Source organism: Chionomys nivalis, chromosome 14 (genome assembly GCF_950005125.1).
Source record: "Chionomys nivalis chromosome 14, mChiNiv1.1, whole genome shotgun sequence".
Classification (NCBI taxonomy): Eukaryota; Metazoa; Chordata; class Mammalia; order Rodentia; family Cricetidae; genus Chionomys; species Chionomys nivalis.
The window spans coordinates 39,069,650-39,337,238 of NC_080099.1; the positions used below are offsets into that span (position 1 = coordinate 39,069,650).

Consider the following 267,589-nt stretch of genomic DNA (forward strand, 5'->3'; position numbering starts at 1 on the left):
CAACTCCAAATGTGTGACATACCTTCAGACAAACATACACATAAATAAAATAAATCTAACAAGTTCTTAATTAAACAATAGAAAGCTTGGACATGTCCAAGTTGTAATGGATTCGTTCCAGAACAATCTATCATGCTAGGGACTGACTTACAAAAGCACCTCCCAAGTAGTTGTGATAGACTTAAAGGAGGTTTCAAGAGATAAAAATGCTTTTTTATAAATGGTGTGGTGGTGGCAGATGCCTTTAACCCCAGCACTCGGAAAACAGAGGCAGAGGCAGGGAGATCTCTGTGAGTTTGAGCCCAGCCTGGTCTACAAGATCTAGTTCCAGGAGAGCTAGGGGCTGTTACACAGAGAAACCCTGTCCAAAAAAAAAAAAAAAACTAATTTTTTTTCTTATTTCTTATATTCTACATCCCACGATCATTAAACCTGAGTGCTGAGTGCACAGAGATGGCAAGAAATACGGGCATTATCTGAAGCAAATGATTCTGTCTTTTCTAGGAATCCAAACAGGTAAGACCTTGGGAAAATTGTGGTAAAATAAAGAGACACATTTGAGGTTACAATGTGCAGTTGTAGGTTTCCTAAATCTGCTCCTCCGAACTGTGCTTGTTAAAGTTTTCCTCTGATTCCACAAGGTAAACAAAGAGCATGCCGTGCAGCTCTCATTTTCAAGGTGATGATGTTCTTCCAGAAGACTGATTATACAAAAAGTAAAGCTTTTTCCTTAAGGTCGGTGTCTGAGAGATCTGGCTATGCTCTTAGGAAGGGGTGGCATTCCTGTAACAGAAGCATCTCGTATTTAATAAAGTCTGTAGGTAATAATTAAATAGTATCTAATATCCTTTCTTAGAGAAGCTCATGTTTGTTTACGTATAGTAGATTCCACAACTATTGAATTGAAAAAAAAAAGCTTCCTGAGAATTGTATAGGAACTTTTAACTGTAAGAATAAAACATAGTGTATTTCCTATGGGATAGAATGGGATCCTAGAAATTTTGGGCACACAGAGGTCGGAGTCTTACTTACCTTTAAAACAATGTGAAGCTTGTTCTGCAAGGTTGAGTTGTTATGCTGGAATAGACACCAGGAAGGTTTCTGTAAAGCTGAGAGAGAGAGAGAGAGAGAGAGAGAGAGAGAGAGAGAGAGAGAGAGAGAGGTATCAAGGCAGCATTTCTCGACTCCAATTTCATTATTACTCTGACTTGTAACACTAGGCTAGAGACAATATGATCCCCGCTGCTGCTTTGCAGACAGCCTACCCTACTGATAAAGAAAGTGCACTGATAAAGAGTGACTTGTTCCTTGTCATTTGCTTTTGTCCAAAGGTTCTCACAAGCATCTCTCAGCATCTTATTCACCTAGTCATAGCAGTTTCTTCCACAGTAGGTAGTAGATGGTTCACACCACAGGATGCAGGATCAGACTCATCCTTACCCGACAATCACACCGACTATCCAGAGTTCTCATCATGAGCTCAAGCCAATGGCACCATGGACAGGTAAAAAGCTCACCTACCTAAGCGGCTTAAGTTTAATTCCAAGCCATACCAACCATTACAAGTATCCAATGGGAGAATATGTGAGGGCCAAAGACAAAGAAAGAAGCTTAAGAAATAGGAGAATACAAAGACCTGTATGGCCAGCTATGTAGCAACCTGAGGTAAGAGAATCACAAGTTGACTAGACTGGAAAACTTAGCAAAAATATCAAAAAGTAAGCAGAGGACTGGCGATTCAGTATGAGAGGCCCTAAGTTCACTCTCCAGTGTGAGAGAAGAAAAAGAAAGAAGAGGTGGGGAGAGGAGGAGGAGATGGAGTCACAGAAGGTATTAGTCTCCTAAGCATGAAGTTCATTTTTTTCCTTCATCTCAAACTATTTGCTCCTACAATCCTTTATATAGGATCTTACTTATATTGATTTGAGGGACAGAAATTCAACATAAAGACTATTGCCATATAACTTATTTAAAGGGTCAGGCTTTTGACATAATATAATTTAGGCTAAAGAGGTCACAATTAGAGATAAAATATTCATTCTAAATCTGGTTGGTGTCCTAGGTGCACAGTTCTGGAACATGAAAATGTTCATTCAGAGAAGAATCATAAAACAAATCTCTCATCTCTTGCATATCACTCACTATATGTAGTGGCTTGAAAGAAAATAGCTCCCAAAGGGAGTGGCACTATGAGGAAGTATAGTCTTGTTGGAGAAAATGTATCACTGTGGGAGTGGGCTTTGAGGTCTCTTCTATGCTCAAGCCACGTCCAGTGAGACAGACTACTTTCTTTGAGTCAATATGTAGTACTGCCAGCTACTTCTCCAGCACCATGTCTGCCTCTACACCACCAGATTCCACCATAATAATAATGGACTAAACCTCCGAAAATACAAGCCACCCCAGTAAATGCTTTTATTTGTAAGAGGTGTGTCGTGGTCATGGTATCTCTTCATAGCAAAATAACTAAGACACTATATAGACAGATACAGACCATTTTCAGAAAATTCCATGAAACTGGTACATTGTATGGTGAAAAGCATCTTTATCCTGTGACATCATCATGATATAATGTCTTTGGGGAAAAATGATTAGTATAATGGAAAATCCCAGACATGGCAATTTATATCTCTGATCCCAGTTCTAGGAAGATATAGAAAGGAATATGGTAGATGGGCTCAAGGCCAGATTTGGCTACATAGAAAGTCCCAGGGCAGCATTAACTAGATAGTGAGACCCTGTCTTAAGCAATAGAACAGAGAGTATCCAGGCAGATCAAATGCCACAATATATTGGAGATGTTACAAACTAAAAAAGGAGACAGACTTGACTGAGAGTAAGCAGTGCACAGGTGGGTAGAGTCCCCCAAATGTGTGGTGAATGTTGTAGAAGCAGGGAGGAGGCCAGAGCTGAGCCTGGGTGCTTAGGCACAGACAGTCACATCAGACAGCAGCAGATGCTAACACCAGCCAGAGTTATGGTAACCTTTGATAAGGGACCATTATTGCAGACAGTAGTTGACTCTCAAAAAAGATTAGAGATAGAGCCAGCAGTCCTGTCTACCAATCCTCAGGGAGGGAAATGCCAACTCACCCCTAATAATATTCAGCCCTCTCCTTAATACTGTAAAAACTTCTGCTGAAGAAGAAAGCTATTCTGAACTGAACAGGGCAACCACAATGGCCATGCTAAAGTTGATGAGGAAAAGCCTATAAGGCCTCAACTTTATTCAAAGCACTATAGGCAACCAAGGAATGTTGAGGGTGGGAGAAATAGTCTTCCTCAGGGAGGAGCGCACCAACTGGGTGTTAAATACCAGAAAAAGAAGAGGAGGAGGAATCTGTCACCGGTAGAAAAAAGTTTGCAATAAAAGCCTAGAAGAAAATAAGTATTTGTGTTGAAATTACAATATGCCAAACCCTGATTTAACATTGAATAATCTCTGATCCACTCATATGGATTGGCCTCAATCTATTTCACAACTTCCAAGACTTCTACATCTTCACATCCAGTGTTTCCTTAAAAGTCCCCAAGAATCAGTACAGCAGCTGCTGCCCTCCTCACAAGACATTACTGCCTCTGTCGTGCAGACCCAGCTGTTTCTAGATGTACCTCATAAAGGTCTGTGTCTTCTGTTTCCCTGCAAGAAGCATAATCTCCTTGGCATACCAGGTGACCAGTTGACCTCAGCTACCAAATATTCTTGACATGGGCAGAAACGCTTAGCCATCTCTCTCAAGGTAGAAGTAACCCAGTTAGGCCTCTTTCTTGTGCTCTTTTGGGATATATAAAAAAACTTTGCCTTCTATGTCTGTCAAACCTTTTTAGAGAAGAGAAGCAATTCTTTGGGGGCAGGATTTCTTGGGCTCCAGTGTATTGAGTATCACTAACTTTCCAGTTTTCTCACAGACCACTGTGTCTTAGTTAGGGTTTCTATTGCTGCAAAGAGAAACCATGAACATGACAACCCTTATAAAGAAAAACAGTTAATTGGGACAAGGTTACAGCTTAGAGGTCTTATCTATTGTCATCATAATGGGAAGCAAGGCAGCATGCAGGCAGACATGGTGCTAGAAAAGGAGGCGAGGTTTCTTACATCCTCACTCCCTAGCAACAGGACGTGGTCTGTCTTACTGGGTGTGGCATGAACATATATGAGACCTCAAAGCCTGCCTCCACAGTGACATCCTTCCTTCAACAGGACCACACCTACTCCAACAAGGCCACGACTCCTAATAGTGCCACTCCCTTTGGGGACCATTTTCTTTCAAACCATCACACACAGCATGCTTGACACTAACTACCATTATGACCAGGTTAAAACTGGCTCAGGTTTCAGCATCCTAGTCAGTTTAGAGGGGGATGTATTTATCTATTCTTTTATTCTCCTCAATTTTTAGTTATTTGTCTCTCTAATATACATATATCATTAAAGCCGGAAGACACTAAGAAATAAGGTAAAGCACTCATCCCAATATTTGTCTTTGGGCATAATGTGATCCACAAGATGATGGGAAGACAGAACCCTGATTGAGGAAATGCCCTCACTAGCTGGCTTGTGGCTAGCTTATGGAACTTTCTTGATTAATGATTGATGTAGGTAGAACCAACTCATTAGGGGTTACGCCATCATTGGGGCCATGGTCTTGGATAGTATAAGAAGACTGACCAAGCCATGAGTAACAGATCAGTAAGCATGCATTCCTTCATGGTCTCTGCACCAGTTTCTGCCTTGAATTCCTATATTGACTTCTCTAGATTATGGACTGCAAGGTATAATAAGAAATAAGGCCTCTCCTCTTCAAGTTGCCATGGTCATGGACTTTTATCACAGCAATAAAAACCCCAATGAAGACAGAGTTCCTGGTTTGCTGGTGTTCTAAACCCAAGTGTTCTAATCTACCACTGACTCCTCTGCAATGGTCCAGAACCTGAAAGGAAATCCTGTTTCTTATTCTCACATCAGAGCAAAGGTTTTTATTGTTAAATGCACTTTAAATCTATCATGGGACAGCTGTCATTGTCCCCGGCCTTGTGTCTCTTTTTGTACTGTAAAAAACTAATCCTTTGATTGCTTTTCTTCCATTTTATCTTGACATATTCACAGATCCTTCGATACTGATAATTCTTTATCCTCCAAACAAATTGACAGAAGGAATGTTATGTGTGTGTTGAGAGTTGCAGGAGATGATACCTTTCAACACAATGTAATTGGTGCACAAATGTGTTGGGAACCAGGATGATTAAAGATTAAATGAAGATTGACTAGCAAGGGATGTTTTATCTTGCAGGGTCTGTGTATGTGTGTGCGCGCACACACACACACACACACACACTTTCCTGTCTCTGAAACAGCCTGCTCCCATCCCACCCCACAATTTTCTCCAATAATACATCCTCTACCCTCTCAAAGGAAATTATATCTTTTCTTTATCCATTTGTGGGGTTCCCTGCTCTGAGCATCGTTTTTAACTTGCTCACATAATTATCTTTAGATGTTAAGCTTCATGGAGTGTTCTTGCTATGATTTGTGGGTAGATTCCTGGGACTTAGTGTCAATACTCAGCAGCAGCTAGCAGTAACGCTTGCTAAATCAATACATCAGTAAAGAAGTGAGCATTTTCCTGATCTTGGTCTAATAGTAAAATGGGAGGGAACTTGAAGAAATAAAATAAAATGAAACCCACCATTCACTATCATGAATACATTTCTTAAGATGTCACAGATGATGACTTAAGTTGATGTCAGAGTTTGTGTGTATGTGTGTCCCCCTCTGTGAAGGTGGGGATAGAACCTGTCCTTTTGACCACCTGTAGAGCAATCAAAACTTGCCCTCACCATGTCTTTCCTTGATTGTTTCTATGTCTTATTTTTTGATGATATGACTTTTACTGACCCCAGAACCAACTGTTAAAGCTAGGTTGGTTGGTAAACAAGGTCTTGGAATCTGACCATCTCTGTACCCACAACTCTTGCTCTTGGGTTACAGACACACACACCTTTTCCAGCTTTTGTATGGTTGCTGAGGATAAAATGGGGGACCTCTCACATACACGACAAGGACTTCATCCAGTGAGCCACCTCCTATCTCCTTCTGTTAAAGATTTTGCTGCCATTATCTTCTTGTTGTCTCTTTAAGATGTATTTGTGTTTGGATTGTATTATTCTGGCTCCGGATGATTTGTGTGTGACTGTGTGTGTGCACGCATTCTTTGTGTGTAGTATATGTTGGTGTGCACATGGATATGAGGGTTTGCATGTGTGAAGGTCGGAGGCTGATATTGAAGGATCCTCTTCTGCTCACCATTTTATTTTTTCAGATAGGATCTCTTGTTGGACCTGGAGGTTGCCATTTCAGCTAGGCTGGCAGCCAGCAAATTCCCATGCTCTGGCTATCTCTGCCCCCCTGATGCTGATGCTGGGGTTATAGTTGAGTTCTGTCACATCCAGCTTTTATATAGGTGCTGGAATCTGAATTCAGTCCTTATGCTTGTTCAGCAAGTCTGTTACCCACCGAGCCAGTCTCTAGTTACATTGCTGCTTATACAGTTGTCTGTTTATTTTGTGTAATGTGAATTGTGGTTGTGTGTCTGTGTTTTCCTTGCTATGCCAATGTTATGATGCACATGAGGAAACCAGAAGACAACTTGCAGTTATAGGAGTTTGTTCTTTCCTTTGACCATGTAGTCCTAGAGATCACACTCACTTCATCGGGCTTGGTGGTTTGAATGAAAATGTCCTCCCCCCACAGACTTATAGGGAGTGGCAATATTAGGAGGTGTGGCCCTGGTGGAGTAGGTGTGGCCTTGCTGGAAGAAGTGTGTGTCACTCAGGGTGAGCTTTGAGGTTTCAGATGTTCAACCAGGCCCCCTCAGTTTCAGTCTCTCTTCTTAAACTGTAAGCTCGCCCAATTAGATGTTTTCATTTCTAAGAGTTGCCGTGGTCATAGTGTCTCTTCACAGTAATAGAAACCCTAACTAAGACAAAAGTGCATTATTAAAATTATATGGTACCTTAAATGTGTTATTATGGAATATACTGTAGTAACTATATTAAACCATATCATATTTTGCAATTTATTATAGCATGCTATGCTATAATTATAACACATTGATATATGTTATAATATATTGAATTAAAGCAATAACAGGGAGGAGTGAAACTTTAATTTTTCTTTTCTTAATTAAAATCATGATTATACATTTAGTTGTGGTATTTTGTGAACAATTGGCCTTTGGGTTCGTTCTAAGGAGTCATTACTTTCTCTGCTTTGTTGTTATTGTTGTTGTTTGGTTCTTACAGTTAGTCGGAACTAATAATCCTCCAGTCTGAGTATCTTTTGATAAGTTTGTTGGCTCCGGGGCCAACCTCTTTAGTTTTTTAAGATTTTCCCATGTTCTGTTGAAGTCAGAAACACATTTCATTAAAAAGAAAAACTAGTAGACATAGATGAAGCTAATCAGAAGGAATTTTAAAATGTTTAAAGTAAACTACTAACAAACAATGAGTGTGCTGTGTGGACATACCAAGAAGGATGGTAGGGCAGAGGAGAAGACATGGGTGTTTTAAAGTGGTTACGTCGGAAAGTTGTTCAAACACCAAACATTTCCCAAGGATGTCAGAGTCCCCCAGGCCTTCCTTCCTTGGCAGGATCAGGTCGTGGTACATACAGTGAAATGCTCTGGAAATGGTCTGGCTCTGCCATTCCTATAGTCTTGGCTTTATAGCCAACAGCTTCTTCCTCTCTTTTCTCTTGAGACCACCTCTGAGGGGACAGAAGGAAATGAAATACAAAGAAGACAAAAAGAAGTGAAGTGTGGAAAACCATTCCCTCCTGTGGTACAGCACTCATATGTGGGGGTTTGGAAATGTCAGCAGGCTGTGTGTGACTGCTGAGGCTCACACAGGAGCTCAGGGCTGCTATCTGCCTGAGTCGGGAGACAGGCTCTCCTCAGAGGGGACTCAGATATCAAATGCTAACAATGAGCTGTGCCCTTCTCTTGAACACTTGGTCACTTCTAAGTCAGCATTATCAGAACATGCTTGTGGCAAGAAGACCTTTCCAGGAAAATAAAATCCTCTTCTGTGTTCAAATTTATTGCCTATGAATAAGTAGCAATAATTATAAACAATATTTAACACAGAGATACTGTGCATTGGATATCACACCAATGCTTTACATACATCAACTTAGTTCTTACAATGACTCATGATGGTTTGTAAGTATATCCAATATATAAATGAAAAACTGAACATAGGTTCAGGAAAGTTAAACTTGCCTTAAAACATAGTTTTAGTAAATAGTAGAAACGGAGCCTGGACTACTAGTATCTCTGCGGTCTGTGTCAATTCACTTGAACTTGCATGAATTAGCATAAAGATTAGTTGTTCTGTGCAGGAATGGCAGAAAGATGGATAGTAGAACAAACTCAAATGTTAGACGACTCTAGTTTAGTTACAGTGTTGTCATTTATTTTATTTGTACGCCAGTCTGAAAAATTTGGCTTCATTCTCCAAGATTTACAGTGTTTTAATTTGTCAGATTTAAAAGGACATGGAACCTCTTAGGACAGTCATCCTTGGCCACCACCGCCACCACCATCATCAGCCACCACAGCTATCATACACCTAGTATCTTCTTCCTTACCTGGAACTGTTAAAACCTTCCCTGAAAGCTTTTAGATTAAGTGCTGTCTGCGGCATACCTCTCTACAACTCTCCCTAATAATAGTAAATATTTACTGTATGCTTACTACACGCCAAGGGCTTTTAGTGCATTATCTCAATCAATCTTTAACAACTGCTGCCTGAGACAAATTCTAGTGTCATCTATAATTTATGGTTAGAAACAGAACACAGCACTGCAAATTCCCTTGCTTTTCTTCTACCTACCACCCAGACTACCATCTGGCTTTGGAATTCCTAAAGGGCATCCATGAAAATAGCAGGGAATTGCTTGCTGATTATGTTTGCTCCTGGAGTCTGAAACCAGATAGGTTTGGAACTGTCCACTGTCTAGTGCTGCTGAGAACCTGGGTTGTCCAAAGGTATTTCCTGTTTGTTTTGCTCTAACTTCCTTTTCCTGGACGGCGCGAGGGGGGGGGGGGATAATAACGCCAGGTCCTTTTCAGACGACAAGTTGGAAAAATGGTGAAATCAAATGACCTGAGAACAAACTGGACCACACGTAAAGTCACGCAGCAGTTACCTGGTTTATTGCAAAGCTCAGCAGTTTAATTTTGTTTTAGCAACCTTGAGTGGCATTGAGCAAAAGATGCTACCAAGGACGCAGAACTTTGAAGTGATAACAGTCTCCCCTCACCCCATATAATCTTCTCATTTATTTTTTCCAATAGAAATGTAATATGCTTTATCTAAAATTTATAAACAATACAAACAAATGTGAAACCGTTTGGTATATTTCCACTTAGATTCAACTTGAGGTCTTCTTTCCCAGTGCCTTTTCACCCTTGGCGCCTCTCAAACTACCTGAAGCTTACCTTAGGCGAGACCAAGAGCATCTCAGAGGCAGAGACTGAGTTTTACTCCAGCCCCAGCAGCTTGATTCGCTCCCCTCCCCTCCCCCTTAGCTTGCCACTTGCAATTGGTCATTGCCATGGCAACCAGCAGCTGCCAGGCCGGCTGCCTCTACCGCAGCAGGGGTGGGGCTGTGGGGGTGGGGGAGGAAAGGAGGAGCCTGAGGAGGTGTCTGCTGCAAGTTCCTGGCTGATTCTGAGCTCACACCATCCTCCAAGAGGGAGGAGGCTCAAGTGATGGTGCTGCTGCCGCTGTTGCCGCCTCTACTGCTGGTACTCTAGTGAAGCTGGAAAGGGTGGTTCCTGTCGCACCATTGCTAACCAGAGAGGGAGGGGAAAAAAATCCCAGCAGCCGCTGCTGATGTTGGCTTCAGAGGCTGCATCCGACTCGGTCACAAGGAAAATGGATTCAGTTTGCAGCTCTCCCTCCTTCCAGCATCTTCTCCTGGTCTCAGCATGGTGAGTAGGAGGCAATGGGGCTACCTTCTTCATCTAGCTGGTTTTTAAATGACTTGTGTAGGTATCTGTGGCCTAGACTTAAACAATGACTCGCGTCTCAGACTAGGAGGGGGGTTGGGGGTGTGGAAACAGAGATGAGGATGGAGAGAGAGCAAGGTTGCTGGGGAGAGAAGTGAGCGGCATCCTCTTGTGTTTTGGGGGAAAAATGATGTTTTGATTTTTTATCACAAACTGGCTCCGAATACCAACCGAAGCACGAGATTCCTTTCCTCTCAAGCTTAGCAACAAATTCAGGGGGTGGAAAGGCGCTAGCAAGAAGAGGATGTAGCTGAAAGCTACCGTTTCGTTTGCAGGTCTCACAAACAGGGTTGGGCCTTCCCTCAAAAACACATTTGGTGTCTCAACCTTATTGGCCTAATTATAAGGTGATTTTGCTTTTGCTAAGGCAGTCCCAGAATTAGGCATTCTGATGCACACTTTAACACATTCTTGTTGAAAAACCGTTTCTGGAATCCAGAGTTCCTTTTTCAGGATGTATATTTATGTATAGGTGAACATACATATCTACATACATAGACATCCTATGTGCACATGTTACTTTGCAGGTGTGTTGCATTTATGGAGTGTATTTATATGCATAGCATGCTTGATTTATGATCATTTTATGGTTTATTTATGCCTTTGCATTCTTGGAAGTAATTGCATGTTTTAGGATCTGTGCTTCTGGTTTGTATTATTATTCATAGACTTCATTTGGATTAATTTGGCATTTGTTCTTGTTATTGGCCCTTAGGTTCACCGTGGCCAATTAGGACAGATGCCTGCCGTTTGCTCTGTATTAGAGAACTAGATGCCAATTCACAGTCTGGCTATTTTTAATTGGGTTTGTGGGCCTATGTTGAGGGCCCCGAATTTACAATGATGGGAAAGGGAGGTGGCTTGGAGTGTTATTTAGCATATTGCATCTTCTCGAATAAATGTTGAAACAGACTGGTTTTCTTGGAATTCTGACCGACCCTTTTCAAATCTGTGTGGCGAGCCTCAAGCAGCACAGTTGGGCTGGCAGGTGAGCAGTATTTGCTTTATTTAATTGTGTTGATATTTGTTGCCCATTCCTTCAGTGCCCACCACCATTTTCTAGCTCTCTCTAACGTTCCGTCCTTGTATGGCTCCTGTAAGTGATTAAGTAGGGAAGCAGGATGGCTTTAAAATCCTAAGTGTCCTCAAGGACCCCAGGCTAGCCATTTCTGAATTAGCCTGCTCATACAATGAAGTGAACGACGGCGAGCAAAGCTTGGCAGGAGGCTGTGGCTCGTAGCTGGAATGGGGGCAATTGTAGCTTATAAATGCTTGCCGGTATCTGCTTGACCTTTCACTGTGCTAAGGCTTGAAGGCAGCTCAGGAGACATCGATGCCTGAGACTGGAACATACCAGGCTCCATTACCACCTAGGATAATGGATTTCATTGAACTAAAGCCAGAAAAATCCTTTCAGGTAAAAGTGTATTAGTAATATTACATGCATCAAATGTATCCTCCAACTGCCATTTAGACTGTATCTTATAATGCAAAATGATAGATTCTTTTCACTTTAATCTTTCATTTTGTTTGGCACACTTACCTCTAATTTATAATTTTATGTCATGGGGATTTTAGTTTTATTTTCTTGAGAATTATTTTACTTGGTTTATAGATAAGAATGACATTTAGTGATTCAATTTAATATGCTCATGTATCATGTGTATTTGTAAACTCTTGCTACCATGTGCCTAATTATAGGAACTATATAAAGTAGGTCAAGAAAGGAGGTACTGGGCTTGTATGTTATTGTGAAAAAAGCATAGCCCATTTTATACTGTATTATTAAAGATAAATTTTGACTTCCTAAAATAAAATTCCAAATGTCGACAGTAAACTATTAAAAGGTAAAACATGTTTCATAAATGAGAAGCAGGCATCCTGGCACTTTGGTTTATTTCTTTTCTACTGAATTTGAATGTGGTTTTATGGACCAAGTTGATACAGTTTGAAGAGACTCATATCATCGTAGGTCATGGCTTAGAAAACTCACTGTTGGTGGATTCAATAATAGAGCCAGAATCTGTCTCTGAAGAAGGACAAATAACTGGAACTATTTAATCCAGAAGAGGGGAAATTGAGACACGGCTATCAGTGGTTTCATATAAGCTTCTGCTTTTGTGAAGGACATTGACAATTGTTACATTTTGGAGTCTGGAATATGATCAGTGGGCTTCAGCTTCACAGAAAGAATTAAGATTAGATACACACAGCATAGTTCTTCACAGTCTGTGTGGATAGCCATGTGTGCCCTTCTGTCCTTAAGGATCCTAGTTTATGATCTAGATAAGCACTTCTCTGGGATGGACCATACATATGTATTCCTGAAAGCATGCCGAACTTACTCGAGTAAACCTAAACTGTACTTTGAAGAGTTTAGATTAGCTGTTTGGCATTGGATACTTGGACATTTGTGGTTGTAGACTCCATTTTGTAATAAGTTTCTAATAGTCAAATCTGGATATTTTAAAAGAAAGTGATTGATCATCTATCTGGAAACAGGGTGTAGGAATTCGCCTGTGTCTTTGCTTACCAGCAACTTCATAGAGAGTAATAATTGTGTTAAATTGACTCTCCATTGTATGGCTGATTTTGAAAGCTGTAGTATATCTCACTGGGGTTTAGATACAATAATTCAAGATTATCAAGTTGTTGTTAGAAAAAAATTATATGATCACTATGTATAATTTATTGTTTTAAGGTGTGTTTAAAGGGATGATGGAAAAGTTAACTACCTTTTGTTCAAACAATGTCTTGAAAAAATCACTCTTGATGAAATATTAGGTTAAATATTTTTATTTGTATGTAAGCCTTTATTAAAACTTGTTATAATTGAAACTCATATTTAATTTCCTGCTTTATGATGTGATGTTTCCAGTGTCTTCCAATGACCTCAGAACATTCTGTAATTTTGATTCCACAATGTGAATCTCCTTCTAGGAGGCTGAAAGCTTATATTTGGATAGTTAACTACTTTCTGTTTTCTTTAATTCATAAAAAGTTTAATGCTCTTTATTTTCTCACAATAAGAGCTAAAAGAAAATCAAATTTATCTTGGAAGTTTCAGTGTTAGCGTAGAAATAAACTAGATAATACTTGGTTTTCACTCAGAGAGATCAGTTACTCCTCCATTTACATATGCCTCTATGTTTCCATTAATTAAAATGTTTTTTTCAAACAGAGTGAAGTAATCAATTTGCTCACAACTATTTGTAGAGGTCTTATCTGATTAGGAGAGTTTGCATACACTAGCTACATAAAATTTCCTTGGAGGATATGCGATACACAAAAGCGAGGCAGTTAATGATGAAACAGTATAGTTACTATTCAAATTACCAATACACCTTATGTGAATATAATCTTTTGTCCTTCTCAAAGTCACTTTAATTTTAAATTCGAGCAGTTTATTGCATCAGGAAAAGTTCTGTTTGCTGTTTCTTTGATTGTTTTTAATAAGTGAAAATTGATTCAGAGAAGCTAAACTTGTCCAAGTTTGTGTTTAGAAAACAATCGAACAGGGGATACATCGCAAGTCTTATGAACCAGAATCTTTCATGTCAGAAAACTTAATAAATTAACATCAAGATTTGACTTCTAACATAGAACACACTAAGTCTGCACTGTGTGTTCCTTTATATTTGGATTTAGGTTTGAATATTACAGACACTCTCATTTGCTTTTGGACACTGATTTTTACAAATTGAATGCATATAAGAAATTTTCTAAAAAAACAAAAGATGTCACTAGTATATTTTGGAGAAAAATCTGAGATTCTTAATAATTCACAGAAGCACAGAGGCATTGACCAAGAAGAAGTCAGACTAGTAGGCGTTTATTTTATAACCAAGTGTTGTTTGGTTTCTAAAGACATAGAGATCGGGAAGTAACATTGTTTTCCTTGCACTTGGGACCAAATTAAGATTCTCATGGGTCCTGGATCTTAAGAAGAGTTGTGCCGTTTCTACCTACTTATTCTGAAGATTACAAAGTGATAATCTATAACAAAAATAAGTGATTCTAAGTTTGATAACTCTGACATTTCTTTAGACAACCACTTTTATACATTTAAAATATCAAATGTCAAAAATTTGCCTTAAAATATTCATATATATATGTATATATATATATTTTTGCATGAGATGGAGCCTTGCTACACAGTCAGTCAGTATTAACCTAGAACTTGCTATACAACCCAGGCTAGCTTTGAAATTGCTATCCTGAATGCAGGGGCGAATTCAGATAATGGGGAAGAGCAATGAAAAGAGGAGGCAAAGCTGGTTGCTTCCCAATTCTGCCATGAATATTTTGTTTCTGATGGTGGGTGAGTGCACAGGATACATTTGATACCGAAAGTGTAAAATTTAATGTAAATTTCCACAGCCTGTGCTCCAAAGACCTAATTTAATGGTGCAGCTGTTTATTGAGTTATATAGAGTTCAGGTCTCGTTAATTGTGGCATGTGGTATTTTTGTTTGCAAGATTTTTTTTTTTTAACAATAAAGTTTATATTTTTTTTAAAGTAAGAAATTGCTTTCATCCTGGTTCAGTAATCTGGGTTTTAGGATAATAGAAATCTGCCACGTGGCTGACTTTTCTGTTGTTACTATTGTTGTTGTTATTACTACTAATAACATGGCATGCATTTTATGTGACTGTTGGTAATTCAACTGTAGCCAAGCAGCAAATGGTGCTTCTTAAACTACCATTCCTCTCTGGGAAAAGTACTCTTCGGAATGAATTAGCTGTAATAAAGCTGAGACCATTGCAATGAAGATAATCTACTTAAGGCACGTTTTACTCATACAATTAATTGTGTCTTTTGGTGATGTTCACTTTAAAATTATATATTTTTATTGTGCAGGGCAAAAATACAGGAACTTATAAAAGGAAAATGAAAAAAAGCATCTGTAACCTTACTATTAAGAAATAATTGCTTTTAATATAGGTGAATATTCACTTTCCATTTTTTCCCTATTTACACATAGGCACACACTCAGACACACAATTTCACAAGTGACCCATTTTCTATACATTGATTATATTTCTTTTACTTTATATGTGGTGGTCATCTTTTCATGTCATTAAGTCTCTGTTAAATTTTTACTCTCTGTGCATTTTTTGATGCCCTGCCCCCCACTACTTAGGAGTCCTTATACTTTGCTTTTAAATACTTATTATGTAGTAGGTCCTGCTTGATTTACAGCAGCTGTGAGGCAAGCATTATTCTTGGAAATTCTAGTTCTATATCCTACCTGCCACTGGATCTTACAGTGGTGTTAAATTAACATTGGTCATCTGTTGTCTGCTGTTAATGAATGAATGCTAAGCCAAAGCCAGTGAAATAAATCCCTGCCAGAATCACTAGGAGATTCATGAAGTACAGGCATCAGCAACAATTAAAGAACAAAACGTAGAAGTCTCCTTCAGCACCACATCAATTTCTTCAGTGTGATAGTGCTATGTACTGTAGCTTTAGCTTCTGTGGCAGGTCCAATGTTTTATGGAAATAGGTTCAAATATATCAGTTGTCTTGGAGTTTCCAAAATAAACCAAGTTGCATATCCATCATTTGGTTTTCATTGTGTTAATTAAACATATATAAGCTTTTCAATAAGAGCTTGGTCATTTGACTCCCACTCTTAGCAAAAACTGAGTGGTTGCATCTCCCTACATTCAGAGTCTAGATGTCAATGGGCCTTTTACCTCCTACACTTCAAGTCCAAACTGTATGTAGAACTGTTTAGACTTTTCCTGGGTATACCCTGGGTTGGTCCCTGCATGCTGCTTCCTTTATAGTATAGAGAAATCGCTATGATGTTAGAAAAAGTTACTTTCCATCCATGAGAGTATAAGCTTTCTGAGAGCAAAGGATTAAAATATCGTATTCACTGATTAATAATGTAAATATCACTTATGTACTCCATAATGACTGGCTGATTGGCAGGCTAAGAAGCTGAGGGATCGGTGGGCTGACAGACTGGAGAGTGTCCTGAAAAGGCTTTGGCCTCTTATTTCAGAAGAAATTTCCACTGTGAAACCTTCAGAATCTCATCTTGTTAATGTGACCTGTAGTGCTTGGGACGTTGCCCAGTGGAAAGCATTTGTTTAGCATGTGACAGACCCAGTATTTAGTCTCCAGTATTCCAAATAAATAATCTGTAAAAACAGAATAGATTGTATTCACAGGAGTAATAGTTTATAGTAATAGTAATAGGTTGTTGTTATGATTTTTGAAGGAGAAAATCAAACTGTTAAATCTACAAATCAAATCATTTAGAAATCCACCATGAAAGATTATTCATTGTGTTCTGTGATGTAACAAGCACTGTGGACACTTCTGTGGTTCCTTTTATTTCTCTTTGAAACTGAATTTTAAGTTGAAGATGACAATATTCAGGCTATGCCTTTAAATTTGCTATAATTGATTAAAATGAGCCTGTAATTTGATTATTATTAGCATCTACTGGCGTGCTACACAGCCACATCTCTACTATTCTAGAAAGTCACTCAACTAAATTTAACAATTATAAACTATTCTTTCATATCTATATTCAAGGCAAGTCAAAATAGAAATGTATGTTGCAACATATATATATATATATATATATATATATATATATATATATATATATATATATATATAAAGGATTCTGCTTTCATGAAGATATTAAAGTGAAATATAATGAGGGTGACCTTGTGGAAGAGATGGCTGTAGTTGGTAGACATTGAAACAGACAATCCAGCTATTGGGACCACCAATCTATATTGATGGAAACTTGTCAGTACAGCAAAACTTAAGGAAAAAGAAAGGGCCTTTATTGCTTTTCAACATTTAAGGGTCATGGTGTTTCCTGTCATCTTTGTAATTCTGAATTGAATTATAGCTAAAATATAAACAAAAAAATCTAACGAAGCTTAGCTGACACTATCTGGTCAGAAAACAACTCATTGCTATTATTTTCAATAACAAAACTTTGCTGAGAGTATTATGTCTAAAAAAGTCTGTGAGCATGTGCTTACGGAAAAGAAGGTGATATTTTCATCCTGCCTTCTGCTTCAAACTGGAAATATTCCCCCTGGAAACTACTTCTCAGCATAACCGCATTATAAATGTAAACCCAACAAATGTTTCTAACCCACGATTCTTTTCTAGCCTTCCTGTGCAGAGTTTCATAGAGAGAAACACCTTTAAAAAAAAAAAATCTTATCCTGTCGTCATCACTGTTCCACTCTTGGCCATAAATTGTGTGCTAAGGTTAAAGGTAACTGATTTGAACATACTATTCAAGACAATAGAGTGTTTAGATTTTAATGATAGACCACTGATGGGAACATTTAAACTTTAAAAATGAGTGCAATTCTGTAAAATCTAGGCTATGAAAACATTCTACCAGTGAGTCCTTTCAAAACCAACAAATCAACAATTTTGTGAGTGACTGTGTGTGTGTGTGTGTGAGGGGGGGGTATTTGGGTCTTATATACATGAGACCAATGCCTACCCACTGAGCTGCATCCATTCTTGGCCTTTGACAATTGTGTTTTATAGAATGATAACAAGCAGGGAATTTATTAAAAGTCTGTGCAGGGAGCTCCCATGAGAAAGAACAACTTTTGGGTTTAGCTAGCCAGCACTGACAAGAAAGAGAGAGGATTTGGATATTTTAAAAATGCGTATGATAGACTCCAAACTACACTACTCATGGAGCTTCTAGATAATTCTACTTATGAAAAACATACACTCTGAAATTCTCAGTACTTTCCCATCATGTAGTGACTCACAAATCAAAAGCCAAAATAACACCCAACTCCACTGATTTCTGTGGAGTTCTGATATAAACTACTTAGCATAGTTTAAATGATAATTAATAGACCACTAACTGGATTTTGTATGTTCGAGGATACTTGGGTGTCTGCTCTATTCAAGAAGACTTTTAAATTTGACTTTCATTTGTTTGTTTGTTTGTTTTTCTTTTTTGCAGTGCTTGGTGTCAGGCAGAGGCTCTTTCATGTGTTAACTGATTTCCTACAACTGAACACTATCTTAAGCCCCAGTCTCCTCTTACTTTGAGAGAACTTCATTTAAGAAGATCACCCATAGCATTTAGAATTTACAGCTTTTTGACTCAGAGGATGAAACAATTAAAAAATAGAACCTAGATTTTAAACATGGAGTGGGCAAAGAAGTGCCCTCCCGGTTAATTTTCCATGGAGGAAATGGTTTGCTTCTTGCTGTCTTGTTACCTAGACTGTCTGCATTTTACATCTGTGGGTTGCAATGCTGCACTCAGAAATGAGGGAAAGGAGAGCATCAGCATGCAGCATAGGGTGTAGATCCTCTGTGACCTTCACGTTTTCATCCCGTTTAGCTTTGAAAGAGCTCATTGTCAAAGTCAGGTTAGGACCACACTTGCCTACATCACTGAGGACACATACATGGCTTCCTTTCTCTGGATGGTGGTGGATGCTTTTCTGCTTTTCTACTTATAGAGTAGGGAACCAAGCTTAGGTGATTTAGTCAAACACCCTAAAAGGTAGTAAGGAGGGAAGGTGTGTGTCTCCAATCAGTCACCAGTCTCCTGCCTCTTGCACCTTCCCTCCCATCTGGACATTTTGAAATGTTAGCTATCTTTTGTATAATCGTCTTGCTTCGGAACATCAATCTTGGACTATATAGCCAGTGGTAATCTAAGCGGAATTGATCCATCCTTGGTTCACCTGATGCCATTGCAAACCACATCCTTAATGTGCTTAGACATCATGTGACTATAGAAAGGACATTTTGATGTCAATGGTGAGAGCAGAGTGTGCATTGTTGAGGAGATGGGCTTCTCCCAAGATGACCCCTCCCCAGCTCTCTCTGAAACTTGTTTCAGACTCAGTATTGACTCAACTTCTCTTTCTGGAAGAAGAAGGAGATCCACAGTTTGGAAAACTCTGGATAATTCAAGTAAATGAATTCACTCCAATAACAAGTGAGAGTAGCTAAGGCCCTCTTACTAACAAATATAGCTGGCATGTTCTAAATATAATAAATACTAACAGGAAAATTACTTCTTTCCCATAAGTTATTTAAATTGGGAGGAAAGAAGTTAAATTTGTTGAGCACTTGCTTCATTTTGATTCTGTGTAGAATGTTTTCATTTCTTGTTTTTTGTTTTTTGTTTTTTTTTTACTTGCTTGTCAGTGTATACTAATCAGATTAATGGGTCTACAGGGCAAATTAATTTTGACCTACAACAATAAAAATTCAGGTAACTTATCTAGATACTATGCTGTAAAAAATGAAAATGCTTAGTGATATTTAGGAAAAATTGTAAAATGTAACTTTTAATCTTAAAATCCAATTTAAAAAATCAAAACATAGAATTTAATCCCAATTTTGTAAAGAAGAAATCTCATACACACACACACAGACAAACACACACATACACAGAGACACACAGACATATATACACAGACACACACACACATTAAAAGCAAAATAATTTAAATAAAAATGTTAACAGAAATTAATTGATGGGGTTAAGGTAATAATTTTTTTCATGTGTGTTTTCTGTGATTTTTAAATATTATGAAGGAAAAATTTTATCACTTAAGTGAATAAAGTTTATAAAAACACTTGACTGTATAGAGCAACTTTGCAGGAATTATGGAAGATGGAAGTTTTATTCCTAGATAACAGGTTTTTAATCTGGTCCCCAGAGAAAGCCACAATGTTTCTGGCAAGCAACAGAAAGCAGAGGGCAAGTTCCAGACTCTCCATGGTGTTACTTACTCATAGGATATCATCCTATAGTTTTGAGGAAAATGATCCTGTCTCCAACATAGTTTTAATCTCAGTGATATAATTTATTTGATAGTCTGTGTGGCAAAACATTTAACTTCTTGAAAATTGAAGTTCTTACTTTTGTTTGGCTTTCAATCTACTTTTTATTAGTATCAGTGTCATGATTTTTGTTGATAGCAGTTAGGAGAACTGCTGGATATAAAATTCCATTGCAGCCAGGTGGTGGAGGCGCACGCCTTTAATCCCAGTACTCAGTAGGCAGAGGCAGGCGGAGCTCTGTGAGCCTGATCTACAAAGCAAGTTGCAGGACAGTCAGAGCTAAACAGTAAAACCCTGTCTTGATAAACAAAAGCAAACAAACAAAAATCCCAGTGTAATCCAGTAAGACTCAGTTAAAATCCAATTTTATGTTTTTTATGTGTTTAGTCATTATGTGCTGTGCTCCACTGTGTGTGTGTGTGTGTGTGTGTCTGTGTCTGTGTGTGTGTGTGTGTGCATTTAAATCCTTTGGCCATTTAACATGTTTTTAAACTGGGGAAACTAGAAGTGGACTGCTGGCACAGAGTGGGGAAACATTTTGGAAGTAGAGTACAGATGAAATGGAAATAAGAGATGGGTACATTGGGGGGCAGAAGACTCAGACACAGTAGAATGATAAAGACTAGGAAACAAAGAGTCAAGGAAAGGGTCAGCCAAAATGAAGTGTGCATGAAGAGGTTACTTGGAAGCCTGCAATCTTGCAATCTGAAAAAAATATATAAGAGAATTTGGTAGGGCAGAAAGTGACCTGAAAGAACAGGGAGAAAATACTGGTTGAGTGGGTATGGAAAGAGAGGGAGGAGTGAAGGAAGGGGTAAGGGATGGGTAATCAAAACTAAGAATGTAGGAAGAAGCCGTTTAAGGCTCTACTGGTTTGTAAGCTAATTGCAAAAGTATATATGTGTTTGAACAGAAGTATCCCACATTAGTGAACCATGCTGCTCTCAGAAGACACAAGTAATGAAATCTTATGTAACATGAAAATCTCAGTAACAGTCATGGGTTACCTCCTTATGAGTCATTGGTCAGGGAGGCCCTAGTGGCATCCAAGAGAATTTAGGTCATTGTCATTGCTCTAGGTTGTGCCCCACATTTAGATGGTAAGACCATGTAGCCAAAGAGACCATATGTTTTATTTGCAAGATACAGAGAAATCAACATTTAACTGACCAGGAAATCATTCTTTTTGTTTAGAATTTATAGTGCTGGATGGTACTATGCAGGTTGAAGGAAGCAAAAAGACAACAGTGATCTTATCCAGAGCTGGATCCCACATGCTATAATAACCACCTGCCTGGCAAGATGTACCCACTGCTACAATTGTGGCAAGACTATATGGGGTTAACCCACCACTTTTTAATTGGATTTAAGGTTTCTTCCATAGGAGGGAGTTCATGCCTGTTATTGTAAGTATTGTCAAAAACCATGGGTAGGTAAGCCATATGCCCCAAGAGAGAGCCTATTGATATTGTTTTTCTAGATGATCATGTTTTCAAGCTGCCTTCTCAATATTTGTGTTTATATGCTAGGATTTGTGCTGTTCCCAATTTTGGTAAGAGAAGCTTGCAGATAGATAGTTAATGCTGAGATACACTACTGTTTAAATCACTATGAAGAAGTGATTATGAGTTCTCAGCCCTAGATGGGGCATCTGTACCAACCCATCACCACACAGCTCAGGAAACACGCATAAGTCAGGGCAGAAAGACGCAGGAGTACTGTGACATCATCAGCATATTTTACTCTACAATCGTCTAGTAAACCTGCTCAGTTATGAACAAGAGACATGTTTGAACATTTTCAACTAACAGCATTTTAAAATATTCTTTCAACTGAGTTCAAATGGGTCTTCTCTAGATCTCTGTTCCTGATTTATAACACATACAGAAATTGAATCTAAAAATGATCCTAGCACCCAGCACTGTGTTCTAAGTTAGGTGTACTTGTGGAGGAGTAAGAAGTGAATGGGATGATTCAGATTCCAGCATCAAAGTACAACAAGCAGAAAGCACTTAGGGACCAAAATTAAGAGGCCTGACTGCCTGGCACATCAGCAAATCGGTGAGGGAGAATGAAAACATGCACAAGGTCACGTGATGAGGAGCAACCATCAAGGCCTGTTAGTAAAGGCAAGATGAATTTGTGAAGATTCTGTTTACTGTACTAAATGGAGAGAGGGGTTGTAAACTCTCCTGCCTCCACATTAAAACAGGATGGTACAGCTACCCAGAATCAAGTCACAAACGTCCGTTACTCAGGAAACAATGCAGAACGTAGCATTTAAAATAAAGCAGACAGAAGGACAGCACACAGACAGAGCTCTTGGCAGCATCGTAACTTGCCATGTTCTGAATCTCAGCATATGTGAATCCCCATCATACGCTGTGTTGGGAAACAGGCTGCAGGATGAAGATGTGAGAGCTTGACCGTCACACCCTACAGGGAAAACTATGACTGACTCTCTAAAGCTATCTCCCCCTTTGAACCCTGACTTGCATATAAATCTGGTGCGAACACTTGAACAGTAAATATCAGAAAGCACATTAAATACATCGATTCCGGTCACAGTCAAGGGACTCTTTCATCATTATTCGTTTTCTTCATTGAACACAGAAGGCGTAACCCAGAAAGTGAGGGAAAATGGAAACCCAGAGGGAGAAAGGTCACTGAGTATTTAATAAGAGTATTGATCCTGACTATTGCTCTATCTTACTGTTTTTTCTTCTTTGGGTTGTGATTGTCAGCTCCCCAATCTCAGTTTTACATACCATGTACCTCTCGTTCTGTCTGCCTCCAAATATCCAAGAAGTGGAAGCCTGTAAAACCGATTTAAATTTCTTAATCTCCTTACTTCTGCTTAAACTACAAAGAAAATGTAGGGTTAGCGTATCTACATGAATCTTCTAACTGTTGAAGGCTATATTTATAACTTTGTAACTGTCCAGCACAATTTCTGGCTGTCCTTTGTCTTAAATGGATTATTCTCATGATAATCAAGTAGTACTAGATTTTTATCTTTGTGTGTGTGCACATGTGTGCATGTGTGATAGAGGGAGGAGGGAAATGAGGGAGAAAGAGAGAAAGAGTAGGGAAGAGGGACAAATGGAGCAACTGGAGAGAGAGAAGAGAGAGAAGGAAGCAGAAACAGACAAAGAAACAGAAGGGGCAGAAAGAGCGGATACTGTCATTCAGTTGAGCAAACAAGATGTTATACACTCAAAAATGCAGATTCTGGGCCAATTAGGCAATGCAATGCTGTAAAGGAACCAAACTCATTTCTCTCCTTTAATACAGATACCACATCCTCACACAAGGTAAATGACATGTTGTCAGGAACATAGAGGTTTTACCAAGCTTACTTAAGAGACCACGTTTTAGGGATTCTTTCCACTCAACCTTGTGTGCCTGTCATAAGTGCAGCCCCAAAGAAAAGTGCATGCCCTGCCCTGCAGAATATCTGTGCTTGCATGTTCAAAGAGTCACTGCTTAGCTTTCCCTTTTTAGAGGCCAGGTGGGAAGCCAGCTTAGCCATATGTGTGATATTTTAATCAAAGTATGAGCATCGCTCTGCCTGCCTGCATGAAAACATTAAAGGATATATTTATCCCTTCCTTCTCTCACTTCTCTGGACATGCATTAAGGTCATATTCAGAAATAGAGTGACTCTTAGAATCAGAGCCCCTTGACATGACAGGGATGCTGTCCCTGTGGCTGTGGCTGAGGTACCCAGTTCTGTTTAACTGACATTTTCTAGCTGGTGCAATATGACAGAGCAAGGACACCACGGGGATTCCTTGGTCCTGGGACAGTAGCAGGGCGACATGAACGGGCAGTCTATCCAGTCTGGTCTTTGTTTTGCTTTGTTAATTGTGGAAAGACAGAAATAAAAGATACTACTTCCTTTTTCTTTTTCTTTTTTAAACATTTCATTCTGAAAGCAAAGAAAAGATTTTCAAATGTGCATGAAGGATCTCCTAATTTGTTGCTTTCAAACATATAGGCAGATTGGCTAGGGGCCTGAAAACAAATCTCTGAGTCTTCTATAATAATTTGCCCTATTATTTTCCCATTTTTTCCTCCAGTGACTGTGATTATTTGTGGGGCCAACTCACTCCCCCATTAGCCTACAGTCTCCTTGAAGGAACTGAGATGGGAGGGTGCAAAAGAAAAGGAGGGGAAACTGAGGTTCAGAGGAACTGATGAGAGGCTCAAAATGGTTCAAAAGACACATCCATTTACCCCCCCCCCCCATTTTTAATATGCAGCTGGACACCCTGTGGTGCTTGTGCCAGCATCCCCGAGAGGTGTGAGCTGTGAGTGTCCTAAAGACATCACAATGGCAGTGTTGATGACTGGTAGAAGTGCTCAGAATGCCTCGAGTACAAACGTAGATTGGAAAACACTTAAAATGCACTTGTCTGTGCAAGGAGAAGAAATACTCTCAGAAAAGAAAAGAAAAAGAAATTCAGGTGGCAGAGATATAGTTGAATTTCATTTTTTGAGGTTATTTTTCCTTTTGATCTGTACTTCTTAAATTGTTCCTAGTATACATATATTACACAGTTAGTAAAGAAAGGAACAGGGCAGAAGGGATCTTTGAAGATGGCTTTAACCAAGCATTCTAGAAAGGACTGCGTGGATCCTGAGAGTGGGTGATAAATGTCATGTTTTTACCACCAACATTAAGTTGAATGGTATTTTGTTATTTCTGTTTTTTCAGCCTTTTAAAATTAGGTGTGAATTAAAATGATGATCATTCATAAATATACTAGCCACATGAGGCCCAGCAGCAGCGCTGCCCTCTCAGAATTAAAGGTGTGAAAATTCTGAAAGAAAAGCCACAGAGTGAGACCAAGGGGACCACAGAGATTATGTCATCGAAATCAGTAGAAAAGAGCAAACTTTCTTGATGCTGTCCCTATGAATCATCATTCAGATTAATGTTGGGGTCATTTTTTTATTAGAAGGTGACTAATTCATTTATGTTCATATCTGTTCTTAATTTTTAAAATGAATTCTGATAAACCCTTATTGTCATCTCTTAGCTCTTATTCACATTGCAGTCCTTAGTCACGCAAGTTATTTTCTGATGCTTCTATTGTGGGCATAAATTGCTTTTCCAACAAAGGCCTATTTGAAACGCTACTTAAAATGTGTCTGCATATGCAGAGAGAAGAGGAGGTGAATAATTTCACTTCTTTTGTATCATTCACTATCAGGACCATTTTTGTAAATTAGCTCCGTCGTCCTGCCCTCACCCTGCCCATTTTTAACTTCTCACCTCCACCACCTTCTTCTGAGTCACTTGTCCCAGATGCCTGGTATCTGTGACCACACAATTAGATGCGTGTCTCCCTGGCAGAGCAGGCCAGCCTGCTCAGATTCCTGTGATCTTTGTCTCATGCCCTGATGTCCAGCACACCATTGCTCTTTTCATCTGTACTGAAAGGCCATTGAAGAATTGACATTTCTCTTCCTGTTTCCCAAAGTGGATGGAAACCCATCCGAGGCATGGACCCTGTGTTCCACATATCCTGTTATGTGTTTTCTGTTTCTCATTCAAGGTGACTGAAGCTCAGAGGGGCTTGATACATGCCTTATACCACAGAACTGGTTATAACCAGACATTTATGTCTCATTTTCATCCTCCTGTGATATCTGGTGGCTCAGAAACAATTTTTATCTAATTTTCTTCACTTCTGTGCTCTTGTGTTGTTGCATATAACTGTGGTGACAGCTCAATGGTATTAAATATTAAGTCCAAGCACTTCTTGCTCTTGAATATCCTTCATTGTTTAGACTAAGTGTTCCTCCTTCTCTTGATACCTTTCCTGTGAAATTTTCCCACTCATCTAACAGTCCAATGCACTAGTCTTGCTCTGCTAAGTTCTCTCCATTTTTTAAGAAAGGACTTACTTTTTCTATATTTCAATTGGAGACTCCCATCTAATTTGAAATTAAAATATTCACCCAGTTTTGGAAACAAAGCACAAAGGTAGTGGTGGAACAAGCAACTATGCTGTATTTAATTCCCTACAGTGTCTATCTCTAGAATACAAAGTAACCTAATGTTAGCAGGAGACATCACAAGGGACTGGTTTGGGGAGGAGATGCTGAGTAAGAAAGAGACCTCACTCACCGGTGTTAGCTTAGAAGAAAAAACCCTACTAGCCTCCCCAGATTAACCTTCATGTCCCTTCCAATCTGTGGTGCTGCCTTATTTCTGCTTGTCAGTAGAATGAACTGGATTTTTGTTGTGGGATTTCCCTCTGTATGTTATAAATATGTTTTATTACCATTAATAAAGAAGCTGTTTTGGTCAATGGTTTAGTAGGATAAAAACAGGTGGGAAATTTGAACAGAGCAAGAGAGAGAGAGAGAGAGAGAGAGAGAGAGAGAGAGAGAGAGAGAGAGAAGGCAGAGTCAAAGAGACACCATGTAACTGCCAAAGAAAACAGACCAGGATCCTTTTCAGTAAGCCACAGCCTTGTGGCAATACACAAATTAATAGAAATGAGTTAATTTAAGGATGTAAGAGCTAGCTAAAAATATGACTGAGTCATTGGCTGAATAATGTAATTAATGTAGATTTTGTGTGATTATTTGGGTCTGGGTGGCTGGGAAATGAATGAGCAGTCTCCATCTACAAAATGGCACCCACATGGGGCTAACCCACATGGCCATTCACACACTTTGAGTCCAGGTGCTTATTGCCAGCTCAGGGTTAGGAAAAAGGTAGCTGAGAGCATTCATGCTGCTCAACACCTCTGCTGGGGCAAGCAGTTGGATCAGTTCTGCTAGGTGTGCACAGGCAGGAATGTATGGCATATTCCTGCTGACATACATGGAGACATTTCCAGGTTGTACAGCATGCCGCATGACAGATTTAGCTTTTACTCAGACAAAAAGGGTTTATGTGCTGCACGGTGCTGCCCAGAATTGAGGTATGAGTACTGATCCCACCCAACAGTCCCAGAGCTGGCAATAAATTTACCTCCATCATATTGAAAGGTCAAGAGAGATGGAGCCAGCATCCAGGGCTGCTGAAACCATACTGCTTACCATTTTAAAATTCTGCTTGTCAAAAAAGTATTTCAGATACACAATAGGACAGCTTTATACATAAAAATCTCTGAATGAGACATAGTGTGTTTACAAAATGTACAGAAAAGGATTTCAGATACACTGTAGGACAGATTCAAACATAAAAGACCTCTAAATGAGACACAGCGTGTTTTAAAAATGTACATAGGCTTTGGAGAGAGAAGAAAAATAGTATAAATAAAATAGTATTTAAAGAGACAATAAAAGTAATATAAAAATACAGTCATAGATTAAATAAGTAAAAAAAAATAAGCCAAGCAAAGATAAAAAATACACAAAGTCAAAATTATGTGACTTATTGTGTTTTCTTTCAATTTTTGACTGCAGAGAGACTATTTGTTTCTGGGGGCTGCTAAGCTAAATCAACACATTTTAAAAAAAAGGTATCTTGACTTCAAAATTTAAATGTAAGGATATGTTACTTTGGAAAAGAGGTTCTGCTTTTTTTTCAACAGAAGATGAGAACCTGTGGATTCCTTCCAGGCTAATGTGGTTTGATGGAACAAATCCCCCAAAAGTCCTAAAAATACTTTACCCAACAAGCAATAGGAAGCAGTTTTTAAAAAGCTACACCCAATTTCCCAAAAAATGATTGTTTATAAATGTTTATTTTCATGTAAAGGGGGATATGATATACAGAGATGAATACTTTACATTGGTACGGACTTTGGAATATTGATACAAATTTAAGGTCGATTTATTACACTGTTTGTATGTATATTTCTACTCTTGTTTAAGGTATTATGTTTGTGCAACTCATTTAAAAATATAATGTATAGTTAAAATACAGATTAATAGTCTTCTATAATAATCAAACCTTTAATTATGTTAGGTTTTCTAGATACATAGAGATATATTTCAGTTAAATAATCTTCAGTACTTCAAAGACCTACAGAAATGGCATTTAAAATGTTTTCAAAACTTAGACTTTTCTCAACAGTAAGGCATTCTGCTTCTGGCAGCACCAGTTACCTCAGAAAGGTTGATGGATATTGAAGAAACTCGTTATAAGATTTGCCTTCAATGTGACAAGGCTGGTCATTTGGGCAAGAAACTGAGCTTGCTTGGACTTCTTGATGGTATGCTACATAAATTGGACATTCAGGAACCACAAAAAAGTGACTGCTAAACATTCCAAAAGACAGGATTGTCCTTCAGGGTTCCTGCTTCACAGAAGAAACTGCCAGACATTTTACAAGGTACAAAGGAAAGTGACTGACAAACTGCCAAGATAGGTACAACAGGCTTTCAAATTTCCTGCTACATTAAAAAGTCTGCCAGATACTATGGGCCTGTAGGCTAAGGATATATACTCCAACGTTACTAAAAAACTTTGGGTAACTGTTCAAGAAGCAAGATGTTTCTCTCAATTCCGAAGTTTTGAAAGTTGCTTACAATGTATTTCTGTTTACTTAGGTAACAATTATATCCTTGTGAGGTCTTTAAAGAATTAAAGACAGATAGTTATAGGTTTCCTTAGTTATGATAAAAGATAAATTAGATGTAAAACTTTAGACACAAAGGTAAAATAAATGCTAATATATTTTCTTTAACTGTGTCAGACACAAATAGACTAAATATTGTAACTGTAATTCTTGCTTAAACCTGTTTTGTTATATGTAATAACTATGTTTTACTATGTTAAAGTTAAAACCTTTTTATTTAGACAGAAAATGGGAGATGACATAGGATTTGTTTGTAATAAATATGTTTTATTGCCATTGGTTAATAAAAACATCGTTTTGGCCAATGACTTTGCAGAATAGAATCAGGCAGGTAATCTGAATAGAGAGAGAGAGTAGGTGGAATCAAAGAGATACCATGTAGTTGTTGAAGGAGAAGGACAAGGAACCTTTCCAATAAGCCACAGCTTCATGGCAATACACAGATTAATAGAAATGGATTAATTCAAGATGTAAGAGCTAGCTAAAATTATGCCCGAGTCATTGGTTGAACAGTGTTGTAATTGATATAGTTTCTGTGCAATTATTTGGGTCCAGGCAGCTAGGAAATGAATTAGCAGTCTCTGTCTGCAGATTTTATTTTCAGATGGCGCTGACTGAATTTCAGATCATGCAGTGATAGAATGTGATCAAATTATAGAGAATAACTCAGAGTGCAGATAGTGAAGATGTGCAGGAAGGAGAGCATTACCTAAGCTATTCACCCCATGCCTTCTTCTCAGAACTCCTGTTTGCTGTGTGGATTCACATGGAACTCAGGAGCAAACAAACCAGCTGCTATAGCCAGAGGCCAGAAATACCCTCTTGACATGGGCAGCTAAAAAGTAATGGTCACATTACTGAGAAGGAATTTCAGCTTAGAGAGTTTCTCTTTGTCTCTCTGTCTCAGTCTCTTTCTGTGTCTGTCTGTCTGTCTGTCTGTCTCTCTACACACACACACACACACACCATTCCTTGAAAAATGTCTGTGTCTCCATTCTCACATGCTATATATGTATATTGGGACTAGTTGTGGACATGAACTTCGTTGTTTTCAGAAGGCTTACAGTGACATATTTCTTTGGCCTAGGAATTACCCTGTTATGACTGCACTCCAAGAAAATAATTGAGTGAAAATCATTTTATGATTATCATCTGTATGATCTATATGATCAGAAGACTGGAAAGATATGGAAGCTCTCATGCCCAGTGTGACTCTGTTAGGAGACGGAGTCCTACGAGAAATAATTTAGCCTAACTGGGGGCATAAAATACTCATCTAATACGACAGGTGTCATTTCAAGAAGGGGCCCCAGGGATGAGCACACATGTAGAAAGGCCCCCATGGGAACTCAGTAAGAAGGATGACATCTGAAAGTCAAGGTGAAGATCACAGGAGAAACCTGCAGCCATATTCATCTTACATTAGATTTGTTATATTAGTGTCTGTATATGAACACACAATCCAATCATAGGAAGAAATAGCAAAGATTACAATGCAATCCCATGATGGAATTATGGGATGCAAGGATATATATTAGTCAAAGTTTGCTACATTACAAAAGGAGATGTGTAATGTACATCTTACATGATAGAGGCACTGTAGTCAGACAGTGGCACCAGCACACTGGAGAGACAGAACTGGTTCAAAATGCAGATAGTGAAATGTCTTTGCCATCCAAGTCCAGTGCCCAAAGTGTAGAGGTGTCTTGCTTTTGACTCCCCATGGAAGAGTTGAGGGAAAAGCCAGAAGGAGCAGCAATAGAACAGCTAGTGTTTCTGAACAGAGACTGCCGCCTGTCCCCATGCTGTGGTCACTCCACTCCTCATCCTGGCACTCTGCCCGTGTGAGAGCCCCGCACTCCCTCTAGCCCCACATGTCAGTCCTCTCTGGAAACACCTCCAAATACAGAGTGGTATGATACCTGTCCCAGGTATTCTTAATGAAATCAACTTATACCTGAGTCCAGCTCTCACAGGCTCTGTCCTGTGCTTATTGAAATGAAAAGCGCTCCCAACAGACTTCAGATGCAAAATGAGAAAACGCCAAAGCGCTGTTTATATTGAGCTCTGTGGGCCTGTGTGTACAGTGCCAAGTATTCTATTTCCGACCTTTCTTGATCTGATTTGGTTGTTGCTGCCTTGTGTGTGTGCGTGCGCACGCACGTGTGTGTACGTCTGCCTGTCTGTCTCTGTCTGTCTGTCTCTGTCTCTCTCTCTCTGTGTAGTATGCACTGTGTGCAAGTGTTTGTGGGATGGTAGTGTCCTTGCTTATGTGAGCCTACATGGAATCCAGAAATTGGTGTTTTGACATCCTTCGTCAGAGTAAGTCTGACCTCTCTGCCTCTGTGTGTTTTTGGTTCTGAGGCAGGGTTTCTCACTGAACTTGGAAAGCTGCATATCAGCTAAACTTCCTGGCTAGCAACAGCCACATTCAACTCCCAGGAGAGGTTGCAGGCAGGCACTACAATGTTGACAACTGGCATTTATGTGGGTGCTGGAATCCAGACTCAGGTTCTCGTGCTTGCCCAGAAAATTCAGATCTTCCTTTCTTTGTAAGTGTGTCTTTAAAGGTTTTTCTTTTTTTTTTTTTCATGAGTTATTTTGGGAAATATCCATATGATGTGTGTATTTTAATCTCATGCTTTAAGATGCATTTGAGATAGAATAACACTTATCCAGATTATGACCTTTTAAAAGTCTGTAGCTACTAACATCTTAAAAACTCGTCTATAATGTCAGTAAATAAAGCATCTTCATTATTCATGTAGCTTAATCTATTTTCATTTTCACAGTGAAAAAGTTCCCTTTTGACACCACTTGGCACATAGAACATGTAACCTTTTTACTGTTTCTAAAACTTTTCTTCTTAACAGGAAAGGATTTAATTTTTATTGTTTTTAATCATGTGCATGTATGCGTCTAGGACAGTGGTTCTCAGCCTGTGGGTTGCGACCCCTCTGCCAAACCCCTGTCTCCACAAATATTGGCATTATGATTCATAACAGTAGCAAAATTACAGTTATAAAGTAGCGAAAAAAATAGTTTTACCATTGGGTTCACTACAACGTGAAGAATTGTATCGAAGGGTCACAGCTACAGGAAGTTGTAAGCCTCTTGTCAGGGGTACTAGGAAGCGACCTAGGGATCCCTGGAAGAATTGCAGATACTGTATCATCTCTCCAGTGTTGAGAATGTACACTCGCAGATGAGAAATTCCAGATTTCAGTGCTTCAGAGTCCCTGAAACACTGTGACCCGAGAGAAAGATACTCAGATTCCCTGAGTGTCACTGTCCTTAGCCTAAGTACAGAAACATCATACTTTTCCTGGAAGGTTGTAGCTAAGATGGCACTAACAGTAGAGACAGCCAAGGCAAAGATACTGGGACCAGAGTATCCACTTTCCACTTCAGCTTCCAGAACCTTTGTCTGTGTGACCAGACATGGCCTAACCTCTGCATCTCAGATTCCTTGGGAATTAGATGGGAATAGTGATAATATCTATACAAAGTAATCTTGTGTAATCTTAAATATGTTAATATTTATAACAGTATTGACACATAGTAAATCTGAGTGTTTAAATATATCAGGAGTTAATACAGTAAATATATAGCATTTACCCTCAGGAGTACCACATGGTCATAACTATTTGCTTAGAATTTTTGTATGCAAGTAACTAGTTATTTGTCAGCTCTTCTCTTGCTGTCTTGATGGGAAAGCCCTGATTTCGGAGTTTCTCTGAAAATAGATTACTTAAAAAATATATTATAAAATCAGGCAATAATTGATCTTAAATGAGGGAATATTCACCTATGTTCTCATGTAAGTTTTTAGCAATTTCATATTTCCTTACAGCTTGCCTATGGCACACATGCTGTGATAGCTAAAATATGTACAGCTTTGTAGATTTGCCTCATATCTACACCATGGACACGTCCCAGGCCAGTGAGGAGGCTGGCGGTTCTGCCCCTTCACTCTCACCTCAAGTGCTTCTCCACTGAAACTGCATTCCCATTTCCCGGAATCACTTTCTCTTTGCATCTGGATTTTTCACATCATCTAATAGCATGTACTTGTACCTTATGTCTTTGTTAATACTCCCAATGTGGACAAGAACCTGGGTTCAGTCTTTGGTACTGAAAAAAAAAAAACCACAAAAACAAACAGCACAATCCAAACCTACACACACTCATGAAGAGAGAGAGAGGAGGATACTTTAGATCAGGTCCAAATTTTTTTTTTCCCAATCATCTACTAAATAAAAAATTCTTGTCAAAATTTATGAGACCTTAGTAACTTGCCTCATACATCTCTCCATTGCTACCCATATTTTGTCTTCAGGTTTTTTCTTCTCAAATGAAAGAATTTAGTTAAGAGTTTAAGCAAAGTGAATTGATGAGAAAGAGGAAAAGAGAGAGAGAAAGGTGTTGATTTTTGAGTGGACACACCTGACAAGGAAGAAGTAGTAGCCCATCCTGTGCTCTAGATTTTAAAGAAGCATTTGTAAATATTTATGAGTTGTATAGCATAACCATAAGAGGAAAGTTATCAAATGCTATCAAATTGTGAACTGGACCTCCCTTCTAGGGTATATTTCCCATGATCCTCTTGAAAAGGAGAGGGGTAGAAACCATGATACAAATGATAATGTAAAGAATCTGGGGACTTCTGAGGACACAGGGCATCATTAGTTCTTCTGAGGACACAGGGTAACCAGTAAGGTCCTTGGCATCTTCAGTTTCTGTTATGGTGGAGCATAAAGCTTCAAGGTGATTTAACCATGAAACTACAGTCTGACCATTAGGAGATCCAGTGGCAGAGTCCTTGTTCCCTTACACCTGACCCCTCCTGTCCTCCTGTGTCCTCTCCTCTCTCACCTTGCATGGCTGCCTTCTTCTGTCCTTCACATCACAGCATATATAACTTTTTTCTAGAAGTCCCCTCAGCACATCCAGTCTAGAGAAGCCATTGCCACCTTTTCCCATGTAACGCCATCTGATGCTTCTCAAACTCCGGCCGCCAGTGCCCTAGTCTCCCTAAATCTGAGAGCCATGTCCTAGAAGTAGATGTGGAGCAAGCCACTTTAAGTTACTTTTTATGTGACTGCCTACTCCACAAAACTCACTTCAAACATGCTGTAATTGGTGGACATTGATTCTGTTAGTCATTCTGGAAATTTCCTTCTTTCTCTCTTCATTTTCTATCTCTATTCCACACTCCCCATCCTGATAGTATTTTCCTTCCTTCAACTTTTATCATTGTTAAAGAACATTGAAAAGAACATCATTATCTATGCATTCAAAAGATAACCTTGCTGCTAGTTGTCTTCCTGGTGTAATGGATTAAGTAATGGAAGTCTAATCAAACGGGGTTATATGACCCCCTGTAAGCCTTAAAATGTGTTGATTCTCTCTACGTCTTTAGAAACCTTTATCACTGAAAATGCAAGGAAAAGGTGTAAAGACAGCTTTCCAAGAGCAATAAAGCAGAGTGTACAATTTCCAGTAAGTCAGAAGGGATAACTGACTGTTACCATGTGGGCCAGAGGTAGAGTGGTTACCATGGCAAATTAAACAGTGTATCAGGGCTGGAGCTATAGCTCAGTGATACAGGACTTGCCAAGCTTTTACAGAGTCAGAAGTTTGACTTTCATTCAGCACCACCAAAAAGAACACAAAAAATATATATGAAATACACATTACATAGATTACACTCTTGGGACCTTTTTACAGAAGGAGGGGGCCCCTTGTTTGTCCCAGCCTCCTGGCTAGCTAACACCCAAAATAACCACACAGAAACTGTATTAATTAAAACATTGCTTGGCCATTAGCTCTAACTTCTTATTGGCTAACTCTTACATATTAGTCAGGCCTATCTCCATTAATTTGTGTATCGCCACAAGGCTGTGGCTTACCGGCAAGATTCTAACCAGTATCCGTCTGAGGCAGCGGATCCATGGCTTCTCTGACTCTGCCCTTCTTTCTCCCAGCATCCACTTCTGTTTTCTCTGCCTACCTAAGTTCTGCTTTATCAACTAGGCCAAGGCAGTTTCTTTATTCATTAACCAATAAAAGCAACACACAAACAAAAGGAACTCCTACATCAGGACCTTTGTTTTCAATGAGTTTAATTTTGGCATGTATGGATTCTTGCTATCTTCTAGTTAGGTAGTTAATACACAAAATTCTAATATTTTTAGATTCTATTATATTGAAATTTTCTTTGTGTTCTACTTTGTTGTGATTAAACACTGACCAAAACCAAGTTGGGGAGGAAAGGTTTTATCTGGTGTTTATTTCCTCATCACAATCCATCTTTTTTTATTTTTTATTTTATTTTTATTTATTTATTTTTTATTTTTTTATTAAAATTTTTTAATTAAAAATTTCCGCCTCCTCCCTGCCTCCCTTTTCCCTCCCCCTCCCCCCTTCCCACACCCCCCTCCCTCTCCAGTCCAAAGAGCAGTCACGGTTCCCTGCCCTGTGGAAAGTCAAAGGTCCTCCCCTTTCTATCCAGGTCTAGGAAGGTGAGCATCCAAACTGGCTAGGCTCCCACAAAGCCAGTACGTGCAGTAGGTTCAAAAGTCAGTGCCATTGTCCTTGGCTTCACAATCCATCTTTAAGGGAATCCAGGGCAGGAATTCAAGGCAGGAACATAAAGGCAGGAATTGAAACAGAGATCATGGAGGAATGCTACTTTCTGCCTTGCTTCCCATGCTTCTTCAGCCCGCCTTCTTAAACAATTCGAGACCACCTGCCCAGGAGTGGCACTACCCACAGCGAGCTCTTGTCCTACATCATCATGAATCAAGAAAATGTTCCACAGACATGCAAGTCTGATGGGGGCAATTTCTCCATTGAGATTCCCTCTTCCCAGATAACTCTAGCTTCCGTTAAGGCGACAAAACAAGAAAGCTAACCAGCCATTATTTATTGTTTCTATAATTTCAGTGTTTAAAAGTTATTGTCCGTTCAAAGACCTGGTAGTACATGGCAACCTGGAGCCTATTTTCACATAGGGCATATACTAAATGTTATTTCAGTTTTTCAGAATATTTTTCTTTGCTCCATCTCATATTAAATTTGCACCTTCAAAGAAGTTATTTTTACCTCTCCTTAAATTAGATTTCATTTACATCTTTGCAATTACTCATTGAGCCTTCCATTACAGACAGAAATTATAGAAATTATTTAATTGCCACACTGCCATGAACTTTTCTATAACAGTTTAGAGAGAGTTGTAAAGCTGGAAACTAGTGACTGACGTCCTGATTATCCCAACACTTTGATCCTCTCATTATTGACTGAGTAGCATTGTAGTTGGAGGGAGTATATTTCAGGACCTTTATTCTTTTCTGAAACTGTTTGCTCCTATACCTATTTTACCTAAATTCTATAACAAACAATTTTAATGGATAAATTTGCTTTTTTTTAAGTTAAAAAACATATGGTTTAGTTTATCGTTGAGTTTTAAAAGTCCTGGGTAATATTTCCTACTTGAAAACAAATTAATATTTGTATTTGATAGATTTGCAGAAACAAACACACAAAAACAGTTTGAATTGAAGCAAATCCTAAATTTTCCAAAATTTCCAATGTATCTTTTAAAGAATAATTAAAATACATTAGTGCAGTTGTGTGATACAAGTCTGTTACCATCACAGGATTCTAAAAATTGCTCCCAACAAAAATTAATTTGTTGAATTCTTACTGTAGGCCTAGCACATTACAAAATGTCCCTAATTTTTTTCTCTCTTGATTGAAGTTTCTCTGACAGGCAGGTATCCTAGATAATATTCCAAACAGTCACATCCTTGTAGGTAGAATTTTTCTGTCCCATAAGTCAGAAACTCTTTTAGTTCCATAAGTCAGTTTCCAAATAATCACATAGAGATTTATTATTAATCATAAATTCTTGGCTGATAGCTCAGTTTGTCGTTAACCAGCTCTTATAACTAGCTCTTATAAATTAATCCATGTTTCTTATCTACACTCTACTGCATGACTTGGTATCTTTTCTCAGTAGGGCAAGTTCATCTCCTGTTTCCTCTCCATCTCCTTTCCACTTCCAAAATTCCTCCTCGCCTTTTTCGTGCTCTTTTTGTCTGCCAGTATAAAAGAATATCCCACACTTTCCAGATGAGTGAGCAGTCAGGGACCGGGGACCACACAGCTAGGTTCAGTTTAAGGCCAAAGTCAAGATTCACACCAGGTTCGTTTAATTGAAACTGGATATTACCCCTAACTGAGAAGATTTGAACAGGTCTCTTGATTTGTAACAAAGCTAGAGTTTCTCAAGGGTTTCCTCTAGATTTATGTGCAAACATGAGGACTAACTTCAATCCTTTGGATGGAGGGGTGGTCTCCTGATACCACACAGATATTCCACTCCTCCCACGGTGTTGGAATGATAATCATTTGTGAAAATTCCCTCCCTCTTCTCAATAGTACATCTCACCAGGGAAAAGGTTCATGGAGAGTCATCACCGTTTGTCACAGGTGCACCTCTGGCCTCTGGGTTCCACATTTGTGGTAGAATAGTTTCTTTCATGGTCAGAAAGCATCCATTCACAGGAACTCTCAGTCCAGAATACCCAGACTCCTTTAAGCAACCAATGTAAATTATGTGAAAGGAAGAAAACACAAACAGAAACACAAAACTTCAATGCGTTGATCGAGCGCCTAATGAAAGATGCGATGGTATCTAGCAGCTTCTGGGGGAGGGATACAGGAAGTGAGTGCTCTGTACCCGTCTGTCTCCTTGCCTGTCTTGTCTCACCTCTTCTCTGCATGTCCTCTGTTTCGTTCACTGTTGCTCACCTGTGTTAACAGATGGTCAATCCAGAGACAACGGCTGCACTCTGGGAGGACAGCACCCGGGCTATTTATATGCAGTCATATCTGCAGACAAGTGTGGTCAGTCCTGGCGGCCCCTGTTTGGACAGCAGACAATAGGTGTTTGTTCTTCTTTACACCTTTCAGTCTATTTACCTGTCTCCTTCCCCCTTCCGTTGACATGAGTTCCCAGGGCTACCTGTCTTAAGGGAGATTTTTCTACACCTTGTTCACAAAGCTATCTCAAATCCTAAAACAAACAATAAATGCAATGCGTCGTGCTGAGCAGGATATGTTCTGCCAGATGTTTATGGACATGACAACTTTTTATGAGCAAAGTCGTCCTTTTTTTTTTTTTGGTTTTTCGAGCCAGGGTTTCTCTGTGGCTTTGGAGCCTGTCCTGGAACTAGCTCTGTAGACCAGGCTGGTCTCGAACTCACAGAGATCCGCCTGCCTCTGCCTCCCGAGTGCTGGGATTAAAGGCGTGCGCCACCCCGCCCGGCTTTTTTTTTTTTTTTTTTTTTAAATAGCTCAATAGCTCAGAAGATCGATATGCAGAGAACCTAGGCTATTTGGTCAGGAGGCCCTGATCTATGTGTGCACAAAGGTGGAGTCAGGGTGGCCACTTCCCTGCTGGTTGTCATTGACTTTTTACTGACTGGAATAGGTTTTCCTCGAACATGAATGAGATGTGTCTTTGATATAACTTTTTCTCCCTGATACTTCAGTCATGGTGAAATAGAAAAGTAATTTTTCAAAGGAGTATATTCTGAAAAGTAGTCATTTCTCACTAGTATGGTTTAATCTAATTCTCAGCAGTCAAGTGGTAATTACAGTAAATATTTTTGATGTTAAAAACTCATTGAAGTAGGCATATTGGTCTTTTCATACTGGTAAACTCACTGTTTATCAGACTGCCATGTAGATATCTGTATATCACTGATATCAGCCGGTGAAAAGCACCCCATGTTCCTTTTGTTAGCACCCAGAATACACACACACTCAGATTAAGTTAAATGATCTCAGTTTTCGTTGTGAGTCCTCAATGTTAAATAAGTTCAGTTTCCTTGTGCTTTCCTAGCCGTCAGTACATTAACTCCTGTAGATGCACTAGTTATGAACACAACTATTGTCTAGATTCAACCAAAGAACAAAAATACTGCAGAGCATTGGGGAGAATACCCAACACCAGGTACTCATGACTGTCAGCATTCATGCCCAGGTGTAACTCTTACAGCTAGCTGTTGCGTTGCAGCTTAGGTTTCCATCTCCACACTTTACCTGTGTAGACAATTCCTGTTTATTGTGTTCTACGAATCTCCATTTTCAAGCCACGGCTCCATATCTCCAACATTTGTGGTCCTTTCACTTACATTGCACGTTTGCAGCGCTCAACCCGTCGCTCAAGCTATAATCTCCAGTGTCACTGAGATACCTACCCCACCTGCCTTATGCATTCTTATGGTTTGGTTAGGCTTTTAAGATGATGTCTTATTGTGTAAGCATAGCTGGCCTGAAACTTGTTATGCAGACCCTGCTGGCCTTGAACTTAAAGTGAGGGAGGATCATCATACCTCCCAAGTATGGGAATCACAGGCATGCTTAACTTATTGGATCAGTGTGAGAATGTGTTATATGTGCGTATTTAATCATTTCACATGATAAACTTTGGAACTACGCGCATCTGTCAGCTAGAATGCACTTTTCCACGCACCTAGAGTCTCCTGCAACTCCAGTCAGCCTTAAAGCAAGAGCAGTCCTCTCAGCGTCTCTACTTTAGACTAGACTTCTTCCTGCTCTGTGTCCACAAACTCATTGATCATCCTTTTTTTCAGCACATCCTGTAGTGTTTCCTTGACAGCATGTCTCCATATATTTATTTATGAGATCTCTCTCTCTCTCAATGGACAGCTAGTGCTGAAGGGTGGGACAATGGCTCATTCCCTTTATTGGCTGGAACACGGCATGGAACAGGCGCATGATTGGCATTGAGTAATCATTCACCTAACTGGTTGCTTGCAATTTTTAGAGCTCAATTTCTCCCTTCATTCCACGATTTAGAGGTTGTTGTGTTAAAAATCGAATCAATAAACCAGTGATAGTGTTTTCTAATCTTCAATTTTTATGAAAATAATTTAAATTGAAGTCATCCATCTGATCTCCAGTCTCCAAAAGGCAAACGTGGTGCCAAGAATTGAACTGTTAAGGCAAAAATGGGCCAGCCAGAGGGCAGAAGAGATGTGACCCAAGCCTGCAGACCTGAGTTCAATCCCCAGAGCCCACATAAAGGAGAGAAAAACCTCCACAAAAATGTCTTCTGAACACTATACACATGCTATGGCGAGTGTGCTCACATACCCCCTATTCACAGGCACGCCTGCACACACATGTGCACACAATTTAAATGTCTTTAAAACACACACACACACACAAAAGAAAAAAAAACGAGAGAGAAAGGAACAAAAAGAAAACATGGGAGGAACGAACAGTCAGTGTTCTTAGCTCCCAACTGTTTGGCAACATAGTGGCATCAGTGTGGCCAGTGTAGTGGCATCTTTAGGCCTGCAGGCTTCCATGAATCACTTAGACAATATGATTTGATGCCTCGCTGCAGCCATTAGGCAGATCTTCTGCCTCAGAGAATGGCTACAGTGTTCTGAACACAAAAGGCAAGTGCTTGCCACTCTTGGCTGTTATGAGAAACAGTCTCCGCAAAAGACACATTTGGCAGAGCATACAGGACAGGGACTTAGACCAGATGCACTAGCTTTTTACCACGGTTGATTCAGTTCTCTCCCACCAGAAAGGCAGTCAGCACACACACACACACACACACACACACACACACACACAGAGGTACACATGCACAGTGTGAGAAAAGAATGCTGGGATCAGATCTTTCAATCTTTAAATCTTGCCCTAGAATGCCTTTTTATTTGTTTTACTTGAGAAACTTCATAGTTAGCAAACGAGAAATCTTCTCTTGGAAAATCAAAGCTGGCAATTCTGCATGACATCGCATTTACAAAGAGCAATGTGCGGTGACTGCACAGGGGAGGCTACACCACTTCCCTTAGTCAGTAACCGGTCTCCTTCACTATTTATACCTCCTGATCTGACCTTGGAGAGTAAGCATTTGATTCCTTCCTCTAAGCCCAGTTTTCTAAATCTGTCAATTGTAGTACAGTGACTGCAGCTAGCACGGGGGCGGGGGCTTTTGCAAGAATGAAGTCATGTAATTTAAGTGCCTCACCTAACGTCTGATGCTGTAAGTTTTCTGTAAGTGTTTGTGATTTCTTTGGGTCAAACCCAACATTTATTAGGCATCTTCTGTACGCCAGGTGCTGGAACAGGCATAAAGAGACACTGTTGAGAACAAGTATGATTCCCAAGTTTAGAGAGGTTGTGAATTATCATCTAGAAAAATGCCATGCATATTGCTCACGTGGCCTTTGTGTTGTGAGGTAAGAAGGTTAATGACACCATTGGATTGCTTTGGGGATTGCTGTGCTGGAGTGTAAGGACAGAAACAGAGAGGCCCTACTTTGGAAAGGGGACCTAAGCTGAAAATTCTCCCAGAGTTCCTTGGGCCCATCCTTCCCACAGCACTGCCCCTCCCCCAGAGCTCCCCATCTCAGCTCTCAGCAGATGGCTTTGCTATCTGCTCACTTGTTCTAGCCCAAAATACTTTGATTCATTTCTCTCTACCCTTCTATCCCCCACCACATTTAATTCATTAGCAGGTTCCATCATGCCTTCATGCAAAGCCTGTGCTAGATCTGACCTCCCCATGTGTTGCCACCAGTCACAGTGGTACAAGTCACCACCACCGTTCTATTGGACACCCAACTACAGGGCCTTCTGATGGCTACACTCAGCAAGCTTGCTCTGTGAAGAACCAGACTGTGAGTGTTTTAGATTAGTGAGCCTCCGCGTCACACCACTGAAATATCTCCTTATGGTCCCAAAACAGCTAGAGGCAGTTCTTAAAGGGTCAGCCATGGCTATGTCCCAGTGTTTATGAGAACAGACTGTAGGCTGGGCTCACGACGGTAATCTTTGAGAACATAGAATTCACACACACATCCCAGGAGTGGTTTCTCCAGTACTGAGGATGCACCCCAACCCTCCTGACCTTCCAGTCTGGGGCCCCTTTCAGCCCCAACCATTTTATCCTTTATCTTGAGGTTTGGACCAAACACTCCAATTCCCCACTCACGGCCTCTATACTAATCACTCTGAGTTCTCCTTCCCATGTTAGCATGGCCAATTGCTTCCCTGACATGCCTGAGAGAAATTTCCCTCCACAACCTGGTCTCCCTCCAAGTCAAAATTCAAGGGCACACATCTCTCCGTTGTCTGCTCTTTTCTGTGCCTACCTTCGTCAGCAATGTCCTTGTTGTTAATGGTTTGTTTTGTGCTGTGGTCTGTGTGTGAATTAGTTTGTGAGCTGAGGGCAAAGCTGCTGTCATGACTCACCTGCCAGGGCCTCTCCCAGCACGACACACAGGACAGATCTCCCGAAGCACTTTTGGAAAGGAGAAAATTTCAGCACGGTCAGCTGAACCAGAGCACCACCTCAAGCTCACCGTCTTCAAAGGGTCCTAGAAACTCAACTGCCACACCAGACCACCTTTTACTCTGTTCTCTTTAACCACAAGTTGCCAGATGTGAGTTACCTAAGAACAGCCAATGGCAGACACCACCGAGCCAGAAATAATTTGAATTTCAGAAAGAAAGGGGGGTATTGTCTATCTAACAAAGAGCCTGTGTCGCTGCTAAGTACATTGCAGGCTATGTGGCTTTTCTGCTGTTCTGTCACTGTGGCTCTTATCCAAGCATGATGCCTAGAGGCAGGTACTTAAGGAAGACACTGCTAAGAAGGAGAAGCTCTAAAAGGCAGGCTACATTCAGGTGTGTTAACTGGCTTTTCTTTTTATCTACAGTATTAAATCACCAATGGCATATTCCGTGCAGGCTCCTGACCTTTAAAAGGGGTGGAAGGTCTTTCTCTTAAGAGCTAACTTGGTCCTTTACTGGAAAATATAGCTGTTAATTTTAGGACGGGGAGTCGTTCACTCAGCTGCAGTGTGCTGGTCTGCTCGGGCTGCTGTGATGCAATTGCGTAATGAGCGCCTGCAGCAGCAGAGAGGTGTTTTCTCTCCGTCGGGAAGGCTGCAAGTGTCCCAGCAGTGTGATAGCAGGGCTGGATCTTGGAGAGAGCTGGCTGGCTACAGACAGCAGCCTTCTTGTTTGGTCTTTGTGGGTCCTCTTCTCTGTGGAGGAGAGGATGGATCTCTGATGTGGCTTCTTCTCCTCCTAAGAGCATCATCTTAACAGATGTCAGCACCAAGCACCATTCTCACTTCCAAAGTAACCATGGCTAGTTATTGGGAAGCCGAATATGAGTGGCCATGGCCAAAGAACACTGATCCAAGTTATTTCAAATATTTCATTCCAGCTCAGTAAGACTTTCATGAAGCTTTATCATGAATCAGAATACTTTGGGATCACATCAGGCAGGTTGCAGCAAAAACAGGGAAATCTCTGCCATAGGCCTCAGGTATTCTCTGATGACACTCTTAGCCTTGGCTTGGGGGAAACTAGTTGTCCATTAGTACATTTAAAAACAATTTGCTTAATAGTTACAAGGAGGGATGTCAGGTTAAGCCCAGGGCTAGACGGTGGAGGTGAGGCTATAGATAACTCAAGATAACTTGCCTCTGGAACAGCAGCATTTCAGCTCTCTACGATAATCGAAGTCACGATTAGTCAATTGGTCTTTTAGAACCCTTAACATAGCTGAAGAGGTGTTCTTCAGGGAATCCCAGTTCACAAGATTGGGTCTCATGGTTGTGACCTCTATGCAATCTTAAATTATTTCTCTTTTAAAATGGATTCTTTTAAGTTCATGTACAAAACAATGGGTTTTGTTGTAGCCTTGGTTACATTCTTGAAGGGCTTGTCTCCAAACGCAGTTACACTGGGGATTAGGGCTTCACATACGAGTTTGGTGGGAGCAAAGTCCAGTCTATCTAGGGCAACTTTCAAACGCTGTAACTTAATGCATTACAGGTTTTTTTTTTTTTTTTTTAACTGATGGAGGGGTGGGAGAGAGAAAGAGAGACAGACAGACAGATAGAAAGACAGACTTGACAATATGAGTAGCATAATAGTGTCTTTCGTGGGAACATCTTTGCTTTTTTAATTTTTCTTATTGGCTCTCCTTTTTCTCAGGTTGTAAACTTGTAGCTTTTTCCAAACTAGAGATGAAAGTTTCTTCAGAGATGATTGCCACATCTGAAATCCACTCTCTCAGTGAGGTGAGAGAGGATAGTCCTCACCTTGAGACCTCTACCTTTCTCACACTTCTTAACAACACAAAGGTATCCACTGAGGATTGAGTCCCTTGGGGTGAGAATGAAGCTGTTTACCACAAAATGGCTGTGCTCCCACTAACTTCTGCAAACTTGGTCCTTTCGGGGCACTGTCTGTTCCCTCATCACCACTTATGGGTACGTCATATTGCTTGTTCTGCACCTCGATGAAGATCTTAGATGTAGGCAATATATGATTTTAAAAAACAATTTTTAATTATTTGACGTAAAATGAATGTATTGATGAGCGAATCATCTCAGAGTTCTTACTGTGCTTGCGTCACAATTCTAAATGGCATTCATAAACACTTTCATTGAATCCCATCAACAATTTTATGACAAAGGCATTTTTAAATTAATATTTATATGTATGTGTTTATTTGAATGAGTGCCACACATGTTTAATGCCCTCAGAGGCCAGAAGAGGGTATCATATCCCCTGGAACTGGAGTGGCAGGCAGCTGTGAATCACCCTGTGTGGGTACTGGGACTTGAACTAGGATCCTCTGCAAGAACAGCTAGTGTTAACTACTGAGTCATCTCTCCAGCTCATGAGGTATTAATTGTTATCTTGTACTTATGGATGGAGAAGCTGAGACTTGTAAGGGGAGCAAAATAAACAAATGCTATCAGATAGCCTTATGCATAGTACCAGCTCACGTCCAACTTCACTTTCCTTAACATAAAAGTTTCATCTAATTTATTAGTTACCCAGAGAAAAATTAAGCGTAAGGCCGTTGTCTCTGGTTAGCACGAGTACAGACGCCAAGCCTTGGCCAAGCATCTCTTGCTTTCCCAGGACCTGACTTCCAGAGTGAAGTTTCTCCCTTCAAGGCTGAATAGGTGTCTGTGGTGTAAAACACCCAGGTAAGAAGTGGTGAGTTGGCAGACTCCAGCTCTTAAGATCTCTGGCAGGTTGACAAGTCCGTCTGAGCCACAAAAAAACTAAGAAAGTCCCCAGGAACATTGGAATTTGCTGGCACTCAGAACCCTAGAAGGGAGTGAATCACTTAACCTGAAAAGTACTTGATTCAGGTAAATCTGACTTTGTGGACTAACTCATGAAAGTAGCTATTAAACATGTCTGAAGCAAGGTTTCCTCCTCTTCTGAATGGTGACAGTGGTCCCTGGTTGCTAAAGCATCTGTGAGGTGTGGGGTAACGTATGATTAGTGCTGAGAACTGTGAAAACTCAGCAAATGTTAGCTGCTATGATTGTGGCGCCTATTGTTTGGTCCTCAAGGAAACCAGTCGTTCTAAAACAAAGACTCCAGTGAGCCACATTGTAGAGAATACAACCCAAGCTCCCGAGCTCACAGCCTTATCATCGTGCTTGTTGCATAGATGCTGTGTAAATGTGAACATGTCTCCCACCTTCCTAAGCCTCAGCGGTCCCATCTCTTGCACGGGAATGGTGGTGTCTAGCGCACAGCATTCAGTGAAGTATACCACTAGTGTTTGTTTTATACTTGTATCATACTGAGAATTCTTCTAGGCACATATAGAATTGTTTCAGATAATCCTCATTGTAATGTTTTCAAGTATTAGTCCTGTTATGTCACATGTAAGTCACCGGCTTTGCTAGGTTTTAGCTATCTTATCCCCGTCCACGGGAGAACACGAAAGCCCACAGGACATAAATATCTCTGTACTTCGAGCTAATCTGTCGTGGCACCGGGATTTGAAGCCTGGCATCCTGCAGTCTGTACTAATGTATTACTGTACTTTCATACTTTCTAAAGAACTCTATGAAATCTACAGCAGAGAGTGCTCAGGAAAATGCCAGTTTTCAATTCTTGGACTGTATATATACATATTAGAGTACTACTCAGCAGTAAAAAACAATGACTTCTTGAATTTTGCATACAAATGGATGGAAATTGAAAACACTATCCTGAGTGAGGTAAGCCAGACCCAAAAAGAGGAACATGGGATGTACTCACTCATATTTGGTTTCTAGCCATAAATAAAGGACATTGAGACTATAATTCGTGATTCTAGAGAAGCTAAATAAGAAGGTGAACCCAAAGAAATACATATAAGCATCCCCCTGAATATTAACCTTCATCAGGCGATGAAAGAAGACAGAGACAGAGACCAACATTGGAGCACTGGACTCAAGTCTCACAATCCAAAGGAGGAACAGAAGGAGAGTGAGCACGAGCAAGGAACTCAGGACTGCGAGGGGTGCACCCACACACTGAGGCAATGGGGATGTTCTATCAGGAACTCACCAAGGCCAGCTAGCCGGGGACTGAAAAAGCGTGGGACAAAACCGGTCTCGCTGAACATAATGGACAATGAGGACTACTGAGAACTGAAGAACAATGGCAATGGGTTCTTGATCCTATTGCACGTAATGGCTTTGTGGGAGCCCAGGTAGTTTGGATGCTCACCTTAATAGACCTGGATGGAGGTGGGTGGTCCTTGGACCTCCCACAGGGCAGAGAAACCTGCTTGCTCTTTGGGCTGAGGAGGAAGGAAGACTTGATTGGGGGAGGGGGAGGGAATGGGAGGTGGTGGCAGGGAAGAGGCAGAAATCTTTAATAATTAAATAAATTAATAAAAAAAAGCACAAAAAAAAGAAAAGAAAATGCCAACATTCAGTAAATGCTCCCAGTTATTTCTACACACAAGAAAGAGTGGGAAAAGAGTTCCCATGATGAGGCAGCATATAGCCGCACCTTGTAGAGCCCAGGTGTGAAGAACGTTTTCACATGTAGGCATTCTGGACAGAGCAAATAGTTTATGTAAAGACACATAGGCAGGATAGCAGAGGGTATCTATGGAGAACTGAGAGAACGGAGTGTGTTTGGAACACATCATGATGAAGAAATCTGATACGATAGGCCTGGAAAAGATAGGCTGGCATTTGACTTTGGATTCATTTAAATCAAATGGAAGTGAACTGGCAAGAAGTCCCTTTCTGACTTGGAGAAGGAGTTCTCAAACAGGACTGTCATAGCGCCTGACGCTGGCATGAAGGACTTGGCGTCTGTCAAAGGGGTGGGGGGGCGGGTCTAGTCAAGACCTATTATTAATTTTGGGAGAGATGATGAATTCCCAAGACAGATCCATCAGCCACGGACTGTTTCAAACAGAAAGCCTCCTTCTACTTACATCCACTTTTTGTAATTCTCAGTTGTTTATGATTTGTCCGTGAGTTCCCAGGCCGGTTGTGTCCACTGCTGTAATTATGTTCTTTACTCCATTTAATCTACCCTCAGAAGAGAAGCTGTGTATGGCTCCTTGCAAGTGATGTTTTAAGTATTTTCTTTCTTGAGGGGATATTTATATGTATTTCGTATAATCCCAGTGAAAATGTCTCTCTGCTGTGCCTGGCCAGCCTTTATCCTGATTCTAGAATGGCACTGACAAGCACAAAAGAACTCTTCATATCTCTGTGGGGCACAAATATATGCATGACAGCCTATGGGCAACACACGGAGATATTCACAGTTACACGGTCTTCCTTTTGCCCTATGAAATCCATGCTCCTGCCTGCCTGGCCTTCAGGGTGGACTGGATGGTGAATCACCATTTCTGCATGGGTTTCTGGTCCTGAAGACTGTGAAGAGACCCATTCCATCTCTTGTTTCAGTGTACTCACGGAGAGGCATATGCTTACTTGCTGAGATCACTCGTTAATATAATCTTTTGTGTGTTTATGTGTATGTGCATGTGACTATCTGTGTTTGTGTGTGTACAAACACACCACACGTTTATGTTTGAATGTTCGGAGCTATAGCAATCAGTATACAAACTATGGTATAGCAAACTCTTCTACCAGGTGACCCATTGTAAAAGAATTATACGTGAATAACTGTGATTTTCAATTAATTTTTGTGGGTGTTTCAGAAGGTTAGTCACTTTCAGAGAAATTAAAGTGGGTTTAAAGTGTTTTTGAATGTAAACCTGGGTGTGAGTTTGGGGTGCGTGTGTGTGCAGGCTCTTGTATGTGAAGGCCAGAAGGTATCCTTAAAGTTGTTCTTAGGACAGGGATAAACGTCCTTGAAGTTTGGTTTGGCCCTGCTATTCCATAACAAGGTCACTCTTTTTGTTTTGTTTTGTTTTTTGAGGCAGAGTCTCTGTGTTTCTCTTTTTGAGACAGGTAGTGGTGGAACTTCTTACTCTGTAGACCAGGCTGACCTCGAACTCACAGAGATCTGCTCGCTTCTGCCTCCTCAGTGCTGGGATCAAAGGCATGTACCAACTTTGCCCAGCAAAAAGGGAAGCAGTTTACTTCTTTTAAAGTATGCTTACTTTGAAATATTCCCATATTGGATGGATCATCTATATTTAGCACATCACAATTTGATATCAAATCCTCAGAATTCAACTCTCCAAAACCTCATCTATCTTGAACACAACTAGTAATCAAAAATGACTGTAATTTTAAAATGCACGCTTTTATTAGCATACGTATGAGTCATTTTCTTTCACTGTGATAAAACACCATGACCAAAGCAACTTATAGAAAAAATGATTTTACTTGAGGCTCATGCTTTCAGAGGGCTAAGAGCCCATCATCATCTTGGTGGGGGAAGCATAGCAGAAAGTAGGCCTGGTTGTCTGGAGCTGACTGATGAGGGTGGAGGGCCCACGTATCGATTCACAAACAGGAAACAGACTTAGAAAAAAAACTCTAAATAGTAAAAGTGCTTAAACGCTTAAAGCCCACCTCCAGTGACATAGGACACACCCCCTAAACCTCCCCAAACTGGAAAAATGTCCAAAAGTACATAGGTTATCTATCATTCAAACCACAGCATATAAAAGTGTGTATATACATTATATCTCTATAAAACTTGTTACTTATTTCTGTTATACTATATAAACATATTGCTCCTCACCAAAATTCCATGTAAACTTTTAAGAATAAAAACGAAAAACATTTTAAGGCTCAGGGAGTATCCGAATGAGCAAAATCATGAAAAGTACATTTGTTAAAGGCAGACAATAATAGCATAATAACCTGGCCTGTGGCTGTTTTGTCTTTCTCTAGAGGACATAACTAACCAAGTTACTTCTTTAAAACTCTTGGCAAATTAAAGTACAGATCAGAGAATGTCTATTATTTTCAGGCTCAAAAGCAGATATCAGAAAATACAATCATAAAAATTAAAGGAGAAATGACTAGGCAGAAAAGAACCGACAGAAGTTGAGACCTCCCTGACTCTGCAACATTTCAGGAGTGACAGAAAAGAGATGGATGTCCTGTCCTTTGCGGCCGATCCCTCCTGTATGATTTGATCTCAGCAAATGGAGATCAGGTCATATATAGGCCATTATGACCTGACACAGAGATGTCAAAGACTTCTTCCTTTGACATTCTCTATAAATAAAACAAGAAGTGGAACATCAAGCAAAATCCAACGGAACTTGAAAATTAGGAAGCATAAAACGGATCTTGCGGGGCTGGGGAGCTAGTTCGGTGGTTAAGACAGTGGTTTATTACTCCAGTTTCACGGTATCTGACACCCTCTTCTGGCATCCATGTGTATGAGGCCCATATATGGTGCTCATATATGTATGCAACAATATGTAATTAACACATATAAAAATTAAAAGAGAAGATATGCCTTGAGGTTTTAAATCACTTCAATGTACTTTCTACAGCATGTGTCCTCCGCTGATGGGTTTCTCCTCAGGTCACAAATGTTAACATAAATCTAACTCTTTCCCCATGGCTTGTCTTTGTTTTGTCGTAATATTTACATGTAGGAAGTAACTTACAAAGTGCCTGAGCACCTCTTTTCCATAGAAAACCTCACATTTAGCTGCTGCCGTGTGTCCTCATAAGGATCAAGGAACAATCATAGACATTCTGTGACAGTGTTTAAAGTCATCAGCTATTCTGAATCTTTAAATATTGACCCCCTTGTGAGGTTCTGCAGCCTACAGTGAAGTATAATTAGTTCTGTGTAATGAATGCAGTGTCTGTCTTGGTAAGGAATATACCCTGATACTGCTGTTCGGATTTTATATAAAATCTCTAACATTTAGATTTTGTTCAGGCCCTTTTTCCGTTTCAGTACAAGAGTTTCTAAACAGAAAGTGTCTCAGGGCTCTCTTTGAGCACCTATGCAGCTATTAACATCAAAACCCACTGAATATGTTTTAGAATTTTGACATATTCTTCATGATGTCATCATATAAAAAGCCAAGTTGGAAGCTGGTGGTTTCTTAAAGATACAGGATCTCTGTCATTATGACATCTGACATAACATGTCAGAAAAGACACTTCTTTCTATTACCTGTTATGCACAGTTTTATGAAAGAATTCAGTAGCAATTCTGGGTCATCTTTACTCAGCAAACAGGCCAATTTATCACACTAGTTCTCTTATTTGCTTTGTACACAACACCCCAAGAGAGCCTCTCTCTTCTTCACCAGCTATAGGTTTACGAGTACATGTGACCACTCCTATTTCTTTTTTTTTTCACCATAGTTCCCTCTCCCTCCCTTTTACCTACCCCCAACCCCCCCATCCATCCCTCAGAGAGGGTACGGCTTCCCATGGGGAGTCAACTAAGCCTGGTTTACGAGTTGAGGCAGGATCAAGTTCCTCCCCCACTGCATCAAGGCTGAGCAAGGTATCACCATAGGGAACGGGCTCCAAAAACCAGTTTATGCACCAGGGAAAAACTGATTTTATTTTTCTAATATGGGTTTGAGTGAACCAAACTCAGACCTTTGTGTTTTCAAAGCTAAGTCTTTATTAATTGAACTGCCTCCCCAGTCCCTGTGTGAAGCTCTGTAACAGAAACACAGTGGGTGAAATGTGGGGGACAGAGTTCAGTGGGGAGTACTGGCCAGCACGCCACACTTCAGGCATTGCTTGGTCCAATCATGCAGGCGCCCAAGCAGTTATTTTATAAGGCAATTGAGAGATAATAAGAATGAGGATGAAAACCAATCCAGGTTTTTGTCTCATCCTGTTGATTGTACAGAAGACCGGAAAGATACCAGGGCTGTAAATATCCACTGAACTCAAACTCTAATGCTTGCACTTTATTGAAAAAAGATACCCAGATTTGATTCAAATAGATAATTTGTCCCACACCTACCCATTGAAGCTCCGGTATTCCAGCACCATCAGCAAGTTTCACAACCTTTGGTAAGTTAGCTTCCTTCCACATACAAGTCCCTTCCAGTTAAATTACATAGCATCAGGTTTCTTTAGTGTGCCTGAGAGTGTTGAAGAACATCAAATTGCCTCAGCTCACACTGCCAGGCTCTAAGCCTATCACACCCCCGCAGGCTGCGGAGCAGGTCAGGTAACCTGGCTAAGCATGTTTCCTTCTCTAAACCAACAGCCTGCCTGACTGCTTTCAACAGGGTCAGCACAAGGAGCCATACAAACGCCATATGCGAGACTAGAGTGGTAACTCATGTGTTTGGCATGCAAGGGCTATAATTGATCACCAGCCCGCTTGAAAGGTTCCTCTGGAGAGAACGCTAAATGTCACAAGATAAGGTAGGAAATGGCCTTTGAAAATCTTGAGAATGAATGAAAATGTAGTCCTTTTTCAAACTCACAGTGCTGTGGGTCAAATCTTCAAAACTATGACTGTGTGTTAAACATTGTAGTAGGCATTTTCCTAAGCCATTAATACACACATTTCAACGATTAATTTGTTTCTGACACCCAAATAGTATAGGAAGAATACACAACTGGATGAATTATCAAGGAAAAGTGTGGGAAGCAAATCCCATTATCGGTTTCCAGAGTAAACAATAAAATCAGCAGTGTGGGCCTCTCTGCTGCTCTCATACACGAGCATGATGCACACTGGTGGAGTACCAGCGTTTGCCTTCCTGACCAGGCTGCGTAAATTAACCCACCCCAATTTTCCAATCCCTTATCCTGTATTACATTTCTTTAAAAATAAATTGTACTCCAAACCATACTTTATTTTTTATATTAAAAAATTGGGGGGGGCATGTGTGCCACAGTACATGTATAGAGGATAGAGGACAATTTACAGTGATTGGTTTTCACCTTCTACCATCACATCCTGAAGACTGAACTTGGGTCAAACTCAGGTCCTGGGACTTAGAGACCTTAATCTGCTGAGCCTTCCTGCTGGCCCTGTTTTACCCTTTTTGTACGTATCCTCTATTCTACTGCATACTAAACGTGTTGCTCATGTTGTCTTCACTCAAAGATTGTAAGCTCCATGAAATCCATTTTTTGTAAGTTATTCTTCCTAGACCTAGCTCATAGGGAGTACTCAGTGAGTATGGTAAAGGAAAAGAAAACACACTTGCTTCTTGCTATACAAGAGCTGAAAAAATCAGTTAAAATATTAGATGGTATGATCTTTGGAGGCCAGATTGAAAGGAGTTTTACTGAATATCTAGGCACTAGTAGTTTTTGTTTATTGTTTGGTGTGTGTGTACACACACTTGTTTGAGTCTAAGTACAACACGAGAATGCAGGAGCCCATGGTGACTAGAGGGTATCTGATCCCTTGAAAGTGTACTTATAAGTTGTTATAAACCTATAGATGTGGGTGCTGGGAACCAAACCTATGTCTTCTGCGAGAGCAGTAAGCACTGTTAACTGCTGAGCCCTCTCTCTAGACCCTTTGATTTCCTCCTTAGACCTGTGATTGGTGTGTTAGTGTCTCTCATATTCCCATTCTGTAGTTAGACATTAGATTTTAGTGTTGTGTGTTCCCACTTTGCAGAACGTAATGGGGTGTGTGTAGCAAGTGTGTCTTCCTTTTAGGGGTATATGGCCTAAACCAATCTGGCAGATCTGAAACGAACATCAGACAAAGGCCTACACAGGACTATCATGGATGGGTGGATGAAGACTAAGAAACAAGGTTTTCCAATCGATTTAGAAGAGCAAACTTTGCGTACCTATAGTCCACTGTATTTTGAGCAGGTATAATTTATGAAAAATGAATTTAAATATGTTAAAATTTTCCCATTATTTTTGTTAACATATGCATACTATATGTGAACATTCTGGAACTCTGTATGGAACGTTATCAGGAACTATAACTACTGTGCTCAGTCTGGAAAATCCTTCAGTTGCTTTAAATTGGAGTCTTATTTTGGTGACTAGACTGCCTGTTTCAGAGGATGCTCATGGCTTGGACTTGATTTAGTGTGTGAGTGTGTGTGTGTGTGTGTGCGCGCACTTGTATGTGTATGTGTGTCAGTGTGTGTGTGTTTGTTTGTGTGGAAGTGTGTGTCTGTACGTTCATGCCTGTGTATGTGCACGTGTGTCTGTCTGTATGCATCTCTGTGTGGGAGAGATGAGGAGCATGCTCTGTCTTTTCTGTCTCTTTGAAGTCAAGTCAATGGACATTGAGGGCAGCAGGGCCAGAAATGGCTTCGCTGCAGCTGCCTCTTCTTCCTCTGAGCTATGTCCTCTCTTCTCTTTGTAGCTGTCCATATCCACAGAAGATATTATTGACTCTTCTACCTAGGGCATGTGTGCAGTGCTCAGAGCATCAGTCAAGGCTCCCAGAGATGATAGTCTCAGAAGCCAGAGAATACCAGTTCTTTTCCTCTGGTCATTGTCTAGGAGGATGCACTACAGAGCTCCCCTTTCAGGTGCTGCTTTTGGACAGAAGTGAAACACTCTTGCCCCCACCTAGGGAACTAAGAGCAAGTATGACACGTGTTCCCCTGAGAATCTTTCCCCACGCAAGCAGCCCACCTTTCTCCTTTGCACCTGCAATTATTCTGTGGCATATAGGAAGTGTTCAGTGGTCAGAAAACCACTTCTGAAAAATGTCTATTTTAGTCTGGTGTGCCCATTTGATTTTCAGCATCCCTTAGACTTAATCTTTAGTATTCATGATATTCATGTGATTTCACTAAATGTCAGTGCATTCAAGTGAGACAGCAGCAACTCTTCTGCACTTTTTCAGAAATAAATATTAAAAGGCTCACATTCGCATGCTCCGTAAGTGATCCAGGCAGGACTAGATCTAAGCATGTGTCACCCCTCATGCCGAGCTAGTAGTGGTTGAATGGGGATGATCCTCCTAGGCTCATATATTTGAACACTTAATCATAAGGATGTGGAGCTATTCAAAAGGGATTAGAAGGATGAAGGGGTGTGGTCTTTTGGAGGAAGTGCGTCACTGGGAGTGAGCTTTGAGTTTTCAAAAACCCACATGACGCCCCCCCCTTCCTCTCTCTTTCCAATAACTAGGACACTATTCCTCATCAGCATGGTTGCTTTGGTGACTGTAATGTTAGGTGTGGAGAGTTCTATGGCAGTGACCAGTGTGAAGGTAAAGCTCTCGGCTTAAGCAGTGTGCTGGATTTCCATCCATTGGATTTTCTAAAATTCCTCACCTATGTAAGGAATTTCAAAAAAGAAAGGGAATGTTTACACGCCTGCACTAAATACCAGACTCACTTATCCAGCACACTTAAAGGACTCATCTTTAACAAAAGGAATGCTATCTGAATAGCATTTAACAGCAATGGGAGGTAATCAGGGAATGAAAGGGGAAGAGCTGAATAAAGGAGGACAGTGGTTTTGTATGATGCCAAGATAAGTTCTGATGGTCTATGGCACAGTAGAGTAAATATAATTTACAATAATATACCATGTGTTAAAAATATGTAAAAGGCAGAAATTTAAATGTGTCTGTCATAAAATGTAATGAAAGGAATTTTTAATATGAAACTAAAAGGCATATTACAGTGGAAACTAGAGAAAACAACACAGACTCTGACAGTCTCTAATAGATAATCAAGTTATAGGACCATTTAACTAATTATTTATTTATGCAGTCGATTAAGGGACCTCTAAGAGTCCCTATGCCTTCATAGCTAATGTTCTTTAAATTAAAGTGGATTCATATTGCTAGAATGTTTTTAGCAGTCTCTGAAATAAAATGATAATTTTTAATTAAATGGAAAATTAAATTAACTGGAAAAATCCCATTTCTTAAAAGCTATAGATAAAAATAGTTGTATTTATTTTTAAGCCAAATTAAAGGTGAATAATGGGAAAGAACATTTATTTATCTAATATTATATCATTTAACCTTCCGAGAGTGGTAAGAAGTTAGATTCCATACTAAGAGTAGAAATAGCAAATTCTCAAATTCCAAACTAATACAAACGTTGGTCCACTTTGTTGATAGAAATTAATTCAACTCAGAAGTATTTATGAGGAAGCATAACAGTTAAAAGTCATATATTTGTACAGATATGTTTTTAAAATATTGAGATGGCCATTTATTAGCTAAGGCTGGTCATGAAGACGTAATTAACCATTGTGTTCTTGGAGATCTTTGAGAGAGGATGCCTAGAATATTAACAATATGCAGGGTGGGAAATGTCATTTACGATTTGCAGATCACTCTGGTGTTTGTGAAATTGTCTGAGTTTCATTTCTCTTGCTTTTGTCAGTTGAGAGATTAAGGCAGATGCAGTCATTTGACTAAAGTTGCACTCTCGTCAGAGCCAATAATCAGAGAGTGATCTGACTGGGGAAGAGAATAATAGAGATAGCAATGACCAGGGTCTAGGGGGAGCCCACAGGAGGACCCCTCTCTTGTATGCTCACCCTGACCCTCTGCATCACCTGATGAGGGAGGCGTTTGCTCTGCTTCCAACACAGCACCTTTTTCCTCCTATACAGGCATCCACACTGGCTCCCAGGGTCTCCCCCCCACTGCCACTCCCTTAACACAGACTATAAATCAGACTCCGTGTTCACAGTCATTAGAAACAGAAGGCAGTTTATTAGCAGTTTGTTATGATCTCCATGTAGTTAGTACATCTTCCCCTAAAATCAATATCTGCTGTTCTCTGCGGAAGGCAGTTGGTTTTACCAATAACTCCAGACAAAGATGCTGAGACAGCAGTGGTAGGTGGAGGAGTGGGAAGTTTATGAAACAGACACACAGCCACACTAGACAGGTTCAGCAAGTTGGCTGTATATATTCATGCATTTGTATAATATACACATAACAACAATAAAAAAGAGTTCCTAATCTGAGACATAGTGAGGGAAGGAACACAGGAGGGCTTGAGAGGAAGATAGGAAAGGGGGAAGTGGTATAATTCTATTTTAATTAAAAAAAAATCTAATACAACCAGAACAATCGGAAGCTGGGTCAGCTGGTCCATGTCTGTCATCCCAGCATTTAGCAGCCAGAGATACGGGGAGCAGAACTTTAAAGTCAACATCAGTGACAGTAAATTTGGGGCTATCCTGGGCTACATGACACCCCACCCCCCCCCAAAAAAGAAAGGTACATGAGACAGCAAAAGAATGTAGGAAACACAGGGGAAATGGCATTAGAAGATAATCATTATAAAATGAAAGTAGACAGTGACAGGAACACATCTTTATCCATCTTCTCTCTGGCAGGGCACAGGCCAGCACGCACTAAAGTTGCCCACTCTAGGTTCCCTATGTCTGAGCTAGCTCCTTTATATCTAAGTGAGTGATGTCATCAGGAGTGTTAAACAAACTATTTTGTGCTTATTTATTCAATAAGCATGACTTGGTGACAGCTACCTGCCAGTTATTATGCTCATCAATGGGAATGAAGTAATCAATGCCATCTCTCCTCCTAAAAACCCGAAATCTCAAAAGATTCTTACAAAGTCCCCACCTAACCCACACTCTCACTGCATAGTGTACAGCCAACTCTTCTCAATGTAAACTGTAAGCACCATAGAGATATTAATCTTGGATCTTCACTTGAGGGGGCCACAAGGGTAGAAGAATTCTAATATGGTATAGTTAAGTCAAATGGCAAGGCAGAAGCAGACATGACACACTTCTAAAAGGAAACCTCAGAGCGTGGATGCCATTTCAAACTTGGTCTTATTGAAAAGTACCCACTGGTGGCACTGGATACCAGTAGACCTTGGTCTCCAGACTCAGACTCTAGGCTTTACACACTATCCTCTGTGGACTTTTGTGGAGGTTCACAATAAGAGGCAGGATTGATCCTCAGCACATGGGAATGCTCACGACACAATGGTCACCGTCATTACTATCATGTCATCTCCCGTTATCTGGAAGAACACAAATAAAGTGTTGTATTTTCTCCTGCCATGGCAAATAGGAAGGAATAGTGATATAAAAATTTAACACACTTCTTACAAAGGATAGACCATCTCTATTTTCTGCATTTACAATCGGTGCCTGTGACTAAAACACAGTAGCCCCAAGCCATGTGGAGGTAAAGATTAGCTCATTAAGATGGGGGAAGGGCAATGGCACCAAATGAAGACACATCATTTTTATAGTTGTTTTGGGATTTATGGGAAATAGACGGAGCCACATGATCTGCTCTTTTAGATGTCATGTAAGCAAAGCTTTATGCATATAATTAAATGTGCTAACAATTATTCGTCAAACATACCCCAGAAACCTAGTGTGGAAGGATTTGGACATGCTTCAAATTAACCACATCTCTTAGAAGAAAACTGAAGCACAAAGGTGAAGATTGAACAAATAAACAGAATTTAACTTCAGACAGCTTATCCATATTTACTGTTTAGAACCTGCAAAATCCATTACCATGCACGATTTTTTTCATAGTGGTTCTTTTTTATATGTACAATGCACCAATCCTTGATGAAATGCTTAGTCATTTGTTTCTCTGAGGCTCAGTTGCTTGGTGCATCTTCTGAATAGCAAATATCCAAAACGATGCTACAATACTGGGGACATGCAGACCAATGTGTTCCGAGAGGGTTTGTACCAAGAATAGCTCATTTCAAAGCCATCTTCCAGCGCAGATGGCTTGAAATAAGACAACTTTGATATCTAGGCGACCTATTTCTCAAAACTATTGTGATTACTTTGTGTGTCTGTGTGTGTATGGGGAGGGGGGGATAATCTAGATAAAGGAAAGAAGAGACATGGTTGTGCTTACTGGGACTTCAAATCCTAAAGTCATCTCTGGCTGAACAGGACAACAGATTTCAATGTCTATTATTTCAGGAAGTACCACTTTCCAAGTTTCTGGAATAAATTCACCCAGGATCTCTTCAAATAATCTCCCTCTATTTCAAAGGCTTCAGACTGTGGATGGCTCTGAACACTCCTGAGTTGCAGAGGCATAGCAGGCCTGAAGCTATCCCATCCAAGGAGCCAGAACACCATGGTTGCTGTATTCAGGAGTCTAATTTACCTATTTCCCCTAAAGGATTTCCTCTATCTTTAATAGTTTCTTTTCCTAAAAATGCAAGACAGTGCCTTTGATGACAAAGGACATCCTTGTGGCCTCTTGGTTTCCTTTCCCTACTCCCAATGGTCCTGGGAAGCATGTGCTTGGTATGATTCAATGCCCCATCATTTAGGGGCACACAGCACACGGGATGGCAAAAGGACAGACACTGTAGAATAAATAAAAGAGTGTGATACAGCTTGTATCCTCAAGACTTGTCTCAGTGCTTCATAAATATTAGTAAGAGAGTAATATATTTAATTAGCTTCCTATATTTGTGACTCTATCATCTTGCTGTGTGTTTGGCACAAAGTAAATCTTCAGTTAAGTGTCAGCTTGAGTGAATAGCCCTTTATAATAAAAGGTATTTTCTGGACATTGTATTGGATCTGATTTATGTCTCTTTGGCAAAAAAAAGAAATGGTTTTTCCTTGGAACTAAGAAAGTACTCGGTCCTCTGAACAGTGTTTCCTGGACACCTTAGATAGCTTTCCTATGGGGGTTCAGATTGTTCGTCATCATATTTGGGTTTGTGTGAATTTACTTTCCTTGGAACACTGAGGAAACCACCTCAGGTAGGCAAGACAGTATTTTTAAAGCTCTGTAGTGTTCTTTCCTGCATGTCATTTGGTGGTTTATACAGGCTGCATAATGAATGAGGGAGAAGGCAGAGAAGTAATTGCCAAAAATAACTGTCAAAGGCATAAAAATGTACGAGAGAATTACCTTATGAATATTAAGAAGTATCAGCTTTTCAGTGTTTAACCAGTGATTGACCTGTTTTAAATACGTGCCTATAACAGGCCAAGTAAGGCACTCAACAGATAATGGTGTTTTCTACCATGCCTGATGGCCTGAATTCAACTCCCCAGACCCACATGGTAGAAAAGGAAAAACTCCTACAAATGGTTGTCTGACCTACCCACACATACCTTGATAAAAACACACACACATACATATGAACGAATGAATAAATAAATAGACTTAAAATTACATGTAATTAAACATAAAACAATGAAAGAAAACATTTTTGATAGTTGACTAGCCTTCATACTGCAATATTACTCCAAACTGTTGTTAATAACCCAGCGAGCAAACCATCATAGCATGTGCCACCTGGAATGTGTTAGACTCTAATGGAATAGATCTATTCCATTAGAATCTTTTGTTTTTTTTTTTTTAGTCATACAAATATTTCTTGTTTTTAAAAGAGTATTTTACATGATCTCTGTATTAACTTGAAAAGTTTCCAGTTAACACAACGTGGGAGGTGTCTGATTTGTAGAATTAAATTCTATTTTTTCTTTAATGATGAAATCTTTTTTCACAGAGTGTGCAGGAAATTAGAATTATTTTTTTTCTTAAAGACATATACAAACAAGAAAGCAGAGGTTAAAATCATAGTATTATACCAGTTTAGAAAGTTTTGTAAGATGCCGGGATGCTAAATGCTATGTAAATCATCACATTAGCATCATCTTACATACATAGGGATGTTGGTTCTCTGTGGATGAATATGTAGCAGGGTGTATTTTTTCTCTCTCTCTAGTCTGATGAGAGAAACAGGGCATATAGTACAAATGGCTTAGAAAGACCACAACCAGGGGCTATAAAATGTATCAGCTATTTTCTAAAATTCTCTATCTCCTTTAATTGAAATAAAATACAGATCATGAGTGGTTACATTTTTCTTTTTCTTTTCCTTTTTTCAAAGTTCAAAGATGTCAGGAAGCCTATGGTCTGTGTATTCTACCCCTCCCCAAGTGCCTGATACAATGAAACTATCTCATTTCTGTGAGAATAGGGCAAGTTCTCCTGAATAACCAGAAACAGAGTCACAGAGGGAAAAGAGGGGTACAAATCAGAGTAAACCACAGCTATTTACTGCCTTCTGCACATGTGTGTGTGTATGTGTGTGTATGTATGTAACTGTGTTTGTGTGTGTGCATGTGTGACTGAGTGTGTTATTGGTATGACTATGACTGTGTATTGTGAGTGTATGTGTGTTTCTACATCTACAGTGCTTTCACGTGCTCATACATATTCACATATGTGTGTGGGGGTGATGTGGGAGACAGAGGCTAACCTCAGGAAGTCTTCCTCAATTACCTTCTGCCAAATTTGCTGAGCCAAGGTTTCTTAATTGAACTCAGAGCTCTCTGATGACCAGTCAGACTAGCCAGCTTGCTTTAAGATTCCATCCCTGTCTCCCAGGCACTGTAGTTGCATACATTTGTGTGCATTTGGGTTGCCATGACACGTAGAATTTACATGGATTCTAGAACTCCAACTCTGGCCCTCCCACTCACAGACAGGTGCTTTACTGGCTAAGTCATCTTCCCAACACTACCTCCTAACATTAAAGTAGATTTTAGCAGGTATCAAGATAATCCTGCACCTATAGACAAAACCTGAAATAGAAATTATTTATATTATGTAGTTTTAACCTCCCCCTCACCATACCCCCCATCTACTACTCAGAGAGGGTAAGGCTTCTCATGGGGAGTCAATAAAGTCTAGCACATCACTTTGAGGCAGGACCAGAGCCCTTCCCACTATTTCTAGGCTGAGCAAGGTATCCATCCAAAGAGAATGTACCCCAAAAATCCAGTTCAAGTACAAGGATAAGGTTTACATCTGGGTTTTCTTGGTGAAGGTGATCAATGTTGCAGATGTTCAGGAAATAATCATGGAGAGGAAGTTTCAACAAGAAAGGCTACTTCTTATACAAAGAATGCATTTTGCTATTTGTTTTCATAATTCGGTTGACCTTTGCTTTGTGTTTTTTGATGCTGTAGTCATAGGTATATCAACAGATACACAGGGATTTACTACTGATAGTTCTTTAGAGGAGTTAAATTTCCTTGTTATGAATTTACTCCCTTTAAACCCACTGGAATGTATTTTTTTCTGGTGTTCATGTATTACTATGGGTTTATTTAAAATTTGCTTTTGTATTGCATATGCTAACCCAAACACACACACACATTTTCGAAAGCTTTAATTTCCTGTGTATGTGGGAGAGAGGAGAGGTATGTGCAATGGAGTGCAGGTGCCCATGGAGGCCAGAACAGGGAATCAGATGGGCAGGTGTGAACCTCTGGATTTGGGTGCCAGGAGCCAAACCCCAAGCTTTGTCTGCAAAGCTCTTAGCTGCTAAGCAATCACACCAGCTCAACACATATGCATTTCAAATTATTCATGACTTTGCATAGTATGTTCTCTAGACAGCCTAGTATGTTTCTTCCTTTCTTTGTCTGCTCCGGCTTTTACCCAAGTGCACTTGCTTCTATCTTTCAATTGATATGGTTCCTGCACCCAGGGTTACTGAGTTATTTATGCTCGTATTTATCTGGCACTAATTATATATTTCCGTTAGCCCAAGCAGTCCTTTATTTATTTTTTTTCTTCCTTTCTTCTTGTTTAGATTTACAGAAAACAAGATCATTCAATTTATTTATTTTTTTAATTCATAAAATGATGAATGAAGTATCTTAGTATTAATTGCAGTCATTATGGCATATTCTTATTCAAATTTTAATTTACATGCTTTTCTCCCTGATAGTTATTAAAACCATATTTATTCCTCTTTAACTGTATAGCTAGATTCTGTACATTTTTGTCAGTTGTGCTTGTACATCTTATCAGAAGTACATTTTCAAATAATTATTCTTTATTTACAATATGCCAGATGCTTGCCACATTTTCTTGCCTCCTTTTCCATCTTACTGAGTCTATCTTGTGCCTGAAGCACACATGATCAGCCTTGCCTTTGATTCGCTCTCATTTTCTCCTCTATGCCTCGGGTTTATCTCAGAGTCCCACTGAGTCACTCCCTGCTATTACACTCATCCTCGAAGGGGATCCTCAGTAAGTACAGGTTACTAATTTAGCAATTACTCATTTTCAGCTTACTGGAAACACGAGGCCGATGTCTCCATTCCCAACACTGCATTTTATCATTTGTGGATTTAGCCCTTCAGCGTCCCCTGACAGCAAGTAAGATTTCATTGCCTCCTTGACTTTGATTCTTCCTGGTATACTCCAGATGTCTTGACTTTGTGGATTGGTGTGTTTCATCAACAAATAATTTATAGCAAATTTAGATGTAATCTCTGCACATATTGCCTTGACCCGATAGTCTCTTAGGTCCTCCTTCTCTGTTCCCAGTCAGCATGTAACTGACTTTCTTGCTGTATCCTCTCATATTTTAAATCCTCTTAAGTTTCTCTCTTGCATTCTTTCCCATCCTTGGTCTCTCCATGCTTCAGACCTATCCTTTCTCTTTGCTTTTCTTTCTTTTGTAAACCTCTAATGGACATATCTATTGATGTTTTACATTTGGTTACTACTTAGGTAAGTTTCATAATTTTTATTTTGCTTTCTCCTTAACCTTCTTTATCTTTTAAAAATATTTCAAATGGCCTTTTAAATTTTTTGGTGTTGGATTTTGTCTCCTTGAACTGACTATATGAAGGGGTACATTTTGCTGGCTAGTTTCTGAAGTCCTCATGTGCCTTGAGGGCTCTTGACTCTGCTGACTCTCACCTTTGCTGTCTTCTCCATGGGCTCTTCTTCTCTGATCACATGTTGAACATGGTATTTTCATAGAACATTTGAGCTACCTTATCCCTAATCACATGCTTCTTGCCTCTTTCTGGCTTGTGAGTTGTGGCAATCTGGAAACTTCATCTAAATTTAGGATTTGAGTTCTTTCCTGAGGTCACGAAGAGGACTTACACTCAGGCTACTTACTCTCTGTGGTAGTTTGAATGAGAATGGTCCCCATGGGCTCATATATTTGAATACTTAGTCACTTGGGAGTGGAGTTGTTTGAAAAGGATTAGATTAGCACATTAGAAGGTGTTGTCTTATTGGATTAGGTGTGGCCTTGTTGGAAGTAGTGTGTTACACAGGCGGGTTTAGAAATTGCAAAAGCCCATACCAGGTCCAGTGTTTCTCTGTTTGCCTGCAGGTTAGGATACCAAGCTATCAGCTACTTCTCCAATATCATGCCTGCCTTTCTACCACCATGCTCCACATCATGGTGATATTAAACCAACCCTCTGAAACTATAAGCTAGCCCTGTTTAAATGGTTTCTTTAGTAAGAGTTGATTTGATCACGGTGTCTCTTCAGAGCAATAGAACAGTAACTATAACTTTCCTTTCTTCTTGCTTTGGGGTGTGGCATCCCTATCCTAAACCAAGGATGGGTCATCTAGACTCCAGCTCTATCTGTGTCACCCCATCTATCTATCAAAAAGTCATGTCACCATTTTAGCTGCCTCTCCTGAATCAACAAACACTATAAAAGTAAATCCCCCAAAGTCTTGTGTTCTTGGTTGGATTGAGAGCTTTTATCAACCCCAGATCTTAACCTGGACATTTTTTTTTATAATCTTGTTTGCTCTCTGATGTTTTTGAGAATTGTAGGCTTTATTTTTTTCTAGCCTTTTAAACTGTCTTTTTGGAGAGGATTGCCCTGGATCATCCCATCTGCTAGTAAGCCATGTCCTCACTGCAGTTAGAGTTCTTACTATTTTTCCTGCTGCCATTTCCTCTCATATAAAAATGGGAATTACATGATTGTTTGGAGCATTTTAAGTAAATTGATATATACAGTGCTTCAAGAGGAATAGCAATTATAGCATGAATGTTCATCAAAATGTAATGTATGTTAGTTTTCTTAATGTTTTTGTTTAATAAAACTAACTCAAGTGAAAAAAAAAAAGCTTGGATGTCTGCATCATCGAACTCCTTGCTAGAGATATTAAATGTAAGATATAGCAACTTGGTTTTACATGGTGTGTAATTAATATGCAGGATTACTGCTCAACACAGGCGAGGTTTTATAGTTCTCTTTACTCTCACTCTTCCTTACCAAACACATTTCCAAACCATTAGCCATATTCCTTAAAGGAGCGCTGCCTAAGTAGTATCCACTGGGTTTATGAACTCCATATAACTCAAGGGATTTATCAATCTTTAGCATTCTTGACAGGGTGACTGCTTGGGATTTTACTTGGAAAGGAGAATAGGATGTATCTGTCTGTGAAGGGAAATGAGAATATGAATTCATCCTTGTTTTCTTTCTGCATTCAAAGGCATGACCATTATTTCCACCAGAGTAGAAGGGGCGGGGGCTAGAGGCTGTGTGGTTAAGCTGTCTAAATCAAGATGGATGAAGGAGCAGCCAAGTGAAACATCCAATTCCTGACTCTACGTGTAGCCTCCTCCTCCCTCCACTTACTGATATCGGCCAGGCATTTTCTGATGTGAGGAAGACACACAAAGAGAATACATGAGCACTGAATGGAAGGACTCTGGTATTTGCTCCTATTTTTGCAGTAGATTTCATATAATTTTAGAAGGGTGTCTATTAAAAACGGTCACTACTTTCACATTAATTTTTTTTAATTCAGAAGCAGAAATTTAGGAGAAATTTTAAAGAGTGGTATGTAATCGAATCTAGTCATTTAATGGATATAGATACTGTGACCCAAGAAGTATAAACTGCTTTGTCACTGACAGAATTGGCTGAACTGAACCCCTAATTCTAGGACAAATTCAGGGAAAGTCTTGATTCAGTAGTCTGGGCAGCTATTTCCAGGAATGGGAAGGAAATGTGTGTAGTAGTGACTTCTGTGAGGTGCAGCTGGAAGAACAAACTGGAGCCTGAGAAGACCTTCAGAGCATGTCTCCACAGGAGATAGGACAGAAAGTCAAGGTCGGAAAAGAAGCTTCAAGTAAGAAAGCAGTTCAATTCGCAAGACGGAATCTAATGTTCTGGTTGTAAGTCTTAGATGAAAGCTAAGTTCCTGGGAGGATGTCCTAACATGACATAAACTCTACAAAATAGGCTTAACATGTGTGCAATATTTGTGTGTGCTTGGATGTGTGTTATGTCTTATATGTAGTGTATGCATATGTGGCACACGCATATGAGTGTGAGATCCATGTGCGTGTAGGCTAGAACAGGATGCTGGATGTGAATGTCTTCCTTTCCCACCCTCTGCCTTATTGCTTTCAGACAGGGTCTACCCCTGAACTGGAAGCTCACTGTTCCAGCTTTATGATTCTGCCTCTTTCCTCTCTAGTGCTGGAGTAACAAGCACTCACAGACAGGGACACTCACAGACATGAGCACTCACAGACACAGACATGCACAGACATAGGCATTCACAGACATCCACATTCACAGACACAGGAACTCACAGACACGGGCACTCACAGACATGGACACTCACAGACAGGCATTCACAGACATGGGCACTCACAGACAGGGGCACTCACAGACACAGGAACTCACAAACATGAGCACTCACAGACACGAGCACTCACAGACACGGACACTCATAGACACAGGAACCCACAGGACAGACATTCACAGAGAGGGGGACTCATAGACACAGGCACTCACAGACACAGAAACTCACAAACATGAGCACTCACAGACACAGGAACTCACAAACATGAGCACTCACAGACACAGGAACTCACAAACATGAGCACTCACAGACACAGGAACTCACAAACATGAGCACTCACAGACACAGGAACTCACAAACATGAGCACTCACAGACACAGGAACTCACAAACATGAGCACTCACAGACACAGGAACTCACAAACATGAGCACTCACAGACATGGGCACTCACAGACACAGGAAATCACAAACATGACTGTTCATAGACACAAACACTCATAAACATGGGCACTCACAGGCTTTTTTACTCGGTGCTGAGGGTCAAATTCAGGACTTCATGCTTGCAGAGCAAGTGTTCTACCCACTGATTGATTCCCCACTTTCTGATAACTATATAACACCTACCACTTAATAAAGCTTTCAGTAGCAGACAAGTCACACCCTTTGCCTCATTTAATCTTCTTAGAGACCCAAGAGTTCACTGGTAACACTACTCTTTTTTGTCAACACGAAAAGTGAAGCTTAAGAAAACTGGATTTTCCGCAAATCACATAGACATCTGTTTCTTTAACCTGTCTATATGTTACCAACATTCAGTCCTTCCTTTGTGGTCTTTAGCATCCATTTTCTCTACCAATAGCAATGTCTGAGAAGCAAGGAAACTTACCCCTTCCCTTCACTGCTGAGTGAGTCCTCACTTCCAAGCAAAGCTTTCAATGCCAAACTGAAAACTTGTTGGCTAAATTAACAAATGAGTGAATAAAAAGACGAATCCAACTTATGATAATGATCTGCTTCATTATGACATTAAAAGCTATAGGCCAAGTCTTGACTGTGTGTTTCCTTAGCCACCGACATAAGCATCCGCCTTCTTGGCCGTAATCATCATCTCTGTATTTGCCATTGAGCTCATGGTCTGCAAGCTGTCATGAATTTCTAAAAGTTATTTCTCAAGGTAGATCCAACCGGGTGGTGCTGTTTCTAGTTGTTTGTTAACATTTTGTCTTTTCAATATCTGTCACTAATATTCAGAAAGATTTAAGAACCTATTACTGGTTTAAGTAAGAAAGAGCAGAGAGTCTCTCTTCAACTCTGATCAGCAGCCTTCATTTGCTGCCGAGACACATACAACTGCCTCAGAAATCTGCATTAAGATGTAAAATAATACTAGTGTGCATTTGCATAATGTGATTATGTTTTCAGAGCTGGTTTCTATCGCATCTATCATTTTATTTTATGCTTCCCTTTGGCAGAGCCTTGGTGAGCTCTAAATTCATGTTGCCACAACAATATCGAACCGAACACCATTAAAACACTGGTATGGGGATAAAAGCGCAGCCTTCATTTGTGCAGCTCTGCATAAGCTGCTTTCATATATGTAATCTTAATGAGATAGCACAATTTTCATCATCGCTGATTTGCACACCAGCAGCAGAATCTCAGAAATCATTAATAATCAACTTGTCTTAAGGTCGTCCAGCTTGCATGTGAAAAGGCGTGACTGGATTTGGGTACTCTTGATTTTTGCACTTGACTTCCACTTTTCTTCTTCCTGATATTTTACTTTTTATTACACTTATATCTTTTAATCTTGGGGTGTTTATTGGACTTCCCTTTTCTGGTAGCTCGTACATGTGTTCCAAGTGTCATAAAAGTATATGCTGCTTTTTTTTCAGGATATTCTCAGGATTTATTTTCATTATTTTCTTTCATGTGTTTTTGTCTATGTGCAGAAAAGTATGTCCTTGTGAGTACATATTTCCACAGAGGCCACAATCCCCTGGAGGTGGAGTTACAGGTGCATGTAACCCATCTCATGTGGGTATTGTGAATTGAACTCTGGTCCATTGGCAGAACAGTGAATGTTCTCCTAACTGCTAAGTTGTCCCTCTAGTCCCAGCAATATCTTTAAAAGGTATTGCAAATATATATTACTTTAAAAATAAATAAAGGTTTATTTTAGTGTATATGAATATGTATATCTGTTAGCATGTGTGCACATGTCTGTGTGCCCGTGGAAGCCAGGGGAGGGCACTGGAGCCCTCAGAGATGGAGCCATTGGCATATGCAGGACCCCTAGTGTCTTAAGTACTTTTGTTTCTGTGACAAGACACCATGATCAAAGCAACTTGTAGAAGAAAACATTTAATTTGGAGACTATGGATTCAGAGGTTTGGAGCCCAAGATCATCACTGTAGGGGTCATGGAGGCATTCAGGCAGATACGATTTTGAAGTATTAGCTGAGAGCTACATCTTGATTCAGAAGCACATGGCAGAGAGTGGTAGCAGAGAATCGTCTGGGCTTATGAAAATCTCAAAGCCTGTCCCCTAGTGACACATCTCCTCCAATAAGGCCACACACCTAACCCTTCCCAAACAGTTCCATCAACTGAGATGCAAGCATTCAAACATACATGTGCAGGAGCCATTCTCATTAAAACCACCATACTTAGCTGGTTACATGTGTTCCTGTATCTGAACTCCAGCCTCCACGATTGCTCACCAAGAACTCCTAACCACTGAGCTATCTTTCTAGCCCTCTCCTGGCTTTAGGTAAGGACAATTGTTTGTAACGGCCAGACTAGAGGAAGACTTTGCCATTTCTCTGAGCTCCATCCAGAAAAAGCATTGTCATTCCCATAGAACTAAGGCATTGAAGTTCTTGACATGGTCATCCTCATGTCAACAATACATATTCTCTTCACCTGCTGTCCACACAGAAGTCTTAGGAAAAAGCCACCATTATTTTCAACCTTGTCTTTAATAAGTTAGCCATGTAATGTATTTCGATAAGACTTCCTTTTTGAAAATATTTTGACATTTTCCTACATAATTTGAATCTGAAGGTTTTTTTGCCCATAACTACAGATACTCAATTGGAAATATTGCCTTATAGATATTGACAGTTAGGGTACCTCCAGTGTTTGTCTATTAGAAACTACTGTAATGGTGAGGCTAGCCTTATTAGAAAATCATTCTCCACGTAGGCTGTTATACCTACAGAATAAATTCCTAAAAGGACTTTTCTAATTCAGTTATGAAACAATTTGCCAGATTTCTCTACATAAACTTAGCCAAGTTTATACTCCTACCAGAAATTAGGTGTGTTTCTTCACATCTGCACAAAATAGCGTACTTTAAACACAAGACTTTTTAATTCTGCATAAAAATATACAATTGTAGTTTCACAGTCAGTCCTCACAGTATATACATATATATATACATGTTACACATATGTATATATATATTCTTTTTTGTTTGATTACATATTTATGAATGTCATGCACATGTATATACTTAGTTCATCAACTATATTTGAATAACTTGTTATTGAGCCTCCCTTTTCCTTTCCTAACCCTGGGATTACAAGTACAAGCCACGACATCTGCCACTTTTAAATTAATTCCCTGTGAATTCCATACAGTGTATTTTGATCATCTCCACCCCCTCACAAACTGTTTTCAGATCCACTCCTACCCAACTTCATGTTTCCTTTTTAAAATACTTAAATTTTTATTTATTTTTAGTTTTGAGATTATAATATGATTGCAACATTTCTTCCTTTTCTTTCCTCCCTTCCCATATACCCCTCCTGCTTTCCTTTAATATCATAAGCTCATTTTCACTAATTATTATTCCATGTATACACATGTATGGATATTCACATATATACACATATACTTATATGCATGTTTTTAGGGCTGACCATTTGGCACTGGATAGAAAATTGGCATGCTCTTCCCTGGGAAACACCACTTCTCCTGCTCCCGGCCTTCCTCACTTGCCAATAGTTCTTTGTGTACCATTGTAGCATTGAGACCTCATGGGCTTTTCTCTGTTTCCATTTTGGCATGTTCACTGGTGTCTTCCTTGTTCAGCTGATGTCTGGCTGGTCACAGTGATGTCCTTTACAGGTGTAACTTCTGACACTTTAAATACCATCCAATCTAATTTGTGTGCTCCAACCAGTCAGGTTTGCAGCCCACCTTGCAGTGTGTTTGGCCTACCAAGAGTCACACCATTACAGAAAACACACTCTTCTTTTCCCAGAAGGTATCGCATGCCCAGAGCTCCTCAGGTGGGGGTCAGACTTGATGCTCACCTTCTGCCTGCTGTGCCTGACATTAGTCTCTGCTGAGCCTGCTCAGGTCTTTTGCATGTTTCACAACCTCTGTGAGTTCCTACGCACAGCTTCCCTTTTGTATAAAGAAAACAGTGGCTTCGTTCAAGTCATGTACTACCTTGACTATTGCAGTAGTTCTGCCCCTCTTCAGTGAAGACCCAGAGAGTCTTGGGGAGGCAGGTGTGATACAGATGTCCTCTCTAGGGCTGAACACTCCTCAGTCTCTTGTTCTCTACACATGGGCCAGTTGTGGTTCTTTGTGTTGATTGGCATTTCCTGCAAGAAGTTTCTCTGATGAGGATTGAGAGATGTACTGATCGATGGGTAGGGCAATGTCATTAGAAGTCCTCTTATTACTACGGCCATTTAGCAAAGCAATAGCAGAAAGTTCTCTCTTCAGGCCCATGTACTCTATAGGCACCTATTCTTTTTTTTTTTTAAATTTATTATTTATTATGTATACAATATTCTGTCTGTGTGTATGCTTGCAGGCCAGAAGAGGGCACCAGACCTCATTACAGATGGTTGTGAGCCACCATGTGGTTGCTGGGAATTGAACTCAGGACCTTTGGAAGAACAGGCAATGCTCTTAACCACTGAGCCATGTCTCCAGCCCTAGGCACCTATTCTTGACCTGTTAATGGTTTCAGGTATTGTAGAACAGTGGAGAAAAATGGGGAGGACTAACTAATACTATAGATCCAGCTCAGGTCCCTGTGCTTACAAGGCAAGCGCAATACAGACTGGCATATCTCATTGTCCTCTCTTTGATTTAAAATGCACATTGCAAATTCGTAATTGCATACAAGCTTGAACCTCTCCTGTTTCCATGCTCTGTGTAAAACTGAATGAGATCACCCCAGTGCTACAGTTCATCCATAGGTCAGCTTGCCACAACACCTCTGCCTCGGTATTGAACATAGATCTCACTTTGTCAAATTTTCTCACTTTGAATATCTCAAAGATGAAAACAAAGGTCTGCAGGGCTCAGTCAAGGGTCCCTGAAGACCTTAAACTTGTTCTCTACTTGGAAGGTTACCATTCTCTCTCAAAGTGAAGTCTTCTCTGAATTCCCAGCTAGCTCCAGGAAGCTACTACCTAGGTGCAGAAAACAAGCAACTTGCAAAAACTTTGCACTTCAAATTCAGCTTGATCCATAGAAGTCATGTATGCATCTTAATAGGTTGATTGAGGAACCAAGAAATCAGAGGACAATTATCATTAAGAGTAGAGAAACTGTCTTTCCATATCAACACACATCTTCCAAAGAGATGTTGCACACATATCCTGGGCAGAGCTGATGATGAGATAAAATTATCCTGCCTGATTTGTGTGCAGATGTTTGCCCGCACCATATCGTTCTCACTCTGTAATGTTGTAGGTGCTGTTTTCTCTGCCTAGCTCCATCATGTCAATGCAGTACCCTTTTAAAACACAAAAAAATCCAGATCCCACAGGACCCTCAATGGCGAGGTGTTAAATCCCTGGAGGAGCTTCCTACCTCCACACTGTAGCCTGTACTCAAAGTCACAATAAATCATAATGTCAGCTACACATGAAGATTGACAGCTGTATTTAGAAGTCAAGGAGGTGAACCCTCTTCTGGATTTCACTGTTGAGTCATGACTGTGCAGATTGATTAACAAAGGGACTCCACAGAGAGGCTAATTGATTACCAGTATTTAATGAAGTCGTGTCGAAAAGTGAATCATACCACTCATTGATTGACACCTCATACTTTGCCTACTGCTAATGCTTGAGGACCCCCCACCCCACCCCCCATTTATTTTCTTGGCAAAACAGGCCCAGTAGTGAAACACTGTGAGAAAAATGGAGAGAGAATGCATTGTTCCACTTCCTGGAATTTGGCAATCCCATGATCACTACACTGGAGCATTTGTCTGGTGAGAGCGCCTTCCTCTCAGATGACACCTTCCTGCACCTTCACTGGCAAGACTCTTACATCGCTGGCAGCATTTGGGAGAGTGACACTTACTCATGAACTAACCACTGTCCCTCAAGACCTGAGGCCTCAACACCATGGCTGTGGGGTTGGGCTTCGGCATATGAGTGTAGCGGAGCGCATACTAGCAATCGCACCGCAACAGAGTCCCATCAGGGCCGCTGGAATCCACTTCTTGATAACCAGCAGGCTTATGCTGAAGCCAAGGGTGCTTTCTTGTTGCTTACACTAACCTTGAGGGTGGGTAAAGGAATCAGCATTCCCAACCTCTTTAAAATGCACTGCCCCACATCTCAGCCGCAATCCAGTTTCCCTGATGGTGGAGTAAACAAATCTACTCTTGGCTGTCATAGAAGGGACACCCTGTTACTCATGTTCCAACATCAAAGACAGGACCATCCTCAATTTCTACTTACTCCTGAAATAAAGCAGTTACCAAATGTTCTGCGCTTTCCCTCAAAGCAATGAGAGAAGCCATATTGCTGGAAAACATCATCTTAGAAGCTGAGAGAGCTCCAGAAGAGAGGAGACAAGGGAACTAAAATCACAGAGAGGAAAGAGTTTGAAGATCTGCAGTGCTTTTCCCCTCGAGACCTGCTGATTCTTGAAGCCTCTAGCTAGGATCTAAAAGCCTGAGATTGGCCTTGGTCAGAAAGCAGCGAGGAAATACAGAAGCTCTCAAAAACAAACAAACAAACAAACAAACAAAGCCAAGCTGAATCTCCCCACACAGACACAGAATTCTAAAGCTGCTACTGTCTCCGCAAATAACATTTTCTTCACTTCCTGATTTTCTCCAACAAATCCTATGTGGTGCTTCTAAGACCTTCTCAATCTGATTTCTGTTGTAACCACTTTAATTATTTTTTAAATCTCTGTCTTTTAATTTATACTATTGGGTAATTTCCTCAGCTCTGTCTTCCAGTCTCTGTTTCTCTATTCTCTGGATCCCATCTAATTTACCTCCATGTGCTTTCAGCTAAGATTGTTTTGACTTTTTAGAGTTGCTTTGTTTTTAATGCTCTTTGCCTCCTTGCTTATACATTCAATCTTTATTGGACTCTTAATTCATTCTGCCTCCCTAATGTCTAATAACTTCCAAATATGAGTGTCTAAAGGTCTAATTTTGCCACCAGCTACATTTGCTCCAGTAAATTTTCTGCTTTTGAGATGTATACGAAAGAAGTTTTTGAGGTCTGTGTGTAAGTGAGTTTTTGAGGAATTTTTTCCTCTGTGTTGCTGAGGAAAAGTAGTCTTTCAAGGAAATACTTTCTACTACTATAGGCAGTGTGCATTCAGGCCAGGCACCACTGTGAAGGAGGGCTTTAGTCTGCACATCTTGGTTCCTATTTATCATAAAACTATGTGTGACGGTTAATCTTCATTGTGAGTTTGATGGGATTTAGAATCATTGTGGAAAAAACCTCTTTGGTTTCCAGAAAGGTTGATGCATGGCCCAAGACAGTTCTCTCTTCATTATGGTTCAGAGAAACCGAAGGGTTGGACACAGCTGATTTAACTGAAGAGTTAAAGCCACACCTAAGTGTGGGTGGCACTATCCAGTGAACTGAGGTCCTAGATTGACTAAAAGGAAACCTCCCTCCTCCTCCATCCCCCTCGCCCTCCTTCCTGACTGTGGATTAATGTAGTTGTCTCATTCTTCTGCTTCCATGCCTCTCCACCACCATGGACGGTACTCTTGAAGTGTGAGATGAAATAAACCCTTCCTTCATTAAATGACACTTTTCCGTGTATTTTGTCACAGAAGAAAGAACAGCAACCAATACCCCATGTATGCAATCTCTAGGTTTCTGGAATGCTATTCTGTTATTGCCTTTTGTTGTTGTTAGTGGATCATTACAGGTAAATGTTTGAAGTGGATAAAATGTTCTAGAAAACCTTTTCTCAATGCCATCCTACTGACCAAGCCTCTCCTCCTATACCAGCCCTGCTTACCTCTCTTCTGAACCTCATTGCCTGTATCTACCTCCAATGTAAAGACCCCTTCTCTCATGGCCCTCCCGTAAACATAATAACTGCCAAGGACGTAGCCTCTGAGTGTCTTCTCTTTTCCTGGAAATCTCTCTTCATTTATCTTTCTCTGTTTTCACCTCAGGCTAGAGTCTGACTCGATCTTGTTTAACAGTTGTAGTGGGGCTCTGACTGCAGCCCAGCTTGACTTGCTAGCATGCCATCTGCACAGGTCACGCACATTGGCAACCCTACAGCTCATTAAGTGAATCCTTGACTTGGCTTAAACTACCTTTCCAGCTTTCTTCCTCTCAAGTCTCCTTCATCCTACGGTGAAGCACACTGTTCCATAGTGTTTCTTCTGCACTGTGTAATGAGTGGCTATATGTTTACATGCTTTATTATATTAGGACCACAGTGTGAACTAAGGCCACTGGGAATAAGGGAGCGTAGGGCAATTACAGGAGAAGGTATGCAGTAAGTAGATTCCATAGCTTGCAATCTCATCAAGGGAGACTGTGATAAATGTGGTTCAGTCCGCATTGTGAAGAGTGTGGGAAAGGGGCCATTGTTCTGTGGACCACAGGGCACCAACGACAGCACGTGTTGTATTAATGGCTTCACTACCACTTGCTATAGCTTTAAGAAGCAGAAATAAACGACAGTCCGCTGAAGTGGGACAGCATGTCATTCTCCATCAATGTTGTCCTTAAACTTTGCTGAGGCTTGGTTTGCACCTTCTGGGTTTGCTCAGTATGCCTATGGGATCATTTTCATATCATGTTTGTGGTTGTTTAACCTCTATTGAAGCAGGAATGTGAAGAATGATGGCATCATGTATACTGGGGGGAATCTCTATGGAATATTGTGATGCTCTTGTCTCCTTTAAAATGGAAGCAAATGTCATAATATTGCACTCCTATTTCTGTCACTGGATCTGCTGGGACTTTAAAATGTATCATGTAATACACAGAACTAAGGAGTATTCTGCCTTATCTTGCCAGATAAAGTGTTTCAATTTTTATATAACTTATATCTCTATATAAGTCAGGAACCATGCCAGCATTTAGAACTCAGCTTCTATAAATTCATATGTAATAAAGTCTCTCAGCTTGTGTTCCTATCTCTCTCTCTCTCTCTCTTTCTCTCTCTCTCTCTCTCTCACACATACACACATGCACACATCCAAACACACACTATTCATTTGTGTAACAATAGCGAAAGAGAAGCACAAGCCTATCTTTGCTGCTCAGAAGCGGGGAAGGAGCATAAATGTTGGGCTCAAGGCCCAGGCGAGCGATGCTGCAATTGGAACCATGCCATTCCTATTGCATAGGCCCTCGCGCAGAAGTGGATTCTTCTGGTGCTCTAGACAGGCAATATGGGAACTGGTAAAACTAACCTGCAGACTAAGAAAAACTATTAACCCAATGCCCATCATACACTTTAGCTATCTTTAGTCCAAGGAAATAAAGCCGACATTCTTGAGAGTGTTCGATATCGTGCAGTTCTCATAGCAAGAAGCCAGGCAATTTGGAGTCATTTTTCTTTTTCTTTTTCACCCTATCTATTACTAAACAATTTTTCTTTCTTTTAGCTGTTGTTAGAGTTGGATCATTGTCAGCTTTCTGAACTGCCAAGTTTAGTCCAAAAGCCCTCCCATAGTCATTCTGGGCATTATCACTCACTGTGTCTAGCCTGAATCACAAATAAGCATCCCTTATTTGAGAGTGAGGAAAGAAAATCCTATGAACACAACATCTAAAAATGGCCACATATAAAATAAACTGCCATGCTTGCTTGTACTTTTATTATTCTGCGCCCTAAGTCAATCAACCTGCAGCGCAACACCATAAACACAGCAAATGCCACAATTCCATTAAGTAACCAGTCTGTAGGTGTATATTTTGTTAAAATGACAGGAAGCATCAAATTTAATTTCTGCTCCTTAAAAGATGGTTTAATTTCTACCTTTCATCAGTTTGTGTTTGTTTATTGGTTTGTTTCCCTATATCTTTCATCAGATTAACTCTGCCTTTTAAGAGCACGGAAGAGTGATTCGGCAATGCTAAGAGAGAAATGTCTGTGGAAGGCGGAGCTTCCGAAGGGAGGCAGCCTGAAGACCTTATCAGGGAAGCATAATCATGAGGCCAAATTACACATTAGACCATCCCGCTGCAGATGGAAACTGCCAGCCACGTGGAGGGATTGAGGGAGGCAGGCAGGAAGAATGGCAAACAGCAGCTTTGACAAACACAGCCTATCAATTTCACTAGACAATTATGGGACCGGGAAGAATCTTGCTGGCAGCTCGTTTTTCTCCAGAGCCTCTCCAGCATAGGAAGGCCTGGCCTGGCATAATGATGACTTTTCGGGGGGGGCGGGGGGGCTGGAGGGGTCGGGCTTGTTTCATTTTAGTTGGGCAGGATGGGAATGTCAGCCCGTGATCAACCACACAGAATAGACAGGAGGCATCCAAACTGGGATCAAGCTGCTGGCATCCCCCGTGCCCTCTTTAGCCAAAATAGAATGATGAGGGAGTGTTTGAAATTCTTCTCCAGCACGGTTAGCAGCGATTACCAGCAGAATATTCTACCTTAAACTTTAGATTGCACAAGAATGATCATAATTTGACATCAAAAGAATCAAATTCTAGCCTGGCTATTATCATCGTGAATATAAATGTACTAATTGGCCATAAAATTGTTTAATCAGCAAGGGTTTGCAATGGTTTTAAGAAAAGGCAGTGATTTGAGAAGGGAAAACATCAAGGATTTGCTTAATGGGTTTTGATTTTTTTCCAAACACAATTTATCTGATCACAGATTCAACTCCTAGATTGATTTCAGTTCTGAGTGTTAAAGCCCTTCAGCTAACTTTTATGATCCCTAGAAATGTTGACTTCACAGGTGTAGAATTGAAGTTCTTTTATTTTTATTTTTTTCTGCTTCATTACATTTCATTTAGCTATTCCATTTATTTATTATTTATTTGTTTTGTCTGTGTGTGTGTGTGTGTGTGTGTGTGTGTGTGTGGACAATTTACAGGAATCATTTCTCTCCTTCCACATCATACCCAGGATTAAGCTCAAGTTTCCAGTCTTGAAAGCAAGCACTTGCTGGGCGGTGATGGCGCACGCCTTTAATCCCAGCACTCGGGAGGCAGAGGCAAGCGGATCTCTGTGAGTTCGAGGCCAGCCTGGTCTAGAAGAGCTAGTTCCAGGACAGGAACCAAAAGCTACGGAGACTCCCTGTCTCGAAAATAAAAAAGAAAAGAAAAGAAAGCAAGCACTTTTACCAACACTGCTTCCTCAAGGGCCCTAAAACTTGAATTTAACTAGTTATCACAAAATAAACTAAGGCCCTTTAAAGAATGGAAGCAAGATGTGGTTGTTTTTTTTTTTCCTTTTTGATATTGAATATCTTATTCCTTTTTTTATTGCCAAAACAAAAAGATTAAGACCACTATCTTTTTCTGTCATGAAGCAATGTGCACAAACTGTCTCTACCATCCACAGTCCCACATACAGCCACCTATTTTATTCATTGCTTTCAGACTCTTAAAGCTGAAAAGGAAACACTGATTTGTAAGCTGTAGCTCTGACATGGACAGGTGGGGTGTGACTGCTCACCATGGTGTTATCATGTCGGACTTCCAACTGTGATGGTGACATCTAAAATGGATGGTGACAGTCACTCTTGCATGGGTTTGCATGGATTAGCCTAGCCCATCCACAGCTCCTCAGCAGGCAGAAGTTGAAAGCTGGGCTGAGGGGAGTTAAGCTGTCCAAGGTCACACAGTTAGTAGCTGCTTAGGGGTGGTCTTTCAATCTGGCTTCTGAGTTCCAGTGCTTTTTACAATACTAGAATTTGCAGATACATTTATTATAGAAAAGTATACTTTTACTAATCCTAACAAGTAAAATTTGTATATAATTTTGTTTGCTGGATGCAAATCAATGGTACAACTTTGTTCATACTCCTTAACCATTTCTAAGTTTGTGTACAACATAACAGCCCAAAGTAATGGCACTTTCATGCACTTGTCCCCCTTCCCCCAGAATCCTTTGGTCCTGTTTCTTGTCACAGTAAGAATCCTAATTACATCATTTCTGCCATCCCTACCTTTCTCCTAGCCCTTCCCAATTCACACTTGCCCCTCCCAGCTGCCTCCTAAATTCATAGTCTCCTCTTCGTTAAAGATTGTTGTCACATATTCATATAAAATAAATGTATAAATACAATCTGCCGAGTCTCTTCAGTGCTACCTGCATATATATGTATGTATGTATATATGCATGTATGCACATACGAGACACAAACTTATGTGTTATATGTAAGTTTAGGTAAATAAAAATAATGATTACTTATGCATTTTTTGAGAATTCTAACGTCATTTTTCCTTGCTCCCTCTCTCTGCTGTATTGTCTTTCCGCCTTTTCCCCATTTCTTCCTTCATATAACCTGTTTTCTTTCATTAACCTGCCATGGTCCATCTTTACTTTCCTGTGGTTACTTCAGGTTATGTCCTTACGTATGAGGATTTGGAGCTCAAAACTGCTGTTGAGAGACAACACGTGGCATTTGTCTTTCTCGGTTCCACTTACTAACTCAATATAATCTTCTCTAGTTCTATGCATTTGCCTACAAATGTCATGATTTCTCTTTACGGGTGAATGTTATTCCCTTGCACATATGTACCACCTCTTCACTGTCCAGGCATCAGCTAAGGTCTCTGGGTTGTTTCCATTCCCTAGCCTGTGAGTGGAGCAGGAAAGATGAACAGGTGCCCGTTTTCTGTTTTCCTCTTCAGTCTTTCTCCAGAGACTTCAAGTGTTCATTGTTGAGGTCTTTCATCTTCTTGGCTAAGTTTCTTCTGAGATGTTTTATTTTCTTTGAGGCTATTGTTTCTTTGCTAATTTTTAGATTGGAAGAGTTACCTAGTATGAGAGTCAGATCCTTAACTATCCCATTATAACTCTGTTACTACCTATGCCTTTTCCCTGGTGTTTGTTTTATGAAATTGGAAGCCTCTAGATAAACTGCACAAATATTAATGTTTCTATATTTTCTTGATTAATTTTTATCTTTATTAACATGTAGAAATGTTACTTAAGTGCCCTTGGCTATTGTTTTGTTCCTATACCTATTTGAACCCTCTATATGTTTTTTGATACTTTCTAAATGAGGGGCTCTGAATTCTTTCTCTGACATGCAGCTATCCCAGGGTCTTGGTTTCTGATATGGAGGAGTAGAGTAACGATCACGGAGATGTCTTAATATTCTGTTGTCTCATGTGTATGGTCTTTCTTGTTCTGCTTTGTGTGTTTATTGAGAAAAATGTTCCTTCCCATTTAAATGTTTCTCTTTTATGTTGCTCTTTTTGCTTTTGCAGTTTTCTTTGAGTTTCTCTGGCAGGCTGTCTTCCTGTTTCCTGTTACTATTGTGAGATGTGATGGCTACAGCTCCTCTAACATTTAGCAGTAGTCCTGTCATTGATTGTGACAGGGGACACTGTGTACTTCATGCGTCCCCGATAAGGTGCAGGCCCAGTGACATGAACCAACTGTCTGGGGATGTCAAAATGTCAAATAGAAAATCTTTGTATGTCTTAAAAGCTTTTCTGGTGATATCAAAGTTAAACATAGTAGCTTAAAAAATAAAGTACAAAGAAGAAATCATTTAAAAATAAAAACAGAAGGAAGTAAATAAGGACAAATTATGCAAATAAAAAAATTAATAATGTAAAATGTTGGTCCTTAGTTGGCATTTCTTTCTCACTGGGGTAAATTGGATTGCTATTTTCTTCAGTCTTACAGGAGACTGATGAGAACTAATAGTCTGCCTAATTCAGATAAACCAAGTCAAGGTTCTCTGCCCAGTGAGAAGCACAGACTATTCTTCCAGAATTCCCTGTACTAGGTCTGCTGCTCTCCTCCCCCAAGCCCCAAACCGGTTATAGTCCTTTGCCTGGTGAAATAAGGATCAGATTTCCATTGGCGGGCCTTTCTGCAGCTCAGGCTCTGGAGGAGTCAGGCCCACCTGCCTGAGTACATTTGTGTGCCATCAAAAACACCAAGCTTGGTTCCAGAGCACATTTCTGCTATAGCTTAACCTAAGCCTTGCATGGCAGAGAGGGACTCCCGTTCTCTCAGATTCGGGTTCCTTGGCTGTACTGCTATGCACTCTTGTCCTTACCCTACCCCTGTCTACTTTCTGTGTTGACTTTTCAACAGTCCCGACCTTCTCTCCCTGAGCCTCCTGATGCCACTCTTGTGACCAGATCAACAGAGACAGCATTTAAAACTGGTTTGTGGGACTGACTGGGTAACAGCAGCAGATGCAGCCTCCTTGCTGGACCCCATCGTTGGGCAGTCTGGGCACATTTAAAAGAGAAGTTCACAGTTCACTGCTCCGAATAATTAATACTGGTCAGCAAGTAGAGGAGTCTGTACAGTGGCTCAGTAGCTTACACTTCCCGCTTGTTCACTAGCCCCTGTGATGCCCTGAACTAAGTCAGGAGTGAAGTAAGTTACTGATCACGTCATTGGAAAGGTAGGACTAGGAGAACCTGCTTACTCTGCTAAGCCACTCAGTGTATCTGCTGCATCCAGCCTCCGGTTGCATCTCCTCAGCCAGGAGAGTCTTGCTAGTGTCCAGCTTGAGGAAGAGCACCTTACAGGCAGCTACTGCAGATGCCACATGTGAGAGATCTGTGCTGCTTCTTTGTGGAGAAAATCCCATCCCTGCTCATGTCAGTTTTCTTTAGTTCTTTCCCTTCTAGAAATGGAGTCTGTTGTTTCTCATTTAAACTCATTTCTTTCCCCAAATCACACAAAGGTGGCTTCTAGTACTGTATTTTACCTGAAAAAATCCCTGAGATGTTTTGTAGTTATATCCAGTGATGACAAGCACCCAATTCTGCTTAGAGGAAGAAGGGGCACATTTTATATTGTACTGTTCTGTGGTCTCTATCATCAGTGCTGACACTGTGATTACGCTGGCCAATGTTATCACCACACCCAGCCTTTTAAAAGTCAGACATTCTGAATCAAGCTAAATAAAAAGCTTACTGAACCTGCTGAGATAAAGCTCTTTCTTTTGCTTTCTAGTGAACTTTTCTCCAGGTCCCAAGGGATAAGTACTGCCCTCTCTGGTCACGTATAGATTCACTCATACATACAAATCTTGCTTTTGTTTGAAAAATATTTATTGACTAGTGCACTTGGTTAGCCCAGCGCAGTCCGAGCATTTACAGGCTTCTATCCTCCTAGCAGCGACAGAAAGTCAAACATCTGCTTAGGAGCTGTGACAAACAGTCATGCTATGTAAACACACCCCGAGAAACAAACAGGCCTTGATCTCAGAAACCAAGTGGACTGCAGTGGCAGCTTCTTACAGCTAAGTAAGAAATGGCCACAAACTATTTAGCTTTAGATGATAGGCGCGTAGCCTCTCACAGCTCTGGGAGAAAGCAGTGTGAAGTCAGATGTTCTTTTCTAGACAGAAGGGAGTCTGCTCTTGGAGTGTAGACAAGTCATTCCCATCTCGACTTCTTCTTGTCCGCTGTGTGCCTGTGCATTTTTGAAAAAAAAAAATTCCTGCTCTTAAAAGGACAGCAGTCATTAGATGAGGCCCGCTCCAATCTAATACGCGTCATCTTAACTTTGGCACACGTGCAAAGTCACTGTTTTCAAATAATGTGACACTTCTGGGGAGCGGGGGATAAACCTGTCTTTGGAGTCATGATTCTTCCTCCTAGATTAGCTTCCCTGAGCACAATACATTTGAGATGAGGTACTAGAGTCTAGAAAATGAAAGTCCTCTGTGAGGGTAGTGGGCCTGAACAGGCCCTGAGGTATGATGGGGCATCTTGTTTGAATATGTGAAGTCAAACATATCCCCCAAGGAACATAGAAGCAAAGACTCAAAACATGGAATATCATGTACAGAATACCCTCCTGGGAGATATGAATACCACAAACACGATTATTCATGCAACTCCACTGCCAATCAATGGAAAAAGAAAACCTTGGCTCTTTCCTGGCTGGACTTCAGGAGAGGAAGCCCCAGAGATAGAGCCTCCGTTAGGAACAAAGCTTGGAGTGTGAATACCAGGTTTAGACACGGTGGTTCTCAACCTTCTTAATGCTGTACATTTTAATACAGTTCCTCATGTTATAATAACCTTCAACCATAAAAGTATTTCATTGCTACTTCATAATGTAATTTGGCTAATTTTATGAATCATAATGTAAATATCAGATATGCAGGTCCCATGGAGGCTGCAACCCACAGGTAGAGAACCTCTGGTTTAGAGGAAGCTTGATGAGGTCAAGCAGTCTTATGATGCCTGGGCAAGTGACAGTTGTGACATAGTAGTTGAAGACACCTTACATTTGTTTATGCTGTGGAACATTTGTTTAACAATGCAAAGATGTGCTGCATTCTTTTATGTTGCATTTGTTTAACTCTGTGAAGCTGTGTTACTTTGCCTGTCTAAAACACCCAATTAGTCCAATTAAGAGCTGAATGACCCATAGTTAGGCAGGTAGGTCTTGGAAGACAAGGACAGTCCCTTCACCTCTTCTAGCTTCAGTGGAGGCACAATGCCTTGCACGGGTGACAAGCTCAGTTGCTTTCAGAGGGGAACAGTATAGTGTACAGTTGAATACTCGGTCACCTAGATGTGACTTAGTGCAGTTCAACAACTTAGGATCCTGCCATTGTGGTACAGAGCAGCCCAATGAAGATTCCTCTCAACCTTCTCCTGCTCCCTGTCTGCTCTAAGACACCATGGCACCATCTCTGTGCTGCATTCTTGCAAAAACCTCTGAGCCAAGCTCCTTGCTTCCACCCTCATGCTGTTTTTTTTTTCCTCTTCTAACTAGAACAGGCAGAGTAAAGTGCTAAGGACCCAGTCAGATCAGGACACCTCTCCTAACATCCTCGGGGTATCACCATCCTCTTTGAGTAGAAGCCAGAACCAATTAAAAGAAGTCTAAAAGGCACAGCATGGTCTATACACGCTGCTCTTCTATTAATGCCAACCCTCAGCTTGGCTGCTATCCTGGCTCCCTCCCTCACTCCAGCCTCCTGATTTCCTGAAGTTCTAGGACTTGGATACTTCAACCTACTCTGAAGTCTAATACTAGCTTCTTCCTTAGGCACCCACATGGCCTACCCACTCTCTTCCAGCCTTCAAATATATCCCAGTAGCATAATTCACTCTCTGCCCTACATAAATCTCTTTGGTTAAAAAAAAATTAACATGTATTCACTATACTAAATATCATACCCTAGAATCACTAGAATGCATAATAACTCCATACATGTCCATAAAATCCTCTTATTTCCTCCAGGTTAGTCCCTCTTCCTCTCCCCTCATCAACATTATTTACTGCTTCCTTTCTCTTCTCAACGAGTCCCTATTCTGCTTCTTCCTCTGTGCTTTTTCCCCCTAACATGTTATGATACTCCAGCATTGTATGCATATACTTGTGTGTAGCATGTATGTAAGTCGGCTTATTGTGTGTTTTCTCAACTAATGGTAGTTCCATAAGCCAATGAAGTATTATTGATGATTAATGATTGACTGATTTCTGATCCTTCCTGTCCCTTTTATGCCAAGAACAGTGCTCAGCAGTTGTCTTAGTTATTGTTGCTGTGAAGAGACACCATGACCAAGGCAATTCTTATAAAGAAAAACATTTAAAGTGACTTACAGTTCACAGGTTCAGCCCATTACCATCATGGTACAACATGGTGGCATGCAGACAGGCTGGAAGAGAGTGGGGCTGGAGAAGTAGCCAAGTGACCTATATCTTGCAGGCAACAGAAAGTGGTGTGTCTCATTGAGCAGTATCTTGAGTATGTATGAGACCTCAAAGTCTACCTCTACAATGAGACAAGACCACACCCACTCCAGCAAAGCCACACCTCCTCATAGTGCCACTCCCTATGAGCTTGTGGGGGCCAATTACATTTAAACCATCACATTCCACTCCCTGGCCTCCATAATCTCATAACATTATCATAATACAAAAATACATTTAGTCCAACTTCAAAGGTCCCCATAGTCTATCACAGTCTCAAAATTGTTTAAAAGTACAAAGCTGCTTCTGGGATCCATGGAATCTAACTGTAATGCCTCTATAAAATTAAAATCAAAAAAGGGGTCACATACTTTCAACATACATGGTATACATCACCATTCCAGAACATAGGGAAGGGAGCATGGTGAGGAAATACTGGACCAAAGCAAAACTGAAAATCATCTGGGCAAACTTCGAAATCTGCATCTCCATGTTTGATGTCAAAACACTCGTTAGATTTCCAACTCTGTTCAGCTTTGTTGACTACAACACACTTCTTTCTCTTGGGCTGGTTCCACTCTCTGTTAGCAGCTTTCTTTGGCAGGTGTCCTACAACTCTGGCCTCTCTAACTTCTTGGGGTCTCCTAGGCAACCCAGGCTTCAACTTCACAGCTTCCCCCAGTGCCTTTTCTACTAGGCCTCCATTCAGGGACAACCCCGACACAGGCCTGGTTTCAGTGACTTTCCTTCGTCTTGGATCAAATTCCACAGTCCCTTTTTATTATCCTTAACTCCAGAACCATGTGGCCAAAAGTGCCAAGTTCTGTTGTTTACTGGGGCTGGAAATGGTCAATTACGTCTTCACTAGTTTTCTATCCTTCATTGCCTAAGCTTGACTGTCCTGAAACTGGAACTCTAGGTCAGGCTGGCCTCAAACCAGGAGATCTGCAAACCTCATCTTTCTTGAGTGCTGGGATTGAAGGTGTGTTCCACCATGCTGGGCTCTAAGCTCCTCTTTAATTCCTTTTAGCTGGGTAGGATCTTGCCCTAAGGCCACCACTGCCTTTATTCCATTTCTCATTCTGTTTATCTCCTTGAATAGAGGATTTAGCTCCACCTCACTTTTTGGTAATCATTATTTTCTTAAATTTTATATCTTGTAATTTACGCTGCTCAGATTGCTCCTTTCCATTATAACTTTTCATTGAAGTTACAACTAATACCACTTTTAGTGTACACTAATCTGTCCTGAGATCTCCTCTGCCAACGGAATGAATACAAAGCTCTTCACTTTAGCCTCAGGCAGACTCTTCAAACAATGGCAAAAAGCAGCGATATTCTTCACCAAAATAGCACAAGAACAAGTTTGAGGCAACATGCTAAAATTCTTCTCTCAGAAACCTCTTGATCCAGGCGTCCGCAGTTCAACAAGTCATAGTCAGCATTGCTGTCTTCCATGTTCCTACCAATATGGCCCATTAATCAGCACTTAAACAGTCCACTGCTTTTCTAACGCTAACGCCAAATACCAAAGACCATATTACTCCAAACAAAACCATGATCAGGCCTATCACAGAAGTACCCCATTCCTGGCGCCATCTTTTATCTTAGTTAAGTTTCTATTACTGTGAAAGACACCATGACCATGGTAACTCTTAGAAAGGAAAGATTTAATTGGAGTGGTTCTCTTACAATTCAGAGGTTCAGTCTGTTATCATCATGGTGCAACATGGTAGCGTTCAGACAGGCATGGTGCTGGCAAAGCGACCTACATCTTTTAGGCAACAGGAAAGTGTGTCTTAGTGGGTGGTATCTTGAGCATATATGAGAGCTTAAATTTCACCTCCACAGTGATGCACTTCTTCCAACGAGGTCATTCCTACTCCAACAAAGTTGCAGCTCCTAATAGTGTCACTCCGTACGAGCTTAAGGGGACCAATTACATTCAAATAACGACCACAGCAGCTATGAAGTATTCAATACCTTAACAGTCGTCAATCTGGCATTAATTTGGAGCATTTGTACCTTTGTTGCTCAGTAAAACTTTCAGTGATGTTCTCTAAGAGATATTTTGCATGTCTGAGACTCTCCAACCAAATGCTTTTGATACAATCCTTGCTCCATTGCTCTGGGAAGAATTTCCATTTTATTTTATTCACCCAGTCTCTTGTTACTCCATCTGAACAGATAAAATGGGATATTATGATCATTGTGTGCTGCTACTTGTTGTATTTTATCAGACTTAGTTTGAACTCACCATTTTACTATTGCAAGACGTCTATGAACCACATCCGTGGACTCCAGCATCTGAACCTGTCTTGTTGCCTCAACTCTTGTGATCATTTTGGATAGCATAGCTATTCTCTGTATACTGGTTATAGCAGTAATGGACACCCTTGTCTGTACCTTATTTTACATAATGAAATATTAACTGAGAGGTTATAATTACCACACATAGAAGAATCTTCAAATGAACTGCCTTAAACCATCAGGCCCTTTAGGCCTCTGAACCTAGTAATTGAGTGTGATGTGCAGTCATTTCCTGACTGTCGGAAACAGCTGTCAAGAAATACAGATTGAGTCGATGGGTGGCTCACAGACATGAACTGTGTGATGTTGGCAAATAGAAAAAAAAAGATGAATTTCCTTATTTGAATAATAGGATGTAACTTCCCCATGAATCTGTTTTGGTGAAATATCTGGGCAATGGTAGAACTTGTGTGAGAATGCCCAGAGCCTCACTGTGATGAGTGACACACGAGCAAATGTAAATATTCCCAGTACTGTAAATGAGAAATGTGCCCTAGCCAGGCATAGTGGCATACCTCTGTAATCTCAGCATTTGTAAAGGTGAAGCAGGAGGATTACTGTGAGTTTGAGGTCAGCTTAGGTTTCATAGTAATTTCCAGGCCAGCCTGTGCTAAAAAGTGAGACCCTGTCTCAAAAAAAGAAAGAAAGAAAGAAAGAAAGAAAGAAAGAAAGAAAGAAAGAAAGAAAGAAAGAAAAACAAATCTCAGTGCTGATATGAAATGTTTTACAGCGGCGACCAAACAGAAGGCCTCCTCTATGCTTTCCCCACAGCCCCTCAGCAGTTATTTTAAACATGAGAATATTGCAGATTTAATATCATCCATAAAAAGGGCCTTCTCTCCCATTTTACTCCATGCTCAAGTCAGGCAAGAGCCTTGATCCATTCCTAGTTCTCACTAATTCTTCTCATGTAATTTTCCTTCGATCCTCCTTTCCTATTCTCCAGACCACATGGCAGCTCCTCTGTCATCTTCCAAGACTCAGTTTGGCCATCCTTTCTGCCAGGAGTGTGCTGTGTTCCCCCGGGGAGCAGACGCCCTCCTCTGTGCACCCCAATGTCGGGTGTGCAGCTCCTGCAGCTCTCATTACGTCTGCAGACTACAGTTCATTATTTACATGTTGGCCTCCCTGTGGGGGGAGAGTTGTAGAGGATTCATAAATCATACACTCAGGGGTGACTAAATGATTTTCCCCTCCCCCATCAGAGCCCTGAGCAGATAATGCATGTTGATGGCTTAGCACATTGGCCAGTCATAATGCACGGTCAATGGTCATGATGATGCTGCCGACTAGCAGCCTGGGAACGTCCATCCTTCCCAGCGTGATGTGAGTCAGCAGACGAGGGGTAGAATTATCTTTACCAAAGCGATCGCAGTCAAGGATATTACAGGCCAGGACTCCAGCCCTTTGCAACAGAAAATTGCTTACTACACACGCAGGAAATTCTTGAACCTTCTGACATTCTGAACTGTGGAAGAAAACAGCCCTGGGGCTTCATTTTTCCTAACAAAGCTGTCTAGAGAAATAGGTTAAAACCGAAAATGAAAAAGTACCATTCCTGGTTTCTGTGTCACGAGGTAATAAATCAAAGAAACTACTGAGGGGAAATGTACCTCTCAAATACAGATTGCTAACATTCGAAAATAACTTGCTTAATTTTCGCGGAGCTCACATATTGTTTGTGCATCACTGTGTCTAATGAGGGGGAAGCAAGCCTCTGCCAAGCATTAACGCGACCTGTACCTCCTCCTGGAACAACGATGTACCTGAGGAACAATGCTGAAGCTACTGACAAAGCTCACTATTCTTCAAGGGCACCGCTGTTTAGGCTCCATTCTTGTATGCTTTCCACAAACCTTTTGTTTTTGTGTATCCGCTATGAGGCACTGTGCCCAACATTGAAAAGCGAGTCATGGACAGACGCAAGGAAGTCCTGCCTCTTCAAGCCAGAAGAAATCGAGATGCTGAAGCAAGAGAGGTGAAAAGTGTAGGGAATGCAGTTTATTTTCACCCTGGAGGAAGCAGGGAGGCTTCTTTAAGAAAGGCAGGCTGAGAGAAAACAGTGTCCCTGATGATTTCAAAAATAGTATCTGTTTAAGCTCGGATCTAGTCGGCCTCTGACTATAGGTCCTGAAAGGGAACCAGCATGTACTTAGTGGTTAGTTCTACTCAGCTGATTCCTAGCAAGCCAGGTTTGTAGCAGGATGTAGCTCTCTGACTTTCTGTGACTGTCTCTTGAGTCTATGTCAGATTTGGAACAGCGCATCTACTTGCGTTAATCTCAGCTCTCACTGACTGGTGTCAGTTTGTTGGGTTCATCCTCATTCCTGCCTTCAGCTGACTGCCTGCCTGAACCTTTTCCTCCTTCCGTTTCCTTCACTGAATTCTCTCGTGTTTTGATTTTTTCTCCAGAAGCCATATTCGATTCCCATTATAGAAGCTGCACAGTCATTATTGAAGGTATCTTTAGAATGGGGAAGAACAGCTTCAAGAGAGTTGTGATATCTCTCCATCTGACATTAAGAAAGCTGGTGTCTGATTTCAATTTGAACACTTACCTTTGCACGTGTGCAAATGTGAGCTGTCTGGTTCTTCTTCAGTGCCACGGATCCTATCATATTGAAATTTACTTCCATAAAGAGTTTTGATACTGGTTTCAAGTAAGTTATAGGAGAAACTTCTAGTGGGTAAATAAACTTATGATAAATAAGCAAACCCGTGATAAAAAGAAAGTACTTCTGTTCTCAAATATGAGTCTTCAAAAAAAACGACTATTTCAGATACAGGAATTTTGATGTTTGTATTCATAAACTCCTGGAGCAAAGTCATTCAAGCTACAGTGGCAATGCATCTACATCACATGATCAAGGGCAATGCCTTCGTTTCTTTCTTCGTCTTTTCTCTTCAGCCCAGTATTTACAATGTGTGGTAGTGGTGTGTGAATGTGCACTATTTAACTTAGTGCCTGACTTTAAAGTCCCTGAACATGTTCGTTTAAGTTATTTCTAAACCACAAGGGACTTTTTTTTTTCCTTTTGGCACCTGCATTCTTTGTTGTCCCATTTACTAGAGTGTTGTGTCGTCTGTAACCTTCACTACTCACAGCTGCCCAACAATCAGCATATCACCTGGGCTTTCACTCTGTCATGGAGCAGACAGAGAGAAGCAATACTCAGAAGGTTCCGCCAAATGTGTCTCGATGATGCTGTCGACCTTGCTCTTTGATTCTTAGTGAGGGGATAACCTTCTGTCAATGGAATCCATCTCTCTCTACAGAGTGCTATAACGGTAGTTAAATGTTATAACTGCATAATTGTGTTTAAAGTCCAAAATAGGGAAATGTATGTAAGTACACAGTGTTCTTCATCCACATTCATGAATAGAAGGTATTCAGTCAAAATAAAGCAAAATATGAGAGTGGAGTGAATTCCAGTCCTTTTAGCTTAAGAAAGAAAACCCCTGTGGTTCTCTGTCACAGTCCAAGTCTCTCCTCTGACTGGACATCACAGTGAATGTCTGTCTGGACCTTTTGCTGTAGTTGCTCTCTGTTCTACACAGAACGACAAGAACAGTCTTTCTTAAAGGCAAACGTAGGGGGTTAGAAAGATGACTTATTCAGTACCTAAACATTCCTGCTGCTGAAGCATGAGGACCTCAGTTCAGATCCCAGCACCCACAATAGAAGCCTGAACCCTTTAAAAGCCACATGAAAAGGCTGAATGTGAAGCTGTAAGCCTGGTGCAGTGGAGGTAGGAGGTAGAGGAATGGGGAGAGATAGCCAGGCCATGAGGTTTGGTACCGTAGCATCCTTCCTTGCGGAGTCATTTCTCCAGGCCTCATAATTAAAATTAAAATAAAAAAATAAGGATAGTGAGGGCATCCCCACCAACAGCCTAGCTCCAGGTTCAGTGAGAGACTCTGTGTCAAAGGAATATGGCTGAGAGTGATTAAGCACCACACTGAAAGTCTTCCTCTGCCCTCTATGCATGTTCACACAGGTACATGCACCTACACACATGTACATACACACACACAAACAGCAATTTTCCTACTAATTCCTCCTTAATCTTGAGAATTTCATACATAAATCCAATGAAATATGATCATAATCACCCCTCATTTCCTCTCCCCAGCTCCCTCCAAATCCCCCCAACACCAACACACTCCTTTCCTGATCTCACATCTCTTTCTGATAATTCATCAAATCCAATCAACACTGCCCCAATGAATATGGGGGTGGGTGGGGCCATTCACCAGAGCATAGGAAATGGCAACACATTGAATGAGTCTCCCTCCCCATCAGCTATCTACTGCCAGTAGCTCTTAGGGAGGGGATGGGACCTGGAGAACATGGCCCTTCTGACATCCATACTGGATTTTTCACGAATGGATCACGTACACGTCATAAACAGGTAACCACAACTGGTATGGAAAAGTGAGTGCCACAGCGAAGTTTAGTACAGAGGTTTGCATTTCCCAGTGCTTGTCCTCATCGTCTTGCTCTTGAATTCCCTACTTTCTGTCTGCCAACTCTTTCCTGATGTTCCCTGAGCCATGCTGGGGGAGGGACCGAGAAAGATGTCCCATTTAGGGCTGAGCACCTCATTCTCTTATTCTAAGCCCATCGCATCTCACCCTAACTGCTGCCCTCTTCAAGAAGGACACTTCTGTTGGGTGCAGCCCAGGTCTTTGGGTAGAAACACCAAGGTTTAGCATGAAATCAGACATCAGGACCATTCCACAAAACAACAAGAGCAAGTTCTACCTTAGGACCACGGAATACTCCAGTCATGCATTACAAAGTAGCACATCTAAACCCCTTTTAAAACATAAAAGTCCCAGTAAGGATAAACAATATGCAAATCAGTACCGAGGCCATCAGGACTTGCTCTTTTTCTTCACCTCTTTCCTTTTTGTTCTTTTTTTAAAAAAAATATCTTTGTGTTTTGGATTTTGTGTTTGTTTTTGAGAAAGTGTCTCTCTGTGCAGTATAGTTGGTATCAAACACATGAAACCCCTTTATACAGCTTCGTGAGAGTTTTGGTTACAGGTGTCTTCCACCACACCAGCCTGAATCACATATATTGAGCACGTAGAATGAACCATTCTTATAAAACATAATAATACATGAATTATTCCTATCCAGGTGTCCTGCCTTCCAGGATTTTCTGTCCCTTCCATGTTAGCCTTCAGGTTCCAGCCTTACAATGTCCTTCTGCAAAGTTGCCTATTAGCTCTAAACTATTTATTCAGAATCACTTTGTGCCCACTGTCGTAAGCAGTGGGATTCAAGGAGGAGATAAGCATCAAGTGGACAGAATCTTAGACTCAGGGTGCAGTCCTTCTTCGTGTGTATGTTTGAGTATGTGCTACACACACTAGTGTGCGCGCGCGCACACACACACACACACCTGAAATCTTCCCCATTGAGAATATGAAGCTTCATTTAGTACATACATACTGCACTATGTCCAACTGTAGCATAATGTTTTATATATAATTATGTTTCAGAGATAGTATCTGAACTCATTTTTGATTTGTTTTCCCTATGGAGAATAGTCCATAGAGTTAGGATAATCACTTTAATAAAACTTTTCTTTCAAGAGCCCGTCAACTGGAATACATGCATGCATGCAGGAGTCCACAGCTACACACAGACTGCAAGGAATGAACTTTCAACTCAGAATGCTATTTTATAATTTTGTAACACTTATTAATTTAATTAATTGTCTGTGTGCCCTGTGTGTGTGTGTTCGTGTGTGTGTGTGTGTTTGGGTGTGTAGGTGCATAGGTGGGGGTCAGAGGACAATCTGTGAGGGTTAGTCCTCTGCATCTACCATGTGGGTGGGGCCTGGGGATCAAATTCAGGTTGTCAGACTTTCCCAGCTAAGCCGTTTCTCTGACCTTCCTATTTTTTTAAATGATCCACATAATTTTGTAGTTTATTACTATATTATATCACAACACAAACAAAATGTTATTACTACATGGAGTGTGGAAAATTAAATGGAGCTTTCCTAATAGGACTATGGACACCCATCTATGAATGCTTGAAGCTACTTTATTCAAATGTATGTGCTTTTATCTAAGAAGTATTACATTAGTTATTATAAAAATTTGCATTGAAATTATTCTGCCGTTTTGTAGAACAACTGACATTCTTGGACCCCTTTCTATTTATATGTTTCTGTTTGGCACTTCACAAAGGTGTCTTCTCGACAGGTTTTCTTTTCCTAAATTCAAGGTCCTAGGGAGCTGTTACCAAGGAAACAGCTGGATAAGTTATGTATATTTCACTTATACCTAAAATAGAAAAGCTTGCTCTGGGTTATAAATATAATTCTATAAACCTTCCTCCAGTAATCTCTGTGCTTCTCTGCTCACACCATCTTGTCGTTAGAGCAGGGCGCATGTACAGCAATGCCTGCCTCAGGCAGAGGCTCTGAGTTTATGTGTTCCTTGCTCTGTCTCACCTTAATCACTTCCTGCTGAGACTGGCCGGGGGTGGGGGTGTTCCTCGTGTCCAGGAGTTGATATGTCGCTCACCACAGCTATAAGGCACTCTGTCTGAATCTAGAGAGAGAATGAAGTAAAAATACTTGTCACGCGGAAACTTACCTTTCCTCATGAGACTCAGCCCATCCCTGCGAAGCCCGGCTAAATCCAGACAAAAGAATATGATGCAAGGCGCAGCCTGTGCTAAGGACTGAAAGTAAACCTGGGATTGTGCTGGGCAGTCACAATGACTGAGAACCCTCAGTGAATGAATGCACTTGGTAGCACACCCAAGTATTTCCAGCACTGAGAAGGCAGAGGTGGGAGGACGGAGTTTGAGGCCAGCCTCGGCTGTATGACAAAAGCAAGTCTCAGAAAACCAAAATAAGTCAAGAAACTAACAAATATAGTCTGAGACCTGCATAAAACGCCTCTTGCTTTATTCTTTAATTAACCTCTGCACCTTTGCCTAAACTCTAAACAGCTATTCAAGTGCTTGCAAAGTAGTAGTGGTTTTCCACAATAAATCTTAGTGTAGGTATCTGTAGAACTGAAACCTTGTGCTTCTCATTCTTGGCATTTTCTATGGGTAGAGACCAAAGCTTAGTAAATTGCGTTTTGTGGTATACATTGCGGACAAGTACTTTGTGTACAAAGGCAAGCAAGATGCTGTTTTATTCTTCAATGACAGCAACTGCTTACTGAAGAGTAATTGTAGCATAAATGGGGCTGAGGATGTTGCTTGGTGGTAGAGAGCTTGTCTAGTGTGGTTAGGTCCTGCATTCGATTATCTAACGCTGCAAAAGCACAAAACAGAAATAAAACTAGGAGTTGTATAACCGTGGACATGGTCACATTCTTCCAACTCCTTGATTGACCTGGACCCCCATGCCGTTCCTCAGTGACAGAATCCTAAAAGGGATGATGACCAGAAGGAATGAGAAAATAAAGAAGATAGGAAAGTTTGGGACGAGAAAGTCTTAAACAGATGATGAATCCCGCAAGCAAGTTTACTTAAGAAAAATACAGTGTCTTATGCACATTTTTCAGGGGAAAATGGGACAGAATCAGCAGAAAGCTGCCACACATGTGGATGAAGTCAGTGGGAAGCTAACCAAGCAATGCTGCACAAAGGGAATGCAGATTATCTCAGGAGCATCACAGTGACTGATGTAGCAACTGATGACCACAGTCCACTAGCGTAGGAAGAGTTGGTGGGGGGAATCTCAGGATCTGAAGTCTCAGTTCCCCCAAGGCCCTGGTCCCACAGGCAGTGACGAGCTGTCAAATCTGTTTTCAGTTGTAGAGATGAAATCATATTCCTTCTCTGCATCCCAAGGTCTCAGGGAAAGCCTAAGATTGACCCACCTGTCTACAAGCCCTGAAGCCCATTCTGTCCCTCATTTTCATAGAATTATTATGAAAATTCAATTCCACTGGGTCCTTTTTGTTATCTGAAACCCTGCGGTAACAACAGGTGCTTTTTGCCCTCCACTCCCCGTGGTGGTGGTATTTTGTTTGTACTCTACCAAATAAAGCTTGCCTGAAGATCAGAGGGTGGAGCTAGCCACGAGTTAATCATAGAAGTCAGGCAGAGGTGGCACTTGCTTTTAATCCCAGCACTTGGGAAGTGGAAGCCAGAGATCAGAAGTTCAAGTTCACATTGGGCTACTTGAGATTTAACCAGTCTAAAAGAGAAACGGAACTCCCACCTTTGATCCCTGCACTTGGGATCTCAAGTCTTTAATCCAGGACTAGGGAGGTAGAGACAGGAAGTGATATGACTGGATGCAGAAGGAAATGTAAGACAGACGGAGGCAGGAGCTCAGCCTCTTTTCAGGACTGAGAATTTCATAGAGATAAGAACTGTAGTGACTGGCTGCTCTGCTTCTCTATTCTTTCGGCTTTCTCCCTCTAATATCTGACTCTGGGTTTTTATTATTAAGACCAATTAAGGTTCAAGCTACAAGTCCCTGCCAACATCTCCATGCTCATCTTTTGCTGTTTGTCTGGTTGTTCCTGAAGCTCCTGAAGGGTTTTTCTCTGCACCATCTTTCACAGTCCTTTTTACCTGGAGAATCTGATATTCGGTGCTTTCGTCTAGATGGTTCCATCCCATTCTAATGATGAACTGGTTGACTCTCTTTTTCTTTTCTATCTCACCTTCCCTAAGTGATCTCTTCTGGCCCACCTGAATATGTGCTATGCTTCTCATCCATTGTCTGAGCAAATGCTGCTGTTATTAAGTCGCTGGCTCCCATCAACCCCCCCCCCCAGGGAAGGGCAGGCATCGTTTCTTTCTTAGTACACCTATGTCATGTACCAGGTGCCTCATTTATTACTTGTAAATTAATGAGTACATAACCAATGAGTGACAATTGCTACAAAACATAGCTTCAACGTGAAAGCAGAGATTTAGGTTTAAAAGGGGTGAAGGAAAGTGACAAGAAGTGACATCTGATCTTGTTTTAAAAGATAAAGCTGAAGGGAATTCACCGGGGAGTTCAGGGAAGAAAGGGGAGCTCAAGCAAAGAACTACATGACCAAATTCAAAAGTCTGCAGTAGATAGATGTCACTTGCTTGGGCCTTCACCTCCTACCAGACACTGCTTCCTCTGAGCATCCCTGGACCCCCCCCCCCTTAGAGAGAATAGATGCTTCTTACATGTGTGCAAAAAGCTCTTTATGTTTCTACCCTTAATAAATGTGATTCTAAAATTAAATTTTGATAGGCATCTAGAAAACAAACAAATAAAAAACACCAAGAATGCTAAATTTGAGTTGTATTGATGGCATTAAACTTTAACTAATTTTTAAGATCTGCTATTTTTATGTGAAAAGAGCAATTTGGTGAGAGACTAGAGCTTAAAAAACGAACATCCAAGCTCAACAGCTTGCCATCCTGAAGGTGCATAATCACCACTATACTGAATATCAACACCTACCACAGGTGTAATGGATTGGAGAGCTGCCCTCTCCCTCTCCAGGCACACAACACTAATCCCTCCATATAGGGAAACTAGATCTCCAGAGTTAAAATGCTTTAAGCAGAAGCCCTTTCTATTATATTTTTGTGCCTAACTCATGAACACACAATGGAACACGTCTGCATTTGGGGAGGGGCCGTAGCCTGCCTCTCTTGGCTGGTGGGTATAATGTACTCAAGGGTAATTCAGACATTTTAAATAGTGACAGCATCTCACTCAAAAGCATCAACTTTGGGAAGAAGAGAGGCTTAGATAAGCTTTCAAAGCTTCCTCAGGATGGACATTTTCCAGTATCAATTATGCAGAACTCCTGGAGCATTCGACTCCACACATGCGAACTCGAGCTATTTCCTATTACATTGCTTTCACATCATAACTCAGCGGCAGCAGCCTTAGTGGAAAGCTTCAGGTTAATTACGACTTTATTCAGCTTCTAGCTTGAGGCAGAAGCAGCCACAAAGCCAAAGACCCCTGGGAATACTTATCCTGTCAGTGACAGCCTCGATCCTCTACAAGCATAAGCATGAATTTCTTTGCTCTTTTTCCAGGGTCTCTGTGCCTTCCCTGTCCCCTCTTTTTAAAACAAAGGAGAGATAAATGTGTTGGTTATGCACTTTGTGTTTCAGCTGGTGGTTAGCAGAGTGTTATGTCCTTGAAGAACTGTAAATATGATAATAAGGGTAATATTGGCTAATGTTTCCATCGCACACTTCAATGCGTTTTTCCTCTTTGAAAGAGCAAACTATAGTCCCAACTTTTGCAGCAGGAGTGTAGAAACTTAGATATTTAATTGCTGAAGAAAATACAGTAATAAAATGTAATTAATAGCAAGTTTTTCTGATTTCAAATTCCAGGGTCCTGACTACCTCCTCCCATTCCATTTCATTAAGCACCAGATGTATTTGTATCCTGTGCCCTCTCTGTAGCCTGCTGGCAGCTAGATCTGAATCCTGCTCTCTCTCTAATAAAGTGTTACTGTGTCTAAAAAGGTTCAGAGACTGACAAATGTGCATTTGACTGTAGGCTCTGCCATTTTACAACTGAACAACATTTTCCTAGTTAACTAACCTCTCTTATTCTAAGTCTAAAACATAATGAGTAAATTCCAGGAAGGGTTTGATTGGGTAGTTCAGCGAAACTCGTACAGTACAGAGCCAGGCCCTTAGGGCTAGGCAGTATAATGGGGCTAGGCTCTCACACCAGCTGTTTTAGAAAGCATTCATGCCTTCTTAATCGGCCCCGGGTTGCTCCTGGGCTTTGACCATTCACCATTCATTGCTTCTGAGAATGCATTTGTCTCTGTAGATGTAAGTCCCATCATAAAAGCTAGATGCCACCACTGGTTAGGAGTGACATGGATACTTCGTAACATCTTTTAAAAGCCAGCCTCAGTAAATATAGACCATACATTCTCCAAATAACATTTCATCAATGCTTGATAATTTCATAAAATGTATTCTGTTTGTACACCCCTGACTCTGAACCTTTTTAGACACAGTAACACTTTATTAGAGAGAGAGCAGGATTCAGATCTAGCTGCCAGCAGGCTACAGAGAGGGCACAGGAGGATACAAGTACGTCTGGTGCTTAATGAAATGAAATGGACTCAGATCCATTCCCCTCTCCATCTCCACTCAACATTGTGTTCTCGTTTTTTTTAACCTATTAAAGCCAATTTGTGTTGCCTATATACTCACAGTGCTGTGGCCACCCACTGAAGCGTTGCTCATCTACCAGGGCCTAGGCCCTTAAAGATAACTTTCCTATCCTAACAGTGATCAATTTTCTATAGCTGCTCAGCTAGCAGTGGGACTTTGTGCCCCACCCCACCCCTCTCCTTGCTTAGATTTTGTCAGTCATGAGCTTGTGCAGGTCTTTATGTGCTGTCATTGCTGTCATGAAACAAATATGATCAAAGTAAACCTGGGAAAGGGAGGGTTTATTTGGCTTGCAATTCCAAATCACTGTTGATTACTGAAGGAAGTCAGGGCAAAAAACTCAAATATGGCAGGATCCTGGAAGAAGGAACTGATGCAGAAGCCATGAGGGGAGCTGCTTGGTGGCTTATTCTTCATGACTTCCTCAGCCTGCTTTCCTATAGAGCCCAGTACTACCAGCCCAGGGGTGAATCCACACACAATGGGCTGGGTCCTCACCCAGTAATCACTAGTTGAGAAAATACCCTACAAGCTTGCTATATAGCCCCGTTTTATGGAGACATTTTCTCCACTAAGGTTCCCACCTCTCTGATGACTTTAGCTTGTGTCAAGTTGACATGAAACTATCCAGGACTATATATAATTACCTTGTTACATCCTGAATACATTGTTTGGTTGGAGTGGTACAGACATCTCATTTTGGGCTGAGCACTCCACAGTTTCTTATTCTGCACTCCTGTACTAGTTGTGAGTCTTTATGTCAATCACCATCTCCTGCAAAAACAGCCTTCCCTGATGAGATCTGAGAGAGGCTCTCATCTCCATGTATAGCAGCAGATAACTAGGAGTCAGTTTAATATTATGCCCATTTAACGGAGCAATTGTGGTTGATTGTCTTCTGGGACCTATAACCTGTGTAGCCTCAGCTTCTTGGCTCTGATAACAATGCCGGGGTGGAATATACCATATCATTCCATGATTTGTGTAGCCAAGTTTGCTCTCTCTTGCCTTAAGCTCATCCTCCCCTCATACCCCTGACCCCTGGGGACACGCCAAAGGGCACAGCTGCAGTGTTTGTAAAGGGTGGCACCCATCCCAGGATCTCAGTTCTTGGAGCCAAATACCAGGGTCTGTAGAGATCAGCAGCTGCTGGCGCACATGGCAGATCAGTTCGGAGCTCTCAGTTCTCATCAGCAGCATCTCAGCGCATCACCACCTCATCTCTGGAAGCAGGCATGAGAAGCTCTGGTCTCTTGTCCTCCTCATTGATGGTAACAGTTGGATGTGCATAGTTTTCTCTACTTTCTCCTTTGTCCCAATGCTGGACAAAGGACCTGTAGATAAGACGTACCATACCTTCTTTCTCTCCTCTTGTCAGGATTCTGGTTAGGTTTCCGTTACCAAGATAAATTGAGCAAGGTCCTCTCCAGTGTCCATGTCTCCATTGTCTCCCCATTCTCTCACCAGAATACCAACATCCAAACCCTTCCCTGCTACATACTCACCAGTCAGGGACTTCAGCACCCCCTCCACTGCTTATTGGAGGATGAGTCCTACACTCTGAGAGTGGAATTGTTCTGAGTCTTCTACCAACTACCATTTCCAGTATTAGTGTTTACTGGCCATTTTAGGGCCATACTTATTTAGATCTTATTCTTCTCCAGAATACCCTCTGTGACTTTTTGCTGTTGTATCACACACAGCATCTGCCATTTCCTTGACCCGGGATGCTTCACCTATGTCAACATCTGTTAGCACCCATCCGCTCCTCATGGACCCAACCAAGGATGCTGTCTTCTGGCACACTTCCTAATATGTAAGGAAGGTAGAAAGAAAGGTTCTTGCCTATTCTTTTAAAATACTTTGTGCTTGTTTTGTAAAAACAGTTATTAGAGTTAGGTATGATGCCACACACCTTTAATACTAGCAGTAGCATTTGGGAGGCAGAAGCAGGCAGATCTCTGAATTTGCAGCCAGCCAGGTCTGCAAAGCAAATTTCAAGCCATCCAGGGATACACAGTGAGACCTTGTATCAAAGAAAAACAGAAAGCAATCAAAACACTTACCAGAGAGGTAAGACAGATAATAATGCTAATGATGAATGGAAGTAGATGTAGATCAGGTAGATAGATGATAGATAGATGATAGATAGATAGATGATAGATAGACAGAAGATAGATAGATGATAGATAGATAGATAGATAGATAGATGATAGATAGATAGATAGATAGATAGATAGATAGAGAGATAGATAATAGATAGATAGATAGATAGATAGATAGATAGATAGACAGAAGATAGATAGATAGATGATAGATAGATAGATAGATAGATAGATAGATAGATAGATAGATAGATAATAGATAGTAGATAGAGGTTAGGTAGATAGGTGATAGTTAGCAGGTAAATGGGGAGTTAACTTATTTTTCTATCACAGAACTCTGACTTAAAAAAGAAACATTTTAAAGTAACTATAGCAATATTAACTGAGTGAGTGATTCAATCCAGGAATTCACTTAGTTATTCCCCACTGTTCAAGTCTTAACTATTGAATAATATGCAGTATTTTCTTATTTTTGAGGAATGAGTACTAGGGCATCTCCATATGTCTGCCTTTCTTTAAGGACTTTCATGCCCAGACTGTCATTGAGTGACATGGAGAAAGACAGAATAATGGGTTGGTGTTCCCACGAACGGCACCAGGCAATGTGAAATATATGTGTTTTAGGTAATGGATCATAAGCAGATGGCAATGTAATTGGAAGTGTCACTGTGAGTTAGATACAAAAGATAGCATAGAGGAGGTTCTGGAGGCTGGAGGGCCTCGGAAGATGGCATTTTTGGCCACTCTGGCTGGGAGTGGATAGACTGGCACAAGTTCATTTCTCACCAAAGAGTCACTCTGGTCTCTGTCTCTCCCTAGGGCTTCCGGGGCAATGACTGAGAAGACCTTAACAAGGAACACCACGCAGTAGTTGCTGCAACATCTCACTCCGGGAAATGAAAGAGTAACATGGCAGTGCCTGTTTGAGAGGACTAAAACCCCAAAGACTCAGTTTAGAAAGGAACAATGTCTAAGAAGGGGCGAAATAAGGGCGAGAAGCCCGAGACACTCATTGTTGCCCTTCAAGCTGCAAACGAAGACCTCAGGACCAAACTCACAGACATCCAGATAGAACTGCACCAAGAGAAGTCCAAGGTGAGTAGGGGCTGCGTGGGATCCAGCCAGCCCTGACTGTCTTCATGTGCATCAAACTCAGCAATTCCTTAGAATCATGGGCTTTGATGCCTGCAGCCCAGAGACAACCATATCAATATAAAATTGCATCATTTAGGTAACTGTTGTTATAAGAACATTCTTGATCACAGAGTGACAAATGTCTTATTTCAGTGTTTCAGCATTCTCTTCTATCACTGTAGAAATTTAATCTTACCCCAAACCCATTTTACCCCATTTCAAAGAAAATAATAAATGGGCTCAGAATCAGTTGGAGGCTATTTCTTCCTATGTCAACTAAGTTTGGCCATTTTTAGTAAACTCCAATGTGAAATTTATGAAGGGTAGATATTTATCCCCATGAACAAAGGGAAGCAAGTTCTAATTCTTAAAAGGCATTAATTTGTGATTCAGAAATTCGAGGCATTATTTTTTCTTCTTCTTGGAAACAGACTTGGGTGTGTCAGTGTATCTGGCTGTCATTTTGAAGACTGATTCTTTTCCCACACATTACTCTGCAAGAGAATAACCTGGGAGAGCCCCAGGGAAATTGAGGTTCCTGAACCCACAAGTCAAGGATTTTGGTTAAGTAGGTGACGGAAGGAAACAGCATAGGAGGTTCAGATAAGGGGACTCCGTCTTCAGGTCTTCAGGATTAGTTTTCACTGTAAGAGCTTTTCCAGGTCTTGCCACCATCCGGTCCATTTAGTTTCATTTTCCCTGGGGCAAAGTAACATCTGAAGGGAGCCAGGCTCCTTTTAGTAAATGACAAATTTACAGGAATGCTTAGGAGAGAGGAAAAAAATAACCCACAAGATTCCAAAAGATATCTCACCACTGCCAGTACCCCAGCATCCCACACATCTAAGCTTTTTTAAAATGCACACCTCTTGAGTTCGAATGCAGCTGCCGGCCTTCCAGCGTCTGGGACAGCATCCACACGGGCAGCCACGTGTCATCCCGCTTCCTCTGACTAGGCTCTGGCAGTAGGCTTCTTAGACAAGAACGTATCTTCTCACCCCTCTCCTGCCCTCCTCCCCTCTGCTTACAGTTAGTGGCAACCTCAGTGCAGGCTTCTACAGGGCAAAGCCTACGTGCAGCGGAGGGACAGCAGAGGGCAAACGAATCATAAAGCAATTTCATTATAGATAAATATGGTAGTGTTTTCAAAGAGCAGGCTCTGGGGGAGAGAATGATCAAAGCCAATGTATGAATTTACACTCTCGGCTTAGCCCCGAGGCCCTTCTGATAAAATGACAATTCAGCTACTGGGAGGGAACGGAGTAAAGACTGAAAACCTTCGGGCTGGTGGGCCGTTACTCATTTTCCCAGCAAATCGCATAACGCTATTGGCATTTACAGAATGCCCTGTGTGAAGCGAACAGAGTTCATTGTAAAGGCTTTGGTCGATTCTATAAATAGCTAGCTACGACTTGCCTGGTGCATGCTATCTATCACACGCTACAGCATGCACACTTCATCCCGGCTCAGACCCAGCTCTGACACTCAGCACCTGGCTGACCCTGAGCTGGTCTTTGTTCCTCTTTGTTTTCATGCCCTCGTCTGTCAAGGGGCACTGCAGAGGTGCCTGCTCCAGATGACTGTGAGAAGGAGGGAAGGCAGGTGGCAGGAGTCAGTTGGCATCAAGCTGGAAAGGGAGCTATGCCATTATCTCAGCCGACCCCCAGTTCCTCCTTCTCAGGTAGGCATTGTTCTTATTTCCATCTGTATGAAGAGAGTACCCACCTGGCGTGTAGGTGGTGCTCAATACTGCTTACTAAAAGAACCTGCATGACTCTTCAGATGCTTTCCTGACATCTCTGCGCTAGCATTACTATTGTAGTATTTGGAAAAGAAAACTCAGGCCTGAGTGAAGAAAGGTCTTTCTTTTTTTTGAACCCGCACTCTTGTTTTTGTTCTTGCTTTTTTTGTTTGTTTGGTTGGTTGGTTGGTTGATTGATTGGTTTTTCGAGATAGGGTTTCTCTGTATAATAGTCCCAGCTGTTTTGGAACTGAAACTCACTTTGTAGACCAGGCTAGCCTCAAACTCACAGAGATCCACCTGCCTCTACTTTTTGAGTGCTGGAATTAAAGGCCTGTGCCACCATGACCCGGCTGAACCAGTACTCTTAAGCTACTAAGTGGACACCATGTTCACTGTGGATTGCTATGAGACAAGATACTCACCCACTAGCTTCTCCAGGGTATGTGCCTTCTTTCAGAGCTGGAATACAGTGTTAATGAGCAGCATGGGTGAGGTGGTGAAAGGGATGAAGGGATGGAGCAAGGACAGGGTTCTGAGGAACAGGCTGCCGGCAGCCTAGGGTTATGCCTAGCTTAGGAATCAGTGATTTCAAATAGAAATATAAGTAGTCAATGGACGCAGTCCCTCAAACTGCAAAGCATGTGGCAATGTCCTCCTGGTCCTCACAGGATGTTTGGGGCAAGGGCATCCTGTGGTTCCCATTTTGATTTTGCTGAGGGAAGAAAACGAGCTTCCTTGTGCTCAACTCACTCGCTTTCTGGTGGCAGCAAGTGGAGGCTCCAAAATGGCAATTTTCTTCTAGGAAATAGAAGACACCAAGATGCCTGAACACCTAATCCCTGCCTACTGCCCACCACCACCCCTGAAAAACCACACCCTACCTTCTTCATCCTCCTTCCTCAGAGCTTCTGGTTTGAGGCTCAGATTCGGAGTGTGGTACTCTTTCCTTTCTGGACCTCTGCTGCTGTTTTCAGGATACTAGAGAAGAGGGAAGCAAGGGGAGAGAAAGAAAGGGAAGAGAGAAAGGGCGAGGCAATGGGAGGGGAGGGGGAAGAGGAAGGGAGAGCATAAGGTTTCCCATAAAAGCTGCCTGCTTGCTTCTGTTTCCCCTCTGAACCCTTGTGTCTGAAAGTCCCTTGGCTCAGGTGATAATTCCCGCTGGTTGACGGAATTTATTCTCCAGGAACATGCAAAGCAGATAATCTGAGCCTCAGCTCCTGAGAGCTTGACCCCCCCCTCCCCCGAGATAACCCACAGCCCTTTCCTCACCCTGTGATTTTTAATCCTCGACTTCTAAGAGTGCATTAAAAACTCCCGTCACTGCCAAGCTTATCTTGGCACAACTTACACGGGCATTTCCAAAGGCCAGACTAGAATTATGGACAGGAAACCCAGCGTGAGCTCTGCATAAAGCGGTCAGGACTCCTTTTCTTGTATCCCACTGAAACCTTTAATACAGGGATTAGTTTTTCTTAGTGATCTCTTCCTCCCATAGAATCTCAAGGGCAGAAAGGATTTGAAAGTTTATCTTCACAGCCTTGTTCAGTGCCCCTTGTCCTTGCCTCCCCCTCCCCCCACTCTTTACAGCAATGTGCATTCCCAGTGTGTTCCAAGTCAAGACCCTACGTCACCAACAGCAGGGAACTCAAGGCATTTCAGGGAAACCCGGGTTTCTCTGGACATTCCTTTCTGTTTGGGAAACAGTTACTACCGTCTTAATGTGGTATTGCAATGTTAGTCATACATTATGGTCATTTGCATTTTTGTTGGTGGTGGCTTGATATAACACTGTATAATATATCACCATATGCAACAATATTTTCGAAATGAACGTGATAGTATCTACTGTTGCTTAGTCACTCTCTTTTGATACATATTGAGTCATCTTCACCACAACCAGATGAGAAAGAGAACATAATCTTAATATGCCGATGGGGAAAAAGGCCGACAGAAGGAAAGGAGTTTGCTGGAAGTTTGAGAGGAGTCAGGCCTGGGCTGTAGACTGGACTTGGCTCTTAGCCATACTGGCCTAATTTATGAGCTCATGTAGAGATTGTTCCTTACTGTCTCCCTGAAACTGTGCGGAAGCAAATACCACAGGGCTGGCCTGGAGGCTGGATGTACTAATACGTGCAGTGCCCATTTAGAACAGAGTCAATTGCAGTAAAATACAGAGAATACAAACACACTTATGACTGAGCTTAAACTGTTGCTGCAAAACACCCTCACTGCTCAAAATCATTTTCATTTACTAAATAACTTCCATCTTCTAAATATCTTCATGCTTGTATTTACATTTTTACTCAGCAATAGCTCTTTTGTGTCCTCACACACCTCAAGAGTTGTATTAGGATATTTAAATCTTCTGCCTTAATGCCTAAGTTTGTATGGATGAGTCCAGAAAGAGACTTCGCCACACAACTGTTATGGCCTCTCATGTCTGTCCCCCAAATCACATCCTTTGGCTCCCCCTCAAAGCGAAACACTTTCCCCAAAGGAGTCTCAAGGGGAAACAAACAAGTCATGTCAAGAAATCCTGCAAATAGCGGGAGTTTCCATGGCAACTGGAACAAATGTGAACCGTTTCTTTGTTTTGTGAATTCCCCCGAGTGATTGGCACCATGACCAGCTTCTGTTTATGTTAGTTTTCTCCATGGGTTGGAATATATTCTCCACACAGCTGTATTTTCATAGCCTAACTTTTTTCTTCTTTTAATCTCCCTTCCTTCCGACATGCATGAAAGATTACTATTTATAATCCAAGAGAAATAACACAATCCCAGACAGAATCACAGGGAGATGCTACGTTAAGCACCTCGAGAGAATCTGACATAAGTCATTTAGGGTGGAGTGTCTCCTGTCATATCTAATATTGCTCTGTATACCATAAGGCTTTACAGTAAGTCATTTTCCCATGCATTTTAAACTGAGTCCTGGAAACATCTATTACAGGCATTTTTTTGAACACTTTTCTTAGCTGGCAATACAGAATGGAAACCCAGAACACCTTAATCTTTGTCCCTATTCATTATCATTTGTCACTATCCTGCAAAGTGTTTCCCTTGTGGCCCTGTGGCCTTGTGGTGATGTCGCTCTTCCCAGTGCTACCAATTACTGCTAAGACAAAGGAGAACCAAGTTCCCGCCACTCAAGTTAAAGACATATTTCTAATGTCTTCTATTCAGGCTAAACTCAACTTGTAAATTAGAAAAAAAATCCCTTCCGCTAAAAATAAATACATTATCTAGATGAGAAGTCAACAAAACTTCCTACAAAGTGGAAAACACTAAATATTTGAGGGTTGTGGGCCAGACAGTCTCTGAATGTGCTCGATCGCTATATCATGAAAGCAGCCCTAAGTAATGTGTGAATGGACAGGCACGGCTGTATTCCAACAGATCTTTAATCACAAAGAAGACAGTGTGGCTTACAGGCTTTAGTTTCCTCGCCTCCTTCCTGGAAGACATCATTTTCTCTTTACTCTAGAAAGGTGAGAAAGAGGTCTAGATTGTCAAGAACAGAGAGGCAGCCTGACAATGGGGATGCATGGCTGTAATCACATCACTTGGGAGGCAACGGCAGGCAGAGCTCTGTAAGTTTGAGACCAACCTGGTCTACAGATTGAGTTCCAGCACAGACAGAGCTAACAAAAAACAAAACAAAACAAACATAAAGCACAGAAAAAAAAAGCCCCAGAGAAACACTGTCTTGAAATAAGAGAGAGAGAGAGAAAGAGAGAGTGAGAGAGAGAGAGAGAGATTCAGAAGTAAGCATTCTTATTCTTAGCTGTTAGAGGTTTTGTGATTTACTGTAGTGTTTTACAAGGGATGAGTGGATACGGAGTTACGCTGGTAACTCCCTAAGCCTATGTTTTCTAAACTGTATGACAGGGCTTATTATTCATGACTCTGCTTACGGGGCTAGCTAGGAAACAATGGCATATGGCCTTTAATCGCACCTGTGCCTTCTTGCTCATTACTGTGCTGTTTCAGCAATCAGCGGATATACAGCGATAGTCTCGTAGGAGTTGCCACACGGGGGCAGAATAAGAGGGGGTGCAGACGAGAGAGCAGCATGCACACAAGCTGAAACATGAAGGAAAATGCACTAAGGACCAACAGAGTGCACAGAGAAGACAAAGGCAGTTGACCTGAGCTTAATTCTAGGCAATCAGGTCACATGACAGGAAAGGAGGGTAAGTAGCTGGGCCAGGAGGAATGTGAGATTCCCAGAGGGTCAAGGGAAGGGCCACCAGGGAAAAGAAAGTATAGGCAGACAGGTACAAATATAAACCAGGAGCAGAAAATAGCATATTCTCTTGTATCTGGAGCAGGGGTGGGTGAGGGGAAGGAGGAAGGGAGTCCTCTAAGCCAACCTGCAAAGGGGCTTGATTGGCAAGGTTGAAGTATGGGGATCCCGTCCTCAGTGTGAAGGAATCTTCAGGCTTAGGACAGATACAAGAGTCCTGCCAGGATGGGGGTTTCCTGAGAGACCATCACTAGCAGCATAAAGGAACTCAAGTTTTCCAAATGAACCCCAAAGAACTCTTGGAGCAACTCTGGAACCCCAAAGAACTCTGGAGCCAAAAGAAATGGATGGTGGACTCTGCGTGCCAGATACATGACCTTTCATAAATTTTCTTATGAATGAAATTTTAACAAGTGAAAGGGATCTAGGGATCTATTGCTTTCCCTAAAAAGTCTGTTTAACTTAATTCATACAAATAGCATCGTTTCAGCATATAGCTATTTAAAAAGGACTAACAAGAAACTCTGTCTTGTGACAAATCTTCAAAATCTGGAGTGTATTTTGCGCATGGAGCAAATTTCAAGTTTACAATATTGCAAGTGTTCAGCATAGCCATTTGAACACAGCTCACAACTGCTTTACCAGGTCCTCGCGGGTTCTCCACCCTTACAGGATAACCACTCTGAGATTAATTATGGTACTTTTAAAACAATAACATGTTCTTCAAACATTACTTCGTTTAGAAAATACTGCTCTAGCTGGCTCTAGGTAAGTGGCTGAGGTAAGTGTGACCCCCCAGGCTCTCTATACTTTACGGCTACTTTAAAAGGGACTTTGACTCTTCAAACACTGCTAGGTTGAAAATCTCTCAAATTTTGGGAGAGAGGAAACTGCAATCAGAATATATTGTATGGGGAAAAGGGCTATTTTCAATAAAAATTGAAAATATATTATATTTATATATAATATATATTATATTATTATATTTCCATCTGAAGAAGTGGTGGAGACTTAATCACTAGGTAATGCCCCTGAAGCTTCCAAATTGTCTTCACTTTCTCAAATTCTGTCTCTGTCTCTCTGTCTCTGTCTCTGTCGTGTGTGTGTGTGTGTGTGTGTGTGAAGGAAATGGGGTAGAAGACATAGGCAGGTGACAGAAGGAACTGAGTGGGGGAGGGAATCGCACAGGATCACAGAGGGACCTTTTCATACTAATCAGGTGGTCAGCCACGACATCCCAGCAACCTGTTAAATCAGAGAGTTAGGTTGCACAAACCGGCCAGAAGAACTAACAATGTCCCTGGAAATGTAAGGAAACCCAGGAGATTATTTCCAGGAGAATCCTTGGAAGGTGGAAAGATTAGAAGAAATTCTTACACTATGTGGAGTGTTTGGCTTGGGTGGCAGTAAGGTCAAGGGATAAAAGTGAGACTAGAGAATGACACTGAGAGACCTCCTGTAGCATCCCAAATGCCCTGTAATCAGAGCAGAACCCGCCAGACTTAGGGGGTGTCAGCTGATTGGCTACCTAGTGTGTCTGTATGAGGATTTATACAAGTTGGAGAGGGGAACGTGGCTACTATACAAAGAAAGACAAAGTCATTGTTACTATAACAATCTTTTGTTTGTTTGGTTGGTTGGTTTTTCGAGACAGGGTTTCTCTGTGGTTTTGGAGCCTGTCCAGAACTAGCTCTTGTAGACCTGGTTGGCCTCTAACTCACAGATATCTACCTGCCTCTGCTCCTGAGTGCTAGGATTAAAGGCGTGTGGTACCACCACCTGGTTAATCTTCATTTTTTGTTAACCTCCATTGTCAGCAGTCTGTTCTCCACCAGCACGTTCCGTCCCATATGATAAAGAGGGGAATCATATAATAACATTTGCACCCATTTGTTTGCCTTCTTACAGTATCAAACTTTGAGCTGTCCAGAGATGCCCACATGTATTGATTTAGGTGGAGCCAGGCTTGTGCAGGTGGTAGTTGTAAAATCTCCTCCACCAATGGGCGAACCATGCCAGCAAAGCTCCCCATTTGACTGGGTAAACTAGTTGCCTGGGGAATTGTTAAAAGGCACATTCTGATTTATGGGTTTGGTGGGGAGCCGGAGATTCTACAATTCTAACTAGCTTCAGGGTGTCTTTAGAGCTGCTAATCTGTGGACCACATGCCATTTACAAGGCCCGGGAACATCAAGTATTTGAACACTCTAAGATAAACATATTAGATGTTTCCCTGTTTTACACACCATAGTCTCTGCTTTAAAGCCCATGCTTTTTTTCCTCTGAGCACACAGCAACTCGGATTTTTTTTTAATAAATAAGGTATTAAGAGATCATAGCAGACTAAGCTGCAAGATCCTGCCTGGGAGCACGAGTTCTCTTTGAGGCTCATGCTTTTTCATCCTTTTCACCCCTCTGCCTCTAGGTATCAAAGCTTGAAAGAGAGAAGACTCAAGAAGCAAAGCGGATTCGCGAGTTGGAGCAGCGCAAACACACGGTCCTGGTGACAGAGCTCAAAGCCAAGCTCCATGAGGAGAAGATGAAGGAGCTGCAGGCAGTGAGAGAGAACCTCATCAAGCAGCACGAGCAGGAAATGTCAAGGACAGTGAAGGTGCGGGATGGGGAGATCCAGAGACTCAAGTCCGCCCTGTGCGCTCTCCGGGATGGCAGTAGCGACAAAGTAAGGACAGCACTTACCATTGAGGCCCGGGAGGAGGCCCGGAAACAGTTCGATGCAGAGCGCTTGAAGCTCTTGCAGGAAATCACAGACTTGAAAACGGCCAAGAAGCAGGTGGATGAAGCGCTGAGCAATATGATCCAAGCGGATAAAATCAAGGCTGGGGACCTTAGGAGTGAGCATCAGTCCCACCAGGAAGCCATCTCGAAGATCAAGTGGGAGTCGGAACGGGACATTCGGAGGCTGGTCAGTAATAATGAGAGCAGGGCAGAAACCAGTCTCTGCCAGAGCTCAGTGTGATTTGCTTTGCTGGGTGTTCCCTCAAGAGTTACCATAAACAAACACCCTCGCTTCCGTGGGCTGCGCTATCCAAAACTCAAAGTAGATTGATAGGTAGTTCGGTAAAAATTGGAATTGTAAAATGTAAGAGTTTTACAGCCCCCATTTTCATAGTGTCTTCTTCTGGGTGCATAGGTTTCCAGGCAGAGACCTGTGTTCTTGGGTATTCGTGAAAGATTGTAAAGTACAAGCCATTCCAACCTTAGCTTGTTTTGTGCCACAATTTGTCTGAAAATGGCCACTGGCAACATGAAAACATCCTAAACTATTCATCAGCACAAACATGGAGCTATAAAATCCCTGGTAATTTATAAAACGGGTTCCTTTGCCCCCAACAATCAAGGAATATTTGTTACGAGCCATTCTGGTTTTTAGTTGGGTGTCGTTCACACATGACTTACTTGCTGTTACAGTTTTCTTTAGTTCAGTTCACACAGAATTAGTTTTTGTTTGGTTGGTTTCTCTTGGCTTTTGGTTTTTAATTTGCAAGGCCAACAACCATACAGATATCTCCTACTGCTAAAGTGAATAAATTAATGCATGGTCTATGAGGTGTAATACCCTAGGTTCCATGATCTTAGAAGGAAAATTTCTATTCATGTTTGTACAAAAGTTGAGGATTAGCTTAAACCATTTAGGATGTATTTAATACTGTTTCTCTAAGCCAGTGGTTCTCAACCTTCCCAATGCTTTGACCCTTTAATACAGTTCCTCATGTTGTCATGATCTCCAAACAAAAAGTTATTTTGTTGCTACTTCATAACTGTAATTCTGCTACTGTGATGAATCACAATGTAAATATCTGATATGCAGGACATTTGATATGCGACCCCTGGGAAAGGGTTGGTTCACTCCCCCTCCACTGGGTCGGGACCCACAGGTTGAGAAGCATTGCTCTAAGCTGTACAGGAAAAACTATTCTTTCCCGCTGTGTCTGCCAACCTTCAGAAACCATTTCTAGGATTTCCACTTCGTTCTCTGGATGATGTCTCCAGGATTTCCACTTTAAGTGGTTCCCATAGAACATTTTACAGGTTAAGCCTGTGTGATTTTCTTAGTAATGTGGTGTAATGTAAGATGCTGCCTCTGCCATGCTTCCTGGGGGATTTACTGCAGTTCGTTCTGTTTGACAATCGAGACCAAAGGCAGAGCAGAAAGAGTGGTCTCTGTTCTGCTTTTGGTTTCTGAAATGGCCGTGGTTGACGAAGAAGGATTCAAGACGGTGAAGTGTGGAGCAATCAGGTAGGTGAGTTAAAAAGAAAGCCTCGAAGTAAAAACTGTTGCTTGCCTTGCAGTGTAAATCTACCAATTGGTCATGATTTCCCCATTACTTCTTCCCAAGAACACCGCTAAAGTAGACAAAAGATTCTCCCAAACAACCACCTGAAATCTAAGCCATCTAAAGAGTGGCTCAAACATTGGGTGCAGGCAGACTCCGATGGGGCAGTGTTTCTTTAATGCGCATGTCCCAGCCTCCACTTTCTCATTTTCCTTTCCTACCCCTACCCTCACCCTCATATGCACTTTGGGGCCTGTAGGAAAAGAGATGAGATCTGTTCTTTCTAGAAAACATCAAAGAATTCTGCGATATATTCCTTCTCGTCTATGAACTGGAACACCGGTTAATTTTGTAATATTCTGAGCATCAGGTTAGGTGTTCACAACCACAGTATAACAGAGCCCCCTTCATTGCTCGATATTCTACAGGAACCCACTTTGGAAAGTTCTGGGGGCAGCGGGACGCCAATAATTTTGGAGCCAGTGTAACACAGTGCCCGATAAATGGGCTCTAGGCTCAGAAGACAAAGTTAAAGTATCAAGACTTTATCATTCACAAGGCAGGGGACAATGACCAAATACTGAACCTTTCAGGGTTTCCCCTGGTACCTGGTGATCATGGAACCTACTGAGAAGGACATTCTTAGAAAGTGAAATAATTTTCATAACTATAGTGCTTCCAATACTGTAAAGATGAGATGATTTCATTTGTAATACTAGAGATGGTAAGGATAACTCCAAGAGGGTGTTAATCAGCTGATAGCCTAGCATCTGTCACTAACTAGAAGTCATCACCAGCAACCAGGAAGAGGCAGTTTGTGAGCTGTATCAAACTTCAGCAAATACTGTGTATATCAACTCTGAAAAATGAATGAGCACTCAGTTTAACACGCCTCAGCCATCTTCAAGGAGTAGGAAAATGTGACTGATATTCTCTTGCAAATCAACAGGACACTATCACAACCCTCATCAGTTAGCAGGTGATGCAGATATTAGTGCAGTGGTCTCCCAATGTTAACCTAAAATTTAGTCACGTGACCTAGAGACAGTAGCCTGGCATTAGCATGTGTAAAGCAAGGGACTGCACGAGCAGGTGATTCTATGATCTCCTCCTCATCTAAAATGCACAGCAAACAAACATGCTAACTGAGTCATTAAATATGAGAAAGGAGAAAGAAAAATGACATTTGTGTTAAATGTCTTTTCTTATTTCCATTTTAAGTAACCACATAGAATGAGACAAAAGGTTCCACCCTGTGTCATGGTTACAGACATTCATTTCACGTATGGTATATTTCTCATCTAAGGGCAGCAAACTGATTCCAGCCCAGTGGAACTCTAATCCACTGTGCCTTAAGTTGAAAATTAATACATTTGAGGCCACTTCTAAGCTTCACAGAAATGAGTGCTGAAATCAGTAACTATATGCCACAGATTTACAAGGAAACATTTTGACTAAAATTAACAGGCATTTTTAATCCCTATTTGCCGAATTCTCGGTGGAGACCTCCAATTGCCGCGTGCCGTGCCCCGGTGTCTGCGCTCTGTGCGCTGGCACCCAGTTCGCGAGCTTCGGGCAAGGGGGCTGGAGGTTAAAATACACAAACACACACAGACAGAGAGACAGCAACACGGGTCATCCTTCAATTCCCCAAGAATGCCCCCTTTATTGTGTTCGGGGGCAGATTCTATAGAGATAGCCACGCCCCAGCCAAACCCACCAGAAACCACTCTCCTGCCATCAGGAACTCCTGAAGGTCTCCTGCTCAGAGCAGCTATAGGCACTCAGATCAGGGGATTACAAGAAATTCAGAATCTGGGGTCTCACTGCTCCCAACACCTATTCTAGTCCCACTGATGCTTTTCCAACAGTAATGGTAGAATGATTGCTAAGGATAGCTGCCTTGAAGTGTGGGAAGGAAAGAAAAGGCCACACAACAGCAATTTTTGGGAGAACCCCCTCCAGATGCCACCAAAACTGACACTTACTAGAAAATCAGTAGACCAGTACTAGCAAGCCTGCAGTTTCTCCAGTTGCAAATTATTGGCTAATAATATCAATCAGTAATAATTTATTGGTCCCCTAGAAACAGTGGAATATTCTGGATTTATCTTTCTTAAAGCTAGTGATCCATTTTAAATTTTACCTTTCCTAACCCTCCCAGACCATTTCAAGCACTCTAGGGAAGGACAACACCTTCCATCATCACAAGATGAGGAGGACTTCCCCTAGTGAAAATGGGACTTATGTATAGCATAGTGAAATGTCCTGGGTCTCGTTTAATTCAGATGGATGAAATCAAAGCCAAGGACAGGATCATCTTTTCCCTGGAAAAGGAACTGGAGACTCAGACAGGCTATGTACAGAAACTGCAGCTGCAGAAGGAGGCTTTGGATGAGCAGCTCTTCCTGGTCAAGGAGGCCGAGTGTAACCTGAGCAGCCCGAAGAGAGAGATTCCAGGAAGGGCGGGAGATGGCTCCGAACACTGCAGCAGCCCGGTGAGTCCATTCGAGTCGAGGTTCAACAACTCCGGAGTCATCTTTTATTTAGCGCTCAAGTTCTGCTTTCTCACTTAAGCTATTTTCCTATTTATAAGCACAGAGAAATCAATTCTCCCTCCGACTATAAAACCAGTGAATATCCTGGGAGCAGGCTTTTTTAGACTTACAGACAACAAAGTGGGCCATACTTCATTAGCAGATCACATGAGAGCTGCAGGTGTCTTTGAGTCTTGCACAGAATTTTTCTAGCCTAGTGATAGCTATCAAACTTGACTCTATTATAAGATCTGTAAGTTAAATGATAATATTTGCCTGTTGCCAAGTTTGCTAATTTCCCTATCTGTGAACAATTGGATTATAAACTGACCAAAGACTGTTATCATTTATGTACAGTGGTTGGGTGTGTGCCTTTAAGAAAGACGGAATCATCTATAGCCATAGCACAAAAGCCTCCAGTCTGAATGAACTTGCCACTTACTTCACTAGATTATCATCATCTTATATGAGAAATTATTGTCAGAAGTACAATGAGAGACTTAAGTTTGCCTGTGGTGTGCTATCAAATGATTTATTTGCAAAAAGAAAAAGAGATGAAAATATAGTAATTAGGAACAAAAAATGAGTTCCAAAGTATTACTTAGAACAAAATAGTGAATAGCTCATGAATTGATTTCCAGGACACGGACACACCCTAGTAGGTGGTGGGAAATATATACTGATCTAAGATGTAGGACATAAAAATTTTAGTTCTTCTCTTAATACCTATATGCAATATAGCATAATTACCCAAAAAAGCAGACTTTAGAAGTTAGACCCCCTTGGTTCAAATTCGTTAGCTGAATGGCATTATGCAAATGACTTTCCTGTTCAGTATCCTTATCTGTAAGGTGCAGGTCATGGTGGTTTCTGCAAGACTGCTCTCTGAATTAGAGACGCTATATAGAGAAAGTAGAGTACTGTGTTTAGTACATGGCTAGGCTTCATAGATTTGATTGCTGCTATCCACCATAAGACCTGGGTGAACGCAGATCCACCCACAGTTTAGCTTGCCCTGATGTGTCCTACAGGATATGATGACTCCGGGGACTCAGGATGTGTGAAACTGTCCATCAACAGTGAACAACCACTCTCAAAATGAAAAGAGTAACAGGATTGCAGGCATGTAATCGGGGTAGGCCTACAGCACAGGATTAAGCTGTAACCACTGTGTTGAAGGTGGTTCATAACAATTGTTATGTTATGCAAAATATTTTCTTCTAAATTATATTATACACCCCGCCTTTCGCACACGAAGGTAATATATGTTCCTTCACAGTGACCTTTTTTCTTCTAGAGTATAGAAAAATTCAGAAAACCCTGTGTCTACTTCCTAAACTGTCCCGTCCATGACTAAGTATAGTAACAGACAGTTGTCTGTGTCATAGGAGGCAATGGACATTTGTGGCACAAGGATACCCCTGACTTCACATTCACCTTGGTCACGGTGCAAACAGCTCTCCTAAAAACTTTTCCAATTAGGCTGGAGAGATGGCTCAGAGGTTAAGAGCACTAACTGCTCTTCCAGAGGTCCTGAGTTCAACTACATGGTGGCTCACAACCATTTGTAATGAGATCTGGTGCCCTCTTCTGGCCTGCCGCAGACATGCAGACAGAATACTGTATACATACTTAATAAATAAATCTTAAACAAACAAACAAACAAACAAACAAACAACAAAAAAACCTGTTTCAATCAATTGTCACATTTCATGCCACAAGTCTGGGCTCCAGGGTCTGCCTGAAACATGGAATTCATTTGTGACTTTAACCATGCTTAGTATTCAACCCAGCAAAAATGTTAGGAGTTAGAAAGGGTACCTTATTTTTTCTTAGTAAAAGAACATTTATCTGTTACTTCCTGGGCCAAATGGCAAGAAAGGACATTATTGCTTTCATGAATAGTATTCCAGGCTTTGAAAAGTAATATTTAAGAGATGCTCATTTTAATTCTCATGTGTAGGATTTGAGAAGAAATCAAAAGAGAATAGCTGAATTGAATGCCACTATAAGAAAGTTAGAAGATAGGAACACCTTGCTTGGAGATGAACGGAACGAGTTGGTAAGTTGTATGCAAACTGTATTGATTGTGTGTTTTGTTGGATGTTAGGCTATGAAAGCATGCGTTATGTTAGTTTATCATGAGAGAAAAATGAGCAGGTAGTAACAGTACATCAAGATAAATCCTCACAAGGTGACTGCCCCACAGAGCTACCTTCCAAATTACTAAGTGGAAAACGACCAAGACCCCTCTCTCCAATCCAAGACCCAATTAATGATGGCACCACTCTGGTTTCTGTACAGGTATCCACCATAAGTTTAAGAACATAATTGCATATTATTCCTGTGTTCCTGGCTGTTTTTGCTCAGTAGTTTGCCTGTGAGAATCTCCTTTGAGCTGTGTGGAATTGTTCTCTTTCCTTTCTCTGCAGCATCCAGTTAACATTATTGCAATACATGCAACCATTCTTCTGAAATATTTTTGGAGCTTCTAAGCACATTCAAGCTGTTTAGACTGGGACTGCTAGGTATCAGTGATGAATAAAAGTGCCTCTTCCTCCTGGGCATAGGAATTTGGATCCTGCAATGTGGTCAGTTGAAATCTGAGGTTGCTCCAACACTCTAGGTTCTCAGTGCCATTGCATGAGGGCCTCAGAATTTCCATATCTTTGCCAACACGCACAGATAATCATTCCCTTTCACCATTTGGTTATGAGGTGTATTTTTTTTTTTCCGAGACAGGGTTTCTCTGTAGTTTTGGTGCCTATCCCGGAACTAGCTCTTGTAGACCAGGCTGGCCTCGAACTCCCAGAGATCCGCCTGCCTCTGCCTCCCGAGTGCTGGGATTAAAGGCGTGTGCCATCACTGCCTGGCTATGAGGTGTGTTCTTATTCTGACTTTTGTTTTGATTTTTATCTTTTCTAAAGAGTTTGGGGGAGCTGTCAAATATCTGCTGGCCTGCTGGTCTTCCGTTACAATCTGTCCTCAGCATTTTGTTCTTTCTCTATTCTGCTTTATTTTCTTAATAACTTTAGAACATTTTGAAATTAGATATTTAGACATACTGCTCTGTATTTTGATGAAGTTGTTTATGTAAAAGTGATTTTAGCCTTTCCCTGAATTTGGGGCCATTGTTTCTCTCGAAATCTTATTTTTTGGACAACTCTCACAAGTTTGGAGTGTTATCATGTATTGCTGTTTCATAAATATCATGCAACTTGTTCTGAAAAGTGTATTGCACATTTTCTAAACTTCTAGAGGTTTTTCTAATTATCTTCTGTTATTAGTTACTTCGTAACATTTGCCACACTTTGCAACATTTCTTTGCCGTGGGAGTATTACAATTTTCCTTCTGGCCATAGCACAGGGTCAGCATCTTCACTTGGTGTCTATTGCTATGCTAAAACACCATGACCAAAAGCCATTTGAGTAGGAAAGGGCTTATTTGGTTTACATATTCTGTTCAGTCCACTGTGAAAGGAAGTCGGGGTAGGAAATCAAACAGGGAATGGGGAAGAATGATGCTAACCTGCTTGCTGCCTATGCCTTGCTAAGTTTGCTCTTATATTGCCTCCGGACCATTTGCCAGGAGGCAATACTGCTCACAGGGTGCTGGGTCCTTCCACACGAATTATTAATCAAGAAAATGTCTCCCTGGCTTGTCTACAGACCAATATCCGGAGAACATTTTCTCAATTGAGGTTCCCTCTTCTCAGGTGACCCTAGTTTGGGTTGAGCTTGCAAAAACTAACCAGTAAGTCACTTTAGAAATATGCCATATTCCCAGGAGAAGTGCTCTGCATCTTCAGTTAAAGTTTTCCTTCATTTGTTGCCTTGTTTTAAATTTTCTATATAGTTCTAATATTTTTGTCTGCTATTTCTCTCAACAAATATGCCTCTTTTTAGCTTTGTCCATCTTTCCTTATACATATTTGAAGTTATGTTACTTGGTAGGCATAAGTTAATATTTAATAATGGTTTTTAGCATATTGACCCTTTATGATTATAAAATTCTTTCTTTCCTTGACCTCAGGTTTATCTGTTATTAGTTAAACTATAGCAGGGCTTCTTAGAGTCTACACGAGCCTCTGTTTATTCATATATATGCATACGTGTATTCATGATGGACCATACATGTATAATTTCAGTCTCTCTCATCTATGAAGGCAGGTCTTTTTGAGGAAGCACTCTGTTGGGTGCTTTGGAACTGTTGCGATTGGATGCTGTGCTACAATTGGACAGTTCTTTCCCTTCATGCTTATGTGCATTTCCTGTGAATTGTACTCACTGAAGAGACTTACTACTGAAAACACAGGGCATTAGCTTCCAGAAGGGATCAATATCGCAATACTAAGCCCAGTGAATAATTTCTCTTTATACGTACTCAAAATTTAATATTCTTGATTCAGACACCAAAACTGAAAAGATGTTGTGCCAGACTATTTATTAAAAGTAAATCCCATGTTTTTGACATCACCATAAAACTGTAGTTCTCAAACTGAGATTAGGATGGGCCTAGAGAAGTGCTAAGAATTACAGTCTTGTTTCTTGTTTTCAATCATAGGTCATTTTCTCCTTCCTCAGTATCTCCCCAAATCATAGATTTCCATAGAAGGAGTGATGGTCTTTGAAATCTTCTGATAAAAAGAATAAGCTGATCATTACAAATTCAACATAGAAATCGAATCCGTCTATATAGATTGACCTATAATACATCAACTAAGCAGAAGTGTTTTGAAAATGAAAGGAAGGGCTGTTGATGATTACAAGACAACATTCGTACATTTAGCTTCTAAATGAAAGGCAACTTGGTCATCATATGTCATCATCACAGCTGACAGGATGTTACTGTTATCAGCAGGACAAGGGAAGGGATGCTGCTCAGCATCCTGTGAAATATAGAAAAGGTCCTGTGACAACAGCAGAAAAACACATGCCTTAGTGAGGAGATTTCCGTAATACCTTTGAAGGAGGCAGTGCAGTTGCAGAGGATGAGGCTTGGAACCAGGTTCCGATGACCATGAAGTTCAATTGTGCTTCTATCTGTTGCTGAGCCACCGAGAGGTCCTTGCTGGTTTAGGGAGTGGGTTCAGACCTGTGTGGGTGAGTGAGGTGAGGGAAGTGAATGGGAGCAAAGAGAACTTTGAGCTTTTCCTGGCCACTTCCAGAAGCAGCAGCAGCATCTGTGGTGCCTCTGTTAAGGTAGCAGACAGGACTGTGTTAAAGAGGCTCTAGAGCCAGGCATCGTGGCTCATGACCTTTAATCATAGTACTGGGAAGACTGAAGCCGGAGGAGTCATGCCTGTTCCATGCTAGTTAGTTCTACATAGTAAGTTTGGAGTCTACTAGACATACATAACAATTCCTTCTAAAAAGAAGGAAGTGGGGGAGGGAGGAGAAGAGAATAATCATTAAATGAAACAAAAAAGTATTGGTTGGCTAAATGGAGGGCGGGAATGTAGTGGTCAATCCTGGAACAGGTCGGGTAATTGAAGGGGCGCTTTCCCTCTTTAACACTTGGCCCCTCCTGCCCTACTTTCCTCAGGACACCAAAAATCCGTTTTATCTTATTTTTTTCCAGTTAAAACGTGTGCGGGAAACAGAAAAGCAATGCAAACCTCTCCTGGAAAGGAACAAGTGCCTCGCCAAGAGAAACGATGAGCTGATGGTGTCTTTGCAGCGCATGGAGGAGAAACTAAAAGCCGTAACCAAGGAGAACTCAGAAATGGTGTGTATCACAGATGCTGCAGAAGCAGCTGCTTCCTCCTCTGGGGTCCATGACCTATTGGGTTGTGCTGAGGTTGTTTCTCATATGCTACTTAGACTTTCCCTTGAAGAAGCAAGGGAAACAAGAGAAGGGGGATACACTCACTCTTCAAACACTTACATGTGGAGAAGCAAAGCCTCAGTGTGGCTCCTATGCCACAGAAATGTGGAGGGAGTTCATGCCTGCCTTTTAGTTTGCTTGATAGCTGGGAAATCTATATCGTGGCTTGTATTATATATGGATGACTGATATGACCATACATTCCTGAAAAGACTTCCAAGATAAACTGACTATAGAAATGTCCAAAACATTGCCAAGGACTTCAATGTGTTATAGCAGATAAAATGTACTTGAGGGTTTTAGTTGGTATATATAAAATTCTGTCACCAAGAGGGGACAAGATTCAAGTTAGCTGGGACCCAATTTTTACAAATTTAGCAATTACTAAAATTGGGGATCTTTGAGGTTTCCACTTGTAATTTCTTCTTCTCCAATTTAGAGAGAAAAAATAACATCTCACCCACCCCTAAAGAAACTGAAGTCTCTGAATGACCTTGACCAAGCTAATGAAGAACAAGAGACAGAGTTTCTGAAACTGCAGGTCATAGAGCAACAGAACATCATTGACGAGCTCACAAGGGTAGGTGCACCCATCTGCAAACCCCTAGCTATTCTCAATAATGGGGAGCCGACAACCAGCACATCAGGAAGCCCTTCATCATTTTGGATTAACTCCAAATGCCCATATGCAGGTGTGCAGCATGTAATTATGGACAAGAAACTCTAGCCCAAAATGTTTATATTATTAAACTGATTTATACCTTCCAGTTCTAACTATTTGCCAACTAGTCTAGAAGCATGAATATGAGCCCCATTAAGGGACTTTTCAGAGGTGTTGTTAGGTAAGTATACAGGGTAGATCTGGGTATCTTATAGTTGCTTTCCATGGTCAGTCTCCTGAACCTCAGCAATTCAATTTTTTGCCTACAAAAGCAGGACTCCTTTTTTCTAACACCTAATCAGTGCATATCACATAGATACAATCTGTTAAAGGCTTTGCGAATGAAGAACAGTGTCAGTATTCTGTAATAGAGCAGGAATTCCAGTCTACACTTCATGGATAGATACTTCAGTTCCTGTTGACTAGGTCCCGTTTGCATCTGATTCAGGTTACTATTGACAGTATGATAAGATAAGACCTCTTGAAGCCTTCAAGCTTCCTTCTTCACCTCTCTGTTTTTATTCTGAGAATGGTATCTTTATTTCTTTTTATTTCAAGAATAAGCCAAAGCCTGTAGATTTGAACTAATCATAGGGGTGGGAGTGGGGGCTGTTACACAATAATCTCCAGAATAGGTGAACTTTGTTTCACTGCCATTGGGAGCGAAAGAGTCTACTTCTGTTTGCAATTAATTGCTACTCTCCCTTTAAAAATTGTCCCCTGTTGTTGGGTGATAGTGCGCACCTTTAATCCCAGCACTAGGGAGGCAGAGGTAGGCATATCTCTGTGAGTTCAAGGCCACTATGGTCCTCAAAGTGAGTTACAGGACAACCAACAACCAGGACTCTTCCACAGAGAAATCCTGTCTTGAAAAAAACATCATCCATTGTTCATATATAATTTGTACCCCTTAGATTAAGAGAGTATACAATGTGTAATATTTTAAGGTTCATCTGTGGTGAGGATCCACAATCAAAATATTTTATATATAAAGACAAAAAGTCAAGTCTAAATGCCAGTGTTTTAAATTATATTCAAACGTAAGCTGAAGCCTGGGTTTCTTATTTCTACCTTGCTAACTCTTATATCTCATGGAGTCACTGGACTAAGGACATACTGACTTTGAAACCCTCAAATTAAGCTGTAGATTTCCTATTGATCAGGTAGCTCCATCTAGCCCAAATCTGCAGTAAAAATATAGAGTCCTTAATGGTTAAATTCCAAGTTGTCCCAGTAGTTATAACTTCGCTCACACCCTACAGGTCACAAAGTTGCTCACAGTTCGTAGGTATTCACCAAGATTCTCAGAAAACCACAGCCATGTCTCCCCAAATAAGCCAGAAGCAAAACCACGTGACCCCAACAGAGTAGGTGCTCCACTTCCTGCCCCATCCTCACCCAAACTATGCTAAGAGATGACAAGATGTAAAAAATAAATGTATATTCTAACTAGAAACAATATTTTCTCACACAAATGCAACGTAATTGTGGGCATCAGAGAGCACAACAACTACTCATTATGGGACCCTGTTTTCAGGTCTAAAATGAAGGAACCCAGCACACTTCTTGATTATATGGCAGGAAAATTATAATATACATACTCCAAAAAATATCGACAAGTCGTGTCCAAACATTACCAAATTTGAAAATAAAATCATTCTTCAAATAAAAATATATAATCTCTCAGGAGGAACATCCGTCTCTTTGAAAAACCAACAAGGGGCCACAGATAGCTCAGCCACTAAATCCATCCTCAGAGGCTCTCTTGGATCCAACGCCCTCTGTAGGCAGAAGGAAGAGATAACAAAACTCTTGAGAGATGTGCAACAACCTTTGATCTGAAAAGTCCTTCTCTGTTTTCTAGGATCGAGAAAAACTCATCCGTAGGAGAAAGCACAGGAGAAGCTCGAAGCCGATCAAGGTAACGAGGAAACTTTTATCAGGCATTTGCCACCAAGAGCCAGGAAGGGAAGGCGTGCCAAGGAACCTTCCTGCAAAGACGTGATAGATCAGATGGTCTTGAACTGCGGCAAACCACGAGAACTACTTGCTTTTTTTTTTGTTGTTTTTATTTTGTGTTTTTAAAAAATAATCTCTTGACATTTCTTAGTTTGTAAAAATGGCTGTGTTGTGCCCTAACCTGAAAGGCAATGACTTCCTCTAAAAGGAAAACCAATGGATTTAATATTAGAAGGTTTTTCTGACAAGTGCGTGGGTTACATCCTAAGAACATATAAGAGATATACATGATCAATATCTTCCATTGAATCATATTAGTTTATGATATCTGTTCTATAACTGATTGACGTGTTTGCATTATTATCATCTGGGAAGTATTGATAATGACCTTCTCAGTCCACCATTATTTTTTATACCCCTACAATGCATAGCTCGTTGTTTTGATTTCTGTGTTTGTTTTTTACCATGCACGTCACTTGGGTTGGATGTGGGATTGGAAAACTAGAGTTAAGACCCCATGACCTCCTTAACATGGATGCCTCTGTTGTAATATGAGCGGCAGGGCTGCGTCCCCGGCACCCGGCCGCCCACATGGCTAGCTTATGCCCCGAAATAATTACACGGAAACTGTATTCTTTTAATCATTGCCTGGCCCATTAGCTCCAGCCTCTTATTGGCTAGCTCTTACATATTGATCTAACCCATTTCTAATATTATGTGTAGTACCACGAGCTGGTGGCTTACCAGGGAGATCTTAACCTGCGTCTGTGTCTGGTGGGCGAATCATGGCGACTCTCTGACTCGGCTTCTTTCTCCCAGCATTCTGTTCTGTTTACTCCACCCACCTAAAGGCTGGCCTATCAAATGGGCTAAGGCAGTTTTCTTTATTAGTTAACCAATGAAAGCAACAGATAAAATACAAGAACCACCTCCATCATTTCCCCTTTTTCTGTTTAAACAAAAAAGAAAGGCTTTCACTTTAACATAGTAAGATTACATATAGCAAAACAGTTATCAAACAAGAATTACAGTTATAATATTTATATCTATTTTATCATAACTAAGGAAAACTATAACTATCTATCCATTCTTCAACTCCATCAAAGACTCCAGAAGGATATAATATTACCTAAGTAAACAAGAAATAAGAAACTTCAAACTTTAGAAATGACAGAGACATCTAGCTGCCTGGACAGTCACCCAAAGTTCTTTTGTACCGTTGGGGCATCCATCTTCGGCCTTCAGGCCCATAGTGTTCAGCAGACATTTCCATGAAGCAGGAAATTTCAAAGACAGTTCAGTCACTATCTGCTGTGTCCTGCAGAATGTCTCGTAGACTCTTTCATAAATCAGGAATCCCAAAAGACCATCTCACCTTTAGGCAAGTTCAGCAGTCCTCTCTCTGCGGGTTCTTTGTATCCAGTTTATGCATCAGTCCATGCAAGAGCAGTTTCTTGCCCAAATGGCTAACCAACTCCATAAGAAGCCTCTTCGATGCCCATCGTCTTCTGGAAGTAGATTGGTACTGCCAGGAGCAGACGTATCTCACTATAACAGTCCTAAGTTATTAAAACATTTAAATGCCATATTCTGTAGCCTTTGAAAGATATGAAGAATGCCTGTCTAACTGAAATATATCTCTATATATCTAGAAAATCTAACTAACATGACTACAAATTTTTAACATGACTATTATTGATGATTATCCATTAGCAACCTATATTTCCTAATTATACATTACATTTTTAAATGAACTACACAATACCTTAATTAATATCAGAAATACATATACATATAACAAAATTGACCTTAAAATCCACACCAATGCAAATTATTTATATCTATATCATATCCCCCTTTAAATGTAAAAGAACATTTATAAACAATATTTGGGAACATGGGCGCAGTTTTTTTCTCCAAACTGCTTCCTGCTGAATGGGGGCGCTGTATTCAGATCTTTCATGGTGTAACCTGTGTGTCAGGGTCATCTCAGTCGGCAGTTGAATGAAGTAATTTTCTGAAGGTGTTCACAGCAACCTTTCAGGAGGGCGTGGTCTATCATACCACATTGGGATAGCCGCAATCCACAGAGTCTCATCCTCTGTGAAAACAAAAGAAGACCCTCTCCAAAGCATCATATCCTTAGACCCATATTCTGAAATCATAATACCCTTGTATCCATTCTGGTTTAGCTTGGCAGCCCATATAATGAAATGTCTCTCTGTAGTTAGCTCCTTCACAGTCAAAAATTTTAAAGAAAACACAATAATACAAAGAATCCAGACTCTCTGTGAATTTTCCATTTTTACGTGGCTTATTTTTCTTTATTTTTTTTTAATCTATAACCATCTGTACTCTGTCTCTTTAAAGACTTTATCCTTTTTTTAAGACATTAACTTTATTCTTTATATATATATTTTTCTCTCTCTCAAGCCTACGTACATTCATCCAATAGTGTCTGAATCAGTTCTATTGTGAATCTGTAATTTTTTTTACTATCCAGGAGCACTTCTTAAAATGTTAAGCATTTCTTAAAAACTTAAGTTGCACCATGTACAGATAATACGGTACCGCCTGTGTCCTGCTCAGTCCAAACCTTAACTGCCCTGTTATTATAGTAATTATGGTAGTTCCTGCCTGAGACCATCACAGTTCAGCATGGCGGCGCTGAGCCTGCTCCTGCCTCAGAGCCATTTGGTGCCCCTGGCCACACACAGTTTCAGGCACACAGCAGTCCACATTGCCATCAAGCAAGCCGTAGCACTTTACTCCAAATGCTCCATTTAAAAGCTCTGTCTCCCGCAGGAGCCAGACAGAGATCGTGATGGCGGCACAGCCCAGAAAGCCGGCATTTTAAAACAGCCAGTTTTTTCCTGTTGCTGAGTCAGGACAATTTCTTTGCGGCACGTAACCCAGAAACAGCAAAAAGCTTTCTTAAATTCTCTCTCTCTCCTTTTTAAGCCCTCTCAGGTTTTACGTGGAGTTCATTAGCACGTTGGGTGCCACTCTGTTGTAATAAGAGCAGCGGTGCTGCATCCCCGGCACCCGGCCGCCCACATGGCTAGCTTATGCCCCGAAATAATTACACGGAAACTGTATTCTTTTAATCATTGCCTGGCCCATTAGCTCCAGCCTCTTATTGGCTAGCTCTTACATATTGATCTAACCCATTTCTAATATTCTGTGTAGCACAACGAGCTGGCTTACCAGGAAAGATCTTAACCTGCGTCTGTCTGGAGTGGGAGAATCATGGCGACTCCTTGACTCGGCTTCTTTCTCCCAGCATTCTCTTCTGTTTACTCCACCCACCTAAGGTTTGGCCTATCAAATGGGCTAAGGCAGTTTTCTTTATTAGTTAACCAATGAAAGCAACAGATAAAATACAAGAACCACCTCCATCATGCCTCCATTTTCCAAGCCCCTTAGGCCAATTTTAAATACTTAAAAGAGCACAATGCATTGACTTGTCATAACATAGAAGGTAATGTAACCAGATTATGATGGCTTTAGAAGACAGCCAAATAGTCACACACTTCCTTTAAGTGTGTCAGAAGTGAAAAACATGGATTGGCATTGTGTTCCTGCTTAGTGTTTATACTTCACCAAAGAACTGCTCATCTGTATCTGTCATAGTGAATGGAGCTTGGATATGACATTCTTCGCTAATTTTAGTCATGTTAGTAAGTTTATACTTTCTCTCCACTTAGAGGCCTGTTTTAGATCCATTCATTGGCTATGATGAGGACTCCATGGATTCAGAAACATCATCCATGGCCTCTTTTAGAACGGACAGGACACCTGCTACTCCCGATGATGACTTGGATGAAGTAAGCTTTTTCTTTCCTCTGGTCCTGTACAATATTGTCACCAAATCTTTCCTCTAAGGGGAAGGAAAAGCACACGCTGATCTTGTGACCGTGACCAGTCTTTAGATCACGCTCCACTTTGATATCTCTTGAAAGTAAGCGTCATCTATGTCATGGAATCTCTCTAGAGACGTCTCAGACATTCTGTGTGGCTCTGTAATTTGCTTACTCACCTCACAGTAAAAGTGACTTCCCAGAGATCTTCATCTGTGGAAAGCTAGAAAGGGAGAGCAAGTCTAAGAGGCTTCTAGATTCAGTGTAAAGCAGTGTCTAAGTAAACTCCATGTTCTGTGATCCACCATCTTCAGAACTATCCAGGGGCTTCAGCTACACTGAACAAAACTACCAAGTCAGGATCAGGGGAATGAAACCACTCGGTCCACACTATTTTTTTTATAGAGTTACATGTAATGCTAGCTGTCCCCAGTCCCCTTAGCCAGCTAAAGAGGAACATAAACTTCTGATCCTCTTGCCTCTGCCTTCCAAGTTCTGAGATTTTAGGTAACATCACAACTCCTCCGTGTGTGTGTGTGTGTGTGTGTGTGTGTGTGTACATGTATATATATATGTATATGTATATATAATTCTGGGAAGTGAAGCAGGCCTTTGTGTATGCCAGGCAAGCACTTTCCCAACTAAACTTCATTCGCACCTCCTCATTCCACATTTTTGACCAAATTCTCTGGCGATAATTGAATTATGCCCCAAACCTAAGTTCTGGGGCTGAGAGGAAGTGTCATGATTTAGTAGGGATGAATTTTAACCACAAAATAATGATCTATTTATGTCTCTGAATGCATGGAAAGAAATGAGAGTAAGCTTTAAGAATCCTTGCCTGAAATTTAGATCCAAACTTTGGGTATTACTTCTTAGTTTGGATCTAAAATTGGGTATTATTCAAGACCAAATGGGAAGAGATTATTATTGTAAAAATTAATAACCATTTCTTTCATTAAAATAATGTCTTACATATTTTCCACCATCTATCTTCAACATAGTCTGTATTCACATTTTCACTGATAATTCAGAATTAAAAATAAAATCAAATAAATCTTTTCTTTATGAAAGTAGGCAAATGTCACTGTTGACACAGAACATAAGACACAAGCATAACATAATTACTTTTGGACTTTTTGCATTTCAACCCTCCAGAGTCTAGCTGCTGAAGAATCTGAGTTACGATTTCGACAATTAACAAAAGAATACCAAGCCCTCCAAAGAGCATATGCCCTCTTGCAGGAACAGACTGGAGGCATCATAGATGCTGAAAGAGAAGCCAAGGTGAGTGTGGACCTGCAAAAGGCCTGGAATCCACTTGTAAAGGTTGTGTCACTAAAGCACCAAGGACATTAAAATGTCAGCAACACAGCCTTCTCTGTGCCCTTTTGTCCTCCGAGGCTTTTGTTTTTTATTAAATTCTAACAAACTTCACATCCAAACACAGATCAATGCTTTTGTTCCTTTAAAGACAGCTGAGTGTGTGTTTCTTATTTTCACTTCTTGAGAACTTAAATTGTCCAACCCACGTTGAATTTTAATGATTCGTTTTATTAAGTTCTTTGTTTAAAAATAATAGTTATTTTGTTTTTTCAAAAGTGCTGATTAAGCCACTTTCTTAATTAAAAAGTGTAAAACATTGCATCTACATCTCCCTAAGAATTTCACAGACGATGTTCGAATGAGCTCTTGTGTCAGCTTCTAAGTCATATGGTTATGCAAGAGAATGTAAGACCAAAAATATTAATGGACCTGCCCGTTACAGGTCACACAGCTAGGTGTGGTAAAACTTGAATTACTGTTCCGATATTACTGGATCTACTTTCTAGAATGTCATGATTGTCATTTATAAGAATTTCTTCAAAAGAAGGAAAGACAAGGGAATGAAGGGAGGAAGAAAGGAAGAAAGAAAGAAAGAAAGTTATTTATTCATTCATTCAGCCAAAGTGAAATTAGTTACCTGGGATCCTGATGCTAGGACTTGAGTCCAGCCTTTAAGCTGCAGAGTTGGGGCCACCTAAGGAACCTGCCGTATGGACTTTGGCAAGAGCCAAGAAGGAGCACATCTCTGCAGTGGTGTTGCCCCACTTTTCTTTCTGAAGGAATCACAAGATGCTGGGAGATGCCACAGCAACCACTCTTAGTCATTTACAAGATAGATTGGTACTCTTCTTTTCTACAAGTACCTATTTTTAAGTGGTAATGTGCACACACACACACCCAGACACACACACACGGTGATAAATACCAAAGACTAAACTTTGATTTGAAGCAGACAGGCCAGCTATTATCAGAAAGAGATGTTCATGTATTTTCTTCAATACTACCATATTTGAGGTTTTCACTGTCAGTATCTGTTAACTCTTCATACAGCAGAGGGTATATAGATAGATGACAGATAGATAGATAGATAGATAGATAGATAGATAGATAGATAGATAGATAGATAGATAGATATGTACATGTACTATTATGAAAAGTAAAATAAAAAGTTTTCAACTTAGATTTTTGTACCAGAGCAGAAAGTTGGCTCTGAAAGAAACAGTCAAACTCAGAGAGGAAAGTAAGACTTATTTCTCCTCAGAAAAGAAGTTCATTTAAATAGATCAGCAGTGAGTTACCGTAAAGGATTTAAAGAGCAGGGATGTCACCAGGCCAGAGGTGAAGTCAAGGTGGAGTCTGGAGTGTGATGGGTCTCCACTATCCTTTAGTGGCTAGCTAGAGAGTGTGAATGTTCATGGGATGACAAATGGGACATAAGGACGTTTGTCAAGACTCTAGATCTTCTTTGATTGTGAAGGCAACTTAGAATAATCCCCCGCCCCTACACAAAAGAATCTGCTGAGCACTAGTGAAGGACATGGCCATGTCACTCGGTGAACTCTGGACTTTTGATCTCCCCAGGCACAAGAGCAGCTCCAGGCAGAGGTGCAAAGATACAAGGCCAAAATCGAAGATCTGGAGGCAACGCTAGCTCAGAAGGGGCAGGTAGGTGCTCGGTTGCTAGAGTTTCTGCAGACGCAGCTGGTTCAGGCTGCCTCTCCTCTGGCTCACCTTATGCATGGGCCACACCCAGGACATGGCTTGGCTCACCACAGTGACCTTTCTCAAACTGTGTCAGAATGTAAACCATTCCTGTCCCCGTTGCTATTCTCCCAGAGTGCAAACCCAGCCGCAGCGGTGAGTGAAGTTGGGTAAGAGAGAGGCCAGAGGAAGGGGCGCCCAGATGGACAGGCCTAGAGCGGTCACAAACTGCTAAGGCCGAGCTTCCCTCCCCGAGCTGTGTTCTTTGCCTCCGTGCTCCATATATGGTTCTGCATTTTAATGTTTTCCATTCATATGTATCGAGCCCGTGTGCATTCTGACCTGTTTCACTTTTTTTTGCCTGTGTGGTCACTTCTGAGTCCCCAGAAGGCTGGTCCTGGATTATTCAGACTGGAAAAGGTAGCGATAGTAAGTGACGATGGAACCAGGGCTAAATTGTCCCGGCAATTCTGGCCCCAGAATTCTTGAAACCGTAGCCGGCAAGGGTGGGCATCATTTGCCAGAACCAGTTACTCTGTGCAGGCAAACTGGGTGGGAAGAACACGGCTCTGGCCGGCTGGTTTGAGCACACAGACTCCTTCGTGGCACTCTGAAATGCTGACTGCGCGATATTCTTTGTCAAACAGGACTCACACTGGGTAGAAGATAAACAACTTTTCATTAAGAGAAACCAGGAGCTTTTAGAAAAGGTATGTTGGGCGCACCACCCTAGTGGGGCAGAGGAGAGAATGATGATCCAGGAGCAGCAGGGGGTGCTCTCAGGAGTGGCACAGGGGCCAGGGAAGGGGAGGCTTTCCCACCGCTGCTCTGTCCTCTGCTGCGTGCTCCACCACATCCCATCCCTCCCTGCCATCACCATCAGTGAAGTGGCACTCGTGCATGGCTGCAGACTTGTGAGGGCTTGATGTGTTGACCATATATATGTAGTGTATATATGCTGTGTGCTGTGTGTGTGTAGATGATGTGTGTGTGCACACACGTGCCCATGAGCATCTCCTGTGTGGTTATTCACCCACCTCCCCCCTAAAAAAAGAAATCTCACTGCACATGTTGTTTCGTGTAAGAAAGTGACTGAATATGTCTGTGCTCTGACTCTCACAGACTATATTCTCACTTTTAGACATATTTGCTGAGCTTGGCTTTTTCTTTTCTTTTCTTTTACTTTTTTGGGTTTTTTATTGTTGTTGTTGCTGCTGCTTTTTGTTTGTTTGTTTTTCAAGACAGGGTTTCTCTGTAGCTTTGGAGCCTACAGAGCTAGTCCTGGAACTAGCTCTTGTAGAGCAGGCTGACGTAGAACTCACAGAGATCTGCCTGCCTCTGCTTCCCAAGTGCTGGGATTAAAGGCGTGCGCCACCACTGCCCAGCTTCTTTTCTTTAACTTATTAAAGGAAGGGGTTGTTTTAGAGGCATCCAAAACAAAAAATACCAAGTCTAGGAAACTGGTCAACAAACTAAGATATGTTTCTAACCGATAGAGATAATTAACCCCAGGCTTTTGATCTGAGGCAATTTAACATCGTATAACATTTCAAGGTTAAAGGTTCCTTCGGTGCATTCTTTCTGCAGTCTAATGGGAGATTTCAAACAGAATCTTACCCTTGACAGAAACTGACTTTAAAGCTTTTGAACACAGAAAAAATTTTCTGCCGGTCAATTCAAAATTATTTCAGCATTATTCTCCCCAATCTTTTCTCTCACTGATAGCTAGTAAAAATCTACCACTATGTCCTCGTCAGAGTGGGACGGAAAAGCTGTCTGCTTTCCTCTAGTTTGACAGGGCTAGTACATTCTGTCTTTCTGAAGATGTAGCAGGACTGAGGTAGGGAGGTGGCCAGTACCCAAAATTCAGACCTCAAGGTTTCTATAAAGAAATGTGGCTAGGGGGTCCTTGTAAGCACAAGTGGCTTGCTACTCAAGTGGCTGACACAGTAAGGTGTCCCGAGGCTACACAGGGAGTTCAAGGCTAGTCTGGGCAACTTAGTGAGATTGTTTTGGAAGAGGAAAAAAAAAAAAAAGAGTATTCAGTGGTAGTGATAACACACCTAAAGCTCTGTGTTCAACCCCTGATACAAAACAAGTAAAAAGTGAAATAGAGACACAAGGTGAGACAGGAAAAGTCACTGGTAGCAATAACTTGAAATTGGTAAACAACTATTCTGATTGTATCAGTAGCCACCAGATCCGGTGATCTCCTCCAATACTGGATCGCAAATCCATTAATAAGATTCTAAGAAGGATAACCCCCTTTATGATCTGAGTGAATTTAAAAAAAAAAAAAAAACCTGAAATTTCATTAGACTACAGATGTCCAAGATAAGGTCCTGGAGAGCTGACTCAGCAGTTAGGAACACTTGCTGTTCTTCTAGAGGACCAGAGTTCAATTCTAGCACCTACAGCGCTTGTAACTCCAACTCCAAGGGATACAATAGCCTCTTCTGGCCTCTTGTGCTACTCACACCCATATTTGTGTGGTGTCGCAAATGAATGCAGACAGATTATATAGATATATACAGCTTTAATAAGGAAATAGACTTACAGGCCCACAGGTTCCCGCGGAGCACTGGAAAAGCGGAGCAAAAGAAAAGGGCTGCTGGGCTCTCGCCCGGCAGATTTATCCATAAACATTAGCCCGAGGCGAACACGCCCCCAATGGGTGGGGCTATGTCCCTACATATTTGTGTGCACATTTTGTGTGTGTGTGTGTGTGCGCGCGTGAGGCGGGGAGAGTACAGGAACACAGAGAGAGACAGACAGAAAGACAGAGAGGTTGATAGGGTGCATGGTGAAACAAAACCCTTGTTGATCCCGCCAGAAAATGTCATATGTCACATAGCTCCTCCCCATTGCTCTGCTGCTGTTGTCCTCTAGTCCCAGAGATGTCCCAGGATGTGTTGTTATGGTCCTCTATCATGCAATTGAATCCAGTGTGCTTTCTGGTTTCCTTTCATCTCTTGATATATATATATGCAAAAAGAAATTTTTGAGTTATGTCTTCTATATCAAAATCGGAAACACACACACACAGCAAAAAAATCCCACACACTAAATATTTTATTTTCAATTATATGTTTTGGAAAATAAGATCTACTCTAAAATGAAAGCTCCTATGTTTGTATTGCTACATTTAAGCTGTTAAACTGCCACTGCGTGGAATGATTCCTTCATAGTTAGAGACAGAGAAGCCAGTGCATAAAGACCATCGGGTTCCCTCAAATGCACAGGGGTCTCAGCCGTGATCCCTGCCTGAAGGGAAGCACATTGGTGCACATCTCACTTCAGCCCATGTCTCATGCTTCATCAGATTGTACACGGTGCCCTTGAGAAGGTCATAAAGGACAATAGTGTGGCTCTGTGTATCTATAGTCCCTATAGAAACACAAAAGCCAGAGGATCACTGGGGACCGAGAGTTTGAAGCCAGTCTGATCCACGTAGAGAGACCCTGTCTTACAAAACCAACAATTGGTAGCAACTAAGAAAGAACAGCAAACAGCGCGACAGGACAACAGGGAAAGAGATGCCATTTCCGAGTGTTTAGACTAGCATGGAATTTAGAGCTTGACGTTCGTGAAAGTGAATGATCTTTGTAGCAAAGAAGATAGAGGAGTGTTTTCCAGGAGGGTGAGGATCAAAGCTCCTGGATTCATAGGGTAGATCAGGACTGCCAGATTGTGTGTGTGTCTGCATGTTCACATATGCCTGTGTAGAGATGACACTGATACCATTTAAAGCCGATTGATCAAGTCTTGGGCAGTTTTCTAAGGTTGGAATTCCACATTGTGGAGTCTCGCATCACTCTGTTCAGCAATTCTAATTCTTAGTTTTATGTGTATGAGCTGTTTAAAGCAATTAGTTTGTATTTCAGAATTCCTACAAAAGTATATATCAAATCTTGTCACCATACAAAAGATTGTTAGAGGTGATAGGCATAATTTAGTTAGATTGTGGCCATAAACATCTATAATTATAAGCTGTAAATTGGTAGTCAAATTATCCCTGGGACAACTGGTATCTTCAGAGATAAGCATGTCAGCTGCCCCCATAAACATCCTTATATCTGTTCCCAGCACACTGTGTCTGACCCGGAGGGGACATGTGAGTGTTTCAAATGCACTGACTACAGAAGCCCTAGCCTTCATACTCAGACTTCTTGACATTTGTCTTTGTGCCCCCCCCCCCCAAATTACCTGAAAGATGGTTACAAGAAAAGCCAACCCTACCGTAACCGCATCTCCTTAGGGATGGCTGTCACGGTCCAGAGCAAATCCCACTCACTGAGCACATGAAGGTCATTCATGCTTGCTTTACCAAGGTGCTTCTTGCTATACTCGCCTAACTCCAGGGTTTGCTTTATCAGATAGAGAAACAGGAAGCAGAGAACCACCGGCTACAGCAGGAACTACAGGACGCCAGAGACCAGAATGAGCTGCTGGAGTTTCGCAACCTAGAGCTAGAAGTAAGGAAACGCTGCCGCTAACGGTGCCACAATCATGACATGCACAGAGCACATCGGGGCCTGGGCCTGAATTAGGCATTTGAGAGTCATGCTCTCATTCAGACCACAGAATTAGCTCAGGATTTTGTAGTTGTGACAATTGAGGCTAAATACCTTAGAACTGTCGCCCACGCCATGTGACTGCAATGATAAATCTTGAGGAAGCTTAGAACTGTTCTGATGGTGACTGTGCTCTTCCAACAGCTGGGGGGCTGACTTAGGAAGTACCTAGTTTCATGGGGACAAATTAAGGTGGTGGCTTCAGAGGATTTGTTTCTTAATTAAAACACATCATGGGGCTGGAGAGATGGCTCAGTGGTTAAGAGCTTTGCCTGCTCTTCCAAAGGTCCTGAGTTCAATTCCCAGCAACCACATGTGCTCACAACCATCTGTAATGAGATTTGGTGCCCTCTTCTGGCCTGAAGGGATACATGCAGAATACTGAATACATAATAAATAAATCTTTTTTTTTTTGGTTTTTGGAGGCAGGGTTTCTCTGTGATTTTGGAGCCTGTCCTGGAACTAGCTCTTGTAGACCAGGCTGGTCTCGAACTCACAGAGATCCACCTGCCTCTGCCTCCCAAGTGCTGGGATTAAAGGCGTGCGCCACCACCGCCCGGCTAAATAAATCTTAAATAAATAAATAAAACACATCATGACACACTTTCATTGTATTCTACAAAACCTGACAGAGGTTCTGGGTGCTGGCAGATTCCTCTGACTTTTCTGTTGCTTTGCTAGTGATCTTTGTCTCGAGGTTGTTTCAGATTGGGTCTGGCGGTAAAGTCGGTAATCAGTATGCCCCAGTGAAGACGAGGGAGTCATGCCCACAGCCTATATATCTCGCCCATAAAGGATGGGAGGATCAGATGTGCAGAGGCCGTTTGCCAGCACAAACCTTCGGAGCCGGCCCACCCTAGGATATCTGGGGGGAATACATATTCATAGTGTTGAAATTGCATCTCCGCTTTCCACATCTCCCTGAACAAGAATCTTCGAGGATGGATGGCACCATCTATAAATTTTCTCCCGTGTTTGTAGTTGACTGACTGCTTAATTCTCTTCCATCCATTAGGCATGTACATCTTGAGCTTAATTTTTTTTCTCTCTTTTGGCTAAATGACACATTGATAAACCGCTGAGACAGTATAAAGAGACGACTGGCTTAGTGTTTAATCCGTTACCGCTTCTCTTTTCTTTGTTTTTCTTTTCTTATATTTTTCAAGGAGAGAGAAAGGAGATCCCCTCCATTTAATCTACAAATTCACCCCTTCTCAGACGGCGTGAGTGCCCTGCAGATCTACTGCATGAAAGAAGGTGTGAAGGTAGGCAGACAGATGCTGGGTCTTCTGTGTGTACAGATGTTAGGAAAAGGAACGGCTGCTTGCCGTCACTCTGTATGTCAGTTCCTAGGTATAGGTCAAAAATAGTCACCCATCTCTTAGAAGTCAATAGGACATGAAATAAGTGTTTGACAGAGGTATAAAGGGTAATGGCAAGAACAAAGGTGGGGCATTTAGATCAGAGTAACATAATGGATGGTGTAGGATCAGAACATGTAGTGAAATAAATGGTATTAGTTACCTCGGCAAAATATAAATAAACCATGTGCTTCAAGAAACAATTCAAGTCAACCAGATAGAACAGGTCACCTGAGTCTCTTCCTTCTTTCCAGATGCTACGGAATTCGATGTCGTGAAATTTTTAAGTGAGAGGAGACTTCTGATGTCCCGTTCTTGCTGCTTTTGATAGATTCAATTATAGGAGGATCTTAGCTCTTATAACGTGCCGCCTACAAGATCAAATGTGGTTCTTTCTTTAGCACTTAGCGGAACACATTTTACATGCTAAGGTTGAGATAGCGTGGCCCTGTTCCCCACAAAATAGATTGCCTGGAGGGCCTCATAAAAGACACGAGGACTTCCTCCTGAGGAACACCGGGTGCCTCCTGCTGTGTCTGGTTGCCCCTTTTACCTTCTGCATGGCTCTTACTGCTTCCACTCTGAGATGCCTAGTGTACCTGCGACTGTGCCCTTGTCTCTGCCGCATCTGTGTCTGACCTGAAGTCTCCTTGATTTTGCAGGATGTCAACATCCCTGATCTCATAAAGCAGCTTGACATTCTGGGCGATAATGGGGTAAGTAACACACCAATTGCATGTGACAAAGGTGTGGACTGGCCTGCCTGCACAATGTCAAGAAATACTTGGCTCTGTGCCAAGTGTAAGCCACTAGCCAGTCAGACAGCATGTCTGCCTAAGCATGTACCTCCTCACAGAGAATCCCACATGCCACAACAGCCATGGGTATGGCCGGAAGGTCACTGTAGAAAGGAGATGTGGCCGAGGGTTCAGGTTGGCATGCAGACCTCATCTGCAGTGGTTACAGCTAATAACCGTCTGACTGCCGCTCACAGGCAGCCCGTGTAAAATTAATCAGCCAGGCGGTCGGAAAGACGGCTAAACACTGGGGTTGTTGGCAGCCCTATAAAACGAAGCAGGAGGCTATAATTTTTTTCTTCTTCTTCTTAACAGCTCCCTCTGAGCAGGGCCAAGGGCTGTTAATTCAGGGGCAGCACCACTCGTGGCAGCATAAGGTGAAGGGCACACGTAGTACGTCGAGGAACATACAAGGAAAAATGGCGCGCCATTTTGCCTTTGAAAATGAGAATCAGTGAAATCTTGTCAGAACTGCTGTGAGGAGATAGCTCCTCCTTAATGCTGGCTTCCTTAGCGTGACTGTAATGAGGTGTGCGTAGAGTCACACAAAGCACGAGACTTTGCACCGGACTCTTCATGAGGAATTGTTAGCAGCCAGAGTACGCAGAGGCTATTTGCACACACACCGTGTTCATGGCACACACGTTTTCTATGGTGCACATGTCACAAGCATTTTCACCTTATTGTTCTTCTTTTGTCTTTTACAGAACTTGAGGAACGAGGAACAGGTGGCCATAATTCAGGCCAGCACTGTGCTGTCACTGGCCGAGAAGGTAATGAACAAAGCTGGCATTTCTAGTCACCCAGGGTTAGGCTTGGTGTCTGAGAGCATGAGAGTGAACCACCTGCTCTGAGCACCCGATTCGGCATTACTGAATATGTGATTGAGGAGATTTGACCCAGGAGAGTGAGAACAGGCAGAAGTGTATAGACCACTGTGGGATGGGGGGATTTTTTTTTTTTTTTATATTAAAGTCACTTGCAAAATACACCATTCATCAAAATGGAGACCCTTCTCAGTTACATCATTCAAGCAATCCCAGCGAAGTGGGAAGCTAGTAAGAAGGGTTTTGTTGAGAGCTGATGAAACTGGAGTTGTTCTAGTTACAGGCTGTCCCTTTAGTGTGTGTGTGTGTGTGTGTGTGTGTGCACCTATTGTTCCCCTAGATTCTGTGGCTTGACTGAAGCCCCAGCCTGAAAGCACAGTACTGGTTTACTGCTGACCTCTTGTGTCTAAACCCGGTAAATGACATGGCAGGCAGAGGAGAACCAAAGCCGGGAAGCCAGATTCCTGGTTGTGTCCAAGTCTGTGAACCCATAACCAGGTGTGGTAGTACAGGCTTTTAACCACAGCACTTGGAAAACAGAGAGGCAAGTTCAAGGCCAGCCTGGCTTATATAGCAAGAATCTTTCTCAAAAGATTTTAATTGAAGAGATTGTGCACATAGCAGGGAGTTGTGTGTACATGCTTGAATAGCATGGAAGTTTTATTGTATATATCCATTAAGATTCTGTCTTATTTCTCACAGGCGTAGACATAATGTTAAAAGTTGTATTAAACCCTGAGCAGCAGTCAGCTCTTTTGAATTTGAAATGATCAAATTCTACAGTTCTAATAGCAATGTTCTAATTCTCAAAATAATAACATAAAGGGAGAGAAAGAAGGAAGAGTTGTTATAGAATTAAAACTACAAAATATTGGCATGCTCCATTTACTGATAGTAGTAACAAACCATTTTTATGTGTTCTTACTGAAAGCATTTTGCTGATCACTTGGAAAAATTTAATTTAATAGGTCAAGTATCAAACAGTAACAGAAATGACTGTCAGTTCCACAAAACATGAAATAAATGGATGTTTTGTTTATTTTGAGATTTAGGAAGGTCTTACTTCTCTGTCTGAAATACATACTGAAGTGCTTGCATTTGGAAGTTGCTCTTTTATGATCTGTTTCCCTCAGCATTACTTTCAAGGCTGATCACTTGTTCTTTCCCCTCCCCAGCACAGGAATAACATCATAGCTTCCCTACAGAAGGGACAGAATCCAGAATTTACCAAAAGTGTCCTTGAGGCCTGTGTAATTATTTCTCCGTCATCATCTTCTCCTCTTTCTTTATTGTCTTCCCTCCTCCTTTCCCTCCTGTCTCTCTTCCTTCCCTTTCTCTCACCCCCTCTCTTCCTTCCCTCCATCTTTCCATGTCTTCTTCCTTCTGTCTCTCCCTCTCTGTCTCTCTTCTCTTTCCCTCCTTCACTATCTCTTTCTCTCTCTGCATTTCTATTCTTCCTCCTCTCATCATGTAATCCTTCACCCTGAAGTCTTTACCGAGATGCTCATGTCTTCCCTTTCCACTTTTGCCTGGCTATTATAGCCACTCAGCTTCGTTGTATGCAGGCAAGTCTTCCTAGTCCATCAGGCCCAGTTAAGCTTTTGATGTTTTTACAGTGACTGTGTTTTGCTCCCTGGGTTTTGACAATTGCGTTTAAATTGTCAAACTTCTGTTTTTCACCCTGCCCACCTATCCTAACTACTTACCATTCTGTCACTGTGAAGAAACACTGTGATCAAGGCAACATACAAAAGAAAGCATTCAGTTGGGAACTTGACTACAATTTGAGAGGGTCAGTTCATGACCATCATGGTAAGGAGTATAACGGCAGGCAGTCAGGCATGGCACCAGGACAGTAGCTAAGAGCTTACCTCCTGATTTTCAGATGTCAAGCAGAGGGCAAGACTAGACCTGGCTTGGGCTTTTAAAACTTCCAAGGCCACCCAGAGTGATACACCTCCTTCAACAAGGCCACACCCTCTAATCCTTCCCATATAGTTCCACTAACTAGGGATCAAGCATTCAAACATAGGAGGCTGGGGCAGGGGAGGGTCATTGTCATTCAAACCAGCACACTTCCTGTAGACTCCAAACCCCAAAGAAGTGGATATGGTCTTTGTTCCTCCTCTCTTTCTTTCCCCTATTTCCATCCCAGCATCTAGGGAAGAAATGATCAGTAAATGCTTTCTGAAGAAGTAAATGAATGAATCCATTGATACCCCCAGGAAATAGAAAACTTCATATCAGCCATTCTAGGTATTTGTTTTGTTCGGTGGCAATGATCAGAGAATCTTAAGCAGTTGAAGACATGAGGGGTGGCAGTCCTTTAATGCAGTGTGAAATTGCCTTGATTTGGGACTGCCAAGAAAATGTAGGCTAACCTGTGCAGAGCAGCCAGGAGCTGGGCTATCAGGTCTGTGGTGCTCTAGTACGTGCCTTCCTTCATGTCTTTCTTGCATGACAGAGTCCGGCTGAGCAAGCACTGGGTAATAGCTGTTAACACCATGGTAGAAAGTCAGTGGCTGGATGAATAAGACACAGACTTGCTCTAGAAGCTTAAGAAATATATAACTATTTTTTTTTTTAACGGTGAGACCTCTGCAGATCAGTTTAGAGCCATCTCCTCCATTAAGGACTTTGCTTTGGTTCTATCCCCAGGTTATTCTAATTGTCCCTCTTTGATCTTAAGACTATGAATCTAGACAACAGTTGCTAATTGGGAGTATGATCTTCAGCCCAAGTGTATACCTAGACAAAATTCCAACAGAGAAGTCCTGTATGTCTTTATATAAAAGGGTTACTACAATGGCTTTAAGTGAGGAAGCATGGGGGCTCAGCACTTCATCACACACTGTAGATATCATGATTGTTTCTCCCACTTAGTTTACAGCTGCCCCACTTTCCTTCTGCAAATGGCAACTGGCCTTAGCCACACAGATAGGAACAGGAGCCTGTATACAAGGGCTGAAGCTCACAGTGGAATAGCTGAGGTTTGCAGTACCTGAAAATGCACAATTGGAAACAGAATCTGTTTCTCAATGAAAAGGAGGCAAAAAGAAGAAACAATAACGTGTACGAAGCCATAGCTGTTGAGTTGACTGAAATGGCCTTGAAGGAGTTGCCGTACATACGGGCTAGACATGAGAAATTCACAGCTCTACCACCATAGTGTGGTCTCGGGAGCTGAAGTGGAGGAGGAACGCTGGTCATGCTGTCTCTCCAAAGGCTCTAGAATGTAGAACTGTTAGATGTGCCATGCCGAATGTCCACACTGAAGAGAAACAAAACCTCACAGTGGGACACTTTAGCGACTGTCACCTCACACGATTTTTTTTTTTTTTTTTTTTTTGGTTTTTCGAGACAGGGTTTCTCTGTAGCTTTGGTGCCTGTTCTGGAACTAGCTCTTGTAGACCAGGCTGGTCTCGAACTCACAGAGATCCGCCTGCCTCTGCCTCCCGAGTGCTGGGATTAAAGGTGTGCGCCACCACCGCCCGGCCCTCACACAAATTTTTGAAAATTTTTTTCATTGTTATTTATACCACTTGACATATACATATTTGTAATTCAAGGGACATCAGGCTACCTTTCAAAGCCACATAACAAAGAAAAGCTAAAGCTGAACAGGAGGTAAGGGGGCTCCCCCAGCACTCTCACAGCTCTGCCCAGTTACCTCCAGATGGTCTAAGCCGGCATCCACTCTGATGGACACCCATTCGGATAACTGGTTCCATTAATCCATGTATGCACTATACTCATATAATAGGACCCAAAGACAGTAGGGGTTATTAATACCCACATCAAAATGGTGCATTCTGAGTATCAAGAAATAAGTTCTCTTTGTGTGCTTTTAAAAAGTTAAATGTCATTTTTTACCACATTATAGGAATAATTTTCATATATTCAGATTTTACCTTTACTCAAACCTTGAGCTATGGGGCATGGTGTTCCTCGAAATTCAATTCCCTCTCTTCCTTTAGACTTCAGTTTCCAAGAAATCCTCCCATGGGTGTAAAACCTTTGCTACTCTTAGTCACCACCCAAGCCTTCCTTAGTAGTTGATGTGTAGTAGACATCAGAGGATATTTGTTGAATGAATGATGTGTGGGAGATGGTAGCATTAAGTCTTTACATGAGGTTTCAACCACCATCAGAGACATCAGGGGGAGACCCAGGCAATCCAGGGAATGACCCACAGAATTCATGCCATGTGCAACATTCACGCCCAATGTTTCTGTCTTCTTAACCCTTTAGTGGATACAACAGATTGAAGGAGCAGAAGCTGCCCTGCACCAGAAGATGATGGAATTGGAAAGTGACATGGTAAGCGTAAAGAGGAAAGCTTTATACCATAACAGAAAAGGAACATCACCACTGCCATTTTTATCTGGCACCAGTGGAAGTTTGTAACTGCCCTACTGATCTGTGTCCAGACTTGAAGCATATTTCTCAGAAATAACTGATAACTTCAAGCTCTCTCCCCCAAAGCATGTCGTACATTGGCAACATTTATAAAACTAATGTTGAAAGACATTAAATTAGGTATATTCTCTCAGGCTGAATAATTTTTTTTCTGCTTTGAGTAATTAACAAAAAAAAAATTACAGGCTTGATGGGTATGTCTGGTTTTAAGAATCCATAAGCTATTTCACACCCCTCAGAACAGCTGCTGTCAGGAAAACATAGAAAGTGACAGTTGTCGGCAAAGAAGCAGAGAAGTTAGAACCCGGGGTACTGCCAAGGTATAAAATAATACAAATATAGAAAACAGATTGGGGATTGCTTTAAAAGTCCAACAGAATTATCACATCATCCAACAATACCAAAAAGAATGGAAACTGGGATGTGGCAGGTCAGTGTACACCTGCTCTCATAGTGATGTTATTCAGTCGCTAAGAGGTGAATGTAGCCAAAATACCTATTGATGATTAGATGGTTGAACACAGTATGGCATGCATTTGTGTGAGTTTAGTCTAAGCAAACAAACATCCGTAGTGTCTAGTGAAAGGTACAACGTGGATCAACAGGCATGAAACGAACTATCACAAAACGACAAACACTATCATTCCATGTGTATGAGCAACTAACGTCATAAAATTCATACAAAAGGAAGGCACAGTATGGTTGTCAGGGGTTGAGAGAAACAAAAAACAGGATTGTTAAAGGGGCATAGTTTCTCTTTTGCAAAATTAAAAAGTTATGGACATTGATTTCATAACAGCATGGGTGTATTTCACATACACCCATATACATAAAGTACACAAATATGCTCTTTAGTGATTAAAGTGTTAATTTTATTTCATGTGCATTTTAACACAATTTAAAGTGGCATAGCTCCAAACATAGGAATTAATAGGCTGTTAACTTGCAGCATTATCTTTAATCTTATAACAAGATGTCATTTAAAAGATTGTTGTTAAAACAAGGGTAGTTGGTACCTATCAAGTCATGAAATTCTATGATAACAATAATTTCTATTTTAGAGAACGTAACAGTTTTGGAGATCACAATGTCTGGTTCATAGTTCGTATTTTTACCAAGAAATTAAGATCTAGAGTGGAAGCACGTAAGAACTGCTTGTGATCAAAGTGACCATCGGAAGCCCCTTCAGTACTCAACTACTAATGTGGCAATAAGCCTTTACAGGGTGCTTTGGGCACCAGGACCCAGCCATGGTCAGGGAACCCCATGCAGCATTGCTGTAAGCGCTCAGAACTGAGCACAGCTGGGTTTTCAACCTCCAATTGCTAATTGGAGATTAAGAGTTCTTTTCTCTTCACTTAAGCACCCACAGAAGTTATTAACTTGCATATGGGAATATCTTGTATCTCAAAACAAAGCTTTAACTAATAATGGCACGATGGTCACACAGTGAGAGATGGACACCATCTGAGGATGCGTGAAGAAACTTCAGGTTTATGTCTTTCAGCTCACATGGGCTTTGCAACAGGGGCTAATAAATACTCATCAAAGGGCAGTGTTGTGGAATCACCCTAGCTCTTTAAAATGTCCTTCATCTTTTTGTTTATTGATTTGAAGAAGTTAAGTTTCTTTATTCTATACCATCCCCTTATTAAATTTTATGACATTCTTAGAAAAACATACTGTAACAATACACAACTCTCCTCTGTGTCCTCAGGGAACTGGTGCTAGAACCCCCTGGACAGACCAAAGTCCAAGTTCTTTATAAAATGCCACAGCTTTGCATATAACCTATACACAACTCTTATGAACCTTAAATCATTCCTACATTGTGATTATGGATCATTCCCATTTATAATGTAACTGCTTTATAAATACTTGTTATACTCCATGTTTCTAAGGGATGATCAAATCAAATGCCACTGTCAACAGATATTTCTTTCAAATACTTTCATCCCCAAAATACCAATCTCTCTGGGTATAAAACTGGAAGAAACAGAAAGCCAAGTGTACTACACAGATAGACTTATTACTTAACAACCATGCCAACAACTGTCCTTAATCACCCACTCTTAGTCTTTAGGAGCTCCTCACGTGGTTCCTTATTATGTCCTTTCTGCTTCTTGCTATTGATTTTCACATTCTCTGTATGAGGCTGTGAAAGCAAAACTAATTTCTTAGACGAGAACTACAGTTCTCTGAACACTAGTGATTTGTCTTGTGTGCTAGAGAAAACATTCATCTGTGCTGCTTTCATGTATCACTTCCTAATTAGCCGAGCATGCTCTCCTGATCTGTCAATGTGACCCTTCTTTATAGGAACAATTCTGCAAAATAAAAGGCTACCTGGAGGAAGAACTAGACTACAGAAAACAAGCTCTTGACCAGGCATATATGGTAGGTACCGTAAGTGGCCACACACTGCATGCTCATCACTCTATACAACAAACCTAAGATGTGCTATCTCATCCATTATTTCATGTAGTTGGGTACAAGCAGCATACATGCAGTTATTAATGGCTGCTTCAATTTTTGAACAGAAACCCTAAGATTGCAGCAGCTATACTATTCTTATATTTTACACATAATTTTAATTCATTCTTACAACAAATGTATACTGTTAAGTAATATTTAGATGAAAGACATACCGAATGCTAGTGTAGATCCAAGGGGATTTTACTGAATCAAGTATCATCATTTGATATTTGAATGTACAGAATAATAATGGATTTCATGTATGTTATGCATATTTTAATTGATTTATTTTTTAAAATAAGCATACAAATCACAGATAATCCTGTTAGTCCTAACTTACATATGAGGAAAAACAAGGTTTATAGACTAAAACCTTTGCTCAAGTTTGTAGACGGGTAAGCTGTAACATAGCCCTTCCTCCAGAAACCGTGGACTAATTTAGGCCCATAAAGCAGCCACAGTAAACAAGGCCATGGTGGTGAGCGGACTGTGCCTTTTTCTCCCCAGAGATGGTTGTACTTATAGAGGCTCACGACAGATTCCTTCCCTTCTACAAAATGCATACTGCACCAGCTCTTTTTCTCTCCTTATGCCCTACCCTCATTGGTTCTTAGTAATGAATCAGAAGACAAACCAGTAGAACATTTCAAAAACTTACTAATAGAGGTTTTTATAATGTTCTTATCACTCTGGGGGAAAAACTGTAACTCTGAATCCCTGTTTGTATCGAAGACGGCTTAGTCTGCCCTCTCCCAAATGAGTAAGAGACCCTGGTATCGTTGAATGGGAAAGCAAAAGAATGAGAATGGGCACTAATTAGAAAATAAAACAGCAATTTCTTTCCCCCCTACTCCTTATTGTTTTCCCCTTGTCTCTCCTGCCTTGAGAAAACAAATCAAGCTAGGCTTCTAAGGTAAACTGTTGAGACTTCATTCAGAATGCCATATTTAAATTTCAAAAGCAGTAGTAGAGAATCATCCCCTGTCGGGACTTGGAAACTCACTTCTGTCAGAATTATGGGTAAATAAGACTTAGGCAACTGTATTTGACATAGGTAGCACATACAGACACAAAGATTATATATATACATATACATATATACACATATATGTCAAAAGGCGAACTGAGAAAGACATTTGAGCAGCTATAAACCTCATTCTAGCGAAAAGAAGGGGACCATGAGCTGGGAAAATGGATCAGTGGTCAAATGCTTGTCACCCAAGCATGAAGATCTGATCCCAGCTCTGTTGTAAAAACCAGGCACAGTTATGGGTGCTACAGTTTCACTGCTAGGGAAGCCAACGCAATATTAATTAGTGAGCCGCAGGGTCTCTGAGATCCCCATGTCAATAGGTACTAATGCCAACCTCTGACCTACACACACACACACACACACACACACACACACGTGTGCATCCATGTGTATGTGTACTTACACACACATTTGCACATACACACCAGGAAAACCCCAAGATTCTAGGCCATTTTTGAATCATATTTCCTACTTTTTCAAGGAAAAAGCATAGAAACCATAAGACATCTTCAAGTACAGAGAACTAACATGTGACTAAGAGATGATGCTTTGTGTTTGAAACATCTCTTCAATTTCAAGTACTTGTTTTCTCCTTATACTTATTCCTGAGACCACAGCCACTGTGGCATAAGATTTCAACAAGCTTCAGGGTTTGTCAAGCAGGAAGGGGACAGAGCCCATTCCGGGCTACACTGGCAAAGGGAAGAAGATGTGGAGGTACAATCATTTTTACAGAGGGACTCCTAAAAACAAGGATCTAAACAAACAGGATCCCAAGAAAGAAAACGAACTTAGTTACAGAGCAGCCTGTGCATTGTGTGGGTGACGTTTGTGGTGTCTCATAAAGGGAATGGCCAGAAGGAAGCCAGGCAGGAGACACTCAGAAGCTTTAAAATCCTCTGAGTCTGAGGTACCATGTTCCTGACTCACCCATCCACACACACTCTCCCTGCATCACACCCAAATGCTCAGTCCCAAAGTCAGACTTCTCTGATTCTATTTGCCAGAGAATCCAGGAGCTAGAGGCTACGTTGTACAATGCTCTGCAGCAAGAGACTGTGATCAAGTTCGGTGAACTGTTAAGTGACAAGCAGCAGGAGGAGCTGCGGACGGCTGTTGAAAAGTTACGGCGACAGATGCTGAGGAAGAGCAGGGAGTACGACTGTCAGATCCTCCAGGAGAGGATGGAGCTCTTACAGCAAGCACACCAGGTGAGGATCAAGCCCTGCATCTCTGTAGGTCAATCCTGAGCACGTGGGACTTAGGAACAAGCACTCGATGTCAGAACAGGATAGCTCCAGTGACTGTCAGCAAATGAGATGAGTGACTCATCCCCACTATCACTCAATACACGGGGACAGGTTGCTAATAAAACTTGGTCTTGAGGAAAATGACATTTCAGAGGGGCTGCGTGTGGCTATCAGTTTTTAGAATGACTTTGTCACGGCTCTTCTAATCTGTCGGTGCCTGATTGCTCACCTGTGTGAGGAAACAGGGTAGTGGCTCTTCTGTACTTGTTCCTGTCAGTCACTGAGCCTGAGGCAAACATCTGGAAAGAGTGAAAAGCAGAGCCTGCCTCTTCATTCTCAGAACAAGCAGCAAGAGTAATAAAGCCTGGAGGCTGCTCTGTGAGGCCTGGCATTTGTTCAGTCGGGATCTGAAGGTTGTTGTTACCAGAGAGAGGCTCAGTGGTTAAAAGCACTGACTGCTTTTCCAAAGGACAAAGGTTCAATTTCTAGCACTCACATGATGGCTCATACCTGTCTGTAACTCCAGCTCTAAGGGCTCTGATGCCCCCTCTGACATCCTCAGACATCAGGTATGCAAGTGCTGAATAGACATACATGCAGGCAAATCACCCTATACATCAAAATACATTGTGAATAAAGTGCAGGCTGTACCTGAGTCATTTCTGCTCATCTTCATGAAAGCTCTAAGAGGTAAGTGTTCACATTATCTCAGTTTGAGAACAAAAGTATTCAAATGATTTATTCAAGACACTAAGAGGCAGAGCAAAATCACAGACCAGGTAAGCCAGCCCCTGCGACCTAGATGCTAACCATTGCACACTTCTGCCATGTGCTGCTTATAGCATTTATGACTTACATGCTCCATCCAGACCAGCAATCCAAGAATTAGGCACCCTTTACCAACTTTCAGCCAAAAATCTTTGGAATTCTTCATTTGTGTTGTGACTTGACCAATAAGCACCAACAGAGTCCTGTTCAGAGAGCAAACTCACGAGATTTTCAGAATTCATTGTGCCAGGTTGTAGTATTTTGGTCCTCAGCTGTGGCAATCTGGTGGAAGACATAGGAGGTACAGAACATGTGTTGAGGCTAAGGAGTCGAAATGGAATTGTAGTTATTTTATGATCCCACTAAGAGCAAAGCACGAAAGCCTGACAGCACAGATAGAAGCAGGGGCTGTGTGTTCCCCACACAGCAGAGCTCTCAAGTCATTTGTCCCAAAGATGACAAGCACATGTATATTTTTTATAGAAAGCCTTCAGGGTTAAAAGATTTGCCCAGTGGAAAGTTTCCGAAGCTTTTGGCAGTAGGTTATTTCGTGGGAATTTTTTGTTTGTCTCTTTGTTTCTCGCTTCTACTGGGGGATAAAGGGATCTTCTTCTCATATTCCTTACGTTGCAAAAGTGTCTAAGCAGGTTTAGCATATTGAGAGCTGTGTCTTGTAAGTACACATGTGTTTGTTTTAGCATGGACTTAGAGTTGTCTAAATTCGCGTATGATAAAATCCTGGTGTACCAGTTTGAATCGCTCTTTAATCTGTTAGCTAAGGTTCCTCTCTTGAAAGAATTCCATTCTCTATGGGAATTAGACTGAGTTGAGAGGATTCCCTGACATTTCCCCCTCTCTAACAAATGTTCACATTAAATGTACCGTTTCTAATTACTTCTTACTCTCCTCTCCCCTTTTAATCAGTAGCTTAATAGCAGAGTTATTCCAGAAGGCACTGGCCAGGATGTATCAAAGACACTACGATATAATTATGATGTGTAAATTCTAGAGGCAATTGATGGCCATTTATTAGGCATTTATGCTTAGATGTCTCCAAGATGAAAACAATACACATTCTTGTCCTTATCTCATCTCTCCTCTCCATCTGCTGGGTCAGTAGAATGGCTTTATTCAAAGTCACTCAGGGTGCAACACCTATGTCTTCTCTGTCCTCTCCCTCAGGGAATTTAGGTAGCACCACATCCAACAGACATGGACATGAGTATCCTTAGTCTATTTTGCTCACACTGTTACAGGCATTGACAGGATCTTTCATGATTAGAGTGGCATCCAGGTGCCCTGGTACTAACCTGACTCTGTCATCTATGCATGTTTTCAGACATTTCAGTGTATCTCCTAATGGTAGATTCAATGTGCTGGATATCTAGAGCACTCACCATGGACACTGCCCTCCTGAGCATTTGAAGACAGAGGTGATTAGCATAAGGAAAATAATTCTGGTGTATTTTGATAAATGGCATTAACAAAGGTCCAGGGGCCATGGAAATCACACTGTAGGAACTTCCTACTTTTCTCCCTTCCATTTTGTAAGTAAGCTCTGTTTTTTTTCCACCTTTCCTTATGGTAATTTCTTTCCCAAGGGCATCTGTGATTTCCCCTTTTGAAGTGGCTTAAGTCCTGTGTAGGTCTCCTGAGGCCCTTCATTAGCTGGTCATCCCTCCCTTAAGATGTGACTTGAGACACAGGAGTTCTTTCCAGTGCAAAGCCTAGTGTCACTTGTTCATGGTTTCCTATTCCTGAGCCTTTATTTGCCCATTTTTCCACCAAAAATGGCATTCAAATATTCTCATTTTTTCCTGTCCCTGCTAAATATCTACCACTTCCAGAATCCTCTTCTGGATGAACAAAGTGAACAAAACGTTCTTAAACCAATGCATTTTAAACCTTGCTTTGCAATCAGTAAGAGTCATGTACTAAGGGCCAGATGTGCACCAGATGCTGTGAATATGGCAGTTACTGAAGACATCAGATCTGCCATACAGATGGGAAAGGACAAAGCCACAGCACAAATGAACCATGCATGAACTATCTCTAAGGGAACCACTAAGTGCAGGGAATAAGCTTCGGCAGTGTCGATGGGTGCGTATGTAAGTCAGAAAGGATTAAACATGTTAGGCCAGGTAGACAGAGGGCACCTCTGAAGATTTATGAAAACCAGGGAACCTGCCACTCAAAGGTCCCAGCGTAGATGGAGACTGCACTTTAGTTCCCGGCTGCCCAGACCCAAATAATCACACAAAAACTATATTAAATACAACACTGCTTGGCCTATTAGCTCAGGCTTTTTATTAAGTAACTCTTACATCTTAAATTAACCAATTTCTATTCATCTATGTCTTACCATGAGGCTGTGGCCTACCGGTACTGTTCCAGCATCTATCTCCTTCAACAGCTACATGGTATCTCTTCAACTCCGCCTAATCTTTCTCTATATCTCTGTTCAGATTTCCCACCTTGTTTTGTTCTGCCCTGCCATTGGCTGAAGCAGCTTCTTTATTATTCTGCCCTGCCATAGACTGAAGCAGCTACTTTATTAACCAGTAGTAGTAAAACATATTCACAGCATACAGAGAGGAATCCCACATCATCTCAGTAAAGGAGCAAGTACTAAGCCCCGGTGTATACTCAAGAGCTACAGAAGAAATTGGTATGCCTGATGTGCAGAGTTGAGCTAAGAGGTAAAGCTGGAGACCATGAAGAATAAAGATCAGTATGACCTTGCAAGAATCCAGGTCTTAGTTTTATACTCAGCTAATGTTTCCTTTCTCCACCTCTAAGACACAGGATTGCTGTCATCTCTCTAACCTTATGAAGCTAAGAATAGTACTGGGGGTCTTATGCATGCTAGGCAGGTGCTATGCCACACCCAACCTGAGTAGTTCACATTTCAAGTTCATATTAGCTATATTTTGTTGATGTGGGAAAGACAGATTTTGACAGGATGTAGCATGAACCAAATGAGAGACAGGAAGAGCTAGTAATAAGTTGTCTCACCAGCCCCAATAAGGGACGAATGTGAGTTCATGTACTTGATAGTGAGAGATAGAAGGCAGTAAAGAGGGAAAAAGGAGTAGGGAGAGAGAGAGAGTAGGGAGAGAGAGAGAGAGAGAGAGAGAGAGAGAGAGAGAGAGAGAGAGACAGAGACAGAGAGAGAGAGAGACAGAGAGACAGAGAGACAGAGAGACAGAGAGAGAGAAGATATGAGAATATGTCTCACAATGTTTCCTCTTGATTGGATGACAAATAGCTGGGGAAAAAAAGAAACAAGCTTACAACATGTAATGAAGAATAGTGGATTCATCTACAGGGTGGAATGGTCTGTCTACAGACTAACACAGGAGATTGGTGACAGTGTTTTACATCTTTGCCACTTTTCACCTTTGTTTCTTAATTCTGTTACTCTCAGTTTTACAGCCCATCTTGTCAAAGAACATCCTAGCTCTTTGGAACCAGGACTTAGTTGATGCCTTAGCTGTATTCCTCAGTACACGTGGTACAGTCATAGACAGAAAGCAGTCGGTAAACACGGAGCTAAAGACTGAATAAGCGCTTCAGCACTTATGGATGTATGGTTTCCTGAATCAATATTTATATCTGTATACAGACACAGGCCAAGGAATTGTGTTCATAAAGAAGAGAGAAATGTCTGGCACATTTATTGTTCGGTTGTGTAGCCTTAGAGTATATGTTGTACCACTGGAGTGCATGCCAGCACATATCACACATATGCATATATTGGTGCTACCAGGCTCACCTGCATCTCCATCATTCATCAACATGCCGAGATAAGATAAAAACTAGAGCACAAGCCTCACCTCCTTTCTTTAACAGCAGGATTTCTCCCTCTTGGCAGTACTAAGACAGATCATCTACATCAAGCTGAATTCCTTGGGGTGGGATGATGTCTCTTGCATTGTGGGATATGTCTTAATGGCTTCTACTGCAACTAAGTTAAAAGAGCTGTTAAATATCTTATACACAGTTGTGACAATAAGAAATATTTACACAGTTACGCACTGGTGATAGTTACACACATTTGCTACTATACTAAAACATGAAATAATTATGCATTATAAAATAAGCATATCAAAAAGAATAAGCATACCAATGAACTTGAAAAATTATCAGACATTGCCAATTGCCATCCTCCAGGAGAGGGTGAAAATTTCCGCTAGTTGGCCCTTCTTAGAGAGGAGACTTGATTTCCATGTTAAAATATGTTTTCTTCTAGCTTCCATTTATTTCTCCTCATGCTGCATTATATATATATATATATATATATATATATATATATATATATATATATATATATTCAACCTAGTAGGCTTCCAGTTGAAGGGCCAGTTCACTGTATTAGCTCCTACAAACAGTGACCATTATATAGCAAGCTTGCTACACATCATAATGCACATGGGTACCAGAAGCCTTTAGATTGTCAAGAGAAACTGTGAAGACTCCTTTTGCTCCCAAACAGTTATCTATGTAATGCCATCATCCAATCTGGGTGGTCTCCCTGTGTGGATTGTGGTTACATAGGCTTTTCTGCATTTCTGACTGCTATGCTGTTTTGTTACAATTGCTTCATCCCCGGCTTATCAGCTTACTTCTGAGAAGTTGTATTAAAGCGTACTCTCACTGACATTTGAGAATTTGTCAATCATGTTTTGTGAGGAAATTCCGTCCCCAAACAGGGCTGAAGCAGGGAGACAAGGAAGACCAACAGCTTTCTGCTATTGCACAGTCGGTACCAGCCACTTCTACTGTACAGATAAGCAACCAGAATATCAATCCAAAGGGTTGACTAAAGCATCCCCTTCATGCTCATTAGTTCTGGGATGTACTGCTCTCTGACAAGGATGTTACATTCCCACACTTCCTATAAGCTCACATTCCCCAGGGCAAAAGTAATCTGGCCAAGTCCAGAGGCAGTGTGGTGGAAGGCACCCCACCCCTGCTAGGCCTCTGCAGGGGGAAAGAATGGGGTGGGTTGTTAGTACACTGTTATGGTCACAAAATTCTCAAAAGCCAATTAAAGCAAAAGTAAGGTTCACCTGTGCTCATGCACTCAGAAGTTCCTGTCCATGATCACATATGGCTCCTTACCTCGGGGCAGTTCATCATGGAAGAAGCAGGGGTGAAGAAAGTTGCTCATCTTGAGGCATTTGTAAAGCAAAGAGGGGATTGGGATCAAGTCCTCAATATCCTCATCACAAGAATGGCCGATGACCTAATGTCCTCCGAAAAGCCCTACCTCCTGTCAGCCATATGGGCTAATGACCATGCCTGTAACATGCATATTTTTTTGTGGGGGGAGGTGTTTAAGATCCAAACTAAAGCAGATAGAAAATACTCAGCTTAAAAATGTTAACAGTGACAATATTTTCCCAATACAAGTCTGGAGAAGCGTTGGGACGTGCATTTCCCAGTGGGTAGGGAAAAGTGCATTTGTGTTATTTCCATCGGCTGGCACTAATATCAGTGTTTTCACAGCAAACATTATGTTTTGTTTGGTGAACAATTTCCTCAACAGCCTAGCACCTAATAGTGTTTTCCCTAATTTATTCAGAGAATCCGTGACCTAGAGGATAAGACGGACATTCAGAAACGGCAGATAAAGGACTTGGAGGAAAAAGTACGTATTAAACTCCTTTGTTAATCTTAAAGTGCTGATTGTTTGACTTCTCTGCTATCTCTTTCTTCTCGGTTATTGGGTCTGGCACAGGCAGACATAGGTACGGGGAACGTGCTGCCCACCTTCAGTAGGATGCCAGGATTTGTGTTGGGGGAGGGGGTGCTGTCCCATCAGCAGTCTTAATATTTCCACCATGTGTAGTTTTGATTCCCTTCAGTCTGCCTTTCTCATCTTAATTTCAAATACTTTTTTTCCGTTACTCTGATTTGCTTTTTCTTTCAAACATATTTTAATACATTAAAAAAAATCAAACATACAAACATTTCCCATTATTTATAAAAATTCCCTTTCATCCCTGGGCTTCAGTTTCACTTTAACACTTAGTTCAGAAACTGTCTATAGAGTGAGTTCCAGGATGGCCAGGAATACATAGAGAAACCCTTGTCTTGAACCCACTTCCCCACAATATATATATATATATATATATATATATATATATATATATATATATATTTAAATTTTAAAAAAAAGAGAGAGAAATTTCTTTCAAGAGGTCCCGTGTTTGGTGAAACTAAAGAATAGTGTTGTAAAGAGGGCACGTGAAAACCATTGAGTTGTTGACAGAAGAAAAATGGCTCCATCTGGTGCAAAGGCCTGTCCTACCTGACAGGCCAGGGGCATTTTGCTGGGGAATTCAGAAAGAGAGCAGAGTTCTCTCCCTTGTACCTACCTCCCTGACTGGAAGTAGCTCCCCAAACCCCGGGGTTGAAATAGGCTGTTTGGCTGTAACTTCCATGGGATTCAAGAAGACTACAGTAAAACATCTGTCATTCCTGAGACTATGGCTAGAACTGAGCTCCTCCAAAAATGCATGTATCCTGGTCCATATATGTGAGGTCAGAAGTTAGTCCAGTCTGGAAGCCATATCCCTGGGCACTCACATTCATAGATGGTGAGCTTCCGCTTCTGATGTCACCTTGGGTAAGTGACTACAAACACGCCTTTTGTATCCATAAAATGGCAGTGACAAAACCCAAACTGACTTCCTCTGATGGGTTCCGTAAGGATGAAGTCACATATGAAACTTCTTCTTCTGATTTTTTCTGAATTTTTCCCATCCTTGAAGTACACATCCTCCTTAGAATTTTATATCAGAACGTCCCTCATTTCAAACCATTCAGTTCTTCAGGACTGAGTGAGGCCACAGTGAGTTACAGTGATCCAAGCGCTGCATGCAGTTTCCTTGCAGTTGGTGGAAAGCTCCACGGAAGACAAGGGCTGCTCCCTGCATTCCTGCGTGTTGGAGAGCACACCTTGTGTCGTCTGTTTCTGACATTTTGGAGTGGCCCAGGCTGGTCTGCCTTGGTATTAATCCCCTTGTTCTGACTCAAACAGGAAGATACAGTTGAGGAAATTCTGTGAAGAAATTTTGGGGTGCTATTCATCCCCTTCAAGGGAGGCTTCCAAAAGTGGAGAGATTGGGTTGCCACTCCAGCACCTACCTAAATAAATCCTGTGGAAATTTGGGGAGAAAAGGAACTAAGACTGTATCAGCTGTCAGAATTTAATGAGGATGTTTCTCTACCATTTTGTCCCATAATATTTATAGACCTGAACTTCCTAGTCATCTTTGATAATGAAGTAATGCAGCAATTAGTGTTGAATATTGTCTTAAGGTAGAGAACTGAGCTACTTAAATAACAAGCTGGTTGACTCTTAGGAGATGAGGTTCACACTGGGTATCCTGCTCACGTGACCTCACTCCCTCCTGCCTTCCAGCCTACTGAAACAGCTAACAGTAGTGCACTCTTCGGTTTCCCCTTGCAATCCTTGAAAGCCTACTCAGAGTGCACACCGTGTGGGGCTGGTCTAGGGCGGGTTATTTCCATGCATGCAGTTGGTGTAAATCAGGAGATATCAACGAACCAAGCAAAACAGCCTCCCCTGCACACAGCGCTCACATGACCAAAGTGCTTCCAATGTTGTGGTTTCCTGTGCTTTTTGTAAGTATCCATGGGGGAGACACAGCAGATGCTATGGTCCTCTTAATAAGCACGAATCTCTGATTACAGTTCTGAAACACCCTCGCATCCCTGAAAGAGAGAGACTATGCATACAGGAAAGTACAAAGCTCTCATTGGGCTCCAAGACGGTATGGGGTTAGACTGATCCTTTACTAACCCTACACTTAGTTTTTCTCCTGTGTGAAATTTAGAGTCTAAAGCCTAGAACAATTGTAGGTGAGAATCCCCTGACACTAAAATGGATGGCAATAGGTGAATACAGGGTGGTTTGGGTTTGTTTTTAGGAGGAAATATGGAAAGCTGAGGTTTTGTGCTACCTGAATGCTGATGGCAGCTCAGATTTACATAATCTCCTTCTTTTTCTTCTGCAGTTTCTGTTTCTATTCTTGTTCTTCTCTCTTGCCTTCATTCTATGGCCTTGATGTCAAGGTGCCTCTTAAAGGTAAGACTCCTTTTAACTCAGCACCGTGGCTCTAAGAGGTGGCAGATAAGAAGGAGGTTACGGGTTGTTATCGGACCACATGTCCTTTCTAAACCAAACAGTTTATTAGTTAGCCACAAAATGGGAAATGGGTCCAATGCAGGTTGACTGTTTTTAAAACTTAAAGTTGTATGGTGTAAAACTGATGTTTTCAGTTTAGTTGCAGTACCTTAAGAAGTCACAAAGTCTGCGAATCTTAGTGTTCTCATTGTGACTGTATATAACCCAGGAGTTGTGTGCCTGTATCTACCACATGAGGAAACATCACTGGGCCTTTAGTATTCCTCCAATGCCGATTTCAAGACTCAGAGAAACCGATTATGAACACAATTGCAACTCTGTCCCGATCTTTCCACATCAGAAGTCAGGAAAGCATGATATTAAGTGAACCTGGATCTTGTTTTAAAACAAGATTTTTCAGCATTAATTCAAGAAAAAAATGCAGTCATGTTATGGTTATTACCAAACTGGCATCTGATGAGAATGCACCTCGGTCATTCTAGCTTGTGGTTCTTGGTACTGAAAATAACAGGCACAGAAGCCTTATTGTGCACTTCATGAGCCAGGCCACTTGAGCTGATAGAGTTGACGGGAGGTGGAAATGATAGAGAGCAGGGACTGGTCTGCATCTCACCGGATAGCAGGTGGTTCTGATGTCCAATCAGCAATGGAAACCACAAATCTCAATACTACTGTTTACAAAGGACCATTCTAAATATACTTCCATGGACCACTTCGACTTTTATTATTCTGTGAAATTACATTATACAGAGTTCCCCTCTAGGCTTCATATTAGTTATTATTCTTCTAGCATGTAGAAAGATAGAAGAGAGATCTTTCCCTCTCCATGAATGTCAACCTCAGTGCCTCCCTGTGAAACAAGCAAGTAACGCTTTAGCATGACCTGAAGTGGAGAGAGTGAAACAAAGGGGCCTAGAAAGATGGTGTCCTTTGGTTGTCCATCCTCCGGCTGTATTTCTTCTTCCAAAAGGTTTTCTTTATAGTCTGAAAACTATTTTTTCTCTGTGGTTTCTGCTAAGAGTTTGGGTATGGGGGACACTCAAGATTGGCTATGTGCTTCAAAGTAGCACATAACTGACACTTAGTCAGTCTCTCTAGACTGAAGGTCTAGTGTGGAAATACAATAGCAAATGAGTGTGATAACAACTCTAGTCAGTATAAAATGTATGCAGGCAAAATGACAGTGGTTGAGACTTACCGACGTCAATTATAGTGTGAATTCTGCCTGTGATAAGTGTGACAGTAGGCAACTTATTTAACCTATGTGACTCTTTAAATATTTACCCATAGCATGGTGATGTGTTGAGAGAATTGAATGTTGCTGCACATGAAAAATACTTACCAAATTGCCTGCAAAATAATTAAATAATTGCAATTCTTAGCTAGCTACTATTACTTTTCAAGTTAGTTATCACATTCATTAATTTTTGTATTATGAATATGGAAGTGTAACTTTCAGTTATTTCTAACCAAACATAACATAAATCCAAACAAAAAGTTTCTTCTTCAAAAAGTAATCTTATCTTGATTAACTTTTGGAAAGCCAACACTACTGAAAACTGAATGATGTCATTTGTGTCTACAAGGCAATTTAGATAAGGACAGAGAGAAGACAAGTGATCATATTGTTCACAGATAGTAAAAGCATACTGCAGATAATTTTTATATACTAAATCAATAATTCTGGTCATAAGCCTAAAACTAACTTACATATAAAGACTTACATTGTTTAGAGAAAGTGATTTATGGTCATACATATTTTCTTTGAGCGATACTGTAAGTGATCTTGGGTAAATTCTAAAAATACATTATCCTAGCATTTACTTCACCCCGATTTCAATCTTTAGTCTCAGCTGAAATGGGGTACTGGGAGTCATAACCATATTTTTCTCTAGCACTAATAAAAGTCCTGTAAAATGAAGGCTGTTCTCTTATTATACCTTATTACTTTGTAGATCTTCACTTCCATAGAAAACTACCCAGACCGGGTGATTTACAAATATTAGAGTTATTTTTCACAGTTTGGAGATTAAGGAGTCTACACCCAGTCATTGTCAGGGTCTACATCTGATGAAGACTCAGCTTCTGCTTCCCAGATGACACATTGCTATGTGTTCTGGAAGAGACACTATGTCCTCATAGAAGAGAAGAAACAAAATGACATAAAGAACTTGCTCAGTTCCCTCAGGCCTTTTCTGGGATAAAAATCCAGTTCATGATGGGGTCACCTCCCATGTCAGTAGAGAAAGCCTCTACCCTCTGGCTTCAATTAGGACTCGTTCAATATTGTATGTTCTCACATTTATACTCCCATGAATCAGTTGCTTAACAATTCCCAATGCCGTTTTCTTTATTAGTAAAACAGAGATAGCAGTGGATATCTTTCATTGAATTCCACATGAATTTACTGAATGATAAATTGCATTGGCGTTCTGAAGGAGTGGAAAGTGCAGGAGCTGTCCCTGGGTTTCCCAATGGGGTGGCTGGTCGAATGGACGTGTCTTTAAGATATTAATTACAGTCTTTGACAAATGAGAGCTGCTGAAAGAGAGGCAGTTTTCTTTGAGGGTATGATCCAGGGTAGGTCAATGACATTCCCATGGAAAGTCACCATCCAAGAGCAGGACAAATTGGACTCTGTGGGTTTAAAAAAGTACTTGAAAACAAAAGTCAGGTAGGCAACAGAGTTGGCATGGAAGGATGGAGTTGGCATGGAGCTGGAAGATTAAGATTTTCATACAATATATTTTGATAATATTCACTTTAAATAATCAATAAAATATTATTTGAAGATATTAAAGTCACAAATCAGAGGTGACATGCTCTTGGTTCAGAGCCTGGTGGCATGGCGGGTTTCAGAATGATAGTGGCAAGCAGTGTGCCTCAGAGAAGGAAGGTAAAAGTCAGCCTCTGTAAGGACTCGCTTAAAAGAATCTCTGATCCACAGTGTGATTCTGGATAATTGAGGTTGAATGCCACTCACTGGCATCACAATAGCAATAATAATTTCTTTTAAAGATACTCCTTAATTTATAAAAATGTAAAATCCTAAGAAATGATTATAAACTAATTGGTTTTAAAAACTAACACATTCTAACTACAAGCATTATCTAGCTAACTCTAATAGGCAGAAACAATAGCCTATTGTGGCAGATAGCTACAGACCCAACACTGGGACCGTGAGGACAGAAAGATTATGAGTACAAGGCCAGCCATGGCCAAAATTAAACAGAAAAGAAATGAAAATGATATATGGCTATGATCCAGAATATATGATGGAATTTCTCATAGAATATAAACTGAAAGCTTACAAGTAAATGCCTTTGAAAGGGAATATACTTATTTTATGTGTAAAGATACATAAACATCTCTCTAAAACATTGTTGTTTAGGTTTGGATGAGATTTTTTTCCCCAGGAAGTAAAGAATGTTATTCTTTTTTTAAAAACAATATTATTGTATCTATCTTATATGCATGAGTATTTTGCCTGCATGTGCATCTGTGCACCATATGTGTGCAGTGTTCACAGAAGCCAGAAGAGGGCATTGGGTCTCCTGAAACTGTTACAGGTGGTTGTGAGCCACCACCACATGAGTGCTGGGAATGAAATCAGAGTCTTCTGCAAAAACAACCAGTGAGTCATCTCTCTGGCCCCGAGGATGCAGCTAAGCTCTTGTGGTGGTGGCAGTGTGTAAATGTGAACTGAGTCTCATCTTTTCAGTTCAGTCTCATTTCCTTTCCTCATCCTTCAAATAATTCTTCAATATAGTCCCCCACTTCCCGTTCACTTCTAGTACCTGAAATTCTCGCCAAGTTTAGAACTTCCATCTCATATTTGATTTAATCTCATGTCTTTTCTTATCCTATCTTAGCAAGGTAAGATACCCCAAAGAGGAACTGGTTCATGATTTGGCTGTAGCTCTCATGCCTTCCTTCCATCCATGGGGCTCAGACTGCTTCTGAGTGATTGTCACAATTTCCCTGACTGTGATTGACTAGGTCTTTGAAGTTTTTTCTTGGCAAACTGACCAAAGACTGGCCATCCTGAGAGTGTGCAGCAAACATGCATGAGCTCTTCAGAGGGTCACTCCGAGAATGTCCAGTGTCCTAGTCTCAGCCTATCTGAGGCCCAACCTTCTCCAGTGTTGTTCTAGCTCCCATCAGTGGCTCTAGCCCACAGCTTCTTGCTGGGGAGGTCATGAAGCATAAGCAGAGATAATAACACTTCTGCCCCCCGTCTCTACTCTGTCATCCCACTCCAATTCTCTCCTCTGAGAAACAAAAGAAGAGAAAGAAGTATGTGTACAGAAGACAGGTCTCTGCCTGTGCACACATCACCAAACTTTCAATGCCTCTTGGCAATGCCCCATCCCCCCAGTGTATTCTCCTTCATTATTTGTCAATTTAGTCATTCGTTTGTTTATTTCATATGTATGTAGAGGTCACATTGATGAGGCAAAGTCTCTCTTCTGCCACTGTACTATGTACTCCAGCCTAGGAGATCTATAGGATTCCAGATAATTCTCCTGTCTCCACCTCCCATATCATTATAGAAGTGCTGGATTTACATTTATATATACAATAACATCTAGCTTTTTGTGGGTTCTGGGGATCCAAACTTGGGTCATCAGGCTTATGCAGCAAGTACTTTTACCTGCCTGCCCATCTTCTGTGTCCTCTCTCATCATAACCTCATCCCCTCATTCATTGAATGCCTTTGCCATAGCCTACTCGGTGACTACACTAACCATCCTAATCTAAACCTTTAGAGTGAAATATTTACAGATACATCTATATCTAACTTATACCTGCAGCAAGAGTTTGTCTGTTTAATGTGCCTCCACGTGGTGATTTGAAAGCGTGATTGAGAAACAAACACCTCCTGATCTGTCAGTTTGGACCTTGCTCAACATTTCTGGGGCAGTAGCATAATCTTTCTACAGAGTCAATATTTTCATTATTTATTTAGATTAAAAGTGCCGCTTAAGCAAGCTGATTAGCTTGTTGCAATAACAAAGAATTTTTTTTCTCTATCCATGTCATTCAGAGTGAAGGCCTGTCCTTAAGCAAGGCACGGTAGCATGTCCTCTTCTGCCATCTCTGGATGTCATTGGAAGAGAGGACATTATAAAGGAGAGTTCTATTTAAGTGAAAATCCAGACAGTAATACGAAGCTCAGGGAGAGAGCCCTGTGGCCACAGTTCGCTTTCAGGGACAATTCAGAGTCTGTACTGCAGAGTCCTCAGCAAGTTCTTCCACAACCTCTGGGGTGAGAAACCTTGCCAGCGGTTGTAGTTGTACAACAGCAAGCGTGACATAAAAATAAATCACAGAAAGTTGTAGAGAGCATAACAGTATCTGGCAGTAATAAGAGCTAACATATCCAGGAGGCACTAACTATAAAAACTGTTATTACTTTGTATGTAACTTATCTCAATAAATCATGGAATAAATCATTCTTTTTTTCTCTCTTAAAGCAACTAAGCCTAGAGATATTATATGATTTCCCAAAAGGCATCCAGCTCAAAACATAGACAAGAATAATAATATTTTTATCTTTATTTTTAAAAGTATGCTTTGGTTCTGGTGCCAGAAATTGACCAAAAGTTGTCTTGCCTAAGAGTTTGCTTTTTTTCTTACTTAGCTGTTAACATAAATGATGGTTGGTAAATTATTTCCCTCTGTCTTACAGAAAATTCAAGAACACAGATCATACTCCCAGAAGGCATATGCTTTTAAATCTTCAAAGATGGCAAAATTGTTTACACCGATGTAAGGGAAATCAAAAGCTAAGAACTACCCTGTAGCCAAGACTGTGTGCTTTAAAGCCATTATTCAAGGTTTCTTACTTGACAGTTTATAATGACCCTGTTGAAAAATCTACATTATATGCTGCATTTAATGAAACGTGTGTATGTTGAACCAGAAGAAGAGAACTATAAACATATATTATGTGAAGGAAAAATTCAGCAGTGGAACCAGTTTCAGCAGATCAAGAGAAGACGTGTCTTGGGCATGGAACCAAAGTTACAATGAAACATTCAACTCCTGCTGTGCAGGGGGGGTCATTTTAATGTAACACCACACCCCATGGAAACACTATTCCTGAAAATAAACATCATTTTAAAAAAACAAAACAAACATAAGAAAAAAATCGAGGGTGGGTGGGGAATGAAGCACGAGGAATACCTATGAGGAGCTATTTACAATAAAAGGTTTCATTTGAAAAGTCTGGTTTGTTACTCCAAGGATTTGCTTTTCTGTCCTTATGATTGTTCTAAACTCAGGAACAGAGACATCTGTGATACAGATGGAAGAAAAACACTCTCCATTTTGTTTCTCCTAAAGGTGGAATTGGGGATCAGAAGCGGATCCCAGTTACGCTACAAGCGACCAAGTCAAGTGACTCTGGGGTGTGTAACATGGGATGCGAACGGAAATCTGATGCTGTCTGGCATCACACACCTGTGTTTCTCCACTGTGGATGGACTGGTCTCATCCATATTGAAAATGATGAAGATTATACCCACGAGTCACAAACTCCCCGACTTAGCTCTGTTTAGAGCATCAAGAGCTATAGGGAACTAGGGCCAGAGAGCTCCTCTGCATCCTCCAGTTTCAAGTTCAAATTGCCTGCAGATGAATACGCTCTCCGACTGGGGTGACATCGTAGAGGTGATAAGTCAAATACCAACAGTCGCATTTGCCAGAGAGCTGTGGATATTGAGTATCCTGCTATACCCAGAACAATCTGAACTCTTGTCATTTAGAACAATAACATTATTTTCTGAGCTAGCTAACAGCGACACCCTGGGTCTACTTTTCTCGAGAGAGGGCACGCGTTACTGACACTGCGGTTCTCTACCACAGGCAGATAGAAGACTCGTACTTCTCCTAAGTTATGTATTACCGAGTCTTGGATTCAGCACTGACAGTAAATATATGTTCCTGAAAGGCTAATTTTACACCTCATTTACTATAGAAAACAAGACAACCTCAAGTTTTCAAATAATCAAAATTTTCTTTCTGGGGCTAGGATTTTCACACATAGAGAATGTGTGTAGGGAGCCAGAAACTCTTTCTATGAAATGCTACACAAATACTTCCATATGGGAATTGAGCATATTCTCCCTCAGTTGTAGCGCTGGCATTTTCAAAGCCAGAACAACTGACAACTCTACAAGCCAAACAGAATGCCGGGGTCCCACATTTCTGTCCTTGTTTTGAATGCTTACCCAAGAATTTGGCCCAGTCACTGAACCTCTTTGTGCCTCACTTTCCTCGTTTGTAGAATGAGGGTTAAATGCTCTTTTTCATAAGGTTTCATTTGCCATTCTGGAACAAGAGGTGCTTAAAGTAGCACAACGTGCTTTGTAACTGTTATAAATGCTATAGTGTTTGATTTCCCTGTATAATGAAATAGTTATTGAATTTGGTTCAAACAGCATAGCATTACTGAAGCTTTCCCATCAAGCTACCTAAGACACTACTAGCAATAAATTGTGAGATTCAAAACCATGGTGAATCATCTATAGCAAATAGATTGACTCGTACGATGTCATTTCAGTGCTAAGCAACTCCTATGCTCTCCTGGTTACATAAACACGAATCAAACAAGACCCGTCATCATCACAGGAGAGCCAACCACGCAATCAAGGGTTGGCAAGAACAACTGAGAAATCTGAATATTTCTTTCAAGGAATGCCAGACGATGTGTCTTGGGGCAAACACAAAAATCAGAACTATCCCGTGAACTCTTTGTGCCGCTAAGGTAAGTTCCAGGTCAAATGCAATTAGCAGGTTCATTGTGCAGTTGACGTGAAACAGGGTACTTCTACTGTGCCTGCTACCCAGATAACTTTCGGTCATGTATACAAATATACAAATGACTTTTATTTTTTACCTCTTTAATGATATTTCATCTACCATTATGGGGCCCACTTGAAAAAAATCCCTACTTAATCTGCTCCAAGCACATCCTCCTTCTCTCCTATTGGCTTTCCCTAGCAAGAGCCCGATGGTAAATTTTAATACCAGAGAACTACATCTAAATTACTATGAATGTTAATAAGAGTCCATACCTGCTTCCCCACTGTTATTTGAATTGTGTCAATCCCATACTGAACTGTCTGAGAGCAGCAGCTGATTGTCTCTAAAACTTGTGTGTGTGTGTGTGTGTGTGTGTGTATGTGTTGGGTGAGATTTTTTTCTGTTTAATATCCAGAATACTAAGGAAATTTCTCTAGGCTGTAAGCTAAATGGTGATATCGTTATCAGGTTTGGGTTATGTCTTCAAAATGAATGTTCTACTGTTTAGACTAGGGAAGTTTAAATATTTTGACAGATCCCATCCGCATCTACAATTACAGTGGTGTTGAGAAAACTGTGGATGTGTGTTCTGCTCATTCGCAGGTTAATGAAAATGGAATGCTTCCTTGCATAAGAATAGACAAAAATGTAACTTGAGTAATAGGGAGCTCTGCTATGAATTTCTTATTTTCTTCCAAATATATAATTCCCACTCAATTCTTTTAATTTCTGTATCTGTTCCATCCAGATACACTTGCCCAGAGATTTGGGGAAAATTAGCACAGTGAGAGTTCACTTACCTATGTTCTCTTAGCCGAGTATGCATCTCTTGAAACCGACTGAGTAGTTCAAGAGAAGCAAAAGCTCCCATATAGCACCATCAGGATAGTGAAACGTCCTTGAGTGAGAAGAAATGCACAGACTCATTCTGAGAAGCGTTCTACAAAACCCTGTCATCAACTTCACCTTCTCCTTTTCAATGCCATCTAACTTCTATTCCAGGTGAAGAATTAAACTAGTAATAATCCTGTTTGACTTAGGTCATCTCACTTAAACTGCGGCTAAAAGGAAGGTTTTAAGAATGAAAGAATACACTTCACTTTGGTTTTTTTTTTCTTCAATCTAGAAGTAACTTCTTATGGATGGATATGGTTCCTCCCAATATGGGAGGTATTGTCATCACTGGGGTCAGGAAGGGTCTCCACTTGCCATAGAAGAAATAAAATTTGCCAAATCATTTGTGCTGCAGTATTTTATTTCAACCTGTTTATTTTTTATTATTTACTTTAAACAAACCTTGCCCAATTTTTATTCTGCCTATGTATTGTTAACTTTTTCTATAAACACACTGTAAAATGTGTATGCTCCAATCTTCAATGGAATTGATAAGCACCTTATTTTAAAATGCTTACTGTTTTAACTTGCCTGGATTTTCATAGAAACTGTAAAAAGAATATCTGTTGGTTATGTGTTGATATTTAAATAACCAGACCATCTCTGCAATGTTACATCAAAGTAGATGATCAATGTACTCTATATTAAACATATTGTTGTGTTCTTTTTATCTATCAAAGAGTGGAGTTGAACACACACACACGTGTGTGTGTGTGTGTGTGTGTGTGTACTGGAATAAGGATTGTAGGAATCAATGATGTCATTTAGGAATTACGTTGCTTTTGTGATAATTTAACTGCCCTTTCCCCCCCCCCTTTCCTCACCTCCCTCCTTTTATTTTATTTTTCACGGTGGTGCTAGAAGTTGAGCCCAGGTGCCTGAGTGTTCTAGACAGCACAGAGCCATATCTCACCAGATCCTTGCCCTGGTAACATAACAGCCTTTAGGGATTCAGTTTGATCTACCATGTGGAAAAAATAACTTTTGAATTACTTCAGTAATGTAAGTAGATCTTTTTGTTTGTTTGTTTGTTTTTTTGTTTTGTTTTGCTTTTTTTTCTGAGACAGGGTTTTTCTGTGTAGCCTTGGTAGTCTTGGAACTTGATTTGTAGACCAGGATGACCTCGAACTCACAGAGATCCACCTGCCTATGCTTCCCGAGTGCTGGGATTAAAGGCGTGCTCCATCATCCAGCGTGGAAGTAGATCTTAGATGACTGTTTATGCCATGAGCTACTGCTTCCAGGATGGAGTCACACCAGTCTTCCCATGGACTTCTGGTCTAGATGGGAAAAGGGGCATAGGAGAAAGATCTCCTTTTTCCTGACTACTTTATAATTCCCACATAGAAAACTGCCTAGAGGGTGGATTCCAGACATATCTACAAAAAGACTCCGCATGATGGGAGAATGGGGTTGGTCCTCAGGATGCCTCTTCAAGGACCGAATTCGATTATACCATTTCAGAGCTGAGCAGGGCAGGTTCCAGTCCATCCCTGACTTTAGTAGTTGAGTTCTTCCTACATAAAATCTTCTATTGCTTGGAGAGCCTGAGTCCAATTCTTCACTAGAATTTTAAAAGATATATGTAAAGGGGCAGTACAGGAAAACGGATTATAATTTACTACATTCAATCTAATGTGTCAAACCCAGAGGTACAAATGACTGACTTAATGAGGGGTTCTGGTTCTATTTTGCTTTTTTTGGACCAAAATCTTTACACTCATCGTATTTCCATTTTTGCTATATACAGTTCTACAGGGTGGCTGTGGAACAGGCAAACAATGTAAAGTCCTCTTTGCCCACAATGAAGACTCTGATTACTTACTAAAGAATGAATGATCTAATTTTCTAATCAGAAGCAAATCCAGAACCTGTTAGAAACTGCAGCCACTTAAGTTTGACAGACACCTTACAAAATGTGCCTATTTACCCTAATAACTGTACCATCTCCCCACAGTAAGGCAGATCAACATCCAAACACTTATAAATATGAAATGTACATATTCACACATTTGTATTCAGTACCCAGTATGATGGTGTGGGCATTAACAGATATGTACTTCAGATCTGAACAGAGGCTCTAAAGAAGATGCTTTTCTGATGTTGCTAGGCAACTTGGTTTTGTTTGGCGTATGGTGTCTATACTCACCCTTCTTTGGTTGCTTCTCTTGGCTCTGCTGATCCACCTTCCACCCATTACCACTATTTCCTGTTGCCTGTGACTTTTCAATGACCCGCCCCCCCCCCGCCAAGCCAGACATTTTTGTTCCTGGAATCTCAAGAAAAACAACCCCAGTGCAGTTTACAGTATTAATATCAAAGGTCCTATGGCTTTATCAACTGAACTTACATCTCAAGAAGCTTTTGTGCATGATCTAACCTGCGGTGTCTAAATCTGTGGGGACTTGAGTCTAGAGCAAATAGGTTTGACTCCACAGTTCCTCCCTCATGTGTCTACTGAGTTAGTGTAGCCAGAGGGCCTGTTTCCAAAGCATTCCCACGGTCACCTTCATTAATTCATTAGTCAGGGTGTTTCTTGTCTCATCGCATGACTCTGTGGGCTGCTTCACTGCTGACTGATGAGAGACAGAACTTGACTGGTTGCAGTAGAGTGATTATCTGAAGTTCACGGGACATGTCCATGTACTGTATGTATCACCACAGAGGCAGGAATCCATTTATTGTATGTAAAGTTTTATGAATAGTTATTTTAAAATTTATGTATTTAATATAGCAATCAATGAACTTTGGTGTTTTAGTTTCTATGAAAAATAAAACAAACTGCATTTTTAAGAAAAACATTTAGTTTGTATTCTGCCTGATTCTTTTCTAAAAATTATAACTCAGCTCTTAACCTTTTTATAAAAGCAGGGTGAGATAAATTAAGATGAACAGCATATGTTTGTGAAATAAGTTCAACATCAAGAATAAGAAGCATGTATCTTCACTTGTCGCTCTTTTGAAACCTCCGATTTATGTTGTCTTTGCCACAGGCACACTTAAGAGGAGACCAAGGAAGGATTTACAGACGTCTGAAAAGAGCTAAGGTTCTTAGCATCCCCTTTCAGATGACTGTACCAGGCGCTTGCTACCCTCATCCTAATCTTGCTTCCTTATTCCTAGCCCTATATCCCCACCCTCTGCTTTGGAGAGATACCAGACGACACAGTACCTAGAGCAGGTATGTTCTATACGAGCTTCTACATGGGTCAAAGTCTATGTTCTAGAAGCTGTGGGTGAAATGTCATGGAATTTGCAAGCTGATGCGGTGAAAAGCCATGGCAGGTTTGAGGGTCTGGTTAGTGCACAGGCTTTGAGTCAAATTCCTGCTCTAGACTTTACTTATGCTCGTCCTGGCCAGGAATTCTCTCCCATTTCCCCCTTACCTACATAAGTCTTACAATTCAAGATATACCTTAGCCATCACCTTCTTTAAGAACTGAATGAATATGTTTTTTAACATTTGTTGAGGCCAGAATCCTTATAGATACATGAGAACAGTGTACAGAAGACAGAGAAGGAAGGGGTGGTAGTAAGAGAAGGAATGAGGGGAGAGAAAGGACAGAAAAAGACATGAATCTGGTCAAAATTGTCTTTATGAAACTCAGCAATGTGTTCAATGAATATGAATCAGTAAGGAAGTTTGAAAACACAAATTTGGATAGAATAACCTTTATGTTTCCCCAGTGCTGTCCATTGCAGTTTCCCACAGAAAGTTACTGGGCTTGTGCTTTCTTACTCAATTCCCTAATTAAGCCTAGGGGCTGTTTTAAGCTACCACACCTTTGCAACTAGGATAGGCCCTTGTCCTGAACAGGATCTCACTAAATCACTCCCGTTCTGTTGCTTTCTGTATTGAACTGTCTAGGGAGAGTTAACATACCATTTGGGTAATTGGAGAAAGGCTTCCTGAAAGAGGAGAGAGCTAAACCAGGATGTTTTATGGAAATAAACGGGCTTTGGTTTGTTTTGTTAGGCTCTTCTTTCCTTCTTTTCTATCCTTCCTCTTCTCCTTTTCTTGCTTTGCCATCTTGTGCCTCTGAAAAGTTTTGTTTTGTTTTTTCATGAACCAGAAGATATTCCCAAAACACGTGCAGATAAACTACCATTCTGTATCGTGAGTCTGTTCCTTCTGGGTTCTATAGTGTGCCCTATGCCTTCTCCTTCTGGGTTCTATACTGTGCTGTATGCCTGTTCCTTCTGGGTACTATACTGTGCCCTATGCCTGCTCCTTCCGAATGGCTGTCCTCCCGGTTTCTATTCTTTTGTATTCTACTCTCTGGACACCAGAGGGAGCATTTGTCCAGGAAAAACATGCACCCAAAGAACTAAAGTTGACCTTTTGTGGTATTTTGTGGGGTTTGTTTTGTATTTTTTTCTTTCCCACATACATCTGAAGTGACAGCCTAATATCAAGTGTTGAGTGCCCACTCTTCTACAATGGTTTCACCATCCCAATTTGCAGCCGTGAAGGAGGAGTTCAGTTGCTGTCTTCACTCCGGCAACACAAAGACCCAAGGAACCTGGTGACCAATTGCACACCTTCCAAATACCCCAGACTTGCTCCAAACACAGACAAAGGGGGTCAAGGCAGTTCACCAGAGTCACTCCCCAAGTTTCTGGCTCTGAAATAAACTCCCCCAGGAAACAGACAGGAACAGCATGTTATTGTGTCTAGGATTCTCATACTATGGGAGAAACTTGATTGTTTCTCTTTCTCTGAAAATTACAGTATTATGTTTTAAATGTCATTGCCAAAACATACTGTTTCTCTAAAGGAATTTTCAAAGAAAAGAATTAGGGATTGGTCCTTAAGGCATTCGTTACCTCCCAAGCACGGGAATGAAAAACAGCAATAATTTACTTGTACAAATGTTGACATTATACACTTTAATTCTGCAAGTCCACTCTTCCTAACTCTCCACAGTACTGTAGCAGACACAGCACCCCGGCTGCTGCAATTCCCATTGCCCCAGTTACACAAGTGCTGCTTCGAGAAAGCACTACGTCAAGTACACCAGGAGGTCCAGCTTCTTTTTCATTTCAAATGGAAGACAAATCGTGACCTACTCATGTCAACCACTTCTGGCTATGCCATCAGCCACGAGTAACTTAGCCATCCTACACCTTCGTTTCCTTACAAGTAAAACAAAGGGATAATGCCACTTGCTTCATTGGGCTGCGGTGAGAATTAGTAAGCAACAGCAGAGTCAGAACAAAAGAATAATGTGTGGCTCCAGTGGGCTAAGGCATGCCTGTGCATAAGCGGATGGTTTATGCAAGTAACCGGCCTGCTGGGAGGGCGCTAGGAAGCAACAGAGCCAAACCTGCTCAGACCCTCTGACTCTAAAGTTAGAGAACTTTTCACTGAAAACAATAATGAAATCAACTCATCTGTATCATTTTATAATAAACTGTAGAATCATAGATGGTGTGATATGTAAATGTACTAATGTACTTACAAATACAATTAACATGTACGGTCATCTATCACTCGTTACATACACAGCAGTGCTAGAATGGCAGGGTCCCTGATGGGCCCAGGAAGTAAGCTTCCATGCATTTCTTTTTGACATCCCTATGCAGCCACTGTCAGGATCTCAGATCACAGGCTCCCCCTTGAAACCCAGTGTCATTCCCCCATATACCTCCAAAACCTTGACCTATGTCTTGAATATCTCCGAGGCTCAAATTCCTTACAATTTGAGCAATTATCCTCGTTGGAGATATGCTGAAGATGCAATATTAACTGACCGCACTGAAGCTCTACAGAAAATGCTTCATACCAACTCCACCATGGGTCATCCAGGTCTTAACTCTCGCACTTACATTTTACATTGTGAAGGATTCGTTCAAACCTTCTTAGTTAGTATGTGGCCAAGTCAGAATCTGAACTCTGACCTAACCCCCAAGCTTACGTTCTTCACACGATTGCATGGCAGGTGTCACTGGGCCTCCGGTTAATTAGGTCTTTAAGGCGGGAGGACATGCAAACCAGCAAAACACTAGGAAAAGACCATACAGATACCTTTGATTATTCATTGAATGATCACTGAATTTTATTTGTTTTACTTACATTTGTATTCTGCTATGTTCAGTATGGTAGTGGAAGCACTATAAATATTCCACACATATATAATCAATGAGCATGAATAGTGGGATTGTACAAGTAGAAAGGCATTGTTTTGCTTTATTCTTCTGTCTATAACTACTATGCTCAAGGTTAAGAGGAAATAGCTGTTTCCTATATCTAAAGGATAATGGGATATAATGCTACACTAAGTAGAAGCTTGGAGACCCACTCTGCTTTTTTTAAAAGCTCGTGTGGTTTTTGCCTCTGTGTTGGCTGGTTTTATGTCAACTTTTGACACAATCTAGGGTCATCAGACAGGATGGGACCTCAATTGAGAAAAATTATTCTATAAGGCAAGTCTGTAGGGCATTTTCTTAAATAGCGTTTGATGTGTAAGGGGGCAATTGTAGGTGGTGCCATCCCTGGGCTGGTGGTCCTGGGTTCTATAAGAAAGCAAGCTGATCAACTCATGATGAGTAAGACAGACAACAGCAGTTTTCGATGGTCTCTGCGTCAGCTCCTGAATCCAGGTTGCTAGCCTGTTTGAGTTGCTGTCCTGACTTCCCTGAATGATGGAAGTGGTGTGGAAGTGTAAGTCAAAAAAACCCTTTCATCTACAGTTTGCTTTTTGACATGGTAATTCATCACAGGAATAGTAATTCTAACGAAGACAAAAATTGGTACCGGGAGTGAGATATTACTGTGACAGACCCGACCATGTTATTTGTGTGAGGATTGCGAAAGTACTTTGAAACTTCAAGCTCGAAAAATCATTGAATGTTGAGAGCTCAGTGGGCTGTTCTGTAGGAGCTTGGAAGATAAGAGCATTGAGAGCAGTGTGGAGAGGGGAGGCCTGGCTTGGAAAGTTTCAGAAGGAAGAAATAAAAACTCTACCTGCCTATTTATGTGAGAATCTGTGGCATCTGGTCAGCTGAAGTTGAAGAATAGTCTTTGTTAGGAATATTTCTTTAACACAAACTCCCCGCCGATGCAAAATTCCCAATCAAGCCAAATCAAAACAAGCCAAATTAAGAAATATCCTGGTTTAATGGGAGATCTGCGCTCTCGGGTGGCACCAAGGGGAAACCGGGAAGCCTCGGGAATGCGACCCCTGGGAGGAAGAAAGGGAGACCCCAGGGAGGGGTCAGGACCTGGCCTGCTGGGATTTGAAGTCCAGGCCAGGCCTGGGGGCTGGGATAGATGGGAGGGGCTGGGGCCTATGCTCCCAACTTGACAGTCTGTAATTAAGAAGAGACCTGCATCATTGAGGTGAAATCTTCTGGGAAATGTTTCCTCAGAATCAGCACACAGCCGTGTTCCCGAGTAGCCAAGGCTGTACTCTTCATCCAAGCTTTGAACGCACAAAGGGATCATGCAGAGCAGCTGAGGCTTGGTACTATGAGAGACCAGGAGAGGCCACTGGTGAAGGTGCAGCCTCAGTGGCAGTTGAAGACCCAGAACTGAAGGGGTCATGCAGAGAAGTTGAGGCTTGGCACCATGAAAAGAGCCAAAGAGAGGCTATTGGTGAAAGTGCAGCCCAGTTACAGCAAATAACCCCAGAATTTTGGAGATGCAAGTACTATGGGATGGCCACTAAGAAAAATAGCAGCAGTGGTGTGAAGTCGTCTGGAGCCTAGAGCTGCAGAGAGGAGAGCCTGAATCTTGGCCCAAGTCCTTTGGAGGAGCCCAGAAGACTGGTACGGGAGGTCCTTCTGTCTATGTGTTGCTTTTATTGGTTAATGAATAAAGAAACTGACTTGGTTTGATAGGGAAGAGTAGAGCTAAGTGGGAAAAACTAACCTGAATGCTGGGAGAAAGAAGGTAGAGTCTGGAGAAGCCATGTAGCCCCACCAGAGACAGACACTGGAACTTTACCTGGTAAGCCACAGCCTTGTGGTGACACACAGATTAATGGAGATGGGTTAATTTAAGGTTTGAGTTAGCCAGAAATACACTTAAGCTATTGGCCAAACAGTATTGCAAATAATATGGTTTCTGTGTGACTATTTCAGGGCTGAGCATCTGGGAACAAACAAGCGGCCTCCTACAACAGAAGACCCTGATTGGTTCCCAGATATTGAATATTGATTTATTTCCACAATTGGAGTTTGATTTTTATTTGATTTGGTTATAACTGTGCTCTAGCTATTCCCTTTTGAACTAAGAAAGTATTGAACACATTTTTTATTTTAGAGAAATCCACAATGGAGAAACTGAACTTTTAAAGAGATTTTGAAATTTTACAAAGACTGAATTTCAAGGAGACTGAATATTTTAAAGAGACTAAATTTTTAAGTGTTTGGATTTGTAAAGACTGTGGAATCCTTAAAATTTGGAATATTTATATTGTAATATTGGTATTCATGTTTGATATTGGGAATGAAAAAGAAAGGAAAGGTTGTGGCTTAATGGTGATGTGTTTGTGTGTGAAGCTGACAAGGGGTCAGTTGTGCTGGATGTCAACTTAACACAAGCTAGAGTCATCAGAGAGGAGAGAACCTCTGATGTGGGAGTGTCATATCAATCTGTTGATTTCATTGGTTAAGTAATAAAGAAACTGCTTGGCCCTCATAGGTTAAAACATAGGTGGGTGGAGTAAACAGAATAGAATGCTGGGAGGAAGAGGAAGTGAGCTCAGATGCAGGGCAGCTCCTCTGAGAGACAGACTCCATGCTCTCCTCTCCAGAGCAGATGCGATGAAACTCTGACCCAGGATGGACGTAGGCTAGAATCTTCCCGGTAAGCGCACCTTGGGGTACTATATACATGAATAGAAATGGGCCAAGCAGTGTTTAAAAGAATACAATTTGTGTGTTTTTATTTCGGGGCATAAGCTAGCTAGGCGACCATGAGCTGGGGCGGCAGGAACACAGCCCACAGCTCCTACTACAAACCTCAGCAGAGAAAATGTCCCCATAAGATCCACCTGAAAGACATTTTCTTAATTAGTAATTGATTGGGAGGTAGCCCGTTGTGTGTGGTGCCACTCCTGGGCTGGTGGTCCTGGTTTTATTTTTTAAGAAAGCAGGCTGAGCAAATCAGAGGGAAGAAGCCAATAAGCAGAACACCTCCATGGCCTCTGCCTCAGCTCCTGCCTCCAAGTTCCTGTCCTGACTCCTTCTTAGGTTCAAACCAAGGTTCTCTTTTCATATCCCACCATGTGCCTCATAGAAAGGGTGAGGAGTGCTAGAAGTTTCAAAAGAAAGGGATGGATCTGGGAGGGCGAGACCTTATATGGGCAAGAGATCAACATCTGCCCACTTGGTGAAAACTATGGGTTAAAATATGTCCATCCAACCCCATGCATGTGTGTACATGTGCACGCATGCACACACAGAGAGACACATGGAAATATGCAGATAGACAGACAGACAGACAGACAGACACACAGACACACACACACACATGTTCTCTCAGAATCCAATATATATCCATATTCCAGAAAGTCCCCGGGGTAAATAGAAATGAATTACTTCTAGGAAGGTCATTTAAGAAGATATTAACATCCATTAAAAGAGAGCCTTGCTTTTTCAAAATTAGGTTATTTAGCTGCCCTGTTTCATAAGCATACAGGAAATGAAGTATGATGACTGATAAGAGCATGCATGTTCCAGTAGATAATGAGGATTTACTGACAGACTCGGAGGAAAAGCAGTATAGGGAGTCAGGATTAATCAAGACAAACGGCAAATGTTCTGCCATCTGCAGCAAGCCGCCGAGCAGGCTCTGGGATGGAAGGCGAACTTGGATTTATGTTTTGCAGATTGTTCCACCCTGGCTGATTCAAACGACCAATAATGGGATTCCCAAATACCTCCCAGCTGGTTACTGTTATGCCCAAATCCGTGGGTCCCCACAAAAGCCAACAAAGGAGACCAAGTCCCATATGTAAAAGTAAAGAGCCTTTATTTTAATCAAGTTTGCAAACTCGGCCTCTCTGCATGTCCTGCGTATTGGAATATCTGGAGAGCCCTGAGCTCAATTAGAATTGGGTTTTTATAGTAGTAAAGGTGGGGGTGAGAGGTTTCTGAGGTTCAGGACCTCTGATTGGCTGACATTTGTCTAGGGGTGTCCTGTTGAGGAGCGCTGGCAGGTGCCAGGCATTTCTTTTGAATCGTCTGCTCTTGGGTGGGAGTCAGGTACTCTCAGCCTACAGTTCCTCTTGCAGTCAGGCATTGTCTCAGGGTAAACTATTGAGACTCCAGACTCCATTTAAACTCATGGATGGCCAGAGTCCCAGGTGATAATGGTTGGAAGTAAAGAGCTTCCTTGGGTGACCTGCCCAGACTTAGACTATCGTGGTTAATTATCGTGGTTAAATCCCTGTTACCAGAGCCAGGACAAACCAGCTCCAGCACATCTCAAGGTGATGGTTTGGGGAGAAAGTTGGAGAAGGGTGTGGTTACTGCCTGTTCGGTACCAGATGAGAAATCCATGGTAGGCATTTATGCCCGGAAAGCTAGTTCAGTATGCTTCCACCATTCCTCCCGACAGCGCTGATGGAGGAGTTAGGGAGAATGGGAGCCTGCCAGAGGTGAGTGAGTGTGAAGGCTGGCGAAACATGAAGGAAGTGACGCCTGCATCTGCTTCCTGGTTCTCCCACTGTACTACAGTCTTTAGCTATAGGAGGATGGAGGTGCAAGGTGCATAAGACGTTGTCCACTACTCCCCCTCGCTATGGGGCTTAGAAAATTCTTAAAATAAATAGTTCAGATCGAATAATAGTTCATTTAAAAATAAAGTGGGTCTGGTGAGACGGCTTAGTTAACAGCACTGGCTGCTCTTCCAGATGACCCTGAATCAATTCTCAGCACCCACAGAGCAACTCACCACCATCTATAACTTTAGTTCCAGAGGATCTGATGGCCTCTTCTGGAACCTCCACAAACACTAGGCACACCTGTGGCGCGCAAACATACATTCAGGAAAACCACTCGGACACACATAACTAAAATATAAATACACATATTTTTTAAAAAATAAAATATTGTGAACAGTGAAGAGGAAGGTGAAGGGGGAATATTGAAGAAGGCAGGCAACAAATTCCAGAACAGCAGTGAAATATAAAAATAAATGAAAATTTCCCTCAAAACCACACAATCTTGATTACATCATTGTGGGTATCTCTTCTGGTAAGTACACAGATGAGGGGGAAATCAGGGTTACTTTTAGAGAAATAGTCCTATAATAGATTATAATTCAAAATATCTACAAGTAAAATTATACATAAATAATTTAAATGTACTTTAATTTAACATAACTTTAAAAATAAGTAAATTTCAGTGAAGTTTGTTGGCATACACAGACGCAGCACACACAGCATGAAGTGGAGTAAACACTTTCGGGCGTACCCAAACCCAGTCTGTGGGACCACTTCTCTGCTCTTAAAATTAAAGCTTTTCAAATTATAAGTTAGGTTCAGGTGTTTTTGCTCTCAAAGAATCAGGCCATGGAAGTTTCAGGAAAGGATGCCAAACACACTGAACACTGACTCTTCAACCTGCCTTACAACCCTCATCGAAAACTAAGATTTTTATGTGTAACCTCCTGCTCAATTTCATGGTGGAGTTTTAAAACACTTTCTACTGTTTTCAGTTTTATTTTGAGGCCATCAATACAGTGTTAATGAACTCTAAGACCAAAATTAACACTGACATTTTAATCACTACTTATACTTGTAATTATTTCAAAGAAATAATGAAAACTGTCTTCAGATATAGCAAATTTAAAGGTTTTAAAAGCTCAACAGTTGCTGTTGTTTATTTTTTCTTGTTTTTTACTTGATTTTAAAAATATTTTAAATTAAAGATATAATTTTACCAATCTCTTTCCTTCTTCTTCCTCCATGTCTGTCCCCTCTCAAAAAAAGTATGTTAACATACTTGAGGAACTATATCTTTAAAGATTTACTTTGATTGTTTTTAATTCCATGTGTATATTGTGTGTGTCAGGTATGCGCATGTGAGTGAAGGTGCCCACAGAGGTCAGATCTCTTTGTAGAAGGATTTATAGGCAATGGTGACTCAACATGAGTTCGGTGATTCAAACTCAGGATGCTGCAACAGCAATACATATGCCACTCATCACTGAAACATCTCTCCAGAGTCAACACTTAACACAAAAATAAAAGTGAACAATCCAATTGAAAAAATGACAAGTGATCTCAATAGTCTGTTAAAAGAAAATATACAAATGACCTATATAATATGCAAATAGCCTATAAAGAGTACACATGACCAAAATGACATGAAAAGGTGATCGTATTATTAGACAGGATTAAGCCAGAATAGGAATCACAATGACACCAACTCACACTCTTCAGGAGGTCACTAATCTGGAAGAAAGCAGCTGTTAACAAGACACGCAGAACTGGCACAAAAACACTTGGTTGGTGAGAATGTAAAAGGTGCAGTCATTTCAGAAACTAACCTAGCAGTGCATCAAATAAAGTTATCCTAAGGCCTAGCAATATCATCTGAAGGTCTAGATCCAGAGGGACTGAAAACCACATTGACACAAAAATGCATATTCACTTCTTCAAAGATGGTAGAAACACCATCAATCATCAGAACCTAAAAATGGAAACCCTTCACTATTGGTCAACTGACTGATGGATAAACTGGATGTTTTATGTCCATGACTTAGAATACTATCTGATAATAAGAAGAGATTCAGTATTTATAGTTGCTGTGACAGAGATGAGCCTTGAGAATGCTATGCTAAGTGTCAGAAGCTAGTCACAAAGAACCACAGTTTGAGTGATGCAATTTATATTTAAAGTCCATAATAGATGCATATTTAGAATGGTGAATGATCTCACTAGGGCTGGGGTAGGACAGTTTTCTTTGGGGTCTTTTTGAGGCAATGAAAATATTCTGATGTGTTACTAATTTGACTACACTATATAGCCAGCCAATTAATCCTGTTTTAAAGGTGGGTTTGTATTGGGTTTTATCTCAATAAGGCTGTTTACATGTGGCAATCCAGCTGGCGGAAACATACGCTAAGACTGTCACTGAGGGCCAGCTTAAAGGCTTAGCAAGTAAAGTCTCTGAAAACCTAACAGTCTGAGTTTGATCTCTGAATCTCAGGGTGCAAGGAAAGAACTGCTTCCCAAAAGTTATTCTCTGAGCATGCATACACATATGCACATACTTATACATGTTACATACACACATATATATAAACCACATACACATTTTTAAGGAGTATAATTGTGTTATCCCTGCATACATATTAGAACTGGGAGAACAAAATATTGTTAAGTATGTGGACAATTAGAATCTATAACAGATCCTGACTGGAATTCTCAATCACACTTTGGTACTTACATGTGTGTGTGTGTATGTGTGTGTTTATAAATTGAATTACATTACTAATGGTTTTTTTTTTGTTGTTTTTGTTTTTGTTTTTGTTTTTCGAAACAGGGTTTCTCTGTATCTCTGTAGCTTTGGAGCCTGTCCTGGAACTCCCTTTGTAGACCAGGCTGGCCTTGAACTCACTGGTCATGTTTTCTTAAGTGAAAGTACATGTACCCAACAGTCAAGCAACTACAATCTTGGACATTTATCCCAGATAACTGACATACACATGCATTTTGTACATGAATTCTCCAAGAAGGGTTATTTGTGATTTCCATAATTAAAACAACCAAAATTCAAGAGACAAATGCTTAAACCAATCACAGTATAACAATACTATCAAATATTTCTCAGCAACAGAAAGGTACTGTGCTACCAATTCAAGCAATTTAGTTAGACTGTTATGTAGTTGTGTGGAGTGAATAGAACCTCTCTAAAGATTCTCTATGATTCTATAGGTAATGGAAAATGGCAAGATCAAAGCCAGTTAGTTGTTGTGAAGGGTCAAATAGAGTGGAGGAGAGAGATGGGTGACAAGAAGAGGACAGCAGTAAATTCTCTGGGGTAATAGAACATTCTGGATCTTGTTTGAATTGACAGTAAACTACTATATGGATTCAGTGTCATCTTTAGTTCTGTAGTTCTGATCATGTAAGAAACCTGCTGAAGGAGCAATTGTTTTTTCAAACTGATGAGGTATGCAATGGAATCTTTGTATTCATAAAGAAAGATCAGTGCAGCTGGTTACGTACTCAATAACTGTTACCTAGGCTACGAACACAGGAAACATGTATAAATGTAAAAACACACACGCTCGCATATAGAAAACTTAGGGCAATTAACCTCAGTGTGTTCCTCACATCTCCTAGACAACACATGCAAGGTAAAGCCCAAGAGAGATGAATCATCTTCTGGAAAATTTACAGCTCCCCCACGCCTTGTCTATACTGAAAATGGATGCACACAAATATTAAGTAAGCACAAGACACCCTTAAATGTTGCCAGCTTCTAAATATTCATTGAATTAGGAAATGTCTAATCTCTGAGATTCCCCAATCAGAAGGAAATGTGACACTGCAGAGCTATGACTTCATTTCCTTACACAGCTATTTCCCCTTTGGGTCTGTACTCTCCACAGGGCAGCTGCTTCCCACCTTGGAGTCAGTTCAAACCTTGTGGCCCAGAACATGCCAACAGCTGCAGAAGCATCCTAACCTTTCAGTTCCTGGACTCATGTGAAGAAGGGATTTTGGCCAAGGTAATCAAAACTGATTCCACCTCTCAACTTGAGCCAGAAAGCGGGGTGGAGGGGTTCCCTTCCGAGTCAAACTCAGTTTCTCATCCCAGAGCACTCCTCTCATGGGGTCTCAGTTGCATGGGCCTTGTTTTTCTCCTGCCCATGTACTGCCAAGCAAGACTGGGAAAGTTTAGCTTACTTTGTAGCCAACAGACTAGAACCCTATATCTTCAAGTCTGTGTGTGTGTCCCCCAAGTAATACAGACTGAGCAAGGAGGTCCTTACCACCTTGGAAGCTAGACACTTTCACAGCTCTCATTGCACCCCATCAAGCCTCTGGATGCTACGCTCACATCCCTTACTTCACTAGCATCCTGTGTTAACTCCTCATTTCTTACAAAGTACCAGGGAGCTGGAACACAATCCAATTACTACTTTCTGTGTTATTACCAACAGTCACCATTTCACAAAAATGTATTATGTTCTGATGCTCTGTGTACATAATTTAAGCATGAAAATGACCATGAAGGTTATGCAGTTTTGCAGTTTTTATCTTGATTTAAAAGAAAACAAAACATAAACATTGTTGACAACAGCTAGGATATATGTGGTATATGTGTCTATATGTAAATATCTACGTGTGTGTGATATTCAAATGCATGAGTCTATGAAAGAATTCTTATTCAAACCTGTAGGGATACTACATTTGTATTTTAATAAATAAAACTTGCCTCAAGATCAGAGAGTAAAACATCCCCACTGGTCAGCCTTACAGACCAGGTAGTGGTGGCATACAGCTTTAATCCCAGTAGCCACACTAGTTGGCCGTAGAAACCAGGCTGTAGTGGTGCAAGCCTTGTAACAACCCAATTCACCCTACTCCGCCAGCACCAATGGTATCTTTAAGACGGCCACTCAGAAACACCTGGAGAGGAATTAGCCACCAATTAGCCAGGTCTGAAGATGGATTACCTCTTCTACTTTTCTTCTGTCTGGGCAAACAATTGAAAACTAGCAGGCAGCTTGCATTAAGGGAGGAAATTCTCCATCCACAAAACCAAATTCCCAGAAACATTTACTCATAGCTCTGCTGGTTAGAGTTTCTACATCATCACCTTATCTAGAATGCAGAGATTTCTCTTACTTGTAAAATACTAGGTGGGGAAATGAAGTAAAATCTGGCAAAACTTTTTAATCTAAAAATGATTTTTTTCAAAGTTTAGAGTCACAGATTAAATATCTTCATCTTTATCATGTAAAGTCCATTAATCCTCCTCACACTGATCTTAGTTTTCTTAATTTCCCATAGATCCATTAAGAGTTTGTTATGGATCTAGTTCATATATGGAGAAGTATTTGAGAATAGTAGTAGTATTTGTTCCACAAAGTATTGTGGGAATTTGATCCCATAGTCAATTGTATTGGGGTGACGTGGCCCAAAGGGCATGGTCTTCTCTGGGGATATGTGAACCAATAAGAACGGGGGCAACCGGTTGTGCTCTCTTGGACTGTGTAGGAACTGGCAGAACCACTGCTTGGAGCTTCCCCATCATGATTTGGGAACCAAGCTAGGACCACAGCAGCAGAGAGTTGGTCCCCTGGGAGGAACATAGGAGAAGCTGGTGACACAATCCAAATTCCTCATTCTATCTTATAATCATTGTGTACAAATTTGATATTCATAAAAGGTAACACAACCCTCAGATTTCCCTCTTTTACAAAGAGCAGAAATATAGAATGTTTTGAGTTTCCAAAGGAAGAAACTAAGAAATACTATAAAAAAAAATAACAGTATAGACCTGGCATTTTATCACCATGATAGAACATTTATGTAGCATGTAGCATGAGACGAGATGAGACTCTGGAGAGACACACACACAGAGAGAGAGAGAGAGAGAGAGAGAGAGAGAGAGAGAGAGAGAGAGAGAGAGAGAGAGAGAGAGAGAGAGAGAAGAAAGTCTAAGGATACACTATCGTGAATGAAGTAGATGACCTCAAATAAAGTTGAGCACTATAAGTCTCACGAGGCAGTAACAGTGATGAATGCCATGCTGAGCAGTTTGTAAAAACCTAGAAAGAAGCATATTTTAGGCTAGTGTTATTTTGGTCAGAATTACGTAAAAGAAAATTGAAAATATTATCAATTTTAAGGAATTTCTAACTCCAAAAAGACCAGGATATGTAGGTAGGTGGGTAGATAGATAGGTGATAGATGGATGAATGAATAGATAGATGATAGATGACAGATAGATAGATAGATAGATAGATAGATAGATAGATAATTATACAGATGATGTTTATAGAATAGAAATTTTATGTATATAAAACATGGCAATGGTTTATTGTGAGGACAATGGTTTATTGTGAGGATCATGTTTTAATCTATCCAATGCATACTAACCAAGACCACAGTACCACCATTCCCTTCTCTTTCTTCCTCTCTCCTCCACTACACTGTTCCTTTTCATAAGCTTGGTGGAATTTGAAAGGAAAGAGAGTTCTCAGGAAGAAATCAGTAATGAAAATGAAAATTCAACTAAAAAAAAAAAAACATTAAAAATCTACTTCAAGGTCCAGATACCATGACAACGTATTTTCTACTGCTGTGTTAGCCTAGTTGTATCAGTAAGATTTCTCATCTCCAAGTCTGGGATTAATGGTTTTTAGAGCTGGCTACCACTTTAATTGTAAAAACTATTCCTTGATGAACTAGACACCCTGCATGCAAATGTAGCTCTGACCACAATGTGAATCTGGTACACACCAGTCTGTTCTTGAGGGCCATCAGAGTATCGCATACAGCTAGCTCTATCTTTCAGGCTGTCATTCTGTGCCCTTTTCTAGAAACAGTAGCAAAGTAACAGTCAAAAGAACCTGGAATAGCATCCATATTCAAATGCATTTGACTGACACTTGCTCACCTTGTCTTTGTATAAGCCTGCTGAGAATCTTTTTCCTAATGGCCATTATGAATTTTCAAATATTCTAAGTTTTTACAATATATTTGGCAAAATTACAGAGTTGGAAGAGGCAACTTCAAAATGAAATTCCTAGACCATTAGTCTGTGGACTGTGGTTTGAGAAATCACCCAGTAAAATTTACTCAAGACTTTCAGATTCTTAAGGCTTTTTCACTAATCTTGTACCCTCCAGAGAAAAGATAAATGGCTGATTTGTTATTTGTTCCTCCAAAATGAGGACTCTATGGGCCTAAAAAGAAACTTTCTTGCATTTTTCTCCTTCAGCACTTAAGGCCACTTCCCTTCAAAACTCCCTCCTCCACTACAAAAATATAAAACAAAAAGCTCATAACTGGCCAATAAGCACAAAAACTATCATCTTTCATGTAATTGTCTAGACAGTGCTGACACAGCTGTAATTATTCTCATTTGTAGATAAAGGTTCTAATTCTTGCTGCGTTAAGGCTTATGTTCAAGACTGAGTGGACAGCTATTGGAACCCAAGTCCGTAGTGTGAAAGCTAGCATCTCTCAATTGTTAATGCTTCCCAGGAGCCAGTATCAAGCCCCTCTATTGCCAGTGACCTTGAAAATGGCCTACACAGGACCTTTCCATTTCTCCCACTTCCGTGTCTCTGGACCTTACAATTTTTCCCACCTCTGTGTCATAGGCGCATGTTAAATATTTCATCAGTATTTTTTGATTTGAGACAGTATATATACTTAGAAAGATCAAGATGTCCACAGAGGGACAGAGCGGGCAGATGGGATGCTCCTTCCCAAACAAAGGCTGTGTGCATCTTGTGCCTGTATGAGCTGCTCCATATTGAGAGATGCTAGAGGAACAAAAAAGACTTATGAAAGGGGAAGAGCAACCCAGCCAAAGGATAAAAGCCTTCTTGTGTCCTCTCCGTCCAACTTGGACCCCATTGAATGCCATTTGTTTAAATAATGATCAGAACATAATAGATACGATGAGGTTGCCAAGTGCCCAGTCACTCAGTTCTGCTCAGCTAAGGAGGGAGAAGAGAAAGACAGAGAAAGAAAGAAAAATCTGCCTCTATGTGGCTGTTGACATGGCTCACTGAGCTCAGATTTCTATACACTGATGTTTGCAGTGGAATCCCCAGATCTCTCAGTTATAGGAAATAAAGGAGTTGGCAAATAGACAAGACCTCCCTGCTTCTCAGATAAAGAAGGAAATAAAGAAAGCTGAACAGAGGGGACTTCTAACTACTCAGCAATCATCAAAACTGTGCCCATATGACCCTCCTTTTCTGCTACTCACAGGGTAGGAAGTGGGGAGGGTATTTGAAATGGCAGAGCTAGATAAGGGCTGGAAATGGGATCTTCAGCACTAGCTGATGCTCAGAGGTTGTAGATCTAACTCTTCCTTGCTCAGAGGGTGTAGGTCTAACTCTTCCTTGCTCAGATTGTCTGACTGTGTTAAAGTTGGTATTACTTCTCTGAGCATTAGTATTCTTAGTTGTCTCAATGGAGAGAACAGCTGCAGGCATTATAAAGATTATTTACTTCCCAAGCTGAGAAGTCTTTTCCTTTCTGCTTTAGCCATATCTCCCACTAAAAACAAATATCAAGGATAAGGGATACAGCTGAGTGGCACAGTACTATCATGGCATGTACAAGACCCAAGTTTTATCCCCGATCCCACAAGAAAGCAAACAAGCCAAACCAAAAACATACCACAGTCAAATCAAATATAGTCCTTGCTGTTGACCATGTATTAAATCCACTGCTGTCCATGGAGCACCTTGAAGCCTGGCATGCTAACCTATACAGGTGGAAAGACACGGTCTTAACCTCTAGCAGAGAAAATTAAATTGGAAGAATTCAGAAGAGCCCATTAAGGAACAATCCCATATCAACCCTTTCCATAGAATTATCAAATAAAACCAGAAACTAGAGAAAAAATGTGATTCTTGGATAGTAAGTAAACCACCCTCTTTCCCACCCCTCTCTGGTGGAAGAAACTAGAGAAAAAATGTGATTCTTGGATAGTAAGTAAACCACCCTCTTGCTAGGGAACGGAAGACTGCCAGGGTCTATGGGAATAAATGGGGATTGCATTATTCCTACCTCCTAAAAATTTCAAAGAAAAGACAATATTTATTCACTAAATATCAGTATGTACTAGCCTCAGAAATTTGATTTTGGTCTGATTTGACTACTTAATTAAACTATTTTATTTCCTCTTTTTTTTCTTGTCTAGCTAAAACCATTCCCAGGCAGAGTCCAGAGTCCATGGGTGCTGATGTTCAAAAGCATGTAACTGAGGAATTTTGCTCTCAATGAGAGGCCTTCAAAACTTAATCACAGGAGTACAGACTCAAGAGGTCCATAAAGTCAGTTCTTTCATTTTTTATACAAAGAACTTCCTGAGACACAGGAAGGCATCAATCAGACTCAATGTTGAATATCTCCAGTGCAGAACTAGACAAACTTTCTTTGTCCTAAAAAAACTCGTCATGCAGAGAGGCAAGGCTCTTCCCACAAACTGGCATGGCTCCTCTTGCTCCTTCTTCTGTAAAGAGGCAAACTGAGTGGTCAATGCTCTATTCTTCCTGTATTTAAAACAAGAGTGTTATCAGCATGAAAAGTGAAACAGCTAGAAAGTTCTTAGTTGAGAAGAGAAAATCATGAGGCTTATTTTAAATTGGCCTGCTTTTGGGGAAAGAGAGAAAGAATAAGAGGAAGGGAGGGAGGGAGGGAGGGAGGGAGGGAGGGAGGGAGGGAGGGAGGAAGAGAGGGAAGGAGGGAGGGAAAGGAGTAAAGGAGGAAGGAAGAAAGAAGGAAGAAGGAGGGAAGGAAGGAAAGAAAGAAGGTATGAAGAAAGTGGAAGGAAGAAAAGAGAAGGAGGGAAGGAGGGAAGGAAGGAAGGAAAGGAAGGAAGGAAGGAAGAGAGAGAGAGAGAGAGAGAGAGAGAGAGAGAGAGAGAAAATAATGATCGTTGTTATTCCTGTTATTCCCTTCTGATTCCTGGAAAAGATGGAAAAGAGCCTCTGTATTGCGGGGAGACACACATGAACACACAAAACCTGGATAGGCCAAGAACATTGTTGGACAGGAGCTATAGAGATATTCAGTGGGGAATATCTGGAAGGAAAACTGAGCTGCAGGAGAAAGATGGGGAGGCCATGCATCAGACAGTTGTCGCAGGCGACATTTCTGGCATGTAAACAGAAAAGAAGAAACAGAACAGAACTAAGAAAAGTGACTCTCCTATCACAGAATTGCCAAGGAACAAATAACCCTTCAAGCCATCCTACCATACACAAGGGATCCTGTCACTTTGGGCTATAGTTCCTTTTTTATTATAGGGCAAAAATGGATCCATTTACCATTCCAAATTCCGTGCCTGTGGGCTTCTGCAGCACAAGAGGCCGCTTCATAGACACTCCTGCCTTGATGGTAGGCTTCATTCTTTTTTTTTTTTTTTTTTTTTTTTTTTAAATTTTTTTTTCTTTTATTTATTTTTTTATTCTTTTTTAATTAAAATTTCCACCTGCTCCCCGTTTCCCATTTCCCTCCCCTCCTCCCAAATATTGCCCCCTCCCCCCACTCCCCTCCCCCTATCCCCACTCCTCTTCTCCTCCCCCCACACCATTCCCCCTCCCTCTCGATACTGAAGAGCAGTCCAAATTCTCTGCCCTGCGGGAAGACGAAGGTCTTCTATCTACGTCCAGGCAGGTGAGCTTCTAAACAGGCTAAGCTCCCACAAAGCCAGTTCATGTATTAGGATTGAAACCTAGTGCCATTGTCCTTGGCTTCTCATCAGTCTTCATTGACCGCCATGCTCAGAGAGTCCGGAATCAACCCATGCTTATTCAGTCCCAGACCAGCTGGCCTTGGTGGGCTCCTAATAAATCAGTTCCACTGTCACAGTGGGTGGGTGCATCCCTCGTGGTCCTGATTTTTTGCTCTTGTTCTCCCTCCTTCTCCTCATTTGGACCTTAAGAGCTCAGACCGTTGCTCCAAATTGAGAATCTGTCTCTACCTCGATCCATCGCCAGATGAAGGTTCTAAGGTGATATGCAAGATATTCATCAGTATAGGATAGGGTCATTTCAGGTTCCCTCTCCTTAGTTGCCCAAGGTACCAGCTGGGGACATATTCCTGGACACCTGCGAACCCCTCTAGAGTCAAGTCTCTTGCCAACCCTAAGATGGCTCCCTTAGATAGGATATATACTTCGCTGCTCCCGTATCCATCCTTCCTATATCCCAACCATCCCAATCCCCCGAGCTCCTCCCATCCTCCCCTTCTCATATTTCTCATCCCATTTCCCCTTTGCCCCATGCCACCTCACCCGCAAGTTCCCAGTTTTTGCCCTGCAATCTTGTCTACTTCCCCCTCTCCATGCGGATGACTATATGATTTTCTTTGGGTTCACTTTCTTATTTAACTTCTCTAGGATCACACATTATATGCTTAATGTCTTTTATTTATGGCTAGAAACCGATTATGAGTGAGTACATCCCATGTTCCTCTTTTTGGGTCTGGGATACCTCACTCAGGATAGTGTTTTCTATTTCCATCCATTTGCACGCAAAATTCGAGAAGTCATTGTTTTTTACTGCTGAGTAGTACTCTAATATGTATATATTCCACACTTTCTTCATCCATTCCTCCATTGAAGGGCATCTAGGTTGTTTCCAGGTTTTGGCTATTACAAACAATGCTGCTATGAACATAGTTGAACAGATACTTTTGTCATTTGATGTGGCATCTCTTGGGTATATTCCCAATAGTGGTATTACTGGATCTTGGGGTAGGTTGATCCCAAATTTCCTGAGAAATCGCCACACTGATTTCCAAAGTGGTTGCACAAGTTTGCATTCCCACCAGCAATGAATGAGTGTGCCTCTTTCTCCACAACCTCTCCAGCAAAGGCTATCATTGGTGTTTTTGATTTTAGCCATTCTGACAGGTGTAAGATGGTATCTCAAAGTTGTTTTAATTTGCATTTCCCTTATCGCTAAGGAGGTTGAGCATGACCTTAGGTGTCTTTTGGCCATTTGAATTTCTTCTGTTGAGAATTCTCTGTTCAGATCAGTGCCCCATTTTTTTATTGGGTTCATTAGCATTTTAAAGTTTAGTTTCTTGAGTTCTTTATATATTTTGGTGATCAGACCTTTGTCTGTTGCAGGGTTGGTGAAGATCTTCTCCCAGTCAGTGGGTTGCCTTTTTGTCTTAGTGACAGTGTCCTTTGCTTTACAGAAGCTACTCAGTTTCAGGAGGTCCCATTTATTCAATGTTGCCCTTAATGTCTGTGCTGCTGGGGATAAACGTAGGAAGTGATCTCCTGTACCCATATGTTGTAGAGTACTTCCAACTTTTTCTTCTATCAGGTTCAGTGTGTTCAGACTAATATTGAGGTCTTTAATCCATTTGGACTTGAGTTTTGTGCATGGTGATAGATATGGATCTATTTTCATTCTTCTACACGTTGACAACCAGTTCTGCCAGCACCATTTGTTGAAGATGCTCTCTTTTTTCCATTGAATACTTTTAGCTCCTTTATCAAAAATTAGGTGTTCATAAGTTTGTGGGTTGAAATCAGGGTCTTCTACTCGGTTCCATTGATCAACTTCTCTGTTTTTATGCCAATACCAAGCTGTTTTCAATACTGAGGCTCTGTAATAGAGTTTGAGGTCAGGGATGGTAATGCCTCCAGACGATCCTTTATTATATAAGATTGTTTTGGCTATCCTGGGTTTTTTGTTTCTCCATATAAAGTTGATTATTGTCCTCTCAAGATCTGTGAAGAATTTTGATGGGATTTTAATGGGGATTGCATTGAATCTATAAATTGCCCTTGGTAGAATTGCCATTTTTACTATGTTGATCCTCCCTATCCAAGAGCAAGGGAGATCCTTCCATTTTCTGGTATCCTCCTCAATTTCTTTCTTCATTGACTTAAAGTTCTTGTCAAATAGATCCTTTACTTCCTTGGTTAGGGTTACCCCAAGATATTTTATGTTATTTGTGGCTATCGTGAAGGGTGATGCTTCTCTGATTTCCATCTCTGCTTCCTTATCCTTTGTGTATAGGAGGGCAACTGATTTTTTGGAATTGATCTTGTATCCTGCAACGCTACTAAAGGTGTTTATCAGCTGAAGGAGTTCTTTGCTGGAGTTTTTGGGGTCGCTTATGTACACTATCATATCGTCTGCAAATAATGAAAGTTTAACTTCTTCCTTTCCGATTTGAATCCCTTTGATCCCCTTATGTTGTCTTATTGCTATTGCTAGAATTTCAAGCACTATATTAAAGAGGTATGGAGAGAGTGGACAACCTTGTCGTGTTCCTGATTTTAGTGGAATAGCTTTGAGTTTCTCTCCATTTAATTTGATGTTAGCTGACGGCTTGCTATAAATAGCTTTTATTATATTTAGGAATGACCCTTGTATTCCTAATCTCTCTAAGACCTTTATCATAAAGGGATGTTGAATTTTGTCAAATGCTTTTTCCGCATCTAATGAAATGATCATATGGTTTTTTTCTTTCAGATTATTTATATGATGGATTACATTGATAGATTTTCGTATGTTGAACCAGCCCTGCATCTCTGGGATGAAGCCTACTTGATCATAATGGATAATTTTTCTAATGTGTTCTTGGATTCGGTTTGCCAGTATTTTATTGAGTATTTTTGCGTCGATGTTCATGAGTGAGATTGGCCTGTAGTTCTCTTTCTTGGTTGTGTCTTTGTGTGGTTTTGGTATCAGAGTAACTTCAGCTTCATAAAAGGAATTTGGCAATGACTTCTCTGTTTCAATATTGTGAAATACATTAAGGAGTATAGGTATTAGGTCTTCTTGGAAGTTCTGGTAGAATTCTGCATTAAAGCCGTCTGGACCTGGGCTTTTTTTGGTGGGAAGGTTTTTTATAACAACTTCTAATTCTTCGCGACTAACAGGTCTATTTAGATTGTTCACCTGGTCCTGGTTTAACTTTGGTATATGGTACTTATCTAAAAAAGTGTCCATTTCTTTTACATTTTCCAATTTTGTGGCATACAGGTTTTTGTAGTAAGATCTAATGATTCTCTGAATTTCGTCTGTGTCTGTGGTTATGTCTCCCTTTTCGTTTCTGATTTTGTTAATTTGCGTATTCTCTCTCCGCCGTTTGATTAGTTTGGATAGGGGTTTATCAATCTTATTGATTTTCTCCAAGAACCAGCTTTTTGTTTCATTGATTCTTTGGATTGTTTTCTGTGTTTCTATTTTGTTGATTTCAGCCCTCAATTTGATTATTTCCAGTCTTCTACTTCTCCTAGGTGAGTCTGCTTCTTTTCTTTCTAAAGCTTTAAGGTGGGCTATTAGGTCTCCAATGTGTGCTTTCTCCGTTTTCTTTATGTGGGCACTTAATGCTATGAACTTTCCTCTTAGCACTGCTTTCATAGTGTCCCATAGGTTTGAGTATGTTGAGTCTTCGTTTTCATTGAATTCAAGAAAGACTTTAATTTCTTTCCTTATTTCTTCCTTGATCCAGGTGTGGTTCAGTAGTTGACTGTCCAATTTCCATGAGTTCATAGGCTTTCTGGGGATAGCATTGTTGTTGAATTCTAACTTTAATCCATGGTGATCTGATAAGACACAGGTGGTTACCGATATTTTTTTGTAACTGTGTAAGTTTGCTTTGTTACCGAGTATGTGGTCTATTTTCGAGAAGGTTCCATGAGCTGCAGAGAAGAAGGTATATTCTTTCTTATTTGAGTGGAATGTTCTATAGATGTCTGTTAAGTCCATTTGATTCATTACCTCCCTTAATCCTCTTATTTCTCTGTTAGGTTTCTGTCTGATTGACCTGTCCATTGGTGAGAGAGGAGTGTTGAAATCTCCTACTATTAGTGTGTGTGGTTTGATGACTGCCTTGAGTTTTAGTAACGTTTCTTTTACATAAGTGGGTGCTTTTATATTAGGGGCATAGATATTCAGGATTGAGACTTCATCCTGGTGAATTGTTCCTGTTATGAGTAAAAAATGTCCATCTCCATCTCTTTTGATTGATTTTAGTTTGAAGTCAACTTTCTTAGAAATTAGTATGGCCACACCTGCTTGTTTCTTAGGTCCATTTGCTTGATAAACCTTTTCCCAGCCCTTTACTTTGAGTAGATGTCTGTCTTTGTGGTTGAGGTGTGTTTCTTGTAAGCAACAGAATGTTGGATCCTGTTTTCGTATCCAATCTCTTAGCCTGTGCCTCTTTATAGGTGAGTTGAGTCCATTGATATTAAGTGATATTAATGACCAGTGGTTGTTAACTCCGGTCATTTTTCCTTTCTTTCTTTCTTTCCTTCTTTTGGTAGTAGAGTTTGTGTGTTTCCCTTCTTCAAGTTGTGCTGGTGAAGGGTCATTAGATGTCTGAGTTATTGTGGGCATTGTTGGACTCCTTGGTTTGTGATTTTCCTTCAATTACTTTCTGAAGGGCTGGATTTGTGGCTACGTATTGTTTAAATTTGTTTTTATCCTGGAAAATTTTGTTTTCTCCATTTATAGTGAATGAAAGCTTGGCTGGGTATAGTAGTCTGGGCTTGCATCCATGGTCTCGTAGTTTCTGCAGTATATCTATCCAGGACCTTCTGGCTTTCATGGTTTCCATAGAGAAATCAGGTGTAAGTCTGATAGGTTTACCTTTATAGGTAACTTGACCTTTTTCCTTTGCAGCTCTTAATATTCTTTCTTTATTCTGTATGTTTTGTGTTTTGATTATTATATGACGAGGAGATGTTTTTTTTTGATCCAGTCGATTTGGTGTTCTGTATGCTTCTTGGACCTTCAAAGGAATATCTTTCTTAAGGTTGGGAAAGTTTTCTTCTATAATTTTATTAAATATATTTTCTGGACCATTGAGCTGTAGATCTTCTCCTTCTTCTATCCCTATTATTCTTAGGTTTGGTCTTTTTATTGTGTCCCAGATTTCCTGAATGTTTTGTGATGAGAATTTGTTGGTTATGCTGTTTTCTTTGATGAGAGTGTTTATTTTCTCTATGGTATCTTCAGTGTCTGAGATTCTTTCTTCTATCTCTTGTAATCTGTTGGTGGTACTTGTCTCTGTAGTTCCTGTTCGTTTATTCAAATTTTCCATCTCCATCCTTCCCTCGGTTTGTGTTTTCTTTATTACTTCCACTTCATTCTTCAAGTCTTGAACCGTTTCCCTTACCTGTTTGATTACTTTTTCTTGTTTCTCTTGGTTTTCTTGGGTATCTTTGAGAGATTTATTCATTTCCTCTACCTTTTTGTTTGTAATCTCTAATTGGTTGTGGCAGTTTTTCACCTCCTGTTTAAGGTCCTCTATTATTTTCATAAAATTCACTTTTGAGTCGAATTCTTCTAATTCTTCTGGATTAGGGTGTACACTTCTCATTTCGGGATTCCTGGATCCTGGTGATGTCACGTTGCCTTTCAAGTTGTTGGGGGAATTCTTGCATTGGCGCCTGCCCATCTTTTCCTTCAAATGGAGCCAGGAGAGGCCTGATGTCTTGGACCAGTCTTTGCTGTGACTAACTCTCTAGGTGTATCTCCTCAGTGTAGGGGCAGGAACCGTTCCCTTCCAGATGAACTCCTCAACACCAAAACATGGATGCGTGGTATTCCAATGACCCGCGTAAAGAAGGCCGAATGCAAGGGGTCGGGCGGGGTCGAGTAGAACACAGGCGACACTGCAGTACAAGCTGGAGGTGCCTGCACTCCCTTTCGGGGGTTGTTGAGGCCTGCCCGCTAGGCAGGCACTCACTGCTCTGGTTGGGTAGCCTTAGTGTAGGGGCGTTTGTGCTCTCTACCGGGACCGTCCGCCCCAGGATAGTACACACTCACCCGTCCCGATGAAACTTCTCGGCACCTACACAGGAACTCCTGGATGCCCCAATGAGCCAGGGACAAAGGGAAGTAGGGCGCAGGCAGAGCAGGTCCAGGAGATCACAGCAGAGACTGCAGCCCCAGCAGCAGGGGCCCGCTTTCCCTGGCGGGGACCTTGGGGCCTGCCCTCTAGTCAGGCACTCACTGCTCTGGGCTGGTAGCCTTAGTGAAAGGGCAGGAAACTGTTCCACAGCTAAGGACCTTGCAGACAAGGCAGGCTTGGGGGTGGGGGTGGGGGGCGGGTGTGTAGGAAAGAAAGCCTTGCAGCAGGAGCTGGGGGGGGGGCGTTTGTGCTCTCTACCGGGACAGTGCGCCCCAGGATAGCACACACTCACCCATCCAGATGGGACTTCTCAGCACCTATGCAGGGATTCCTGGTGGCCCCAATGAGCCCGGGACCAAGGGAAATAGGGGGCAGGGAGAGCAGGTCCAGGAGATCACAAGCAGAGACTGCAACCCCAGCAGCAGGGGCCTGCTTCCCCTGGTGGGGACCTTGAGGCCTGCCCTCTAGTCAGGCACTCACTGGTCTGGGCTGGTAGCCTTAGTGAAAGGGCAGGAAACTGTTCCACAGCTAAGGACCTTGCAGACAAGGCAGGCTTGGGGGTGGGGGTGGGGGCGGGTGTGTAGGAGAGAAAGCCCTGCAGCAGGAGCTGGGGGAGGGGCGTTTGTGCTCTCTACCGGGACCGTCCGCCCCAGGATAGCACACACTCACCCTTCCCGATGAAACTTCTCGGCACCTACACAGGAACTCCTGGATGCCCCAATGAGCCAGGGACAAAGGGAAGTAGGGCGCAGGCAGAGCAGGTCCAGGAGATCACAGCAGAGACTGCAGCCCCAGCAGCGGGGGCCCGCTTTCCCTGGCGGGGACCTTGAGGCCTGGGTAGGCTTCATTCTTCTGGTGGAGTAAAAGGAGGTGACAGAGGATATGATGTCTGAAGATTCTTCTATTGTGACTCGATTTCACTCCAGCCATACTTCTTTAATAGATGTGTATTTTGTGCTAAAAGTTTGCAGATTGTTTTTATAACCCTTGCCCGCTATATGAGAGAACTGATCTCCAGAAATTCACCCTAAACCCACATGGCCAAGATTTCAGCTCTGTTGGAGTTTTCATGCACCTGTCACCTGGGGACTCCACAAAGTCTGGGCCATGGGCCAGCAACATCTGAAGCCCTTGGTGAGCAAGGAGGACCAAAGCTCTCGGGTCCTGCATCAGACCTCCTGCAGTGCAGCATAAATATTAACAGGACACCCCCTCCCCTCGCAGACGTATTCTAGCTTTCTAAGTTGGCGTTTCCCACCACCGCTTCTGCCATCTGGACAGTTCTCCTCTCCTGCTATCACCTTTCTTTGCCTAAAGAAACAGCTGAGAAGAGTTTTGTAGGAAATCTGAGAAGTCTATGCTTTTAGACACACTAGAGATTAAAGACAAGCCACAGCACAGGGTCTGCAGACACTTCGAAGAGATTTTATATGGACTAGTCCTAAGTATTCAAGCACAAAACAAAGCCTAGGTGGACTTAAATGGAAGTGGCCTCTTTGGTGACAGAATTTCCTCAAGAAATAACTTATTTTTAAGTTATTTTTAAGAAACAGTCTTGCCTGTGAGAAGCGAGGAAAGCGATGTGCATGGAAGTGGCAGGTTGGTGTAAGGAGCCCGAAAGAATATCTCCACTGAGACTTTCTTCAGTGCCAATGGGAAGCGCAAGGCTCATGGATATTTCAATGCTATCAGCATCCTGCAAGCCCTCCTTTCATTGCCAGGAAGGGCTCCAAAGCAGGTCTCTGCAAGCTTCTAAGAGGCTGTTTCTCTCTTCCACAGGGTGAATAGTATTGGCCATACCCTTTCCATGCTGAAGGTCTGAGAGATTTGGGACACTTTAACACACACACACACACACACACACACACACACAAAAAAAAAAAAACACCATGGACAAGGACATATGTTTTATAGTCTGTGTCAAAATCTCCAGATAAACACAGACAAAACTAAACAAAACACCTATAAATTTGAATCATAACAGCAAAGACTATCTAGAAGCAATTATTTTCTGTTTGGGAACAGAGTGAAGAATGACAATTGTAGTCACAAGATGAACAAGGCTTAGACTGCTCTCACAGTGTACTGGGTGTGTGACCTCGGGAAATTTGTGTGGCAGCTTTTCTTCCATAGTTTACAGTGTTGGTTCATCTCAATCCTCATTTTTAAAGGTGAAAAGTCAAGCTCACAAATGTTAAGAGTTGCTTGTTTGTGTTGGTCGCTCTGCATAAACAGTTTGAGATATTGTCTGTCCTTCTCTGATCTAGTCTATCCCTCAGACTTTGATGTATTGGGGTCATCTAGGCTCCCTTGGTTGTCTGTAGGATGTCACTGGTGTCTGTAGGGTTTGGCTAATGGCATATTAGATCCTAGAAGGAAACTCAGGCAAAGATTGTACAAAGTGAAGGACATGGCTGTCCCATGGTGTCATATTCAAAAGAAACTTGGGACAAATGGCTAACTGTGATTCCTATTAGCATACCAAAGTACATGTGACCTCAAGAATCTCTCAGTATCAAGTAGGTACCCACTACAGAGTCCTTGTTGGCATGGAACTCTGGCTCTTCTGGGCTCTTCATACCCTGTCCTCTACCTTAAACTTCCCAGTTCATGGCTTTACTTCCCTCACCTTCTCATTCCTGTATAGCCTGGCAGTTTGGACCTGGCTCTCTCTCTTTGCTCTCTTAGCTCCTGGTTCTCTTGGCTCTTGGTTCTCTATGTATGTATGTATGTATGTATGTATGTATGTATCTATCTATCTATCTATCTATCTATTTATCTACCTACCTATCTATCATCTATCTATCTATCTATCTATCTATCTATCTATCTATCATCTATCTCTATCACTTTTCTCTTATCTCTTCCTCTTGTGCTCTCCCTCTCTCTCCTCCAAAGCAAGGAGAGAAGGTAGTAGACTAAACATGACCAGAAGACTGAACCAGGCCATGAGAGGGGAGACATAGGGTGTGTGTGATGCAAGAGAGATGGGGGATGTGAGAGAGAAAGAGAAAGAAACACAAAAGAGATAAGGAACCAAGAGAGAGGATGAAGAGGGAGCCCAAAGATAGGGGACCAAAGAAGGTAAATGGGCAAAATGGCAGGGTTATATATAAATGAGAAGCTGGGGGAAGGGAAACTCACGAACTGGAGAAATTTAGTGGTGGTGGTGTTGGCTGAGAAGAGCTAAGAGGACCCAGAACTGTTGAGTGAGCCTTGGGGCCGACTTGTGCTTTGGTATGCTAATAGTCAGCACAGTTTCTCATTTGCCCTGAGTTTCTTTTGGCCCTGACAAAGGTGATGGGGTTTCTTTTGGCACTTCTGCTTCTTCCCAGACAGGGAGCATAGGACTACCACTGTACCAGATAACGATGGTTGTGGCCCCTTTGGAACTGAAAGACAGGGGTCACATATCAGATATTTTGCGTATCAGGTATTTACATTACAATTTTTAACAGTAGCAAAATTGCAGTTATGAAGTAGTAACAAAAATATTTTTATGGTTGGTGGTCACCACAACATGAGGCACTGTATTACAGGGTCACAGCATTAGGGAGGTTGAGAGCCACGAAGAAAGAATAAACTTTAGAGCTAAGGAATGGGAATGATTTGGGGTGTCTAACTTGATAGTCCCCAGACTGATGGTGACAATCCCCTGGCAACCAGGAACCATCAAATGTATGTATTTGCATGGGGCACATGTGAAATGCACCCTGGGTCAACACACAAGAACCACTTGGAATCACTAAGAGATACATAACCTTGTAGAAGCATAAGTGAATTCACAGGCCTTTGTAAATTTGGCCACATCTTCCTCCTGAGACTGATCATCAAGGTCTGATTCTCAAAGTCTGAAGTCCAGTAATCAAAAACCCACTATTGGATGTCCTAATTAATATACTCAATCAAAACAATCCAGTTCATCCTAACAAGAGGTTTCCCTCTGTCCTTTATAAATGGCTATTTGGCTGTGGGCAATCTCTGTCTGCTCTCTATCTAGAGGCAGACCTTTGTTCCTCTGGGGCAAATATCCCTTCTCCATCTCCTTTGTCCCTTTTCTCCCCTCTCTCTTGTCTCCTGTTTCTTGCCCTTTGTCTCTTCGGGGCAAATAAATCTCCTCTGTGCTGAGAAGTTGGTCTTGGTGTGCTCTGTGCTGACTCCAGACATTTCACAGAATCCATCAAAAGATGGAAAAGAGACACCTTTGTTGATGTTGGAAACATAAATCTTCCCCAGAGGTTCATGTTTTGAACGTCTGGCTTCAAGTTTTGGCACTATGTTGAAGGCTCTGGACCCATTAAGAAACAAAGCCTGGCTGCTTTAACAATTGCATCCTTCTCTGGCTTGGGACTAGTAGTCGGCTTCTTGCCTGCTGCCATGTGAATAGTGTAACCGCCCAATGCCATGGCTGCTCTCACCACGCTGCCTTTCTGACCGGGATGGGCTGAAATCCCTTTGAAACAAGGAGCCAAAAATAACTGGTGCCCTATTAAGCTTTTTTTTTTGACAGATATTTTGATCATAAAATTAAAAATAACTAAGACACTGTCTTACGGCTCTCATGTGCTTGGGATAAAGGCATTTGTTAGGTAAGTTATTACAGGAACGTTTGTTTACATCCATAGCAAACTCGAGGGATGAGAGTTATAGAGTGATATAGGACACATCTGGAAAATCTTCCCTAAGAAAGAGAAGGCTAATACTAGAGAGATGGCCTAATAGCAAAGAATGGTACACTGCTTCTGCAAGGGCCCAGTTCAATCCCAGCACTCACATGGTGGCTCACAATGTATCTGTAACTTCAGTTTCTCCTTCTTCGGACTTCCATAGGCACCAGGTACCTAGGTGGTAGTACACATAAATACATGTAGGCCAAACACTCATACACATAAAATGAGAATTAATAAATATTTTAAGAGCCTATAGAAAGGAGGCTTAAATGTTAATATTGCTTTTTCAAGTTTACAATTATTCTATGTGTGTGTAACGTATGTGTCAGAGGGTGAGGTTCATATGCCACAACTTGTGTGTGTGAAGTTGTGTGTGTGTGTAAGTCAGAAAATAACATTAAGGAGTGAGTTTTTTCCTTACAACTTTGTGTGTGTGTGTGTGTGTGTGTGTGTGTGTGTAAGTCAGAGGACAACATTAAGGAGTGAGTTTTCTCCTTACACCTTTCTGGGGGTTCTAGAGATTGAACTCAAGTTACAGTAGCAAATACTTTACCACCTGACACATCTCTCTAACCCTGAAATGTTAATGTTTCTCATGGTATCTACTCTGGCCTAATTTGTCCATCATGAAACCACCTGTATTAATTATGTTTCTATTTCTTTGATAAACACGGTGACAACAAGCCCCTCATGGAGGAAAAGCTTCATTTTGCTTCTTCACGCTGTTTATATGGTCCAACAACGAGAGACAGAAGCCAGGGAAAGAGCCCGGAGGCAGGGACTGAAGCAGAGGCCATGGAGGATCATGGCTCACTGGTTTTTTTCCGGTGACCTGTTCAGTTTTCTTTCTTATACATCCAAAGACCGTCTGACTGGGATGGCACTGCCCAGGATGGGTTGGGCCCTCCCACACCAGTCATTAAGCAAGAAAATGCACCACAGGGTTGCCCACAGGCCAATCTGATGAAGCATTTACTCAATTAAGATTCCCTCTCCCCAGCTGAGTCCAGGCCATCTCAAGTTGACAAACCGACCAGCTCACCAGCAGACACTACCCAGGATTTCCCCCAGCAGTGTATCTTGAACTTATTATAATGGAAAAGATTCAACAAGTCCTCCAGGCTTTTCTCTAGGACTTGGGCAAGAAAGAACTTTAAAATCATCTGCACATTCATTTTCACTCTGTGAATAACATAATCTTGTGAGGTCATGGTCCGCTGGGACTGTTGTGAGCTCTTACTTGGCTAAGCAGAGTTACCAAAGCTATGAAGTTGAATTTAACTCACTTTGCAAGATCCTTGGAATCCTCTAATGTTTAGGGGAAAGAAAATATGTGCATATTGAATAAATAAAATCAACATTGGCTAAAAACATCATTGTAACAACACCTTAATGAACCGTAGGTGAATACAATGATCCAAGCAGTGAGGAACTGATGGATGAATCTCTATTAGTGGAGAATCCTCTGTTTGTGGAGAATGCTGTAGCAACAGAAGTGTATATAGAGAGTCATAATAGGACATGGATGGGCCTGTTTGATTTTCACAACAAATGGTTCTTAGTTATTTGCTTATGGATGGTGATTTCTTTTCCATAACACTGGACAGTGAACGGGGGCCTTCCACATAACCAGCAAACCTTCTACCACTGAAGGTGATTTTATTTGTTTGGGGGCACTGAAGGTCAAACTCAGGGACTTTTACATGCTAGGGACATTCTCAATCACTGAGCCTCAACCCCAGATCTTTTCAGTCTCATGTAGATCAGGCTATCCTGAAATCGATAATCCCCCTGCCTCTCCCTCTCAATTACTGGGGCTATACGTATGTGCCACCACACTTGAAGTCCCAAAAAATTATTTGAAAGAGATATCTTCTTGGTGGCTTTAAGGCATAGCAGTAGCTTCATTCCAAACACTGTTAAGTCTAAGACACAAACTCTTATTTCAGAATGCCAGTGCTGTTCCTTATTAGTGTTCAACCTACACTGCACAGTACTGGATGCTGATGCCTCAATTCCTCATCCTTAAAGTATGGGTCCCTAGCAGTTGCTCTGATTTCTGGAGATCAAAGTGGGGCAGGCATGTAACAGTTCCCTAGAGGGGCTTTCCCCCGGCAGAGTCTGGCCATTACTGGTCATCATTTTCAGTACCATCGTTATCATTATCAATATCACTGTGCAGTGCTATTTTGTTTGTGATCTAACAAATAAAGCTTGCCTGATGATCAGAGCGCAAAGTGAACCACTAGTTAGCCATAGAGGCCCAGCAGGGGTGGCACACACTTTTAATCTCATCACTCGGGAAACAGAGGCAGATGGAGTTCTGTGAGTTCAAGGCCACCCTGGCCTACACAAGATTGAATCAGTCTAAAAGAGAAACAGAGTGAGGCCATGGTGGCTCACACTTTTAATCCCAGTACTTGGGAGTCACACGCCTTTAATTCCAGTGCTAGAGAAGTGGGGACAGGAAGGGATATGGCTGGGTGAAGAGAGAACCATAAGGCGGGAGGAGACAGGAGCCTATTCAGTCTGAAGATTCAAAGGGATAGGATATCCCTTTGGGCTAAGGATTTCATAGAGGTAAGAACTAGTGGCTGACTGCTCTGCTTCTCTGGTTTTTCAGCTTTCATCCCCTAATATCTGATTCTGGGTTTTTATTAGATTTATGCTACAGTACTGTATTGTGGCAGTTAAGGAAGAGGTTACAAGCACTTATTATAGTGTCTACCACATAGACGACACGTAAGATTTATAGGAGTGAGCAAAGATGTTGGGAAAAACTAAGGGTGTCCACAGTTTGAAAGGTTTAGAATTCAGACTGACCACACCTGACCTGGACTTAGGAGGTGATGACCACTCTCCTTCCTGTCTGCCACTTTGATCTCTCCCGTCTTCACTCCAGCCCTCTAGTAGCTGGCTCGCAGAGGCCTCTCTTCCATCCCTAACTTCCATTCCCTGGGGACACTGCCAAACCTTTCACTGGAGCCAGCATTCCTCCCTCCCCTTGCCTCTGACACCTGTACCTAGAAACTCTCTCTCTCTCTCTCTCTCTCTCTCTGGGATTCCCCAGTGGCCACACCTGACAGGGACTCTGGTGAATCATACTGTCCTTCTATCTCCTTTTATGATCTCTCCATTCTCACCTTCAGCCTGAAAGCAACCTTCTTACCGGTACCCCCTCCCCAAACCTCATCTCCATTCACTGGAGACTCCAGTTCTTGGTTCCAGCCCAGGGTCCCCCTAGCCTTTACACCCCTGTCTCCTCAGACAAGGCAGGGCCTTACAATGACCCTCTTTAAGACCCCCTTCCCACTACACCCCCAATTCCTTGGGGACACTACCACTAGATGTGAATAGGACACCCTTAGCTCTGTCCTGAAGTCCCTCACAGCCTTTCCCCCGATGTAATATAGGACAAGTTGCATGAGAGAGGAAGATGCCATGAAGCAGAGCTCAGACAGAGGGGTTTCTATTATGGAAAGGGGAACCCAAAAGGAAAGAAGGGAAGGGGGAAGCCAGCCTCTGGAACAGAAGAAGAGAAGAGAAGGGGAGGAGAGGAGAAAGGAGGAGGAGGAGGAGGAGGAGGAGGAGGAGGAGGAGAGAAAGAGAGATTGAGAAAGTCTGAGACAAAGAAAGAGAGAGAGAGAGAGAGAGAGAGAGAGAGAGAGGAGGTGGGCATGGCCCTTTTAAAAAGGAATATAGTGGATAGGTGGTACTCTTAGTGGCTAACCAAGGTCAGGCCAGTAAAGATGCCTGAATACTAACACCCGTAGACCACCTTTATTCCTCGTCTATTCTGCCCACCAACCACTGACCTCCAGAAGCACACCCTACCAGGCAACTTTCAGCCTGAGATCCAGAGAGGGCAACAGAAACAGATGAGCAGAACACCCACCCAACAAAAGCAAGGCCAGGTATCATCATTCCAAATCACCTCAACGATCCCAACTCCAAATACCTAGATGTCATAATTAAGAATAGCTAGAACATGTTGTATGTTTCCACCAGAACCCAGTAATCCTAATATGGTAGGACCGGAGAAATGTAATATAAGAGAAGTAGAAGACAAGGACTTCAAAATAGCAATTACATCTATGTTCAAATTTCTTAAAAGGTTTATGAATAAATCCTTTATTGAACTCTATAAAAACACAAAAGGTAGAATAAAATAATGAAAACATGTCAAGACATGAAAGTAGAAATACAATCATTGGAGAAAACCCAAACTGGGATAAAAATGTAAATGCAATTTTTAGGAAGTCAAACAAAGCCTGAGATAAGTCTCACCAAAGAGTTTAAGACATGGAAGAGAGAAACTCAGGTACTGAAGGTAAAGAAATGGATACCTCATCCAAAGGAAATGTTAAATATATAAACACCCAGAAAATCTTAGACACCATTAATAAAACCAAGCTTATGAATAACAGGAATAGAGGGAGGAGGAGAAACCCAGGTCAGAGGCATAAGAAATATTTTTTAAAAATCATGTAACAAAATTACCCTAACCAAAAAATGAAGGCATCTATCAAAAGATGTATACATAAGAAGTATACAGAACAGCAAATAGACTGAACCTGAAAAGAAAAATTCCCATAGCACATAATAATCCAAACAATAAATGTAAAGTAAAAAAAAAAAGAATATAAAAAAGACCAAGTAAAGGCAGACCTATTAGAATTATACCAGATTTCTCAATGGAGTCTCTAAAAGCCAGAAGGACCTGGATTGATGTTCTACAAATGCTAAAAACCACAAATGGTGGGAATGCAAGCTGGTACAATCCCTTTGGATATCAGTGTGGTGATTTCTCAGAAAATTAGAAAATGACCTTCCTCAAGACCCAGCAATACCACTTTTGGGTATATATCCAAAGGATGCTCAATCGTGCCACAAGGACATGTGCCCAGCTATGTTCATAGAAGCATTGTTTGTCATAATCAGAACCTGGAAACAACCTTAATGACCCTTGACCGAAGAATGGATAAGGAAAATGTGGTACATTTACACAATGGAGTACTACACAGCAGAAAAAAATAACACCTTGAAATTTGCAGGGCAATGGATGGAGCTAGAAAACATTATTTTAAGTGAGGTAACCCAGACACAGAAAGGCAAGTATCATATGTACTCACTCATAAGTCGTTTTTAAACATAAAGCAAAGAAAACCAGCCTACAAATCACAGTCCCAGAGAACCTAGACAACAATAAGGATCCTAAGAGAGACATACATGGATTTAATCTCCATGGGAAATAGAAAAAGTCAAGATCTCCTGAGTAAATTGGGAACATGGGGACCATGGGAAAGGGTTGAGGGGGAGAGGAGAGGCAGGGAAGGGAGCATAGAAAAATGTAGAGCTCAATAAAAATCAATTTAAAAAGATCACAAATGCCAGGGCAGACTGCTATGCCCAGCAAAACTATCAATCACAAAACACTGTAAACGAAAAGTATTCTATGATTTAAAAAAAAAAAAAACAACTAAATTTACTCAGTATCTATATACCAATCCATCTCTATTAGAAAGAAAATTTCAATCTGAAGAGATTGACCACAACCAAGAAAAGAATAAATAATCCAGGACCAGTAAATCAATAGGGGAAAATTCACACCATAACACCAAAATAACAGGAATCAATAAACAATGTTCATTGATAAATCACAATATCAATGGTTTTAATCCTGTAATAAAAAAATACAAACTAACAGATTGAATTAGAAAACAGGATCCTCTTTCTGCTCCATCCAAGAAACACACTTTACCAACAAGGATTGACCTCGCCTCAAAATAAAAGGATGGAAGAAGATATTGCAGGGAAAATGGACTAATGAAGCAAACAAATATTGCCAGTTTTAAAACCTGACAACATAGACTTTAAACCCAAACTCCTCAAAGAGATAAGAAACTCCATGCTCATAAAGGAAGAATCCAAGATTATATCACAATTCTAAATATTCATGCACCAAACAACCCAAGGGAACCCAAGCTCATAAAAAAAACTAGTACAAGAAATCACATATTGACCCTCACACAATGACAGTGGGTGATGCCAATATCTCACTCTGGCCAATAAATGGATTATCCAGAAAAAAACTATATGGAGAAATGCTGGCATTAAAGGATTCATAAATCAAATGTGCCAAAAAGATATTTACAGACTATTTCACCCAAACACAAAAGAATTTATCATCTTTTCAGCACCTCATGAAATTCTCTTAAAAATTGACCACATACTTGGACACAAAGCAAGTCTCAGCAAATACAAGAAAATTGAAATAGCACCATGCGTTCTATCTGTATATCATGGATTTAAGCTGGATACTAAAGAGAACAGAAAGTACACAAACGCATGGGAAATGAACAACTCACCACTGAATGAAAAACAGATAAAGACAGAAAATAAGAGGAAAACTGAACCTTTTCAGAATCAGGTGAAAATGTAAACTCCCACAGTAAAGGCAGTTCTAAGAGGCGATAAGTGCAGACACTAAGATCACCAATAAATAGGATCTCATGAACCTCAAAAGCTTCTACATGGCAAAGACACCAGACCATCATATGGACAAATATAATTAGCAGGCTACAGAACGGAGAGGGATCTTTACCAATTACACATCTGATAGAGGGCTAATATCTTACCCATATAAATAACCAAAAATGGACATCCAAAAAAGCAAACTAATTTAAAATGTGGTCCAAAATAAACATAGAGTTCTCAAAACATGAAACACAGATGACCGAGAAACACTTAAAAAAAAGTCCAACATCTCTAGTGATCAGGCAAATGGATATCAAAACTACTTTGAGATTTCATCTTACACTAGAAAGAATGGTCAAGATCAATAAAACAGGGTGTTGGGCAAGGGGAACACTCGTCCATTGCTAGTGGGAGAGCAGATTTGTACAGCCACTGCGGAAATCATTGTGGGGCTTCCTCAAGAAGCTGGGAGCAAATGTACTACATGACCCAGCTGTATCACTCTTGGACATATACCAAAAAGAATTTACACAGAGTGAACACAAAAGTATCTTGGGAGTTTTTGTTTGTTTGTTTGTTTGTTTGTTTGTTTGTTTAACCTTACTGGTCTTTTGCTTGTTTAGTATGGTTTCTGATTCTCTCTCTCTCTCTCTCTCTCTCTCTCTCTCTCTCTCTCTCTCTCTCTGTGGTTTAATGGTGTGTATGTGTTTCTTGTGCTCTTTCTTACTTTCTTTGTTCATTTTCTTTTATCCTTGTTAGCTTCTTTTTGATTTGCTTGTTTTCTTAAGAGAGAGAGAGAGAAAGGAGGCACAGAGTTAGAAGGATGGGAATGTGGAGAGAATCTTGGGGGAAATGAAGGAGGGGAAACTGTGATCAGAATGCATTACATGAAAATAATTATATTTTCAAGAAAATGGACTGATCATTAAAAAGAAGGGGGATTTAGAATTCAGAGAGATGAAAGGTTTCTTTTTGTTTACTACTAATCCATTATGTCAAAAATCCAGTTAGAAGCCAAAAAGAAAAGAGAAGAAAAAAATCGTAACGTTGAAAAAAACGAGGAATTCATTGGCATTACTCTAAACAATAGCAGAAGGAATGTGTTTGTAATTAGAGAAAATACCTTGACCCCACCCCCACTCCTCAGCCCTGGAACATGAGCTCACTGAGAGAGAGTGGAAAGTCCCAGCCTAAATAAAAACCCACATCTTCTCCAGGATGGATGCTCCAGGCCATGTCCAATGGAGTCCAGGAGCAAATATTTTCCATCAGGCAAAGAATAAAAGCCCTTTTCAACCCCGTTTTTATAGACAAAATCCCCTGTTCTGTTTCCCTTGTGTTTTGCTATACTTTATGGGCTGTTTGTGATGTTCTGGTTTGAAGGAGCAAAGGGGAGAGGGAGAGAAAGAGTGCAGAATGAGTTCCTCCAAGTGCCAAGCTGGGGAGTGCCAGGACAGCTGGGCCTGAAAGCTTGTGCCCTAGGAGGGGACTGGTATGGCTGGCAGCCTGGGAGCTCTGCCTCATCTGTCTGGTTTCTTTTAAAGATCCCAGCCTTGGTCTGAGTTTTGGCATTCCTTACAGATGTATTACATAAAATCAGATTATTAAGTGCAGAGACAGTCAACTGTTCTCTGTCCTCCTAGATGGTTTTTAGCATCACCATAGCAACACCAATAAACAGAAAAGTAAATTAGCCTCTGAGGAACAAGCATGCTGGCTTTACTGTCCAAATTCTTCTTCCTTTCCCTGCTTAAACTCACATGTGCATGGACACACACACACAGCTGTAGTTGTGGTTGTTGGATTTTTCATGCTGTTCATCTTTGAGTCATTTGACTTTGTGGTGGTAATCAGACCTTGAAGTGCAGCTTGATCCTTGTCACCTTTTGTTTTAAAAGTATCTTTAATTTTTCATTGTCACCAACAGAAAATTAGCCCAATTACTTGGCATGGCTTCAAAACTCTCCCACAACCTTTTCAGAGTCTTTATAAGCAGATTTATAAGTATAAACCTACCGTTAAGCTTGTTGAAGAAAAAGTTAAATTTCCTTTGAAGACTCATTCCTTTTTGACCCTGGCCCAGCCATATAACCAAAGCAAACTCTCAACTGCCTCCAGTATGGAATGCCAACCTTCTCTCAATCTCTGCTGGATCCACACCATCTCCAAGTAAGCCTGGAGGACATCTTCACAAGCCTTCGGTCTGTGCACACATTTTCACACCTGTGCACACATTTTCACACCTGTGTTCAGATCCTTACACACTTAAGACTCATTAAGTCACTATTCTGCATAAAATCCCTCAGTGCAATTTCCTGGCATGAAGGATTAATTACAAAGATATTACATACAATGCCTGCTGAGTCTTGAATGACCTGGCCTACATCTACTTTATCTGACTATTTCCTTTTCCTTTTCTTAGCTTTGGCTCTTCCTCTCCAGAATCCTAACCCTTTCCAATCTCTGAAATAAGAACAGACATCCCTTGCTTCTGATCTTTGGATTCTCAAGTTTTCCATGACGTTATGGGATTGGCCCTTGGTCCTTGTCATTCAGGTTTCAGCATAAATATTTTCTCCTTAGAGAATTTCTTGTTTGCTCTGTTAACCATGTCCCACCTCAGATGCTACCAAATTCTCTCACATTCTTCTTTAATAAAACATTTATCAACATTTAACATTATCTTCTTCATTCTTTTGATGATCCATTGCGAGATTCTTTCCACAAAAGGCTAGCAACTATTTCTGATTTGCTCAATACAGAACCCTTAGTACCAGAACTAGCATACAAAAAGGCAATCGGTGAAAAGTATTTTACATGAATAAATACATGCACTCTCTGATGTTTTCATAATCCTGTCTTAGTCACTGTTCTAGTGCTATGAAGCAACACCATGACCAAGGCAATACTTTTAAAATAAATCATTTAATTGGGGTTTGCTTACAGTTTCAGAAGTTATTTTGTTATCATCATTGCAGAAGCATGGCAGCAGGCAAGTGTGGTGCTTGAGAAATAGCTGAGAGCTCCACCCAGATCCATAGATGAGAGAGAGAGAGAGAGAGAGAGAGAGAGAGAGAAAGAGAGAGAGAGAGAGAGAGAGAGAGAGAGAGAGAGAGAGAGAGAGAGCGCCTGGCATGAGATTTTGAAACCACCCCCAGTAACACACTTCCTCCAAAAAGGGTATGCCTCCTAATCCTTCTAATCCTATCAGAGATCTACCACCTGATGATTAAGCATTCAACTATATTAGCCTATGGGGGGGAAGGTCATTCTTCTTCAAAAGACCACACACTTATTACTATGAAATGCCTCTCCTTTTGTCTTTTCCTGTATGGTCCCAATCTCTCTCTTACCTCCCAGGAGCCCTTCCCAAATAACATGTACATAAGTTCTTGCCACAGACTCTGATTCATGCATGGTGGCCAAATCACCTATCATTGAACTACAACCCTGTAGGAGGAGGGCTGCTTGTTGGTTCCCAGCTGTTTTTCCCTGAAATAATCACACAGAAACTGTATTAATTAAATCACTGCTTGGCCCATTAGCTCTAGCTTCTTATTGGCTAATTCTTCCATATTAACTTAACCCATTTCTATTAACCTGTGTATAGCCACGTGGCTGTGGCTTACCAGCTAAAGTTCCGGCATCTGTCTCCAGCATTACTACATGTCGACTCTGACTCTGCCCTTCTTTCTCCCAGCATTCAGTTTAGGTTCCCCACCTACCTCTATTCTACCCTATCAGGCCAACCAACTAGTTTTCTTTATTCATTAATGGTAATCACAGCATATAGAGGGGAATCCCACATCATATCACTCTCCTACTTCTCTTTTTTAATGGACGATTTTTATTATTTTTTTGTTGCTTTTATTGAGCTACACATTTTTCTCTGCTCTCCTCCCTTCCTCTCCCCTCCCCTTCAACCCTCTCCTATGGTCCCCATGCTCCCAATTTACTCAGCAGATCTCATCTTTTTCAACATTCCATGAAGATTACATTCATGCATGTCCCTCTTAGGGTCTTCAATGTTGTCTAGGTTCTCTAGGATTGTGAATTATAGGCTACGTTTTCTTTGCTTTATGACTAAAAGTCACTTATGAGTGAGTACATATGATACTTGTCTTTCTGGGTCTGGGTTACCTCACTCAATATGATATTTTTTAGCTCCATCCATTTGCCTTCAAATTTCAAGATGTTGTTACTCTTTTCTGCTGTGTAATACTCCTCTGTATAAATATGCCACATTTTCCTCATCTATTTGTTGGTCGAGGGACATTTAGGTTGTTTCCAGGTTCTGGCAATGACAAACAATGCTGCTGTGAACATATTTGAACACATGACCTTATAGTATGACTGAGCTTACTTTGGGTATATACCCAAAATTGGTGTTGCTGGGTGTTGAGGATGGTTGTTTCCGAATTTTCTGAGAAATCACTGTACTCATATTCAAAGCAGCTGTACCAATTTGCACTCCCACCAGCAATGCAGGAGTGTTTCCTTTATCTCATATCCTTTCCAGTGTAAGTTGTCATCAATATTTTTGTTCTTGGCCATTCTTACAGGTGTAAGATGGAATCTCATAGTTGTTTTAATTTGCATTTCTCTGATGGCTAAGTAAGTTGAGCATTTCATTGTCTTTCAGCCATTTTAGATTCCTCTGTTGAGAGTTCTCTGTTTAGGCCTGTACTCCATTTTTTTATTGGATTATTTGTTCTTTTGATGGCCATTTTCTTGAGTTATTTGTGTATTTTGGAGATCAGTTCTCTGTTTGATGTGGATTGGTGAAGATCTTTTCCCATTCTGGAGGCTGCTATTTTGTCTTGTTGACCATGTCCTTTGCTTTGTAGAAGCTTCTCAGTTTCAGGAGGTCCCATTTATTAATTGTTTCTCTCAATGTCTATACTATTTGGGTTATATTTAAAAAGTGGTCTCCTGTGCCAGTGCATTCAAGCATATTTCCCACTTTCTCTTCTATGAGGTTCAGTGTGGTTGGCTTTGTGTTGAGGTCTTTGAATCATTTGGAAAACTTAAAGGAAATAGAAAACTTTCTGGATAAACATCACTTACCAAATTTACATCATGACCAGGTAAACAAGTTAAATAGACCTAAAACTGCTAAAGAAATAGAAACAGTCATCAAAACTCTCTCAAACAAACAAACAAAAAAAATGCCTAGGACCATGTGGTTTCAGCTCAGAATTCTACACGATTTTCAATGAAGAACTAATACCAATGCTCCTTAAATTGTTCTACACAATAGAAACACAAGGAACATTGCCAATTTTTTAATGAGGCTACAATTACCCTGATACCACATAAAGACATTACTAAAAAAATAATTACACACCAATCTCACTCATGAATATTGATGCAAAAACACTCAATAAAATACTGGCAAATTGAATCCAAGAACACATCATTCAATATGATCAAGTCGGCTTCATCCCAGAGTTGCAGGGATGGTTCATCATATGAAAATAGGTCAATATAATTCACCATATAAAAAAATTGAAAAATAAAACCACATGATAATCTCATTAGATGTTGAAAAAGCCTTTGATAAAATACAACATCTCTTTATTGGTGTGGGACAATGGTCTGTATTCTGTCCTAAAGACCCAGTAATACCATTTTTGGGTATATATCCAAAGGATGCTCAATTGTGCCACAAGGACATGTGCTCAACTATGTTCATAGCAGCTTTGTTTATCATAACCAGAACCTGGAAACAACATAAATGCCCTTGACCGAAGAATGGATAAGGAAAATGTGGTACATTTACACAATGGAGTACTACACAGCAGAAAAAAATAACGACATCTTGAATTTTGCAGGAAAATGGATGAAGCTGTGAAAACATTATTTTGAGTGAGGTAACCCAGACACAGAAAGACAATTATCACATGTATTCACTCATAGGTGGTTTTTAAACATAAAACAAAGAAAACCAGCCTACAAACCACAATCTCAGAGAACTTAGACAACAATGAGGACCTTAAGAGAGACTTACATAGATCTAATCTACGTGGGAAGTAGAAAAAGTCAAGATCTCCTGAGTAAATTGAGAGCATGGGGACCTTGGGGGAGGGGTGAAACGGGGAAGGGAGAGGCAGGGAAGGGAGCAGAAAAAAATGTAGAGCTCAATAAAAATGAATAAAAAAGTGTTCATGTTTCCTATACATTACCAATAAAATGTCACTGACTCTTCAGACCCAGCTCCCCAGAACACCCCTCTTGTCTGATTCCAGTTTTGAATTTAGCTGTTTCTATTCAATAAAAGGTGTTGACATTTGCTCCATGCTATGCTCTGGGTTAAGCACCTGGACTAAGGCAATGTAGCTCACAATTTAGGGCCAGATTCCCCAGCGTGTGGTCACCTGCCCTCTCTATCAGGGTCATTTGGGCGTCTTTAGTCCAGGTGCAGATTGTCAGTCCTATTCTGACCTAAGGAGAAGCTACACTATCAAATTCTGACACCTCACATTTTAATAACTGCCTCTGGGTTTGTTATTTTAAATCCATGAACCCATGTATGGATGTATGGCTATATGGATACAGATGTATGGATACAGAACTCAACCAGAGGGAATCATGACCCTTGACCTTCCTACCTGAGTTACTGTTTAGTAAAATTTTATGTACATTGTAGCAGGACAGAAAGGCCATGTTTCTTTGGTGGACTCTTAATTATGCTTACACACCTAGGAACTTTTACAGAGAAGCAAGCAGCTAGTGAACACAATTAGGGGTAACTGACCACTAGGCTGCCATTATGTGCAGTTGCACCCTGAAAGTATGGCTAGTTTCTTAGAACCTCTGCTCCAGTGATCCCAGCCTAATGGCCTGGAGAACGCTGTAATTCAGGAGAGATGTCAACTGGGACAAGCCTGTTTCACCTGCTACCTGTGAGGCAGAGTTAGCACAAAAGGATTCGTAGGACTTGGAAAGAAGCTCTGTTTTATTGCTAGTAATGCAGATTTAAGAGGAGAGATAAGGAAATGCTTGCACATGTTGGTTAAGCCTCTTGGTTTGCCTTCCCAGGTCAACTTGATTGGATCTACAATCACCTGGGAAACCAGATTAGTAAGGCATACCTCTGGGTGTGTCTCAGGATTAATTGAGGGTGGGTTTGGATCCCAGACAAACTAAAAAGGGAACAGGAAACGGGCTTTATGGCACATGCCTTTAATCCAAGTGCTTGGGAGACAGAGGTGGGGGAATCTCTGAGTTTGAAGTCAGCCAGGTCTACAAAATGAGTTCCCAGACAATCAAGTGTACACAAAGAAACCCTGTCTCAAAAAAATAAAGGGGGGGAAGGGCAGGAAAAAGTCAGCACTATATCAGACACATAGTAAATTCTCTAAAACCCTCATAGGTGGGCCTATTTTTCTATCGAACCACAGCCATTTTGTCTTCTGGCCTTTCTCATTGATTGAATTCTAGACATATTTTCTTCCAAACTCCAGTAAGAGTCCTCCCTGATGAGGCACATAAAGACTAAGGTTTAGAACTAAGTATCTTCTACCTTAGATGAGCTCTATCCTGGTTACCTTTGTTACCATAGGATGCAGTCACATTATCAAGGTCACACTCTGGAAATACACTGTTTCAAAGTGTACATCACAGCCATGACTTCACTATTCTGGTCACAGCACAGCTGTGCCTTGCTCCATGGAGGAAACAGGCCTTGTTTTGAATTTGACAGACTCAAGGTTCTTTTTAAAAGATTTTTATTTGCTTATTTTAATTAAAATATGAATACATTATTTCTTCCCTTTACTTTCTTCCTTCCAACCCCCTGCATAGTCCCACCCCTCAGTCCCTTCCAAATCCATGGCCCCTTGGCCTCTTTTTCTTTAACTACATATATTACATATACATAAGTACAAAAATCTTGTATGAACATAATTTTAAGGCTGACTATTTGGCATTGGACAACCAGTTAGGGACTCATCCTGGGAGAGACAAATTCTCCTTTTCTCCGCAGTCACTGGTTGCCTGTAGTCTTTGCTTAGGGTTGAGAACCCATGCAAACTTGCCCTTCTGAGTTACCAAATCTATCAGGGTTCATGTTCAGGTCCTCTTTTGGCCGTCACAATGTGTGACATCATGAGAGAACTTTCCTGTCATTCTGGGAGACACAGTCTCATATCAGACTTCCTATTCCACTGGTTCTGACAAGCTTTCTGATTCCTCGTGTTCCCAGAGTCTTGAGTTCAGGAGTTGTATCAGAACTCTGTATTTGACCAATGTATAATTTTCTGTGACTGTCTCTGTCTAAGGCAAGGGCAGAGCCTTCAGTGAGGAGAAGGAGCTACATGTTCCTGTCCACACAGGGACATTTCTCAACAGCAAATTTAAGAAAACTCAGTCTAGCTTGGAATTAAAAAGGCCTGAAAATTGTCCTTGTTTGTACGTGAAGGACATTTGACTTGGCTCTTGCTTTTGCAGTATAGCATGAAACTCTGAGGATAGCAGCTGTCTTCATTTAGATGGTGCGATACAATCTTCAGCTAAAGCTGAATCTAATACACACCAGAAACTTGTCCAAATGGAAAAAATGGACCAATTCTTTCTCCTGATGGAGAACAGATCTTCCCAAGGTCAGGAAAGGGTAGGATGAAGAGGACCCAGGGAGCATCTGTGCTGAGGAGCCACAAGGGGAAAGGAGCCAAACAGTGGTGCTTTTTGACTTTGAGCCTTATAGCCACGGTCCTGAAATAGAAGCAGGAGTTTGAATTTCCTCGCATCAGAAGAGCGGATACCTCTGGCTGCTGAGAAGAACACATGGAGAAAAGGGAGGACAGACAGTTCTAACATCCGTGGGGCCATCCCCTGAGATCAAGACAACTGTGCCCTCTGTGAAAAGCAAAATATTTCCTGAAGTCTGGATATGGGGGTGACCTGGGAAGAAAGAACATTCTGGTCATGAGTCAGAGGAAATTGCACACTTAGCTCACCTCCTCCACTCTTAAGATGTTGTTGAGTCTCTGAAATCCCAACAGCTGCCCTGTGGACACGAAGAGCAAGGGTCCCCCAGACACACAACCTCTGAGCTCAGATGTGTGTGATCTGCAGTCTTGGATCAGATTTCCTGCTTCAGAAAAATGCCACCTTATGATATCGAATGCCGGGGAGCTTTGGCTTGTTTCCAGCTAAGAACCTGCCCTGCTCAAGGAAGGGCTCAGTCTGAAACAATACTTTCTAATATAGCTTGATTGCCAGGAATCTTCTAGTTTCTCCTTGTTTTCAACCCTTGCGCTCTCTCTACTATTATTTTCTTCGGTCTTCTAATAGTCTACAGACTATTAGACTCTTGTGTTTATTTCAGTGTTTTGTTTCGTTTGCTTTAGTTTTTTGGTACATTCTAAATCAGGGTCTATCAGCTATTGCTGACCTTGAACTAATTATCTGTCTTTACTGTTGAAGGGAAAAGGTCAGCAGTAATAACACCTGGAGTTGGATGGCAGTCCAGGTCTCCTCTAAATGCTTTAGTGAGAGATCTCAAAGGTACCATCATGGGCACCCTTGACCATTTGTAATCTTTGATTTTTCCTATACTTAGCTCTTTGCTTCTTAAACCAGCAGTGCACTTCAGATGGTTTCATATACAGGCGCCTTGCAAGGTCCTTCTTTGTGATCTCATCAGGGTACGGATGGTCTTCAAAAACTCCCTCCAGCTCGCTCAGCTGCCAGGGTGTGACACCCCTGCGTATCCGTGGTCGAGTGTTCCTCCGGGGATGTGGGACTCCGGCAGACAGTGAGACTTCAGAGCACTCTTGAACTTGAGCGCAATCTTGGAGTTGAGCCCCCTCTGGGACTTCTGCCCACTCTGGGACTTCAGCGCAATCTTGGACTTGAGCGCATTCTTGGTCTCGAGCCCACTCTGGGACTTCACCCCTCTCTATGACTTCAGCGCAATCTTGGATTTGAGCACACTCTTGGTCCTGCGCCCACTCTGGGACTTGAGCGCAATCTTGGACTTGAGCCCACTGTGAGACTTGAGCCCACTCTATGACTTCAGCGCAATCTTGGACTTGAGCACACTCTTGGTCTTGAGCCCACTCTGGGACTTCAGTGCAATCTTGGATTTGAGCGCAGTCTTGGACTTGAGCCCACTCTATGACTTGAGCGCAATCTTGGACTTGAGCCCACTCTGGGACTTCAGCGCAGTCTTGGACTTGAGTGCACTCTGGGACTTCAGCACAATCTTGTACTTGAGCCCATTCTATGACTTCAGTGCAATCTTGGACTTGAGCCCACTCTGGGACTTCAGTCCACTCTATGACTTCTGCGCAATCTTGGACTTGAGCCCACTCTGGGACTTCAGCGCATACTTGGATTTGAGGGCACTCTTGGACTTCAGCCCTGTCTGGTTCTTGAACACACTGTGGGACTTCAGCGGGTTGTGGGACTCCAGCAACTGAGGTCTCCATCCCCTCCAACTGTAGCTGTCCTGGACTTTGGTAGGTCCCTTGGCTCGCGTTCGTGATGTAAAAACTAATGCAGATCACAAGGTTCATATCACCCTGCTGGTTGGGGATACCTTGGTACCTGAGTTCCTCTATGAAGGAGCCTAGTGCACTTTCACCGAAACTGCGTCTTTCTTCTGCGGGCACAGTCTCTTGCTCATCCTTGATTTCCACTTCTATTTCTGCTTGTACGGTGTTGTAAAAATTGGGGTCTTGGTGCTGGTACATTGGTGCCATGGCCTAAACCCTGTAGAAGCAGTCTTGACTTCAGAAATCAGGATATATCAGGGAAGTCAAAGCGTCAATGTCTCTCTTATTCTGGAGAGGCCAACAATCCCGGAGTTGTTAAGTGCAGGAAGCTCGACTTCCCAGCAGATTTCCAATGTGGGGTCGAAGGCTGGAAGTTATCCTGGTGTGCTATGGTCTTTCAGTCTTCAGTTTTTGTTGAAATCCCCCCAAAAAACTTGGTCCAAATATCGGTTAAAGAATGCCGAGTAGCGGCTGGATAGGGCAACTTTCCAGCCAGAGTAAGGGTAAGCGGCCTCAAAGGAAGGTTTCCTTCCAGAGCGCGTCCTTTTATCTGTACTGCCACCGGAAGATCCCGCCCACATTTAGGTGGGGTCTGTCTCCCTCCTCCAATGAAAATGCTTGGTGGCTGGGTGTGGTAGCACGCACCTTTAATCCCATTAGAGCCAATGGTATCTCTGAGCTCACAGCTGTAAGGGTGGGGTGGGGGTGGGTACGTGGAAAGATCAGGGGTCAATCTTGTCTCAGAACAAGTTTGGAGGTCCAAGAGTCGGGGGAAGTGGGCAAGGTAAGGGGTGGAGGGAGAGAGAGAACCCTACATTAAGGTGCTCAGGAATTTATTTGAGTTGCTTCTAGATGCAGTTAGGTGGACAACCAAGATCACACCCACTATCTTCTTTCTACTCCATTTAGAAGTTTCTAGGTGTAAACTCTGTTAGGGAGAGAAAACTTAGTAGGCCACTTTTAGACATACCTGTCTTCATAATTAAATAAATATCTGAGCTGGAGGTACTGTCTCAAAATTAGCAACAAACGGAGAGGAGGACATCAGGCAAACTATTTAAAAAAAAAAAGTCCTGTAAGATTAGTAACTCTGTGAAGATTAATTCTTTTTTGTTTAGGTTTTGGTTTTCTGCAGCTTTAATTGGCCTGGAATTCACAGGAATTCACTTGCCTCTTCACCTCTGCCTCTGGAGTTACTGGACTAAAGAAGTGGATCACTACTTGACCTTGAAGATTCATCCTTTTGCCCCCCCCCACACCCCCACCCCCAGAACTGGTTTCTTTGTGTAGCCCTGGCCTGGAACTCGGAAAACTCAGCCACTGTCTCTGTGTACCAAGTGCCGGGAATAAAGTCATGGGCCACCACTGTGCAGCTGAAGACTAACTCTTTAAGATACACTGTTTAAGCCAGAAATAAAAAGCTCACTATCACAGCTAAGGACTGTGAACATTTGATGATCTTTCTTCCTCTGTAGGCCCAGTGTTGGGATTACAAGTGTGAGCCCAGAGCTGTGAGGTTTTTTAGCATGGATTTTGGCTTTAGCGGTGGGTTTATGGTAGTCTTGAGCACTTGGGGCGTTCAAGTCATGTTGAAGAGAGGAAGTGGATGGGATGCAGACCGAAGCTCGCACACACACAAGGCTTCTTCCATGATGTTACCTGGGCAATGATGTCTCCATTTTCGGCATGAACTTGAGCAATGGCCCCCAGCTCTCCCAGGCAGGTGAAGATCTCATAGAGCTGAAACAGAAAGCAAAAACCTCACATAAAGGACAATTACTAAAACCAGAGTAGAAACAATGTTGTAAACCAGAGAGGAATGTAGTCAAAAGACATTTTAGCAAGGCAGTGCCAGTGCTTGGGAAGCAGAGGCAGGCTGATCTCTGAGTTTGAGGTCAGTCTGGCCTGCTGAGCGAGTTCCAGGGCTTGAACAGAGAAATCCTATCTCAAAATCAATATAAAACAAAACAAAACAATAAAGACGTTTTAGGAGGCTCTGTTTCTGTGAAAGACTTGTCTAGACTTAAACAGACAGGACCAATATCTCAAAAGTCTCTCTGATTCAACTCTCATGGAGTAATTTCCCTCGGAACCGAGGCAGAGTTTCAGAATTCTTTATTACTGCTCCCTCCACAAGCCCCCTACACCCTGGACAAAGCTAATAAAATACTCAGTCTCTTAATCTGAACCTCTTAAGACAAATATACCTTTACTCTCCACCTAGAAGGTAAGAGTACTAATTTCTTAAAATTCCTCTGATTGTTTCCGATCTATCAAAGTGTACCCATGACTTTCTAGGGGCAGGCCAATGGTTACAATGATGACAGTCAAGCTGGTACCAATAGCAGGAAGCCCGCCTGACCTTATGAAGCAGAGAACTACACATTTTCACCAGGTTTGTGAGCCGTTTGGAGACAAGAAATTTCCCCTTATATTTCAAGACAACTGTTGCCAGTAGAAATTCAAGCTCCTCTCTGCTTTGTCCACTAACTTCTTTAAAATGAAGTGCAGGCTATAAGTCAGTACATATATCAGTAGACAGCCTGATATCATGGCCCTCCAGAGTAACCACAGTGACCCATTTTTCTAGGGCAAAGGTCATCAGCAACAGTAGGAAACCCATGCATGCAGGCAATCCAAACAACACAGCCAAATGGGTTGCTACCTCTGTGTTTGACACTTGATATAGATCCTTGTAGGCCATGTAAACCATGAAGGAGTTAACACCTGCAAGGCAAGGGAAGAAAGGAAATCAGGAAAAAGAAGACATTAAGTATCACTGCTACCTCTCATGGCTTTCATCCATGGGCCCTGAGCACACAGATCAGGTGCCTGCCCAACAGAAGGGAGACATTCTGAATGCCCCATCTTATCATGCCCTCTTTTGCCTTATAAAATCAATAGTTCGTAAAGTGTTTCCTTGAAGAATCCTGTTGCTTTCTGTATCCTTTGCTAATCCCAGTTCCCAGCACTCCAATTCAGAAGATCAATAACTTTCAATTTGTTCGGGGAAGCAGACACCAGGGAAATCACAACAGCACACCAGCTGTGCTGAGACACCAGGGGTCGCAACACTTGGATGCACCGTGTACTACAATGAGGTGGGAATGCTTAACTTCTGGGCTTCCCTTTCCTCCCTGTACACTGGAAACACAGCTCCCTCCTCATCAGGTAGAGGATCACCACCAAAGGAGGCAACACTTTTTAAAGGCTTTTAGTCCCTGGGAGGCAAGCATTTGGTCTTCATGGGAATGGGTTAATTTCACTATTTGGTGGACTGGTTATATACTAGGTTGGAGGGTGAGGTGCCTAAGAGAAAGATGGCATTAAAACTAACATTAAAAACTTCTTCTGAGTGATGTCTGGGTGACGGGACAAGCATTTAATCCTATCACTGGGGAAGCAGAGACAGAAAGAGTCCCATGAATTTTTCTTTCTATTCCTTGCTATACCTAATACGTTTGATGTGGACTGGACTACATAAAAAGTATCAGGCCAGTCAGTAAGGCCCTATATCAAAATAAAATAAAACCTGAATCCTATATTTCTCACCCTCTAACAATTTGTTTCTAAGATAGAGCAGACATATACTTACATTATGTATTTTCTGTTACTGAAACTGTACATTTGAATACAGACACGCACAGCACATGTACAAAGGCATGCACACATACACAGAGTGTATGCATGCTTTGTGAGTATATTATTTACCCTCCATTCTCTATAATTTACTTAAAGAATAAACCAGGTGGTTGTGGAACACACCTTTAATCTCAGCACTGGATAGTCAAGGGCAGGTGGATCTCTGTGAGTTCAAGGCTAGCCTGCTCTATCGAGTGAGTTCCAGGACAGCCAAAGCTACACAGAGGAACTGTGTCCCCCTTTCTAGGGGGAACAGGGAATAAAAGAATAAATCTAGTTTTTTAACCTAGAAATACTCTGGATTTTTATAATAAAATGGTGCTGACTATATACTCATTGTGGTGCTTTGAACAGGAATGCTCCCCCAGGTTCAATACTTGATTGCTTGGTCATTAAGGAGAGGGGATTAGTGACAGGGATTAAGGTGTGGTCTTGTTGGAGTAGGTGTGGCCTTGGAGGAAATGTGTTAGTCTGGGCAGGCTTTGGGGTTTCAAATGCTCAAGCAGGCCCAGTATCTTTCTCCTCGTGTTGCTTGCTGATCTGGATGTAGAACTCTCAGCTCCTTCTCCAGCACCAGATCTGCCTGTGTGCTCCCATGCCTTTCACCACAACGAAGATGCTTTAAAACTCAGAAACTGTGAGCCAGCCTCAGCTAAATGTTTTCTGGAATTTGCCTTGATCATGATGTCGTCACAGCAACACAACATCGACTAAAGACATCCAGTTTAAAGACTGACTCTTCCGCACAACACTACCTAAATTTCAAATGTAGAAACAAAAATGAACAGAAAACCTGGCCTCAGTGAACTATCAAAGCAAATGGGGACAGATAGCAATTACTGCCTTGTTCTTAAATACTTAAACCATCAGCATTATAGGAAAAGATCTATTGATTTTCTCTCAAAATAAATAGGTAGGTGGAATGGTAGAACAGAAAATCATTTTGAGGAAAGGAAAATAATTTTGGTTGAACCATTAGGGTCAACTTAGCTCACAGTCGCCCTAGCCAAAAGTGGTTTATAGTTCAAGAATGTCCCTACTCAGCATTGGTCAGCTCAGGGAAGATTTCCACAACATTCCCCTTTCTAAAAGCCTCTAAGTCATCCTTGGAATGACCCAGACCCTGTGTGCTGGTTAAAGCACTGAATTATCTATTAACAGACAAAACAAGAAAAGGGAGGGGCTAAGGTTTTGTGTTACCAAGGGTTGGGCAGGATTTATGGGGTGCAGCAAGGGATAGAAAGAAAAAACATATCTCTAAGGGAGCATCCTCTCCTCTCCATATAGATCACTGTGTTCTCCTGAAGTCCTTGCACAGTGACCAGACAGGTCATGTGCTTTCAGCGTCCATGCTGCTGCCTTTCCTTGGGCTGCTTCCTTTTGCACTGGACCTTCAGCAGAGGCTTACCCATCTCTCCGTTCCTAGATCCCCTTACAAAGCTGAGCCCATGGTACATATTTTCATAAATATATATGATCCTGTGGGTGCTGAATGTCTGATGATCAGAACATAGGGAGAAACAGAAGACACATGAATCTAAGAAGATGGTGAAACTAAAATCATCTCTTCAGTGAGAGGACCCCCTCCAACAATACACACACACACACACACACACACACACACACACACACACACAGAGGCGGGAGACATACTGCAGGACTGCAGGAACATATTTTCATTCCTAACGAGAAGATCAATCTTTCCCTTGCTCCTGACATATATTTGCCTTTCCTGAGAATGTCGTTATTATATAATATTAATAGTTTGGTCTTGAATAAAACTGACTTGGGTTAGAAATTCTTGCTCTCACTTTTCTTAGTGATGTGACTTCAGGTAGGAGCAGTAACCTTGCCTCAGTTTTTCCCTCTGTAAAACTGGCAATCTTGTACTGTGCTGGTTAAAGTCAACTTGATTCAAGTTACAGTCACTTTCGAGCAGGGAACCTAGACGGAGAAAATACCTTTACCTGTGGGCAAGCCTGCGCTGCATTTTCTTGATTTGTTATGGTTGATGTGGGAAGCACCAGCTAAGTGTGGACAGTGCCATCCCTGGGCTGGCAGTCCGATGTGCTGTAAGAAGGCAGGCTGAGCAAGTCATGAGAAGCAAGCCAGTAAGTGGTGCTTCTTCAAGCCTTGTACTTCAGTTCCTGTCTCTAGGTTTCTGCCTTGCTTGAGTTCATGTTCTGACTTTCTGCAATGATGAACGAATCCTTTCCTCCTCTAGTTGCTTTTGGTCATGATGCTCAATCACAGCAACAGAAACCTAAGTAAGACATTCCTGGAGGTGATCATCATCTTTGGATTGCTCTATTGTTCACCAAATGTGATCCTGGGCGTTACTCTGACCCTCTGGTTTTCCATCTGCAAAGTGACTAACACTACTTATCCCACGAGGATCCTGTTAAATGTAAGCAAAGCTACATAAAAGTATAGAGTGCCCACACTCTAGAAAGCCCCACACTCAGTTCTCCCTCATGCTTAAGGGACCAGTCTCTAAACTAGGGGAGTGATGCATGTGATCAGGACACTGTGGGAAGGATGGACATGGCAGCCTAGAGACAGGAGGAAGCTGGAGAGCACACTGGGCTCACCTTTGTCTCTGCTGAGGTTCTGCACTTCCTGCTTCACGCTGTCATTCCAGTGGGTGATGTCCACGTGCAAAGCGTAGTCACAGCAGCTCTTCCCATCAGCCCACTCACGCCACTTCTCGTAGGCCTCGGTCAGGCTAGACTCAGGTTCGGGTACCACATGGTCAACTGAAAGATGAGGGCCACATGTTCAAATTCAGAACAGTTTGGTTCTTCCCCAAACCCTGCAAGTTTGTTCCCTCTTGCAGCCTCTGCATCTTGGTGCCTTCGAAGATACAAGTGATTTCGATATCTAACATTAGGACTTGGGACAAATTATTATCTTTCTGAAACCTCAGTTTTCTTTTCTCCAAATGGGCTTTTAGTAGATATAGGTTATGAGAGCAGTTTGCCTCTGAGTTTGCTGTGTGATTAAGTGATAAGATGTATATAAAGTGCTGCTGATACCTGGCACATACTAAGCGTTAATATGTGTTAGATGAGTACGTGCCATGAGACTGAGTCTCCATTAGTGACAAAAGTTGTGTTCCCTTCCCTGGATAGAAGGAGTTCTAGATGCATTGCTGTGGGAAAATTCTCAGTCTGCAGTCACCACTAGACACAGAGGAAGCAAGATGAGAGTGGCTCACTGATAAAAGATACCAAGTCAAGTGATTAAACATAAACAAGAATTATGGGTTAATTTCAGCTGTAAGAGTTAGTTAATAATAAGCCTAAGTTAAAAGGCCCTCCAGTTTATAATTAAGATAGCACCAAGGTGGGGCAACTACATCCCCAAAAAACCTAAAAGAGCTTGGGAAGGAATTCTACACACACACACACACACACACACACACACACACACACACACACAAATAGAGTTAAGCACAGCTTCTTGGTAGCAATATTTTCTCAGGTGGGCTTTGTTTTCTGGCGATAAGAGTGTCTCCTTTAAGAGACGCTTCCTGACTCAGTGTTAGCAGCAAAAACTTTGCAGCTCTTTTAAGAGGCCCCGCAAGCAAACACTTAAATGTTGTTTATGAGCAGACACCAACATGCTTCTTGGTGGTGACACAGACCTAGAAACTCCACAAAGTTGTGGTAAAAACACATGGCTCCTACCAGTACCTCCTCCATGAAGCTAGACTCTCAGGAAACCAAGGAAGGGGTGGATCCAGACACCAAAGCCGTGACTTTTACTGTAATCCTATCACTTAGAATACTAAAGACTCATGTGGCGAGAAAAAGATAGAGACAAACAGAAAAGACACATTCAGAGAAAAATAAAAACAAAAAACAGTTTACAAATATACGTAGGATTGGAAGAGAAAAAAAAAGGATAGAGAAAGTCCTTTAAAAAAGAAAAATATCGCTAGTTCCAGGACAGGAACCAAAAAGCTACGGAGAAACCCTGTCTCAAAAAAAAAAAAAAAAAATCTGGGTGTGTGGCACACACCTTTAATCCCAGGACTTGGGAGGCAGAGGCAGGTATATCTCTGTGAGTTAGGTCAACCTGGTCTCCAGAGTGAGATTCAGGACAGTCAAAGAAAACAGAGAAACCCTGTCTCAAAAACCCAAAAACTAAAACTAAAAATAAAACAAGTTTAGTTTAAAAAAACAAAAACATGTAAAAATGGATAATCCTTTATGCTGTTGTGTTGTCTTTTAATTCCTTGACAGCTGATCAAGGTGCAGCAGCTGCTAAAAGACATTCAGTTATAAATACTGTTGGATTAATCCCACCTATATATTTTGAAAATGCCTTGACTACAAAATTTATTTCAAAATATGTTACTAATAAGAAGAGGTTTTGCTTTTGTTTCCACAGAAAGTGAGAGGCTGTAAATTAATTCTGGGTCAAGAAAAATCAGGTTTGATTGAGGAAGACCCCATAAAGAATCTCCAATCAGAGCAGATAGCTCAGATGATCTAACATCCCAGAGGACATCTCTTGCAGTTTCCTCTGAGTTCTGCATCCAGAACAGGATACTGCCGTCATGACTTGACTATAATCCTAAATTTTCTTTGTATGCCCATAAGATTACCAGAACCCCCAATCATCAGGAAGTAGCCCAGAAAACCACACCCTCTTTCCCAAAAAAATGGGTTATGGATGTTTGTCTGTGTTTAGAGTGTTGGTTACATGTTGTTACGGATAACAAACAAAGGAGATTAGATTCAGAGTTCTTGTTCTGAAAATTAAAAAAAGAGGCAGTGCTGTGGGATAATACTTTTGTATTCTGTAAAGACTTGTTATTCATATTGGTTTAATAAAATGCTGATTGGTCAATAGTCAGGCAGGAAATATAGGCAAGACGACAGACTAGGAAAATTCTAGAAAAAGAAAAGGCTCGGTCTGCAGTCACCAGCCAGACACAGAGGAAGCAAGATGAGAATGCCTCACTGATAAAAGACACCAAGTCATGTGGCTAAACATAAACAAGAATTATGGGTTAATTTAAGCTGTAAGAGTTAGTTAACAATTGCATCAGCTAAAAGGCCCAACAGTTTATAATTAATATAATCCTCTGTGTGTTTCTTTGGGACTGAATGAGTATGGAACCGGGTGGGACAGAAACTTTGTCTACAGCCGGGCGGTGGTTGCACAGGCCTTTCATCCCAGCACTCGGGAGGAAGAGGCAGGCTTTGTGTTATGGTTTTGTATCAAAATCTATAGGTTGCCAAAATCTAGATTATAACATGTGACTAATATTTTTATATAACCATTTTCATTATTTCTTTCGCTTTGCTCGTTTCTTGGTGTGAGATGACCCTGACGGAAGCTGTGAAGACTGTGAAGAACATAGGGCTGTTAGGAGCAACAGAAGAAGATAAAGATGCAGTACAACAACAGGGTGGGGGCTTAGTCATCTTCTAAGATGATTTTCTGGTGCCCTAGTGAAAACCTGGGCTTGAGTCATCCTCCACCTCCAGCTTCTTTTCCTTATCCCAAACTTCCCCAGTCAGCCAATGGTGTCTCACTGCAGATTCACAAGGAAAGAGTCACACATTCATATCTCACCTATACTGACTGCTTTTTGCACTGTCAGTATCTTAATAGAGGCATCAGACTAAGGAAGATGATTATGACAGTCTGCCTAAGATACAGTGTGACCCAGGAAACTTTAGTGCATTCCATCAAGGAATAGGGGTGGAGATGAGATAACTCAGGGAGTGTTTCAAAGATACACCTCACAAGGAATGTGATACCTATCCCTCACAATGCTGCTTGCAGGTCACTACTTGCAACATTGCTTGATTTTATAGTTTTGGTCAAGGCATCTGGTCAAGTCTGTCCGGACGGTAGACCTAGGAGTCACAGTTTATATTAACATGAAATGTCTCCTAGTTTGGGCACATGGGTAACCCACTATTTGTGGTATGAGTTCTTTTTCTTCTGTGCATAGCTAAAAGGATTCTCTTGGGGTAGTAGAAAAAAAAATCCATCACTGACCAGCAAACTCTAGGTTCACAGCTAATGTATTCCTGATGTGTCTAAGAGTTCAATTTGACCACATCAGCATGGGGCCATTCCAGGGCCACCACAACTCAAAACATACGTTGGGAAAAATGAAGCCTCAGATTGAAATTCTACTCTGGTCCAGATATTGGCCAGTTCTGTTATGTTTTTTCTTAGTTTTTCTTCCAGGAGAAACTAAGAACTAAGAGGATGAAGAATTGATGGGCTTGTGTGATGTGTTTACACATACTTATATATAATGTTTCACTCATTTTTGCAACTAAAGTTAATACCCTATCCGGAACAGAAATACCTCATCCACTTTTCTGCAGCATACTTATTAAGATCACAGTGATCTCTGAAATCTCAGCTTCCATCTCCTCATTTAACCATTCTTCTGCCAGTAGCCACGCTTCTGATGTGCTTCAGATGGAGAACACCTGGATTCACGGCCTTGCTCTTCCAGTTACTAGCCATAGCCAAGTTATTTAATCTCACCATGGCCCAATTTTTTTCTGTTGTAAAACGCAATAGCTCCTCATTGGAGTTGTATAGATTAAAAGTTAATCTCTACTGAGCCCACAAAATACAATTAAGCACATTAGGGATCAATAAACATGCTGTTATAATTAACAATCGCTCATGCTGAATTCTATGCCCCTAGTATTCCATTTAATACAATTTGCTCAAAGGGATCCTCAGAATGATTCTTTTGACGAAATTCAGTGTTTTCAGCTTATTTATGAAATTGAAGCTCCTTCTTAGGCAGAGAGGAAGTAGAACAGGAGAAGTTTTCATGTACATACTTTATCAAGCCATCCTCCATGTAAATATCAGCATAAAAGGACTGGTCATCGTTGACGATTCTTCCTCCCTTGATTAGAAGACGGTCACTCTGGAAAAGAAAGACAACAGGAGTCACTGTCATAGTACCTAGGGGAAGGATGTGTCCAAGGTGCTCCCAACTCATTCTTTTAGACATCTCGCGAGAACACAATTGGTAAATGACCTCTGAATGCTTTGTACATTACACATTTGAATGTGATACATTTGTTGGAATCCAGTTCTAATTCAAATTATTCCAGTGTTTCACCCCCTGCATCTAAAAGGTGTCATATAATTATACACATGTATATCATGTGTATTACCTATATTGTCATAATGAAGCACTCAGTTCATGTTATATAATAATTCTGTTAGATTACAAAGTTGTAAAGTGTAAGAAAACCACTGTTGGGAAAAAGACAAAAATTTTATTGTGCTTATTTAACTTGGAAAGAGGATAAATTAGGTATTTATTTAGATTTGCTTCATTTCATTCAGTATTTCTCTCAGTCTCTTAATCTATTTTACTTTTTCTGTTTTAATATACATGATACATAGTACTGAGTTTCATAAGGACATTATTCATACAACTATATGACATACTTTGACTACGAATGCACTCTGTTTTTGCTTTAATCATTAGAATAATAAACTGTTTAAAACAATTACATCTTAAATGAAATTTAAGAGTGATCCAATGTTGAACAATGAAAATAAGCTCTATGGGTGGACACAAAATACACATATATGTTTTGTACACCAGATGAACACTAAACCAGTCAGTACTGCAGATTATAGACTGAATGAATGCATATGAAGTGCGAGCTTATGAATGAAGATGGATTACAAGACTGTGAACTGTGCCTTTGTTGAGCTATGGACAAGGAAAGTGTTTCCAAAAGACTGGTTGAGTAGATCTGCAGCATGGATGGAAGCTACCTTGGTTGGAGATGGTGAAGAGTTCAGTTTATAGACTTCAACTTTATCCATCCACCCATCCATCCTCCCATCCATCCACCCATCCATCCATCTGTCCATCTAGCCCCACTCGTTCAACAAATAATTACTTACTATTATATATGTGAGGAAAGTGAAGCTGTATAACAGACTCAGGATGTTCCTGCCTCCGTGGACAGAAGTAGGGAGTTTAGTAATAAAGAACTGATCAATTACAATGTAGAACTGGATTCAGTTGTCATAAGACCCAGGGAAGTGTGGCTAGTTTAGGCAGAGACTTTAAAAGGTCTAGTAAGGAGAAAGGAATCTACATGGGGTGGCAATGTAGAGATGACTCTGATAAAAGGGTTCTTCTACCCCTAAAGGGGTCACAACTCACAGGTTGAGAACTATTGGCTTAGGATATAGATCAGGGTCAAGGTCAGAAAGGTTTCCCAGTCAGAACCATTTAACTCCTGCTTTGAAGTCCCCTGTTGTAGAATACAGCTTTCAAAGAGAAGGAAGGTTCAGGGAAGGAAGTCACGTTGACAGTTGACTTCCAGACTCAGTCATGAAAGTTGTGATCAAGGCTATAAAATGACAGATGGTACTTGGGCCCCAAGTGGGATAAAGAAAATTACCTCTTAACTTCTGCTGCCAATTATTGCATGAGAATAAGAAGTTTCATCATATCTTATCACCAGGGGAGCAGATATTTTTTAAGATACCAATTACTGAAATACTTAGAAGAACTCTCCATATGAAACAAAGCAGCAGCATGGCAGTCAAATACGAAGCCCCACTATGCAAGGTCTATAAGCGCCTCCTGTTCTGAGTTCTGCCAACATGTCTACCCACTTCTGATCCTGCATTGTCTTGTATTTAGATTACCGCTAAAACTATAAACAAGGAATTTTTGTTATACATCAGGCTTGAATGCCCTTGAAAAAGGGTCCCGCTGCCTTCTTGTGAATTTACCTGACATCTAAAAATCACCTTCTTTGCCAAGTCTCTTGTCGGGAGGGTTCTCCCTGCTCATGCCCTTGTCTAACTCTCCTGCAGATTTTACCTACTTTAATCAGTTGGGCATTATTCTAATGCTCTACAAAGGCAGATGTATTCTCTCCTGACTAGACTGTTAACGGTTCATCTTGGGAACATGTACCTTTTGATCTTTTAACCTTCAAGAAAAGACTGTTATATCTTGATCAAAAAAATTTAAAAACAAAAAAGAAGGAAAAAAAGAGAGAGAGTCATGGGCGAAGGGTTGTATTTTGTCAATGTAGCAGAAAAGCATATGACTCAGAAATTGTATGACTTGACTGTAGCATTTAACTTCAAAGAGAGAAAAACTGGACCAGGTGTGGTGCTTCAACCCTAGCACTTGGGAGGAAGGGCAGGTAGATCTCTGTGAGTTCAAGGCCAGCCCGGTCTACATAACAGCTTCCAGGACAGCCAGAACTACATAGTGAAACTGTCTCAAAATAAATAAAATCAATTTAAAAAGAAAAACAAAACAAACAAACAAAAGCCAAAAAGGCTCTTGTTTACTACTTTAACAATACTGCAAGATTATGAGTTTGCTCTAGATTTGTGCTTCCAAACTAGAGTATGCATGAGAAAGTATCCATTTCTAGTCACTGACCTGTCTACAAAATCTAGATTTTTCGATTTCCACACAGGGCTTTAACACAGCCACTAGCCAGCCTACAGCAAAGGCACAGAGCAATTCCAGGAATAAATGCCCAGTTCTGTGTGTCTGTGAGGGCAACATTTCCCAGAGGAACTTCCTGAAGAAGAAATCATGGTAACTGTACAAGTTCATTACCGTTGCTCAGTGCTCTTCTTATCATTTCAGCAAAGCGCTGTGCTGAACTGGTGTTTGAAAAGGGGCCATGTTCTACCTGAACTAAATTGGAAATGGAAACCACCTGAAAATCCTAAGCCCTGAACTCCTGGTGTGGTAAATAACCACTATCCTTGGCGAGCACCAAACATCAGCAAAGGGGCAACTGCTCTCTGGATGGCCTTCCTTGATGTTATTTGTTTAATTTTTTTTGAGACAGGGTCTCTCTACATAACCCTAACTGTCCTAGAACTCACTACATAGACCAAGCTGGTCTCAAACCCACAGAGATCTGCCTGTTTCTCAATCCTAAATTTTGAGATGAAAGACATGCACTGCCCAGCAATAAATGTGTGTGTTTGTGTGTGTGTATGTGTGTGTGTGTGTGCATTGAGACACAGACCAGTCTAGCATGAACCAAATGTACCGAAAAGAATATGTGTTAACATGGATCAGCAAGAGAAGGTCCAAAGATAGAATGGCAGGAACTTCTCAGATGTTAGTCAGTTCCTTAGAGACAGAAGATTACTGGGAGTAACCTTAGAGTCAGAAAGTTGAGGGGACGGGGTAGGGACCAGAATAGAGAATAAGTATAGTTTATCAGTAAATAAGATATTGCAAGTCAGAGAAAAAGATGAAACATGCATAGCCTTTGTGAAGTATTTAATTGGGGGAAATTGGAAAAGTTGCTCTCATGACAGACAGAAGCACTAAGTGTCCTTTACAGACCTGCACAGAAGTCAGGGAGCTGAAAAGCAAGGACTGCCTTCGCGTCCTGCCCACTAGGTCTAGGTGTGGTTTCAGCCAAGGGACTTAGTCTGTCCCTGAGTTCAGACTGTTGGCTTTCAAAGCACAGTCTTACCTAGAGAGCACAGATACGATGCTTACCTCATGGGCAACCATGAGGACTAATGGCATCAGGGAGAGTTGGGCACAGACCGTCTGTAAGCGGAAGTTTGACAGGGACAAGTAGGACAGCAGTGACTGTGCTGTGACTTCTACTGTCTCACTTTTAATATGTAGATGCCAGTCTAAGCTGTGCTGGCCACGTTACTGTCCACTGGAACCAAGCTGGGGCCTTAATTAGACTGGCCTGCGGGACTTTTTTCTTTCTTTCTTTCTTTCTTTCTTTCTTTTTTTCTTTCTTTCTTTCTTTTTTTTCTTTGATTGGTGATTGGTGAAGAAGGGTTCAGCTCACAGTTGGTGGTGACTGGCGATCCTGGAGGTATAAGAAAGACTGATAAACTTGAGTCTCTAGGAAGAGCAAGTTGTTAGCATCCGGGCACACCTTAACCCTGCCTCTTGGGAGCCTGGCAGTACCCTGACTATACCCAGGTGCAAAGGTGCCTTTAAGAGATAAGCCCCGCCTACTTGCAATCTCTTCTCACTGCTCTTATGAAGAGGCAAGAAGGTTTCTGCCTCTCTCTCTCCCTCCCTCCCTCCCTCCCTCCCTCCCTCCCTCCCTCCCTTCCTTCCTTCCTTCCTTCCTTCCTTCCTTCCTTCCTTCCTTCCTTCCTCTCTTTGCCCCCTTCCCTTTACAATAAACTCCTCACTCAAGCTCTCTCTGCATGGTGTATTTGTCTCCTGCCCACCTGAGGCCTCTAGCTTTCACCCACCAAGGTCTCTCTCCTGCCCTTTTACAACGTCTGTGACATACATACTTCAGAATGGATGTAGAAGTCAGAGAAGAACGTTTGGGAGTTGGTCCTCTCCTTCCATCATGAGTTCTGGAAATCAAATTCAAATCATCTACATGTCAGCAAGCACCTTTATCCCTTGAGCCATTCTCTGGTCCAAAATTATGTTTCATTTTGGTGCCAAAGCTATGTTAAAAAGCAGGTTAAATGTGCATTTTGAGCTAAAGAAATATCTGAAACAACTCCACTATAAATAGATGGACAAAATAGAATATAATTCTTGTCAACAATGCATAAAATGTTAAATGCAAATGTGTATATTAGTCTAGATTTAGGGTGTATCTTCAGACCTCAGATGATCCAGATTTGTGGGGATTTTCCTACCTCAGATAATCTACCCGGATTTAAGAGTAAGTCTTTCTACCTCAGATAATCCAATCAAGAAAACTCCTTACAGGTGTGCCTAGCTGCTGGGGTTTGAGTTAGTCCCAGATGTAATCAAATAACAAGCCTTAGCCAACATAATATGTTTATGGTGTTTTTGTGTGGACAGGAGAAAGATCTGGAAGTGTAAACATCAGATTGCACACATGGTAATGGCAGTATAATGGGTTGCAGAAGGCAATATGGGAAATTCTAAAAACTCTCTACTCATAACTACTTACATCATTTAGCTGCAGAATGTACAAGGCATTGTATAACTTATTGAATAAACTTCATAGGGAAAATTACAAAATGGATACAGATCGAAGCGATTGTTATGGTCTGATGTAACACCAAGAACATGAATTTAAAAATGCATAGCATATTGTTGAGGAAAGTCTGACCCCTAAAGCGCTGAAGCAAAAGGGGAATGATGTACAAAAGTTCACCACGGTTCAGAACAGGATTCCCAGGGAAGACTCATTAATAAAAACATAAGGGAGAAAAAGTAACAAAATGATAAGATGCAAAAACTAAATAACAATTTTGAGTCAACTGGTCAACCAAATAGGCACATAGCAGAAATGGGGTCCTTGGATTTAGGAAAATGATATTAACGGATGGACTTGAGTTAACAGCACACTAGAAATCCCTAAGTCCATAGAAAGATGATTAAAGGCTATCAAACAAGGAATCATCAGGAATCAAGAATCATAGATTTGTGGCTTGAGCAAGTGAGGTCTTTTCTCTGCTGCTGTGGGGATGAATGGTCGCCACCCATCTTTTATGAGGCAGTTCTCCTATTTAATCATTTATGACTGACAGCCTGCTTTAATTGGATCTTTACGGTGACATCTTCCACAGTGCTACAAAGGGAACCTATCTAAATCTCTGTTCAAAGGTTGAGGTGGAATCCTGCTCCTCAGAGAGGCCGAATAGCAAGTAGCTCACCTCTTTTCTTTCTTGCATGTTTCGAGAAGCCCTTGTGCATCTCCTAGTCCTTCTTTAAAACCCTTGCCACTTGACTTCTCCCTAGTTGCTGACTCAAACTCCTGAACGCAGGTAAATTTTATTTGATCAAACACATCTTTGCAACATTAAACAAAAGTTCCAGAGCATAAACAAAAGTAACACACCTTACAATAATATTCTACAACAAATGCCCTAATCCTAAATGTCCAGACACCACTAAAAACCACAAAGAATAGATAAGAATAACCAAAACAATATGTCTTCTTCGAAAGTCAATGTTCCCATAGAAATGCTCACCCAAAAAACTCAACTTAGATGACATATAAAACAATGATTTCAAAATAACAATAATAAATACGTTCAAGGAAAAGAAGACATGATTGAACTTCAGATAGAAAACCAGAAAAACATAAACAGTTGAATGGAATAATAAAAGCATTTCAAGATGTGAAAGTAGAATTTAATAAAAAAGAGTATCTCTAAGGAAAAGTCAAACCGAAATAAAACTCAAAATAAAAAATTCAGAAAGTCAAATAAAAACCTCTGGGTAAATCTTCATCAACAGACTGGATCAAGTAGAGGAGAGAATGTCAGGTATTGAAGACAAGGTAAAGGAACTTGATCAGTCAGTAAGAGCAAATATTAAATAAATCTTAAAAACACATGGCTAGAACATCTAAGAACTTTGGGATAGAATAAAGGAACAACTTTATAAATTACAGTTATAGAAAAAGGAGAAGAGTTTGGGGTCAAAGACACAGAAAGTATTTTCAATAAAACTATAGAAGAAAATTGTAAAATACTTTTTTATTGAAAAATTATTTTCAATAAAATCCATAATCTAAATTAAGATATTCCTATCAAGATACAAGAGGCATAAAGAGCACTAAATGAACAAGAATAGAGAATAAACTCCCCAAAGCATATACTAGTAAAATACTTAATGGCAAAAATCAATAAAACAACCAATAACAAACTTGAGCAAGGATGTGGTGATAGGGGAACTCTCATTTGTTGGTGGAACTGCAAACTGGTCCAGCTACTCTGGAAATTAGTATGTTGAATCTTCAAAAAGCTAAAAAATGAGTCTACCATATGATCCAGCTATACCACTCTTCAAAATACGCCCAAAGGACCTGACAGATACCTGGTCAGTCATTGTCATGACTACTCTATTCACTATAGAAAATAGAAACAATCTAAATGCTCTTCAATCAAAAAATGGATATGAAAATATGGTAATATCCCTTGTGGAATATAGCTACAAAGACAAATGAAGTGATACAATTTGCAGGTAAATGGGTGGAACTAGAGGATTATGTCGAGTGAGGTAACTAAGACTAGAGAGACAACCATCACATGTCCCCTCTCATCTGCAATTTCTAGTTCCAAGTCTTCAGACATAATTGGGAGTAACAGAGATATAGGAAGCATAACACAATTAAGATGATATATAGCTACCTTACAGCCAACACCATGCTAAATGGAGAAAATCTCAAAGCTTTTCCACTAAAATTGGAAAAAAGACAAGAATGTCCATTATTGTCCACCACACTCAATATAGTGTTGGAAATCACAGCCAGAGCAAAAGAGCAAATGAAGGCGCTGAAAGGAATACAAACAGGAAAGGAAGAAATCAAGTGTCTCTACTTTCAGATGGCAAAATGCTATATAGAGCAGATCCTAAAGACTTTGGAAGGAAACTTCTAGGGTTAATGAATAAATTCAACAAAGTAGAAAGATAAAAAATTAACACACCTAAGACTTTAAGCAATAGAGGAGAGGGTATCTGAACTGGCCTTACTCCTGTAGTCAGACTGATGCTTATCTTAAATATCACCATAGAACCTTCATCCAAGAGCATATGGGAATGGAGGCAATGACCCACATCAGAATACTGGACTGAGCTCCCAAAATCCAGTTGAAGAGTGGAAGGAGTGAGAGTATGAGCAAGGAATTCAAAACCATAAGGGGTTCATCCACTGAGACAGTTTGCTTGAGCTAATGGTAGCTCACCAACTCCAACTGGACTGGGAGTCAACTCTGAAGGGGGTTGACAGTTGGGGCAGACTGAGGGACCACTGATAAAGATACTATGTCTCTATGACATGTACTGGCTTCTTGGGATCCTATTCTCTTTGGATATAAACCTTGCTCAACCTAGATGTAGTAGAGAGGGCCTTGGACTTTCCACAGGGTGACGTGCATGGCCCTCTCTTAGGACTGGAGGGGGTGTGGTGGGAGGGTCTGTGGAGGGAGTAGAAGGAGAGTAGGAGGGGAGTAGGAAGAGGGGAAGGAGTGGGAATTTGGATTGGTATTTTTTAAATAATAGAACAATAAAACAAAAACATTAAAAATATTAACACACAAAAATCAGAGGCCTACCTACATACAAATGGTAAACACACTAAGAAAGAAATAAAGGAAATAACGCCATTACAAGTAGCCTTTTAAAAATATCTTGGATTAAATCTAACAAAAAGACTTATGGAATGAAAAGTTTCAGATACTAGAGAAAAAGTTGAAGAAACTATTATAAGATCAAAAGTCCTCCCATGCTGATGGATTGGAAGGATTAATATTATGAAAATGAGCATCCTGTTGTAATGGTTTGCATGAGAGGGCCCTGACACATCTCGCATTTGAGTACTTGGTCCTATTTTGGTGGCTGTTTGGAGAAGGATTAGAACGTGTGATTTTCCTGGAGGAAGGATGTTGCTGAGGGCATGCTTTGAGATTTCAAAAGGCTGTTGCTATTTCAAGTCAGTCTTCTCTGCTTTCTGTCTGAGAATCAAGATGTGAGCTCTCTGTCGCTGTTCCAACACCATGCCTATCTGCCTTCTGCCATGCTTCCTCCCATGATGGTTATGGATTCTTGTCCCTCTAGAACCAAATGCCCCAAATGAATCTTTCTTGTATAAATTTTCTTTGCCATGGTGCTTTATCACAGTTACAGAAAAGTAACTAAGACATTTACCAAAAGCAATCTACAGATTCAACATAAACCCCATCAAAATTCAAATGCAATTCTTCCCAGAAACCAAAAAAAAAAAAAAAAAAAAAAAAGCCTCAAATTTCACATAAAAGCAAAAAGGACACAATAGTCAAAACAACCCTGAACACCAACAAAAACTGTTGGAGGAATTACTGTGCACAGGTGTTATGTTCTGAATATTAGGTGCTGGCTGCCAACTGGGTTAATGTATTTGAACATTCAGTGCCCAGTTGGTGGTACTCTTTTCAGAGGTGGTGGAACTTTCAGGAGGTTGACCCTAATTAGGGAAAGTAGGTCATGGAGGATGGGCTTATTCAGCCCTGTTTACTATGCAGCCAAGATATAAGGTAGGGTCCTAGTTGCAGGATTTCACCACTCACCATGGAGCCTGTCCTTCTGTGATGTACTGTATCCCTTCAAACTGTGAGCCAAAACAAATCCTTCCTTAGTCCAAGTTTGTCTGGTATTCTTTCACAGTGACGAAGAGAGTAGTTGATGCCATTGCCTCCTCTTTTTCTTGAGGTGTTTATTTATGGATCCCCATACTATGTCCATGTAAACTCATTCAGACTAAATCTCTGCTTTTCTGTTGTTAATCTGCTTTTTATCATAGGTGTCTGAGCCACAGATCTAGTAATGGGTGAGAAAGTAAATGTGTTCCCCACCTCCTTACAGTGGTGATGGTTACAAACTTTATCAATATATTAGAAACATTTAATTTGTGTATTTTAAATGGGTGAATTTTATAGCAGTTAATTATACCTCAATAAAGCCATTAAAGAACACAGAAGAACCTCTTTCTTTGCTCTTTTATATGAAACCACCTAATAAGGCAAGCTGTCTATTTTCTTTGTTAACCATGTATACACTATGATCCCAAATTCAACTTTCTTTCTTCCTATCAAAACCAATCATTCTCTGTCCCATTTGGTTTTCATCCACTATTAAAATTGAGTATGCCATGCACCTATCATCACTAAATGCCTAACAAGTAGCCTGTGGACATACTAAACACATGTGCCTGTGACGTGTCACATGAAAAGCTCAGGAAACTGGGAAGACCAGCATGAAGGCTATATTTTAGTAAATGTCAGTAGACAGGCTAAACCTTTTTATAAATGCTTTTCTTTTTGTTGTCAAAATGGACAGATTTGGAGCTAAATTTTAGTTTCCAGAAGGAAAATGAGGACAGAAAAAAGACAGTTGCCCAGCAAGCTGAGTCACAGGAGTCAGTTAGCATTACGGTAGTATCTGGATTGGCTTTGGTTTCCCGGAAATAAAGCCCTTGATTTTATGGAGGAGCTCAGAGTTTGAAAGAACAGCAGAACAGTCCAGCAATAGTCCTGGGACAGTTGCCCTAAGACGGATGTTTCTCTGTGTCTAAGATCAGATAGTATTCGTCCAATCCCAATGCCTTCTCCAGCACTCAGCTCCTACCATGGGTTCTTCCCCTAAGGAGGAGCATTTGGTTTGAATCTTATTTCAGGACTGAGGAACTTGGACAAGTCAGGTAGTGTCTAAGTCTTTGGTTCCACATCCCTAAAAGGACAGAATATGACCTTTGTAAAAAGATTCTATCCATGGCCTTTGCCTCACTACACTTTCTGGAATACTCCAATGGTCTATAAAGTCTTAATAGGGACATTTGACATTTTGTGTGACAGGGAGAAAGGTTTCAGAGAACTCACATATCCTTGAGTAAAGCATTGGTTAAGTTAATGACAGGCAGATACTGATGCAAAATAAAAGATTAAAATAGATCTTTGTAACAAACTTACAATAAATGCCAAGAAACCAAAAATAGGAAAGATCAAGTTGAAGGACAGATTCATTAGTTAAAAGTCATTTGAATTCTTACTGGATAAAAGCATTTATATAGCAAAAAATTTGAATATGCACATATACTTTTTATGTATCCAAAAATAAAGGCTTCAATGTGTCTGGATTTTGAGATACTATATGAGTCTTAAATAGGTATACGTGGGTGCTGGGTATTAGTAGACGAGTTATGTTTAAGATTACTATCAGATAGGCTGTCACTTTCCCCTTCAGACCAAGAAATTTGTATCAAAGTACTTTCCTAAGGTTTCTGTAGTCAGCAACTCGTTTAATAAAGCAAGGATTCTGGGATAGTTGTTACTGTCATTATCACTCTTTCTTTCCAGATGAAAACAAAGAGAGGCAGTTTTAATTGAGAAAGTGATTACATCAGATTGGCCCATAGACAACTTTATAGGGTATTTTCTTGATTAATGACTGATATGAAAGGACCAGGTCACTGGAGGTTGTGTCATCCTTGGGCAGGTGGCCCTGGACAGTATATAAAAGCAGACTGAAGAAGCTGCAGAGAACAAACCAGCAAGTAGCATTTCTCCATGTCTTCTGCTTCAATGTTGTTGGCAGGAATTCACTAGAGGACAGCACTTATACGTGAGTTCAGACCAACAGTATCCATTGGTGCACTTGTTCAAGTCAACAGAAAGTCTTTAGTAGCTGGCCAGAGACTATATTGTGTGTTTAGGACCCAAGTACAGTCCTGAGTCTTTCTCAGGGTGAGCTTTTAAGCACAAAAACCATGTACTGTGTCAACAGTTAGCAAGAACTTAGTCAGACATGGAAATACAAAAGCCAAAAAGCAAGGTTAGTTCATTAGGGACTTTCTCAGAACTACGGACTTTGTTTTAGGTCGTTGTTTTCATTTTGGCCAGTTTTTATTCATCCATGCTGGGTTTCAAGGCTTGAATGGTACTTCCATTATGGTGTCAGTTGTGCTAAAGACTAGGGGCATATTAAGGACTGGAGACCTGTTCAGTGCTTTTGTCTAAGCATCTATCCTGATTTCTTACCCTGACTTTTTCCAATGATAAGAGTGTGACCTGAAAGTGTAAGATGAGATAGACATTTCCTCTTCAAGATGCTTTTGGGAATGTTTTTTTTTTCCACAGCAAGAAAAGTCCTGGAAGAGAAGACTACTCCAAGACTTCCTCTGTCTCAGTCAATGAGAAACCTTTTCCAGATAGGAGTAACTAATGAGTGGAAGGAACACTGGTCTATATCATATTAATATCCATTGGCACACTTGCTCTTACCAACATGTTGCTCAAATTCCTCAAATTACCAGTGTTAGATACTTTTTATCATTGGGATAAGACACATGAATGGGATAACTTAAGGGATCAGAGGTTTATTTCGGCCCATTGATAAGAGGCTTCAGTCCCTGGTCTGCTGATCTGAGGAGAGACATAGTATTATATCAGTGGGGAATGTGGCAGGAAAGCTTCTGTCTGCACAGTTCCGGAAGGAAATGCAGAGGGAAAAAGAACCCTAAGAGTAGCTATGCACTCCAAAATGGTGACCCTAGTGACTTACCTCCTCCAACGAGGCCTCACTAATGGTTCATTCCGCTATGTATTCATCTCGAGATTAATCCACTAATGAATTAGCACTTTAATGACACAATTACTTTTCAATACTGGCATCACCTGAACATTAAACCTTTATATCTCATTTCCTTGCTTTTATAAACAGTCAATCCCATTACCTCAAAGTTGAAAACAATGCAATCTGTACTTGTTTATACTTTATGGCTTCACCTCTAGTAATCTAAGTAGGAATAATTGTAAATAAATCACAGCATATCCACATTACAGAATACCTGGGAGTTTTCATTAGCCACTGCCTTACAACTAACATGGGCATGGGAATAACTGTTTAAAAATTTAAGTGAAAAACAATTTGCTGCTTAGCAAAGATGTCCCAATGGAAATAGAAATAGTACTTGATGGGAAAATGTCAGTTCTGTCTCATAATCTTCTTGGTTAATTCAGTCAGCTTTCTCAGCAAAGAGACTAAAATTGGGCTGAACAACAACCAGTAAAGAGGGAAAGGGGATATCAGACTTAGCATCTCACCCAAATCACACAGAGAGACAGACAGACAGGCAGACAGACATGCACACACACACACACAGATGCACACAGAGACAGACACATACACACAGAAACACACACACACATATATATAGACAGACACGAGAGACAGACGCACACACACACATACACATACAGAGAGGCATGATGATCACTATAGTGACTACAGAAAATGAATGAGGTTCAGGTTCCTTTTCGGAAACCCTTCACACTGTATCTCTTTGAAATCTCATTTCCCCCATTTGTGAAATCACATCCTTCCAATCTTATTTCTCACAGGAAGGAGCTGCAAACAATCAGTTTTTTATTGAGTACTGTGATCAAGAAGGAATTATAAACAGGAACATTAATTCAAACTACTGAAAACAAGTTCCCTGGCACTAATGATTCAAGTAGACTGCTTTCCTTCCCCCTTTTTTTCTTTTTGATCAATATGAATCTCAGTCTCCTGCACTTTCCCCTCTCCTGATCCCATTGCAACTCAAGCTGTGTGTTATCTATTCAAATGGGCATTCTCTACTCTGTGAATAAGCCCAAATGTTCATTAAATATGAAAATGAAGGGACTTGCTTCTGTTTCAGTTATTGTAAGAGGCCTAGTTCATGGAAGAATGGAGCTGTGTGATGCCCAGGGACTGCCAGCCACCCTAGACTTATTTCCTCTCCTTTCAGGGTCCATAACCAAAAGACATTTCCCATCCTGCATCTTGCTCAGAGGGTTCATCAAAACCTCACAGTTGCCAACCTCCAAGGTTTCTCTCCTTTCCTCAACTTGATATAAAAAGCACAGGAAATGTAGAAGCTGCATAGGAAGCTGGTAGAGCTCAGGAATGAAAGGAGACTCCTGTCCACATCAGCCAGTAAGGGAACGGCCACCAGTGACACCAATCAGGAATTCCTATGGAGTCTGGATGTGAGCACCAAATACGATCTTTTGGATTTGAACAACTACGTAGTTTGTGGTTTCTATTTTTGTTTGATTTATATGTGTTTTCTTCTACCTGGAAAGTCACTAGTTAGCAAGAGACAAAACTCTTGGTCAGGTCAGCTAAATACCATGATGATCTTCTGTTTCTGTTGAGAAAACAGAAACTCCACAAGATGAAATCAAAGGCCAAGAATTAGAACAATAATAACAAAACACTAAATTGTTTTGTATATTACAATTCAAAGACATGAGTCATCTAAGGTATTGAAGAGGCTTTTAAATGTACAAACTCTGAGATTATATGTGTTACATATATTGTACATATAAAACTACTATGTATAACTATTTTTGTATAAATATTTTATACTCATTTGTTATATATTATTTGTAATAAATATTTATACACATATAGTGCTGGATAGTAGTTTTATATTAACTTGGAACAAACTAAAGCTGTCTAAAAGGAAGGAATCCTGATTAAGAAAATGCCTTTATAAGATCAGGCTATATGCAAGTCTATAGTGCATTTTCTTAATTAAAGACTGAAGGGGAAGAACCTAGCCCATTATGGGTGGTGTCATCCCTGGACTGGTGATCCTAGGTTCTATAAGAAAGCAGGCTAAGCAAGCCATGAGGAACAAGTCAGTAAGCAGTCCTTTTCCATGGCCTCTGCCTCAACTCTTGCCTCCAGGATCCCGTGCTGTTTGAGTTCCTATCCTAACTTCTTTCAGTGATGAAATATAATATAGGAGTGTAAACTAAATAAACCCTTTCCTCATCAACTTTATTTTGGTCATGGAATTTTTTTAATATTTATTTATTTATTATGTATATAATATTTTGTGTGTATGCCTGAAGGCCAGAAGACGGCACCAGACCTCATCACAGATGGTTGTGAGCCACCATGTGGTTGCTGGGAATTGAACTCAGGACCTTTGGAAGAGCAGGCAATGCTCTTAGCCGCTGAGCCATCTCTCCAGCCCCCAAAATATTTATTTATTTATTTATTTATTTATTTATTTATTTATTATGTATGCAATATTCTGTCTGTGTGTATGCCTGTAGGCCAGAAGAGGGCACCAGACCTCTTTACAGATGGTTGTGAGCCACCATGTGGTTGCTGGGAATTGAACTCAGGACCTTTGGAAGAGCCAGTAATGCTCTTAACCACTGAGCCATTCCTCCAGCCCAAGTGTCCAGCTTTTAAACGCTTTGGTCATGGAATTTAATTATAGAAATACTATCCCTAATTAGGGGACACACACCCAAATTTGTATGTATATATGTATGTATTCATTATTAGAGTTATTAAATGAAGATTTAGAAGAGAAGATAAAATGGGAAAGTCAGCATGAAGGAACCTACAGAGAAACCAGCAGTGGCAATGACCCAATGGCTGGCTGACAATAGGCTTTTAGGAATGTGAATGTCTCATATTTATTTCTATGCCACTCATTTCATTAAAATGAGAAATGCTTCTGTAAGCCTTTATGAATCACTGACAATGACAACAGGATGGTAAACTACACATTACATGTTGATGTGCAGCAATGTAGCATTCTTCAGCACTGACTCTGATGTAAGACTGTCTACCATTTAAACCGTATTAACCAGTTCATGAGTGACTTTGGACAGTTTATTTCTCTAGCCACTTCTATAAAAAAAGAAATGTCCTTCATAGTTTTTGTCAAGTTGACAATGGCTGGCTCATGATGGAAAAGCCAAAATTCCAGTAGCTTTTCAATCCATGAGGCTGAATGTCTCTCAGTCCCAGTCTGGTGTCAGAGTCCAGGGGCATTCCTGAATAGCTGCTGATTTCAGTCCATGGAAATCCTAAAGAAGTTGGATTTAACACCAGCTTCAGCAACAGATTTGATGAACTTGCCAGCAAGAGTGAAAACAAACAGGTGAAAAGCAAAAGTTCTTTCCTCCACACCCTCTTCTGTGAGTTGCCATCACTGGTTTGGGCTCAGATTTAGGATGGGTGTTCCTTCTTCAAGCAATCTGTGAAATATGCAGGCAAATGGATGGAACTGGAAAATAAAAAAATAAAAAAATAAAGCATCCTGAGAGACATAACCCAGACTCAAAAAGACAAATGTAGTATTCACTCACTCATAAGTGGATATTAGATATAAAGCAAAGGATAACCAGAATATAATCCACAGCTCCAGAGAGGTTAGGTAATATGGAGGGCCCTACAAGGGTCACATGAATTGCCCTGGGAAAAACCTTCATCCAATAACTGATGGAACCAGGTGCAGAGATCCACAACTAAGCACCAGGTTGAGCTCTGGGAATCCAGTCAAAGAGAGGGAGGAGGAAATATATAACCAAGGAAGTCAAGATCATGATGGAGAAATCTACAGGGTAGCTGAACCAAGCTCGTGGAAACTCATGAACTCTAGACCAACAGCTGTGGAGCCTCCATGGAACCAAACTAGGCCCTCCATATGTATGAGACAGTGGTGAAGTTTGGAGTATCTGAGGGGCCCCTGGCAATAGGACCAGGATCTATATTTGATGCATAAGCTAGCTTTTTGGAGCACATTTTTTTAATGATGGGATGCCATGCTCAGCCTTAATGCAGGGAAGAGGGTCTTGGTCCTGCCCCAACTTAATGTGCCAGACTTTGTAGATTCCCCATTAGAGACCTTATCCTTTGGGAGGAGTGGATAGGTGGACTCAGGAAGAGCCTAGGAGGAGGTGGAAGGAGGGGTGGGAGGGGAAACTGTGGTTAGAATGTAAAGTGAAATTTAAAAATATATATATTAATTTACAAGAAGGGAAAATTCCTCACACTCTGGGTATGGTAGCACATGCCTTCAATCCTAGCCATTGAGAGGCAGAGGCAGCAGCTGGATGTCTGTGAGTTCTAGAGAAGCCAGGTGTACCTCTGTGAGTTCTAGAGGAGGCAGCTGGATCTCTGTGAATTCAAGGCCTACTTGGTAGGGTAACTACTATTCCCAGTGGCTTAGGTTTAGGTTAATGTTAATGGTTAGGATTAGTCATCACAGCAAACACTTCAAAAAAATCTTAGTTTTGCCTGGACCTGCAATATTTTTCTAGACATATACCTATATATGGAATCGGGATATATGCATTTGGCTCCTAAAAAATCCTTGGAAGTAATCTTATCTGAGCATTGATTTTTTAATACCCTCAATATGAAAACAACTAGAAATCATAAGTAAATAATTGTTAAAGAGTAGACAAATTAACAAATTCTATCATATCATTAAATCTATATAAAATACCATGCAGTAATAATAATGAATAATCCACTTTTTCTATGTACAAAATGAATAAATCACTACAATAACATTGGGAGGAAGGAACCATGTATGAAATACAGACACTGTAGGCTTCATTTGTGTCCAGTGCACATATTCTAAAAATTGAAGTGGACGTGTTTGTTCACTTCAAGATTATGTAACGACCCTGTAAAGGCAGGGATAATAATTGAGAGGAAACATAATCAAGATGTTTAGTAACACCCCCCTGGGCAGTGTATGGACCTATATACTTTTAATTTATGTCTTTTAATGCTTTAATATAAAGTCATTTTAATAAAGAAAACTCTTGATAAGTCTAGATGCAGTTGTTAGCCTTTTCTAGACTCAATATAGTATTTGCTCTGTGCTCTCAATTACAGATGTTTGCCTTCAACATTATTCAGATACGAATATTTAGAAAAACTCTGGTACTACCTCAAAAGGACCTAAAACAGTGACTCTTTTAAAGCAGTCACAGATGAAACCACACACTACTGCTGCTTTCTCACAATACCATAATTCCATCCAGCTGTGCTCCCAGGTTTAAAATAAAATGGATGCCTATTTCCACAGCTCTTGCCATTTACATGTTCATTAGTTTGAAAAGCAGGAATTTTCCATTCTCTGAAAAGTAGAAATTTAACTCCATTTCCTTTTTAAATGAGTTGTGTTTATTAGTTGTTTAAATACGTTTTTAGTTAACTTTTTCATCACTGTGACCGAATAACTAACAGAAACAACTAATTAGAGACCAGATTGATTTGAGATCCAAGTTTTTGGGACCTCTAGCCCATCACAGTGGGGAAGGCTATCTCTCCTCTGTTCACAGTGGCAGGAACTTACACCTACAACTTCCTCACAGAGCAGTAGAAGGAAAGAAGTTTGCTAGCTCAAAACCAAGGCAGGCATATGCCTCAAAGGCCAGCCCATAATACCGTAAACCTTCCAGCTAGGTTTCATGTCCCAAAGGCTCTTTTACCTCCCAAAACAGTGATACCAGCTCGTGAGCAAATGTGTAAACATATTAATCTATGATGGTCAATCAATCTATAATGCATGGCGATAACTAGATGCTTGCACACATGATAAAATTTAGGAGTAATGCAGGAAGGATTTAAGCCAATCATCTAGTCATCTCTAGGCTTACTGATGCCATTTTCCCTGCAAAAATATTTGACTATCAACTTAACAACTGGAACATTCATCACCAAGGCCTCATATCTATTGCTGTTTATAAGTCAGGCTCCTTGGTTTTGCAAGTATTTCCTTTTTCAACATCTACCTACTCAACAGGTGATACTTCATTAATCCCAGGATTAAGTATTTACTGTGTGACTTGTTACACAGAATCTATAAAATATATGAGCAAATAGATGTTTTCTTTCTTTATTTTTTTAAAAAAATTATTTAAATAACTTTTTTTCATTTATTTTATATGCCAACCAGATTCCCCTCTATCCTCACCTCCTGTTCCCTCTCCTTTCCCATCTCTATCCTCCTCCCCATCTGTTCCTCCTCCATCTCCTTTCAGAAAGTGGCAGGCCATTTTTATATCTGAGTAGTACTCCATTGTATAAATGCACCACATTTTTCTTATTCTTCTTCACTTGAGGGTTATCTAGATTGATTCCTTGTCCTGGCTATTATGAATAATACTGCTATGAACACAGTTGAGCAAGTGTCATTGTGGTATGATTGAGCATCCTTTGGAGATATACCCAAAACTGTTATAGCTAAGTCTTGAGGTAGATTTATTCCCAATTACCTAAAAAAACACCATACCAATTTCCAAAGTGGCTACAAAAGTTTGAAATCCAAGCCGGGCGGTGGTGGCGCACGCCTTTAATCCCAGCACTCGGGAGGCAGAGGCAGGAGGATCTCTGTGAGTTCGAGGCCAGCCTGGTCTACAAGAGCTAGTTCCAGGACAGGCACCAAAAGCTACGGAGAAACCCTGTCTCGAAAATTTAAAAAAAAAAAAAGAAAAGTTTGAAATCCAACTAACTAATCCACATCCTCAAAACATAGACTGTCATCAGTGTTTTTTGATCTTAGCCATTCCGACAGGTATAAAATAGTGTCTCAAAGTCATTTTAATTTGCATTTCCCTGATGACTAAGGATGTTGAGCAATTCTTTAAGTGTCTTTCAGCCATTTGTGATTCTTCCATTGCAAATTCTCTGTACACATCTGTACACCATTTTTAATTGGATTGTTTGATATTTTGATGTTTAGCTTCTTGAGTATTTATATATTTTGGAGATCAGCTCTCTGTCAGATGTGAGGTTGGTGAGAATCTTTTCCTACTTTATAGGCTGCTATTTTGTCTTGCTGACTGTGCCCTTTGCTCTACAGAAGCTTCTCAGTTTCAGGAGGTCCCATTTATTAATTGTCGATCTCAGTGTCTGTGCTACTGATGTAATCTCCTGTGCTTATGCATTCAAGATTATGTCCCACTTTCTCTTCTATCAGGTTCAGTGTAATTAGATTTATATTGAGGTCTTTGATACACTTGGACTTGAGTATTATGCACTTGAGTGATAGATATGGGTCTATTTGCATTCTTCTACATATCAACATCCAGCTATACCAGTATCATTTGTTGAAGATGCTTTCTTTTTCCCATTGTATAACTTTGGCTTCTTTTTCAAAAATCAGATATTCAGCCGGGCGGTGGTGGCGCACGCCTTTAATCCCAGCACTTGGGAGGCAGAGGCAGGCGGATCTCTGTGAGTTCGAGACCAGCCTGGTCTACAAGAGCTACTTCCAGGACAGGCTCCAAAACCACAGAGAAACCCTGTCTCGAAAAACCAAAAAAAAAAAAAAAAAAAAAAAAAAAATCAAGTATTCATAGGTGCATGGATTTAAGTCAGAGTCTTTGATTAGATTCCATTGATCCATGTGTCTGTTTTTATGCCAGTACCAAGTTGTTTTTATTACTAAAGCACTATAGTAGAGCTTGAAGTCAGGGATGGTGATGCCCCTGGAAGTTTCTTTATTGTACAGGATTGTTTTAGATATCCTGGGATTTTTGTTTTTCCATATGTACTTGAGTATTTTCTTTAAAGTTCTGTGAAGAATTGTGATGGAGTTTTGATAGGGATTATATTGAATCTGTAGATTGCTTTTGGTAAGATCACCATTTTTTTTTACTATATTGATCCTATTTGTTCTAAAGCATGGGAGATCTTTCCATTTTCTGATATCTTCTTCAATGTCTTTCTTTAAAACCTCAAAGTTCTTATCATACAGGTCTTTCACTTGTTTGGTTAGAGTTATCCCAAGATATTTTATGTTATTTGTGTTTACTGTAAAGCATGTTGTTTCTCTGATTTTTTTCTTAGACCATTTATCATCTGTATAAAGGAGGGTTATTGATCTTTTGAATTAATGTTTTATCCTACCATGTTACTGAAGGTGTTTATCAGCTGTAGGAGTACCCTGGTAGAATTTTTGTCATCACTTATGTGTAATATCATATCATCAGCAAATAGTGAAGGTTTGATTTGCTCCTTTCCAATTTGTATCCCCTTGATCTTCTTTTGTTATCTTACTGCTCTAGCTGAAACTTCCAATATTACTGTATTGAAAAGATAGGAGTGAGTAGACAGCATGTTTTGTTTCTGATTTTAGTGGAATCACTTTGAGTTTCTCTCTGCTTAGTTTGATGTTAACTGTCACTTTGCTGTGTATTGTTTTTATTATGTTTAGATATGTTCCTTGTATCCCTGATCTCTCCAAGACATTCATTATCATGAAGGGGTGTTGAATTTTGTCAAAGGCCTTTTCAGCATCTAATGGAGCAGTCATGTGCTTTTTTTTCCCTTTCAGTTTGTTTATATGGTGGATTACATTGACCGATTTGTGTATGTTGAACCAACCCTGCATCTTTTTCTAGGTCAAAGTGGATTTTTTTTAATGTGTTCTTGGATTTGGTTTGCCAGTATTTTTGTCATGATCCAGCCTCAAGAAGCTCATATCTTCCAGACTAGGGGCGTGAAGATTAGAAATGTTAGGAAAAAAAAAAAGAAAAACAGATACAAAAGTAAAGGACAGAGACACAGAATATAGTTGGGAGGGTAACCCAGTGAATACTGAATTAGCCTGCATTTATTTTCCATATGCTTTATATACTCCAGTCCAAAAGGTGGGGACATGACAGAGGGTGGCGGGGAGAAGGCAAAAGACTTCTTTACCATGATACAAAGAACAAAGAGAGCAATTACCTCTTCAACACCTGAAACATGAAGTAACTATATCCTGACTTAAGTATTCTGTTGTTTAAGCAGGTCATGCAGTGACCACCCCTTAGGCAAACATTCTGTTGGCAAACCTACAGGTCTTGATTTAATTTTTGTTATGCGGTACCTATTAAAAATTCTTTATTTTAGATTTTCCACTTTTGCGGAGTATAGGTTTTTGAAGTGTGATCGGATGATTCTCAGGATTTCTTCAGTGTCTGTTATGTGTTCCTTTTCATTTCTGGTTCTGTTAATTTGGATATTTTCTCTCATCCTTTTGGTTAGTTTGATTAAGGACTTGTCAAATCTTCTTGATTTCTCTCAAAGAACCAACTCTTTATTTCATTGATTCTTTACATTGTTTTTTATTCTATTTTATTAATTTCAGCCCTGAGTTTGATATTTCCTACAGTCTACTCCTTCTGAAAGAGGTTGCTTCTTTTTGTTCTAGAACTTTCAGGTATGCTGTTAAGTCACTTGTGTGAGATTTCTCCAAATTCTTCATGTAGGTACAGTGCTATGAACTTTCTTTTTAGCACTACTTTCATGGTGAAACATAAGTTTGGGTTTGTTGTGTGCTCATCATTGGTATCTAGAAACCTTTAATTTCTTTATTTATTTCTTCCTTGCCCCAGCAGTAACTCAGATGAGAATAGTTTAGTTTCCATGAGTTTGTAGATTTTTCTGTAGTTTGTTTTTTTGTTGAATTCTAACTTTAACCCATGATGATCCAATAAGATACAGAGGGTTATTTAAATTGTTTTTTTTTTAATTTGTTGAGATTTGTTTTGAGAATAAGTATATGGTCAGTTTTAGAGAAGTTTCCAAGAGGTGCTGAAAAGAAGGTGTATTTTTTTAATGTTTGAGTGGAATGTTCTATAGATGTTTGTTAAGTCCATTTGAGTCATAACATCTGTTAGTTCTCTTGTTTCTCTATTAAGTTTCTGTCTGGCATACCTGTCAAGTGGTGAGAGTAGGGTACTGAAGTTTCCCACTATTAGTGTGTGAGGTTTGATTTATGCTTTAGGCTTTAGAAGTTCTTCTTTTACAAATGTGGGTGTCCTTGTATTTGGGGTGTAAATGTTCAGAATGGAGACTTTATCATGATCATTTTTCTTGTGGTAAATAAGAAATGTCCCTCTCCATCCCTTTTAATTAATTTAGTTTGAAGTCTATTTTATTAGATATTAAGATAGCTACCCCAAATTATTTCTTAGGTCCATACATTTGATTGGAAAATCTTTTCCCAATCCTTTACTCTAAGGTAATTTCTGTCTTTGAAGTTTCTTGTATGCTGCAGGAGAATGGATCCTGTTTTCGTATCCATTCTGTTAGCCTGTGTCTTTTTATAGACAAATTGAGTCTATTTACAGTAAGAGATGTTATTGACCGGTGGTTGTTAATTCCTGTTATTTTTGGTGGTGGTTGTAGTGTTTGTGTGTTTCCCTTCTTTGAGGTTTGCTGGTGTGAGATTATCTATTGTCTGTGTTTTTGTGGATAAAACTAATTACCTTAGGTTGGAGTTTTCCTTCCAGTGTTTTCTGTATGGCTGAATTTGTGAATAGGAATATTATTTGCAATATTGTTTGGCTAATATCTTATGCATATTTCTAGCTAGCTTTTATATCCTAAACTAACCCACCTCTGTTAATCTGTGCATCACCACAAGGTCGTGGCCTACCGGCAAAGTTTCAGTAGGTTCCAGCAGAGGTGTCTGTCTCCTGCAGCAATTACATGGCTTCTCTCCTTGACTCTACCTATTTTCTCTATATCTATTTTCCAGCCTAATTATATTCTGCTAAGTCATTGGCTGAGAGCAGTTTCTTTATTAACCAATGTCAATAAAACATATACATAGCATACAGAGGGGAATCCCACATTAGAAAGAGTCTTTAAAATGTCAGTCCTATTCTGCTAAAAAGAACCAGAATTGCCATAGCCCTGACCTTGATTCTTGCATGAGGTTGATATAGTGCAGTGCAAGAAATCATGTAGAAGAAATCACTTCTGTTAACTCCACAAGAACTGCAAGATGACTCAAAAAGAAAAGTAAAGATACGTTTTTATTTTAGCTTCATCTGTATTCTTATCAACTTGTAGCTTGGTTATTTGTATCCTGATTTCAGATTATACTTGTATTTCTACCAAAGCATCATTTTTATCTGAAAATCGCCCTTTAGCTCAGAACCAGGTTTTACAGATGGAAAAGACAAGGTGACAGAAAGTGCGTAATCTTTTCCATCTAACTCTGTAGGAATCAATTATCAACTCCTTCTTTAACCCTTGATCTGTTTCCATATTTGACTACATGATAAGTTAATTAGTAAACAGTGATTCTTCTATTTTGTCCTTTGGCTCAGATAACACACATATTTACAAAGTGGCCTCAAACATGAGTTTAAGATATGCATTGTGGGATACTAGCATAGTGGCTTCGTGGTTAAGAGAACTGGTGCTCGTCTACAGGACCTGGGTTCAATTCTTAGCACCCACATGGTGACTCTCAACCATCTGCCATTCTTGTCATAGGGGATCTGACAGTCCCTCGTAGAACTCTATAATGCACAGACATATACTCAGGAAAACACTCATAAAGATAAATAAAATGTCTTTTTAAAAAGATAAAGCTATGATTGTAAAATTGGTCAGCACAAATAATTTTATGATTGTTAAACCATACATAAAAATAAAAATATTGTCTGGGAGATCAGCTTTCCAATAAGTGTAACACTAGTCTTTAGGTGAATAGACGACAGCTGAGAATATGAATAAGAAACACTCATTCTCAATAACTTCTCAAGACATTATATTCACGATCCAAAGGAGGAGCAGAAGGAGAGAGAGCACGAGCAAGGAACTCAGGACTGCGAGGGGTGCACCCACACACTGAGGCAATGGGGATGTTCTATCGGGAACTCACCAAGGCCAGCTGGCCGGGGACTGAAAAAGCATGGGACAAAACCGGTCTCGCTGAACATAACGGACAATGAGGACTACTGAGAACTGAAGAACAATGGCAATGGGTTCTTGATCCTATTGCACGTAATGGCTTTGTGGGAGCCCAGGTAGTTTGGATGCTCACCTTAATAGACCTGGATGGAGGTGGGTGGTCCTTGGACCTCCCACAGGGCAGGGAAACCTGATTGCTCTTTGGGCTGAGGAGGGAGGAAGACTTGATTGGGGGAGGGGGGGAATGGGAGGTGGTGGCGGGGAAGAGGCAGAAATCTTTAATAATTAAATAAATTAATTAATTAATAAAAAAATAAGGCCATCAATGTCTGTATGTAACAGTGTTCTTTCCTAGACTTTGTAAAAGGATGTAATGTATAATATTATGATGCATGTATTTTCTACTTTTTCCTGTATGATACTTTACTTGTAAAATCCTTTTAAATAAAATATTATGAAATATTTATAGACTAATTTTTAGAACTCAAATATGCTATAAAGAGTATTGATGTAAAATGCATATAACTTCATTGTAAAAGAGATTATTTATACTCTATTCTGTAAATTCATCCATTTACTTAATAAATTCACTGTATATTTATTATATCCATTATGAATTTGGTGCTGTTTGTGGCATTAAGGTCATAGATTTTAAAATGCAAAAAATCTCTTACTGCCATAAGAAACAGGCATAAATTAAAACATAAGAGAAGCTGCCAAGTACTATGAAGTGAGATAAAAATATAAGTGAGAAAGGAAATGAATTGGTTATAATTTTAAAGATAGGTCAGAGAAGGCCTCATGAAGATGACACTTTAAATACCTTAAAGAATTTGAGTGAATAAACCATGAACTCAACTAGGAAAAGAGTTCCCAAGGTGAGATTATGCCACTTCCAAAGGATCTGAGGTAAAACGGTGGTTGGAACTTCGGAAATTATAGCAGGAAATCAATGTAACCACAACAGACTGAACACAAAGGAAGTTTGAAGGCTTTCTCACAACCTGCACTGTGAGGTAGAGGAAGCAAAGCAAACATTCAAATAAGCAGAACTTAGAAATGCCCTTATTCGGGGTGGTTTGCAAGGATTAGTTATCAAAGCATAGGAATTGATATTATTTGATTGATTAGAAAATACTAAAATTGGCTCCTCCTACCATCCCAGCACTAGGAAGGCAGATGCACCCTGCCCCACCTCTGGTGGAAATCCACTACCTGGACAGTCCCACCAGTCTACAAAAAGAACTCTAGAATTAGACATTAAAATACCAAATAATCCCATTTAAATAGAGAATTCTCAGCAGAAGAATCTCAAATGAACAAAGGATACTTAATGAATGGTTCAACATCCTTAGGTATCAGGGAAATGCAAATCAAAGTGACTCTGAGATACCATCTTACACCTGTTAGAAAGACTAAAATCAAGAATGTTAATGATAGTCAATGCTGGAGAGGAGGTGGAATAAGGGGGACACTCGTACACTGCTGGTGGGAGTGCAAACTTACACAGCCACTTTGGAAATCAGTGTGACAGTTCCTTGAAAATTGAGAATTGATCTACTTAAAGACTGAACGATAGCACTCTTAGGCATATATCCAAAGGATGCTCAACCATACCACAAGGACATTTGTTCAGCAATGTTCATAGCAGAATTATTTGTAATAGCCAGAACCTGGAGACAGCCTAAATGTCCCTCAACCAAAGAATGCATAAAGAAAATGTGGTAAATTTACACAATGGAGTATTACTCAGTGGGAAAAAAACAGTGACTTTTGCAGGCAAATTAAATGGATTAAGCTAGAAAATAATCATTCTCAGTGAGGTAACCTAGACCCAGAAAGACAAACACAGTATGTACTCACTCATAAGTAGATATTAAATGTAAAGCAAACGATAACCAGGCTACAATCATCAGTCCCCGAGAAGCTAGGTAACAAGAAGGACCCCAAGAGGGACATGTGGAGCTCCCTAAGAAGGGGAAACAGACAAGATATCCTGGGTAAAGTGGGGGAAGGAGAGTAGAGGGGGAGGGGATGGAGGTATGGCAACAGAAAGTGGTCTGAGACAAAGGGTGTGGCTTGAGCATATACAAGACCTCAAAGTCTACCTCTATAGTGACATATTTCCTCCATCAAAGCCACACCAACTCCAGCAGAGCCACACCTCCTAATAGTGTCCCTGCCTTTGGTGGTCATTTACTTATTTTTGTTGTTGTTGTTCGAGACAGGGTTTCTCTGTAGCTTTGGATCCTGTCCTGGTACTAGCTCTTGTAGACCAGGCTGGCCTCGAACTCACAGAAATCCTCCAGCCTCTGCCTCCCAAGTGCTGGGATTAACCGTGTATGTCAACACTGCCTGGCGCCATTTACTTTTGAACCACCACACATGCCCACTGAAGCTGAGGTAAGGCTATTTTCTTAAAGGACTCAAACAGGAAAGACAACATTAATATGAGGAAATAACTACTGTAGTTATTTCATATATATATATATATATATATATATATATATATATATATATATGCTTTTTATTTAACTGGTAAATGGCATGTACCAAGAAAATTATCCATTTGCAATTTGGTGGCTAGCAGGTTTTTTTAAGTATGTCTTCATCAGTCTCTGTATTTCCTTAGTGTCTCTTGTTATGCCCCCCTCTTCATCTCTACTTTGGTTAGTTGGTTCTTTGAGAAAATTAGTAAAATGGACAAATCCTTAACCAAATTATCTAAAATATGGAGAACAATTACACAAAATCTTTGTCTCATTGAGTCTTTTATTTGCCTTGTTTGTTTGTTTGTCTCTTTTTCTTTCTCTATTTCTCTCTCTCTTTCTCTCCCTCTTTCTCTTCTTTCTATCTGTTTTACTGATTTTAGCCCTGAGTTTGGAGGAAAATAATCTGTGTGACCTGCTGGAGAGGGGGCAGAAGGGAGGAAGCTGCAGCAGATGATCTGCTACAGATACGCAGAAGAGACTGGGCGACAGAATTTGGAAAAGAGGGGGATGTGAAGAGTTAGAGTATCTAATGCTGGAGTGGCCTGTGCATTCTCAGGGACTGTCTGCTCCAACTGACGACTGGGGTAAAGCAATGAGTGGGCAGAAGAAAGTTTGGAGGGGAAGATCTGTGTGATCTACTAGAAATGGGGGCAAGAGGGGGAGAGAAAGCTGCCATAAGCAGTCTTCTACAGAGCAAGAAATAAGACTCGGATGATTGGATTTGAAGAAGCAGAGGGAGTCTACCTGATTCCCTAGCAAGATTCTTCCTCTGTTGTTTTAAGAGCATAAGTGTTATGCTCTCTTTATATTGTTGGAGAGTGTTTGCTAACAAAACAGAGCTCTGAGGATTAAGTTAAGCTCAGAACAGTATAATAATGCTATCAAACTCCACAACAAAGAGATGTCTGGGATTCCATCATAAAGGAGGAAAATCCAATAGCTTTGTTTTGCTACTTTTAAACATTAAACAAAAAGCTTGAAGCAATATTATCCTTTTGCTTTGATCATAATAAAAATGTTTCAGATATCTCATGCAGACAAGAAGTCTACACTTCATTATCACATTCCTCCAAACATTTTAAAACACAGAACATTAAAAAAGGGGGGGGGGGTTGTTGTTGTTGTTGATAACCTAAGAAATTTCTAATCAGTTACATAGACATAATAGTCTTCTTCTTCAAATTTGGCATTCCTTCTTCCCCCTAAAGTTCAGTGCTATTTTCTTTCTCAAAGTAATTGATATTTCTCCTCGCCCACTTAAAAATTAAATATGCCTAATACTTTCAACATCCATCATGCCTTGGCTTGGCAAGGCGGGTCTTTAATAGGGCCTGGAGTACCTTATAGTTCGAAGGCAGTAACCATATTGTTCGCCCGATTTGAAACTCAGTGATTTCACTCATGAAATCGGGATTAACAGTGACACTCCACTCCATGGATTGTTGAATGTCTACATGTAACATACCTAGTTACTAAATGCATGCAGTGTACTTAAAAAAAAAAGTGCAAGCTGTAACTACAATCAGTGACCTTCGTGACAACTGAAGGAAATTCTTTAGAGATGACTTTACTCACCCTTCAAGATAATATGGCTGGACTGATAGTTAATCTCTCTAGTTCCTTTCAGGACATCTGGTCCAGTTTTCAATCCAAACAATATCAGTCAGAATGACTGAGCCAGGCCATGACTAAATAAGGCAAACATTCTCTAATTCGACTTTATTGCTGACCAAAATGTTTATTTTTCTCTGCTAGGGCCAGAGACAATGTTAAATCAGGTTGGTTATACATCTTGTTTCACAGACAAGGAGTGTTTAAGCTAAGTACAAGGATTCTAATGATCCAATATCTAGACAAAATATTTTTAAGGAGAAAAAATCATCATCCTCATTCTGTTGGAGTTTATCTAGCAAATCCCAATTATTTTTTTTAATAACTCCCTTCCTACAGGGAGGAAAAATGGAGCCAATGTAACTGATCTCCAAGTGGCTGCCTACACTGCAATTGTGTAGCATTGCTTACTGTCAACTCTTCGGTCCCAACAACTGTTAAGCCCCCAGAAACTGTCCAATGAGTACAGATACTTCTACACCCGAAGAGTTATAGAGACAAAGAGACATCTGGGGTTGTATGTAGTTCAACCATGATATCTGAGTGAGAAGATAATTTAAACACAGAGCTGAAAGCTGACTTACTGAAAGTCACGTGACATGTTTAGGAAAAAACCTAGATCAGGACTGTCTCACCTATCTCCCGAGGCAATGTGTTCCACGTGATCCCAGCATTCCTAAACTCCCTGCAATCACGGAGAAAGTCTTGGCACAGTGAGTACAGAACTATATGGGACTGAATTTTTTTTCTATTGTCTGTTTGCAAAGTGAAAATTAAAAGCAAAGTTCTTCCCTACCACCACCATCTGGATGCCATATGTAGCAATTTTTGACCCAGTGAACTAAGTTGTGGGTGTGGATACACACCATCCTAGGTGAACAGCAAGTCATTGCATTTGGGGTGATTTCTAACTATTACTGAAGAGTTAGAATAGTGATGTCAAGGGCTGAGCGCTCTATAGAAGTAATTGCATTTATTGCTAGAAAGGACTCATGCATTAATTAATATTATTTCCACTCTAGAATAGGGAAGAAAACAGAACTAGAGAATTCAAGTGTCTTGCTTTCAATCCCACAGTTGTGGGGAATCAGGGCTCCTTGACTACCCGTGGTAGTTTTACCCCAAGCCTCTGTGTAGGTTTGTTTTCTGGCTTGAGATGGTTGCTATACTTGGGGATCTGTCTGTTCATCACCTTCTTGTTTTAAAGTTCACATGAATGTACTAGGCTTGTTGTCTGTACAATATGTCTCCCATTATTCTATCTTATTTATTTCTAAAATACACAACAGTTAGATGTCTGACATTGTTCTAGTGATACATGCCTATTACATATGTATTTCCTTGGTCTCCACTACAATCTAGTGAGTTGGGTAACTTGTAAACTTTATAGATCAGGAAACTCAGACGCTTACCCTGTATCATCTTTAATAAATTGCATGTTGTTCTAATTTGCTTTCTGTTGCTGTGAGAGACAACATAACCAAAAAGAACTTGAAGAGGAACATATATTTCATCTTATGACTTGTAGTTCATTAGAAGAAAGTCAGAGAAGACACTCAAGAGTTGGCAGAGACTGTTTATTCATTTCCAGATGCCCAAACCAGAAATAACCACTTGAGTGTCTGCCCTGACTTCTTTGTCAGAGGATTCACATAGCAGATACCCTGAATATCAGTGTTTATATTATGATTCATAAAAGTAACAAAATTATAGTTATGAAGAAGCATGTCCTTGCTGAATAGGCTGCAGGGAGGCTCTAGCCACCACTGATCTGCCTTGCCCTACCACTGCCCACTGGGCTGGTGCCAGTGCATAGCTTGCAGGTCTAGCCTGGAATATGGAGCTGCTGCTGCTGCTGCTGCTGCTGCTGCTGCTGCTGCCGCCATCTTCTTGGGTTGGAGAGTGCAGGGCTCAGACTGCAATGGTCCTGACAGGGAAGCCGGCAGTGTGGCTGGCCTGGAGCTCATATGAGTCCTATCCCTGGACATGCTGTCCAGTCACATGGTCACTCAAACTCTGGGCAACAATAAGATATCCAAGATGAGTCTCAGCAATATTTCAGTGTTTATGGTGCTCCAGAAACTTTGAACTAAGTTGTTTGGGCACAATAATAAACTATGTGACGTACAGTAGACTGCAATGCCATTTTGATGGATGGGTGGATGCACAATAGAGAGATGGTAGAGTCGAGAGACATGTGTAGTGGAGAGAAGGTGGGACTGAGAAAACAGAGACAAGGAGCTTGTCATTGCCAGTGGGATCAATCAGTTTGTGGTAGGGCCCAGGGAACGGTGGAACTGCTGGTGTTCCCACTGGGCCTGCTCACTCTGCTAGGGTAAGGAGAGCACTCGTCCTGGGCAGCAAACACAATGGTTGTACACTGGGTACCAGTAGGGTGGCTGGTGCAGAGGACAGGGTGGTGTACAGAAGCCTGGAGTTGATGCAGGTTGAGGAATATTTGTTTATACTATAAAGATGTGTCCCTGCCTAGGACGCCTTCTGAATGGTTTAATAAAGAGCTAAATGGTCAATAACTAGGCAAGAGAATTAGATGGGACTTCTTGGCAGAGAGAGGAAACTAGATGAATCTAGGCACCCAAGAGATGTTGTACACACAGAATGGAATAAAGGTAAAAGTTATGTGGCAGAATGTAGATTAATAAAAATGTGGGTTAATTTAAGATAGCTCGTTAAAAACAAGTCTAAGCTAAATGCCAAGCTTTCATAATTAATAATAAGCCTTCCTGTCATTATTCGTGGACTGGCAGACCTGATGAGAAAGTATTGTTACAGCAGGTCCTGCTCCCGGATATGCTACTTAGACACAATATCACCCTCACTTTGAGCCAAAAGATACCTGAGATGAAGATTGGTTCATTTTCTGGATTGGGTCTCCTGGAGGGACACCTGTGGTCCAAGCTGCTGCTGGAAGCCATGCTGATGTCTACCATTTTTGCTGTCTATAGAGTCTATCTTGATATCCATGGTCCATTTTACTGCCAGTGACCATATTAATGTCGGTGATCTGTGCTGCTGCTGGAGACTAGATTGATATCTGTGGTACATGCTGTCAATGGAGACTGACACCATGTGGAGTTTCATGCTGCCTCTGGCTGCTATGGATAATCATATTGATGACTACAGACTCATAACTGTGAATGAGAGACATTGAAGGCTTCTGTGATCTTCCCCGAAATAAACAGTTTAGATAGGAAGTTATTGAAAAGAGTCCTTAAAAACTGTGATAAAGATGCTGAAGTGTAGCTCTTCACATTTATTGGCTTCTGGTGGAGGCAGGTGGGGAAAGACTCAGTTTTCTTTAAGGGTCTGGCCACTGGGAGCTTGGCCATGCTCCAGTGAGTATATGGGCAACACAAACTGGACTTAGTGTTTTTGCTTGTTTGTTTGTTTGTTTGGGTGAGAGGGTGGACTTGGGAAAAATGGGGGCTATGATAGAGGTGTATTGCATAAAATTCCCAGTAATTGATAAAAATATTATGCTGGGAGAAAAAATAAAAAATAGATAGATAGATAGATAGATAGATAGATAGATAGATAGATAGATAGATAAAATTTTATCCAAGGTTAGTCTATCACCAAAATTAGGAGTAGCTACAATTAAATAGTTCTTAAAGATATTAAAAAGAAAATATTCTTTCTTTAACCCAAGGAAAGACAACTTGTATATGAATACTCAGTACAGTAATCCTTTGAATTGTATTTGGGAATGTATATCTTTTAATAAACAAGTAGCGCCTGTAAGGTTACTAAGGGCATTGTTTTGATAGTTAATCAAGAACTTGATTGAGTGAGTTAATCTTATACTCTAAATATTATCTATCTACTAAAAGAATTACCTATGCCTTGTCATGACATAGGAACATGCTAATTTTACACTGGTTTATTTAGTAGAGAAACAAAACATGCTGTTGTATTATAGCTGTGAGCATGCAGTATGATCAAGGTTACAGTCACATTTTAAGATGTATAGGGATAGGAAAGAAGTCAATCAGAATATAGAGAAGAGAGAAAGAATGTTGACTGGGAAAAAGTAGTCATTAGTATAATCTTTTAATTATTTTTAAGTGTTTTGTGATAAATATCAATTATTTTGTAATAGCAAACCATGAACCAGATGTTTCAGAAAAATAAAGAATTTACAGTTAAAAAGCAAGCAGAATTATTGTCATTACTGAGACTCCAGGGTAGAGGGGCTGTTTCAATCTGTTTTCCAGCTCTTTCTCAGACATGTGGAAAGATCATCCAGTCTTGATGTGGCTTCTCAACAGCACATAGCTGATATTTTAGATCACACCGTGCGTAAAAATGGATGTGTTCACAGTGAAATTTCAAGGTGATAGCAGGCTGTCTCCTCAGAGTCTCATTTGATATGCTTTTAAATACAGTTCAACTCAGAGATTTTATTATAATTCTTTTTTTAAAAAACTGTTATATCTGTTGTATTCACTATTTGTAACATACCAACAACAACAAATCTGTTTAGGGACAGGGTCTATTGTCTGATAGTCTGTCTGGATTGCTTTCCACAAAATTTGGGAACTATGAAGAGAGCATCTGCCCCCACACTTGCTCCTAGGACACCAAGTAGTCAAAGGTCTGAGATTGGCTCTGACTTGTTCTAAGAAATATCAGTAATGGGATAGAAAACACCATCCAAGTGTGAACAGTCATTCTCATTTTCCAGAGTTTATCCTGATTGTGTCGCCTAAAGTTCCATATTCCATAATATTCCTCAGTGCTAGGCAATTAGCACACTTAGTCATTCTAGGTCATGTGCTTTGGATCCTTAAATGGAACAGAAGTTTTACTCTTAGTAATAGAACAAACAGAGAAATCACCCTGGGAGGAGCAATATGTCATACCCTTGAATGGTGGAAGTCATCTTTAGGGAGCATAGAAACCATCATAACAGACACACTAGAAAGAGAAAAGCACTGAGGTTATCTAATTTCAGGAGCTTCATTTTATTCAAGAGAATATAATAGGGCAGCCTAGCTGTTATGACTCCACTCAAAAAGAGATTAGAAAAAGCTGGAAATAAAAACAGCTTCATCTGAAATGTAGGTCTCATATTTAGCCACTATGGGAACTATTGTCTTTGTTTTTCTTTCCTTTCAAATTTCTACTGGGGAGACAGGAACCCAAATATTGACAAGTAAGGTATTTGTTCAGAATCAAAGTGCCTGGGTCAGTTGTCCCACCTGTTGAAAGTGGAATGTGTAATAAGTCTTTCTCTGTCCTGCCAACTCACAAATAATGAATGATACAAAGACTTCTTATTCATTATGAAAGCTTGACCTTAGCTTGGGTTTGTTTCTAACAAGTTCTAACTAGCTCTTAGAACTTAAACTATTAATTTATGTGTAGTCACATGGCTTGTGGCTTTTACCTCTCTTCCTGCATGTCCTGTTTCCTCTGCAACCAGCTGGCAACTCCCCCTTTCTTCTTCCTAGAGCTCACTCACTTTCTCTCTCCCTCTCTCTTTCTGGAAGTCCCACATTTTGCCTAGCTATTTACTGTTTAGTTTTTTACTAAACCAATCACAGTGACACATCTTTACACAGTGTAATCAAATATCTCACAACATTTCCCCCTTTTTGTCTAAATAAAAAGGAAAGAGCTTTTATTCTAACATAGTAAAATTCTATACAATAAGAACAATTATCAGGTAAGAGTTGCATTTGCAGTATCTAGTCCATTTGTTTTTGACACATTTGGAGAAATTACTCTATCATCTACTTTACCTTGATGAGTTCAAAGTTTTATTCCTAAACCATTTTTGTTATACCTTGTCTTATCAACCCAAAACTATTGTTTTAGACCTTCAAATATTTTCTTAGATAAACAATTTAAGCTTTTATGTCTTTCTACCTTAAATACTTTATACCTCATTTATGAGTTTCTTTTATAAGTTTGGTAACAAGGAAAACTGTAATTATAACTATTTTGTCTAAACTCCATTAGAGATTCAAGAATGATATAATATTACCTGAGTAAAAAGTGAGCACAAACAAATTCTAAAACTTTAGAAATGACAGAAACATTTGGTTGCCTGGACAGGCACACAAGTTTCCTCTGGAACATCTTTGGCCTAAAGGCCTTGAAAATCTGATAGACTTTTCTGCAAAGCAGGGATTTTGAAGGACAGTCCTACCTTGTTTTGACAAAGTTTGCCAGCCTCTATCTTTTGTGTCCTGCTTGTCCAGTTTGGACAGAATCCTGTCAGCAGTTGAGACAAGGGCAACCTCTTTGTCCAATGGCTAACTTTGCAACAATAAAAACAAACTTCATATGGTGATTCTTCTATGTGTATCATCCTTTTCTGAAGTAAATTGGTGCTGCCAGGAACAGATGTACCTCACTGCCATGAAAATCCTTATGTTATTAAAACCTTTTAAATGCTATATTCTGTAAGTCTTTGAAGTGTTTGAATATCACCTATCAATCTAATATGTATCTCTGTATGATCTTGAAAACATACCTAACATGACTACAAGTTTGATTGTTATAGATGACTAACCTGTATTTCTTTATTATCCTAAATAGATTTCAAGGACTAGAACTTTACATTATATTGTTAAATGAAGTGCAAAGGTAAAATACCTTAAATAGGAGTAAAAACATATATACAGTATAGCAAAAATAACCTTAAATTTTTATCAATATGAGCTAAGTGGTGGTAGCACACATCTTTAATCCCAGCACTTGGGAGGCAGAAACAGGCAGATCTCTGTGAGTTCAAGGCCAGCCTGATCTACAGAACAAGTTCAGGACAGACTCCAAAGCTACATAGAGAAGTCCTGACTATATATATATATATAGCAATTTAAAATATTCAAGACTAGTGGTTACTCAAAGTAGACTCAACAATCCACCATTTTATCCCATCATTTCTATACTAGGTCTCTGAATCAAATCTCCTTTGATGAGCTCTTTTTCTGACCATAACCTGTAACCAACCCTGCTAAATGATGGTAAACATCCATAACCCACCAAATGACCAAAAAACATCTACCCCACCTCTTGGGAATGTGGGTGTTGTGTTCTCTAGACTTCTTCTTCTTGTCTGGGGCTGACAGAACCTTTAGGGGACCCTGAAAAATTGAGATAATGGTCAAGTCCTGGGAGAGCTAGATGTATCATTTGTTGTTCAGTCTCTGTGTAATAGGAAAATGCAGGGCTTAGCTGAAATCCTCATGGGTGTAGTATATAAGGTTGGACCATCTCAGCTAGCAGTTTTGAAGATGTTCTAGAGGTAGAATTTTGAGTAATTTGCAACAGAGACATTCTGAGAGGTTGAATCACTTGGGCTACTTGTCTTTATTGGTACCTGGCTTCTTGACATATACACCCCTCAGTCCAGAGTTCTGATGAATGCTGGCTTATGAAATCTTAATAACTTGGTCTATTCTACCCAGTGTTGTGTCCCCTTTATTTAACATCTGCTTCACAAAAGGTGAATGCATGCCAAATGAGATTATTTCTTTCCTGAATCACCTTAAATCTAGCATTTCCAAAGAAGTCTAGTGAACACTTAAACAGTCTCGGGTATATCTGCCATTTAGCAATTCTTGTATTGACTGGATAAATTAAGGTTGGTTGTTTGAAAACCTTAGGCTGTTCCTCTCTAACCTTAAAATGTAATGCTAAAATTGTTTCTCCTTTAAATTTCTCTGCCTGGATCAGAATATATCCATGATCTGTTTTAATAAGTTTTTCTAAGGCCTGTATCTTAGCACTCATATCAAACAACATTTTTTTAGAGATAAACCAAGCATTATCAAACTGACAATAGGGATGATGAAAATGATAATTAACATTATGTCATTCCCAGTTAAGTTGATTATCCCTTCATTTAATTGTTCCATTTTAAAATCATGCATTGCATAATCATACAGAGACCTAACTCTCCATCATAATAGTTTTTACCAATTTTTAATATGGGGAAAAAAACCCTCTCTTTTAACTATTTCCTCCCTTTAGGAGTTCCCAATTGTCCCACCAAATCTGTTGCTGCTGCTGCTGCTGCTGCTGCTGCTGCTGCTGCTGCTGCTGCTGCTGCTGCTGCTGCTGAAGATATGACACTGACTGCTAATGCATAGAACAGTAGAAGCCAGAGTGAATGTTAAGTCAGTTGCCTAGTTTAGCAGCAGCCTGAGAAGGGGTTTCAGGGAAAGCTCAAAACCCACTTGAAGAAAAGAAAGGAAAACCTAGTCAATGAATGGGGCGGTGATTCTGGCTGTGAGGAGCTCTTACCTATGCCAGTGGGTGCAAAGTTACAGGAAAGTGATTTTTTTTTTTTTTTGTGAATTTGTGCCCTAAAGTTGGATGCCAGATATATTGGGAATTCTAATTGGTCTTAATAATAAAAGCCTAGAGTCAGATATTAGGGGAAGAAAACTGAAGGATGAGAGAAGCCGAGCAGCCAGCCACTAGTCTTACCTCTACGAAATCCTCAGACCTAAGGGAGCAGGTTCCTGTCTCTATGAATCCTCTGGAGAAATGGAATGGGCTCCTGTCTCCTCCTGCCTTATATTCCTCTGTCTGCCCAGCCAGATCCCATCCTATCTCCACCTTCCTAGTGCTGGGATTAAAGGCATGTGACTCCCAAGTACTGAGATTAAAGGTGTGAGCCAACATTGGCTGGCCCTGTTTCTCTTTCATATTGTACCCCAGAGTGACCTTGAATTTAGAGATCTGTCTGCCTCCCAAGTGCTGGGATTAAAGGTGTGTTCCACGACTGCCTGGCCTCTATGACTAACTAGTGGCTTAGCTCCATACTCTGATTTTCAGGCAAGCTTTATCTGTTAGATCACAAACAAAATAGCACCACATTTAACAATAGGCTTCCTGGCTGGGCTGAGAGCAGCCTGTTGCGACACTCTAGTCGTTCCAGCCACACAGAAGAAAATCAAGAGATGGCGATACTTTAGAGAAGCTGAGATGACGTGTGTGTGGTCAGCTGACAGAATTGCCAGTGACTTACACATTGGCCTTCAGGGAAAACTGATCAGATTCTACTCCAGCCTTGTTTTGCCCCATACTTGCCCTGTAACCACAGATATTTTAACTTGAAGCCTTTGTCTGTGTGTGTAATGAGAGGTAATGACCGTGATTCCCTGGAGCCTTTTTGTGGGGTTTAAATAGGCAGAGACCGCCGATCACGTGTCGAGTGAGGAATGAATGTGTTCAGCTGGCACTGTGTACTAATGATTCTCTTTGCTTCCTTATCCAGTGTTCTAGCTTCAGCAGCCTGATTCCTTCCCAGAAGAAGCCACTGCAGGGCATCAGTCAGCCTTAAGCAATCACCGGATTGATGGCAATCTTAAGTCTTGGCAGATGCCTCTTTACTTGCAAGAAGCGCTGCACCAACTATGCTAAGCCTTCCTAAACCTCACCAAATCCACCCTGCTTCCAGTCTCTGCTCATGGCAGAGGTCTCCCAGAGGAACTTAAACTTCAGACTGGTCACAGGGTCACTCCGATCTTTTCTTATAATCTAAATGTAGGACTTTACAAACACTCGTCATTATAAAAATCAGTATTATTGAAAATAAAATAAGTTTGGGAGGGGTACAACTTTGCAAAATGGTATCTATTTGCAGCCAGTGTGTCCAGCTGCTTCTTATTACAGCCAGTCAGGCCTCAGCAGGGTGTACCATGCAGCATTTGCCAAGGTTTAGTAGCTGTATTAACTTTGTGGGTTTTACCACACTGACCCAGTAGTCACTCTGATATCGACCTATAATTTGTCTAGTGAAGCTTCGTTATTTTTTCTTGCTTAAATAATTTGGAAAAAGTATTAACTCATAAATACTAGTGAGGAATCAGTCCTTGGAAACTACTGATTTAATTCAGACCCTCTGCTTTTGTAGGCCAGGAAAATGTGGACTAGAAAAAGAAGGAACGTGTGGTCCCTACGCATCTGTTACGGATGGACCTGAGACTGTAGGTCAGATCTTCTTCGTAGCAGTTCGGTTCAGCCATGTACATTATCTCTGGGAGTTCCGAACTAGACATGGCCTTTTCTATTGGACTGATACATTTAGCAGGATCTGATGGAATTATTTGGGCTTAATTTTGAGGTCTCATAAAGCCAGCAAAGGAATTGAATTGGTGGTAGCTACAGCTAATACACAGCTAAAGTTCTCATACATGTAGTAACTTCAATCTCAACTAACCTTGTCTACCTCTGTACTGATTTATCAAAAAACTACAAAACACTAAAGTCCATCAGAACTGAATTTGTTCATTTTAACAATGGAATTATAATAGTAAAGCCACCCTTAAAAATAGTATTATAGAGAATAAATCATATGTCCTATAATTAAATCATTTAACTTACATGTTTTAATATCTATACAAGGCTGTTCTTTATTAGCCTGATTTCCATTAGTATAGTAAAATATACAAAATGACTAATGATAAATGGAAAAAAGGTTATTTTGGGTCAAAATTCTGGAGGTTCTAGTTGCATAACATTGGGCTGATGGGAGGGCAGCACATCAGAGCAGGAACAAGTCTACTTCTTGCATGAGCCAGGAAGCAGTGTAAGGCAGGAAGGGTCTAGGGCCACATGAAGGAAGGGGATGTCAGGGCAGAGGTCCAGGCCAAGAACCTGGAAGCAGGAACTGAAGTAGAGACCATGGAAAAATGCTGACTACTGTTTTTCTCCCTTGGCTTACTCAGTTCCCTTTCTTCTCTAATCCAGATGCACCTTGAGGGAATGGCACCACTACAGTGGGCAGCGCCCCCCACATTGATCAGTAATCAAAAAAAGTGTCCCACAGACATGCCTACATCCCAATCTGAGAGACATAATTACTCAAGTGAGATCCCTTCTTCCTAGGTAGATACAGGTTTGTGTCAAACTGACGAAAACTAACAGTGACAACTTCTAAAATGTTTCCACCACCTCCCATTCGTTAGCTCCACAATGAGAACCAAATCTTTAATGGCGAGACCTTTGGGGGACTGTGACAGACTGCAACACTTAGGAAATCATCAGCCTAATATAATTTTAAAACATGTTTCTTTCCCTATAAAGAAATTTCCTTCCTATTCCCTTCACTCCCAGCTCTTCAGAGCCCAGCAATCACTAATCTGTGTTTTTGTCTCTACATTTGCCTCTTCTCAACATTTCATATACATAAAACCTTACCCCATGAGATCCTTCACACCTAGGTTCTTTTGTATAATGTTTCCATAGTTCATCACGACATCATTGCTAATTCTTCATTCCTTGCTATGACTCAATAGTATTCCATCATATGATTATACTACAGTTGCTTACCTCCTTGTGTGTTGATGAGTATTTTGATGGTGTCCACTCTATGGTCATTATGTATGATGTGCTGCTCAGAACATTTGGGCACACATTTTCTTCGGAAATGTTTTCATTTCTTTTGGCTATATGTACTGAGGAGGAAAATCATCACTGACCCAGGTGGTAATTTGATTATGAAAGATCTGTTTTGCCTGTCACCAATAAATCAGTTTTCTCTACTCCCCCTCCATTTTGCCAACAAATTTCTCCTCACTGGCAAATCTTGGTAGAAGTGTTAGTGAGTTAATGGGGATCTACCCTAGCTAGGCTGAGGTGAATAGTAACAGAAATGTGCCAGCCAGATGCATTCTCCTGGGAAATTGACTCCATAGTCCAGGGTTTACTCATCTCTGCCCACACATCTTCAGGCATCTATAACCTACAGGAGCACATAAACAAGTTTTTTTTTTCCCCACAAGGATTAAATTGCACTACATCTTTTCAGTAAGTTCTGATTTTCCCCCTTAGACATTGAAAGGCAGCAATGCAATCACCTTTGGTTGCAAACATTTTCTTTGGATAAATAAGCATATGCTTACTTATTTCTCCAAAATGAGCCTTCTGTTAGTCCTGTGAGTTAATATATTTAAATCTTCCTTCCCCAGTCCATCATCTAGAAATGAAAAGGAAAACACTCTCTGTTATATTCCTTGATGCTTCCAAAAAAGAACTTAAAGTTGTTTAAAACAGCTTCCCCAAACTGGATGTGTATCCCCAAAATGCTTCCATGGTATACTTCTTTGTTGGTCAAATTTCATATTGATCAGTGATCCATGCACATTCACAGTTAAAACAAACTAATGTTTTATCTTTATTCTGTACTAACCTAACCCATATAAACATCTTCATACAAAGATTGAGACATAAATTTTTTCTCTGCAATTGTAAAAGACAACACAGTGTGATGATTAAAAAGATAAACTGTTTTTATTAGATTATAACAAAATAAAATATGTATTAATAAAAGATATCTCAAAGGAAAAGAAGAGGCTGTGGCTTTATGGAAGAAGTGGATCATAGAATAATGGGGTAGAGTGGAGACAGACCCTACAAAGAGACTGTATGGGAAGGGTGGGGATTAGTGGTAAGCTCTTCCCTAAAACCGTGAAGGTTAACCCATTTCTTTTTAGGAATCAATTAGATAGTTACATTTGGTTTGTCTCTCCTTGTGCTACTACTTTCTTGTTTCTGTCCCTTGTTCATCCAGCATCTCTTTATAGATAAGGACCAGGGTTCTAGCTTTAAGAACAAGGGACCTGCTGTCAAGGTCCCTACCAAATGAAACATCTTGGCAAGTACCTGAATGGAGCACTGCACCTAGAAGCAGACTTCTCTGTTCCTGCTGCCTCAAGGTACAGTGTTCTTTGGTGTGGATTAACATTCTTTTCAGCTAGGATAGCACTTCTCCACGTTCCTATGATTCACAGGTCAACTTAAATATCTTATTAGACAATGAACACCTCTAGATTACAAATGCAGCAATACTAATTCTGTCCCTACCATGGCAATCTGTAATAGAAGTAATCTACATTCTGTCTGTTTTATGGAAAAAGGAAAGCAACTTCAGATTAGTCATCTAGTTCTCTGTTCTAACTACATTGCTTGTCTTGATTGCCTCTTATATAGCAAGTCTAACAGAGTCCCAGAATACAGAAGTAGTATGTCCCTAACAGGCGACATATTAAAATTATACATCTGTTCTGATAGCTTGTAAGATTTTTTCATATTTCTGTCACTCAAATTCCTATTATTTATATAAAAATATATCCCAACTTTGAGGAATTAGAAAAATTATACTTTCTTTTTTATGGAAAAATTTGTACATGAGTGGAAAAACCATGTCTTTCCCATAGTGTATTTGTTCAAGGCTATTTTAATGTGATTTATGAAAACTAAAGTTTTGCAATCTGTAGATAAGAGACAGAAATGTCAGAAAGTTTTATTTACAGTAGATCAAATTCTCTTCAGAATTGCTCAGAATACCCCTGTCTTCTCCTTTGTGGAACAAAGAGTCTAATTTTTCCTCTATTTGCATATTCATTTCCTTGTCATTGGCCTATAAGTATGTTGTAGTTTCCTGACCTATATATTTCTATTTTCTTCATTAACTTGCTGAATAATATGCTTACTTTATATATAAATATTTTATCTTTAATCAGCTTTGTATTTGTGTTAGTCAGCTTCATGTGAATACCTGACAACTAACTTATAGAACAAAGCTTTGCTTGGCTCACAGTTTAGAGAGTTTCAGTCTGTGACTGGTTTGCCCTACTGCTTTGGCTCTGCAATCAGATGACTCATTATGGTGGAGTACCCACTTACTTCATCATGGACGAGGGAGAGCAGTAGGTTCAGAATGCCTCCTTCTTCTGGTGGGGAGTACTTCAGTGATCTATAGTCCTCCCACTAGGATACATCTCTAAAAGCTTTCACAGCCTCTCAATAGTAGAATGCTTTGGAGTATGGAGCCAGACATTTCTAGCATGGACCATTTAGGAATATTTATGGACCAAATTCCAGCAGTATCTCTAGGAGAACCATGGTTTTACCTAGTTTTGAAATAATATCTCAACAAAATATCCCCCTATTATTTCATGGGAAGGCAAACTGTACGAAAATTCCATAGGTATGAGTTCAGGGGAATTATTTTAGTTAAAGTTGCTGGAGCTGAGTTCTGACTTTGTAGAAAAGAAATCTTGCACTTTTTCTGCTATAGAGAAGGTAAAAGTGGTTATTTTCAAACAATTGTTGAAAGAATTACAGAAAATGACCTATCAAAAGAACTCAAAAATTATGATCTACTGCAGGAAATTCTTCAGCTAGTACCCTTTATGTTACCTGCCCCACATGGGTGTGGCCTTTTATACTAAAAATGCCAACGTAAAGAATGTGCTTCCTCTCTCTTCCAGCTGCTGGATTTCCCATTTGAGCAGAAGACTGTGATCTGTGAGTTTACCTCTAAATAAATAATCCTTTATTACATTCAACTCTGAGCTAGTGTGGAAATTTTTTTTTGAGTCCCTCTTCATCTGGCACCTCACATCCACACCTACCAGGTGGACTGATTCAAAAGGCACAAATGGTCCACGGCCAAAAAGGCCTTTCATCTCTGCCCCTATCTGGCTTTCACCTACTCCCCTGCCACAGTGGAAGCAATCTGCAAGCTATCCAAATAATGTCCAAGGATGGAAAGACTTTATACCTTTCAATCACATGTGCAGAATGAGGACCAGAGGCTAGGTGCCTCAATTAAATCACTAGAAATATATACAGGCCAGAAGATTAAGGCTTTACAAAAGACAAAAGTAAAAAGATTTGAAACAACTGAGGAAATTATTTGAGCTGATGAGGAGGGAAAGAAGGTACAAGGATAGGCTTTCACTAGATAGTCATAGTTACATTCCTCTCATGACTTGGCCAGGTTATTTATAATACAAGACTTATACTCCTTAGGATAATTATTGAAACATTTATCATATGTTTCTTGCTTGATATGGCTTACGCTGATTGTAATTCTAATTTTTATACTTGATATTTGTTATTATTGTATATAATTTTGTATTAGGCTTAGAACTCTTTTATTTAAACAAAAGGGGGAGGTGCTGTAGGAAATCCTTCAGCCAGTAGCCTTTAAGTTACCCGTTCATTTGTGCATGGCCTTTTATACTATAAATGCCCATGTAGAGCGTGTGCTTCCTCTTTCTTCCAGTTGCTGGATTCTCCATTCAAGCAGAGGACTGTGATCTGTGAGTCTACATTTAAATAAATAACCCTTTATTATATTCAATTCTGAACTACTGTAGGATTTTATTTTAGCATCCCTCTTCAGTTGTCCATTATATTATTGCTCAATAATGAGATATACTAGAACCAGTGAAATCTTAGCCAGCTAAAGATAATCACAAGTTTCAATTATTAGTGACAGCTTTATTGACAGGAGGAAAAGTTGAAGTGACTTCTAGAAATAGGGATCAGGCTCATTAGAGACATCAGTCTGCAGTTTTATTCTGCTTTACAAAAAAAAAAAGTACCCTCTGCTTGTGTGTGACAGTTGTATAGCTTTGTCTGTTTGTGGGGCTCCTAGCAGTGGGATCAGGACCTTTTCCTGGCACTTGAGGTAGCCTTTGGGAACCTATTCCCTATGCTGGGTTGCCTTGCCTAGCCTTGATGCAGGGGAAGGAGCTCGTTCCTGCCTCAACTTGATGTACCTTGCTTCGTTGATACCCATGGGAGACCTGTTTCTTTCTGAGCAGAGAGGGAGGAGGAATGGATGGGGAAGTATAAGGAAGGTGAGGGATTGGATAAAGGAGAAAAAGGAAGAGGGGAAACTCTGATCAGGATGTAAAATAAATGAAAAAAAATTTAATTAATAAAAAATAAATAAAAAGTAGATAAAACAGTAAACTGTCAGTTATGTGACCTGGATCAACAGCTTGTTTTTGTTTCCTTTTTTGTTCGTTGGTTGGTTGATTTTATGTGCATTGTTGTTTTTGCTTGCATACATGCTTGTGTGAGGATGTCAGGTCCCTGGAACTGAAGCTACAGACAGTTGTAAGCTGCCATGTGGGTGCTGGGAATTGAACCAGGGCCCTCTAGAAGCGTGGTCAGTGCTCTTAACTGCTGAGCCATTTCTCCAGCCCCTAGCAGGTCATTCTCTATTGATATGGTCCTGAGAAATAGGACCAGGAGATCAGAAGACAATGAAAATAGAGGATAAGAAAGTTTGGAATCAGGAGGTCTTACACAAGCTATATCTTATGTCAAGTGTGTTTATGATTTTGAAAAGGAGCTATGTTCCTTCTGCATTCACTCGGGACTCAGGGAAAAAGCCTTGCTTGGTCATTCCAACTCTCAACAGTGCAGAAGTTTCCAAAACAAGGCCTTTCATAGGACATTTGGGTCACCTGAGTTTCTTTGGGTTCCTCTCTTGCTTTGCTCTCCACTTCTTTCACATAGGCTTCTTCCCTTCTCCCTTCTGTGACTTGTACTAATGGATGATTGTGAATTATCCATTCTATGGTATCAGTTCAGAATCCTAGAGAGGGATAAAGTGTTTTCTGAAACATTCTGGGATCTGGCAGGACCTCATATTTTTACCATCTCTGTCTTTGCCTGGATGATAGAGAATCCCCTTCCTAAAATTTCTGGTTATCTCATTTAGAAAAAGATTACAAACCCAGAAAAGGTACAGGCAAGAAACAGAAATGAAAGACTGCTCTGAGGAACTTCCATTGAGAGGAACAGTGTTGCTCACATAAGTTCTTCAGTTCATGACCTGGACTTAGGCAGGTGGAATCTCAGAAAGTAAGACTTTTCCATTTTGGTTCTTTCTTTCCTTTTCTTTTTCTTTCTCTTCTTTTTTTTTTTGTGAGAGACAGCAAGAATATTTTTAGTGTTTTGTATTTTTCTTGTTTTATCTAGTTTAGTCTAACAAAATATTTTAATGTATAATCTCACTTATGAGCTATATTTTTCTCCTATTATGCACCCAGGCCCACAGGCAATGAGTAAAAACTATATTATCTTTTTTACATAGTTTTAAGTTTCTTAATTATAAATTTTGTACCTTTACAGGTCAAAAGAGGCAAAATTTTGAAGTTGACTTAACCACATTTCCTGGGGTCTTTTTCTTTGTCTACATCAAAGGATTTAAGATTTCCTCAAATAAAAACTCACTGTTTTAGAGGACTGACAAAGAGGTCATTTTTTAATCTCTTCCGCTCGGTGGGCATTGGGGTCACTCAAGTTTAAAGAATTGCTTTTGTTCCATAGCAAAACCATAACACTCAAGACTTGCTCGTGTGAGGTTCCTGCAGGGAGGAGCGATGCCAAGGAGCTCAGGACGCCAATGATCGCTGCCATTTCCTGCAACAACAAAGGAATACCACAAAAGTCTATCGAGCAACATGAAATAAGGAGAGATTGTCCCACCCTTTCTTTAGAGAGGTA

General features: G+C 40.7%; 1 protein-coding gene across 3 annotated transcripts; it reads left to right on the forward strand.

The window, feature by feature from the left end:
* The first annotated feature begins 9,730 nt into the window (after positions 1–9,730).
* Jakmip2 (janus kinase and microtubule interacting protein 2) lies at positions 9,731–159,899 on the forward strand. Of its 3 annotated transcripts, XM_057788524.1 has the most exons (23): positions 9,731–9,995; positions 21,094–21,305; positions 99,512–99,787; positions 108,244–108,741; positions 112,402–112,611; positions 114,614–114,712; positions 118,232–118,378; positions 118,917–119,057; positions 121,003–121,059; positions 124,805–124,924; positions 126,116–126,244; positions 127,865–127,948; positions 128,632–128,694; positions 132,361–132,459; positions 133,725–133,823; positions 134,582–134,635; positions 135,424–135,489; positions 139,795–139,863; positions 142,282–142,359; positions 144,478–144,681; positions 151,076–151,141; positions 153,537–153,607; positions 159,360–159,899. In XM_057788524.1, exons 3-22 carry the CDS (start codon positions 99,659–99,661, stop codon positions 153,585–153,587), a joined length of 2,463 nt encoding a protein of 820 aa, XP_057644507.1. In that variant the 5' UTR covers positions 9,731–9,995; positions 21,094–21,305; positions 99,512–99,658; the 3' UTR covers positions 153,588–153,607; positions 159,360–159,899. The 3 variants fall into 3 exon arrangements, with proteins under 3 accessions (XP_057644507.1, XP_057644506.1, XP_057644508.1); XM_057788523.1 differs by lacking the exon at positions 21,094–21,305; XM_057788525.1 differs by lacking the exons at positions 21,094–21,305; positions 128,632–128,694.
* The last annotated feature ends 107,690 nt before the right edge of the window (positions 159,900–267,589 follow it).

Bases quoted from the DNA above. Each gene is read 5' to 3' on its own strand.
- Jakmip2 (XM_057788524.1), top strand. From the start codon at position 99,659: ATGTCTAAGAAGGGGCGAAATAAGGGCGAGAAGCCCGAGACACTCATT. The intron at 135,490-139,794 runs GTAATGAACAAA...TTAACCCTTTAG, and splicing joins TGCTGTCACTGGCCGAGAAG to TGGATACAACAGATTGAAGG. The intron at 142,360-144,477 runs GTAGGTACCGTA...TCTATTTGCCAG, and splicing joins CTCTTGACCAGGCATATATG to AGAATCCAGGAGCTAGAGGC.